General features: G+C 49.9%; 6 protein-coding genes and 1 long non-coding RNA gene across 12 annotated transcripts; 1 reads left to right on the plus strand and 6 right to left on the minus strand.

Moving 5' to 3' along the window:
• Positions 1 to 22,824: 22,824 nt before the first annotated feature.
• BNIP1 (BCL2 interacting protein 1) lies at positions 22,825 to 32,676 on the minus strand. Its single transcript, XM_036240478.1, has 6 exons — positions 32,429 to 32,676; positions 30,623 to 30,715; positions 29,428 to 29,519; positions 27,142 to 27,243; positions 26,818 to 26,936; positions 22,825 to 23,400 (listed from the first exon to the last, which is right to left on the minus strand). Exons 1-6 carry the CDS (start codon positions 32,510 to 32,512, stop codon positions 23,204 to 23,206), a joined length of 687 nt encoding a protein of 228 aa, XP_036096371.1. The 5' UTR covers positions 32,513 to 32,676; the 3' UTR covers positions 22,825 to 23,203.
• Positions 32,677 to 37,420: 4,744 nt separating this feature from the next.
• Positions 37,421 to 85,500, minus strand: CREBRF (CREB3 regulatory factor). Of its 3 annotated transcripts, none has more exons than XM_036281992.1 (9): positions 85,390 to 85,500; positions 66,647 to 66,834; positions 64,470 to 64,595; positions 61,887 to 62,973; positions 54,701 to 54,895; positions 52,847 to 53,036; positions 51,629 to 51,702; positions 47,079 to 47,201; positions 37,421 to 41,479 (listed from the first exon to the last, which is right to left on the minus strand). In XM_036281992.1, the coding sequence occupies exons 2-9, from the start codon at positions 66,653 to 66,655 to the stop codon at positions 41,364 to 41,366; spliced, it is 1,920 nt and encodes a 639-aa protein (XP_036137885.1). In that variant the 5' UTR covers positions 66,656 to 66,834; positions 85,390 to 85,500; the 3' UTR covers positions 37,421 to 41,363. The 3 variants fall into 3 exon arrangements, with proteins under 3 accessions (XP_036137885.1, XP_036137883.1, XP_036137884.1); XM_036281990.1 differs by having other exon boundaries at positions 66,629 to 66,834; XM_036281991.1 differs by lacking the exon at positions 85,390 to 85,500 and adding an exon at positions 67,867 to 68,113 and having other exon boundaries at positions 66,629 to 66,834.
• Positions 85,501 to 95,288: 9,788 nt separating this feature from the next.
• ATP6V0E1 (ATPase H+ transporting V0 subunit e1) lies at positions 95,289 to 124,146 on the minus strand. Of its 2 annotated transcripts, XM_036240904.1 has the most exons (4): positions 124,008 to 124,146; positions 118,597 to 118,644; positions 104,171 to 104,300; positions 95,289 to 95,743 (listed from the first exon to the last, which is right to left on the minus strand). In XM_036240904.1, the coding sequence occupies exons 1-3, from the start codon at positions 124,109 to 124,111 to the stop codon at positions 104,207 to 104,209; spliced, it is 246 nt and encodes an 81-aa protein (XP_036096797.1). In that variant the 5' UTR covers positions 124,112 to 124,146; the 3' UTR covers positions 95,289 to 95,743; positions 104,171 to 104,206. The 2 variants fall into 2 exon arrangements, with proteins under 2 accessions (XP_036096797.1, XP_036096795.1); XM_036240902.1 differs by lacking the exon at positions 104,171 to 104,300.
• Positions 124,147 to 129,825: 5,679 nt separating this feature from the next.
• Positions 129,826 to 134,013, minus strand: RPL26L1 (ribosomal protein L26 like 1). The gene is made up of 4 exons (XM_036241384.1): positions 133,883 to 134,013; positions 133,324 to 133,500; positions 130,898 to 131,038; positions 129,826 to 130,177 (listed from the first exon to the last, which is right to left on the minus strand). Exons 2-4 carry the CDS (start codon positions 133,489 to 133,491, stop codon positions 130,049 to 130,051), a joined length of 438 nt encoding a protein of 145 aa, XP_036097277.1. The 5' UTR covers positions 133,492 to 133,500; positions 133,883 to 134,013; the 3' UTR covers positions 129,826 to 130,048.
• A 4,973-nt stretch (positions 134,014 to 138,986) lies between these two features.
• ERGIC1 (endoplasmic reticulum-golgi intermediate compartment 1) lies at positions 138,987 to 223,734 on the minus strand. Its single transcript, XM_036241385.1, has 10 exons — positions 223,567 to 223,734; positions 180,227 to 180,288; positions 173,193 to 173,265; positions 164,335 to 164,429; positions 160,406 to 160,530; positions 158,295 to 158,399; positions 157,013 to 157,073; positions 152,846 to 152,946; positions 150,383 to 150,505; positions 138,987 to 140,781 (listed from the first exon to the last, which is right to left on the minus strand). Exons 1-10 carry the CDS (start codon positions 223,584 to 223,586, stop codon positions 140,674 to 140,676), a joined length of 873 nt encoding a protein of 290 aa, XP_036097278.1. The 5' UTR covers positions 223,587 to 223,734; the 3' UTR covers positions 138,987 to 140,673.
• Positions 223,735 to 254,257: 30,523 nt separating this feature from the next.
• LOC118616556 lies at positions 254,258 to 265,488 on the minus strand. 3 transcript variants are annotated; one of them, XR_004956563.1, is made up of 4 exons: positions 265,412 to 265,488; positions 264,140 to 264,207; positions 257,128 to 257,321; positions 254,258 to 254,391 (listed from the first exon to the last, which is right to left on the minus strand). It is a non-coding gene; the product is annotated as an uncharacterized LOC118616556 (long non-coding RNA). The 3 variants fall into 3 exon arrangements; XR_004956561.1 differs by having other exon boundaries at positions 254,258 to 254,395; XR_004956562.1 differs by lacking the exon at positions 257,128 to 257,321 and having other exon boundaries at positions 254,258 to 254,395.
• Positions 265,489 to 271,096: 5,608 nt separating this feature from the next.
• DUSP1 (dual specificity phosphatase 1) lies at positions 271,097 to 274,089 on the plus strand. The gene is made up of 4 exons (XM_036241119.1): positions 271,097 to 271,717; positions 271,923 to 272,068; positions 272,412 to 272,631; positions 273,055 to 274,089. The coding sequence occupies exons 1-4, from the start codon at positions 271,348 to 271,350 to the stop codon at positions 273,423 to 273,425; spliced, it is 1,107 nt and encodes a 368-aa protein (XP_036097012.1). The 5' UTR covers positions 271,097 to 271,347; the 3' UTR covers positions 273,426 to 274,089.
• The last annotated feature ends 11,150 nt before the right edge of the window (positions 274,090 to 285,239 follow it).

The following is a 285,239-nucleotide window of genomic DNA, read 5'->3' on the forward strand; positions in this document are numbered from 1 at the left end:
TCTTTATTGATGTTAGACAGAGAAAAGAAGGCAGAGGGAGAGAGAGAGATAGAAACATTGATGAGAGAGAACATCGATTGGCCGCCTCCTACATACCCCCACTGGGGATCGGCCCACAACCTGGGCATGTGCTCTGACCTGGAATCGAACCTGAGACCTCTTGGTGCCTGGGTCGATGCTCAACCACTGAGCCACACCGGCGGGGCTCCACCTTGCTTTTTTAAATTAATAATTTGGGAGATTGCTCCATATCAGTTTATAAGGAGCGCCATACTCTTTCCTTATTATTTTATTTTATTTTTTTTTTTTCAATCATCATTTATCCCTTCCATACCCTCATCCCCTCCACCCACCCCCTCCCCATACTCTTCATGACAACTACATACCATTTCACCGCGTGGACGTACCATTTATTTAACCAGTTCCTACCAATGGATACTTAGATGATTTCCAATGTTTTGTCTTGCAAATGATGCTACAATGAAGAGCTTAATATGCCATTTTGAATGACTGCATCTATAAGATAGGTTACCTGAGATTTTAAAAAATGATATTTTGCCACCATGACTCAAGAATTTATCTTTTTAACTCTGGCAACTGCTAAATGAACACTAACGCCTCCTGATCACGTGTTTCAGTAGGCCCCTGTAAGTTACATCTACAGAGGCATAGGTTTCATATCACAGCCACATTTTTGTAATATCTCTTATCATGTACCTGTAGCTTTAAAAAGCAAGATGGTATTGGCTGGAAGTTCTCTGGTAGCAGATAACAGAGCCTGACTTTGGCTAAACAAGCTGAAAGAGGACTGTATTGAACAGATCTCAGAGTAGCTCCCTGGATCCAAGGAGGAGGAGCCAGTGCAGCCCAGAGGCCTGCCTGGAGGAGGCATTCACAGCCCAGCCCTCTTTTCTATAGGGCACCAGTAAAGCCACTTGGCCCCAGTGACCACAGCCCCTGAAGCTTCGTTCCTGGTCAGGTAGCCCGGAGAGAGCAGCCGGCAGGCTTAGCCCAGGTCTGGTTTCTTTCCCTGCACCTGCCAACTGGGCCAGAGGGAGTTCAGGGTGCCCTCTGGGCTTTGTGACAGTTCCCAAAGAAGGGGACAACATGTTAGCGTGTCCACTCACACAGGGCCTGCCTCCTGGCGGAGCCTACCTTGTAGCGAGCACGTAATAAGTATGTTTGGCCTGAATGAAGGAGTCGCTCTAGTCACTGACTTTCAACATCAAGAAATGCACTTCCGGGGACAATAAAACAACACGCCTGTTCGCAATTGACCTGTTACCTTTCCAAAGTCCCTGCTCTGCTCCTCCGCGGCAGCCCTGAAATCCGTCCAGTACGTATGTATGAAACACTGTGCAAGATCCTGGGGCACGTGCGCTGTGAACCTCTGGCTCTGGGGTGGGGGACAGACAATACATAAATAAACAAATGCACACGTGAGGCCCCGTGAGACAGGGGCCAGACTGAGAAGAGAATTCGGCCGGGTGGCGTGGGAGGGCTGGGTAGGTGAGGCGGCAGTGGGAGGGAGGGAAGAGGAGTTTCAGCCCCTGTGGCTTGGCAGTGCGCTGGCGTGATGACCGAGTTCGGTCTGGACCGCTTAGGCGGAGCAGCCTGTGTAAAGGCCCTGGGGTGGGAATGACCTTGGCATGTGCAGGACACAAGAAGCGTGGTCATGGTCGGAGCTCAGCGAGCACTTGGAAGGGTTGGGGGAGGAACACGACATGGGTTGGAGAGGTCAGCCTCACGTGGGACAGGCTGATTTACTGCTCCCAGGTCTCCACTCCCCCGTACAGGCCTCACACCCGCCCCTGAACTTCCCTGGCTCTTGACTTTGGGTTTGCCCACGGGACTTGCGTTGATGGGCAGGATGCTGGCGGATATGAGGGGCAGAGGAGGCCTGGCCCTGGGTCTGCTCTCTGTGCCTCTGCATCTCGGGAAGCCCCCTGGCCTGCACCCAACCCATGGCCCGCCTGGGGCCGACCACCGCCCCCAAACTCCAGCCAACCCAAAGATGTGTTGAAAGAGAAACAGTGATTTTAAGCCAGCGGACCAGGACCAGTGGGGAGGGGTTGCCTCCCAGCATTGCTGGGGATTCAGTTAGCTGGGATGAAGCCGCCGTAAGAAGCTGGGATTTAATTTCAAGGGGAGTGAGAGGCAGCTGGGTGAGTGCGGCCTTAGCCCCCTGAGCCCCCCCAGCCCCCCGCAGCAGGTGTCCTCCTGGGGGGCCAGGCATGGCTGCATTTCCCCAGGGGACGGAGTGGAGGCCCTATCACCCTGCCCCCCCAAAGCTTTGCCAGCCAGACCCCCACTTGCCCTCAGCCAGGGCAGCAGTGGATGTCCCCGCCCACCCGGCTTCTCTCCACCTCCCTGCTGTAGCTTCCGAAGGGCCCCCCCGAGCTGGTCTCCCCAGTTCCCACACTGACCCCCACCCCGTGTTAGAGGGATAACCGCCCCCAAACAGGTCCACGTCCTAATCCCCAGAACCCCGAATATGCTACTTTCTATGGCAAAACAAACAAATGTAACAAAACATACCCGCATGTGCGGGTGTGAGCATCTCCAGGCTCCAGAAGGAAGATGATCCTGGGTTACCTGGGGCAGGGACACTGGAGGCACCCGATCCTTACAGGAGACAGCACCCCTGGAAACAGAAGAGGCGGGTGCAGATCCTCCCTGGAGCCCCCAGAAGAACTCAGCCCTGCTGACCCTTGACTTTAGGACCCCCACCTCCAGAACCGGACCATAGTAAATGTGTGTTGTAAGTTTGTGGTAACAGAAAACAAATACGTTTCCCTTCAGTCTGTTCTCCACCCCACGCCGGAGGAATCTATCAACACCTAGGGATCCATGCTGTCGCTTCCTTGCACAAAGCCCTCCAGGGGTACCCATTGCTTGTGGGGGATGCTGACCCCCTCGGCAAGGAGGCCCTGCCCACCTCCCAGCCCCTCACCCAGTCCCAGCAGGGGCTCCACTCCTTCCTGTAGAGCCCTCCTCACGCATGGCTGTCTCTTCCTCTTCCTTCGTCCCGTCGGCCCCTGGCTGGGCGCCCCTTCCCGTCTGGGCCTGCACAGTTGCAGGTGCGTGGGCGTCCTGGCTTCCCCTCCCGGCTGTGAGCACCAGGAGTGGGCACAGGAAACACGTGATCCCAGCCCAGACTCGCTGTGCAACTGGGAGGCATTGGGGTGCACGGCCAGATCACAGGGAACCCTCACAGTACCCCGCAGAAAGACGCCGCCCGCATCTCGGTTCCATCGATAAGGCCAGAGTCAGCTCGTAGGACAGAGAGTAAGGGGCAGAGCCAGGCCTGAGCTGGGCCGGGCAGGTGGCTCCGAAGCCCATTCTCTCATCCGCTGGGCATCACTGCTTCTGTGGTCCCCCACTCCCTCGCACGCAGTAGGTGCTCAGTAAACACCCGCTGAACAGTTCACGGGGCTGAGAACGTGGTGGGCCCCCCGAGATCGCAGCTGCCTCCGTTAAAAGAAAGCACCCAGGTGACAATCAAAAGGTGACGACACGGAACGCTGTGCGGCCATCGAGGGCCCCACTGCTCCTATTGCGGCTCTGTCCCCAACCAGTGCAAAGCTCGTCAGACCTGAAAGCAAGCCCCTCTGTTTACAGACCCAAGAGAGCCTTCGGACGGGCTGGAGACTGAGGGCTTTTCAAGCTGACGCGGCCCCCTCGAGGAAACGCCTGTTTGGTCCGGCAGGAATCATCTTCAAAGCCGGAGGACCTGGTTCCAGCCCAGCATGTGGAAGAAGCTAATGGTGCCCCGACGGCCAGCAGCCAGATGTCTGGGGCGCCTTCCGTGTGGGCCGAGGGGCCGCTTCCCACAGCTGTCCGAGCTGTGAGCTGAGATCCAGCGGCTGGGATTCCTCCTCTTCCTCTTTCATCCGCGGCCTCTGGGGCCTGCGGCCCAGCCGAGTGCGGGGTGAGCCGCAGGCGCGGCGGCAGGGGAGGCTCGCCAGCCGTTCGCCCCCCGGCCGGGCACTGCTCCTTTCATGTTCCTAATCTTTGTACCAGAAACTCTGTGGGTTTTGCTGAGCTGCACTGGGAGCCTCCCCGGGGCACGGGGCACGGGGACGGCAGGTGTTTTCAGCGCCGCGGCTCGGTGGACTTGCCACCTGGACAGATGGGGTGAGGACAGCCCGAGGGGAGGGCAGACATCGGAGCAGGACAGCGGGGGACACCAGAAGCCGGGAGTAGGAACCAGAACATTCTATTAGATGCAGGAAAGGCCCTTGGGCCTGTCTAATTTCTCTGATGGTTGAGAGGCTACCGGATGGGGTACCAGGGAAGGGGGGTTGCTCTCGTGGAGAAGAGATGCATCCCCCTGGAGTCTGAGACCGGGAACTTGGTCCAAGATGCCTGGCTGTCATTAACAGTAGCCATCTCTTGCGGGATTGGGTATGTCTGTTTTCTTTCTTCTTTTTGAATTTTTACAGTGATCAGATATTTCCTTGAAAAACTGAAAAAAAAAAAGTACCTTTTATGTTTAAAGAAAAATGCCTGGCTGTCCCTGCAAGGACCGTCAGAATAACCCTGGCAAATGCTCAACACAGCTTTTGGCAAAAGTTCCTCCCTTGAGACCCAAATCGGCCCCTGAGCCAGGCAGGCCCCAGCCCAGCCTCTGGGAGCTGCTGCCGACAAAACGCCCCACCTCATCCCCAGCAGCCAAACACTGACCCTGGAGGCGGTGGCCCGGCCGGTCGCTTGCGCTGCAGGCTTTCTGATCCGCCAGCGAGGGTGAAAAGACTTACCGCACACTCACACACTCGTGAGCAGCAGAGCCCTGCCGTGCGCAAGCGCCCAGCCAGCGCCCACGCGTGCAAAGCAACCGACAGCGATGAGGAGTCCTGGGTGGAACTGGAAACCAGATCTCCAGCCAGCCCGCCACTCGAGTCCCAGCTCCACAATTTCTGCCACGTCCACGCACCACTCGTGTGGCTCTTTACTCCACACCTCCCGTAAGGCTCACGCCCACGGGCTCACTGTTGTTACTCGCCTAATGCTGAGCAGTACTGTCTGTGGGCCCACAGCTCTGCATGCCAGCTGCATGTCCCAAAGGTCTGCAAAAATAAGTGCAAAACCTTTGAAAACAAACCGCTTTCCGTGTGCCGCCCAAGGTGGTCGGTGACGCCCCCTGTGCTGCGACTCTCACAGGTAAACGCTGCCTTGCCCCAAGCTGAGCTCTGTCCAGCTTGCAAACTGGGTTGCTGGTCTCTGGCAGGTCATGACACAGCAGGGACAAGGTTCCTGCCAGGCAGAGGTCATCGTCTGTGTGGCCAGAGTCCCCTGAACCTTCCCAGGCCCAGCCGGCAGAGCGAGCCTGCGCACCTCCCGAGGGCACAGCCAGCCTCAGAGGCTAGTCACGCCGCCCAGCAGCGGCCCTGCGCTCCGGCCTGTCCTCTCTGTCCCCACGGTCACCACCCTCGTCAGGCTCCGCCGCCTCCTGCCAGCCTGGGATACCGTCTCTCACTCTCCACGCAACGTCCTTATTCCAAGTCTGTCATGTTTTCCAGCCACTGGGGCCAAGATGATCAACTGACTGTGTTCGGCTCGTGCGGGTTCCTTCTGCTGCACACAAAGTACGTGACTCTCATGGATATTCATGCAGTGGCTGTAAAGACTGCCCGGGGCTCAGAAAAGGCCCTGCAGCCTCTCCTCACCTATAGCGAGATTCAAGGAGAGGGCTCCATGCTGGTCCAGACCGATGTCTCTTTTGTCCCATGTCATCTTGACCACAGGTGGCCTAATGTGCGCTGGGGCCAGTTACGTGATTCTCCGGACCACAGTGTTCCCATCTGTAAAGTGGGACTATTAGGACCTATCTCACAGGGCTGTTAAGACAATTAAATTACACGAGAGAATAGAAGTAAAGCTTTTAGCATAGCGCCTGGCACATGGTAGGTGCTCATTAAAGACTAGTTCTCACTAGTGGCACCTGCTGAGGGCCTATTCTGGGTCCAGCGCTGTGCCAGAGATGAGGAGTCCAGCAATGAACGCGTGTGGCACTGGAGCTCAGGGGGTGGCGGGGTCCGTGGTGGACCCGTTTGTTATTCCCACATGTTCACTCTCATCCCCCCCGGCCTGGGCAGAGAGCACGCTCCGGCCCCTGACTCTGGGCTCCGCCATGCGACCTCTCTTTGCCGACGGGACGTCAGCCAATGAAATGGCAGCAGAGGCTGGAGGACCGTTTTCCTGGTGGGGCTTGTGCTCCTGTGTGTCTGCCTTCCCCCCGAGCAGAGCAAGCCCGGGCTGGCCTGCTGGGTGACAGAGGAGGCGAGAGACACGGGGAGTAGAGCCAGCCTAGATCAGCCCACACTGGCCGTTACCCAGCCGGCCCACAGGAGCCACGAGGGCTAATGTAATGTTATTGTTGAGTGCCCCTGAAGTTCAGTGAATTGTTTTGTTATGCAGCATTGTTGTGGCCGTAACTAACTGATACAGAGAGAAAAAATTTCAAGTAGCAAGTATAAGATGACACAGCATGTACTATAATGGCAGAAGAACAATCATAGGAGCCAGAATATGACTTAAGGACCCAACCTTTCCACCTCTGTATCTTCCCTCCCCACTTCCGCCCCCTCCCTCCCCTCTGCCCTGTGGCCCACTGGAGCTCAGGGGTCATCTCTAAACGTGTCTCCCTCTGGGGCCTGGTCAACCATCACTGGCTATCTGCAGAGTGTCCTCACCCAGAATCTACAGGAGAGGCTCCCGAGGGCTGTGGTCACCTGGGGTCTCTCTCCACCTGGCCTTGGCCAGGATGAGGCCTGTTCCCAGCCGAGCCCAGCCACAGTCCCATCCTCTGACCTCCACAGAGCCCAGCCCTGGTGGGAGGAGCAGCCCACCCCCAGCATGCAGGGCCCGTGACAGACGGGCCCTGGAGCCAGAGTCCTGTGGGACAGACAAGGACCTGCTGTCCAGGGGACAACAAAGGGAGGTGCAGGGACATCTTCTTCTGGAAGGGGCTGTGGAGTCGTTTCCCAGATTCGCATCATGGCCCCTTGGGCAACCTGCTCCACCTCTCTGAGCCTCAATCTCCCTGACTGTAGAACGTGGCTGACGAAGCCCCGCGCCATGTCGTTAGAAGGACAAATGCAGCAATGCCGCTTCTCCACGATGCCAGCTCTCTTCCCCACTCACCACAGGTCTGTGTCTCAGGCAGGAGACTGGGCCTAAGGCAGCTGCAGTCTGAGGTCCCCAAGCTGAGACTCCTCACAGACAGTCCCCAGTGGGTGCAACTGGAGGGCGGCGGGTGTGGGTGGAGCCCCGGCTTTGGACACAGATGGCCCTGAGTGCTGTTGACCAGCCGCGTGACTTTGGCCAAGACACTTCTGCCCCCTGGGCCCCGGGTTCTTGTGCATCTTTGGGGTCCTGACGTCCGACCACGCAGAGCTGCCGTGAGTGACGCTCCGACACGGCAGCATCACAGGACAGCATCATAGAAGAACTCAGCAGCCACTGAATGGGCTGTGTAATGTGGCTGAACAGACAGAGTGTCACGTTCGCTGTGCCTGTCCACTGGCCAGCAGCCGGCCCTCAGACTGCTTCCGGTGACAGGGTTTGCGGAGTACACATGTCCACTCTGCTGTCACTGGGCCCTGGTGACCTTGGCCGTTTTCAGAGGCCAGAAAGAAAGATGTAGGGGGCAAGACAGGCCCAGAGAGGGCGGGTTACCAGCCTCGCCCGGTTGCATCTGACCGTCTCGGGAGAAAGGGGGCGGGGCCCTGCTCCACGTTGTTCTATATTTACCACCCACCGGCCTGCGCACCGGGCTGCGTGCGCCTCCCTGGCTCCCGGGGCGCTGCTATCACCGGACGCAGACGCCTTATCTCCTGAGAGGCTCAGGCAGCAATTTTGCTTTCAGGCCGAAGCGTCCACAGATCGATGTCCCAATGCTGTGCGACAGCCTGTGTGCGGCTGCAGCCTCCCCGGTCCGCTCTCAGACTCTGGTCTCTGGCCCTCTACAGCGGTTCACAGAGAGCTTTCTGAAACCTTTCCCTCCAACAAGGCACCATTCATTCAATCATTCAATCATGCGTGCGTGCGTGCGTGTACTCATCCATGTTTGTGACGTCGTGCAGGAGTCTGGGGTAGGAGTTTATAACATCCATGGAGCCTGCCCCTCGGAGCTCGGAGGGGAGAAAACACTGCCCTGTGGCGTGAGCACGGCCCTGTGAAGAGACGGGCGGGAAGACGATGGAAGGGGGGAGCACCTTTGCGGGGGGCAGTGAGCTCAGGGTGTGGTCTATGTGTTGGGCTCCCCCGGGTGGAGGAGGGCAGTGACCTGGTGAATCCTCCCGGCCTGGTTCGCACCCTCATCCTGCTGGCTCCGAGGTCTGGAGCAGGAGCACCCTTAGCTCAGGGGTAGACCTGTGTCATCCAAGTTGTCATGGATTTTATGGGGTACGTTGTGTTCGCCATAAAGGTATGTGAAGTCCTAAGCCCCGGGACCTCAGAACGTGACCTTATTTGGAAATAGGGTCATTGCTGATGTATCTAGTTAAGATGAGGTCATTACGGTGAGCCCTCGTCCAATTGACCGGTGTCCTTATAAAAAGGATAAATGGGCCCCAGAGGCAGACATGCACCACGAGACACCGCAAAGACACAGAGGGAGCGGACGGCCATGTGATGGCGCAGTCACAGGTTGGAGTGACGGCACTACGAGCCAGGAAATGTGGAAGGTGCCTGTGACACCAGGAGCTGGGAGGAGCAAGGAAGGAGTCTCCCCTTAGAGCGTCAGAGGGGGCGTGGCTCTGGGAAACCCTGACTGCACACTTCCAGCCTCCAGGACCACGCGGCGAGAATGTTCTGCTGCTTCAAGCCGTCGACTCAAGCACTGAAATATTTACTGAGCAACTACTATGTGCAGACACTGCGCTAGGTCCTGGGGCCACTCCGGAGGCCCAGAGGCCAGAGGTGGCAGGACCAGGGCACCACCGCCATGGAGAGGCGTCTGTGGGTGAGATGTGAGCTAGAGGCAGGGGAGGGGAGGGGAGGACCTGCTGCGCCCTGAGGGACAGAGCTGGAGGTACTCTGAGGGGAGGCCTCTGGGGCAGCCTTTCCCGTCCCCTTGCCTGACACGATCCCCAGGTTGCCTCTCTGGATGGGCACAGCACATAGACGCCGCGCCTTCCTGAGGTGCCCCAGATGTTGGTTGGAGTTTGGGGAGTTGCCGAAACTCTTTCCACATTGACCTCAGAGGGCTCACCCAGGCCGTCACGTGGGTGCTCCCTTTGCAAGGCGCGGCGTGCTTGCCCAGGTCCCCACCTTCACCGCGCGCCTTGCCCACGCGAGCTCGGGGTGCGGATCTCTGCCTTACTCAGATAATCAAAACTCTTCCACCGATCTACTTACTGCATGAAACAATCAGCCCGAACTTTGGGGCAGAACAATCATCTGCTGCTTCTGTGGGTCAAGGCTTCAGAGCAGGCACAGTGTGGCGACTGTCTCGGCTCCATGACGTCTGGGCCCCCGCTGGGACGCTGGACTGGCTGAGGGCTGGGACCTTCCGGAGCTTTCCCACTCACCTGTCAGGCCCCTGGGCTGGGTGCCGCAAAGACCAGCCCAGCATCGGCCTTGGCTCCCCTGTGTGGTTTGGGCTCCCTGACAGCATGGTGCCCTCGGAGCAGGGGACTTCTCACACAGCGCTCAGACCCCAAGGGCAAGGGCTCTGGGAGCTGTCCGGCCTTGCCCCAGCTCACCCGCCACGTCACACAGACCCCCACGCTGCGCGCTCGGTCAGAGCTGTCCCGGGCCCTCTGACTTTCAAGAAGAAGGACATGGAGCCTCTGGACACAGAGACCCCGCTCCAGGGGACAAGTAAATGTCAAAGATTCTGTGGCCACGTTTCAAAACCACTGTGGCCAATGACATCCGCCAGGTGGGAAACCACAGTTTCCTCAGGCCCAGGTGCGGGGTACGCTCACTCGGCCACCAGCGCCTGGCGCGCCCCTCCCGTGGCCGTGAACTCAGCCTGCCCACCTCTCTCCGGCCCGGGGCAGAGAGCTCCCACACGGGGTGCCACCCACTGGCCGGCTGTGCGCCTGAGGACCCCGCGCCCAGAGGCCACTCTGTCCTAACTCCCAAAGGTGCCACGGCGCCAGGCGGCACCTCGGAGCTGCTCTTGCAGAGGCTCAGGGATCCCCAAGGAACCGCAGGAGCCCACCTGGCAGGCTGGGTCCTCGCCTGAGGGTGCTGTCCCCTCGCCTCAGCCACCTGCCTCCCCGAGCCCGCTCCCTGCAGGCTGCACAGCCGCCCAGCTGGGCCTTCAAAGCCGGGGATTGAGGGGCCCTAAGCACGGGAATCAGAGCTGCGAGCACTTTCCCAGAGTTCCCCCCAAATTCATGACTGTCCCGCGGGACAGCTGGGCCCGGCGGCTCCCTTGAAGGGGCCGCCTTTGAAGCCGGCGGTGGGGCACTGAACGGGGGAGACGGGGCCACACCTGGACGGGCCACTCTGTTCAAAGGACCCGTGACACTGCCGGGAAGGCGCCAGGAGAGACAGGAAGGATGCACTCTTGTCAGTGACCTCTGCTCCCCACGAAATGGATGACCGTGGGGCCACAGGGGCCGAGCCCGGAAACCACTGCTCCCCACTGAGCTGCCGAGCCACAGCCAGACCTCTTCCTGGGGACCCTGTGACTGGACGGGGAAGGACCCGGCTCTTCGGAGGCGAAGCTCTTTCCTTCCTCCCTCACTCACTCCATTCCCCACCCATTCCCCCCCACTCCCCCACTCCTTCCCCCTTCCTCACTCCCTCCCCCACCCCCACTCCCTCCCCCACCCACTCCCTCCTCACTCCCTCCCTCACTCCCTCCCCCACCCCTCCCCCACTCCCTTCTCCACCCCTCCCCCTCCCCACCCCTCCCCCACTCCCCCCCTCACTCCCTCCCCCACCCACTTCCCCACTCCCTCCCTCCCCCACCCCCACTCCCCCCCCATTTCCCCCCACTCCCCCACTCCCTCTCCCACCCCTCCCCCACCCCTCCCCTACCCACTCCCTCCTCACTCCCTTCTCCACCCCCTCCCCTCCCCCACCCCTCCCCCACTCCCTCCCTCACTCCCTCCCCCACCCACTTCCCCACTCCCTCCCCCACCCCTCCCCCACCCTCTCACTCATTCCCTCATTCATTTGTTCTCTTCCTGCTGGGCTCAGCCCTGGAGGGACCAGGGGACCAGGGGACCAGGACACCTGCCCCCCCCCCCCCGCCTTGGCCTCCAGATGGTCAGACCAGCCTGAGCTCACACCCCAAGCAGTTCTGCGAAAGGCCGATGCTCCACGCAGACCGTGGTCAGCAAGAGAGGGTCTGGGCACGGGTGTTGCTTCATGAGTAACTCGCCGCCCCTCCGTACTACACAACTCTGACGGGGAAGCAAATGGCAGAGCAGAAAACACACTGGATGGGAAGCGGGAGTGAAATCTTTTCAAGAGTTGGAATGAGAGTTTCTTCTATGACTGTAACCTTGGCGCCGGCTTCAGGCCCGCGGCCACCGGGCCCTTGCCTTAGTGACGAGCGCGTCAGGTTCCGACCCGTCACCGCCAGGGATTTTTGCTTCCGCAGCACAAGTAAGTGGTTATAAATAAAGGTTTTGAAAGTTGGCTTTGCCACCTCAAAACATTTACAATGGGCATAATGACATTTTAAGAATTTCTCTTTCCTTTTCTGGCAATTATAACACAGAAACGTCTTAGGGTCTGGAATCCAGCCATGCTCCTTCTTATCGAGTATTTCAAACCAGGATGAAGCGCAGGAGGCTGCCTGTAGGTGCCACGGGTGCCCCAGCGGGGCCACACGGGCCACACGGGCTGACGTGTCTGCGTGGAGACGGAGGCTCACGCCAGCAGCCTGGAGCTGGGTCTGCGGTGGCACCTGTGCTCATCCTTCCTTCTCCCTGCAGCTTCTGAGCCCCTGGGACACAGGCCCCCAGCTCCATGACCTTTGCCCAACTCAGGCGACAGGCAAACCACGGCTGGCTACTGTCGCTGCCATCAGGTGGCAGGCACGCGGCCGAGGCTCCAGAGCTCGAGGCCTGTGGGGTACCGTCGGCCCCGCCTGCTCACCTGGTCTCCCTGCAGCTGGCTCATAGCCCAGGGGCTCCATAGCCCAGGTCTGCCAGGCTGCTCCGAGGATGGGGGTGCCGCGTCTCGGGCAACCTGGGTCGAGAGAAGCATACCTGTATTCCGGGGCAGCTCGGGGCTCGGGCACAGGGAACAAGCAAGGCACCTCCAAGCACCACCCCTGGCCTAGGACGCCAACTACTGCGAAGCCCACTGAAGCCCCATGATACTGTGACGGATAATAAGTGGCACATATTTGGTCTGCGACCCCCAAACTGCACCCAGGTGGTGTAGGCAGTTTCCGTCCGTGGGTGGTGCTCTGCGGGCACACGGTGCCCAGGGCTCGCGCCAGAAGTGTGGCCATTTCTCATCTCCCTCGACGGCCACCAGGAGCGGCTCCCGGCCTCAGCTTCAAAAGCGTCTTGTTGAGTCTGCTGTTCCCTTTACATTTTAGAATTAAATGCTCAAGTTCTGCAAAAATTTCTATCCGGATTTTATTTATTTATTTTTGGAGTTGCATTGGATTGAGAGACTAATTTGGAAGAAAATTTGACATTTTTACAACAGCGAGTCTTCCTGTCCATGGATCTAAACGTGTTTGGTCACTTTATTGTTTTGAATATGCTTTTTTGTTTTTTTCAACACATTTTTATAATTTTCTCCATAAAACTCCGGCCCAGCCCAAGGCCCATCTGACGCATTCCTGAGTCCTTCCTTCCCCTGCTATTCTAAGTGCTATATTTGAGCTATGCTTTCTGTGCTGCTTGTGTTAGGAACGGTGTTTTTCCTCTCAGATATCCTGCTGAATGAGAATAACAACAACAATAGACTCGTTTGAATTTTCCGTAAAGCCGAACGTATTGTCTACAAATAAACAAAACAACAACGGCCGTTTGTTTCTCTCAGTCTGTCCTCATTGGGAACAATGTCCCCAGAGAGCTGGCAGTGTCTGGGGAAGACAGCGCTTGACCCCCCACGAGGCCGCGGCCAGAGCAGGGGACACTCTGGTCACTGGTCGGACGCGAGCAGGCGTCCCTCACCATCCTGCTGGCTCAGGCGGGGCCTGGTCTTGGTCCAGAGCCCGAGGTGGAGCCAAGTGTCCGGTTCACTGCCGAGAAGGGTCAAATCCGAGACTGGGATGATCTAATCCCCGCTCTGGCCAAGGCCAGCGCACAGTCAACAGAACAACTGGTGGCGAAGGTGGAACTAAGTCACGAGGGCCGGGGCCTTGTCAGGGAGAGGTCGGGACGGAGACTGTCATGCTTCTGGCCACACTGAATGGAGGGCTCTCTTCTGGAAGCCTTGTTGCCGAAGGGAGTTGTCTTGCCAGGTCCCTCCCTTAGTCCCTCCTCCTCCAGTACACAGGGGTGACAGTAGTCAGGACACGTTGTGTTGCAGTTTACGGAAACCCAGTGAAAAAAGCTCATTTTTGCCTGACCTGACTTGGAAAACCAGAGACAGATCTGATTTCAGGCATGGCAGGATCCAGGGGCTCAGATGCTGCTGCCTCTTTGTTCCTCTGTCTCTCAGCTCTCCTCTTGGGCAGCCCCCCACAAAGATGGCTCCCCAGTAGCTCCAGGATCCCAAAGAGACTGCTTCCTTCCGGAAATACAGCAAACATCCCAGGACGGACACTCCGTGTCCTGCCGTTGGTCACGTGAACAAATCAGTGAGCCGCCCCAACCATGTGGTCTGAGTCTGGGACGCTGGTTCCCCAAAGAAAAACCAGGGGGCTATTCCCATGTGAAGAAGAACCGATCTGGGGCAGGAAGACACAACAGATGTCCACCACAGGAGCGTCCTTCCCCCAGAGCGTCCCTGACACAGCCAGTAACCTCCGGGGTCCTGAGTGGACCACCCCTCCCTGAAGAAAGGAGGGAAGGACTCGGTGAGCCAGGGGGCACCTTCTGCTCGACCCACAGCTGCCTTTACCAGTTACGTCACTGCTCACAGAGCCGGTGCCTTCGGGTGTGGTGATAAAATGCACGAGGAAAATCATCAACTCGCGAGTCAGAAGGAACTGGATGTATTTTGGGTGGTGGGCTGATAAACCTCTGGCTGGCTACTGTCATCTGCCCAGGAGTATTTCTGCTCTTCGCTTTCCAGGTTTTCGGTTCAGAAAATGGTTAACAATCGGGTCGGCGGCTCGGCATTCCTGAAGGCCCGGGATGTCACCCCGCGTGTCCCCAGGGGCGCCGGCCTGTGCTCTGGACTCAGTGATTGAAGTGGGGGCGCGGGTAACGTGAGCAGCGTGACTGAGAGACCGATGTAAATATCGTCCCGACCTCTCGCCCTCCCGCGGGAACCCCTCTTCCAGAAGCGTGGGGTTCGCCATCTCTTTTCCGCCCTGGGTGCGTCCACGCTGGGTTCACGGGGAACAGGTGTCTGTCCAGCCCCCGCTGTCGCCCCCTCTGGGGAGATGCCCAGAAGTGGGGTTGGCGGATCCTACGTAATTCTAGGGTTAAGTTTTTGAGGGCCCGCCAGACTGTCTTCCCCAGTAAATGGTTTTTTTTAACGCTTTGCAAAAGACCCGGCTACCCAGGGGCACGCGACCCTGTGTGTGGGCATGGCCAGGGCTGTCCTCTCCGACCCCCACCCCGCCGCGCCCTCCTGGGGCCTTCCCCTGGGGCTGGTGGGGTGAGCCCAGCACCCAGGCCTCCTGCTGCCCGGAGCGTGCGGAGACACAGCCCTCTCGCCCTGCCCCGTCTGGCTGCGGTTGTTGTAACAGTGTTTGCTTAGGCCCCGCGGTGTGGCTCAGTGGTTGAGTGTCGACCTATGTATGCACCACGAGGTCACTGGTTTGATTCCCGGTCAGGACACATGCCCAGGTTGTGGGCCCGATCTCTAGCGGGGGGCATGCAGGGGGCGGCCAATGGATGTTCTCTCTCACTAATGTTTCTCTCTCTCTCCCTCTTTCTTCCTCTCTCTCTCAAATCAATAAAGGAAAAAATATGTATAAAAAATTTGTTGCTTAATGCAAAATAGATCCAGAGACGTGGAAGTAGGGAACAGACGGCAAACCTCAGAGGGAAGGGGTGGGGGAGGGTGGGAAGAGATAAACTGAAGCGCTCTATGCACAGGCATCACCAACGGGCAGACCATAGTGTGGGGAAGGCAGCGGGGTCTGGAGCGGGGAGGAGGGGCCAGTGGGAGGAAAGAGGGGGGACATCTGCAATACTTTCAACAATAAAGATTTTTAAAAATTGTTCCTTATTAATGAATTCGTTCATTCATTGAGTGGAACATGGACATGTTGCCATTGTAAACTGTCCGGCATACTGACTCATAAAGCAGTCCCCTGTCTCAGCCCCACCAGCCTGTCTCCTTAGAAAGAGCTCCACCCATACCCAGTGTGTTTTACAAGCCTCCGGTCGGTTCTTACACACTCACACGTGTGCACACGCACACATATATGCAGAGACAAACATGCAGCTTTGCTTTAAATGTAGATGAGCTGACACAAGCTTCACTCTAAGCTCGGTTCCGCAGCACCCTGCTCACCTGCGTGTGTCCGGGGGCTGCGCCCCGACACAGAACCCCTAGCCCCGCTTCCTCACTCTGCCTGTGTCCCATGGCGTCCCCAAAGGTACTGTAGGACTCCCCGATGTCCCTATAAGGGCACCTGCAGCTATTTCTCTGGACCGACACCTGGAAGTGGAATTCCTCGGTGAAAAGAATGCATGTTCTCTAACTCAAGTTATTACAAAGTGCCCTTCTCAGAAGCTGTGTCGGCCGACCCTCCCCTAGGGGGCAGGGGTGGCAGCTGTCACTCCCTCCCTGATGATTCGCTGTGCTGGCTTGCCAAATGTTCAGCCCAAGTCCACCGGCGAATGGAAAACTGGCTCTGATGAACCACCTCTAGAGTCACCACGTGACCCAGCAATGCCGCTACGAGATACACGGCTAAGAAAAGTGAAAGCACATGTTTCACAAAGACATTTACACAACGTGTGCAACGTATTCATAATAGCCAGAAGGTAGAAACAACCCAGAACGCCCATCAACAGACACACGGATAAACAAAACGTGCTATATCCATACACTGGAATATTAGGCAGCCATCAAAAGGAATGACGTTCTAATACACACGACAACATGCATGAACCTTGAAAACATGATGCCCAGTGAAAGAAGCCAGTCACAAAAGACCACATATTGTATGATTTCAATCCCATGAACGTCTAGAACAGGGAAAAGCATAGAGACGGAGAACAGATCAGTGGGTGTTTAGGGCTTGTATGTCTCTCAGGTACGTTTCTGGACCTTTCTGGGCCTCAGCTGCATCAACTGGAATAACACCACCGATGGATGGCTCCCTGGATTAGGTGGCATGACGCACAGAGCTCCGTACAGCGAGCACTCGGGAAGTTTAACCTCATCGTCACTACTGACTTAAACACCTCACCGACATTGCTTCTGGATCTCGGTGTAATTGCTTACCATTAATTTGAGTTTGCCAACATTTGCTGTTTCTAAGCTTGGAGTCTAACGGAGTTGTCCCTCTGGGCTCCTCGGGGTCCCTGGGGCCCCTCTCGGGGACGTACCACCCTCTAGTGTAACTGTCTGGCTCCAAGTCTGGCTGCGACAGGAATGAGCTCCGCACGGCAGTGGCACCCTGCCCTGGCTGGGGCGCCCAGGCGGTGCCGCCGCACCCTCGCACCCTCGCACCCTCGGTAAGGTTCTGCCAGGGCTCAGTGGCGCTGGGGGGTGGGGGCCGCACCGTATGCCCCTAGGTCCTGATCGCCTGGCCCTCCAACTTGCGCAGGTGGCAGAGGGGTGCGCCGTGGAAGAGCCAGCTCTTCGGACCAGGACGCCTTTCTCAGGAGCGGACGTTTTGCCTGGCGCACACCTGTCCAGCTGTCAGGCTGGAGCCAGCCGTCGCCTCGTCTCCCATACGCACTTGCTCCTCCGTGGAGTCACTTCACCAGGAGCACTCAGGACTGGCGGGAGAAGGGCGGGCTGGGAATAATGGGTGGAGAGCCCCCCCCCCCCCCGACATCGAGCCCAGTCCCCGAAGGGTGGGGGAGATGGCAGTGCCCCGCCTGCTCTGTCCCGCTCTCGCCTTCTGAGAGTCTCCTCCATCCTGCACCCTGCTCCCTAGGCCGCCCAGGCTCCCTCCGCCTAAGCAACATCCCCCCAGAGTGCTGCCCCGCAGACAGGGAGGGAGGCCCCCAGCTTCTGGTCGGAAATGAGCGCACTGGGGTTGTGGGTGCAGAGCCCCGGTGTGAGCTCAGGCACGCGTTGTCTGTCCTCTAACGCTGCCCGCACCCCCGAGAGGTCAGTGCCATCGGCTGTCCCTGTTCCAGATGAGGAAGCAGCAGAGGACCCCTGTCCAGGCGCCTATGGCCAGGAAGGGTACAACTCAAACCCAAGGCCACACTTTGACCACTGTGCCGTGAGGCCCACTGAAAACGCAAGCTGACCAATTCCACGGGCCCTGGGGCTTGGCTGTTGGGGACTGGGGGGGTTGATAACACCCACCCTCCCCTCACCCCAGCCCTTCATTCCTGACAGCATGGCTGAGACTCCTCTCTGGTATCTCTTAGATTAGCCCCAGCTATTTTTATTCTGCCCTTGCTCGGGGAAGAAACACAGCTTGGGCAAACCCTCAGCAGGGCCCCAGGGCGACCATCATTAGCCAAGGAGAAAGCAGAGCTTATTTTACAATTTTTTTCCTTAGAAGCATCTCCAAGTTGAGTCACCTGCCAAGGTGCCGTGAACAGGCCCTTTGGCTGCCTACAGTCACCGACACAAAGCATGGGGCCTTCTTTACAGAACCCGCTGACCTGTGTGGTTGGAGTCTCACCATCTGGGGCCCTGCGAGGGGTCAAGCAGAGGGGCTTAGTGGGGGGAACAGGCCCCAGGAAGGAAAAACGGGAGGCGAGTGGGGACGTGAGGGAAGCTGGAGAGGGGCCCGCGGTGCGTGGAGGGGGCGGTCGGGACACGAGAGGGGAGCAGCCTCTGAGCCATCTGGTCGGAGATGAGAGGGGTCCGGGGCCCCCGAGAAGTCTGCCGTGGGGACACCACCAGGAAGGATTGATGCCGACCCCCTGGACGCTAAGACTGTGGGGCGTGGGTGACCTTGACCTGGAAAGAGTACGCAGGGGAGAAGAGGGGGCTCTGTGCCGGCCTCGGGCTGAATCCATGGCGACAGGAGAGCAGCAGGAGCTCCCAGGGCAGCAAGACACCAGAGTCTGTGATCACAGAGCCGGGGTCTCCGGGGGGAGCAGAGACAGGGTCAGCAACTGCTGGGAGAGGAGCAAAGGTGGGCAAACGTCCTCCCGTGGGCAGCCTGGAGGTCACTGAGGACCTCAGCAAGACGTTGGGGACAGCGACGGCAGCAGAGGGCCGTGGACGGGCGGGGGAGGGGCGGGGGAGCCTGCGCTGGAGGCCAGCAGGTGAAGAAAAGGCACATCAGCGGGTGGCTCCAGGGGGCGCCAGCAGCACCGTGTCCTGTCCCAGAGGAACGCTGTCTCTCTCGGGGCCTTGTCATCTGTACTGTCCCCGTGCAGTCCCCGGGTGTCTCACACACGGCGGGAACTCAACAAATAGCATGTGCTCTTTGTCGTGAGCAAGGGAGCATCCCCCAAAGAAGTCACTCACACACGATTGTCTTTCCACGGTGCCGGTTGAGGAGGGGAGCCCCACGCAGGTTCCGCACAGACAGGGTCGCCTACACCACAGAAGCGAGCGGAGCAAGTGCCAGACGCGGGTCAGTGGTGGCCGTGCCCGGTGCGGTGGGCGTCCAGCAGGCTCCCACAGTGGCCGTGGTCCAGCCACGCTCGAGCGTGGGTGTCAGAGCCCTGAGTTCTTACAGCTCACAATGAGCAGAGGTCCCGCTCACATCAGCGTCCAGATGGAGTCCTTATTTAAGTGTCCAGACTTGCGGATTGGGGCGTCCCAGGCCCCTCCTGAGGGCGTCCCCCTCACACCCCATTGCCTCGGTGTCGTCAGCACCTGACAGAACTGCCGTGGGGGACAGCGATCCGTATCGGGGTGTCGGAGGTGCTTGTGCACTACATTTCTGATGACGGTAACAGTGATGATGACAGCGGTGAAGACAACGATGCAGAGCACAGATTCTCGAAGATAAGAACGTCACTGGTTCAGGGAGTAGGGCAGTTGGACCCCCCGAGACGTGTAACCCGTAACGTGTAACCCGTCTCTGGTCACCCCCTCTGTCTTTGTTGGTTCCTCTTTCTCTCTGTTCTTATTTCTTCTCGAGCTGTATGTACTCAGACCTCGGGGTGATTCCACCTGACCTCATGGCTTTTAAGTCTGCCTGCCAGAGACTTCCCTATGCACACCTCTCGCCCTGGCTGGTCCCCCAGGCGCCAGAGTTACATAGCCACCTGCCTCCCTGTCCTCTCCCAGTGGTCACCTCACCGACATTTCAAACCCAACGTGTCCACGACCAACCCCTGACCTTTCCCCTTTGGTTACGTAGGCCACAAAGCCCAGGTTTGCTCTCCTGCCTTCAGGAACGGTAACCACTCCCTCAGGAACCCTATCCAGCTGGTTTTCTCTTCAAAATAGATCCAGGGTGTGACGACCTCTCTCCATGTCTACTGTTAGCAGCAGGGCAAGAGCCAGCATCCCTGCCACCTGGGCAGCTGCCACCGTCCCTCTGCCCGGGCTCTCCGCTCTGCCCTGGGCCCTTCAATGTTATTAACCCCTAAGTCACATCAAGTCTCGCCTCTGCTCAGATCCCTCTAGGGGCTCCCCGTGTCTCTTAGAGGGCAAGGCCAACCCTCCCAATGACCTGCCTGACCTTCTATGATTGTGTCCCCACCGTCTCTCCGACCTCCGACGTCACTTCTGCCCCACCCCCCACACTCTGATCTAGACACAGTGGCTCCCTGGCTGTCCCCCAAGTGAACCAGTCCTGCTTAGATGCAGCACCTGGTTGCAATGTGTGGGTTCTTCCTACATCCCCAAGCAAGTCTCCGACACCAGCTGGGTGTCCAACTCAACTCGGTTCTGTTCCCAGCTACCTGGAGACAGCGTCAGAGCCCACAGGCTAAAAGCCGTCTCACCAGGCTGCCTCCACTCTCCAGCTCAGATGCAGACGGGACGTCCAGGCTGTCCCCTGCGCTTCTGACCTACAGGCTATCGATTGGAGGGTCCCACGACCCCCACCTCGGGCTCAATTAATGTGCTAGATTGGTTCAGAGAATCAGAGATGATTACTTATTAGATTACTGGTTTATCATAAAAGGTTGTGAGTCAGGAGCAGCCTGATGGGAAGATGCCGGGGGTAAGGTATGGGGACATATTGTCATTCTCCTCACCGGAAATTCCAAGAGTTTTAGGAGCTTTGGGCCAGGAATAGGACTAAGCCCATATATATATTTCGTATTATAAATCACAATATCATAGATGCTTCCACCATAGGCCTTTGCTCTAGTTGGTCCCTGTGTGAAACCCTCTTCCTTTGGCTGCCCATTTAGCTAAGTGTGTGTGTGTGTGTGTGTGTGTGTGTGTGTGTGTGGTGTCCCCCACCAAGTCTTTGCTCAAATCTTACCTCCTCGATGAGGCCAGCTCTGACACCCTACTTGATGGCCACACCTACATTCCAGATCTCCATTAGCCTGCTCCACTTTCCCCCCAAAGACTTATTTTCTTTTTTTATCCTCACCCAAGGACATTTTTTCCATTTTTTGTTCAGATAGAGTGGGAGGGAGAGAGAGAGAGAAACATTGAAGTGAAAGGGACATGTCAACTGGTTGCCACCCGCACGACCCAACCAGGGCCGGGGACAAACTGCAATTGAGGTACATGCCCTTAGCGGGAACCAAACCCGGGTCTCTCAGGACCGCAGGCCGACACTCTAACCGCTGAGCCAAACTGGCCAGGGCCAAACACTTATTTTCTAACACAATGAACAACGTATTGGTATGTTAACTGTTTACCATCCACCCAACCTTCCCCCACACACGAAAGTTCCACGCCGACAGAGAGTCCTTGTCTTGTTCAGTGTCCCTCACACAGGGCCTGCCTGGCACACACTAGGTGCTGAGCAGATACCTGAATGAAAGCTCTCTTGACTGACAGCTCTAGACTTGTAATTCTTGATGGTCAGCTCATTAAAATGTAGACTGCAAGCTTGCCTTACTGTTTCACAGTGAAAATTAAAGTGATTTATGACATGTCTTCCAAAAACAAGATATACAAGTGAGTTCTGTACATTTGTTTTTTTTAAAAAACTTTTTTAAAAAAAAAAAAATTCCCTATGAGCATTTCATATGGACTGATGGGGTTAGTCATACATTTGCCAAGACCAGCGAGCGAATGTGAACAGTGCCCCCTCATGGCTGAACATGGAGACAGCAACTTCCTGCACAGCTGGCCGGCTGGGGATGACTTTTAACCTCGGTGGCTGATTGGGGTTGTAAGATAAATGTTATCGATGACATTCCAAAATGGGTCAAATTCAACACTATTTTCAGGAGGCAAGTAAAAGAAGGGTAAAGTGTCAAAGCAAGAATTTTTAGGAGGACAGAGCCCACGCATTTCCATATTGTGAGGAGGATGTTGACAATTAGCGGGAAGCAGTAAAGGGAAATGTTAAGACAAGAAAATCCTAACTTGATAACATCCATCTGCTGCCCTTACAGCTGGAATCTGAGCAGGAATTTCCCATCTGTGCTTTATTCTCAGCTTTAATCTGACTCTGAATAAGACGCCTGCGTGCCCAGCGCACACCCAGTGTCCTCTGGGGCCAGAAGCTGTTCAAGGGCAGCGTCCTAAGTGCAAATGCCCACACTTGGGCCCAGAGGCTGCTCGTGAAACCAGCCAGCCTGCGGCGGGCAGCCGATCCCGCAGCTGGGTCCCAGGGCGCCTGGCATTTCAGAGCTGAGGCCTTAGCTGGGCCCCGCCGCTCCAACAGACCCAAGCAGAACTCCAGGTCCCAGGCCAGCTCCACCGGAAGCCCTGCTGTCTGCCGCAGGGCCCTCCGCGAGTCCCGCGTCTGGGGACGCCACCGCTCGCCACCGGGAGCTACGCTCGCTACCCTCCACTCTCCTTTGATTCTCAAATGGACCTGCGAGCGTCTGGATGGACGATGGCCCCCGCGGAATAGGTGGGGAAACTGAGGCACTGGGCCAGAAGGGCACTTGCCCACGGCCATGTGGCCCGTTAGTGCAGAGCGAAGACTGAGAACCAAGGCGGAGCCAAGCCCGAAGCCCACGCTCCTTCCACTTCCCCGCTGCCTCCACATCACCCCCCAGCCTCTGGGGCTATAAATAGTGGGGAGGCGGGTGCGTGAGCAAGGTTAGCCAGGCCTTCGGCACAGACACTGACATCGCCAGCCTGGCCTAGCCAGGGCCCTCTCCCCTTGGCCTCAACAGAACCCAGGCCCAGGCAGGCCTCAGCTTATCACCAGCTCCACTCTCCCTGGCTATATTTAGCTCTGGACCTCAAAGAGAAAGGTGTGGGCCAGCCCTGCGACACTGCGCCCCAGGCCAGGCGGCTGTGCGCAGAGAGGGAGGGTTGTCTGCCTCGGCCCCTCCCGGGGCTGCTGTGCTCCTTCCCTAGCACCTGCGGGGTCTGTCCTCCTCGCTCCCCGAGCGAGGGGCCCTGGCTGCTTTATCAACGTATCTGCAGCAGCCGGCAGTGTCAACACACCGCGTGGGCCTGTGGCTCCATACTGCTCGAAGTTCATGTCCTAGAAATCGGGACATCAAAAACAGAGGCTCACAAATTTGCAGAGGGATACCTTGTAAAACCAAATGCATGGCACCCTGTTAAATAGTCAAGTTTATTCAAGGAATGGACACGAGTTTCCATCACCCTGCCCCTTCTCTTCCCTCCAGGAGATGTGGCACGCAGGCTGTGGGGGAGAGGGACAGAGAGGAGGAACATCAAGTCCCAGAGGGCGGCTCTGTGCGCCACGCAGCAGCCACCCAGTGTGCGACGGCTCTCGCAGTCCTTGCGTCCTGATGACAGGCCTCCCTTGCTCTGCTCGCCCTTTACACGGCAGCCACCTGCAAAACCTGGGCAGCTGCCTCCATCCGACCTGCTCAGCAACTGAAGCGGACGGGGGAGGTGGAGCCGTGGGCAGCCTGGGCCGGAGCGCAGAAGCCTGGCTGGATCCTGACACCAGAGCTCAAGGGCATCCGCTGGCGGCTCTCGGGTCTCATAAGAATGGAAAGAGCCGCTTTTTTACAATGTAGAGAACCGTGGCAAGAAAAAGGGCCAGGGCGAGGAAAATGAGAAGCTTGTCCGTCAGCTCGCGGCGATTGTATTTTGTGATGAGCTTCCGCCCCAGCTGGATGGTCCCCGACATGGACTTAAACTCTTCGTTGGCATCCAGGATAGTCCGGGAAGAGTTGACTGAAACATAAGAGGGAGGGAGCCTGACTCAGACCGCAGAGCAGAGAATCCGAAGATGGCCCTGCTGGCCGGGTGCCCAGCACGCGTGCTCTCCGGAGCCCGCTCCGAGCCAGAGGCAGAGACTGAACAGAGAGGACCAGGGTGGAGAGCAGGGACAAACGAGGGCCGGCACTCCTGGGCCCCGTCCAGCTCAGACTGCTGTGGTTCGTTCCCACACGGCACAGGGCCACAGCCAGGCGTCCTCCGGTGCAGGGACCACCAGGGAAAGGGCAGAAGACGGTTCTTCCAAACCGCCAACCTCGGCTTCCTGAAGCAGGCGGGCCGCTGGGCCGCCAGCCACAGAACGAATCCGGTGACCGCGCACGGGCCCTGGGAGGTCTCTATGGGGCAGAAGCTGAAAGGCCCCCTCCAGGACACCTGGCGGCCAGGTCTGCTCTGCGGGATCACGAAAGGCTGGGCTGGGCCCCGCCACCAGCCCTCACCCAAGCAGGCCCCTCGGTGCCGGGACATGGACACCTGTGCTTGGGCTCCGAGTGAGGCCTAAGGGAGGCGCGTGTCCCAGCAGGCATCTGCCTGGGTGTCAACATTACTTCTGAGTGTGGGTGCCCGGGCCTGACACTTGGGGAAGGGGCACCTGGCCAGACTCCGGAACAAGGTGAAACAAGACATCATCGGAACATCCACAGAAGGAAATGTGTCATTAAGTAGAAAGCAAGGCGCTAGAGGTACGTGAGATGCTTTCATTTATGTATGAAAGAGGGGTGGATGGCGTTTACTCTGCTTATGCCGTCCACTCCTGGAGATCTCAGGAGGATTTAAAAGAAATGGTAACAGTGGTGGACTCTGGGGGGAGAGCCGGAGGTCGGGGGTCAGGGTAGTCAGAGGGGCCGTCTTTCTGTTTCCCTCTCGCACCGTCTAAGGCCGTGTAGTCCAACATGGCAGCCACTAGGCACACGAGGCACCTGGGCCTGTAAACCGTGGCCAACCAACTGCCACGTATAAAATCGCCACATGGTTTCAAAGACTTCGTATAAAGAAAAAAGGAATGTAAAACAACTTAATAATTTTTAATGTGAACTGCATATGGAAATGGTGATATTTTACAATGCATTATTAAATTAATTTCATGCCTCGTTTTCCCTTTTTGGACGTGCCTCCTGGAAACAGAAAGCGACGTACATACGGCTCACATGGAGTCTTTCGAACCTGCTGGCCTGGAGGGCCTTTCCTTCACCATGTAACTTACCTCTTCACCAAATTCCGAGGTAATAAGTAAATACAAGGAATTACTACAAGACACAGAAACGCCCTTCAGAAAAGGCAGATTAGCCCTGGCCGGTTTGGCTCAGCGGTTAGAGCGTCGGCCTGCGGTCCAGAGAGACCCGGGTTCGGTTCCCGCTAAGGGCATGTACCTCGGTTGCAGTTTGTCCCCGGCCCTGGTTGGTCGTGCGGGTGGCAGCCACTCGATGTGTTCCTTTCACATTGATGTTTCTCTCTCTCTCTCTTCCTCTCTCTCCCTCCCATTCTACCTGAACACAAAAATGGAAAAATGTCCTCGGGTGAGGATTAAAAAAAATAAAAAATTAAAAAATTAAAAAATTAAAAAAAAAAAGAAAAGGCAGATTAGGGGAGAAACGAACCCTGACGTAGGAAGACCTCTCTCAGCTGCTCTCTCCATACCCCCACTTTTCAGACACCCAAGTAACAACCTGTTAGTAAAGACCTAACAGGCCTTTCTTTGTAAACTTTCTGTATGGAGAATTTACAGCATTTCAAAAGTAGATAGAATAGTATGAAATACCATGTGCCCATTACCCTACCCTAGGACCACCAGCGCTCGGGCAACCCTGTCCCCTTGCTCCCCCCACCAGCAAATTCCAGACATCGTATCCCTAACAGGCTTTTAAAATAAAAATGGGCTCTAATTGGCTTTTAAATCGAGCTGAATTCGTGAGCCAGGAGATTAAGAACTGCAGTCCTTTTTCAGCAGCTCTCTCTCCTACAAAATGTGCCCGAGAACAGTCTTCAACACCCCAGAAACCACCAGTGTCTGTGTTCCCGTCCCACCACCCAAACACATCGCCTGCTTCTCATACATGTGTTGGGGGCGGGTGTCTGTCACCTTCACCTGAGCAGAAAGCCTGACGCAGGCCAGATGCCTCCATCTCACGTCCTCCAGGACCGCTCCCAAGGCTCAGACCGTGCCCGCAGAGCACACTGAGATGAGGGGACCGGCTGGCTCCAAGCCTAAATGCCCAGGTCAGTTCCAAACACAGGGCGTGACCTTAGGGACAAGCTGCTGGCTCTCCTATTGCTTCTGCCTGTGTGAACAGTGTACTGAACACAAAACGTGGTCAAAACCACACACGCTTTTTAGAGATGATACTGGTGCTGTGGTTTCGGTTTTCTTCTTTGGTGTTTCTGTTTCAAGAGTATCTTAGAGAGACACACTGAGATATTTATGGAGGATGGCTAGGATCTGCTTCAAAATCATCCAGATGGGGGCACAGTCAGGACAGAGTTGAAACGAGATTGGCTTGAGTTGACAACTGTTGCATCAGCCTGTGGGTTCATGTACCATGCTCTCTACTTCTGTTTCTGTGAAATCTTCCCAAAGTGTCTCAAGGAGTAAACCCTCTTGTCTTCCTACGTGCAGGGCCCAGAGGGGGCCCTTCCCCTCTCGTCACAGGGAGAGGCCGTGGGAAAGCTGCTGGAGAGGCCCCCGTGGTCTCAAGCAGCCTCTTCTGCGGCCTCTGACTGTATCTTATAAAAGAAGCTCATAGTAAAAACCAAACCAGGGTGCCCGGCCGGAGTGGCTCGGTGGTTGAGCATCAACCCATGCACCAAGAGGTCACAGTTTCGATCCCCGGTCAGGGCACATGCCCAGGTTGTGGGCCAAATCCCCAGTGGGGGTCATGCAGGAGGCGGCCAATCAATGTTCTTTCTCATTGATGTTTCTATCTCTCTGTCCCTCAATTTAAAATCAATAAAGGAAAAAAAACACACACACACCGTGGAGAGTGTAACTGTAAGCTGGCCGCCAATCACTGAAGCTCTGGGCAAGGTTCCCAGAGCGGCCTGGCCCAGTCGGTCCCGAGAGTGCTCCATAAAGAACAGACCCGCGGGCCCGCCCCAACCTGCTTGCTGGCACCCACACTGCAGATCTCCTGCTTTTCACACGAGTGCAGTGCTCCGCTGAGGAGACCTTTCAGTGCGGCTGCACGACTATAGAAACCAAAGAGCAATAGGCCAGCGTATCTCACTCGGGGCAAAATCACACTGTCGTGGAAGTGAGAAGCCACCAAGTCAGGAAGCCTGGGTGGGACGCAGAGGTGGAGGAGCCGGGGGCAGGTGCCGGGCCAAGGACTCCGGAGCCGGGCCCCCGGGAGAGGCTCCCCACTGCAGGCCCCGCTTTACCTAGCGTCTGCATGGCTTCCTCGCTCTGCTGCACCTGCTGGGACATCATCCTGCTGATCCCCATGAGGTTCTCCGTGATGCTGCTGGACGTCTGCGCCAGACTCTCCTTGGTGGTTTTCCTAGAAGTGCGGAGGAGGAGGAGGAATGTCAGCAAAAGCCTGGCTGCAAGACAGCCCCAGTGCAAAGGAGGCCCCATGTTTTAATCTACCAAACTGAGACATGTTTAAATGTTCAGGGGCAGAGCTGCCAAGGGCGCGCTGAGCCCACACTGAGAGGCTACTAGCAGGGACGTCCACTGGCGCTCCTCCTGTAAGAGAGAGATACCTTTGCCTCAAGAGGTCTCCTCCCTTGAGCAGCTCTGCTTTCTCTAGATTGTCGATTGCGATTTTGCAAGTGAGATTCGCTTTCCTCCACGACGTCTGATTGCTGGAATCAGAAGGGGTGTGCGTGAGTTTCTGCTGACTCTGCTAGGCTGACAGTTCAAGTCACAGCAGTTCTTCCTTCCAGCAGGAAGTGGTGGGGAAGTGCACCCAGGGGTGGCCCATGGAGTCCAACCCCACCTCCCGCTGCTTCCTCCTCCTGGTTGCCCTAGCAACTGCTCCAGCTCAGGCCCAGGACCCTCGTCTGCACCCTGGCCACCTCTGGGATGTTCTCTTACTGCCCACACTATCCCCCCGCCGGGCAGCCCGAGGGAGCAGTCTGGCCAAGGCACGGCTTTGTATGCAGCCCGTACGGCTCCAGACTTCAGGGTGACCTCCGAACCCCGAGCTGAGCACACGAGGCCCGGCTCCGCCCAGCCCTCCCTGTGTGCACTGCTCTGCCCTGTGTGCAGCTGGCTCTGCTCCCCGAGACCGTGCCTTCCCCGTGTCTGTGCCACCAGCAGCTACAACAGCAGTCTCTGGCCCAGCAGCTGTTCAGCAAGTATATGTTGTAAGAAGTAGAAAAATCACAAAAAGGCAGTTTTCCTCAACATCTCTTCAAGGTCTGCTGTTCTTTATGCACCACAGACAGACCTCGATGACACAAGCACACTGCACCAGCAGGCCTGGTGGGATGTGATTTATTTACATGCTTGAACCCCTCTCCCTGGGAGGGACGACTCTGATTTGGTGAGCAGCAGCCTAGAGTTAGCAGGCAGTCTTTGCTGATGGACTAGAAAAAGTGAATTGGGTCTCTCGGAGAACCAAGCTCATGGTCTAGAGCTCGTAGGTACCGGGCTCACACCCACTGCACTAACCCTGAAATGCTGCAAGTCAAGCAGAATACGTGAACTGGCGGCGGTTTTCTACCTGCTGAGCCCTGACGCCTGCACAGCGGGCCATGCCATTTCACACCTAATACTGAAAAAGAACCAGTGGCCTTTTCAAACTGTCAGCGACGCACAAATGAACGAGCAGCAGTGCCTGCCCTGGAGGGCTCACATATGCTGGGGAGGAGGACAAGCAAGCCAATATTTACTGTTCAGTGTGACAAGCACGGGGACCCAGGCAGGTACAGCCAGTGCTTCCACACACAATCACCACAGCCTTGACTTACTGCTTTCTCTCCTCTGCCCTCGAACTCCCCAGCATGAATGGCCATTCTCAACTTCTCACCCTGCACAGCTGATTTTGTCCGGCATAACTTGACATATTTTATACGAGGGGTCTCTTTACTCAGTGTTTATAATCTGTGTGCCTTTGGTGGCCCTGGGAAGCAAAAGTCATCATGACACCAAGTGTCACTACTGAGCCAAGCACTTGAGCACTGCTTGGACCAGCCTCCAGCACACCCAAGGCTTTGTCCGCCCGTCTCCTCCTGATTGCTGGGTGTCACAAACACAGCTGGCTACCAGCTGAGAAGATGCTGGAGCATCACTTAAATCAGAAGCAAAGCCACAGACAAACACAGATGTGGCAGAGTTCAACCAAGTCCCAAGCTCTGTTAAAGCTCCTCCTCCGGTGGCCCAGCAGGAGCTTTAACAGAGAATGATCTGGCTACCAAAAGGCTGGGGAAGGTGATGGAGTCCTCAAATATTTTTGCAATAAAAACCCTCTTATGATTATGGTGTAAAAGTCAAATGTGAAGGGACAGGTAATGTTTCAGACAATTTTGTTGGAAAAATCCCCCAATTCAACACCAAGAAATAGCACATACCTTCAATGACATAATAGAGCATTAGCCCACAGACACAATAACCTCAATTTCAACATAATATAAGCTTATTTATATTGTTGTTTCACTTTTTAAGATAAAGTCCCATTCAAATTTTCTAAATTTTAAACCATCTTAAATAGGTTCACTTTCAGTAGACTTTTTCTGATACCAGTTCTCCTTAGATAAAAAGGACCTATATTACAATAGCAACCATTTTTGTTTGGTTTTGTTTTAAACATATAAAATACAGTGTAACATCGAACGTGCTTTTGTAAATTATGCCCGGGTTCACCTACCCAACAGCCCTGCTTGCCCTCCTCTTTGGGAATTACCGACCTAAAAAGAATCTTCAGTCCGTGTATAAATGACACGATTAAGTCGTTAAACCCAGGTGTCTTAGACAAGCCCAGGGCCGAGTCTCCCAGGGAGCACATGCCCCAGCAGAGGCCACTGGCGGGAGGCCAGGCCACCTACCTGAGCATCTGTTTCCTATGGTTCTCCACCTCCTGGAGCAGACGCTGCTTGTCCGACTCTTTGTCTTGCTCTTTAGCCGACTGCTCAAGATCCTATGGGGGGAACAGCTCTATATAAAAATGCTTTCAAAGCCAATACAAAACCCAGAGAGTACTTCTATTTCTACCAGGTCATAAACAGCACTTGAAAACTCTCCTAGAGCAAGAATGCCAGGTAACACAAAACGAACACCCTTCTAAATACACAGCTGAGTCTGTAAGAAAATAAGGACCATCCCAAGACCCCAAAGTGAAGAGGAAACCAAGAACCAGCGCAGCCAGCCTGTGAGTGATGTGTGGTTGCCCCGGAGTGGAAGATGCACTCCCGCAATGCAGTGCATGCCTGACAAGAAAAGAAACAAACTCAACAGGAGGCTGACCCCGCTCTTAGACATCATGGGAATATAAAAAACTGCATACTTCCAAAACTGCCCTTGAAAATCCCTTTGCAACGCAACACGCAGGACACACACATATTGTTTCTGAGCGCCCAAACAGCCAGTTTTGCCACCAGCTTTGGAACAGACTATCTTGTGTTAAGCAACGACAGTTGTTGGCTGGGGCCACGCAATACGAAGCACAAGGCTTTATACCCCAGCACCACATGCAGGGAGACCAAGTGCCCAACAACTACCCAGAGCTGGGCAGATCCCTGCCACCTATGTCACCCTCCCTGAAGGCACAGCAGCAGAAACACCAACACTATCCAAACGGTACTTCTTGCTGTTGTTTTTGAGATGGCACTTATACCGGAGTCAAAGTCAGGAGCATTGTATGTGCGTGTGATGTGACTACGAAACAGAAGGAAGAGGCTGGGCAAAGCGACAGCCTGAAAAAAATAATCCAGGGGACACTGATGATGGATTGGGATGGGTTGGAGAGAGCGGGAGAGAAAAGAAAGCAGTTCAAGCGACCTCAGAGTTTTTAAGTTGGAAAATTCCAAGGACAACGGTGTCCCTGCCACCCACTTAACACAGCTGGCAGTGCTCTGCATGCCAAGGTTCCTAGTTTTAACCTGGAGATCAGGTTGGTACAGTTATCCTCACTGTCTAAACGTCTGCTGAAGAACCTGGGCAGCTCTCAGGCAGAGGTCAGTCCGAGGACCGGGCTCTCTTCCTTGTTCCCTATTCTTAGCATCTGGTTCTGCAGCTGCTCACCTGGATTCTGTGCCGCAACTCTTGAAACTTCTCTTTTACTTTAGTATTCAGTTCAGTAAGTGCGCTCAGTGGTCCTGAACAATCTCGAATATCCTAGGAGACAATGAAGACATGATGGGGCCTTTCACAAGGCAATGAAATGACACCACCTGTACAGTGTGAGCTGGCTTACACCACAACTAAGGTTGGCCCACTGACTGTAATTCATCCTGATCTGTGCAGTTTACCTCTGCAACACAAGCAAACACATTGTTATTTACACTTTCCTCATCCTTCTTTCAATTAATCTTGAATAGGTAACATAAAAGCAGAGAGAGAAACGACTATCTTGACTTATTAGTTCCTTAAGTTTAACAAAACACCACATGTCGAGTATGAAAGCCTTCAAGTAGCTCGTGTGTTCAACTAAAATGGAAATCCAAAACGGATACTACTAACTTTAGATCTTTGAAAACCAGGATGCCAAATTCCTGGCACCATATGACAAAATTAACTTCAATCTGATGTCACAAACCATCTATTAGAAATCACAGTGTTTATAGACTTATCCGAGGATAGGTGTAGAATCTGTTTCTGGACAGTCAGGATTATTGGAGGCAGGTTTTAGAGTAGGCTATGTGCTTCGGATTCTGGCTGTGTATTTATTAGCTGTGCAACCTCGGGAAAAAAAATCACTTGAGTTCTGTGCCTCAGTTTCCTCATCACATCACCTCCCTTGTAGACCACGTATGTATGTAAAGCACTTAGCAGATGAGCTGAAACACAGTAAGAGTGCAATGAATATAGCGGTAATCAATCTTTCTGATTAGATTTTAGAACTGACCAGACGTTTTGTAGCTTACACACGGCAGAAGGGAAGTTCAAGAATACATGTTCGCATTGTTCCCTCACTTGTTGTCTGGTTTACTCATTAAATCACACTTCCTGGACCCACAGGATAAACCACGAATGAGGTTCATTTTGCATCTGGTTTCCGTGCGGCCTCTACTTTCCTTCACTTTTGGCCCCAGCTAGCTGCAAACTCTGAATTTACATCTAACGTTTAGTAACATTTGTTGGAAATAGAAACGATTTGCCTAAAACCACGGTTTAAAACTCTTGGTTTCTCTTTGCTGAACCTAAGGAACCAGTTCTACATTCCCGACTCCTGCCTATGCCCACTGGCGTATTGCACTACTGCCTTCTACCCTCAAGTGGCCTGAGCCCCTTCTCCGGGCTGGCTTTCCCCGTCCGGGTCCCAGCTCTGCCACCCTCGCCTTCAGATGCATGCCCTGCCCCTCTACTCGATTCCTCGTTGGCAAAACCACAACCACGGTCCAGGTGCCGTTCGCTTCACGCGGTGCCTCCCCCGCCAGGTGGCCTTGGGTGCCACGGGCACCAGGCGCAGCGGCGCCCCCCAGCAGGGGGCGGGGCGGACGCCTGCAGAACGCGCCCGACGCCGGGGACGGCGGCCGGGGGCGGGGCTCGGCAGGGGGGCAGGTGCCTTGGGAGGTGGTCAGAGCACGGCGACGGCAGGGGTCCGTATGGGAGAGGCCAGCGGGCCACAGAGGGGAGCCTGGTCAGGGGCAAGGGACATGGGGGTGGCCCGGAAAAGGGAGAGCCAGCGGCACCTGGATGGAGGCTCGAGACCAACAGTCCCGGGGAAGGGACCAAAGCGGGCAGAGCGGCGGGGGCCGGCCGCAGAGCCGGGCCAGCGCCAGGGAGACCTGCCGAGCGGGGGGAGCTGGGGAGTGAGCCCGCGGAGCTCACAGGCCGCGGGGCTCGGGTTAGGCAGCTGGCGCCCAGCAGCGGCCCTGGAATCAGTACCTGGATCAGCGCCTTCACCTCCAGGTCGAATTTGACAATCTCTTGGTTGCAAATCCGGACGTGGACATCTTGGGCAGCCGCCATGTTGGAGACGCCGGCTACGGGCAGCGGCGAGGGCCAAGTTCAAACGCGTTTTTGTGCCGCCGGGTCTTGAGACAGCGCCCCCTAGAGACCGGCCCGAGGCGGCGCCGAATCGTGGGGACTTCCTTCCACACGTGGGGGGAGATCGGCCTCGCTTCTTCGTGTGATCCTGAAAAATCGGGGAGGAAGAGAAGGGGGGATATCAAGAACGCTTTCGTGGTGGCCTCGCCCCATCTTCCGCCGAACACCCACTCTAATGATTACAGAGTTTTCGCACAGAGAAGGAAAAGAAAGACTGGAAGACAAGGCTCAATTGGGATGTCTCTGGAAGATGGCATTGACAATTTGTATATTTCTTGAAGCCTTCTTGCATGCTTCATATTTTACAGTGAACCTACATCACGTCTCTGAGCCTCGGTCCCCTCAGAGGCCACCTGGTGGCGGTGGCAAGCACGGGGCTGCTGCAGGATTCAATGAGACGAGACGCACCCAGCACTGTGGAAGGTGGCCTCGGGGCCGAGCGCAGTGCTCACTGGCTGCTGTTATTATATTACTGACATTTTTGGAGCACTTCCTATGTGCCAGGCACGTGTACTAAGAGCTATACGTGCATCATCTCACTTAACTCTCACAACAGCCCTATGAGATAGAATTATTCGTATTTTACATGCGAGGAAGCCCGCGCAGGGAATGACGACTTGCCCGGTGCAAATGGGATTGCCAGGTCCAAGGACTTGTGCATTTAACAATGGTGATCCATGCTACGAAACTGCTCTTCACAGAGGCTGTATCTGTGGGAGTTCACACACCCACCAGCATGTGGTGCAGTGCCTGCTTCCCACTCCGCAGCGTGGGGTGTTAAACACTGGGATGTTTGCCAACCTGAGGAAGTGAAAACTGCCATTTTAAAATGTGCATTTCTCTGATCATGAATGAGGTTGAGAACTAGTATATTCTGCTCATTTCTCTATTGGGATGTTGGTCTTTTTCCTGTCAATTCCCAGGAGCTCTTTATATGTGAGGAGGATTAGCCCTTAGCCATGAGCTTTTTTCTTTGTATATAGAATTTTGAGTTGGCTTAGTGCTTTGTGGCCTTTTTTATTTTTTACTTAACTTTTGTCTCACATCGAATTTACCAGTCTTCATTTATGCCTCCTGGATTTGCAATCCAAATTAGGAAGGCCTTTTCCCACCAATAAGAATGGTTTGTATGGTTTCTTCTTCTTTACATTTAGATCTTTACTCATTTTGAAATATATGATGAGTTATGGTGTGAGATACAGAGCCAACTTGACTTTTTCCAGAGGGTTACCCAGCTTTTCCAACACAGTTTTCTGAAGAATCCATCTTTTGCCTCATTTACCATACTAAATTCTCATGTTTACATGTATTTCTATTCTGTTGGCCTATCAACTCATTCATGCACCAAAATGACATTTTTTATTAGTTTTATGTGTCTTAATACCTGTTGGGGATTCAACACCTGCCGCTCCCCCCCCCTCCCCCCAGCATTTCCCATCTATTGTTTTTTTCCCAGGTGAATTTAGGCTTAAAGTTCTTTTTAACCATATGGGTAGGTCCTTACTGGGATGGCATTACATTTTTTATTTAATGTAAGAGGACTGACAGCTTTGTGTTACTGACTGCTCCTGTTCAAGAACTTGGACTCTTTTTGCCTTTGTTCAAGTTTTCTGTATCCTTCATAGTACTTTCAAGATTTCTTTCGACCTTGTACATTTTCTGTTAATTCCTGGAAATGTTCTTTTAAGATGAACTTTTGAAAGAAGTGGAGATTGACATCTTTCAGGTCAAACGTTCCGGATCCTCAAACAGAAGCTCCCCATGTAGGACAGTGAAAGCAGCCTGGAGTCGGCAGGCAGCAGATGTGCTCACATGACCTCGGGCCCCTTTCACATCCTGTTTCTTGCTGGAAATTCCTGTGCAATCGACAGTCCCCAATTGCCTCTCTCTGCAATTAAAGAAGAAAATACAGCTCCCCTTTCCTCTGCTCTTCGCCACTAATAAAGTGACCCAATTCTTAGCCCGCCAGCAGCCACCTTTGAGGGATAGGTATGCAATTTGGTGACCCACACTCCCAGTCGAACTGCCGGCGTTGTTTTGTTCCCATGGCCTGGTTCCTACATCTGCTGGGTTTTGGCTTTAGTTCTTTCTGGTTTTCAGATTCTAAGCCCTTTATTTTCCTCCTAAACAGACATCCATCTCAACAGTGCCTGTGACTCGGCCTGGTCCCTTGGAGATGAGTGTGAACTGTCTCTGAGCACAGCAAGCCGACTGGAGTTTGAATGGAGCTCCATAGCACATCAGCTGGGTCTGGAGCGAGTCCCCTCATCGAAGTCTAGTCTGAAGACTACCCACCTCACTGGGCCACTGACAGCACCTAGCAGGGGCTTCATGAATGCCACCCTCGCCTTCTAGGACTTTCTAACTCCTTCTTGCTGTTCTGAACCTTCCAGTATTTCCCGACTAGTGTTTTCCTTTGTGGCTAAGGAGCTCTCCTGTCGTGAATCAGCGTCGGTGAACACACACCTAACTGCGGGCCACTCAGAGAAGGTGTAGTTTTCTAAGAACTGTACTGACCTGGCTCACCCAGCTCCTTCACGAACCCGGGCCATGCCAGAGGCTCCTGTGAGGAGTGGTCTTGAGAGGTCAAGTCCCGGAGCAGAATGAGTCCACGCGAGGTCATGTCCACTTTGCTTCCTGACAGTCTCAGTGTCACTCAGCTGAAGCAAAAAGGGCTTCTTCGAGGGTCCAGGGATGTCAGGGACACAAGCCTGTCAGTTCTTCTCTAACACACCCCGCTGCACACGGCACCTGGGTCCTCGCCAATACTTGGGTGATTACATGCCTAGAGCCCGCGGTACATGGAACAACTCCTGTGTCATGCTGCCATCCTGTTCACAGCCGCCTCCCCCGGGGGACTGCAAGTTCCTGGAGGTCTCCTGAATGTCCTTCGAGCCCAGGACCTAGCGCAAGTCCTAGCTGAGGGAACCCACGGCTACGGGGTGTTCCCTCCATCCCCTGACTTAGGCTTGATGTAGTCTTGCTTAGAATTATTAAGCATACAAATGTTCGAGTGAAGAGAGATTCAAAGTATTTTATTACAGAGAAACCAGTTGCCCAAAGAATAAAAGAGGAGAAATCAGTATAACTTAAACTTATGTTCTAAGCTATGAAGAATGCAAATGTTTATCAATTAATAATTCAACATAAGGGCTAATTTCACTCAAGTTCCCCGCGGTCTTTAGTTGGGAATGTCTTTGAAGTGGGTTATCCTGAGAAGTAGGTGGTTACCTTGGTAAGCAACAGAAAAGCCACAGAGACAGAAAGGGCGAAAACATGAGCCAAACAATTCAAAACCTTTTCTTTTCATCTTTTTTTATTTTAAATTACAAAGGATGTTGCATACACGGATGGTTCTGTATCTGACTAGAAGTGCTGAGGGGTTGGAAGGTGACAGAAAACAAAGGCAACATTTGAATTGCCTTTTCTTCTGAAAAGAAAAACTGCACAACTATTAACCAACATTTAATAGAATAATTTTTAAACAGCTCATGCGTCAACAAGATAAAACTCTTTCTAGACAAAAGACAAGACAGAATCCAATAAAAAGTTTCATAGCTCCAGTTGTGGGGGTCGGGGGACAAAACTACAGAATATGATAGCATTACAAACAGGATCCTACGCAGCTATGCAAGAGAGGTTGCCACATTGTATGAACAAATGCTTTGAATTCTTGCCCTTCCGCTCTTTTGTGACTTCTTATGCACGGTCAGCCCTAGCATCACTGTTAACCACAAATGCTAAGTTACAGGACAAATCCTAGGGAAGGAAGGTAAAAAAGGCAGGCAGTGGAATACAGTGTCATAAAAATGTGCTGGGAAGGCAGATACAGTACACACATACACATTTCTGTTATTTGGTTCTGGAAAAAAAAAAAAAAAAAAGGGCGAAGGGCAAGACACAGTAATCAGTCCCGCTCCCATCCACCCAGAATGTAATTAACTACACCATTGTGTTTACATTGTTATGAAAGAGGCAAACCTAGTTCACCTAGAGCTTGGCACTCTGAAATACCCAACTCTAATGTTTCGCAGTAGTCACTGGTAAGTCTCAGAAATACTATTTAAAGGTAGTTTTAAGGTTCTATTCCCTCACTACTACCCCCAAACCTCTCTTTTCTAAACAAAAATGGCAATTTGGCAGAATTCAGTTCCTAGGTGTAATTTCTACAACTTCAGTCAGTTTACTAAGCATGAGGATTATGCTTCAACACATAACCCCACTCGCCTATGGAAGTGTTAAACTTTCAGTAGTACGTTTCATCATCTTTCCCCAACATGCTTATTCCTTAAAACGAAACAACCATCCCTACAGTTGACATTCATTGTTACATCCCAATGTGTTTGAAATATTTAAAAAAATGGAGTCATCTTCTCATAATGCCCTTATTAAGATTACAAAGATTACAAAAGAATCCACAAGTATTGCGGCACTGTGTGAGACTTATGTGTCATGATTCAAGGGAAGAACAAGACTGGAGTTCGGTGCAAAGTTGTGGAAATGGCCTCAGTTCCATGGGAAATGGTATTCCACAATAGACTTCACTAGAAGAATAATCGAAACCTTTTACTTTAACACTGAAAGCATAATTCAATGCATTCTCAAAATTCAAGTTTCAAGATTTGGAGAGATGCTAACATTCTGTTACATAATGAACTAGAAAATACTTAAACAGAATTTCAGGAAGACTATATAGAGAAAGGGAACATAAGTTTTTGTTAATTCCTGCTGAAGGCAACTTGAATTCTTCTCTTAGAAAATTAACTAAATCTTAGCAGCTAAAATATTTTTAAATACATGGAATAAAGAAAAGCACATCCATTCTTGACATTTTGGTGAATAAACTAACAGCTTTATTAATGAAGGCAAACATCAGATAATTGTATGAATATTATATATAAAAAAGAAATCCAAACTAACAGCATTGTATTTCAAAAGTACTGTACTTCTGTTTCTTTTAAAGAGACTTGTCATCTGTTTTATAAAACAAACAAAACGGGTACTCTTCTCCTAAAAAATTCTGAAAAAATGAAATAATCAATTTTAAGCTGATGAATGGAACACACCTTTCTTTAAATGCAGACTATTGCAAAGGAGCAAATAAAGTCAAGCATCAGAAAGAAGATGTATGACAAATTCATGAATGTCAGAAAAAAGGGATGTAGTGAAATTACCGCTAATCTTTCCCCTCATATTCAAAGACCATTTAAAACTGGTCTTTCATACAAATATAAAATAACTCTAAAGAGAGGGAATTTGAAACCGTATCCATCTGAACTCCTTCATGATGTTTTTATAATAGCTCTGATTCTCTTACCAAAAAGGTCAAAGTGAAAGATTTAGGAAGTGAAAGGGAATGAGACGTTTTGTCTTCATGTACAAGTAAGGCACAATATAAAGCCACATCATAATCGGTCATGAAGAATATAGGAAGGGACAAGAATCATACATGGTACAGTAGAACAAGCAATCATATTGACTGAAAAAGTGTGGCACCCAATTCAAAACTCAGACGAGATCTTAACAAAAACAACTGGACAGCATGCTTTCATATGGAGACAAACTCTACAAAGAATCCAGTGTATCTGAAATGAGGAAGAACGTTTTTTGTGTGGTTTTTTTTTTGTTTGTTTTTAAATCATAGTAGTACTAGAGTCAAAGTTTCTATCATTGCTTTTGGAACAATGGGTTCATTTGAGGTGAATTCACAATGCCTTCACTTTAAGATTCTGGACTTCATTATGAACTATCTGTATACCATGTATGAACACAGAAAACCTTTAGAGAGCTCTTCTCTAATGATCTTCACCCAAAAATACATGCCACAATTTCAAAAACAGAACATGTACAATTATTGGGGTTTCTACATTACCCTTATAAGATTTGCTTGTGTGACACACTAAACGTATATATTGAATGACAATAGAGGAAGCAGATTATTACTGGCATTAAAGTACAACCATTTCTAGACGGTTTAAATGCCACAGAGTCCCCTGGTTAAAATGTAAAGCTGCACAGCTTGCCTATGTCATCTTTATGATAAAGTTAAAACAGCAAGAGGATTTAACTTTCACTCTACATTTTACTGCCAGGTTTTTATTGAGATCAAGTATCGCTGCAGCATTCTGACCAGCCCAGATTTAGCAGCAAATGGCAGGAATCATATAAAATGCAAATTTTTTTAACAAAGTGCTTTTCTAAGATATACATACATATATAAATAGGTACAAAATAAAGTGTCAACATTAAAAAGCTCAACTATTTAAAAGCTTTTAACTATTTAACTTAAGTAGTACATATAAAACACTGAAATGCAAGGATATGGAATCTACTAAACAGATTCAAAGTCTTTTTGAAATGCAAGACCAAAAAATCAAATTCTGGTTTGCAGAGAAGAAAAAAGTATCAAAAACCAGAATTTCTAACAGAGCAGCTAGAAAGGAGCAATTTTATAAACCTCATCAGCTGAATCTCTATCATGAAGTGATTTTCACCTGATTGCAAAACTGCCATATTTAGGAATACGTTTTAATTTGCCAGATACACTCTGTCAAAACTTCATACATGTCCAAGTTACAACCTTGTGCTTTGCCTTCTCCCACCTAAAAAGGAAAAACCTGACACGATGAACTTCTGTCCTATCCGACCATCACTCTGCGCTTACCATCTGTTCAGTGTGAGTGCACTGACCAGGCACATTTCCACCAGCACCCGGAAATCGGGTGCATCACAGCTCACCAGGTCAAAGCAGCATGTTAAGCATTGCTCAGTTGTTCCCATGTGTTTTAAATGCAAACCTTTGCAAGGTATAGCTTCACGTGCTATCACTTACAAATGGGTGAGGGGTGGGGGAGAGTAAAAGAAAAGGAAATACACTATATAGACAAAATATAATTAAAGAATAAATTCTCCGACGGGTAATGGAGAAATAGATACTTTCCCAGCAGCTAGGTCTGAAATTTTTGGTATTATTTTTTCTGGCTAGGTGGAAAACTTTTTTTTAAGTACAGTTTTTAAGCTACCGGTTTTCTGAGTTCAAACCACAAGATCTGAGAATAAAACAGTAAGAGAGACAGAATGTAAAGATTTGGAGCGAAGGTTTATAATGCTGCCTTGACACAAGAAATTTCTCATCAAGAGGTAAAGCTTTAACACAGTTAAAACACTGACTAATGAAGCTGTTTTATGTGAGCAAAACAGAGCACCTAAAAACTAAACGTGTTAATATTTCTCAGTTCTAGAAACTATAGAAGTCACATGTAAGTCTGAAGAAGCTAGTTTGAAAATACCTGTACAAAAATATAAAAATCTATAAATTTTTTTGTTTTTGTTTTAAGCTTGTGTTGATCTCTGAAAATATTACATGCACAATAATACATCAATTGGAAAAGTGGCAACTAAAGAATTAGATATTTTTAGCTTTTCTTTCTTTACATATATATATATACATAATACAATAAAAATAATCTGTATTTTGGTTGTTTGGTGGAAGTATACTACAATAAGCTAAATAAACTTTAAATTTTCAAGGTCAAAATCTATTTTATCAATAGCTTACTAAAATGAAATATATTAAAATTTCCTACAATAAGTGCAGAAATAAAAAGACAGACATCTAAATGGCCACCAACTTATCTACCATGGAAGCGAACTAGAGGAACAGTAAAATAATATTTGTATGTGTGGATGCTCCTTCTGTAGATAATTGGACCCAAACAGAAATAAAATTCACAGTTCAGTAAGATCCCTAACCCTGACCTTTTCATTTTCTTTTTTTCTCCTTTTATTCATACATTCATACAGTATCATGTAAGCTGTGCAAAACTTTACTTAGACTGGCAGTTTGCCATATCAGTTGCATTTGTCTTTGGTACAAAAAATAAAACAATCGCAATAATGTGCAAGTATTTGTCTTCTTCCGGTCAAGTACCGAAATATGAGTTTTCTAGAGCCATCTTTTTTTTGTTTGTTTTTTTGTTTTGTTTTTTTATACAATACACAGACTCTGTGGCATATATCTACATTTCAACATAGTCTTATATACATTCAAAAAATTTGAAAAAGAGTTGGAACAAAAAAACATTTAAACCCCATAATTTTTCCATCTATATATCTTGTTTCTCCTCATTAGGGTTTTCATCATACAAAATATTACCAGTTTTATAGTTTACCCAAAATACAAGGCACAAAGAATATGCTTTTTTTTCTTACTTGCACAGACATTATATATATATATATTTATATGTATTTATATATACCATATTGAGCTCAGAAAATGAACATCTAATATGGCACACAGGCATGTGTGCTGGGTTGTGCCATGTACAAGTGAGATTAATGGTTGTGGAAAATTAGAACAAAAAGCAATAATTCTAAAAACAATCTAAACTGTTTTTAAAAATGCTTCCTCAATTTTTTTTTTTTTGTGGTTCAGAGCATAAACCTGCCATAATATTTGGCATTTACTAATATCTTCACCCTTCCAAAATGTTTTGCTTTAACAGATATTTGAAATCTGTATCTAAACATTTAGTTAAATATATGAGTTCCAATTTTGATGCCAGTAGCAGTTGTAACCACGGTTTATGCTCTGAAAATGTAATAATCAAGTATTTTGGATCATGCGTCACTTATGCTACTTAGTTCTTAAAACAATGTAACCTAATTGTAAATGTTTACATAATGCTAAACTGACATGCAAAACAGAATGAAAATTTACAATGAATAACATGACAAACTCAGATATTTCTGACCAGTGGTCCAATGAGGCTGATTACACTTTTGATGTTGGTATCCTTAGTCCTACAAGGCCTCCGGTGGGATTGCCTTCTGCGGTCTTCTCTAACACTTGGTTAACAAATTCTGAGGTTTGCCCAGCAACTGGGAGACCTAAGGAACAGAATAAAAGGCACACTTAGACACAGCATGGGGAGGGCATAAATGGGAGGAGGGTGACCCTCAGCTGGACACGTCCCAGATGACTGCTCTGCTCCTTGCTACTGCAGCCCAGAAAATCATTCCACCCACCAGATGAGAGCCTACCATTTAAAGATTTGAAGGGTCAAATAAAAAATAACCATAAAGAATGGTTAATCAACATTTTAAGGGTAAAATGACAAGTAATAATAGCCCAAAAGACAAAAATGCAGAGCTTGCAGATTATCATACAATACATACAAAAATTAAACTATAAAAATGGATCATACAGTGCCCGGCTGGTGTGGCTCAGTGGTTGAGCATCGACCCATGCACCAAGAGGTCGCCAGTTTGATGCCCAGTCAGGGCACATGCCCAGGTTGCAGGCCAAATCCCCAGTGGGGGGCACACAGGAGGTGGCCATTTCATGTTCCCTCTTATTGATGTTTCCATTTCTCTCTCCCTCTCCCTTCCTCTCTCTCTAAAATCAATAAAAAATTTTTTTTAATGGATTATACAGGGAATTGACATGAAAAGGCAAAAAAAAAGAGCTGTATGAACAAATACTAACAGATTTTGATGACAGACCTAAAACCGAGCATATATCAAGAATAAAAATGAGCCAAACTCACCTATTGAAGAAAAAGAGCCAGACTCACGAACAAAGAAAATCCAATTATGTGTTATATATAAAAATCTGAAAGTGCATTTCGTGGTATGCAAATCAAAAACTAAATTAAAATGTTTTTTGTTTTTTTTTAGAGATATAGCTAATGTTAAATGATTCAAAAAGATGGAAAATAAAATAGTCAAAAGGATACCAAACAAATACACAGTTAGAAAGCTGCATTCATGACTGTAATATTAGACAAGATTGAATTTGTGATGACAAAGACTACATTCCATTACAAAGATCTAGCATTAAGGAATCCTACTCAAATGGCCCAGCATTCACAAACAAGCACAACCCCAAAAAACATGAGAAAACACTGAAGCACATTTTAGGGGCCTTATTCAGTCTTGCATAGTGTAGATGGACACCCTACAGAAATAAAAGAAAAAGACAAGACCTAATTAAGAATATCTAATTGACACATATTAGAGTCCTACTATAAAACAGAAAATACATCTTCTTTTTAAAATTGTAATCATATATTAGATAGTTTAAAAAATCCCAATAAATCACAAAAAACAGAAGATAATAATAAAACTAGAAAATAATAATCCCTACCTTCTGAAAAAATTCAAAACTTTTTGAAACAATTTGTAGGTCAAAGAGTAAATCAAACCTAAAATTTCAAAGAATTCAGAAAACATTTAAAATATCTCACATCAGAATTTATGAAATACAGCTAAAGTACAGGTTGAAAGAAATTTCAAAGGCTTTTAGTTGTTATTAATGAACAAGATAAGAAGAAATGAATTAAGCATTTAACCGAAGAAATTAGAAAAACTGATAAATTCAAGAGCTGGTTTCTTTGGGGGATTAAATAAAATCGACTATAACTAACTGACTCAAGAAATGAACAATAGCCCGTCCAGTGTGGCTCAGTGGTTGAGTGTCGACCCATGCACTAAGAGGTCACCGGTTCGATTCCTGGTCAGGGCACATGCCCAGAATGTGGGCCAAATCCCCAGTGTGGGGCATGCAGGAGGCGACCAATCGATGTCTTCTCTTATCGTTTCTGTCTCTCCCTCTCCCTTCCTCTCTCTCTCAAGTCAATAAAGAAAAAAAGATTTTTTTAAAAAAAAAGAAATGAAGCCCTGGCCAGTTTTTCTCAGTGGTTAGAGTGTCGGCCTGCGGTTCACAGAGACCCGGGTTCGGTTCCCGCTAAGGGCACGTACCTCGGTTGCAGTTTGTCCCCGGCCCTGATTGGGTTGTGCGGGTGGCAGCCACTCGATGTGTCCCTTTCACGTCGATGCTTCTCTCTCTCTTTCTCTTCCTCTCTCTCCCTCCTACTCTATCTGAACAAAAAATAAAAAATGTCCTTAGGTGAGGATAAAAAAAAAAAAAGAACATAACAGATATAAAATTAAAAAATGAAAATGGTTAACACTAGACACTGATACAGAGGAAAATAAAAAACAAAATCAATTTTAATAAACTTGAGGGACTAGAAGAAGGGGATAATTTTCTAGGAACATATAAATTATCAAAACAGTCCAGAATAATCTGACAAATTATCATAAAGGACACACAGCACATTTTCAAAGAGTTAATCACACACACACACACACACACACAAACGCACCCTGGGCCAGAGAGTTTCAAAGAGTGTTCTACCCAACCTTTAAGAAAAAGAAACTCCAATATATTCGAAACTGCTCCAGAGGGGAATTCTGGGAAGATAGTTACATGATAGCATAGATTATCTCAATTCCCCAGAGCAACTAAACAGCAAAACTATGAACCCATGGAAAACAGTGACGAGGTGTCTTCACAAACCCAAAATTCAAGAGGGTGGGAAGAAACTATGAAAAACTCTAAAACCTTCATGGTATTAACAATATCAATATTTGTAGGAGACAAGTCAAAAAGAAGTAATGGATCTCAGAACAAAAGTATACAACAGCCAACAGGTGAGTCACTGGGAGGCACAGGAGGCCAACATGAGAACAGCTGAAGCTATGAGAGATTTTGTCCAACCGAACAGTGATTAGAGGGTGAGTGTGAGGGGCCCACAGTAAGATGTGAAGGGGCTGCAGCAGTCTAGCCTGTGTGAACTCAGAAAACTGACCAGCCACGACTCCCTTGCAGGACAGAAGGCAGGACTGATAAGAATCAAAATTGAGCAAGGCAGGGACAATTGATAGGTAAGAAAGAAACGGTCCACATAAAATGGGGAGGGGTGCAGGACTATCTCAGAAAGAAAGCTGCCATGTGCACTATTCTGATAAGGCTGGCCCTGCCACAAGTTCTTCTTGCCCTCACCTGACTGTGGCCTAGTGACATTCAAGTGCACACCTTTTGCTTTTGTACTCCACCTTGACCCCATGAAAGGCACTTGCCCTGGTTTGTTTGTTTTTCCCTCTCTGACTCCTCCCTACCTGCTTGGTTGGGCCTGCTCCCTTAAACTCCCTTTGTGGGTCTCACTGTAGTATGCAGTGACTTTGTCTCTCTAGAGTAAACTTTCTTTTCCTGCTCCTCTCCTGTGGCTGGACATGAATGACCATCTCGTGAACAAATACAAATCATTTTTTTATGTTAACTGAAAACAGGGTATTCTGTGAAGTCTGAATTTAGAAAAGCTATCACGAACAAAACTTTATTTCGAAGTTCAAAAACACCCGGCCGGTGTGGCTCAGTGGTTGCGCACTGACCCATGCACCAAGAGGTCGCCAGTTCAGTTCCCCATCAGGGCTCATGCTCAGGCTGTGGGCCCAATCCCCAGTAGGGAGCATGCAGGAGACAGCCAATCCATGTTCTCCCTCATCGATGTTTCCAGCTCTCTCTCTTTCTCCCTTCCTCTCTCTCTAGGTTAATAAAGAAAAAAAAAAAAAAAAGAAAGTTCAAAAAGACTAATTTCATATACAAATAAAAGTATCAAGGTCAAAATCCCATAAAAAGTTATTAGGCAAAAGAAAATAAGATTCCAGCCCTGGCCAGTTTGGCTCAGCCGCTAGAGCGTCGGCCTGTGGTCCAGAGAGACCCGGGTTCGGTTCCCACTAGGGCCACACCTCAGTTGCAGTTTGTCCCCGGCCTTGGTTGGGTCGTGCGGGTGGCAACCACTTGATGTGTCCCTTTCACGTCGATGTTCCTCTCTCTCTCTCTCTTTCTCCCTCCCACTCTATCTGAATAAAAAAAAATGGAAAAATATCCCCAGGTGAGGATTAAAAAAAAAAAGATTCCTACAAACAAAAAAAGTGTGCCTAAAAGACACAAATAACCACAAAATAAATTAAAACCATAATCCATTATTATTTCAAAGTGAAATGGAAGACATCAAAGAAAAGGATACGATATGAAAGAACAATATAATGAGAAATAGAAAAACTCAGAAATAAGGTGACAGAACTCAGAAAAAAATTAGAAATAAAAGAATAATTTAATCTGAAATTAAGGCAAAACTAAAAGGAACACAAGAGCAAATAAATGTAACAGACAATGCTTTTTAGAGAGAGGTGAAAGGGAGAAATAATTTTAACATTAAAGACAGGCAAAGAAGATCCAACCCACAAGTAATGAGTCCCTGAAGAAGAAAACCAAAGCAAAAAAACAGGTCAAGTACTAAAAATATGGGAAATTAAATACTGAAAGAGCACAGTGCACACATGAGAATATCAACCTCAAAAGACCAATGCCAAGACACAGTCTAGTAAAATTACTGCGATTTAAAGAAAAAAATCCTGTTGACATCTAAGCAAAAATAACAGATGACTTAATAAGGAAAAAAAGTAGGCAACTATTAGCTTTTCAATAGCAACACGTAGCAGAGAAAAATGAAGAAACATATTTAACATAATCAAGTAAAGAGAATATAAGTCAAGGATTTTGTATCTGCTGAAACTGACTTTTAGATGTAAAGGGAATACACAAATTTATCAACACAGAAAGCCTTTACACTGAAAAATAAGAAGGCAGAAAGATTTTTTTTCTTATAATATTAAATTCCTCCCTAACAAAGAAAGACTGAAAAGTATTTTGAAGAATGAAAATCGAAGAATAGGAAAGCACTGAAAGAATACAAAACAAATGCTGTTAAACAAAGCAAGTTTATGATGCGTCAGGGTCTTCACTGATGGCGTTCTGCTGCGATGCCCTAGGGATGCTCCTGATCTGTAAGTGATTTGTTCCTGTGGTCACTAAGCTCCTGGACACCAGTATTCTCAGATCTATGCCTACATCAGCCACCTCGTTCTCCCTGTCAGGTAGCGCTGGGTCTGGCTTTAGGGTACCTACCTCTCGGTTCCTCCCCATGCTGTATAATCTGTTCAGGAAACCAGACAGTCAAGTTTGTTAGGATCCTGTGGAGTGGATTAGGGGTAAAATGGATAGGTAAGCTCCTCGACTAAAGTATAAACTGCAGGCTTGACAGCTCAGGGATCTTTTTTTTTTTTTTAATCCTCACTGGAGGACAATTTTTCAATATTTTGTTCAGATAGAGTGGGAGGGAGAGAGAGAGAGAGAGAGAGAGAAACATCAACGTGAAAGGGACACATCGAGTGGCTGCCACCCACAGGACCCAACCAGGGCCGGGGACAAACTGCAACCAAGGTACGTGCCCTTTGCGGGAACCGAACCCAGGTCTCTCCGGACCGCAGGCCGACGCTCTAACCGCTGAGCCAAACCGGCCAGGGCAGCTCAGGGATCTTTATTTTCCTTTTCCCCAGAGAAAGTTAAAGTTGCTAGAAGTTTATCTTTCCTAAGAGTTAAAATAGTTCAGTGATGAGGTCTAAATACATCATGTGGTAACCGGCAGTATTTGTTTATGAATGCTAAATCTCAAAAGATAAAACTACTTGTAACAGAGAGTAACTACAATGAGAGCACTTGAGTTTTTCCCTCATTTTCTTGAAGCATATATTTTACACATGTTACTGTTTGTTATTAGTTATCCAATATTATTCTTACCAAGAGTATCTTTAATGAGGATTTCAAGCTTCTGCCCCATGTTGGGTCCTCTCTCCTCTCTTGGACTCTGTACTCGGTTTACAATCTCTTGCTTGATGGAGTTGATTACAAACAATAAGTTATCTGTAAGACAAAATAGGACACTTAGAGTGGGTCGCTAACAGGAAATAATTTGCTTTTAATTATGTAATAACAGATATTCAATTAAAAATGGAGAATATGTAAGAAAATATCAAGCAGTGATAGTTATAAGCCTTCTTTCTAACTTATCCAAACAGACTAATTTCAAATGATGTGCCACTTTTGATAAAACACTGTAGACATGTATCAAGGTCCACTATCCTGTAAGCAACTTACCCTAGTTGTCCTCACAGCTTTAAAGCCTATGACAGTGTCTATATATCTATTCATAAAATCTTAGTAAATGTTTATTAAATAAATTAAACAAAGTCCTTCAAAGATAAAAACTTTAAGAACAAATCTCCCCACCTTAAGAAGCTTAAAAATGAAAAGAGCAAAGTTAACCAAGATAACAGCAGAAATCAATGAAACTGAACATAAACACATAATAAAGTTAAAGCCAAAAGCTGGTTCTTTGAAAACATCAACAAAATTGATACCTCCTTCTAATCCTATCTCCATCCTGCGCTAGACTGATCCATCATCTATATTTAGAATGAAAAAGGGGTTATCACCTCAGAATCTACAGCCATTAAAGGGATAAGTAGTTTTATGCCAACAAATTCAACAACTTGGATAAAACAAATTTCTTGAAAACAGAAGAAATTAAAAACCTGAACAGCCTGTTTCTAACAAGGAGTTGAATTTATCAAAATATATTCCGCAAAGAAAACCCAGATAGTTTTAATGGCAAATTCTATTAAATATACAATGGAGAAATAAAATTGATCTTAAACCTTTAAAAAAAGATAAAGATTATGGCACAATTCATTCTATAAGGCAAGTATAGCCCAAAATCCAAAACCTGACAAAGACACTATAAAAAAGAAAAAATACAGACTAATATCCCTCTTGAATATAGATACAAAAATCTTTAACAAAATATTTGCAACAGACTCTAATATAAAAGGAAAATACATAATAACCAAGTAGGGTTTGTTGATAATGCAAGGTTGGTTTAATATTTAAAAAAAAATTAATGTAGTTCACCATATTAACAGGTGAATATGTGATATATTAGCAGGAAAAAAAGGATAACAACATGATTATTTCAATAAATGCAAAATAAAAAACCCTATGTGACAATACTCAATAGCCCATTCATGTTAAATGAAACTAGGGGAAAAAAAATAGAATTTATTCAAAATGATAGAGGGCATCCCATCTACAAAAAAAGCTTATCCTAGGGGAACCAAGCCAAGCAGAGAAAGACAAATATCATATGATCTCACTTATTTGCGGAATATAATGAGCATAACAGTCTGAGGAACAGGGTAGTCCCAGAGACGTGGAAGTAGGATACAGACTGAGAATCCCCAGAAAAGAGGGTGGGGAGGGGAAGAGATAAACCACAGAACTTATATACATGTATGCATAACCAATGGAAATGGACAACAAAGCTGGGGATGGGGCGGGAAGGGAGGGAGAAAAAGGAGAAACATCTGTAATGAAAATAAATAAAAAATAAATAAATTTTTAAAAAGAATCATTTTCATCACCAAAAAATAAAAGTGAAAGCCCTGCCTGGCAGGTGTGGCTCAGTGGTTGAGCGTCAACCCATGCAACAAGAGGTCACCAGTTCAATTCCCAGTCAGGGCACATGCCCAGATTGTGGGCCCGATCCCCAGTGGGGGGCATGCAGGAGGCAGCCAATCCATGTTCTCTCTCATCGATGTTTCTATCTCTCTCTCCCTCACTCTCTCTCTAAAATCAATAAAGAAAAAAAAAGTGATAGTCCCACCCAACTGGCACCGAGATTACAAATAAGGCAATCACCACTTATATTCAATGTCCTAGACAATGCAATAAGACAATAAAAAGAAATAAAAGGCATAAAGATCAGAAAGGAAGAAATAAAACCTTCCCTAATTAGCCCTGATCAGTGTGGTTCAGCTGGATGGAACATCGATCTTGTACACCGAAAGGTTGCCAGTTCAATCCCTGGTCTGGGCATGTACGTGAAGGTAAATGATTGTTGTTTCTCTCTCACGATGTTTCTCTCTCTCCCTTTGTACCCCCTGCCAGTCCCCCCCTCCCTGCCCCAACCTCTCTAAAGTCAATAAAAACATATCCTCCAGTGAGGATTTAAAAAAGAAACCTTTCCGCCCTAGCCGGTTTGGCTCAGCGGTTAGAGCGTCGGTCTGCGGTCCCTAGAGACCCGGGTTTGGTTCCCGCTAAGGGCATGTACCTCGGTTGCAGTTTGTCCCCGGCCCTGGTTGGTCGTGCGGGTGGCAGCCACTCGATGTGTCCCTTTCACATCGATGTTTCTCTCTCTCTTCCTCTCTCCCCTTCCCACTCTACCTGAACAAAAAATAGAAAAATGTCCTCAGGTGAGGATAAAAAAAAAACAAAACAAAACAAACAAAAAAAAAACCTTTCCTATTTGAAGATGGTAATTGCTTCAATAGAAAATCCCAGGGCATCTACATACCTACTACTAGAACTGATAAACAAATTTAGCAAGATAAGATACATGAGTAATACTAAAAATCCACTTTATATGCATTTATTATAAGCAGCAAAAAGTTTGAAAGTAAAATTTCAAAAGAAATTCCATTTATAGAAGTACCAAAAATATAAAATACCCAGGAATAAATTTCACAACAGATGTTCAAGCACTCTATACTGAAAAGAAGGTGGAGAGAAATGAAAGACTCAACTAGATGGAAAGAGATACCAAGTTCATGGATTGGAAGACTCCATTCTGTTGAGATGGCAATTCTCTCCAAATTGATCCTACAGATTCAAAGCAATCCTAAACAAATTTGTTAGAATTTTTTTTTAAAGAGGTAATAAACTAATTCTAAAAAGACCTAGAATAGGCAAAACAACTTTGAAAGGAAAGAACAAAATTATAGGACTAGCAAAGACTAACACTACTTGACTTTAAGATTTACTATAAAATACAGCAATCAAGATAGTTTATATAAAGGTAGACAGATTGATGGAACAGGATAGAGTCCAAAAGTAGACCCATATATACATGGCCAATTGATTTAACAAAGGTGCATATATACAAATGCAAAAATATATAGCCACAGAAATGTATATAATTATAGGTAAATACATTAACTGAACAACACAGAGATAGATGCCAACATATGTCCAAAGAAACACAGACCCAGAAGGCCTCCGGTGGCCCACCACACCCCCCTGCAGTGTGAGCTAGCTGGGTTCTAAAAGACATACGAACACCATGACATTGCAATAATTATATCTATACATACTCACAGAGCTCATGATCAAAATGCTTCAATAGCAAGAAAGAATAATAGGAAAATGGGGTAGACTTCCATTCCAAGAAGCCAACTATTATTTTTACCTAATTCATTTACCTTGATTAGAGTGGCCACTGATAAATAAAAATATCAGTTCATTTAACAAGTTGTAAACTTCACAGTTGGGAATCCTCTCACTGCCCTCACAAATAGAAACAAAGATAATCAAGATCAAGGATTAAGAAAAACTACACAAAGTTTATGAGCACCTATGTGCCAGACATTATGCTAGACTTAAGAAAATCTCTAGAACACCACCTTTTGCCACTGTTTCATTTTTTGAAACAACTTAGAGTTACACAAGGAAGTGGACAATTTTAGAGGCAAAGGAACATGCAAACTCTTACAATACCAAGCTTAAGGAACAGTAACAGCAAGGGAGAAAGGAGGACACAACTCAAGCAGAGCTTTCCAACAGTGTGCTATAAAGGGTTCCAGGTACATGAGAATGGTCTTCTCAGCCCACAGGGGCCTCTTCCCATGAGCAGCCTACTTTTATATTTCAGGGTGCCTTAGAGATGATAATTTTCTACTTGTGCCATGAACGTAAAAGATTGGGAAGTACTGATCTAAACCAATGATTCCCAAATATATGCTAGGATGGCTGCATAAAAGTAATTAAGGTGGTGTTAAAATGTAAATTCCTGGGTTCTCCTTGCACAGATTCCAATTCACAGGATCTGGGGAGAAGCCTAGGAATCTGTATTTCAACATATACACAGACGAATCTAATGAGCAGTCAGACTGTAAACCAGAGATCTAAACTATCCACTCATAGGCTAAAATAAACATTAGTCAATATATTTGGCTAACCCAACAACACCACTGAAAAACAAAAGTAAGAAATTACTATGCTCATAAGTAGACAACCTCTTTAGGGCAGAGATGAGATCTGGCTGAGGAGCCACTGATAGACACTCACACTAAGACAGGAATGAGTAAGAGCATGTAGCTTACTGAATGGATTAACAAAAAGGAGGCTGGCCTAAAACTGGGCAAAATATAGGGAAAGCAAATAATAAAACCAAAGAAAAACAGAGTGGTAAGCAAAGTAACAGGAGCTTAATAAAATTCTTAAAAGTTTAGATTTACCATATTCTGTGTTGAGGCCCCACAATTTCACTTTATTAGCTTCATACTGGGCTTTTTTCTTTAACCGACAAGCCCTGTGAAAGGAAGAAGCAATTAGTTCACCTTTTTAAAGTCAACATTCAGGATATACTTCTCTTTGCTGCTGACAGACATTTTTTAATAGCAACCAAAAACTACTGCCTACCAATGTTTATATTATGTAACTCATTTATCAAAAACCCACAATACAATCATTTACCCAAACTGATTAAAAAAACTTTTAAGCATATTCAGAAATAACGCTATGACCAAGTACACTGAAATAAACAAAAACTGACAATATTAAGTGTTGTGAAGTAAACAGAATCCTCATATATTGCTGGTGGGGATGTAAAACAGTACAAACAGATACTCTGGAAAATAGTAATATTTTATAAAATTGCTTTATTACTTAGGAGATAGCTACTTAGGCAGGTTCTTATCAAAGTAAACATACCCTAGAGAGATGAAAACATATTCACACAAACACCTCTACATGAATGTTTACAGTGGCTTTACTTATAATTGCCAAAAACTGGAAACAACCCAAATGCCCTTCAACTGGTGAATGGACAAACAGTAGTACATCCCCACAAAGGAATACAACTCAGCAGTAAAAAGGAACAAACTATTACTCCCCACAACAACATGAATGAATCTCAAACACATCATGTTAAATCAAAGAACTCAGAGTCAACGGCTATATGCAGTAAGACTCCATCTATATGACATTCTAGAAAATGCAAACTGTACAGACAGAATACAGATTGGTGGTAGTGAGGAGTTAGGGGCGGGAGAAGGGTTTACAAAGGGCCATGAGGACATTTTTTAAGGTGACGAAAATGTTCAAAATCTTGACTGTGGCAGTGCTTATACGATCAGCGTGTGTTTGTCAAAACTCATAGAAGTGTACATTAAAAGGGAATAATTTTAATAACCACAAAACACAAAGCTATGATAAAAATTTTCAGTGTTACACAAGACTTGAGTCCGTTCACCTCTTGCCTTGAAAATTTTTTTCCATCAAGCATAAATACCGCCTTTTATTTTCAAAGGAAAAATTATAATTCTCTCGTAGTATATATAAGTCTATTTCTGAATAAATGGTGAAAGGTCAGATGGGCTTTTTTACAAGCTCACTGCAAGTCTAACCTCACCTACTGGAGTTTGTTCACACGAGTGAACATGACCAACATTTACCTGGAAGCCAGCTTATTCTTTTCCTTCCTTGACCGTGGCCGGGCAGTTAAGGGGAGCTCGCTAACTGGAGTCAGGTCGCTAATCACTTTGTTCAGTTTCCGCAGTTCATTGCCTATCTGCAGCAGTTTTTTAGGGTTTGGAGTCAGGTCTTCTACATCAGTTCTTCGTGATTTCTTTACTGCATATTTTCCTATAAATGGTTTAAAAGAAGTTTAATTTACATCATTTCATTTAATAAGAGATACATTTCTACAGCCGTATTTACCCCTCTCCCTGCCTTTTTCTGGTTCAGAAGTCTCAGAATGTCAACAACCTATGCTGGAAGGGCTAGCCTCCTCTCCTTCCCGCCTTTTGATTGCAAGAAATGGGGACACTGTAATGTGGTGCAGCTCCAGGCTTCTGCAAGTCCCTCTCACCTCAAGGTTTCCAGCCCCAGATTCTTACCATATGCATGGCAGTCATAAGCATCTCAAACTTTAGGACTGGAGTGCAAGTTCACTGGCACACAAAAATCAGGGCTAGGGTATAATATATGGTCAGAAAAACATTTTGGAGATTTAACCCAAACCAAGATGCTTGATGCTCTGATTGAAAATTTGTCTTGTGTTGGACTCAAAAGTCCACCAAGTAAAAGCTGTCTGTTTTGAAAGGTCTTCTTTGCTCTCTTTGGCACATAACATCACAGAGACTCCAGGGGTCCTGCCCTATCACTGCAGGCAAGAGGGATGGCTCTGTCCTCAGAACTACAATAGACCACACAATCCTAGTACTCGCCACATGCTATCTGGACCTATTTATTAGTCCTGTCTTTTCACTGTGCTAGAAAATCTGATCTGAAGGCAAAAACTAGGTTTTTATTCACTGAGAGACAGTCAAGTATAGACCTAGGTACCAGTGGAAAGGGGAAAATGACACCCAAATATACTCTAGTACAATTCCAGTGTCAAAAATGCTTAGCAACTTAAATCTGTAGCATGAGTGATTATTATACTGTATACTGAGCCCTGGCCAATTTTGTTCAGTGTTTAGAGTGTCAACTCTAGGACCGAAGAGTCTCAGGTTCGATTCCTGGTCAAGGACATGTATCTCGGTTGCTCACATCAATGTTTCTCTCTCCCTTCCTCCCTCCCACTCTATCTGAAAATCAATGGAAAAAATATCCTCAGGTGTGGATTAAAAATAATAATAATAATAATAATAGTCATAATCTGTGTACTAGTTTAAACCTACCAGTGCTCTCCACTTTGGATTACTGTAAAATTATGGAACAGATTTTGGATGTAAAAATAACATTTATGCAGAAGAAATTCTACTTAATTACAGTGTCTTGGGTTCACAATTTGAAATTTGACCTAAGATAGTAAGCTTTTCCCAACCCCTATTTTCTACTCTTCTTTCTACATTTCTTTTCTTACAATTATTTTCTTCCTTTCTTTTCCTTACCCTTCTCTTTCCTCCCACTATTGTGTTGACCCCAATCTCCCAATTTATATTAGGCCTGAAGACTGGATGAGAATGGAGGTGAAGGCTGGAGCCCATTCTCTTCCTTCCCAACCCTTCTGGTTTACAGTAGCTGTGGTAGGTGAGGAGTCAGCGGTCTCCTGATCATTTCCTGGAAGCGACTAGAAATTAAATCGCTTCTACAGAGGCCTTCCTCCCTGTTTAAGTGATGGCTCTAAACCCCGGTAAAAGCTATTTGTGAGTGAATAGTGGTTATAGCAAACACAGCAGCTCCACTGCTCCCCTCTCCTGTTTGCTAGGAAGGGTTGAGCACTTAAATACAATGATTAAACATTATGGTTTAGTATCTCTCTGCAAAGTGACACAAAATATTTGACTGAAATCCCCTCTTACCATGATGTAAGCCATTTTTCTGATACATATTACTTGGCAAGGTGTCTCGGTTCCATTCAGATGGCCTTAGCATCCTCTCTTGCTGTGATGGTGTGAGTTGTTCACTATACTCCCAGAAGTACCTTCTTTTACCTCTCTTCCGAGAGGATATTGAAGTCATTTCTTTCAGATCTTCCACGGAATCATTTTCATAGCCTTAAAAAAAAGAAAGCCCCGACCCCAATTTTTAAGTTCCATAAGTTTCAATAAACCAATCAGAACAAACAAAAAGATACCTCTATTTGTCACTTAATACATTTCCTTTCATCTGGAAACATCACTATTTATCACTGGCATGCCAAAGATAATAAACCAGGTCCATAAAACATTTAATACAGAAATCTCGCCCAGCCTGTGTGGCTCGCTGATTGTGTGTCAGCCCATGGACTGAGAGGTCCCAGTTCCATTCCTGGTCAGGGCACATGCCCGGGTGGCAAGCTCAATCTCTAGTGTGGGGCATGCAGGAGGCAGCCAATCGACATTTCTCTCTCACATCAATGTTTCTATCTCTCTCTCCCTTTCCTCTCTCTCTAAAAAATAAATAAAAACATTTAAAAATTATAGAAATCTCACTCTGGCCAGTTTGGCTCAGCGGTTGAGCGTCGGCCTGCGGACCAGAGAGTCCCGGGTTTGGTTCCTGATAGGGGCACACACACACAAAATAGAAATCCCTAACTCATAAAATATTCAGAAATCAAAAACACAGATAACTACATTATCTTCCTGGGGTTTCTCTTTGGTTTTTGTAAGTTAGTATATGACACTTTGTTTGTAACTTCACAGAAGACTGAGAGAATAATGAAACACACCTATAAGAATATCAAAAGCACCATGAGATAATGGTACTCAGCTACTATACTGTGATCTTAAATGTCCTCTTTTTAATATTTATGCCTCTGGAACATCCCCAGACAGAAAGCTGTGTGTATTTCTGGAGTAGTATCCAACTAAGCAGAATTTTGTGAAGCAGCAGTGGTTTTCCGCTGACCTATCACCCCACCCCTTTTGTAAAAGTATACAAATGACAATTCCCACACAAACTATTAAAAAAAAACTTATATGCCTATTCTAATATTTTACTGAAAACAATTTGCATTTGCTTTGCTTTTTAAGTTATTTTCCTTACTAACGGGAAGTTTCAGAAAACACTTAATTCTGAGCTGCTAGAATGATTGATCAGCCCCAATACAGGATGACCTGTCAATCTCAGATAACCTCAGAGAACACCAACCGTGTCTGTACTCCATGTATTTAGGGCTAAGTACCTGAGGTAGTGAGAATGGGTTATGCACAGGATGTACACAACCCTAAACCTAAGGTGGCCAGAAAAAATTGGGCGGCACTGGCCAAGCAAAATGACCACTTTGTCTCTTAAAAACATGACTCCTCTGGAATTGACACTAAGGAAGTGATGACATCTGAGCATCTGGGGGGGAAAAATTAGAATTTTCTTCAGATTAAAAATTAATTAAGAATATGATTCCACCCTGGCCAGTTTGGCTCATCGGTTAGATCGTCGGCCCACGGACCAGAGAGTCCCAGGTTCGGTTCCCACTAAGGGCACATACCTCAGTTGTAGTTCATCCCTGGCCCGGGTTGGGGTTGTGAGAGTGGCATTAAACCAATCAGGGGATGTGTCTCTCTCACATCGATGTTTCTCTCTGTCTCTTCTTCCCTCTCTCCCTCCCGTTCTATCTGAAGATAAATGCAAAAATGTCCTCGGGTGAGGATAAAAAAAAAAAAAGAATATAATTCCTTATACAACATTCTAGAAAAGGTAAAATTATAGGGACAAAGTGGTTGCCAGGAGTTGGGGGTGCAAGGAGGGGCTAACTAAAGGAACAGGAGGGAAATTTGGGGGGGTGATCAAATTCTTCTGTATCTTGACTGTGGCTACGTGATAACATGCATTTGCCAAAACACACTTAAAAGGGTGAATATTGCTATGTGAAAAGTATACCTCAATAAACATAACCTTTAAAAAGAGAATCAATTTCATGCCTGGATGGTTTGACTCAGGGGTTAGAACTCGGACCAAAGGGTCTCGGATTCCTGGACAAGGGCATATGCCTGGGTTGCAGGTTCAATCTCATGTCAATGTTTTTCTCTCTCTCTCCACCCCCCACTCCCTCCTTCCCTTCTACTCTATCTAAAGGATCAACGGAGGAATATCCTTGGATGGGGATTAACCACCCCTCAGGAAAAAAAAAAAGAATCGATTCAGAGAACAGAATGATTTTGAGGCAACAGTCAGAACAAGTATTTGACAACATTAGAGTGTACCTGTGGGTCTTTAGAATGAATCACAAACAGTTTGACCACAAACCTTAGGTTCTTCTTTAAGAACTGATGCACAAGTTCACTGACACAACAATATCTAGAAGTTCGATTTTTAAAAGTTGTGTTAGCTTTGTTAGCGGTTTTTAAAATCCACGATAGAGTGAAGCCGAGAAAGTGGAAGCGCGAAGTGGTGAGGGACGACTGTATAGTACATAAAGAATCCTACTTGGCAGAAATTCATTTATCGCGGTTGAGTCTGGAACTGACCACGATAAGCGAGGGCCAACTGTATTTGCTTGAAAGAATGTTTCACTACAAACTGAAGGATTTTATCTTGTTTCAGTTTTCCACCTAGCTTTAGAAAAGGTGCAAGGGCCACACTGTGCCACCCAAAATGGCCTTTTTAAAAAGGCCCTTGCTCCCAGCCAGTGTGGCTCAGTAGTTGAGCGTCGACACATGCATGCACCAAGAGGTCGCCAGTTCAATTCCCAGTCAGGGCACATGTCCAGGCCCAATCCCCAGTGGGGGGCATGCAGGAGGCGGCCAGTCAATGTTCTCTCTCATCTACGTTTCTATCTCTCCCTCTCCTTTCCTCTCTCTTTCAAAATCAATAAAGAAAAAAATAAAATAAAAGGCCCTTGTGCCCTGGCTAGTTTGGTTTAGCAATTAGAGAGTCAGCCCACAGACCAAAGAGTCACAGGTTCAATTCCCAGTCAAGGGCATGTACCTCAGTGGCAGGTTCGATCCCTGGCCTAGTCATGCAGGAGGCAACCAATCGATGTGTCTCTCACACTGATATTTCTCTCTTTCTTCCCTTCCTCCCTCCCACTCTATCTAAAAATCAATGGAAAAAATATCCTCAAGTGAAGATTAAACAAATAATAATAAATAAATAAATAAATAAGCTCTTGATCCACCAGGCCAAGCAAAAACTACTGGCTTGCAAAGATTACTGGCTCACAGATATTATCCTCATATGCCTGGGAATACCTCAACACTGGCAGATGGACTAACCTAAACACTCCCATTTTCCTACCAATGTCAAGAACTGGTATTCCACATTTAAGTCTATTCTAACCAGAGCATCAGGGCAACTTTTTTATATACCACTTCCTCAGGTGGTGGTGGTACGTGACTACATGCACTTGTCAGAACTTACAGAAGTGTAGACTTAAGGAGGGTGAACCCATTCCCCAACACTTTGATATGTTCACTTAGCTAGCAACTTGTACTTACATATTTCACTTACAGATACTTCACTTCAGACTTATAAGAACCTGGTAGGAAGAGATCATTAATCCCCTTTTCACAAAGAAACACACTCATGGAGAGTTTAAGTGATTGGGCAGAGCCTGGGACTGACTTAGGCCCCATGACTCAGGGAGATTATCTCCAACTGGGCTTCCCACTTTCTCTGTGGCTATCCAGTTAAATAGTCTAAATGGATTTTTTCACATGCATTCCACGCTAAATTCAAAGAGTCATGACGATTTTGATTTCTTCTGTCTGATCTAAATTGGTTACCAGTTTTAAATACGTTTTATTTATTTATTTATTTATTTAGCGAGAGAGAAGGAGAGAGAGAGATAGAAACAAAGATGTGAGAGAAAAACATCGACTGTTTGGCTGCCTCCTGCATACCCCCTGCTGGGGGATCAAGCCCAAAACCCAGGCATGCACCCTGACCAGGAATTAAACCAGGACCTCTCAGCCCAAGGGACGATGCTCAATCCACTGAGCCACACTGGACAGGCAGTTACCAGTTTTATTTATTTATATATGTTCAGTCTTTTTAAAAAGTATTTAAAGGGTCATCAGTTTTCTCTGACATAATATGTTCACATTTTCTAATAGCATACACCACAAATTCACCACAATGCACGCACACGAACCCCAACAATGGATCTGTTAGCTAAATTCATCCACCTTTCAATACAGACTATCATGATCCAATAAAATGCAGAAAAAGTATATTCTCAGATCACTGATCTAGCATTTAATGTCTTCAAATATCTCTCAAAGTATGTTCTGAGAAACACTATTACTGTCAGATATGTCTTCATCCCCAAGTGAGTTTTATGGTCAAATAAGTTGTAAGAAACTCATCCTGAATCTCTTGCCATGTCACAGCACACATACGTGTATTAGAAGACAGAAATCACAACAATAACCCACTCAACTCCGAGCTCCATGAAGGCAAGGATCATACCTATTCTACTCATCTCTGTGTAGCTAATACCTAATACACACAGTGCCTGACGCAGAAGGAGGCACTCAAAAATTTTTTTAAACAAATCAATGATTTGTTTAATGCAACATTTCCCACCAAGCCTCTTCCCTTTTCTTTTTCATTTGATGGATCGCCATGCACTGATCTAACTCATTCTTTCCTGACATGACTATCAAAGGAAGTAAAAAAGGCTTCCTTATTGCCTGAAATTCCAATCACATATCTTTGGTTAGTGAGGACTACTGTCATTAAACTGGTACAGTCAATCCTAAAAATGTTTAGTAGGGATTACAAAATAAACTCTCATTCTGGAGGCCCAATTCTCAGTCATACAACCATGTAACTCCATGGCCCCAAACAGTGTAGCTGTCCACAGAATAGGCTCTATTAAAACTTGGGAGTCAGTCCAGCGTTGGGACTGAAACTCCATTTACACCTCTCCTGGAGCTTTGTAGGCTTGGGCACTGTAGTAGCCGATTGCCAAGAACCAGCATCCAGGGAACTAGTCATCACAAAAGGGCCTTTGTAAACTGTCTGCTGCAAATTAAACCAATCAACCCACTCTAAAACTAGCACTTATAGAAGTAACTATAACTATTCCCACTTTTCAGCTTCAAAGAATTTCTTCCTGCTGCTCACCAATAATTCACTTTTGCATCCCTAAAGTCATTTGTTTAGCTCTTTCTTTCAAGAAAAAGGGAAATTTTTATTAGCAAATATGAATAAAACCCACAAAATTGTGTTTTGTGGTTAAAGAATGTCATTCTTTAATTTTTGTGAGAATTGTCCAAGTGATAGTAACCCATGAGGTTTAACTTGAAGTCAACTGGAAGTGAGTGAATTAAATGCCATGCAAACACTCAGCATTGTTAAGTAGCACCAAGAGGAGAGCTTTACCCTGCAGAGCGCCAGCTAACCCATCTCTGTTTTAAAGCTGTGTTGGCTACTTAACACCAGCAAGGGAATATGGCAAACAGGACAATACCCACTCTAACACTGGTTCCCCCTTCCTGTCAGAGCCAAAGGCTGAGAAAAGGGAAATGAAGGTCAATCAACCAAATGGTCTATCTTCATGCACCCACTCACCTCTCAACATGAAACCAAGTCAAAGTCAAAAGACCATGAATTTAAAGTGGAGTTAAAAGGCAAGGCAAAGCTAAAATCAGAAGTGGCGTAGACAGTATAGTCCTTGCTTGGTTGGTGGTAGTGGGATTTACTCACTGATTTATCTATTCCTTTAAGCACCAGCCGGCAAAGGCATTTCCTTCCCCCCACTTTCCATTTCTCTTAGTTATTACCCAGCTCCTGTTGGTCTTACCCTTCCCTTATCCTCCTATCCTAATTCTAAATATTAACTCAAGGCAATAGGTCTGACCTGCCACACTTAAGGACGACTCTGGTCTTCCTACAGGAGGGGGCTAAGTAACTTGACCACCAGCTATAAAGACAACTTCCCTTGCAACATCTCAAAGCAGATTTTATTAGTTTGTTGAAAACTTTCCTGTTAAGTATGAAAGACAACTGTTCTATCTAGACTATACAGAGTTCTAAAGTAAACCAAAGAAAACTCCCTTTCCTCCACATTAAACTTATGTACCTTTTCCTTACTTGCAACCCCACCAAGTCAAACAACTTGGTTGTATCAAATACATCAATCTAAGCATTTGTGTAATAGAAACATTGCACTAAAAGAAATCTTTCAGCAGTAACAGTGCTTCAGTGCTTACAATACAGCTACTATGCCTTAAAAACCTTTCCAAAAATTAAATACCAATGTTTATACTGCCGGAAATTCCAGCAATCATCATAACAAACAGGAAGAGTTTTCTTTGACAATGTATAAGGTTTTTTAATAACTTAGTTTTTTATGTAGGTGTTATGGTATCAACATTATTTCTGAAGAAAATAACCTTTGCTTAAACTTGAAGATTTTCATTTCTTTGTGTATTAACTATGTTCCACTTGGCAATGTCATTTTCATAAATAAACTGCACAATCAAGAGCGGCAACAGCCCAAGCACATAAATGCTGAAGTGGACTAGTTCCCCACAGGTTTCACTTTCTCTCTCCCTTTATTTGAAAGCACCATATATAAATAAAATAGTCTCCTTCATGCTCATTCAATTATAGCAGGTATTTTTCTTAAATGAAAAAATACTGTGTGAATGAAAGATGCAGCAGGTACAAAGAAAAAGCTCTCTTTTACATTATTCATTAAGTAGGCTTTGTTGGTCATAGGCATGAGTAACATAAACCATCATCTCTTGGTTCACCATTCTAGGGACTCCTAACTTACCTCAACAATAACAGAGGGACTCGTGCATACATAGAAATATTGTTTAAGCCAATCAATTCTTGGCATCTTTGCACAGCTGCTCAAGAGAGTGATAAATCAGGTCACTTAGCATAAAATAAATTTAGAAGTAGCCCTCGAGGAATCAGCATATGAATCACTATATGAGCAAAAGTGATTATTTTAGAACTGTCTGAATAGATAAAAAGCAATTTCATAGCCAAGACAAGATATTAAGTCATTTAATCCTCAAGCTAAGTCAAAGAAAGCATCCATAGCAAAACTTTCTATTTCCAGATAGTAGGAGAAAGGTCAGTCTGGTAAGCCTCTAAGCATTATAATACCTGGTTCAGAGAAAGTGTCACTAATATCATCATCCTTGTCATCTTCGTAATCTTCTTCCTCTTCCTCTTCCTCCTCGTTTTCAGAAAGTTCATGTTCGCTGCCAAATCCTTCATCATGGTCCTCATCATCAACATCCTCCTCGTCCTCCTCCTCTTCCTCAGGACTGCATTTGGTTGGCTGTTCACCCAAGTTGTCAGAGACAAAAAGGGAATAATTGTGCTCTTCTTTCTTCTGGGATGAATCTGAGACCGATGTGCTGGCAGAAAGGCTGCTACTCTCTCCTGCTGCAGCGGCTCCAGGACCTTCCTGGGGCAGGGGACTGAGTAATAGTTCCTGGGTTTCTTTAAAAGGCAAAGCTGGAGTGGCATGACCCTGAAGAGGCTCCATCCCTTTCTTTTCTGGTCTCTTTGCTACCGCCCCACAGTAGCAGGTATTCTCTTTTGCTGCATCTGCGTGAACCTGGCTCAGCGATGGCCGGTTCTGCTGCACTGGGTTGATCTTTACTTTTGCCTTTTTTACATAGTCTTTACATTCAACATGAAAGTTCACCTTTTCAGTATGATACATGTTGGTCTTCACCATGATTTGTGTGCTTGAAGTGGGTTTACTGGCTTTTTGGACACAGTCTGACAGAGGGACCTCAGCCTGAAGAGTCTTAGAAGAACACACAGGGGCAGCTGCTCTGCTTGTGATCTTTTTACCAGGGAATGAAGAGGGCAAAGGATTTTGTTTGACACTGAAAAGTGAATCCGGGTAATATAGGGAGTCAGAAACAGACTGAGAGTCTTCACTATTAAGCTGGGCCAAAGTTGGAGTTTTACTTATGACCTCTTCATCCTGGTAAGGGCTGGAAAAGTCATCAAGACCCAAGTAATCCACTTCTTTTGTTCCCCAGATGTCACAGCTGGTTAGTTTGGTGTACTTCGTTAAGTCTTCACAGTATGTATCCCACTGTTCCCAGTTTGAGGTTAAAGCACCCTCATTATCCAGGACATCTGTGAAAGACTCCAGATTTTCAATGTCTTTGCAGTCCTCTAAAGAAAGGAAGTTGTCTCTAGGATTCTGTTGGTAGTTCATCTCTCTATCCTAAAAAAATGTTTTAAAAAAATTACACACCATATTTTAGGAAATATTCACCTCCATCCACTTTCATATATCAAATTGATAAACTAGTACTTGAACTCTGGCCTGTTTTATTTTAAGATAAAGGCTAGTTACATGAAACTTTACCATTCCATACAATATCATTTCCTTGGGCAAGAAAAAAATATGTCCCTTGAGAGGTTTAAGTATGGTCCAAATATCAAGGCCTCTTAAACTTTCCTATGAACACTCTTCCTGAAAAAAAAAGTTTACATTTCCTGATCTTTGACCTAGAAGAATTTGGGGAACTCCTTAGAAACAAGCTTCAATTACAAAGCAAACAGTGAAGATCTTACCTTCATCATAGAAGAATCTGCCTTCTTAAATGGGAACTTAAAGTTAGAGACAAAGAGCAATCCCAAGAGAGTTGGAACTCAGCCACAGAAGAATCTCTTTGGTAAGACCCTGTAACTACTCTTGGGTTTGGCAAATAAAATACTCCTTATGAATAAGATGTAATTTTTAAAATGTGAGTAAGACTGTGCAGCCATTACAAAGAATGCAGTTAAGCTCTAATGGACTAACATGAAAGGCTGCTTGCCATAAATTTTTATGTTAAAAAGCAGAAATTGCTTGGAATTGCTATTTTTTGTCTGTCATTCTCTCTCTGTCATATGCTTTGCTCAATATTATCATTCCTAAATTTTCTAGTTGAAAAGTCCTTTAGCATTTTAAGCATATTAAAAAAAGATAGCTTGCCCTGGCCAGTTTTGCTCAGCGGTTAGAGCATTGGCCCTTGTGGGTTCAATTCCCAGTCAAGGGTACGTACCTGGGTTTCAGGTCTGATCCCGGCCCCGGTCGGGGTCATGCAGGAGGCACACAATTGATGTTCTCTCTCACACTGATGTTCTTTCTTTCTTTCTTTCTGTTCCCCTCCCTCCCTTCCACTCTATCTAAAAGTCGATGGAAAAATATCCTTGGGTGAGGATTAACAACAATAAAAAAAGATAGCTTCCCATTCTCCTCATCAAAAACCAGACTAAAGATATTTGGAAAACCTTTCCTCTTACTATTTTCTTTCTTTCTTTTTTAATCCTCACCCAAGGATATTTTTCCATTTATCTTCAGATTGAGTGGGAGGGAGGGAGGGAAGGGAGAGAGACATCATGTGAGACACATCAACTGGTTGCCTCCTGCATGACCTGGACCAGGGCCAGGGACTGAACCACAACCAAGGTATGTGCCCTTGACCAGAATTGAACCCATGACTCTGGTTTGCGGGCTGACACTCTAACCACTGAGTCAAACCGGCCAGAGCGTCTTCTTACTATTTTCAATGGGTTCATACATCCTTCTAAAATTTACTAGACTGACAGTCACAAGAATCAGATTTGGCCTAATCACATCCTTTTTGTCATTAGGGGATTTATGAATAAAATAACTCTTATCAAAACACTTTTACTGCAAATCAAAGAACAACACAAGCAAATGTTACTTACCAGTTCATACATGAAATCTGGATCTGAACTGTTTGCTAAGAGATCTGTGCTCATCAAAGTCTGTTCCGAAAAAGTGTGGCTTCGAAAGGCATCCCCAAAAGGCGGATCCATTCCGCTTACACTAGGCTACAACAGAGAGATTTTCATTTTAAAATGCGAAAGACTACTCAGGACCAATTTATTACACATACCTACACCTACTATTTTCAGAAAACAATTCTGTGTTTCTTCTACTATTTAGTACATTTAAGAGGTTTAACTAGCATTAAACGATTGTCTTATATTAGGAAAATAACTAAGATGCAAAAAAGAGAAAGAAATAGAGTGGCAATTGTTCATACTACCTGACCTCTAAAATTAAAGCTTACTTAGCCACCGAGTCAGTATACAGTTAACTAATGAATACTTTTATTAGGCTATAAATATTCTTCAAATCCATCTCTAATACTCTCTGTACTAACTCCTTGAAGAGGAGAACCCCTGCCATTTCCTGGGGTCTATGGAGGCAGCAGGCCAGTCTAACTCTGTACTCCCGAGTCCAATATCTTGTTTCCCAAAACAAGCTGGAAGAAAACGTGGGCATCTCTAGTCAACAAATGCCTCTAGGAACAAAATGGAGATATGATCAGCTAAATATCCAAAAATCTCCTGGGTGAGATCAGTAACTTGGATGTGAACTCAGTAGCTTTAATCCTAATTCCTGAAAAGGGTACCAATTCATTCTATAATAAATAAGAAAGGCAAAAAAGACTTGGCACCCAGAGTTAATCTATCCTATCCCCTTTTCCATTTCAATATCTCTATAAATCGCTCCAGAGTAAAGGCGGAGCTCAAACTCCTAAAGTGGTCCAAACAAATGAAAGGCCTCCCTTTGAACTTAAATTTGCATGAAGGAAGAGGATGGGGGAAAAAATGAAATTTCCCTCTTTGCTTTTTTGTTCTTCTGCAAGTTTCTGCTGAATCTTTAAGAAACTATTAGTCTATCTGCTTACATTTTTGTATTCAAATACCTTCCACCTACTACAGACTATCACACATACTCTCTCATCATGTTTTCCTTCATTGGGACGTCCTATCCCATCCCATTCTTTTTTATCTCTGATTTTCCTCAACCCTAGCAGACTACAAACTTAAACTAAGTGTTTTATAGCCCTAAATTCAAGTACTCAACAAACAGCAAGTTAAACCTTGAATGGGAAATAACTCTGAATGGGTATGTGCAGCCCACTTGGCAGGGAGTTTGGAGTGGAGGCAGGCCACTGGTCGTTTTAACATCAGCCAGCAAATCCCCTTTTTTTTGCCTCGGCTGCCTGCCTGCCTCCAAGTCACTGCACAGTTCCAGCAAGTTTCTGATTTCCTATGCTCAGGACATAGTTCTGCCTGGCTTCACATAAAGCTACCTAAGAAACCCTGCCTTCTCATTATTTCTAGATTCCCCTCACCCCAAGGGGTGAGGGTAAAAACTAATAAGGAGGGGGGAGAAAAGAAGTTTGGATATGCAGAGTGGGAATGAACAGGGCTTCATTTATTGTTTCAGTGATTGCCTGAAACTAGAACTGATGTACTCAAAGTAGTAATATAAATGGCTATAATCATTCTTAGACATATTTTATGAGAGGTATATACAGGAGTGAGCAAAAGTAGGTTTACAATTATTTGTATGGAAAAACATATAATACAAGAATAAACTTTCATGTACTCACGACTGTAAACCTACTTTTGCCTACCTTTGGATATGTGGGTGTAGGTGTATGTGTATGGAAGACATACACCATTTTCTTTTAACTACTTTAAAATTCAACAGGAGTGAAAAGAAAGAACTGGGAAATACAAAGGACAGAGAAGATAAAAACAGGCATTCTGTGGCAGATTAATTTTCAGGGGAGTTGATTTAGCCACCATAAAGCCAGCAGATCTGTCCACCTTCTATAACTTTTTATTCATCATGTTCCCCGTGCCAAGCTCATTAAACTTCAAAGCTGTATAGCAAAGCAAGAAATAGAAGCAATGGAAAGAACTTGTCTTCAAAACTATCTGAGATCAGAAGGAAAATGTCTTAAAAGGTAGCGTATCAAGTTGTGTTAAGAACTGGAGAACTGGAGAACTTACAGAAGCAATGACACTGACTTTCTGCCGTGGGAAAATAGAAAGCCTTGTACCTGCTCTGGATGATTTACCTGAGGCATTTCCAAGCCCAGATCCTGTAAGTCCGATCCCAAACTTCTTTTTTTTCTCGTTTGTAAATTCCTTTCCAGCTTTACTTTTAATTTCAGGATCAAAGGTGATTTTCACAATAAATGGCAGGTTTCCCCAGAGTGCCTTCACTTCAACTGCTTGGTTCCCTGCTTTTCTTTTCTGTGTGAATCTGTCAAACAACAACACACAGTGACTTCACTGAGCACCATTAAAAACAAGCTGACCTTTCAAAATGACCTTAACAAAGAACACTTTAAAGGAGTAAGTCTTGTCATTGCAATATCAAGAATTTGGTTCTTTTCTACCAACTACTCTGAAATTTACCATTCCTTCCTTTATTAGTTTCTAAAATAGAATTGGTCAATAAGCAACTAGAAACATTTGAAAAAACCCTGAGATATTAACATAGGCTAATTTTTCCTGTGATGTGATATATCATTCTAATGTTAAAGCTCCCATTCATTTTATGTTCTGTATGAGAAAATATGTCGCAACATTTAATTCCATCTATTGTATAATCATCACTCTTAAATTAATCTAAATTTCTTTTCTTTTTTTAATCCTCACCCAAGGACATTTTTCCATTTTTTGTTCAGACAGAGAGGAAAGGAGGGAGGGAGGGAGGGGGAGAGGGAGAGGGAGGGGGGGGAGAGAGAGAGAGAGAGAGAGGGAGAGAAACATCGATGAGAAAGGAACACATCAAGTGATTGCGACCTGCACGACCCAACCAGGGCCGGGTACAAACTGCAACCGAGGTACGTGCCCTTAGTGGGAACCAAACCCGGGTCTCTCTGGATCGTAGGCCTATGTTCTAACCGCTGAGCCAAATCAGCCAGGGCTAATTTACATTTCATATAGCTCATAAAGCTACATGAAGAGCAATGAATACATAATAGTCAACGACATAATTTAACATATCCTCCACATTAAATAAAATCATATTTGTAATGGTATGTACAACATTATTTTTTCAGTTATAAGTTAAAGCTGTCCTTGGAGTAAGAATTATTCAAGTTTTAAACATGTGTATGCTAGGTGTGGAAACAGGGGTAAGGACTATGCAAAGCAGTTTTCAGGGTTAATTTAAACAATGATTGCAAATAACTTGGCACAGGGTCTTAACTGCAGTAGAGACTTAAATGTTAGTTCCCTTTTTCCTCCTCTGTGAAGGCCTTAATCAATAGGAACTAAATAGCTATACCCATTTCATCATCTTTTCCTAGATCACTGATCCTCAAAGTGCGATCCCAGTACCAGCACCATCAGCATCAACCTGGAAATTTGTTAGAAGTACAAAACCATGGGCCCTAGTCCAGATTTACTAAAGCAGGAACTCTGGAAGTGGGGCCCAGTTATGTTTTAACGAGCCTTCCAGATGACTCTGATCCTCCCTAAAAGCTGACAACCACTGCCTACACTGAACTCCTTGCTCTCATTCAGTCTAGATGCAGTATCATTTCTTAGATTGATGTAAGAGCCAATTTAAGCTGAGCTGCCCTCTATAGTTAATACACTCTTTAGGCTAAAAGGTTAGAGTGGTACATTATTTCAAAGATCTTTTGCTGAATAAATAAGAGATAGGCAACAAGGGACTCAATCGTTGCTTTCCATTAGATTAATACATTGACTACCATTTGTATTTCCTGGTTCTTCATTGGGCTCTCCCCTCTGGAGGGTTGTCATTCTGAGCTCTTTGTTCTAGCCTGGGAAACACCATCAAGTACCCAGACTGGGCGTAGAAATAGAATTTGGTTATGCATCTCAATCCAGTGCTACAGTCTAAGTGGATTGATCCCTTCTCCTGCCAAAGGCCAGTTCTGGCCTAGCTTCTCTTTATGTGGCTTCATGGTTGGTCCTACTGCTGCTATGTAGTCTCAGTCCTAACTCTTCCCCTGATTCCTGTGAGAAACAGGTCAGTTGCATTTTCTAAACCTATCACTTAGACCCCAAAAAGGCAAAATTCAAGTGATGTATTCAACAAACTTTGCCAGTGTAATCCTGGTCTATAATCTAGATCAGGGAGAAAAGTCCGATGCTCTGTAAAACCTGAAATGTACCCTTCCTAGCAAGGATTGAAAACTCAAGAAGAGATTGAGCTGTATTCAACATATATTTGTTAGATCTACTAAAGATACCATCTACTAATAGCTTGGTTTATCAGGAAAACACTAGATCAAAAAAGGGCTAAATGCTAGTTGCAGCTTTCACTTACAAACTATACAACACTGAGCAGATCAATCTTTCTAAGCCTAATTTTTCTCATCTCTGGCTACTAAATGTTCTGTGCCATAACACTTCCATACAAATATTAAGTATTTGTTTAAAAGTGTATTTAGACACTTGGCCTCAAAGCAAACTTCAGGCAATGCAGTAAGCAAAAAGACCACTTGTTTGGGAGATGGGAAACCTGGATTCCAGTTTTGACCCTATAATTAAAACTAAATAGATTTAAAAATTAGAGCTTTTCCTAGCCAGTGTGGCTCACTGGTTGAGCACTGACCCATGCACCAAGAGGTCACCGGTTCAATTCCCAGTCAGGGCACATGTCCAGGTTGTGGGCCAGATCCCCAGTGAGGGGCATGCAGGAGGCGATCAATCGATGTCCTCGCTCATCGATGTTTCTATCTCTCTTTCCCTTTCTCTCTCTCTCTAAAAATTAATAAAGGAAAAAAAAATTTTTAATAAAAATTAGAGCTTAAATTTTTGCCTCAGTAAAGGAAAAAAATTTTTTAATAAAAATTAGAGCTTAAATTTTTGCCTCAGCTCCCAGACTGAGGAATTAAAATTATCTTCCCTTAACTATATAATAGGAATGTGATGAGAATTAAATGACTTATTAAATTAGGATGTAGTAATAAAATCTAAAAGTGATTATTACCAATAGGTATATTTTGCCAATGCTTTCTTGTCCCACAGCTAGTCCAGCTCAGAAACTAAACATCTGTAACAGCTACTGGAAGCAAGGCTGAATGTTTTAAAGACAGTCATTCCCAAAAGAAGGCATCCACACTGTAAAGGGTTGAGCTCGTTCACTTGGGATAGTTCAAGGTCCTTAGTTGCCTCTCTTAGTCTCTCGGGTAGCAGGAGGGGGAAAAGAGCCAACTCTACCCCAAGCATTAGGACCTCTTTTCAGTAATAAACTCTTGTAGTCTCTAAAACTTATGACCCAAGTTCACAACAACTATCCTCATCCCCAACATTTTGCACCCATTTCTCAGAAATGCTTGGTACCTTTCCAAACATATATTGAGAAACAACCGTGAAGAGCAAAATCCCCCACCCAAAAGTAGAAGGGAAAAAAAGCTTCTACAGCAGTTACTATTGCACAGAATTGTCCATAACTATACACTGCTCCAAAGCTGTCTCCTATACCAGGGAGCTGTATACAAAGGGTACACCAATGCTTAGATGGCCAAGTGACACCGAGGAGAAAGGTATAACAACGTGCTTTTCAGGATGCCTTCACAATTCTTTGGGCTCAAGAAAATCCCTATTTTACTCAAGGCTTTAATATTAATGTCCATAAAAAGCAATAGTCTAGCCCAGCTGGTGTGGCTCAGTGGACTGAGCACTGTCCCATGGACTGAGAGGTCCTGGTTCAATTCCTGGTCAGGGCACATGCCCGGGTTTTGGGCTCAATCCTGAGTAGAAGGCATGCAGGAGGCAGCCAGTCAATGTTTCTCACATCAATGTTTCAATCTTTCTCTCCCTTCCTCTCTCTCTAAAAAGTCAATAACAACATTTTTTTTTTAATCAAAAGCAGTAGTCTAATTTCCTAATATGTGACCTGAGGAATAGTTGTTCCAAGGACAGAAGGGTTGTGTTGGAAAACACCATATTAAACCAAACTGTTATGCTGCCTTTATGCAGGACTTCTTGGAAGCTTTACGATGCTGGGTGCTTAATGCATGTTATAAATCACCAATCGGTAAATAGAACAGATGTCATGTCCCAAACTTATTTGATCATAAAATCCTCCACTCTACCCTCAAGCTGAACTTAAGACTAGTGTTTCTTAAAAAAAAAAAAAAAAAAAAACTAGGGGAAAGACTAAGTTAATTCCCCTTACTTCCTTTTATTTATAGCTCTAGCTCACCAGCTCCAACTGTTTTTCAAGGGAGAGAAGACTATGGTCCATCAGAAATAATATTTATCAACAGACTTTCTATACCAGGGTTCATTCAAAGCTATTCAACAGCTCCTCAGCACAGAAAGATACTACTCTGGTAACAGAAAAACAGCTCTCTGAAGCAATGAGATGGGCAAATGACTGATTCATGAGCAACAATGGTACCACTTGAAGACACCCAGAGCTTCAATCTTTTTCATAATAGCCCTTTCCACCAGGTCCTACCCTAGGCTTTTTGGTTCTCCACTAGAAAATATGTTGAGGCTTAATATGTACATCAGACAAGGTAAAGGTAAAGTAAGATTGTAAGTAAGGTCAGAGGACTTCTTACGAAAGCTCCTCCCTGGGATGGCTCACACCACGAACCCAATCTTTAAAAGCTGAACCCTAGAGCTGACTGGTATCCCCCAGGCAACTCACACATATCCAAGTGCTCCTAAATTATGCCCCTTCTGAATCTGAGAGTTTCAGCTGATCCCTGATAGTCCACATAGAGAAAAAAAGATTGCCATCAACCTCTTTGTAAATCAAAGTGTCTTATGAATAAGCAGGTACTGTCTAGGATGGCCAGTGTCCCTGCAGATCCCCTTATAGGGCACTGGCTTAGGCCACTGCTCCCTTTTAGTAACTTGAGGAAACTGGTTCCTCACAATGGCAAGCAGCACTCTGAGTCATCCAACATTCATCAGAGTAGATGGTCAAAAATTTTAGACACACCCATTAGAATGGCTATTGTCCAATAAATGGAAAATAACAAGTGTTGGCGAGAACATGGAAAAATCGAAACCCTTGTTTGCATTGCTAGTGGGGACGTAAAATGGTACAGCTTGGAAATAGTTCAGGAGCTCCTCATAAAGTTACACACAGAATTACCATATGATCCAGGAATTCCACATCTTGATATATACCCCAAAGAACTGAAAGCAGGGGCTCAAACAGATACAGATAGACCCGTGTCCATAGCAACACTATTCACAATAGCCAAAAGACAGAAACAACCCTAGTGGCTATCAACAGATGAACAGATAGACAAAATGTGCTCCATATATACAATAAAACATTATTCAGGAATGAAATGCTGATACATACTACATCATGGATGAATCCTGAAAACATTATGCTAAGTAAAATAAACCAGGCACAAAAGGACAAATATTACAAGGTTTCACTTATATGAAGTACAAGAACAGGCAAATTCAGAGAGACAGAAAGTAGAACAGAGGTTACCAGAGGCTGGGAGAGTTCATGTTTAATAGGTACAGTTTTTGTTTGGAATGATGAAAATGTTCTGGAAATTGACAGTGGTGATAGTTACACAAGACTGTCAGTGCACTTAATGCCACTGAATTGTACACTTGAAAATGGTTTAAACGGCAAAATTTATGTTTATTTTACCAAAACAAAAAATAGTTTTTAAAAAATTTTAAGGTTTTTTTAGAATTGATTTTAAAGGAGGGAGAGAGAAACACTGATGTGAGAGCAGAATATCTACTCCCAAACACCCTCTTCCAGGAACCAAGCCCACAACCCGGGCATGGGCCCTGACTGGGAATCGAACCAGCAATCTTTTGTTGCATGGGATGATGCCCAACTAACTGAGCCACACTGGCCAGGGCTAAAAATTTTTTGAGGTAAGAAATGCTGACACCTTTACACTGTTATATAATTCATATATCATGGTTTATTTTGATCTTTCCTAATCTTTGCTGGTTCATGCTCATCATTTCTCTCATGTGAGCAGATTTCTTGGGTTCTCTCTTTACTGTTTTTAAACTGTGCCAGATTTATAATTCTAAGAGGTGGTAACTGTCCTGGCCCCTAATTTAAATAAATCATTTGAAGCTTAATTCCCAAATAAAGTTGAAAGAAAGAGGGAGGGAATAGCGGGGAGGAAGGACCACTGATTTGGTAATTTAAAGGTTTCTACAATGTGTATACTTCATGAGACTCCTTTGTTTGATAAGAAAGACCCTTTATTCCTTTGCCCAAGCTCTTTATCAGACCAGGACCCATCCACCACACAGTCCATCCATTCTGCTATACTCCCATTCAATAATTCCTTTCCTTTTGAAAACGACTCAGCAAAAGTTTAACCAAATAGTCCTTCTGATGCTTACTAAATCAAGCCACTACCTGTTTCACGGTGCTGCAGCAATCAGAGATCCCCAAATCTCCAAACCACTGAGGAAGCAGAGGCTGCCTATGCAAGGAACACACTGGAGGAAAGGTGGGGTCATGCTCTCCCTTTATTATGTAATATAAATCCTGTGACTACAACTGCAGGCGAAGAAGGATTCTCTACTCTTCAACAGCAGTTCTCTGAACTCCAAATTTCAGAAAACAGGCAAGTAAACTTCAGGCTAGATGGTTATAGTTTACGTCAGAAATTATTAGCAAAAGACTTGCATTATTTATTTTCCAAATCCTGCTGCTGCTGGTCTTTGAGGAGGGAAAATAGGGGAAAGAGGAGAGTAAAACAGAGAAGACATATCTTTCCTCTTAGACTGGGTGCGGAAAGAGCATTTTCCTAGCCGAGGAGTACTTATGACCTTATAAGCAGATGTGGGCCTTCCACCATACCACCTAGTGGACTCTGTCCCTGGGTCAATCCAATTGTCTCCTTTTATCCTCACACTCTGAGAGTTTAAAAAATATGGGGCTTGAATCTGTTTTGTCACAAAAACTTACTTAAACAAAGTAAGTTTACTGAGAATCCTAAGGAGCTAAGACAATCTCAAAAAATATCTCTCCTTAGAATGCTATCTTGGAGAAGACAGAAGACCTCAGAATTTTATTCAATTCCTTTCCAAAGGCTTAGCCCAACTTTAATCTTTGGGCTACAGAGAAAACATATGGAAGCCTGGGTTAAAATGTTTTGGGAACCAGTAAGAAAGACCATTAAATCAGGGTTTCTGGATCAATGTGAGTTGAATGGGAAAAGTTACTTTTTATTTATGAAAACTATCAACTATAAGATATTAGGAGCTTACCTGTTAATTTAGTTGTTCAGAGCACAAGAATAAAAGCAGGAGACAGTTTCAGACAGAACCAAAGAATGTATTTCTAACCCCAGCCACACTTGGTTACCACTGGTAACAAAATATTCACAAATATATATTTGTGTAGTCGTTTACAGATTTTAAAAAGCACATTGCTGTACCCTGTCATTTAATATTTGGCAAAGTAGTTAGGGTAAGTATTAGCATCATTACTGTACCCTACCCTCTGTCCAACCATTTTTATATTAATTTTAAAAGTTCAGCAAGGATAAGAGATTTGCCCAAGGTCATTCAGTAAATGGATGCCTCTGTGCAAACCTATCATCATAAAGACCATCTCTACTCTCGGTGTCTCAAAGATCATATCTAGAGGACGCCCAAATCTACATCTTCATCTACGTGCACAAACCCTACCATCTGAGATGCAGGTGTTTCCATGTTCATTAATTCCTGTAATCTTAGACACAACATGCCACTTCCCCATGCAAACATTCCTATTCTGTCAATAGTACCATCACTCTCAGCCATCCAGGCATGGAACATGGATCTCAGCTTTTGACTTTTTCTTCCTCCTCCCTACTCGCTTTGTTAAATCATGCCAGTCCTCTTTAACAAAGACATACTGAAAACTTCCCTTATAGCAAATATACATGTATGTTTGACTTGGTTCTTCCCACTTTCTCAACCCTTACTTGCCTCATCCTTTTATATTTACCAATCTAATATTTGACCTACAGATCTTCCTGCCTCCAGCCTCCCCCTCTTTCCAGTTATGTCCCATTATAAAATTATTCTTCCTAAACTAACACATCATGTTAGCACTGTGCTCATGTTTTCAACAACTCTCAAACACTTCTTGGATAATGTTCAAGTTACTCAATACACAATGAAACTATCTTTCCAACCCCATCTTCTACTACTCTTCTATCAATATAACACTAATATTCGCTTGATCTCACAATTTCCCCCAAATCCTTGAGGTACTTAGAATCCCACTTCACTAACGATCTCTAACAGTGAGACTCTGGCCTTTCATGTCTTTGCTCATGTTTTTCCTCTTCCCCCTCCCGAACCCCCAGCCTCCACTACCAGACTGTAAAATATCTGATGACCATTATATTTCATGTCTATTTCACTACAGTGCCAAAAGCAATGCCTTGCCCAGCACAGGCATCCAGACAAAAGCTGACTGACAATGAATAGGAAATCCTCTAAGACCACAGGTCCTTCTGAATAAGGAGGTTGGATGTTCTTCATATACAAAGAGAACATTACAAACAAGCCAATCATTCAATATATATTTATTGAGCATCTTTTTTGTGCTCTGAAGTATCTGGCTAATTTGAGGCTTGAATCATTGTAGTGTCATATCATAAAAATATGTAAAATTGTAGCACTTAATTTTTCTATTAAAATTCCAGAAAGAGTGCTGTTTGAATTTCAGTTTTAAAGACCTGAGCTAGTCCTGGCCAGTTTGGCTCAGTGGTTAGAGCACTGGCCGGCGGACCAATGATTCATGGGTTCAATTCCTGTCAAGGACACGTACCTTGGTTGTGGTTTGTCTCCGGCCCTGGTTGGGGTTGTGCAAGAGGCAGCCAGTCGATGTGTCCCTCTCACATCGATGTTTCTCCCTCTCTCTCCCTCCCTCTCACTCTATAAAAAAAATAAAATAAAAAAGTAAAGACCTGAGATAATTCTTGTCTAGGGAGAGGACAGCAGAAGGAAGAGTAGGATTAAAACTTATTTAAACTGCCCAGCCAGTGTGGCTCAGTGGTTGAGCGTTGATCCATGCACCAAAAGGTCACCAGCTCAATTCCTAGTCAGGGCACATGCCCAGGTTGTGTGCCAAATCCCCAGTCAGGGAGCATGCTGGAGGCAACCAATCAATGTTCTCTCTCATCAATGTTTCTATTTCTCCCCCCCCTCCCTCTCTAAAGATCAATAAAGAAAAAAAATTTTTTAAACATATTTAAACCAACGGAATCCACATGTTACACTGCTCTCACTCTCTCTCACACACACATACACAATTTTTTTTTTTTTATCCTCACCCAAGGACATTTTTCCATTTTTTGTTCAGGTAGAGTGGGAGGGAGAGAGAGGAACAGAGAGAGAGAGAGAGACATCAATGTGAAAGGAACACATCGAGTGGCTGCCACCCGCACAACCGACCCGGGCCGGGGACAAACTGCAACCGAGGTACGCGCCCTTAGCGGGAACCGAACCCAGGTCTCTCAGGACCACAGGTCGACGCTCTAACCGCTGAACCAAACCAGCCAGGGCCACACATACACAATTTTTAAGTAAAACAAAATATTCAATGTAGTTTAAGACTGGAGCTTTAAAGAATCATTTCATTTTAGGAGCTGCTCTGCAGAAATCTAGAAATGTAAAAAGGGAACAGTGCAATGAAAGTCAGCAACACAGAAAGACAGTGGTGCAGGCAGGAACAAATACACCTGAGTCATACAGCAAGATTCCGTGGAAATAGCTATCACAGGACACTGGACATACCCTAAAACCTTGGTACTCCTGTTAGCAAGGATCTGGGGGATCATCCTCAAGATATCTTGTCTCTTTTCTTAGATTTGAACTTTTCAAAAGTAGCATGAATATAGACTAGAGACAATTTTGAAATTCCCTTCAAATTCCTCCCTACTTGTACCACCAGCTAAGACTATAAAACATCTAGTACCCAGGTTATGGGTGGGGGCACAAAGAGATTGCTAATATAGTTTTAAAGTAATTTCTTTCAACACTGAGAAAGACTGGCTACCTCTTTGACTCTAACACTCCTAAAAAGCTTGCTTGATGAGAAGCAAAGTCTAGATTCAAGATAAAAGATTCTCCTTTATAACTGAATATTTAGAACTTCATTCCAGATTCTCACTTGACTTGTTTTATTTGTAAATACAAGAATTCCCCTTCTTTCTTCGCGGAGATATTGTGATTTGCGATATTTGTAAAGTAGCTTGCCCTGGCACAAAAAAGACACTCAATAAATGGTGGCTATTTTTATTCTCAGATTCTTTCCTTGGAATAAGATGTTCTGGGATGCTGCTGCTACTGAAGGTATAAATCCAAACGCAACTCGGAATCCCAGATTATCTAAATTCCCCACTTAATTATCACAAAAACCCAACTACTTGGAACGAGGGTGAATAAGGGACATGCGGGCAACACAGGTCATTTAACACCCTTGCCCCAGCTTTATGAGGGTGAATGTCAATTATGCTAGTTTAATCAGCAAAAGATCTTTGGGTTCACAGAGTAATTCATAAAGCTGCTAACTAGTCTTCTCAATACACAATAAAGAACTGGCAGGTACATTACAAGAGGAAAGGATTTCTTCAGAGAGATTATTGCTCTTATTGTTCAAACAATTACATACAATTTATCTTTTTTTTTTTTTTGTAGTTAATTATACTGGCTTCACCATGGATTCTGGGCAACTCGAGGGAATGGACTTACACAAAATTTATCTTTATATCCATAACAGTGTACAGTTTCTAATAAACACACACACAGAGTTTAATCTATACCATATTTGTCTCAACAGGGTTTTGAGTAAGTCAAACAAAGGAGGCTAACTATCCCAACTGCTGGGAAAAATAGCTTTGAATAGAATAAGCAGCTATCAGAGAAGTACAAAATGTAACAAGAACCTATTCCCACCCTCCCATCAAACACTCAGAATGCTTATACCCTCCAATCTAAGAAAAGAATAAAATTCATTTATAGTAATTAGATTTTAACTTGGAAGTTTGGACAATCAGCAAATTATTATGCTAATCTGTAAAACAAAGGCAACACAGTCCTAACAAGTTCAAGCTCAGTGTACTAGGAGTATGTACATTTTAAAACAAAAGACAAAATTGGTTGAAGATTTAAAGCAAAAGTCTCAAACTGTCCTGCAGCCACAAATCAATGCCTTTTGCTCGAGCCATACATTAGTGCTTCTAAAACATTAAATTTTAACTGCCAGCACTTAAATGGGAAATTTCACATAAAATTTCTAAATCCTATTATCAAATGCCACTGTCTTAAGGGAGGAAATTAGATCTGATAACATTGAGTACATATTTCCAGCAAGATCACTGTAACTGAATTCCTTACACTGAAATCAGAATTAGGCCTCCTTTTAACTGGCCTGTGCTCTCCAATTTCTCCATTCTCTACCCAGTCCCATTTTATAGATGGGAACTCTTAAGTTTAGAGACTCAAAAACTCAGAGCTAGCAAAAAGCCTCTTTATGAATAGCTAACTCCAGGACTTTCACTCTCAACCATTCTACAACTTGACCTCCAAATAAAAGGTAGTTAATGTTAAAAAGGGTATTTTAAAAGACTACTCGTGAATGTTTACCACACCTTTATTCACAGCTTTAGTCATAAAATAGCCTAAAATCTGGAAGCAAGCCAAACATCCATTGACTGGTAAATGGATAGACAAATTGTGGCACATCCATAGAATAACAAGTACTCAACTGATACTCAAAACAACATGAATAAATCTCACAAGCATCCTGTTATGTAAAAGTAGTTAGACTCAAAAAAAAAAAAATTCTATAACTGCATTTATATAAAATTCCAGAAAAGACAAAACTATAGAGAAAGACAGTAAATCAGTACTTGGGGTCAGAGGTGAAGGGGGCATGAAGGAACTTTTTGTGGTGATGGAAATGTTCCACATCATGACTGCAGAGGTGGTTAAATGACTGCACATTTGTCAAAACTAAAAATTGGGTGAATTTTATTTTATGTAAATTATACCTCAATAAAGCTGATTTCTGAAAAGAGGTGTTTAGAAAATACTATGAAACTACAGAGGAGAGTACTACCATCTCTACCTGGGAAAGTTTAGGAAAGCTTTGGGAAAAGGTGAGATTTGAATTGGATCTCATCACAAAACAATTTTAAGGTGCAAAAGAAGTAGACAATACACCATGTAAATAGTCATATTCGGCACTGTAGCCTAGTGGCATCTCTGAATACAAAGGAAAATGCTTTATAAAAGGAAATTCATAGAGATGGAAAATTAGTACTTGGATAGATATCAAAGACAAGTTGATCTTATAAGATTTCCCAAAAGGGAATCAACTCAGACATATATTGCTTTCATATGCAAAATAAGCAGACAATGAGAAAGAATTTTTATTTTGTTCTGTTCTTAAATAAAGAAAAAGGTAAAGTCCAAAAAGGAAAAAGAAACCCGAAAGGAATAAAGGTAGAGATGGAGGCAAGGAGGTGAAATAAAGGGAAGGGACACATTGGGTCAGAATAAAAGGTATGTTGATACTAACAGATAAAAAGAGAGAAGGGCGGTGTGTCAGACTTTGATGAGACTAAAAGTAAAACTAAAAACTAGAGGAAAAGGGATAAACCAACTAAAATCAGAGCTACAGAGAAAGGAGACCAGACCCGACACCAGGCCCAGCAGATTTAGAGGACAAGGGGAAGGGGCAAGAAAGTTCTTTTCTCCTAAATCTCACAAAGTAGTCTCTTCCTCTTCCATCTGCTCCCCACCTCAGCCCCTGCCTTAGGTGAAGCCCTCTCATACCCAACTCCATCCCACACATCCTGTACACCATTCATATCTCCTTGACTGGACTAGAATGCTTCCTTCACTGGACTTCAAATGCTGTCTTTTCTGTGAAGCTTCTCCAACTTTCCCATGCAGTTAGTAGTCCCTCTTCCTTATTTTCAGAACATGTTGTTCTAAACATTATCATAATGTTGAACTACAATGTCTGTCTCCTCTACTAGTCTTCAGGCAACTCCAAATAGAGGATTCAATGGTAAGAATAAAAACCCTTACTAAAAAGCAGTTCAAAACACTGTCAAGTCCCTCATCTTCTTCAATTCAAGTAGGATGCTAGAAGCCTTGCTGTTTGAAGGGATTCTACAGTCAATCATTTGAACAAGAGAACATCTGCCCTACCTTTCTTGAAGTTTGATTTCTGTAATGCTTTAAATTTCTCAGTGAATGCACACACATAATAGAGAAGAAAGCAAACTGCATCAGGTGTGGCATATAGCAGTCAAAAAAGGAACTTCCTTTATAAAAATAAAAGGAGCTCCTTAGACTCTCACAGACAGAAGATCTTACTGAAGAAAATAAGTGTACAACAAGAATTCGAAGAAAACTGGAGCAGGACAAGAAGTCAGCAAGCTCATGAAGCTTTCATGGGAAACTTAAAGTCAACAATACCCAAAGATAAAAAAGCGACGCTATGACTTTGTAACAAAAGATGTAAACGTGGTTTTGGTGTTAAAAGGACAGAATGATGGGATGATTGGGGTTGCTGTGAATTAGCAGGGAGATGACTAGTTTAGAAAGCTGTTTCGGGAGAACAGTTCCAATACGCATTTTGGAAGAGAGGTCATGAACTAGTGAAAAGGTAAACAAGGCTTGAATGGAAATGGAATAGGATGGTACTGCAGTCACAAAATATTGTTGAAGTCATCTGCATCAAACTCTAGCCCTCCCCACCAGGGTGAATCAGAATTATTAGCAAGAAAGATTTTTATAGTGCTTCCCTCCAAAAAGTATCTCTGATATGTAGATGAACAATTATCCCAAACCGCTAAGAAATGCGATTCCACTCACATCTGCCAAACACCCAGAGACCCAGTGTGCCAAGAGCTAAAGACAAATTCAAAGGATAAAGGACAAGTTTTTTTGTGCCTGGAAGGAGTGAGTATTCAACAAATATAACGAAATTCATCTGAAAACAGTTAACAAAAGAATGCAATGAATTTTTAGACATCATCAAAATAGCTTCTATGTAAACCTTTTTTTTTTTAAATCTTCACCCAAGGATGTTTTTCCATTTATCTTCAGATAGAGTGGGAGGAAGGGAGGGAGAGAGGAGGAAACATCGATGTGAGAGGGACACATCAACTGGTTGCCTCTAGCAGGACCCCAACCAGGGCTGGGGACCAACCGCAACCAAAGTACGCATGCCCTTGACCGGAACCAAACCCGAGATTCACTGGCGCTGCAGGCTGATGCTCCAACCGCTGAGCCAAACCAGCCAGGGATGCATAAACCTTCTTAAAAGAAAGGGCCATTTTTTAAATAAAGGTTTTTTATTTGAGCAGATGGTTATTAATTCCTCCCTTCCAACCAAGAAAAGTCCAACATCTCTACTAATAGCAGACTGACTTTATTACCTTCCAAATTAGCAGTTTTTAGCATCATTTATTTAAACAGTTCAGAAGCACTAAAAAGTGTCAGGCACAGTGTCATGGACTGGGGATATACCGTTAAACGGGTAGAGAAATACTGTAGAGTGGGGTAGATGCTAAAAAGATTAGTACTGAGAGGCAGTAAGCTATGAGAAAATCGAATCCAGATTGGAGAGGTGGTTTCAATAAGCCTGAAGTATAAGCAGCCTCAAGTATTAGCATATTCAAAGTACAAGAGCTTGAGGACACCATAACAAACAATTGCCCAATATCTGTGAAATAGAGAACATCATTATTCCCTAGCATTACAAATTAATCGAGTTACCTACAGTCCCCCAGCTGAACAGTAGGTTAACTAGAACTAGAAACAAACTTACAGGCCACATGATAAACAGTTTTAAGAAGTCAATATGGTCTCTTCTCTAAACTCTCAGGCTTGTACTTGAAATTCAGTTCACATCAACAAAACTGGCAAAATGGAGCATTAAAACAAAGTAGAGCCCTGGCCGGTTTGGCTCAGCGGTTGGAGAGTTGGCCTGCGGTCCAGAGAGACCCGGGTTTGGTTCCCGCTAGGCACATACCTCAGTTGCAGTTTGTCCCCGGCCCTGGTTGGTCGTGCGGGTGGCAGCCACTCGATGTGTCCCTTTCACGTCGATGTTTTTCTCTATCTCTCTCTTCCTCTCTCTCCATCCCACTCTATCTGAACAAAAAATGGAAAAATGTCCTCGGGTGAGGAAAAAAACAAAACAAAGTAGAAAGTTACCCATGAAAAAAAGTATTTGCCTGTGTAATATGTTTACGTTATGGCATCTCTGCTTCATTTTCCAGGGCAGGGAAAGGGCTACAACCTGTGTCTTTTTAGGTCTTGTTTGAAAAAGTATCCTATCCTACTTAGGTAATTCTATAAACATCTCAGGCACTGGCATAATCAATTAACTGCATGACGTATATATGAGTGAAGTGTGTTGACTAGTCACTTGACTAGTATCTCTTAAAACAGCTATACAGCCCTGGCCGGTTTGGCTCAGCACTTAGTTGGCCCGCGCACCAGACAGTCCCAGGTTCAGTTTCTGCTACGGGCACGTACCTCGGTTGTAGTTTGTCTCCGGCCCCAGTTGGGGTCCTGTGGGTGGCAACCAGTCAATGTGTCTCTCTCACATCGATGTTGCTATCTCTCTCTTCCTCCCTCTCTCCCTCACCCTCTATCTGAGGATAAATGCAAAAATGTCCTCGGGTGAGGATAAAAAAACCCCAGCTATACATGCTTTTGTAAGAAATGATACGCTAAATGCACCTTGAAACCTCAACAGGACCATACCCTTAAATATATTAAGGTTCTTAGGTATCATATCTTAAAGCCAAGTTTTTTCAATCAGAATGCATTTCTTAAATACAACTTAATATTTTAACATTTGCTTTAAATGTTTTTTCAGGAAAACATCAATTTGTAAATGAAATAAAAATATAGAACACAATGTTGCCATGTGCTCTAATTCTAAAAATTCTTCAAAGTGGGAGATACATACATTATGCAAGTGCTCAAATATTAGAGCAAGTGCATGTTCTGAAACTGAAGTGCTCAGAACCCAATGACTGATATCTTGGAACAGGGGTTGATAAACTACAGCCTTTGACCACAGGCTGTTCTTGTAAATAAAGTTTTATTGGCATACAGCCCTAAACATAATGTCTATGGCTGTTTTCATGCTAGAGTTTGCAGAGTTGAATCGTTGTGACGGAAACTATGTGGCCCACAAAGTCTAAACATTTACTACTTGACCTTGTGCAGAAAAAGTCCATTGACCCCTGTATTAGAGTCAGCAGAGCCAATGATCTGACAAATGTACATATAGCCTAAGTGTTTATCTACCCTGGAAGATGAACCACTGATTACAGTGAAAAAGAATTCTTCCTTAAAACATCCAAGTAGAAATTCACATGGAACAGGCTCTGCTGATTCATTCAAAGTCATAAAACTGTCAATCTTAACTAAAAACTAAACTTTAAAAGCAAACAGTGAATTTAGTTCTCTTAATTTTTTAAACTCTGTCCTGAGTTAATGTGTACTTAGGTAAACATCACCAGAAACCATACTAGTTACTCCTTTACTTCTTACGCTGACATCCAAGAACCCACCCACCATGAACTAGATAAAGTAGGCTACAGTCTTTGTAAAAGTTTGTTTTCACCTGCTATGACAGACAGAGACTGGGATGGTGAGTAAAGCATCCAGAATCTCTTCTTCTGATATATTTCTTCTATGATTACTAGCCTAAAAATTCTATAGCTGATATATCAGTCATATAAAATAATTACACCCAAATAAATCCTTTTGGATATACCTGCCATTCCCAGAATAAGAGAAAAAACAAACTAATATTTTTACTTGCTGTTAGTTATATTTAAGAACTGAAGTCTATCAAATAATCAGAGATCATATTTTTACATACCATTAGCTTAACTGTGAGTCAATCATGTCAAATACAGAAATCGATAAATCATTTATTTACCAATTATTATTTTCCTCCAGTTAACAAAACAAGATGTTCCTACCACCCCTAAGTGCTTAACCAAAGATGCATCAACAGCCTTGACAATATCAATTCAGTCACATGATGTTGACATAAAGCTAAATTAAGCATTTCATAAGGCTGACATAAGGCCAAAATAATCACGGAACAAAGTAAAATTAGTGATTTTCTAATTATGCATACCATTTCCCCCTTCATCTTGAGTGTTTCTCCTGGATATTTTGGATTAAAAGACAACGGGGTATAAATATTTAAAAGTACAATCAAGTGACAACCAGTTTACCACAGATCACAAGATTTACATAGAAGTCTTGATTTCTGCTTTTTTTGAAAAGAAATAAGTCAGATCTAGATCCTATTTCTCACCTGCAGGGTATTCGAAAGACAAAATCCTAAGGAACCTTCAAACCTAAATACTTTTCTCAGGGCTCTGTTCTCTCATGAAGTTCATTTACATGAGCTACCAATGTGGGGAGGGGCAAACACAGGAGGGGCTGATATTTAGAGGGTGCCCTGATGCAAAAAAAAAAAAACCCTGCCAAGCCCTTAACTTTCTTTGCTTTTCTAGACCTGTTCTTCTCTGTGCAAAATCCACAAAAGCAGAACTTCCTCTTCCCTGCCTGCCTCTATCTGAGGCCTGGTGCAGAAATTCAGACCGCTAGTTATCCAAGTACCTTCTTAAGGTAGTCTTAAGGCGCAAGCCCGCTCAGAAACAGCAAAAGGTTTGCTTTCTTGGGTTCAAGGAGGGCAATTTCGGGGTTTGGCGGCCGGGTTTGTCAGGAAGCGTAGGGCCGAGAAAGAGGGAGAATCCAGAGACTGAGCTCCATCTAGTCCCAGGAACCACCCCCAGGGACGGCTGGACTGCCCTCGGTACTTCCCTGCCTCCTCTGCCCGGGTAGGGAGAGCAGCGGGTCGGGGTCAGGCTCCCCTGAGCTACTTCCTGGTCCAATCGGACTTGCCTTCGGACACCCGAAACGCCCCCGGCCCGGCTCCCTCGCCCTTTGCCCTGTCTCCTCCCCTCTCAGTGACCCACCACCACCGGTCCCCTCCCATCTAACATGGCCGCACCACCCGGCCCACCCCCGGCACAGCCTAACCAATTGGGGGCTCCGCGGCACCGCCTCCCCCACGCCCATTGGCGAAGCTGCCTCCGCCCGCCTGCTTCATTGGACGGCATGGCCTGCCACTCCGCACCGAGGGCTCCGCCTCCGAGCCGCTTCAAGCTGCTTTGAGAAGACATATAAACAAATCCCCGGAGGGAGGCCCCTCTCGCCTGTCGCTGGGGCGGGGACGGGAAGGGGGAGCGGCTACCCCTCAAGACACCCCTGCCTGAACGCCCCCACCCCAAGCCCAAGCCTCCTCGTCTCCTGCCAGCCCGGTTTCACCTTCACGGCCCCGGCCCTTCCTCACACGCCCCCCTCTCTCGCCTCCTCCCCCGCCAGCCTCGCCTCCCCTCCCTTCCCCGGCCCCTCCCACCCGCTCGCTTCTCTGACAGGCCGGTTGCCGGCAGCCACGGCCCCGGGCTCGGAGGCATCGGTGAAGGGCCGGGCGGCCCGGCAGGGCGTACGCCCGGCGCTGCCCACCCCTGACCTAGCCAGCCTCCCGCCCGTGGGTCCCTTCTACCGCCGCCCCGCGCTTTTATATAACTGTCCCGGGCCAGGGGTGGGGGAGGGGTCCGGAGCCCCCGTGACCGTCAGGCGGCAGCCTGCAGCCCGCGTGCCCCCAGACTCGGCAGTGGTCCCGGCCCCCGCGCCGGCCCGGCCCAGAGCCCCGGCGCTGCTGCCTCCTAGGCCAGCGGCTCTCCTCCGCCCCCCGCCTGGCTCGCCCTCTAGCCCAGGCCCCTGCGGGCTCCGGGCGGCAGGCAGCGGTGCTCACCTGTGCGTGTGGGGCGGCTCAGGGGCTGGATCCGGTTCCGCTGCAGGGGCCGCGGCCCCTCTCCATGCTGCCTCGGGTTTGTTTTGTTTATGTCCTTCCTGACGGGTTCCCGGAAATCGCGTGACTCGCCCCCCTCACGTGGGCCGCGGCGAGGAGGAGGAGGAGGGAGGCGGGGGCCCGCCGGCTTCGGGCCAATCACGAGGCATTCTGCAGCTCCGCCAATCAGAAGCTCGGCCTGGCAGGGCACCCCTGTCACATGACGCCGGAGGGGCGGGTTGCCGGGAAAAACCAGGAAGAGGGGGCGGAGCGGGGGCTCGGCGCCGGCCACCGCAGCGTGGGCGGGGCCGTCTCTGATGCCAGCCACGCTCCCCTGGTGGAGGGTGTTTGCTTCCGAGGCTTTCGTGTCCAGCGCTTTCTCTGAACTCACAACACGCGGTTGGGCCTTCAGTGTCGGTATGCCCACTTTACAGTTTAAGTTCCCCGAACCTTGAAGGGGTCTACGGGAACAGAGGGCATTCATGTAAGAGGGGGATTGTATCGACTTTCTGTTTTATAAGTGCCCTACCCATCAGAACTTCGGAATTTACTGCGAAACTGACCTGGCGTTCAGTCGCTCGTTCCTTCGTTCATTCATTCAACTAATGTGCATTGCATACGTGTGCCCTAGACAACGGGGATCAATCAGATTGTGTGCACCTTTGAGAGAGAAGAACTGCACACAGTTTCAAGCCTTCATAACAGAGGGGCTTGAGGTTTTCATGGGCTCCCTAATCCTATTAATAACAACAGTAATCCTTTATTATTGAACAAGTGCTATGGGGTGGGCTTATCACTTCATGTAGTTATCCCTACAATCACATGTAATGGTAATATACCAATTTTCAGATGGGGAAATAAAAGCTTAGAGGGATTAAGTTACTTGGTTAAGGTCAGGCAGCTAGTAAGTGACCCAGCTATCACAACCTGTGCTTCCAGACTGCTCTTTATACTTCTTAAGGTCTCAGAATTCATCTTTTGAGCACAGAACAGAAATCTGATTTTAGTAGGCATGGGGAATGTTGGATTCGGGAGCAGAAATGCTTGGCCAGATTCCTTCAGAATGCCAATTTTCTCTTAGGAGTAATTCCTTTTTTCCCCCCCTTTATTGATTTTTAGAGAGAGGAAGGGAGAGGGAGAGAGAGAGAGAAACATCAGTTAGAGACAACATCGATTGTTCCCTGCATGCCCCCCACTGGGGATCGGTCCACAACCTGGGCATGTGCCCTGACTGGGAACGGAACCGGTGACCTCTTGGTGCGTGGGTAGATGCTCAACCACTGAACCACACCAGCAGGGCAGGAGTAATTGCCTTTGAAAATGTGGCTCCTCTTTGCACAGATCTAGGGAAGTAGTATTATGTCAAAACTATGGACTTTGGAATCAGAAAGACTTCCATAGATCACAAGCTTCAAAAGAGCAAGGGGCTAGCTGTGTAATTTATCCTCTATCTTCCATGCCTGGCAGGTAAGCAGTCGTTAAATACTGGTTGAATAACCACCTGGATTTGAGTACTTGCTCTACACCACATGTGAACAAGCACAAATCATTTGATCTCTGTGAAGCTCCTATGTAAATATCTTACGGGGTTGATGTGAGAATTGAGTGAAAAAATTCATATAAAGCACTTATCATAGTGCTTTGCATATAGTGAGCAACTAATGAATGACAGTATTATTGTATTGTTTCAAGGACATCATAGAAGATCTACTGTGGACTAAATAGCAAGTAAGGGTAATTCTAGACTTTAGCAGTTTAATAACAGCCATTAAAATAATACTTTTGTATACAATATTAATAGGGAGGTATATGTAGAAACCTAAGAAGAAAGTTTATCTCACCTCTGTATCCTTCAAAATGCCGTAGGTTCTCAATACCCAGTGAAGGAATGAGTATTTTCCCTACTGCACAGGAAGTAGCATTTTATTTTAAGTCTTACATGTCCATTCTAATTTTCCCATATCAACTAGAATTTCCATTGAAACCCCAATTGAAAAACTAGCTTGTGAAGTTTGAGCCATGTTCTCTCACTCGTTCAATGAAGATTCATACATTACATCCCCTTGGAATACATCACATACTATCCTCTCTCGTAAATACTATTTTTGGAAAACCTCCAGCAGATGATTAGCTCTTCCACTGTTACTGTTCTCTGGACACAGACATTTTCACTGCCTCTATTGGGCAACAGTTCCTTGGGTAAGGAGCATCTTGATTCTTCTAGCGCAGGGCTCTACCCGTTGAAGGGGCTTACTAGTGAATTACATTGGATTCCCGCCTTTGCATCTTCCGTCGTCTTGGAGAGGACAGAGTTTTGGCTAACAGAGACCTTTCCATCAAGGTTTGTTAATGACTATATCCTGCTCTGAAGTGAATGAAATCACTGACTGCTAATTGATTTGTGCTTCTCTGGGTTTTATCCTGCCAGATTGTGCCACAGTCAAAGTTGGCAGGAAGTTGGGACTCGCAATAGCATTGGCTTGAGGTTCAGGAGGCTCTTCTTTTTCTGGCCACAAAGTAGTAACCAACTGCTATGCTACTGCCACTTCTTAAGTGCTTAACCCTGCTCCTGCAGAATCATTTACATACTGGGGTAGCTTGAGCCAGGAACGTGTTTTACACAAACACGCAACAATGGTGAAACAAAGCAGTACTTAGGACTCCACTGAATTCTGAAAACTAAATTATTTCTTTTCTGATTAGGTAACATATACATGCCACAAAAGTCAAAAGGTATTCAGTGCATACTAAATCTCCCTCCCACCCATGTTCCCCTTCTCGGAAGCAACCCCAGTTCCCCACGCTCTGTGTACCCTTCCAGAGACGTTCTTTGTGGCATTGCGCAGACATTTCACCCACTTCAAACCTCGATGTATTTGGACTACTGTTCTTGGACCCAATTTGAGCGCCACCAACTGTGAGATCCAGGGTGAGGGGCTGGCCCTCTCTGTGTTCCAGTTTCTTCACCGGCAGGAATCTGGACTAGAACGGAATGTTCTCTACAATCCCTTTAACTCAAACGCTGAGCTCTCCTGAATAAAATTAAAGCAGTTGCCACAGGTCCTGACTTTTGTATGACCGAGAGTTTGCGCTTTAGGTGTGTCGTTCATTAGAGCTCAGACCGAGCCCTGCCTGCTGTTCGTGCACGTGTCTTCTAAATGAGCACTATCCTTTTGAATCTGTTTTCTTCCCAGACCCTGCTGGGTCTGTGTGATATGTTAAGATTTCACAGCTTCCAAACTGAGATTAATTAACCCAAAGCTGGAAGATCTTTAGGAAAAGCTATGTCCTTTTGACACTTAGAAAAACCGAGTTTCTTCCTGAGCAGAATGGAGCTTCGCTGAAGTTGAGTCTGAAAGACTTACTAATTGATGGCTCGCAGCTGGAACCCATCCCTCATTCATCTCTCCTAGAAGACACTCGTTGGGGAAAAGAGAAGGATCAGGACTTCCCGTTGCCTTAATGTCTCAAGAGGATACAGTGTTCTTTACATAATGGCTCTGAGCTTCAGGTTCTTACTTCCTGAAAGCACCAAGTTCAGTCCCAAATGCCCTTCCCTAGTCTATCATTTACTTACTTGATTCCTCACTCTCCATAGCCAGAACCAGGCCTGTTGTGGGGCAGGAGCTTAATCACTGCTTGTGGTCTGAATGTGCACATTAACATCCAAATCCTATTCATCCTCCATAACTCGAGACCTCACATCCTTCAGGAGACCTAACGCTACCACATCTATTTCTGCTCTCATTAATCTTTCTTCTACCTCCCAACTGAGCCCTTAATATACTCATTGCTTTGTAATGTTCACATCATGTGTGTTGATGTTATTTCCCCAATTAAATCAAGTTGCCTAAACATGAATATAGCCTTGAATTATGGAGAACGCAAGGCACATCACCAGCATACGGAAGCCTGTGCTTAGTGATGAGTAGGGGAAGAAAGCGAGAGAAATAAAGAAACCGACACTCCTTGCGTGTCTAGTGTGCACCTGAAGACAGCCTTGGGAGAACTCAGAACCTGGTGAGACAGACTGACGTGGAAAGCTGACGATACCAGAGAGTTTGTAAGAGGGTGGCTCTGGCGGTTGTTAAGAACATGACCATGTATATCAGGGCCATTTTCTTCCCAACTCATTTGGGTACGTCACTAACCTGGCTTTTCCTTGATTTCTGTCCTAACCTGCCTCATGGGTTGACTGAGGGTTAAATGCAGGAGTTGATGCAGAGTAGGTGCTCAACAGTGCGGGTTCCACCTCCCCCCCACCTCCCAGGGGGGATGTGACTGGAAGTTTCTGAGGAGGCAAGCAGCAGGAAGGGAAAGTAGCCTAGCAAGAGAAGGCTGCAAGCAACTCAGACTGTTTTAGGATCCCATGGTCTTCAGCAGCATTCCTGTGCAAATTGTTTTGTCTGTTTCACTAAGACTGAAAACTTCTAGGACAACGACCGGTCCCTGTGGGGTTTTATTTTGTGGTTTGGTTTGGTTTTTTGTCGGCACTGAGCTGAATGCACACTGTTAGAATCAGCAACTCTGATAGCAAACCAGGAAGCCAAGGGAGTAAGAACAATCTAGTGTTTGTTGCAGGAAAGACTCCCAAAGGACAGGTACAATAAGACATTCTTGTTGGTTTGGCCAGAAGTAGGACGATAAAAACAGAAAGTGGAGGAACAGACTGATAAGAAGCAGGAACCAAGACCAGGAGCCAGATAATTTGTAGTTTGTTGAACTACAAATGGACACACACTCCAAAGGACCCAATCCGGGGTAAAACTGTGAAGCTGGGTTTCCAAATACAGGAAGTAAATGGTTCAGAGAGAGTGCTAAAGTAAAGAATAATAAAAAAATTCAGGGAGCTGACGTGAAGTAAAAGGGTCCTTTGTATCTATGCCCCCCGGCCCCCCACCAAGATGTTCACAAGGTCATACATTTCCCTGGATCTACAGCACAACCAGGGATGGTGGCCACGTTGTGAGGTGTCACTGTTTTCACAAAGCCCAGCCCAAGAGTGAGATGGGGAAGTGGGTGTGATGTTCTGTACCTGTAATCAGACTCTAGTCACAGTGAGACATAAAGTACATTAATAAACCTGAATGCCAACTGTGGATTCTATCCTGTTAGGAGGGGCAGATCCAGGTGGAGGCCTTGGTCTGCTCAGCCCCCACGACTCAGTGCCCACCTGGGCTCCTGCTGGGCTGCACACCCTGAGCCCTGTCACTCAGGCTCAAGCCAGGAGTATTCTGGCTGCGGGAGTCCTGGTGAGCGGACTGCAGCTCCGTCCTGCTGCCCCTGCAACCAGTCAGCTCCACCTGAAGCCGGCCTGAGCACCGACTGTGCCAGGTTGCAGGGCTCAAACATTTGAATAAGCCAGAGATTCTGCAGCCCCAGGGGGAAAAACCCTGTAAATTATACAGTAGTGATTACAGAAGTAAGCAAAGGATGCTGAGGGAGCCCAGAGGGGTGTGGAGGGAGTTGGTGGGAGAGCATCCCCAGGGCCCGAGCCTGGCGTCAGCTGGCTGAGTTAAGAAGGGTGCAAGGTGTTCCAGGTAGAGGGAGGTGTTAGTGGCAGAGCATCCTCAGCCACTAGCACACCCCTGTTGGGAGTTGGCCTGAGGGGCAGGGAGTAGGAGTTGGGGGGAAAAAGGGCCAATACATTTCACAAGGAGGGGGTTTTCACTGAAGCAGCGACACAACCTGAATGAAAGACTTGCTTGGAGCAGGTGGGAGTAGAACAGTGGGGCTTTTTCTAACCCATGCGGCACCCCAGAACATTAATACCCCAGGCTTCCACTTTTCCATGTGGGCAGAATCCAAATCAATGCTCCCTTTTCATTTCATGGTGCTGCCGCTATGAGCACCTACACAAAAGGAGGCCAGTTTTATAAGCTGTGCTCTGCCCTGCACAATGGCAACAGTTCATCAGAACTGCTGTGTGAACGTGCTAATTTTCATTGATTCAGAATAGCTTCAGTGTTTGAATAAATCTGACTTCACTTCCCCTGACCCTGAATTACTCTTTCTAAGAAAAGTGTGTGTGTGTGTGTGTTATATGTTTGAAGGAAGTACTAACGTTATTATTGGTCACCCCCCACCCCCAAAAAATACATCATTATTTTGCTGATCATAATAGTAACACATACTCTTTGTGGAAAACACACAAAGTTGTAAAAGAAATAATCATTATCAACATTTTGGTCTTTTTTTTTCCTACCAGGATTTTTGCTGTGTACATAAGTTTTAAATCCTGTTTTTTCTCTCCCTTAACATAATATTCTATTATCGTGGTTAGTAATGTAACTCTTCATTGTTTCCTTTTACTGAAGTGTTACATTTTCCCTGGGGAAAATGCTGAAAAAAAAAATTAAAATAATTTGCAGTTACCATCCAGAGGCAATGTTAAGAGCTTTGTTGTCTTTTCAAGGCATATATTCTGGGGGAAAAATAATGAAACGCACTACGATGCTTCTTCATTCAGATGCAGCACGACTTATTTAAGCATCTCCTCGTGTTGGGCATTAAGGCTGCTTTCCAGTAACTGTGCTATGAAAAATATCCTTTACAGTGGTACTTTCATTGTGCTTTTCTTTCCTTTGAAAATTCTGAATTTTCTACAATTCATCTCATTCAGCTCTTGAGAGAAAGCTGAAATAAAGGGGCAGGGAGAAAAGGAACATAACTGTTAAGAGCCCATATCCATTTTAAATAGATTTGTCTTCCAAACAGAGGAGAGCTCTCACATAGCCGGATAGGTTAATGAGACCATTCTAAAATGCCTAGGCAGGTATTTTAAAAGATACTTTAAATAAAGTTAACAGAGGAGCAATTTTTGGAACATGAAATCCAGAGCCAAAAATTTCATGAGTCTGAGAAACAATTTACAATAATTTCTCGATTCTCATTTTGCCTCTGTACGGCAGGGCACTTACCACTGCTGAAACAGTGGCTAGAGAAATGAATAAAAAAGGTTGCTCCTTCTGAAGCAACACCAAAAGGAAGATAGAATAATCGCTAAGTCAATGGTAAGGGTGCAGAAATCAGTATACGTTTAAAGAAAACAACAAAAACAATGTAAGACGCCAATGGCCCTGCAAACTACATCTTTGAAAGCATGCCAGAAATACTCCCATTCTGGTACAAGAGCTGGTGGAACCTGGAAGGACACAGTCCAGACACTTAATGTATGATTGTTTCTAAGAGATCCATCTCCCTGTCAGAGATCAGGCTTGGAGCCTGGTACGTACCTTTACCTTTTCTGTAATCCAAGTACAAAAGGGAAACCAGATGTACAAAAAAACTCAGTGGGCTGCTCCCCTGGGACTTATCTTTATTGAAATGTACAGTCAAAAATAAAATTTTAAAAAAAAAGGACTGTTAGCGGGTTCCACGGATTTTTGTCATTTCTTTGGGAGGTAGCCTTTGTGTATCATTATAATTTACAAATCATCTTCGCCATCAACATCTCTTTTGGTAACAATCTCGTATAGCAGAAAGGGCAGGTATTATCCCCAATTTACAGAAGAAAAAACTAAGGCTCAATAATGAAATGATTTGCCGCAAGTTACATAGCTAGTGAGGAATGGAATAAGACTACACAGGTAGGGCTTCTCCTAGTCTGACGATCACCCCACAAGGCCACCACACGTCCACCTGGATAGGCTTTGGAACGAGGCCTCTCCAGCATCCTTTGAAAAGGCCGGATGGAGCTCCTTCCAGCCTGAGCCCCAGCCGGCACCAGAGCAAGGGAACTGTGAAAGGAAACGATTCACAAGCACCCATCTCAGATGCAGGGTCACGTTGTAATGAATGGTTCGATTATTAGGGATGAGGTGAGAAAACATGTATCTAAATTTACCTATTCATTTGCATTTACTATTCTCAAGAGTTTCCGAAATGAAACAGGCTCGAGGGTCACGTGACCCTGGGCAAAGGGATCTCACTGAGTTTCCCTCCCAGAAATCTGAGTTGATTTCATCAGCCCCTCATTTCAACAACAGTAATGCAGCAGGGTGGTGACGCAGAACCTGGCCTTTAGGAGCTTGCGTTCAGTCTTTCTGGAAGGTCTTTGATCTCTAATTCGGCTAGAAAATCAGCTCTTCTTCATAGGCCTTATGCTGAGCCCATTAGGGCATCATTAGAAATAAGTCCCAGTTTGGGTCTGAGCTGCTGCTTCATTAGGATCTTTTTCCTCCCTAGAAGGCTGACTGGGCCTGAAGTCCTGTTCTGGGGGATGGTCCGCTCTCCCTGGCACAGCACCAGCTCCCATCCCTATGCAGTCAACACTCACAGGAATCAGATCCCGCCAAGGGGCAAGCAAGCCCAAGTGCATAAAGCAACGTAACCCAGTCAACTTCCCAATGTCTAACTTAGATCACACGAGAGGCAGAAAAATGGATCAGTACAAAGTGACAGAATGAGGCAGAATTCAGGGGGTTGGATCAGCCAGGGTTTTGTCCTCTGCCTTCAACTATGCCACTGAAGTGGCAATGTGCTAAACTGTAATCTTGAATGAGAAGAGCCCCCAAGCAGCCCTCCACACGGCCCAGGTCTGCGTGCTGAACCCGAGGGCTCCCCAGAGCTACCGCTGCGTGCTGAACTCAAGGCAGGCAAAAGCAACACTCAGGGGAAGTGCCCCTACCTCGACCATGACCTGCCAGGGTTAGGGTTAGCGTGTGCTGGAGTCACACTTCCCGCTGCGGTCAGAGACTGTGGCATCCTATGTGGCCACAGTAACCACCAGCACTGCTTTCTTAGATGACAAACACTGATTAAGGGTCAAGTAAGTTGCTCCGATGGGAGACAGCTTGGTCATCCACAAAGCAGAATTCTCCTCTCCCACCCAAGATCCAGAGTTGGCTCCTGGCCAAAGCAACTGAGCAAGGCAGGTTGGCGAGTGAGAAGTGGGCAGAGTGGGAATTTGAAAACATGGATCCTACTCCCCAATCTGCTTTGAACCAGCTGCATTGAACTGGGCACGTGATTCTCCCCGTCTGGGCTCCGATCCCTCATCTATAAATCAATGGGGTTAGCATGTACCACTATGGTCCCTTTGGCATCAAGTCGTCACTGTTTTATGGATTCCATGAAATTAGCTAAACAAGCCCCTTTGCTGGAGATGTCAAGTACGGGATTGCCCAACACTCATGAAAACTTCGCGTTCAAAACGAAAGTACAGAATGGAAAGAAATAACAGCAGGAGAGCCGCTTCAACTTGAAACTCTCTTTGGTCATGAGAATAGCAAAGCAATGAGTTCAGAGAGTTTGGGAGGAATAGAAAAGTACAAACTGCAAAACAGGAAATCCATTCTTGGCTGGCTGTCAAAAAGCCATGAGCTGGTGAAAATTTAGATCCATTTTAATTTTTAATTTCTTAAGACTAATAAAGGCCCCCAAACAGTGAATTACTGAGACACTTGCTATCAAGAATTAATGCCCCCGTGCCAGGCTTTCTCCATCACTCTGGGTTTCTTCAGTCCTAGGTCTGAGGGTGTGATGATGGTACAATGAACCACTGGTTCCGACTTGTCCCTGTGGCTGGTACCGACCTGCTACCTGCCACCTGCTCACCATCATAAGTCCCGTTTTTTATGGACAATGGTCAAACATGGCTGACCGTCCTCTCAAAACACCGTACCTGCTCTCTTGAGCTTGCACAGACCCGTTTCCACATCTCCTGTTCCCCCAGAGCCTTGGCTAGAGCAGGCCCTCAAATGTTCCCTGAACGATTAAGAAAAATACTTACCAGTCTCTTCAGGCACTGTTTTGTACATTCAACTTGAGTTTGAACTGCAATGCCTTTTTTAAAAGGCATTATCTGGAGACAGAAAGGCTTATAAAAATGAGCTTAACAAACCACAAACACCAGATTTCCATAGAAAGCAGGAAAATAATTTATTCCAAAATATGGCAGAAGAAATTCACTCTGAAAATAGGCTTTGGTGTAATTCTGTTGGGACAGATCTCCCCTTGAACATGCTCTCCTGTTTGCTGCCGCACTGGAGTCTTACGGCCTCGTGACAGCTTTTAGACACGTCACTGGTTCCCGTATCGCGAGCAGGCAGCGGCCATCTCCAAGTCCACGGGTCCCGAGGAGAGAGCCGTGTTTCCCAGAAGAGCACCTCGACACTTGACGGCGTCAGCACAGGGAGACTAAGGAGGCACATCATTCATCCAAGTGTAAAAAAGCAAACAGGAAAAACTGCACTGCAGAAGAAGACATTCGATGTGGTGTGAATGTTTAAGGCAGCTGGTGGCCAGAACAGGCGAGCCGAGGAAGGTGGCCTGGGTGTGGAGGTGACTGCGTCTAGAGGCATTCCCTCGGCATGGCCTGCAAAACAAAGCCGGGCTAGTCACTGGTCCGCATACATCAGGAAAGTCAATCGGCCAATCACTTCTAATACACAGGTGCTCAATAAACACTGAGGGGAAAGGGGGGCTCAATAACCTGCAAGCTTGAGCAGGCTCTGCAGGGCTGTGACAAGAGGTCCCGTTACCAAGAAACCACTAAGCTGAGGATCACAAGTAGGTCTGACTGTGTCACAGAAAGGGGAAGAGCGAAGTGACTACGACCGATTGTACCAGAATCTAATGAGTTCACATCGGTTTCAAGGATCTAATTCCCTTCCCCTCTGACAGCAAGGAAGCAAGGTTCCCACAGGTGTGGCAAGCTTTTCTCTGTCAGGCTCAAAGAGCGGGCTCCTTGTCCTTGGGACTTGAAATTGCTCCTATGTGCTCCCGTTCTTGCACCGAAAGTGTAGGTGACAAACGTGCGCTGCTTCTGCGAGAAGCTCACGCTGCAACACCACCTCTGCAGAGTGGGTCCACAGAACAGGCACCTTCACACAGCCAGCTGCTGACCGTGGTCACGCAAACACCTGTATGCAAAGCTTGTTGTATGACACTACATAAATAAAGCCACATATGCCGCTTCTGAACTTAAAAAACCAACGCCGAGAAAATATCTTTCAAAGGCAATTTCTACCCAAGGCTTGAGTTGGCGGAGAAGAGAACGAGCTGGTTATGACACACAGTTTGCCAGCATGTTGAGGGGTAAGCGCAGGTGGGAGGGGCTAGTTAACTCAGATGAGACGTGGTTTGTGGCAGGCGGGGCTGACAAGACTGAAGGTCAAACAGCTCACGGAGAGATCTGCTGGGTCCTCGAGGTTTTCCAAATCAGTGGGCAGACACAGGAGAACCCACAGCGCAGTGGATAAAAGGTTCCCAAGGCCCAGGCTCCAGGTGTCCAGAAGCGGACAGGTGACTGGTGCAAGCTGGGACAGTCCAACCACCCTCGGTGGTGCAAAGCACCAGGCTGCTGGGACCCGCTAAGCAGGACATGGTACATTCACCTCCAGAGGGGCTCAGAGGACCACTGTTACGATGTACTAGGAAAGAACAGCAGCCACACAGGCGCAGCTAGCAGAGTGAGGGTTTCTTGCCGCCCCCAGCGTCATGAACCCTCTCCGCTCATCTGATGAGCATGTTCTTTCCTCCTCCTTCAGTCGGCAGGACAGCTCCTCTGCTCGGACCCCAGTTCTGGGCCATTTGTCAGTTTACACGAGAATACTGAAGAGTGAATACAAATGTTCTGTGCGGTTATTTTCTGTGAAGAACATACTTGTATAGGCTTATCATTTAGGCCTTTTTGGACAAATAATCACGAAATGAAAAAAATAGGTCATTTTTGAAAAAGCACAGAGAAACCAGGGCTAATTTTCACTCAAGCTCAACGATAGCCAGTTTAAGATAAACGTGCGTGCGCGTTACGTTAAATGGCATAGACTTCTGGTTTGATTTTGGAGTGAATGAAAGAAGCACGTGTTTTAATCATCTCTGATTAGATGGGAGTAGGGGAGGGAAACTCAACAACGGGTCCATGCTCTTGTTTCCTAAAATAAGGGAATCACTAGGGCTACTTCCTATCGACCTGAGAATGCAGACAACATAAAAACCTGAGGGCCAGAGCCAGGAAATATGTTCAGGGAAGGATGAGTGAATAGATTTTTTATTCAAAGATAGATGTCAATTTTACCTTTGTTTTTTCATTTCAGATAAACTTGTAAAATAATTCCTTCTGTAGCCCTGGCCAGTGTGGCTCAGTTGGTTGGAGCATCACTCTGTTAACCAAAAGGTGGCAGGGTCAATTCCCAGTCAGGGCACATCCCCAGGTTGTGGGTTTGATTCCTGGTTGGGGCAAGTGTGGGAGCAGCTGATTGATGTTTCTCTCTCACATCAATGTCTCCACCCCTCTTCCTCTCTCTGAAATCAGTAAAAATACTCCTTGTCTACTGTTAGGTGTAATGTATGTACTTACCACAGGAGATGAACTACAAGAGTTATTTAAGCAAATTAAGGATGTGTAGTTCCCAAGTCAAGGCAAGGCACCAAACGGATGGCAAAAACTGGGGAGCTAAATGTTTAGGGAGAGAAGACATCACTTTGAGACCAAGTGGCCAGGAAAGGCCTTGCAAGCTGGACACTCACCGAGAAAGCATCAGAAGAATTACGAGAAAACAAGGGAGTGTTTCCAAAATAGTGTTCACTAGTCTGCTTTCTAAGTGAATGGATGTCGTAGGCAGCGGTCAGCAGGAAGGGTCAGTGAGCTGGTGGGGAGATGAGGACACTGGTCTGGAACCAGCGGTCAGCAGGAAGGGTCAGTGGAGCCGGTGGGGAGAGGAGGACACTGGTCTGGAACCAGCGGTCAGCAGGAAGGGTCAGTGAGCTGATGGGGAGAGGAGGACACTGGTCTGGAACCAGCGGTCAGCAGGAAGGGTCAGTGAGCTGGTGGGGAGATGAGGACACTGGTCTGGAACCAGCGGTCAGCAGGAAGGGTCAGTGAGCTGGTGGGGAGATGAGGACACTGGTCTGGAACCAGCGGTCAGCAGGAAGGGTCAGTGAGCTGGTGGGGAGATGAGGACACCAGTCTGGAACCAGCGGTCAGCAGGAAGGGGCAGTGGAGCTGGTGGGGAGATGAGGACACTGGTCTGGAACCAGCGGTCAGCGGGAAGGGTCAGTGGAGCCGGTTGGGAGATGAGGACACTGGTCTGGAACCAGCGGTCAGCAGGAAGGGTCAGTGAGCTGGTGGGGAGATGAGGACACCGGTCTGGAACCAGCGGTCAGCAGGAAGGGTCAGTGAGCTGGTGGGGAGATGAGGACACTGGTCTGGAACCAGCGGTCAGCAGGAAGGGTCAGTGAGCTGGTGGGGAGATGAGGACACCAGTCTGGAACCAGCGGTCAGCAGGAAGGGGCAGTGGAGCTGGTGGGGAGATGAGGACACTGGTCTGGAACCAGCAGTCAGCAGGAAGGGTCAGTGAGCTGGTGGGGAGATGAGGACACTGGTCTGGAACCAGCGGTCAGCGGGAAGGGTCAGTGAGCTGGTGGGGAGATGAGGACACTGGTCTGGAACCAGCGGTCAGCAGGAAGGGTCAGTGGAGCCGGTGGGGAGATGAGGACACTGGTCTGGAACCAGCGGTCAGCGGGAAGGGTCAGTGAGCTGGTGGGGAGAGGAGGACACTGGTCTGGAACCAGCGGTCAGCAGGAAGGGTCAGTGGAGCTGGTGGGGAGATGAGGACACTGGTCTGGAACCAGCGGTCAGCGGGAAGGGTCAGTGAGCTGGTGGGGAGAGGAGGACACTGGTCTGGAACCAGCGGTCAGCAGGAAGGGTCAGTGGAGCTGGTGGGGAGATGAGGACACTGGTCTGGAACCAGCGGTCAGCAGGAAGGGTCAGTGAGCTGGTGGGGAGATGAGGACACTGGTCTGGAACCAGCGGTCAGCAGGAAGGGTCAGTGAGCTGGTGGGGAGAGGAGGACACTGGTCTGGAACCAGCGGTCAGCAGGAAGGGTCAGTGAGCTGGTGGGGAGATGAGGACACTGGTCTGGAACCAGCGGTCAGCAGGAAGGCAGAAGGCTGCGAAGGTGGTCTGAGGGCAGACGGGGAGGCCTTGACCGCCAGGTTGGAGAGCTGGACCTAACCTGCAGCTTAGTTCTTATCTTTTGTGGCTCATGGAACCTTTGGTGACCCCGACCCAGAGCTGGACATGTTACGCAGCCTGTCAAGGGACCTGTGCCGGCTGGACTCAGGGAGCTCAGGTTAAAAACCCCTGCTGCAGCCCATGGGGAAGGAGCGAGGGCTCCAGGACCCGCAGCGTCTGCTTCAGGAAGTGCTCCACCAGGAAGGTAAACAGGGTGGTGTTTGTGGATACAGTGACTGCAGAGACAGGGAGACACAGTGAGGAGCCACTGTAGGAACCAGAGCTGCAGTGGCTGCGGTCAGAAATTAGGGTATCTGAAGGAGGGACAGACAGAGACATTAACAAGATCAACTGGATTCGAGGATGAGAAGTTCTGACCCTAGGTGACAGGGAAAACTATGACATCAGGAACTGAAGGGGAGACATGGCTGAGTCTGAAGAGGCAGCAGCATATGAAGTCAGAGCTCAGATAACAGATATGCTTTTCAACTGCAGACCCTTCGCCCTGTTTCACTTGTCACAAGCATGACTTCATTTCACCCTGAACAGATCACAAACCCCTTTAGAGCCTTCCCCACTTAGTATATGTACCTCATGTGCCCTCAAATATTTCTGGAATGCATAGAAAAACAGCACCCCCAGGGCAGAGGCCTAATTACCAATACCCTCTCTCCCTCTCCTGTCCAAACTTTGTAATAAAATAGAATTTCTGCCCTTTAGGGCTGTGGCACACCACGTAAGTTCATCTAACATTACAATGATGTGACAAACGAACTAACTTCCAATACACTGGGTCCAAAGTCAAATCCACTCCAAGGATACTACATACTAGCGTAACCCCCCCGAGGCTGTAGGAAAAAGGGACATCAGCAAAAACAGAAGCCTTGATGTGACAGTTCCAGAGCAAGGGGGACAAGGCTGGCAGGGGCAGAGGTGGAGTGAGCACTGTTCTGACGAGCTCTGAGCAAGACTTCCAGCCAATGAACAGAACGTGCTCACACACAAACTCTCATCGGAACAGGGAAGAAACTCACGGCAGGGAAAGTGATTCAAGTAGCAAAAGGTGAACTCGGTGTTTAACTGTGTTGTTTTAGATCAAGTCGATTTCATCTGGATAAAATTCTTCTAAAGCTTTCATGACTGCTTTTTCCTCTTGCTGAAGACCACGCCTAGCTTACATCTGCTACTTTCCAAACCTGGGCCCTTAAACAAATCACGTACAAGATCAAACACTAGCCCTGGCCAGTTTGCCCCAGCGGTTAGAGCGTCGGTCTGTGGTCCAGAGGGACCCGGGTTCGGTTCCCGCTAAGGGCACGTACTTCGGTTGCGGTTTGCCCCCGGCCCTGGTTGTTTCGTGTGGGTGGTGGCCACTCGATGTGTCCCTTTCACGTCGATGTTTCTCTCTCTCTCTCTTCCTCCCACTCTATCTGAACAAAAAAATGGAAGAATGTCCTCGAGAATAAAAAAAAAAAAAAATCAAACACTTTTCCTCACCAGATGAAGACGGGCCTAAATCTGGGTTCTGCACTCTTTCATCATCTCACTGTTGTGTAAAAGTTCAAACTTCAAAAGGGAATTTAGCTCAATCTTTTGAGTTCACACCACCAAGAAAAGTGAAGTCCTGTCTAAAGAGTTCTGCTTGCTCAATGCTGCACACACACTAGATCTCTCGATGGGGTAACTCCAAAGGCCTAGAGTCCTGGGACTGCCGGCATCACGACCTCAAACGCAGGATAAACGTGACACGGTGTTCGTAATTAGGGTTCGCCTGGCGGTGCCTCCTACTTCCTGGCATTTTGCTGTTAAGGGAACAACCTTAGCCCTGGCCAGGTGGCTCCGATGGGTGGCGCGTCGTCCTGCACACCAGAAGACTGCAGGTTCGCTTCTCGGTCAGGGCACGTACCCAGGCTTCAGGTTCGATCCCTGGTCAGGGTGCGTGTGGGCGGCAGCCAATCAATGTTTCTCCTCACATTGATGTTTCTCTCTCTCCCCGCCTCTCCCTTCCTCGCTTTAAAAATCAATAAAAACATATCTGTGGGTTTAAAAGGATTTCACAACCTTTAATATAAAGGTTTCAAGCAGCGGCCCCAGTTGGTGCTATGGACCAGAGTGCAGACGTTAGGAATTCATCAGTCGGGTAACACACACGACACTGAAAAGAATGGGCAGAGGGAACCTTCAGATCCACACAGCCGAGCATTCAGGGCCGGAGGGCCCCTCGCTCATCACACGGGAAGGAGAAGGTAAGAGGAAGGCAGTGCTGAAGTTCTCAGCTTCAACGCCCAACTGATACCCTTAGCTTACACTCACCATAGTTAAAAGAAGGCTAGAAAACCTTGTGAAAAAAGGCAGGCAAAAACATCTTATGAATCAGATTTTGTATAAAATCTAGTAAGAAAGAAATCAAAATGCCTCTGGGCAAAGAGGGAAACAGTTGAGTGCTTCCCTATCAGACTGGCCGGCTCCAGCTGTGAGGGTCAGGCATTCTGCTCTGCTGTTGGTGGGCACGGAGCAGCAAAACCAAGGGGATGTGGAAATATCTAGAGAAAGGATTTTTACCTTTAACCGAGAGATTTCATTTTCAGGGCATCTAACCCAAAGATCACTAGCGAAAATATACAATGTCATATGCAGAGGATGGCACTGTGGCTTTATTTATAATAGCAAAAGACTGAGAAAATCCAGGACATCAATGGTTTAAAAAAATTGAGAAGATCTCTATACACTGATAGGAGCAATCTCTAGGCTACAGTGTTTAATAAAAAAGCAAGCTATAGAATAGTGTACATAATACAGCTTTTCTGTGACAGCTGTGTGTGCAGGGAGGATGAACACACACACACACACACACACACACACACACAGTGTGACAGCTGTGTGTGCAGGGAGGATGAACACACACACACACACACACACACACACAAATGTACACATTTGCTTCTCCTAGGCAAAACGAAACACTGAAAGGACAGATTTCTCTGAATATATCTTGCTAATTTTGACTTTGGGAATATGTTTTACATATTCAAAAATAGCAAATAAAAAAACTACTATGAATCGAACACAAAATAAAACTTTAACTACATATCAAATTGATAACCACCAGAAAAAAGTAATTATTTCAAGTTACCTCAGAAAAAAGCATTCTGTTCTTTATTTGTCCTTAAGGACAAATAAAGCAGGAAAGATATCCTAAACTGCACTCAATAAAGTTACAGTTGGTAGTTATATTGGTGTTATTTTGAAACTATTTTATATGTACTGTGAGAAAACAAAAGTAAATAATTAAGTTACTCTCTTCAGCATATGTGAATGATATCAAGTATAAAAACAAAGAAGTCATAAACCTGTAAAGTTAAGTTTGAATTAAAATACTAACATGAACTCATGACCCTTTTCCTTCTTGAAAGTACACACTCCCGGCTCTGTCCACTGTAAAGACTTGGAGGCAACCACACCCAAGATGAAAGGCTGCACCGAGCATCAGACCTTGGTGTTTAAACACCACTGCCACGGAAGGAACCAGGGCCAGCTGGACGTGAGGAGTGACGAGTGAAGCAGGACCCCGTCCGTGGGAAACTCAGAAAGCCACTGGAGGACCAGGGGATTCCAAGCCTGGGCCAGGACACATACAAGAGGGGTCTGGGACATCTTCATTTTGCCAGAAAGTAAGATGAAAAGGACATAGACGAACATGAAAAGGAAATAAAAGCCCATCTACACAGGCTCCCATAGGCCAAAGAAAGAGCAACTGAATATAAAAAAGATAGTAAGTGTAACTGATTACAATTAAAAAGAAAGAAAAATGAAAACCTCACTGGATACACTAGAAGGAATTTAAGCACCAACAACTTACTTTGAAAATTAAAAAAATTAAATACGTATTCTGCTTTTCCTGTATGATCTATATTTCAAGGTTAATCAATAACTCTAGTTGATGAGGGCAAGTTCATCTTCATGATTTCTAATGAAATTTAGAAATCATGATAGAACCAGAAAATCACCATTTTGCAATTTCTACAAAAACACTTAATTCAGGCTACAATCATTGGTGGATAAAATCACTGGCTGAAAGGCTGACAGACAACTTCACAACTGGAGGACCAGGCTGTCCTTCCCCGAACCCACTGATCACCTTCACATCCCTAAAGCGGGGAGCCAGACACAGTGCGCCTCCTGTCAGGCAACGGGAGGTTCACCAAAGAGGTGCCCTTGCCCCAAAGCTGCACCAGAATCCAGCCAGGCATTCAGCGCTAACTTCCTTTTATCAAAATGATGGAGACAGAGGAACAAACTGAACGACAGGTTTTCCATCTGTCAGCCGGTGACCAAATCTTTCCGCTCCACCACTCCTGACCTCTCTGATCCTCAGAACCAAATAAAAGCTGCAATTTGAAGACCAATTTTCAAAAAACACTTGTCTCTCTCCATCCAGAGCAGTCAGAAATGCTCTTCACTTCCAGTCTGCCGGCCACTACTTGAAGCTGCTGAGTCTTGCAATACCAACTACCAATGGTCGCTTTCCTGAGCTGTGTTTAAAAGACAGCCTGCAAACGAATTAAATGGCAGGGTACTAATGGGCTTTAAAAGAACCTTATGGACAAACCCTTTGGTGAAGCAAACAACCTAAGCTCCAGATTCATCTCTGCTCTTCAGATCGTGTGTGCTTCCGGCAGCCGGCCCTCGCCCAGCGTTAGAATGGCCATACGGGTCTGAGAAAAAATCAAGGCGAACTCTAGCCGAGTGACTGACAACACTGATGTGAAAGGTCAAGGGTATAGTCACCTCCATGGCCGAGCACTGGGCAGCGGGTCTTCTTCCTCAAGGCCAGTGATACTTGAGATACCAGATGGTTTCATTTTTCAGCTGTGGTCCAAAGAGAGGGTTGAGCTGGGCCAGAATTGCAATCAGCCAACTGAAAGAATAGTGGGGGAGGAAGGACAACGAAAAGTGGTGAAATCATGTGGGACAGAACCATCCTCAATTAGGACGGAAAAGAGCTTTAGTGAAACGTAGGTCTTCTCTGTTCAGATCCACCTTCAATAAATGTTAATACTGTGCTAAAGGGAGCCGACTGATAGCTGATGAAACGTTTCACGGGACACACCTTGCCTTCCTTTCGACACATATGACAAAGCAGCGAGGCTTCATCACAGTACAGCTCTCTCTGTATTTTCTGAATTCTCAGTATCTAAGATTTCCTGAATTCATATATCTTTACCGCTGAGTGTTTTTACTAATCTCTAGCTCAGGAAAAACGGGTGTTACTTTATCCATTTTCCAAATGCTAAGACCCACAACCCACAGGACACACCAATTTGTACGGTACAGCCAGGTTAAATTTCAGCCCACCATCTCCCAACTAGGCTCCAACGCTTGAGTGCCCCTTCTCTAACCACCATCACCACTAAAATATGAGCCCCAGGAAAGCTGAGCCACATGGGTATTAACAAGCCTGCTCACTTCAGTCTCTAAGTGACAAGGTATTCCTCTGTATCATGGACGAATTATGCAGGAAGTACAAGGGTGTTACACAGAACCTCAGGGCTGGACATGAGAAAGAGCACACACTGTCTTTAACATTTTCTTATTCTGCTAATGGTTTTACACCTGATACAGTAATTCATATACCCAATGAAGTTTGAGAACCACTGAGCTAGAACCAAAACAATTTTAGGACCTTGAATTCCCCTGTAAGAAGGAAATTAGCCAAACCCAACCAGGCTATTATCTGGCTGGATCTCTATTATTTCATTTGCTGTCATTTTTAGAACTCTTCCAATCAAGAGATCAAAAAGCCAATTCTGATCACCAATAACCAGCACTGCACCAGAAGCCTGCACCGACAGAAACAGTGCACCCGCCCCCCCAAAGGTAGTTTTGTAACAGGTAACATGACACCTGAGCAGATCAGGCAAAAAGAGATACCTCGCGCTGACTCACTTTATAAACAAAAAGCTAATTCAGATGAGATTCTCTGATCTGTCCTGAGAACTAGAGTACTAAACACAAACAAAATAGCAAGACGTGTAGCTGGGGTGTAGCACCCACCTGACCCTGTGCTGAAGGAAAGGGGAGGGCAGGCAGGCAGACACACCGGAAAGCTCTGGCTGCAGCGAACCTCACGGTGCAGAGCTCAGTCATGGAAAATTCCATGCGGACCTAGGACTTCCCCGATCCCAGCAGGCAAGAGGAACTGACTGCAAAAACAGCCGTCCGTCCTTTCTGAAATAACTGGCTAATGCCTGGCCATCGGAATAAAAGGTATGTTAGGACCTAAACTACATTCTGTCTCCTTTCTTCACCAAAACGTATAGCACTGAATGAAACACCAGCTCCCCCCACTTCCTATGATGCTGTACAGGTTCTCAGTCCTGGCCGCACACTGTCATGACCCAGCGAGCTTTAAAAAAGACTAACACTGCTTCACATGTAACAATTCTTTTAATTCTCCCATAATACAGCTAAGCAAACTGAGGCAGAGAGAGGTTAAACAATTTGCCTGTGGTCACAATACTAATTAGGTGGCAGCAGCTCCTGAACAGAAACCCAGTCAGACGAATGTTCCCACTACAAAAGTTACTTTCTGAAGTACTGCCAACATTTCATAAAGCATCAATTTAGCAAAACCTAAATTGATCTGGGGGTTAAGGGAATAAAGAACCAATCTGCTGCCCAGGCTGGTTTGGCTCAGCAGTTAAAGAGTGTTGGCTCAAGGACCGAGGATCATGGGTTCGATTCCCAATCAAGGGCAAGCATCTGGGTTGCAGGTTTGATCCCTGGCCCCAGTCAGGACTGTGTGGAAGGCAACCAATCAATGTGTCTCTCTCACATTGATGTTTCTCTTTCTCCCTCTCTTCCACTCTCTCTCTCTCTAAAAAAAAATCAATGGAAAAATATCCTCAGGTGAGGATTAACCAAAAAAAAAAAAAAAAAACCAATCTGCTGATTACTGATTAAATCCAGGACAAGCTTTTGGTACATGAAGTAAAAAAAAATATCTAGTGGTCCATGTACACAGTGGAGTACTATGCAGCTGTAAGAAAGATCTCTTATCCTTTGAGATGACATGGAAGAACCTGGAGAGTATTATGCTAAGCAGAACAAGCCAAGCAGAGAAAGACAAATATCACATGATCTCACTTATTTGTGGAATATAATGAACTAAACAATCGGCTGAACAAAATTAACCTAGAGACATAGAGGTGGTGTACAGACTGACAAGCCTCAGAGGAGGAGGGGTTTGTGGGGAAAGAGATAAACCACAGAACTTACATGCACGTATGCATGACCAATGAACACAGACAACAAAGCTGGAGATGGGGTGGGGGACAAAGGGAAGGAGGGTGTCAATGGGGGAAAAATGAGAAACATCTGTAACAAAAACAAATTAATAAATTAAAAAATTTTTGCCCTGGCCGGTTTGGCTCAGCGGTTGGAGCGTCAGCCTGCGGTACAGAGAGACCCGGGTTCGGTTCCCGCTAAGGGCATGTACCTCGGTTGCAGTTTGTCCCCAGCCCTAGTTGGTCGTGTGGGTGGCAGCCACTCGATGTGTCCCTTCACATCGATGTTTCTCTCTCTCTCTCTTCCTCTCTCTCTCTCCCTCCCGCTCTATCTGAACAAAAAATGGAAAAATGTCCTCGAGTGAGGATAAAAAAAAATAAATAAATAAATAAATAAATAAATTAAAAAATTTTTAAAAAAAGAAAAATATCTAGAAGCAAGAACAAAGTCTTCTTTGCTTGCGCAGATTAGTGTTGAGAAACTTTTGTGAATTTAATTTTACATACTACTTTTAATGTTTCTATTCAAGCAAAACACCTCATTTAAAAACCCCAACAAACCACAGTTCGGGAAAGTTCCTTGGGAGACAGCCCAGGCTGGTTCATCTGAAATTTCATGGAGGAACTGTCCCCCTCTGACCAGCTGAGCTCTGCCCTTCCAAGTCCTGCATGGCTTGAAATTTTCCTTTAAAGCAAAGAAACACAGTGGAGAACTGGGAGGGGGGAAAATCCAGTCTGAATTGATGGAAGTGGGTGGAGGAAGAGGTCATATTCCAATGAATCTATTACTTCACGTGTCCAAGGAGAGAAAATGAAATGTACCCTTCAAATCTGCCCAAACCGTTCCGCATGTCCCCATATCCTGAAGTCCAGCCATGGTGCGGTGACATCTGTCTGCAGAGCTGGAATGGCCCAGAAGTTGAGTCCATGTTTCTCATTCTAGACTTTGAGGAAACTAAACCCTAGGGAGCAAAATCCTCCGAGTGAATCAGTGATAGGGCTGGATGGGGACCCACTGTACCAGGCAGAGACAAGTTTCCTGACTTTTCTCTTAATTACCAACTCCATGCTCCACGTCAGGCTCAGGGGATGCAGAGAGAAATGAGAAGAGGGACCAAGCCCTAAGGGGCTCCCGAGCTTGTGAGAGGCAAACCAGGACAGCAGGAGACTGTGCTTTTGGGAGAGAGACGCACGGGAGGTTTCATTCTATACACATCCCCTGGCCACTTGTCATGAGCTCAGCTCTTCATTTTCAGAATCCTCCAACCAGAAAGTACGCCCTCCTCCACAGAAAAGGCTCTATACCCAGTCCTCTCATGTCTTGCTTTGTTCTTTTGTTTCACATTCAGATATGAGAACAGAAAACAGAGAGGTATCATTACTTCCTGGTGAAGCACAGATCAAGCAGATAAATGCCCAGCTCCCCTGATGGAGCGGACTGGCAAGGACTTCCCTTCTGATCCACTGTCCCTCCAGCAATGGCCATGACATAAGTGACCTCTATCAGCAGGTTCCTTAAGAGACAGCGAAGAAGAGCGACTTGCCCTATCTCCCCCAAGATGATCTCTGTCCTCTGTCCTCCTCCCAATCCAATGACACAAATTCTGTCAAGGGCAGCACATTATTGGATGCTATTAGAAAATGCGGGATTCAGTACTAGGCAGAGTTGGATTTTAATCCAGCTGTAGTAAATATTAGCTGACTGTCCCAGGCAAATGGCCTTACAATCCCAAGCCTCTGTTTTCCGTTATAAAACAAAGATAATAATTCCTGCCTCAAGATGTTAAGAAATACAGGGAAAATATATGAAAGTGCTCTGCGAAGTCGTTGACAAATAGATGTTTAATAAATACTTGTATTCCTTCTCTTTCTTGTGAGACAGCTAAAATGTATGCAGGCACGGAATGAAATACAACCTGTGTACTTTACAGAGGACTTTCTCATGTAGCACTGAGTCATCCTCATCTTCACCTCTTCTCCTGCCCCCACCCCTCTGTGGTAGGCAGAATTCTAGGATATGCCCCAGGATTCCCAACCCCTGGCACACATACCTGGTCTAAACCCAAGGCAGTGAGTACGATGGCGGCCGTGCCTGTGATCAGTTTATGTCATACAGCTGGCCTGAGGAAGGGCAATCATCCTGAGTGCCTGTGACCTAATTGGGTGAGCTCCTAAAAGGGACAGGACTCTCCCTGACAAACGGTGTTTGGAGCATGTGTATCACTCATGAGTTTATTGCCGACTAGCTCAGAACGTACCTTTAGTATGTGCTCTGTGATAAACAACTGAATTCCTCTTTTTCTCCGTAAATGAGCACGGTGGTAAGCTGTCTCGGTAGAGGGAGCTGGAGGGACACTGCAGGCAGGAACAGGGAGTTGGCCGAGAGGATAGGAGGACATTTGGCAAAGCCTGAGCAGACTCGGGCCCAGAACATGGTTGCTCTTTGCTCTTATAGCCTCAGACTAGAAATAACCTTCCTGCAGCCATTTCAACACCAAAACCTGAGTGCATGGCCTACGTCTGAAGGCCTGCTACACTGGCACAGGGACTCCGCTACACACCCAGGCCACCAGCCACCTGCTCTCCTGTGAGTACTCAGAACGTGGACTATTTGCCCAGCAACTCCAGACCAACTCAAGCAAACTTCACTGCTGTCTTGTGGGCTGAACCACATCTTCTCCAATGAAGTCTGAATCCTTGTGAAGTTTGTCCTTCCTTGGGTCTCCCTCATTCCCAGAGTATCATATAGAGTTTCCTTATATCTTACACTCGTTTGTCATAGTTTATAGTAATTCTGTTAACATTCCCCTGTCTAACCTACCATGTGGTTTTTATCTCCTTATCAAACTTAGACTGCTACAGGATGAGATGGATTTTACACGAAGGAGACTCTATTGCTTGCTTTGAAGGTGGAGGGGCCGCACAGCGAGGAATGTGGGTGGCCTCCATGAGCTGAGAATGGCCCCCAAGCAACAGCCAACAAAGTTATAGAACCTCAGTCCTACGACCACAAGGAACTGAATTCTGCCATGGCCTTGGGAGCATGGAAGAGGACCCCAAGCTCTAGATGAGAAGGCACAAAATGATTTCCCATTAACCTTATGCCAACTCTATCTCTACCGTGACCCTTTCATAAGGCAGGGATATGCCCTATTCTTGCCAGCTCTTAAAATACCTTTCCTACCTTTCCTCTATACTTTCTATACCAGACCTTCCAGTTCAAAGTCTGTAACAATACTTTTACCTGCCAAATTATAAAAGAAAAAATTATGGAGTCAGAATAAGAAAAATAAACTTTTTCATCTAGCAGATAATATGCAGGATCAGGTACCCAGATTTCCCTTCCACTATAAACAGCCAAGATATCCAAATATTTTAAATGTAAATGAGAAAAATGTAAGCAGTTCTTAGATCAAAAATCTAAGTGAAGGCAAGTACCCAGAGAGGAAGGTGAAGTGACTACAGATTGCCTTCCATACCTTGAGACTATATACTAAACCGGATGAACCTGAGACCTCAAAGAGCATGGGAAACAGTAGATAAAGCCCAGGGTCCATTCAAGGTAGACGCTAATAAAATTTTCACACACCTCCACAAAAAAACTAAGTCCCCAAAGGGTCTTACCTCAAGGTAAGGATATCAAACAGAACCCCCTCCAGAGACATGCTGTCTCAAATACAAGTACCAAGAAGAAAGAAGAAAAAGACTGACAATGAGAAATGGTCTTCACAACTGCTTGCAACTCAAATTCATTCTATATGGTTTTAGAAAAACACACACATATCTAGAATTTTGCTTAATTGAAGCCCACACTTTTAATGGCCTCAGTCATCTAGCAGAAGCAATATAAATCTTTTCTGGGAAGAGCTTACCTTTATACCAGACCTTGAAGTACTCACACATATAAAATATTGGGAAGCCCTGGCCAGTGTGACTCAGTTGGCTGGGCGTCATCCCATGCACCAAAAAGCTGCTGATTAAATTCCTGTCTGGATTGTGGGCTCGAGATGTTTTGCTTTTACATCAGTATTTCTCTCTGTCTCCCTCTCCTTTCCATTCTTTCTAAAAATCAATTAAAAAATCTTTTTGCCCTGGCCAGTTTGGCTCAGCGGTTGGAGCATCGGCCTGCGGTCCAGAGAGGCCCCAGGTTCGGTTCCTGCTGAGGGCACGTACCTTAGCTGCAGTTTGTCCCCAGCCCTGGTCGGGGTTGTGTGGGTGGTGACCAGTCAATGTGTCCCTTTCACGTCGATCTTTCTTTCTCTCTCTCCCTCCCACTCTATCTAAACAAAACATGGGAAAATGTCCTTGGGTGAGGATTAAAAAAAAATCTTTTCAAAAAATTATAAGGAAAATAAACAGCTGGTAGTCAACTAAACACACAAGGAAAGAAGGCACCATGAGTGAGAGGCAGCAAACGGCAGACACGTAAGGAATTCAGATACTGGAATTATCGGATACAGATTATAAATAAACTATGTCTTAAGAAATAAGATAAGCTTAAAATATGTGCAGGGAGAAAGACGGGAGGGAGGGAGGGAAAAAGGAAGGGGTAGCAAAACTGTAAAAGAAGCAAAAGAACTTCTATAGAAATAAAAAATATAATACCTGAAAATAAAAGAGTCAATAGGTGAGGTTCTGGTAATAGCAGAATAGCTTGTATCAAACTCATCCTATAAACAGTAATAAACTGAACAAAATATGAAAACCAACTATTTGATGGTACTAGAGATTGGAAATCTCAGAAAATAAATTAAAACTACAAAAAAAAAAAAAAACCCAATGGTAATTTTAGAACTAAAAGTATAATACACAAACAAACAAAAATCTTTGGATGGGCTTACCAACAGACTGGAGATGATAGAAGAAATAGTGAGCCTGAAGACAGATCAACAGAAACTGTCAGATCTGAATAAGAAAAAAGAAGTCTACCATATGTGTAACTGGAGTCTCAGAAGTATAAAAAGTACGGCAGATCACCTGGCTCGTATGGCTCAGTGGATTGAGCATTGTCCCATGAACTGAGAGGTCCCAGTTCGATTCCACTTAAGGGCACACACCCAGGTTGCAGGCTCAATCCCTAGTAGGGTGCATGCATGGGGCGGCCAATCAATGTTTCTCTCTCACACTGACGTTTCTATCTCTCTCTCCCTTCCTCTTTCTCTAAAAAAATAAATAAAAACGTATTTTTTTTTAAAGAATATAACAGAAAAAAATAGAATAAATATAGGCTGTGATTTTCTCAAATTTGGTGGAAAATAGCCCAGCAAACCCCAATCAAAATAAATTCAAAGAGAACCACACCTACATACATCACAGTCATATTGCTGAAAACCAAAGAGGAAAATCTTGATAATATCCAGAGGAAAAAGGAAAAAGTATGCATAAAGGGAAACAATTATTCAAATTATAGCTGAGTTCTCAGCAGAAGCAACAAGGGCAGAAGACAACTGAAGAGCATCTTAACATTGTTAGAAAGAAAAAAAATCCTATCAACCTATCAGAAAAATTATCCTTAGAAAATAAAAGTGAAATAAAGGCATTTTCAGATACATGAAAGCTGAGAGAACTTGTCAGTAAACCTGTCCTACAACAAATACTAAAGGAAGTGCTTTAGGCTGAAGGGAAACCAGACAGAAACTCAAATCTACAAAATGAAATGAGGAACACTCATAAAGTAAAAACTATTTTACTGTAGTAAGGGTTAACATAAAAAGATGTAAAATAGCCCTGGCTGGTTTGGCTTAGCGTTTAGAGCATCAGCCCATGGACCAAAGGGTCACAGGTTCAATTCCGGTCTGGAGCATGTACCTGGGTTGCAGGTTTGATCTCCACCCTGGCTGGGGCCATTCAGGAGGCAACCAATCTGTGTGTTTTTCTCACACTGATGTTTCTCTTTCTCTCCCTGCCTCCCACTAATAAATAAATATAAAATATATGATAATACCACAAAAGATGGTGAGTAAATAGAATTATGTTATTGTTAAGGTTGTTACATTTTACCTAAAGTAGCTCAATATTAACTCAAAGTAGATTTGAAAAATTAAGAATACACGTTATAATTATTAGAGCAAAGATTAAAAAGAAATATATAAAAAAAGTGTAACTAGAAAGCTCTTAGAGGAATTAAAATAGAATACTAAAAATATTCGATTAACCTAAAATAAGGCATAAAATGAAGAGCAAAGGAACAAAAAACAGATGAGACAAGCCAAACAATTAGCAAAATAGTAAACCCAAACCTAGTTATATCAATAATTACATTAATTGTATATGAAGAACCATTTGCCAATTAAAAGGCAAAGATAGTCAGAATGGATAAAAAAGTAAAACTGAGCTGTAGCAAAAGGCACATTCTAAATATAAAGACATAGATATAATGAGACTAAGAAAGGTGGTATGGCCCTGGCTGGTTTGGCTCAGCGGTTAGAGCGTCAGCCTGCGGTCCAGAGAGACCTGGGTTCAGTTCCCGCTAAGGGCACGTACCTCGGTTGCAGTCTGTCCCCAGCCCTGGTTGGCCGTGCGGGTGGCAGCCACTTGATGTGTCCCTTTCACGTTGATGTTTCTCTCTCTCTCTCTTCCTCTCTCTCCCTCCCATTCTACCTGAACAAAAAATGGAAAAAAATGTCCTCAGGTGAGGATAAAAAAAAAAAAAAGGTGGTATGATTATTAATATCAGACAAAATAAAAATCAAGTCAAGGATAAAAGAGGGACATTTTACAACGATAAAAATATCACTTCATCAAGAAGAAATATCACAAATGTGTATGCTCCTGATAACAGAGCTTCAAAACATACAAAACAAAATGGAAATAATTAAAAAAGAGTAGCAGAAAAAAACCACAATAGTTGATGATTTTAACATCCTCTCTCAGTAATTAATGAAAGTAGACCAAAAAACTCAGTAAGGATAGCCCTGGCTAGTTTAGCTCAGCGGTTGAGCATCAGCCTGCGGACCAGAGTTTCCCAGCTTCAGTTCCCGCTAGGGGCACGTACCACCAAAAAAAAAAAAAACTCAGTAAGGATAGAGAAGATTTGAAATTCCCTGGTCCAATGTTTATAGAACACAAACTCAACAGCTGCAAAATATACATTCTTTTCAAGGGCACATGAAACGGTCATCAAGATAAACCATATGCTGAGCCAGGAATATGTTCCAATTTTCTAAAGATTGGAATCTTACAGAGTATATTTTCTGATAAGATATCTAGAAAAGCTCCAAATATTTGGAAATTAAACACCATACTTCTAAAAATGAAAACATATCATTAAAATTTGTAGGCTGTAGCTAAAGCAATGCTAAGAGAGAATTTCATTGCATTGATTTCTTTCTCTTTTTTTGCATTAATTTCTTACATTTAAAAAGAACAACGGTTTAAAACCAGTGATCTAAGTTTCTACATTAAGAAGTTAGAAAAAGTGCAAGTTAAACCCAAAGTTAGAGGAAGGAAATAAATAAAAGCTAATCTAAATAAATAGAAATATATCATGTTCATGAGCAGAAGACTCGGTATCATTAAAACGTCAGTTCTCTCTAAATTAATCTGTAGATTCAATACAATCCCAGTTAAAATCTTAACAGGCTTTTTTTTGGTAGAAACTGGTAAGATGATTCTAAATTTTATATGGCTAATTTTAGAATAGCCAAATAACCTTGAAGAACAAACTCAGAGGACTTAGACTTCCTGATTTCAATAGAAAGCTACAATATCCAATAGAGTTTGGTATTGTCCTAAGGCTAGACAAAGAGATCGATGAACAGAAGAAGCCTGGAAACAGACTCACACATATGTGGTCAAGTGATTTTGAACAAAGATGCCAAAGCAATTTAATGGAGAAAGGAAAGTCTTCAATCAATATTGCAGCAATCAATGGTGCAGTTGGGCAATCAATGGTGCAGTTGTACTGGGAAACAAAACTACAAAAACAAAACAAAGCCTGACACCACCATTCTAGTGCCAGTGGCCCTGGGGGCAGCGTGCCCAACTGCCCACGCCTCTTGACTGCCCCGCCGCAGTGGAAAGCCGCAGGTCCAAGTCCTCACCCAATAACAGGAACGATACGGACTAAGCTCAACATATCTCATCTCTTCATTTACCTCAATTTTTGCCAGAAGAAAACATTTTCCCCAAATCCCAGGACCATCTATCTACTATGCTCCAATTTCCTCCCCAGACTGCTCTGCTCATTTCACCACCGATCCAACATCCCACCTGCCCTTTCTTCCAACCCCTTCCCCTGGGTTCTCTGTAACTTGCTCCAAGAGCCGCCAATGACTCACACACCTCTTCCTATTCTCACAGTGCGGTGGCCTCCACGCCCGAAACCTGGCTCCCTGGAAGCTCTCAAGCAGAAAGGCCTTACACCAGATGACGCAGGCTTGGCCGTGGGAGTACTCACTTCTTTGCTCCCCTCCTCGCCGTGTGTCCTCCAGACAGTCCTCCCCCACTCCTGTGGAATACTGACTTCCACTTTGGGGTGCATGCCTGCTGATTTTACTACCCTCTGATTCCTTCCTCCATTCCGCTCAGTCCCCTTATTGAACAGAGAAGACTTAAGGGAGTCCATGGCCGGCCTGTCTTCATCTGTACACCTCAACACTGGCATTCCTCAGCTCTGGCCCCTCCTGTTCTTTAAGGCATGTTTCTCAAAGGCAGCAGCATTGACATTTGGGGCTGAATCGTTTTTGCTGGGAGAAGGGGGCTGTCCTGTTCCCAGTGGGAAGTCCAGCAGCATCCCTGGCCTCTGCCACCAGATGCCAGTACCAGCCCCAGCAGACAACCACTGCCTTACAAATTATCATGTCATGGTCTCAAATCTCTCGCCTATCTATATCCAGTTTCCCATGTGACATCTCTCAGAAGTTTCACCAGCATGTTAATCTTAACCTGTCCCCAACTGAATTTGTTTGAAACTACTTTCCTCTCTGCTGAACCATTAATACAAACTGGTCACACTGGCAGAGATCCCGGCTTATTTAGAGGTCAGACATCATGCCCCACAGAATCTAACCTTCAACCAGAACAAACTGGAAAGAGGCGAAAATTGCCACAAAACAGAAGGCAATTTAAAAGTCCACAAATGTACTTCAAAACATGACTTTGTTGAGGAAATCCAGTTTCTTTGGGCGTGTCTTCCTTTGAGAGAGGTATTTTCAAGACGATATACTTAATAGCACCAAACAGTGAAGTTTTCTTTGACTTTCTAATTTATTCTGGAATCCCACCCCTTTGTGGAATCAGGTATGCAAAATAATTAGGGTTTGAATTCCACCCCTATGTTTCAGCCAGATAACTTGCTAAGTAGGATATATACATACTCAGGTTTCAAGGAAAAGAAAAAAGTAATTACAAAAAGTCTGGGCCATCCAAAGCATTTCATGCTGGAACTCTGGGCACACCTCTATGAATGCACGGGCACCAGGACAATCCACTGTCAACACAGCTGTCACGAGCACGCAGTACAAGGGAAAATGGTCTAAAATCTAGACAGCAAGAGATAAGGGCTCATGGAGAGTTCTCAACTGAGTCACGACTACTCAAAGTGATATAATTCCCAAGCAAGTCCAGTTATTCATTCTACACTTGAAAATGAAAATAAAGAGGTATGAGATGGATAGAAAAATTTTTTTTGTTCTAAAGGAAATATCATGAAAATTAACTAAATTTCAAAGAAGAATGAGAAAAGTCAGAAAATGTTTTTGTCTATCTTCGTTAATCTAAAGTCATTTCTCTGTGCAATCTTTTTTTTTTTTATCCTTACCCAAGCACATTTTTGCATTTATCTTCATAGAGTGGGAGGGAGAGAGGGAGGAAGAGAGAGAGAGAGAGAAACATCAATGTGAGAGAGACACATCGACTGGCTGCCACCCACATGACCTCCCAAATGGGGCTGGGAGCGAACTGCAACTGAGGTACATGCCCTTAGCAGGAATCGAACCCAGGTCTCTCTGGACTGAGGGCCGACACTCTAACCACTGAGCTAAACCGGCCAGGGTGCAATCTTTTTTATTTTTTTTAATCCTCACCCGAGGATATTTTTCCATTTTTTGTTCAGATAGAGTGGGAGGGAGAGAGAGAAACATCAACATGAAAGGGACACATCGAGTGGCTGCCACCTGCACGACCAACCAGGGCCGGGGACAAACTGCAACCGAGGTACGTGCCCTTAGCGGGAACCGAACCTGGGTCTCTCCGGACCGCAGGCCAACGCTCTAGCCGCTGAGCCAAACCGGCCAATCTTTTATTTTAAAGACCCTACCACCATCGCCCTGGCCAGTATGGCTCAGTGGTTAGAGTGTTGGCCCATGGACCAGAGAGACCTGGGTTTGGTTCCTGCTAAGGCACGTACCTTGGTTGCAGTTCGTCCCCGGCTCTGGCTGGGGTCGTGTGGATGGCAACCAGTCAATGTGTCTCTCTCACATTGATGTTTCTCTCTCTCTCTCCATCCCTCTCTCCCTCCCGCTCCATCTGAAGATAAAATGCAAAAATGTGCTCAGGTGAGGATAAAAAAGACCCTACCACCTACTTCACTGCTCAGGGGGCAGAGATGTCCAGCGGAATGAAAACAAAGGCCTTTTCAATGGCAGGCCACTCCTAGCTCCGGGGCTGATCACAAGCTCCCTTGGTGGGATTTCCGTAGATTCAGCAGGACCAGGAATTGGTACTCAACGACCCCTACTAAAATGACGAATTCCCAATAATGCGCGTACTTCCTCTCGTTTACTCTTCAGGGCTGAACACAGCTGGTGTAAGAATGAACACTCGCTCGTTCCCTCCACATGCTACTCATCAGACTTCCAAGAACTGGAACGAACTCATCCCCACTTTTTTCAAAAACCTTTGGTGAAAAGTCTGAAGGTACAAGAAATCCATCGATTCCGAGTCACAGAGAGCCGTGGCCCTTCATCACAGGATTAGAGCCGCTGCTTCCTGCCTGGTGCGCACTGAACGCCAGTTTGGCCAACACCGATCCTTTCCTTTTAAGGAGTCTCAGGAAGCTGGAAAGCTCTCTTCAGAAAAAGCAATCACTGGTTCAAAGCCCTGGCAGGAAATCCCCAGAAGGATGCATTTTACAGTATGTAAAATATATCTCAATTTTTTTTTAAAGAAAGAAATCATAAGACCTCTGAATACTCTGAAGTGGCTATGGTCTCCATGAACTGACTAACTGTCAGTTTTTGCCCGGGCGCGCCTGGTTCCACCCTCCATGGAGGGGAGAAGGCAGACGAGAGCTAGAGCCGTCTTTCAAACACCTTTCCCTCAGTTCAGCTGCAGCTCTGCCACCCACGGGGCCAAAGAACAGTATTCCAAAAATACACGTTGAGGAGTACCTTACAGACCCTAAAATAGCTTTCATTCAACATTTTATATAAACGATATAATCTATTCAAATAGATGCTAATTATTACACTTTTAAATTTAGTAATTTCAATTTAAAAAATTGCTCTTACTCTATTTTATTATAATTCTAGCTCAACTTCTATTCACCAGATGAACAAAAGTCATAATAAAGAATGGCTCTATTGGCTTCATAGTAAGATATTTAAGCGAAACGAAGCCTAAATACTTCACAATAGTGAAGTACAAAGCACTACAATGACGATGAAATTAATGTAAATATTGAAGACAGGAAAAGTGTGCTATTTTCTTTTGCTTTTTGTGTGTGTGTGTGTGTGTGCCCTTGACTGGGAATTAAACCTGAGACCCTTCGATCCACAGGCCTATGCTCTAACCCCTGAGCCAGACCGGCCAGGGCCAAGTGTGCTGTTTTCAATCTCTGGGCACCATTTCCAGATGCTACATGAGGGATAAGCTTCGATGAAGTAAAGCTGCTAAGTTTCACAACAATCACGCTCCACTGATTTCATTTTCCATCACACATGTAAACGCCAAGAATAGAGCTTATTATTTTAGGGAAAAACTACTTACAAGAGATAGCAGCACACTGAACAGGTCACCAACATGGTGATGATAACTCTAAAAAAAACCAAACAAAACAAAACATTAGATAACTTGCAAACTATGCCACCAACATTACAGGATGGTTCAAGTCCCCTTCCCGAGTTATCAAATCAGCAAGGACTATGCACCCAGAAAATGCACCTGAATCTGTCCCAACACCTGAAGACTGCAGTGCACCCTGGGGTACATTTAGTAGAGGTTTAAGTAAATAGTTAAACATTTATCTGTATTTGAAGGGATATGTATTTATGCCACAGCTTAGATGTCTAATCCAAACCCACTTGAAACCGAACACAAAAGCTGCAGTGACAATTCGTTTTGACATCCAAGTAACTACCCAACCCATCCTCAAATCTGTCATCTCTCTCTCTTTTTTTTAATCCTCATCCGAGGACATTTTTGCATTTATCCTCAGATAAAGCGGGAGGGAGAGAAAGAGGGGAAGAGAGAGAGAGAAACATTGATGTGAGAGAGACACATCGAGTGGTTGCCACCCACACAACTCCAACCGGGGCCAGGACAAACTGCAACCGAGGTTTTGTTTTATCCTCACCCGAGGACATTTTTTGTTCAGATAGAGTGGGAGGAAGAGAGAGAGAGAAACATCAATGTGAAAGGGACACATCGAGTGGTTGCCACCTGCACGACCCAACCAGGGCCGGGGACAAACTGCAACCAAGGTATGTGCCCTTAGCGGGAACCGATCCCGGGTCTCTCTGGTCCACAGGCCGACGGTCCAACCGCTGAGCCAAACAGGCCAGGGCAAATTTGTCATCTCTTTGCTCATGCCTCCTCTGCACCCTCACAGTCACCAAATGTTGTGGGTTAGTCCTTCGAGCATCTTTCCCTATGTGGATTTCTTCCTTTCCGTTCCCACCCTTAGCACCAAAATTTATCAGTTCACCTGGCTAACTGTTAGCAGAGTCAAACTTTCTTCCTTCCCTTTCATTCTATCCATAATCACCCCAGATTAATCTTTCTAAATTGTTCCTTTCATCACATCACTCTTTGGCTTAACACCTTTCAATGCCCCCCACCATCCATAAGAGTTGTGTCCAACAAGAGGCCTCCATACCCCACAGAGTAAGCAGGACTGTTTCCTAGAAGGAGGGAAGAAAATATCAGAACTCCTATTTATATTTTTAACTCATTCTTTAGAAGTGCTGTGTGTGTGTATTTTCTACAGTTAATATACTGGCACATCCATTCATTCATTCAACAGATTTTCACTGAGTGTCCAGTATGTACAAGGCTCTGGGGAGACAGGAGTGAAGGAAACAGATGAAAATCCCTGCCCTGGTGAAATTTACTTGTTAGTGGGGGAAGACAGACAACAGACAAGTAGGACATTAAACAAACAAATTTGATGGATGGAGCAATCAATCTCTATGCCAGAGTGTCAGTAAGTGCAGAAGGAGAAAAATAAAGCAGAAAAGGAAGACAGAGATGTACAGGGGTGTCGGAGATAAAAGTGCTAAGAGATGTTCACACACTCACGTATTCGGATAAAGCAAATGTGAATACATAACGATGACTGGCTCTAAATGGTGGTGTACACGAGTCATCCTACTCTTCTTGCTGCCTGCATGTTTGAAAAGGTTCCCCATGTTTGAACACAGGAGCTTGGAACTCCTGGCACACCATTCCCTGTGCTGTCTCCTCATCCCTCCCCAACCTAGTGTAAGAGAACCACTATGAAAAACCTGAAGCTTTTAGAGACGTGTGAACTCCTAAAGAGAAACAAGGGAAATCACAAAAAACACGAATGGTCAGGAAAGCTGATTCCAAAACAGACGTGATTTTAATCTTTTTATCCTACCCTTTTGCAGTCGTAGAAAAGAATGAGCGAGAAACAAACTTTAGGTTATACACGAATTCAGAAGTTTTTCCTTTTGCCCTTTTTTCTTCCTGACTCACCAGGTCCTGAAAACCTCATCATCCAATTTTCTGCTTTCTGATGTGCAGGGGTCTTGAAGGAAAGAGGCTGTGACAACCAAGTCTTCCTGCCTCCCTTCACAGGCAGCAACTATATGAAGATGCTCTGCTAGCTCCTTAATGAAGATGTTTTAACCCTTCGAATCAAAACAGCTGTCCTGTTGGTTTTTTTTTAACTAGAGAAACTTTATTAAATGTTAAATGAATAATAAATCTAAAAAGATAAAGAAGAAAGCCCCGCCCAGTTGGCGTGGCTCAGTGGTTGAGTGTTGACCCACGTACCAAGAGGTCGCCGGTTTGATTCCCTGACAGGACACATGCCCAGATTGTGGGCCCGTGTTGCAGGAGGCGGCCAGTGGATATTCTCTCTCACTGATGTTTCTCTCTCTCCTTCTCCCTTCTTCTCTCTCTTGTTGGATCCCCAGGCCACTGCCGGCCCTGGTTCAGGCGATGACACTCCAACCAGATTCATGTGGTGGAAAAAGCCAGTAATGAGAACAGAGCAGAGAGAGGGGAGGACCGGGAAGCAGCCTCCGCCGGGGAGACAGAAAGCGGGGCAGGGGCTACGGGGTGCTGGTACGGAAACTGAGGTGACAGATGGCGGCAGCTGCCGATGCCACTAGCTGTATGTGTCCTGTTTTATTATTTTATTTTTATTTATTTATTTATTTTTATCCTCACCCAAGGACATTTTTCCATTTTTTGTTCAGATAGAGTGGGAGGGAGAGAGAGAGAAACATCGATGTGAAAGGGCCAAATCGAGTGGCTGCCACTCGCACGACCCAACCAGGACCGGGGACAAACTGTAACCGAGGTACATGCCCTTAGTGGGAACCGAACCCGGGTCTCTCTGGACCGCAGGCCGACACTCTAACCGCTGAACCAAACCAGCCAGGGCCAGCTGTCCTGTTTTAAAAGTTCACCATAGTCCTTGAAACAATTCAGCTCCTTCATGTATTTTAAAAAATTAACTTGCAGCCTTTTCAGGACGTAAAGGAAAACTAGTACTAATTTAGTACTAACATTTCCACTTTACAGTGAGGAAATGGGAATGTGGAAAAGTTAACTAAATTGTCAAGGTCACAAGGATCATCCAGCTAGGGGCAGAGTTTCTCAAAATGTAATAGAGTAACTCCTAGGAGACACAGTGTTTTAAGACCTGCTCAATCCTGCCAAGAGCAGGAAATACAAGGATTGGGGTGGAGGCTGTGACTTAGACCTGGATAACATGTCACTAGCAGGTCAAACCTGAATCATGATACTAGGGCTAGAAACTGAGTAGCCCATGCACTACAGGAGGCATTTCATTACCCGGGATAACAGAAGTGGCATCAAGCCCCAAGGCTGAGCAGGGTGTGCTCCCGATGGGGGTCTTTAAGAAAGGAGTGGTCAGTGCTACCAGCACATTAGAAAGTGCTTTTCTAAGTATGAAGGCTGGACAGGCAGACAGTAGTGTGTAAGGCAGTGATTTACAAGCTTTGTCGTCTCATGGGACACAAACTAATTACTAAAATTCTGCACACACCAAAAAGTTTTTTTGTTTTTTTTTTGCCAAACTGACCAAGAAATAGGTATAATTTTGATTTACAAAAATAAAAATAAAAATAACCCTGACCGGTTTTGCTCAGCTATTAGAGCGTTGGCCCTCAGATGGAGGGGTCAAGGGTTCAATTTCCAGTCAAGGCCAAGTACCTGGGTTGCAGGTTAGATCCCCACACTGGTCGGGGTCATGCAGGAGGCAACCAATTGATGTTGTCTCTCTCACATTGATGTTTCCCTCTCTCTCTTTTCCCCTCCCTCCCTTCCATAAATCAATGGGAAAATTTCCTCGGGGGAGGATTAACAAAAAAATAATAGTAGTAGTAATTACCTACCCTTTTGCTCCAAAGTAACTTTTTAAAAAATCAAGTGCTTATACTTGTATATGAGGAAGAATCTACCAGTCAGATGCAACCTGACCAATAAGATGTAACTCTACTATGACCTACATTTATGCTTCAAGACAGGGCATTCACACCTGACGGCTACTGTTGTGTTGGCTGTTATAATTTTTTATTTGACAATCTAAAGGGAAAGAGGTCAGTGCCCCTGACTAACTAGCAGGGACTCATGTTTTAAAAATTCTTGCGGCACAACAGTTGACAGTTGCTGGTGTAATGAAACAGTTGAAGACAGAAACACAACCAAGAAGGGCTCTGCTGTTCTCCAACTCCAGTAGGAGAAACAAGTGTAAGAAATTACATTTGGTTAATATAAACTGTTTTCATAGCCCCTGAATTCTGACACTCTACTTCATCTATTACTGGCTGGAAAGATGGGAGGGAGGGCGGTAAGGGGGACCTGACGCTACCAAATGATAGAAATTCACATACCATTTTTCCTTCTGAAACAAATCATATTTTACTTTCAAACCAACTGGAAGTAACAGGTCTAATACAAATTTGTTTAAGAGAGCAAAAGGGGTTCAGGTCCCAAAATATTAAGGAAGTAATAGTTATTTTCTTTCCTTTAATAAAGGCAATAGAATTAGCCACTCAGGAGAGATTTATTGAATGCCTACTCTGCACACAAAGCTCTGTGAAGCCACCCATTCATTCCAAAGAATAAAAAAATGGTGTTTCTCACACACGGTGACTTCAGTCTAAGTTTCACATGATCTTGCACTCAGGAAAAATGACGAAAAGGCAAAAGAGGAACTACAAGGCAAAAAAAAAAAAAAAAAAAAAAAGTGTGTGCTATCTCCTTTGAAGATAAGCCTCTATTTCATACTACAATAAAGTTGACTTGCAAAACAGATTAAGCTCTAATCAACACGGGAAGACGTGTCTTTCTTAACCTATCACTGTAAGAACTCGTTACTCACACACAAGAGTGGGAGCGCCTTCCAAAAGGTGTGACGCAGGGGTTTCTCAACGATACCTCCCGCTCTTCTTCGGCAATCGCCTCGCTTTAGCTCGGGCCCCAGCCACCTCCAGGCGCCCGCTGGATGCGAGGCCTGGGCTGCACGTCGCTGCACAAGCTAGTCCTGTGCAACTGCGACATGGGGGGCGCAGAGAGCAATTCCTGTTCTACTTATTCGATTCCTTCCTTTAGGCAAACGAGGCCTCATTTGGATGGAGAGCAGGGCTAAAGTCATCTAAGGCCGAACCCCAACGTCTTCTTGGGTGGGCACAAACCCACGTCCGACTACACCCTCCCCCCAGAGGGCCGTGATCAGAAAAAAAAAAAAAACCCGAAACTCCTTGCCAAGAATGGTCGGCCGGAGGTCACCCTGCTCCCGCTCCGGCCGGGAGTCCCTGAAGCAGCCGCGAGAAGGCAATCGAGGGCTGGACGGGGGCCGGGGCCACCCCGGCAAGGTCCTGGCGGCGCGGGGGCGCCCCTCCCCCGCCCGGCCCGCCGCTCCTCGCCGCGCGTCTCTCCGCAGGCGGGCCTGGCGCACTTACCCCCGGTTGGGACCCTTCGGGATGAACCAGGGCAGCAGGAGGCCGACGATGCTCCAGAACACACTCATCACGATCAGGGGCACCGTCAGGCCGTTGTACGCCATGGTCGCCGCCCGCGCCGCAGCCCCTGCCCCGCCGCCGCCGCCGCACTTGGGTCCCACCCGGAAGTGTCAACACCGGGCCGCGTGACCAGCGCCAGCGAGGACCCGCCTTCCGCGCCCCCACGTGACCGCGCGCCGACTCCGCCCCTCCGCGGCCGAGAGACAGAACTCCGCCCTCACCTGGCGGGTCTGCGGACCACTGCTGCGTGGAGGGCGACGCTCCCTGGAGCCCCAGCGTGAAGGGTCCAGGCACCTGGGGCTAAGAACGCGGCCTGGGGGGGAGTTGTAACTACCACCCCCACTTTGCAGGTGAAGAAACGGAGGCCCAGGTTAAGGGTCTTGCCCAACAACGCCACAAAGCTCGTAAGTGGCAGAGCCAAGATTCAACCTCTACTGGTGTGATATTCAAGGCCAGTGCTTTTTTTGTTTCTTTTCATCTTCACCGGAGGAGATAGGTTTATTGATTTTATTTTATTTTTTAATTTTTATATTTATTGATTTTAGAGAGAGAAAAAAGGAGAGAGAGAGAGAGAAAGAAACATCAAAGTGAGAGAGAGACATTTCAACTGAAAACCCACAATCTGTGCCTCCACTGGGAATGGAACCCTCAGCCCCTTCGGTGCACAGGACAGTGCTCCAACCAACTGAGCCACCCAGCTGGGGCTGTGCGTGTACCTTAACCAACCCTCTGGAGGGCAAAGTCCTTGAGACCAGGCACTGTTTTAGTGATCTATGCTCCTTTGCGGCACTTGATTCGTAGAATGTGCTCAATAAACACTTGTACAACTGCAAGAAGGAGTGAGATCAGCCAGAACTAAATTAGAGGAAAAAAGCTTGCTCTTACTTTCTTCCATTTATTTTATTTATTTATTTATTTATTTTTATCCTCACCCGAGGACATTTTTCCATTTTTTGTTCAGGTAGAGTGGGAGGGAGAGAGAGGAGCAGAGAGAGAGAGAGAAACATCGACGCGAAAGGGACACATCAAGTGGCTGCCACCCGCACAACCGACCAGGGCCGGGGACAAACTGCAACCGAGGTACATGCCCTTAGCGGGAACCGAACCCGGGTCTCTCAGGACCGCAGGCCAACACTCTAACCGCTGAGCCAAACCGGCCAGGGCCCATTTATTTATTTTTTTATTAAATTTGTTTGTTGTGGATATATATAGTCAACAAGTGAAAGCAACACAAATCATATATAGATAACAAAAAATTTACTATCTTAACCATTTTAAGTGTACAGTTTAGTCATGTCAAGTACATTCACATTGTTGTGCACACAATCTCCAAAACTTTTCAAACCCATTAAACAACTCCCATTCCCTCTCTCCCAGCCCTGGCAACCACCATTCTGTTTCCTGTTTCTGTAAGTTTGACTCTTCTATGCCCGATATAAGTAGAACCATATGGCATTTGTCTTGCTGTGTCTGGCTTAATACACTTAGCATAATGTCCTGAAGTTTCATCCATTTGTAGCACACGTCACAATGCTGACTAATATTCCACTGTACATATATACTGCATTTTGTTTCTCCATTCAACTGGCAATGGATATTTGTGTTGTTTTCACTTTTTGACTATTGCACATTTTTTCCTGTTTCTTAATGCAAATATTTTCTTTTAAGTTGATCCCGTTAACTAACTTTTGTCTTGCCTTCTTGGCAGCCTTTTTGAGAAGCAGATGTTGGGGAGCACAGGGAAGTGGCTGTTCAGACACCAGTTCTGTGCCTTTTATCCTCTGTGAAATGAGAAAAATCCTTAATCTCCGTATTATATTTGTGATCTAGTGTTGGCCAATAGCTCCCTCTACCAGTGAATCTGTCAAAAACATTTTATCATACTGTCCAAATGAAAACTGTAGGGAAAGCCAGGAACTCAGATTCAGTCATTCTGCCTTCAAGGCACTTAGAGTCTGCTTCAGGAAATGAATCAGACTCTGGGCAGTATGGACCAAAGACCCCTGAGGAGTCCCTATGACTCTTCCAGCCATCAATGAGGGCCTCTCTTTCCTAACCATCAATCTGTATGATGCAGAATTTCCTTCCTGCAGCTGATTGAATGAAGTATTGTAGGAATCCACTAGCCAGACATCAAAGAATTTTGTAACAATGTACACAATATCACTTTTTTTTTTTCCTCACTAGAGGACAGTTTTGCATTTACTTTCAGATACAGTGGGAGGGAGGAAGGGAGGAAGAGAGAGAGGGAGAGAAACATCACACATGACCCCAACTGGGGCCGGGGACAAACTGCAAAGGAGGTACATGCCCTTAGTGGGAACCGAACCTGGGACTCTCTGGTCTGCAGGCCGACACTCTAAGGGCTGAGCCAAACCGGCCAGGGCCACAATGTCACTTTACTTGTTACATTTTTTTTTTCTTTATTGATTTTTAGAGAGAGGAATGTAGAGGGAGAGAGAGATAGAAACGTTGGTGAGAGAGAACATCGATTGGCTGCCTCCTGCATGCTCCCCACTAGGGATTTGGCTCACAACCTGGGCATGTGCCCTGACTGGGAATCGAACCTGTGACCTCTTGGTGCATGGGTTGATGCTCTACCACTGAGCCACATGGGCCAGGCCTCGCTACATTCTTTTTATTTTGGAAAAGATTGTTATTTTGTATTAAAATGTTAGTTCTGTTAACATGTTTTGGGTTTATTATATGTTAAGATTTTATTTTACTTTCTAATATGGTAAATTATGTGATAGATACAACCCATATAAATGTAAGCTTTTGGGGTCCTCAATAATTTTCTTTTCATTAATTTTAGAGACGAAGGGAGAGGGAGAAAGATAGAAACATCCATGAGAGAGAACATCCATTGGCTACCTCCTGCATGCCCCCCACTGGGGATCGGGCCCACAACCTGGGCATGTGCCCTGACTGGGAATCGAACCAGCGACCTCTTGGTGCATGGATCAATGTTCAACCACTGAGCCACACTGGCTGGGCAATACTTTTGACATGTGTAAACAGTTGTTGAGACCAAAAGGTTGAAAACCACTTCTAGAGGAAAAGCCTCTGAGGCAACCCCAATAGGATAAAGTAAATAAGAGCTTACCAAAAGGCTATAGTGCAAGCCCCTAGGAGCCCCTCTTGCCTAAGCCCTGTAAATAAAGATTGGCATGCAGAGTCACAAAGCCATGGAGTCATAAAGTTCCTTCTAAACTGATCAGGAAGGTTGGACGTTAGTGGAGAAGCTGAACGCCCCAGCATGCTTCACTTGTCCTTTGCTCAGCAGGTATGTATGGAACATGTGCTGTGGGCAGCTGCCACCAATTATAGCATCTACCATTTGAGTGACGCCCATGTGCCATTGAACTAGGTGATTTTTGAATGACCTGTTGCATTCAATGCTCACAACACCTATTACGGAGATTATCCATTTTACATATTAGGAAAAAGAGGCTCATCTTTGTAACTTGTCCAAAGTCTAGCTGTTTTAAGTGACAGGATTGGGATCTGAATGTAAGTCTTCATAGCTCCTGTTCTACCCACTAAGCCATGCTGCCTCTCTTATTTCAAATAGTAAGTCAGCAAAACCCCCTAAATTATACACTCCTCGACAAGATAGAGACCTCTACTGCATAAGACGAGACCTCTGAAAACCTGTTCTAGAGTTACGACGTGGCTGATTTATTTCTAATGGACAAAGAATATTTTATTTAATATTTGTGCATGTTTATATATTTTAATTGATTTTTCTTTAAGTGAGAGGAAGAGAGAAACATCGATGTGAAAGAGAAACATCAATTGGCTGCCCCTACCCCCTCACGTGCTCCCCAACTAGGAATGAAACCCTCAACTTGGGCATGTGCCCTGACCCGGAATCAAACCCGCTACCTTTTGGTGTACAGGACGATGCTCCAACCAACTGAGCCACACCGGCCAGGGCGGCATGTTTATATTTTAATCAAAGTGTTCAGGCAATAAATCCACCTCACAAAGCTGTTTCAATCTGCCTTTCTCATGAAGAGTTCTTCATTGATCAAACTTTTAGCAAACACCCAATCGTATATGCATAGACTATTTCTAGGAGTTCACAAAGAAGCTGGAAACAGTGACTGTTTCTTGGGAGAATTGAGTGCCCGAAAGTCAAAGTGATGAGGAAGCTTACTTTTCACTGTATACCTTTCGTACCTTTTTATGTTGTATCATATATAAGTATTACTTCTTTAAAAAATACTAATTTAAAAGAACAAGGAACAAAGACCCAAGCCACCAGCAGATGGGACCTGCAGATGTCTGCAACATCAGCAGAGTCTGGTGGACTCTTGGTTAGTAGAGTTCTGTCTGGTTGTCAGAAGATTCAGTTCTTGCCTCCCCAACTCCCACTGACAGCTCTGTAGCTGAACATCTCCTGTCTCAGTGCCATATGAAAGCAGTCATTCAGAAGCAGCGGTCTGAAGTTTCAGTCTGAAGTTTTCCCAAAATAGCACAAGGGGACTCACTCAAGTGAATGGCCATCTGCAAATTTGATGAAAAGGTCAGTAGGAAACGGCTTAATTCATTCATTGCAGGAAACATGCTAATACCCAAGGGCGCGAATCTGTATAGACAGGCCCACCCAGCTGGTACTCTCCAGCCCCCATTTCCTGCAGCCGACAAAACACAATACTGCTGCCCTCAAACCCTCCCCATTCAAGAACCAGCGTTTGTCTGAACTCCCTTGAGAAAAACTTTTCCCTCTGCACCTGCAAACAAACCCACTTCTATTCTCCTTTCAAAGACAATAGCTAAACTTTGCTCAACTCTCTGCTTTTACATGCAGTATCTCAAGTAATAAGCTCTCAAAGCTCTTATCTCGTTTGTATCAAACAAGTTGCTGAAAACAAGCCAGATCTGACTACTAGGAAATATAATTTTAACAGTATTGGCTGGAGCCCAAGGCTCAGACCAGACATCAGAATTTGTTCTGCCCTGGCCAGTTTTGCTCAGTGGTTAGAGCATTGGCCTGTGGACCAAAGGGTCTCAGGTTCCATTCTGGTCAAGGGCACATACCTGGGTTGCAGGTTTGATCCCCAGCCCCGGTCAGGGTCGTGCAGGATTTTAGATGTGGCCCTGGAGCTAAATTGTGAGGAATAATTTTATTAGATGTGGAATCTAAAACTCAGATGCCAGTGGGGTCCAGGCATTTAGGGTACATGGAGTGAGCTGGAAAGGGAGCAGCCAGCCCCTGGCTCCACACCTGAAGGCTCTACAGGATCAGGGCCCCGTGCAGCCAGAGGAAGCACAAGATCTGATTTCTCTGTGGATCTCATAAGCCTTAAATGTTGGATATTAACATTTAAAAATCCTGAAAAGCAACAGGGCAAACAAAGTCTCTGTGAACCCATCCTTGCCTACAGGACATCAGTTTTCTGGTTAGTCCCAGGAAAGAGGAGTGACATTTCAGTCACATGGAAATGGCACTTGCAATGTCAAGACCTTGGGCAGGGAGCCTGGCTAGGGGCTGCATGGCTTTGGTTGGAGCATGAGGAGAGGGCGATCCGCAGGCCTGAAACATGGGTGTGTGAACAGCACCAGTGGCTCAGTGGGGCCACATTGTTTCAGTTCGTATAGTGACCACTACTGAGTGGAACAAACCCCTGATCAAGGACCAGCCCTGTCCAGTCTATCCCATCAGCATGAGGGTCCAGCCAGGAGCAGGGCCATCCCATTACTGTTCTACTGCCCCACAGATTAAACACATGAAAGAATAGCAATAGGGAAGTGATAAGAAGATGAATTTTATCTATAAAACAATGCAAAGTCCACTGGGAATTAAGAAACATCTCCAATTTTTATTCATAAAATTAATCAAAACAGTAACAATAGATTTACAGAGCCACATATCAATAACAAAACAGGATGGAAACAAAATACTCCAGAGACATCTTGAAAAGTTTCAAAGGCATACACACCAAACTAAACCTGTGGATGCACACAGGATATATTTACTCCTGCATTTTCTCAATAAGTTCTTCTTTATATTTGCCTTTCTCTTTTCCAACTTGTCGAGATTTGGCTTTGCGTTCAAGAATTTTTTTCCGATCTTTGTCCAGTTTTAGCCTGGTGATAACCACCTGTTAGGAGTGAGGAGACAAACAGACCTCTGTGTTTTCAGTGGCAAGGATCTATAACCATGATTAGTTTGTACAGCAGAGGCTCCCTCAACAATAGTAGCTTAGCTTCCTCTGCTGCGCAATCGCCTACCCCCTAATTCCTGAGGACCCAGGAGACCATTTAGATAGTTTAGTGACATGAAATATCATTTGGGCTGGAAAAAATGATGCTACCAACACATTTCTGGTTTGTCTAGCCTCCCTTGGCTGGCAAAATGCATTAAGAAATATCTTTACTGCTGCCAGCTACTGGACAATACAGAGATCGTAGGGTAAGAGCCCAACCATTCTGAAACACACAGGCTAAGGATCTGAAATTCCGGGGGAGAGACCCTACAATACAGGGCACAAGGTGGGAGCACAAAGAAGGAACAGCATATTCCACCAGGGGAGCCTGAGGCCACAGGAAGAAATGGTCTCTCCTCTCCCTCTGGACGGTATCTGGTGGGGAAGTGAGGTCTGGAATGCCTGGCACCCCTTTGCTCCCTCCTTGAAGACAGAACCTTCACCAAGGATGATAAAACAGTTAAGAAAAGAATTTGGGTCCTTGACGGTATCAAGCCAGTGACTCAATCTGGAAGTCCTTGCAAGGGTCCCATGTGAACAGGACCAACATGTCAACAACTCTAACAGTTGCACTATGCTATGTGGCTGCTACCACTGCCCAGTCCCGGGCCATACCTTGCTTGGGTGAATGCCCACGTGGACAGTTGTGCCGTTAGCCTTCTCACGCTGCACCCGCTCGATGTAGATGACGTATTTCTTTCTGTACACCTGTACTACCTTGCCGATTTGCTGACCTTTGTAGTGTCCTCGGACCACCTGAGAGAAAATACAGAAGAGAACCACCCTCATTTCTAATTCATGAACATCACAGTGAAGACACTATCAGAAACACACAGGCTAAGATACAACCATTTGTACAAAAGCAGATTAATCCTGGCAGTCAAAAGTCATCTATTTTTAGGTATAAATCTGCTTTGTGTTATTCTAAGTCAGGTGGAATTTCTCTACTTGAATTTTTCCTTTTCATATCTGAAGAATACTGAATTCCTTGAACTAGGATGGCCATCATAGAACTAATCCTGAGCCCTGGCCGGTTTGGCTCAGCGGTTGGAGTGTTGGCCTGCGGTCCAGAGATACCTGGGTTCGGTTCCCACTAAGGGCACGTACCTCGGTTGCAGTTTGGGGTTGTGTGGGAGGCAGCCACTCGATGTGTCCCTTTTATGTCGATGTTTCTCTCTCTCTCCCTCCCACCCTCCCTCCCTCTATATCTGAACAAAAATGGAAAAATGTCCTCCGGTGAGGATTTTTAAAAAAAAGAGCTAATCCTGAGAGTAAAAGATATAATCAATGTACATCTAAAACTAATACAATGTAATATATCAGCTACATCAAAAATACAATCACTCTGATATCTTAAAGAACAGTTAGAGATTATATTGAGACTCATGCAACCATTTAAAATCCATGTTTTTAAAACATAGTTTATTACCTAGGAAAATGGTCAAGATATAACCTTTAGAGAAAAAAAGGGAATACAAAGCTATATATAGAATAGAATCTGAATACGAATCTTATATGTATATGTTTCATATATATACGCTGTCCCCAAAAATGTATTCTTTGAATAATTATAAAGCCAGTGTTTATTAAAGTACACTTCATTTTCAGAATGTAATAGAATCTACAGACATCCTGTATGGTACCTAACATGATGAGGTTGAAATGTATCCAAATATTGATAATGGCTGTCTAGGCAGGAAGTAGGATTACAGTTGACTATTTTTAGAATTTAATTCTTCCAAACTTTAAGATTTCTACAATTAATTCAAATATTTTATAGTCAAAAATATTTTAATTTTAAATTAAAATCTCATGGGCTATTTTTACATATTAAATGTCTGCTCCAACTCTATTAAAAAATCAACTAGATTACGGTTTCCCTAAAGGCAACAGCCAATTAAACAGTAGCTACAATATAGATAATGTTCATTAATAAACATAGAGAAAATACCTCATATAAAGAACTGAAGAATGTCAGCACTCCTAAAATGTCTACCTAGGTTGTTCAGCTTCTTTACTAAAATGATGCTCAGGTTGAAAAGAGAACAGCCTCCAATGAAAGCCCACTACACTCTACATGACCAGAGACTCCCACATGGAAGTCTGTGAAAAGCCCCTATTAACTATCATCAAGACTGAAGAAGGACGTTGATAAAGAGTCCAAAGGAACAGCGTGGATAGAGAGAAGTGGGCAAACCCGTGACCCAGTAGGCAGACAGACTAAACTGAATGAGCTGAAAAGGTGAGGAAGAGGCAAGGATGATATCCAGTCTGGTTGGGCAACTGGACGGATGGATATGCTTTCCCCAGAGCCATGGAACATGGGAGAAGAAACAGATTTTAAGAGAAAACGTTAAATGTAAAGTGACTGGAGACATTCCAGGGAAGACTTCCATAAAGAGCCAGAAAGAAGGCCAACTGGGCCAGTGACAAAGACCTGGGAATGATCCCTGCAGTCGGGTGCAAAGAGCCACCGTGAGCAATGCCTGGCAAACTAGCAGCCCGGGGCTAAGTCAAAAAACAGAGTTTTGCTTGGCTGACATACTATTTTTTATCCTCACCCGAGGACATTTTTCCATTTTTTGTTCAGATAGAGGGAGAGGGAGGAAGAGAGCCAGCGAGAGAAACAGACGTGAAAGGGACACATCAGTGGCTGCCTCCCGCAGGCAGGACCCAACCAGGGTTGGGGACAAACTGCAACCAAGGTACGTGCCCTTAGCGGGAACCGAACCCAGGTCTCTCTGGGCTGCAGGCCCACGCTCTAACCGCTGAGCCAAACCGGCCAGGGCTAACATACTATTTTTTAAAATAAATTATTAGAGAATTGAACTTTAATGCTCTTAATTAGGCTGGGCAGGCGCTCCCTGGTGGCTCTGGGCCCCCATCTCCGGTCTGACACACCTGCAGGGTCACAGTCTCTGCCAGGGTGCCGAGGGCAAGCGAGGTCTATGACTCCCCATGTCCAAGCACACAGGACGTTTGCAGGCAAAGGCGGAGCCTGCGCGCTTCGCTCTGGGTAACTCCAGCCGAAGGAGACGTACCTGGACCTCGTCGTCCTTGCGGATGGGCATGGAGCGGACGTTGTACTTCTGCCGCAGTTCTTTGGAGAGGGGGGAAGACATGATCTTCCGACGCACGTGGGAGGGGGCATTGAAGTGGCGTTTGCGGTTTTTGCTACGGTCCGAGGTCACGAAGGGGTTGAACTTCATGGTGGCCGTCTGCAAAGAGCGGCGAGGAAGGGGTGCTCAGTGGGGTGCCAGGCCGGCTCTCCCGCAGGCACCCCTCCCCATCCCCGCGCAAGGGCCCTACAACAGGGGGCCTCGGGAGAAGGCGACTGAAGAGGGGGGCGGGGGTGTGAGGCGTTAGGGTGTTAAATGGCGCAAGGCGAGCGTGGGGGGTGTGCATGCTCAACCAGGGGGGTCGTGGGGAGAGGGGGGCACTGACGCCTGGGGAGGGAAGGCTCGGGCTAGACAAGAAAGCATGATTGGGGTCATTCAGAGAGCTCTATGGGGAGACGGGTAGCCCCGTGGAAGGTGGGGAAGGGTCTTACGCGGCGGGGGGCTTCCCAGGCCCAGAAAACACCAGCCCCTACGCACTCACCTGCCTGGTACCGGAAGTGGTCAAATAGTGCACGCGCAGGGCAGATAGTGAGGCGTCCTTGCCGCGCAAGCGCAGAAAGAAAGCGGCGCTCCATTCCCTCGAAATGAAGCTGAATGGCGCCCCCTGTGGCTTGGGGTGGGATCGCATATCTCGTTTCCAGGGACCACTAGACTGGTAAGCGGCCCTAGGGGTCATGCCGGGAACCCCGAAGAAATGGCACCTCTGGGAGAAGGGGCCTTCTTTTGTAGGACCTGCAATAGAGGCTTACTGATGTTCTTTTAATAGTCTTTCCTACCCCAAACTCTCTTTGCCCTGTTACCCTCTGCAGAAGTCGGCTAGGCATGTTATCAGGGTGCTGGCAACGTCATGATGCTTCAAATGCAATGTGTTGACTTGGTTTTCGTGCTCCACCACAGTCCTGTAAAACCAGACAGTGGTGTGTTGGAGTCAGGGAATCTGAGTTTAAAGCGAGAACTCCCCCGACCAAAGATTCTGAGGCGTACAACTGCTGGAGTGTGGCTCACCGACCACATGGCTTTGCAAAACTCCCCTCCACCCAAATTCTTTAGCCCTGTTGGGAAGAGCTGGGATTGTAGAGCAGGACATTGACCCAAGTGCCTCTTTATGCTGCTGGCCCTTGGGGAGCCGCCTCCATGTTTCTTAGCCTCAATTTCCTCATCTGTGAAATGGGGATGATCTTAGTAGGTGCCTCATGGAGTTGTTATGAAGACTAAATGAGTTAATTCGTTTAGAGTGTTTAAAACAGTGCCTGGCACACAGCCCTCAATTACAGTCGCCCATTATTCCTGATCTCCCGGAAAGCCCTAAGGCAGGGCTTCTCACTCACCGAGCCTTCGCATTCATACTTTTTCCATTGCCTCCTAATGACGCAAACTGTAAGCTTTCTGTGTTTGATGTAAACACGTGAGATGCACCACGCTGGCTGGAGCTCAGGTTGTGGTCTCCCTGTTTTTGTTGTTACTGTGTGTGTTTGTTTAACCTTTGCAAACGCCTCCAGAAAAGCCAACTCGCGCAGCTGGGACCTTGGGGCCGGAGCGCACCTGCGGGTTTGTTACTGCAGCCCTTCCCCACTCCCCCCAGCCCCGCCCACCCCGCCGCGGCCTGCCTCGCCCACCTCCCGCCCCCCTGGTCCCCCACCTCTGGTCCCCGCCCAGAGGTGTGGGCGCCACCCTACCGTTCTTTAGGCTGAGAAACTTGTGCGGTCCCTGGGAATGAAAGGTCCCCGGATCTAGGCTCCACTGTGCGGGAGACTCCATAGATGGATTCATTCATTGAATGGATTGATTCCTTCTCTCATTTAATTCACATCTATTGAACGCCTATTTTATGCGAGATGCCAGACATTAGAGTTTGCGTTGCCCAGTTAACAGGTGGTAACCCTGAAATTCAGAGAGGGATGTCTTGCTAGAATCAGGCATGTCTCCTGCTCTCCCCCAGTGTGTGTCTTTGACACATACATGGTGGTGAAATTAAATACTAGTATTCACTAATACTCATGGTCACCAGGGCATCTGACTTATCCCTGGACTTGCTGGGTCCTGTTTTAGGTTTCATTCCAGACCCCCCCCCCCCCCCCCCCCCCGCAGTCAGTGTTAGAGACCTCTGGCTTTCAGACTCAGGGAGGATGGCCACACCTGGGCTGTTTGCAGAAGCCAAGGCAGCAAAGTGGAGTGGACGTTGTTTAGGCAACAGCATTGTGTGCCCGTTGTGTGTGTAGGCTCCAAGAGTAAGGAAGTGGGGAAGAGATGTAAGAAAGGAAGATCTTTAACGTTCTCACCAGAAAAAAAAAAGTATGTGAGGCGCTGGAGGTGCTAACACTACTGTGTTAATCATTTCCCAGTATCATTTCTCAATATGTAAATATCAAATCAACACATTGTGCACCTTAAACTAACTTCCATGATATCAATTACATCTCAATAAAACTGGGGACAAAAAAAAAAAAAAGGAAGTCACTTCCCACGGTCAAAGCAGGAGCAGATGCTGCTGTGACTAGGTTCACGTGGAAGGTCAGAGGTTCCTCTCAGAGCAGCTCTTGCAGTGTTCATCAGACCCAAGTCCCCATGCTTGCTCATTCACACACTCACTCACTCACTGGCTCCTTCTCTGTTCATTCACTTACTCCTTTATCACGCTCATTCATTTCCTCATTCACCGACTCATTTACTCACACATTCGTGCATTTACTCATTAATTTAGTCACCATTTATTTGGTACCGACAAGGAGCCACAGGTACAGGGCTAGATCAAAGACATCTAGGGAGGAGGGAGACCTGGTCCCCGCCCCCAGGGAAAGGCAACCAAGTGAAGGAGATCATCACAACCCAAGATAATCAAGGTGTATTCATGACCAAACAGGGCAGGCAGGTATTCACATCCACCCCAGCCACTCCCATAGCTCAGTAAAATTAAGACAGCCATAGTGATATCACCAGATGAGATGATGAGAGCCTGAGGCCGTCACTCTGATGAGGACTTAGTGGGACTGGCTACTAGGTTGCCTCATGGCCACCCTTGGAAACATGCACAGGGACTGGTATAGAAACCCCAGGGCCTAGCACAGAAGCCTGGCACGGAGGAATTGCCCAGGGGATATTTTTATGTCTCAGAGGCAGAGAATGACGTGGTGGGGAAGTGAGTGAGCCCTGGATTCTGATTGGGTTTGGATCTCCACCACTTCCTGGCTCTGCAGCTTTGAATAAGATATTCAGCCTCTTTCTTGGCCACTCATTTTCCCCATTTGAGAAATGGGAATAATGATAGTATTTACCTCATTGGTTAGGTGTCAGGATTAAACAAACCCTTGGCCTAGTGTCTGGCACGAAGTAAGCACTTCATACCTGGTAGAAATGACTGTTTATGAAATGAATGGTTAGCAATGGCTAATTTTATTAGGCTGAGCACTTACTGCCAGACATTGTGCTAACCGCTTTACACACATTACCTCATTTAATCTGGTAAACAACCCTCTGAACTGTCCCTTTTGCAGGTGAGAAAGCAGGCTCTGAGTAAGACGGGAGCAGAGGGTGGACATGACCCAGCATTAGATGCTCAATATGGTTACTATCTTGCAGTCAATACAGCCGATGAGATTCATAGTCATTAACAAAGAAAGGTTAGGTCTATTAAGGGAGGAAAAAAATAAACTACAAAGTATTAACAGCACGATCTCATTTTGTTTATGAAAGAATATCATTAAAATGTGGGCAATGATGATGTCTGATTATTGGGTGACTTTAATTATAGGGGTGACTTTAATTTCCCCTTTTAAACTTTTTTGCTCTTCTCTGACTTTCCTCCAACGGGGTGATGAAGATGTATTATTTGTGTAATTAAACTCATGTTTTAAGGGTTTTCAATTTTTGTTTAAGAAAATTCCCAGTGTTCAGTTTCGCTTTCCTCTGCAGGAAGAAAACAAACAAACAAATAAAAGTACCCCCAGCCCTGGCCGGTTTGGCTCAGCGGTTGGATCATCGGTCTGCGGACCAGAGAGTCCTGGGTTTGGTTCCCGCTAGGGGCACATACCACAAAAAATAAAAATAAAAGTACCCTCTACTTTCAATTTTCCTTTTTGGGCTGGGCGTGGAGGTAGGAGGCGGCGGGGAGGGGGGGTGGTGTTGGGAGAGGATCAGTTTTCCCTTCTGACACAGATCAGATCTTGGGGACTGGGGTGGAACCGTGTGATTCTTCATAACCCTGGAGTCAGGCGGATGTGGGTTTACATTCCAACCTCAGCACCTGCCAGCTGTGTGACCAGAGAGACAAGTTGCTACATCTCTGATCTGTCCTTCCCAAAAAGGACGTCACACTCCATCACGGGATGGCCCTGAGGGCAGACAGACCAGCCTGAACAGTCTCCTTGCCTGGCACGTGAAGCATGTCCAGGCCCTGGTAATAAGAGTTCATTTCTTTTGGTCAGAATAAAGTGTGACCTCATCACTACGTGACAGGAGGCACCTGCCAGGGAGGGAACAGGGTCTTGGGCGAGTGTCGCCCTCCTGACGGTCCCTGCACATCCTGGGCAACCTGGTGCGTAGAGAGCTGGAGCCGCTGGAGAACCAGTTTCTTCAGGGGGATTGGGGTCACTGATGGCCTGCCACACTGACAAAACGTGTCTCTGTTTCTGGCAAGAACCAGAAATTGGTTTCTGAGGCCAGCCTAGGGACTATAGTCAATAACAGTGCGATAACTTGTATGGTCCTGGAAATATCGGAGGGACACGTGGTAAAGTATATGGTTGTCTAACCAACCACCATGCTGCACACCTGAAACTAATATTGAATGTAAACTGGAACTGAAAAACACATTTAAAATAAAATTTCAAAGGGGGGTTAGAAAATTAGTTTGTGACACGTAGTAATAAAAAGCAGCCGCAGCGACCGTTTCTGAGCACCATGGTCATGCCCTTCTCCCCAAACTTCGCACCCACTCTGCGTGCCCACCCGCCCACCCAGGCAGCACGTAAGCTTTTTCCCTCATGGAACCACCAGGACCCCGAACCCAGCACCTCCCCCTGCGTGAGTCTGGGCTATAATCCCCGATTGAGAAACCCTCTTACAGGAAAACACTGGTACCTGCGCTTGGTTAGATAACAGTAAGAACTGGCTTAAGGGAGACATCATGAGACTGACACATCCATACCTTAAATGTTATGTCAACATAAACACATCTGCCAACCTTTCGACCCTTGGCTCAAAGCGGTGGGAAAATGTCAGCCCTGTTCTCAAGGAGATTCTTTTCTCTGGGGAATACCAATATGGAGTAACTACCACTTTTGAAAATTTGCCGGGTACCACTTTCCGGCATGCATGAGCTCATTCGGATCCGGGATAACTAACTTGCACATGTGTAGATTTAATTTCTGCAATAGTCTCACAAGGTGGTGTTATTATTAGCCTTACTTCCACCTGGGCAAACCGAGGCGCTGATGGGTAAAAGAAGCTACCCAGTTAGAAAAGGGCTGATCCGGACGCATCCTGCAGGGACTCAAGGAAGGAAGCACTGAGTCTGAAGAGTGACTTCCCGATCACCCCCGATCACCCCCGATCACCCCCGATCATCCCCGATCATCCCCGATCACCCTCGTAGCTCTTTTCCACATTTCCCAGCATCTCCCCTGGAGAATAAACTTCCCCTCTGGGATCGAGCCCCCGGGCTGCCTAGCCACGATCAAGTAGAAAGAAACACACAGCAATTTTTCTGAAAATCAGCCCTTTAATCTATTTGAACCCAATGGGTGGGGAAAAGAACGAAAAGATTTTCTTCCCCCTTGAGATTTCGTTTATAAGAATAATGGGTCAGAGGTGTGTCTTCCATAGGAAACTGACATCCCCACGTCCTCAACAGTTTTTTGTAAATACATAAAAGTGGAATTTCAACTCCTGCATACCCCACACATGTCCCCGCCCTACCCCGCCCACCCTCTGAGGGGACTCCTTTCCATAGCTGGGTAATGGAACGTAAAAAAAATCCATCTAAGTGGCCCTAGATACCAGAAATAACCAAACGCAGTTACACGCACATCAGTCAACGCAGACGCAAGCAGGGAAGCTGTTCTACTTGGAATCCAGAGCCCAAAATACAAAGGGCAGAGACTTGAGCTATCTATATAGATAAGTTAAAACTCCTTCTCCTTGGCATTTCCCTTAATTACAAAAGTATGCAAACAATCTTGGTACAAATGGAAAACAGGCGGGCGGCTGTCTCCCCGGGACACCAGGGCATACCTGAAATTCCCTGGGTGGGAATGTGCCTGGACCACTGCCCCTCGCTTTCAGGACTGAAGGGGAAGGATGAGGGGGAGAAGGGTAGGGACCCACCTCAGGAGCAAATGGGAAGACAAGGGAGCCACCCCAGGGACTAGGAACGTGCTGGTGTGTGGCCAGCCCATGGGGGAGCTCAGTGGCAAGGGGCCAAAACGGGGCTGCAGAGAGGGCCATGCACTGTGCACCCCTCGGGAGCCCAGAAGGCAGATGTCAAGACCCGGGGCGGGGGTCTGCTTCGCGTCCCCCTCCTAAGGCCTTGGGGCTGATGGCGGCCAGCTGAGAGAGGCTTGTAGCGAAAGATGCTCCCCGTCTGGACATTAGTGCACAAACCCTGTCTGTTCTCAAAGGATGACTTCCAAGTCACAACCAGCCCCCCCACCAAGAGATGCTCTTGTCACACAGCGGGGGGGCTGAGGCACATTGGCTGGGGGTGGGGGTTAGAGAAGCAATGTGAATTGAGAAAGGGGAACCTGCCACCCGCCCACTGACCAACTGCCTGTTGGGAGAAGGGGGACTCAGGCCCGGGCTCTGGTCAGGCAGGAAAGGACGAGCCGAAGCGAGGGTTCGGCCGCGTCTCAGGGGCCTGCTGGAAAGTACCATCTTATGTTGAAGGCGCCAGGTGGGGGGTACCTTTGGGCAGCCTGGGCCAGAGTTGAGAGTCCAGGTCTGTGGGTTGGCTGCCCAGGGGGAAACCAAATGGTGGGGGCTGAGATTGTCAAAGCCTGGCTGAGAGCTGGTCGACATGGACTCTGGGCTGGTCCCGCAAGACAGAGGGACTGGAGCCCTCCCAGGAGGGGTCCCCGAGCACCCCTTGCCTGACTCTGGTTTGGGGGCTCCCTGGGGGAAGGTGCACAACTTCAGGCATCGTAATTCGCCTAAAGTTGAACATGGGGAAAGAGGTAGCTGCAAAACCGTGAGCCATCCCCTATGACCCCCTCCCCCCACTTTGGGATGCAGCCAGATCCTGGGCCAGACAGGGGGCAGGGGACGGGCGCTGGAGGGCCGTCAGTGCATCTTGCCCAGCTGGATCTTCTTCCAGGCCTCGGAGGCTGTGAAGATACACGAGTCCAGAATGCCGGCAACGGTGAAGGTCCCGCCAATGATGGCACAGATCTGAAATCGAAGCGGAGGTCAGAGGTCAGCGCTGCAGGGCGTGCTGGGCCAGCCCCCTTCCAAATCACGAGAGATCTCAGCGAGCGCAGATGCTCTGCTCCATGATACCCACCCATGGTAATCAACGAGGTCTGGAACAGACTCAGGGCTCAACAAGACCCACTTGTTGGATAATGAATTTAATAACAATAAAAGCAATCATCATCAGCGCCTTAAAATCCCATATTAGCCTTCTGAATGAGGAAGGGGATTATTCGACCCATTTCGCAGGTGAGGAAACCGAGGCTTAGTTAGGGAACTGTGCTGGGACTTGAATTCAGGTATGTCTGGACCCTGGAGCCTGTGGTCCTCTCTAATGTATCAGATATCTACAATCCCATTTGCAAATGACAGGATGGAGGTTCAGAAAAGTGGCACCACTGGCCCAAGGTCACACAGCTAGCAAGTGGCAATCCTGGGACTCGAACCTGTGTCTGACGGTCCAGGTGCAGCGCTGCCTGTGAGGGCAATCTGGGGGCCGCTAAGAGGCAGCAGTCAGAGGCCTGCACGCTGCCATTGGGATGTGCAGTCACCAAAGAATCCCACTGACACACGCAAGGTTACAACCAAGGCCAGTGCTAGAGGAGAGAGGGCCGTGGTGCTACCAGCGAGCTCGGGTTAGGGCGGTTCCTTAGGGCACCCTCTCCTTTTGGGACCAGATAATTCCTGCGCACTGAAGGAAGGCGGGCAGCATCCCAGGCCCCCACCCATGAGACGCCAGTAGTGTCTTCTCCTCCCTGCTGTGACAACCATAATGTCTCCAAACATTGTCAAAGTCCCCTGGAAGTCAAAATTGCTCCTGATTAAGAACTGCTGTAGTAGGGGGATGTTAATGACTAGCATCTGAAGTCTGTACTCCGTAATTCCCGCCACGTGATAACCACAACGCACCAGGAGGGGTTTACATGGTGCCTTCCCCATGCCAGGCACGGTCTGAGGTGCTTTGCGCCTCCCTCCCCCAGGCCAACCTAAGGAGGGAAGTGGTGTTCTTATACCTACTTTACAGCCAAGGCACTGAGGCACAGAGACACCGAATCACTTGTCTCAAGCCACAGTAATTTGTTGCTGAACCGGGGACAAAGCTTTGTGGAGTCTGTGTGTGAGTGAAGACCACACCTACGAGGCACCCAACTGAATTCCTCCCTGCGCTATGAAGTTGTACGAACTCCACTTGCGATGGATCGGACTCATTCTACGTGTGACTCAACATCTTCTGACCTACCCGATGAGCTGCTTTCGGGGGCCGTGAAAGAATCCAGGAGCGAATGATGCAAAAGAGAGGTTCAAAGAAGGTTTGCAAGAGAACTTTACATGTGTTCCCCCCTTGAACACACACTTGACGCCGTTCATAAGAACCAATACCACCCACCACCCTGGATACCTGGGCGGGAGGCACCTCTTCACTCATGTACCACGTGGCCCAGAGAGGGAGATGACTTGTCCAAGGTCACGCAGCAAGTGTGCGGCGAGGCCGAATCTGTCTGCCTCCAGGACTCTCACTCGCCCCCACACGCGGGGCAGCCCCAGAGGGCCCGAGACGGCCATGAAGGCACCCCTGGCTGCCAGCCGGCCAAACCCTCCACCACTGGAGGACTCTGGGAGAGGGCAGTGCCTTCACGGACCCTCTGGTACCAAGCGGAGAAACCAGGAGACACAGGGAGAGGAAAGTGTGAATCGAACCAGCATTTATTTTTAACACGGTATTTCCACGAGATGAGCTAAGCAGGGCCTGTGAGGCCCAGGGCAGACAGAGCAGGTCTGTGCGGACGGGCTGTAAGTGGAGCAGCTGGCATTCCAGCACCGACAGCCCAAGAAACCGGAGCAGCCCCCAGGGAGTGGAGAGGCTGGGGGCTCCGGGGGGATTATGATGAAGTGTTTTCAGTGGGCAGGGCCTCTCCCTGCCAGCCTCAGAGCATGACGAAGGGGCACTTTTCAAGGAGGATGACGGCAGGGGAGCTGGTTTATTTCGGTGGAGTGGGTCAGATGATGGGAGATTTCAGACCACAAAATGCTTTTAGAGCTTGGATCAGAGGAGAGGAAAATGTGACTTAAGTGCAATGGAGCAAATAATAAAAAATGAATAAAAAATAACCGCGCACACACACACATCTATATTCATCGACACACTGGAACCCGAGCGCGCCCTTGATTCACATACACCTGGCGCCCAGTCTGAAGGCTCCTTTCGCCGGAGCAGCAGACAACGCAGGCCTGGAGGGACACGAGAAGACAGCCGTGGGAAACTGAGGCCTGGGGGCGTAGAAGCTGCTAAGTCAATGAGAAGGCCCTGCAGTGAGCCTGCTGTGACCCAGCTGATACTACCCAGCTCAGCAGCATGTCACTGGTCAACTAAGGAGGGGCGATTCTGACACATTATTGGGGTGGGGGAGGCTTAAAAGCGGAAAGAAATTGAACAGCCCGCCTGACGCAGCCAGAATGCTTTTCCTCATTCTGCCCGTGGCCTGCTCAGGCCTCCCGGACTCACTCTTATCACGTAGGTGGTGACTGGTGTGAGGGGGAGTCCTGGGGTGCTCTGAGGCCGCGGTGGCCCCTGGATACTGACGTGTGGGTGGTCACCGAAATCCCCAGCGTCAGGAGGGTACCACTTGGACTCATCCAGGGAGGTGGTGAGACAGGGTCAGCCCTCATCCTGAGAAGGTCACAGGGAAATAAATGTAGCCACAAGGTGCACCGGATGGTAGGTCAGCCTTGGGACTCGGGCCCTACACTGGTGGTGGCAAGTCACAGGCTTCCTCTGTGACTCCGTGGCTGATGCCCGGGGCCGAAGCGGACCCCATGAGGAGACTGAGGAGGGGCTGGCGACAGGGAGCACGGTGACTCAGCATCTCCGGGGCCAGGGGACGGGCCCAAGATGAATACAAATGACAGTAAAGTGAATTATGGCCACAGCCCATCGCTCTGCATGCAGAAGAGAGGGGAGAGCCAGGCCTCCAGGGGCGCAGAGGCTGGGAGGCCTCCTTGCTGGACTTGGCGAAGTTGGGCTGAGCAGAGTGGGGGTGAAGTGAGGACTGGCAAGGCCACCGGCCTTCCCTGCCGCGACAACAGAGAAGGCTCATGGCTTTCGGACACGAAGTGGCGACTGTCACTTACTCTGGCCACGGGAGAACCTTTCTGGGCCTCAGTCTTTTCATCTACAAAATGGGAAAGCCATTCCTACCTTGCCCCAGGCGGCACCGCAGGAAATGCCTCTGGAGCTCCTAGCACTTAGTAGGTGCTCAGTAAATGATCCTCAATCTCATCTTGCCGTTGACTGAAAGGTTTCACCCTTGTTGCTAGATCCGAGATTTTCTAACCCTCTCGAGCCCCACTTTAAGAACAATGGGATAAACGTCGCTTATTCCCCAGGGTCAGGCTTTTCACCTTCTACCTGGCTCTTTAAAGAAGGAACACATCGATTTGTGGAAAAACAGGACAGCATAGGCAGACAGGCAGATTCTCTGCAGCTGCCTGGGTCCCAAGCACTCCGAGGACCCATCCTACAGATGGGGGAGCTGAGGCAGAGACAGTGTTCCCTCAGGTAAATGCCAAATCCTTGTGGGGAACAGCACTCGCTGGGGGCAAGACGCCCCGGCCGCAGGTCATTTCCATTCTTTGGCCCACCTCAACCCTAAGCTTAGACTCATTTACCTACAGCCTGAGGGCCAGAGACAGCAGGAGGACCTGACACGCAGTAGGCGCCGGAGTGACCGAGTGTGAGCTGGGCCTCAGTTTCCCCACTTTTACACATGGGAAGGCCAATCCTCACCCATCAGGGCCACTGTGGGATAAATGCCTGTTCCCTCGGTCCCTCTCTTACCACTACCCTGCATGGTACCTCTTGACCAGACCCGGAGACAGTGGGACCACCTGTGTGGGGCGAGGGGGGAGGCGCAGGGCCTCCGAACCGGAGAGCCACCACAGCTGGCACACACAGCCCTCCTCTGGTCAGCAGCCCAGCTCCAGACAGGAAAACAAGGACAATTCGATAGCCAGGCCCCAGCGAGTCTGAGACAAGCACTGCTCTGCTTTCGGCAGAAGTCATCAATAATGCCCCTTTGTTCTTCCGCAGGGACCTCCTCCCTGCGGTCTGCCAGCTTCCTGGCCTCCTATGGCTAGAATGAAGTCAGCGCCTCTACCTTGAAAAGAGGGGTGTGTGTTTCCCGTTCGTTTTAATTACGGCTCTTAATTCCGCATAATACGGAAAGGATGCGTTCCAACCGCACTGGCTGGAGAGCTGAATCCCGGCGTTGTCCCCACAGCACCAGCCCTTCCCACCCGTGGGCGCCCCGCCCCCCTTTGCTTTTCCGTAGGGTGCCCCGAATGACAGGCGTGCCACGAGGGGTGGGTGACGGCGGGCTCGGAGCACAGGCTCCCGGTCAGACCCGGCTCTGCGCCGCAGGCTGGGAAACCCCTTTAGCTCTCTGGGCCTCAGTTTCTCTCACCTGTGAAATGGGGCCCCCGCCGCCGCACCAAGTGCCGGAGCCGACCTTCCCTTCCTCCGGGCAGCGCCACGTGAGGCGCGTGGAAAAGCACAGTGTGAGGACATAAATAATGAATCGCGGTGCCATCAGCCCGGCGGCAGACAGCCTGGAGCCGAGGATGAGAGCACCGAGCCGGCCGGCGGGGGTGGGGGCCGGCTGCGAGGGGAGGGCAGCCGGTAACTGGGTGCTGGGGGGGCAGCAGGTTACCACAAAGCTGGTCCTGCCACATCGCCCATGCCCACCCGCTAGTGCGGTCCTGGGGGGACAGGTCCTCTCCCTGCCATTTGTATAATGGCCGCAGCTGCAAAACGCCCTCCTCCCCTCAGAACAAAGCCCCCTGAGGCAGCACTGCCCTCTGCCCTCTGCCCTCTGCCTCAGTCCTTGCGAGTGCTGGGGAAGGGTGACCCCCATCCCACAGACGGGGAGACAGAGGCTCACAGAGCTGCCTCGTCTGAGGTCACGGCCACCACATGGGGACAAGAATCCAGGTCTGGGAGGCTGGCTGCAGGGCCCGCTCTCCCCAGGGAGACCACCCTGCTTCACTGCCCCCCAAGCGCCCTCGGTCCCCGGATTCATGCTGGATGGCTTCTTCAGCTTTTGCTTTCTCAGTTCTGTCATCAAATGTCCTGAAGGAAGGGGACCCCTCAGCCACGTTTGTGAAGTAAGAAGCCGGGAGGCTGTAAAAGTAAGTGCCGTGTGGCAAAGGGGGACGACTCCCGTCTACGATTCCGGCTGCGTCCGGGAGCTGCCTCAGAAGAGGCCCTGGCTGCCCGAGGCATCGTCTCTGACCCAGCCGGAGCACTGGCCCCGGGCAGGCCTCTGGAAGACCGCTCTGGGCGGCCGGAAGGGTCCGAACTGAAGTGTTCTGCACATTTCCAAACTAACTGAAGAATGAGCTGTTAATGTGGGATTGCTGTCTCGGGGGTGGGCCAAGGTGGACCCCCCTCCCTGTCTGCTCATTGTTTGGCAGCTATTTATCACCTGCCCGCGCCGTCGCAGATCTGGAGACCAGAGATGACGAGCCCCAGCCCTGTCCTGAGCTCACGGTCCGGGGCATAGAGACCCGCCGGGGGAAGTCTGAGCAGGGGGAATCGAGGCTCTGGAAAGACAGCTGTGCCAATCCAGCTACAAAGCTGGTCTCTTCCCAACTCACACAATCTCAGCAGGTAAAACCTGCTCAGGTTTGTCTCCTCTCAATTCTTTCTACCACCTCCCCCCACCTCAGGCACCTGCTGCCTTCTGTCGACAGCAAATTCCTTCCGGTGCCCAAACAGATGAGCAAAAGCTAATCAGATAAGGGCAAGAAAACTCGCAAAGCACGAGTTTGGACAGCTTGCTATTTTTACGGTTTGCATGTGCGTGACTGTGATTTTCTCACACGTGCTCACAACATCACCTTGCTTCCTGCTGCATTTTCCCCCGATTCCCAGGATGGAAGGAAGTCGCTGTATCAAATGACCCTGGTATCTACCGAGAGCTCCATGGCCTCTGCAGGCTCTATTGCTGGAACATCCTTGAGAGCCACTGTTTGGGAAGAGGAAGGCGGGCTTTGGGGTCAAGCTCCAACCTTGCCATTTACTGGCTGTGTGACCTTGGATGGGTCTCTCTACCTCTCTGGGCCTCAATGAACTCATATATAAAATAGGAGTGACATCATCGACCTTGGAGTGTCCCTGGGAGGGTTAAAGGAGGTGACTAGAAAATGACCCGGCACACCGTAGATGTGTAACAAGCGTAGCTACGATTACTTCTTCAAGTCGCGCCCCTTGTGTATTTCTGAGCACGTCTGTGCTAGCCAGGCCCTGTGCTCGGTGCCGGGGACACAGGTGAGTCAGGCCTGGCCACTGTGAGGGCAGAGGTCGTGTCTAATGAAGTGCCCCCTGCTGTCATCGGGAGCCTGTCGATGACAGCTGGCACTTTTTGGTGAGCGAACACCGTCACAGCCACACTGGCCCAATTTGGTGCCTTGTGACTTCTGGCTGCACCCCACATGGAACCAGACACACAAGGAAATCAGTGGGACACCTGAAGCCGTCCAATCTGTCACCATGGCCCACTTGAAGCACTCTCACCAAGGGGCTTCAGCAAGTGGCAGGGACACATGTGTGCGTGTGGTGAGGTGCTCTGCAAGGGACCACTTGCATGCTGTCCAACGCCATCTGTTTATTCCCTTAGTGTGGAATTTTCTGGAACAGCACAAAGCGGAGGTCTGAGCAAGGCGCCCTAGATGGCCCGAGAGCAGAGCATTGGACAGCCTGGTGGGGACTTCCAGGAGGAGGCACCCTCCTCTGTCCAGGCTCAGAACGAACTGGTCCTTTCCAGACCATGAGACCCTGGAGGGGTAACTCCGAATGAACCAGGTACGGATACTTAGAATTGCACTGGGGGGCCCTGGCGCCTCTCCCCTCCACACCCACAGCCAGCTCCACCCCGGCGGTACCCAGCCCTCATTCCAGCCCACCCACAGCTGCCTCGCCAGCCGCCACATGACGACATCCTGGCCTAAGCCCCTCTCCAGCAGTCTCTCCGAGGAGCTATTTGCAGAAGCCCCCATTTGGAGTCCGGGGGCTCTGCACACAAGTGATGGATTTTAGAGAGAGAAAGAGAAGTCACAGCAGGTGCTGCCACACTGGCCCCACCCTGCCCGGCGAGGGCTGCTGGGGGTCTGTGTGCTGTGTGTCTGCATGCGCACGTCATCCCCACATCTGCTGTCCCATGACAAGGGCGACTGAAGCTGCACAATGATGCCATCTGCCAGGGATGGCCAGCTGGCTCAAGGCTGACCCTAGTTGCCATGGCAACCAAGACGGTGGCCTGGGGCCTTCAGAAAACCACCAGACTAATGATGTCAGGAGGCTCCGCCGCGGGTGGAGGCGGTGGGCCTCTGGGTGACGAAGGAAGGTCCTCCCTGTGCCTTCGTGGGACCACGGGCATCGCAGGAGGCCGCGGCCTTCACACGACACACTGTGTCGGGCACCTCGGCATGGACTTTGCCTAGACCCTCACGTCTCCTCACCCTTCCAGGCCATCTCAGGGTTTCCCTCTCAGAACTGTTCAGGGGGGACTGTGCCCCCCTGGGTCCCCGCTGCGTCTGGCACCCGGCTCGGCTGGCGGCCCCCTGGGGGACTGCAGCTCTCCTGCGCTGGCCTGCCCCCCACCAGCCGGGAGCAGCCGAGGCCGAGCTGATGTCTAATTCCCCTATCACGTTGCCCAGCAGGGCCCAGCACGTGGAAAATTCTAGCCGATGTTAAGGGAACAAATGAAGTCGCTTCATTTCTCAGCCACTCGCCAAGGGTTTCAACCCTCAGACCCTCAGCTGTCTGGCACGGCAGGGCAAACAGGAAGGGGACACGAAGATCCTTCTCCGCCCTGCAGCGAGCTGTGGGCACAGGGTTTCTCTGGCACCGTCAAGGCTGCAGCCCCCACCTGCTCAGAGGCCCCCGCGGGTACCCCAGCTCTGCACGCGGCAGGGGTACTGGGCTGAGACTGCGCGGCGCCCACTGCAGGGGCCACCCCGAGGCCTCGGGGGAAATCGCTTGTTCACACCTCCCGACTCTCGTTCAAACAGTGTGCGCGTCTCCCTCCAAAGTAGCTGACCTATCACCGGACGGGACGCGCAGGTCCCCCCGACCCGCTTCACACCGCCCGACCTGTCCAGTGGCACGTCTCTCGTCCGCCGGTCTGACAGGTTCGACCCGGACTCGGACCTCTGGTCACTGCCGCGGGCCTCTGTGAACGGCAGGCCTTACCCGCTTCTCTCGTCGGTTGCCTAATTTCCTCTTACTGATTTGCAGGGGTTCTCGCTACGAACGCCTCAGGCGCGTTCCTCCCTTGCGTGTGCGGCAGACACCTCCTCCCTCTCCGTGTCTGGAGCTCTCACTGTGTCAGGTGCCCCTGGTTGAACAGAAGCTCCGTTTTCTACAGTCGGAGAACAGAAGCTCCGTTTTCTACAGCCGGAGAACAGAAGAGGCTGTTGGGAGGCTCACAGGAACCCAGACTTCTGACGGCCTCCGGCCTCCGTATCCGCACGGCGCTCTGGGCTCAAGGGGCCTCCTTCCAGGACCCGAGCCCCACACGGCCCGGGGGCGGGCGAGGACGGACTAGGAGGGGAAGGCCGGCTGCCTCCTGGCGCCCACTCCCCGTCCCGGTGACTGGCCGAGTTTTCCCTCGCGGCCTTTGTCGCCGCGGGCTGACGGGGCTGGCCAGGACGGCGTGGGACCTGCGCCGGGCCGAGGACAGCACCGCCCTACCCGGGACTCGGCGGGCTCACCGAGACGGGCATGACCCACGGGCAGTTTGAAAGGAAGCTGGGGCAGAGCAGCGCAGGCTGAAGGAGGCCTATTCCCGCAGACGGCACTCAGGCCGGGACCCGGAGGCCTCCCTGCCCCTCAGACCGCCTCAAAGTGGGGCTCCGTCTTCTGCAAGAATCTTAACTGATACACATCTAGTCAGAACTGGAAATCAAAGTGCCAGGACCGAACCCCGATCCTGAGTCATTATGAAAAGGCGGAGCAGCATAAGGACTTTCGGGCCTCAGTTTCCCCAATCTGTGAGACGGGGATAATCACCCAGCTCTTCACCTCAGCTGACTGGTACCAAACACCTCCAGGCCTCTTGGCGGAAGCAGGGCGCTGTGACCCTGCTGTTTTGCCCCCAAGGACATTGTGAATGAGAGGCCAGGAAACAGTACACTCGACAGAAATAACAAGTATCGAAGAATAATGGCGGCGGCTCCACGCTGCCTCGAGGAGGCTGGACTTGGTGGAGACAATAGCAAAGAAGAAAGAAGGGTACAGGCAGGAAGGAAAGAAAGAAATCACCTGACAGTATCAGCGGCTGTGGTTGGAAAACAGACACGGGGAAAAATGAATTAAGTGTTCGCTGTAAAATTTACACAGGAAAGGACAAACCTTGCTAGGAACAGTTTCCATAAAAATGAAAAACATGAATAGCTAACCGAGCCATATAAAGATCTGCTTACGGAATGGGTTTAGTGGCATTCCTGAGCCCCTAGCCCCGGGGGGCTGCGTCCTGGTTCTTTGACAAGAGAAGGACCCACAGCAGGCGCCCCGCCCACTCACCGTGGTGATGAACCTGTACAGGGGCTGTCGTCTCTCTGTGTACTTGACCGTGATGGGGCTGAGGTCATATCGGAACCAGATGGCAGGGATGATGCGGCCCGTGTGGCTATAGGCGACGTACTCCTGGGGTGGGGGAAGAGACAAGGAGCGGGGAGAGAGATGAGATTCAGGCACACGAACCGCATCTCACGGTGGGTGGGGTTGGATTGCAGAGGGTCCCTTACACCCCCTCCCCAGAGGCTTTGCCATCAGCATCTGAATGGGCAACATTTCTAGGGGCATTTTGACCCTTTTGGCTGCCTGGAAACAGAACATATTTTCATTCCGGAAGCAGTACCAGAATCAAAATACAAATCTGGGAGCAGAAACTAAAAAGGACAAGTGCGATTTGGGCTCAGTCTGAGTAAAGGCCCACCTCCCACCTCAAGTCCTGGGCCAGGCAAAGCCCATTAATTTATTGAGCAAGTTTCCTGAGCACCTCTCCTATGCGCTGGCTGCTGGGGACCCCGAGGGGAGTGAGCCCTGCCCCTTCCCCAGAGGGTCACGGTCTGGGGACGGCAGATGTAACGATACGTGTAATTCTGTGACACTGCACATGCGTGACAGAGGGACACGGGGTGGTGGGGAGCAGCGAACAAATGACTGAGTCTCCCAGGGTCGTCTGGAAGGCTTGGCGAGGAGGGGACGTTCTGTGTCACATGTGACACCCTGAGGAGTGTGTGTGTGAGAGAGAGACAGAGAGACGGGTCTGAAGGCCACGTGGGCAGTGGGCTTCTCTGAAGGAGCACTCAGAGCTGGAAGGCCAGAGGCCTCGGCCCTCCAACAAGCCTTCCTGAGAAGGCACCAGCCGGGACCAAAAGGATGCTAAGGGGCTGAAGGAACCCTGTGTCCTCTCTGGTCGGGGTGCTTCAGGATCCTGAGACCTCTGGGCTACCCTTATCTATCTACAATAAATGGAGACCAAGCTGACCCCCAGGGTGCCCCCAACCCCAAATGCTGGGCCTGATCCAGGGCTTCTGCTGGGGACAAGCCCGAGACCTGTCCTCTCTGCTCACCGTCCCTGATGGGCACAGCCCCGCCTGCTCTTGGGCCAAGGCCACAGAGAGAGCTGAGCAAGCTGTTCTGGCCGCTGGGCCCTTGCCAAAGCCTCAGGGGAAGGAGCCTTGGGCAAAACAAGATCGGCTTTCTCCAGGGAGAGCTGATGGGACAGGGTGACTGTCTGGGTCATTGCCTAGGGCTGAGGGACACAGAAAAAGAATGAAAAACAGCAGCATCTATCCAAAGCCTTATTCAATGCCTGGGTTTGAAGGCATTGCCTCATTTGACAGCAATCTATTAGGTGGGCACCATTTTACAAATGAGTAAACTAAGGCACAGAGTGGTTATGTGACTTAGTGACCGAGCGGGTCTGAACCGGCAGTCTCCTCCCCGGCCCACTCTCTCTGCTCAGACCGTATTCACATTCTCCCATCTGTCGCTGGCAGCACCTGAGGGGGACAGTAACAGGCCCTCTAAGACACAGAATAAAAGAGACGGGTTTCCTTTTGGACAGTTGCACCAGAACATCAGCTCGGATGGATCAGAGCAGAGGGACCTCAAGTCACCCGAGAGGGAGGAACACCCAGCCTGGCAGACTCTTGCCCCTTGCTCAGAATGAACGGTGATGTGGTCAGGAGGCCAGGCTCTGGAGCCCCAGGAGAACCCAGTTCTAATCCCCACTTGGCCATTTTGTAGCTCGACAACCACCTTTCTGTGTCTCAGTGGCCAGATCTGTAAAATGGGGACAATAATAGTCCTGATGTCATCCAAGCTGTCATGATGACTGAAAAGGATGATGGATGGAAGTAGAGAGCTTAGCATCACGTCCAACCCATTATAGGTGCTCGATAAATGATAGCTACTACTCTTACTATTATTATTAATTAAGCTAAACACTATACCACTTGTAAGGGGTTTGGGCAGCCCTGGAACAGATAAAAAGAAGGAAAAAAAAGGAGAGTCCCAGTGGTAAAGGGGTCTATTGCGGGGACCTCAACCAACATGCTTCCGACATGCATGTGCCACTGGCAGGGTCCTCTCCAGGGAAGTCTGAGGCCCTTGGCTTGAAACCACTAACTGTTGGTCACCCCATCCCGCTGGCTCTGACCTTGCCCCGCTTCCCACTGAGGCCTGCCTGCTTCTCCGTGACTTTGAGTGTTGGGGTCCTGGGACATTCCTGTTAATCAGTGGCCATTCCTGTGACTCAAGAGTCTCATGATTTTGGATAAAGTGCTTGTGCCCTGAAAGCCAGAGTGTCTGTCACATGCTGACCAATCAGGGTCCTGAGTCTGAGGGACCAGGGCCAGATGCAGGGCTGTGGAGACATCTGCAACCACTGGACCCATTTGGGAGGCCAAATCGAGCCGACACTTGTCGCCTCTGCTCTGGCCAGCAGAGGGCGCTGTTGCACGCAACCGTCCGTACCTTGTTGGCCACGGTGTACTGGTATGAGTACCGCTGTTTGCCACTCTTGTCTTCGTAAACCGTGGGCACGATCTTCAAGATGTAGTCGTGGGAGGCGAGGGCTGCGGGAAGGACAGAGTAGAACGAAGCTGCCTGGCTGGCTGGCAGGTCTGTGTCATTTCAACCTTAAACCAGCTGGGCATCATGGGGGATGGGAGATGGAGTGAAAACCCAGTCTCCACATTTTCATCACCAAAAGCCTCCCCCTTCATTTTCTCTCTTTGACACCAGAAATTAAAAGACCCCACCTGTCAGGATCTTTACTCCTGTGTTTAACATTAACATTCTGGAAACTACGCAATAGCCATCAATAGGGTAACCTATAGGGTGGGTGCGGGGAGAGGCAACTTTCCAAGAGGAACTGTTACATAAAAAGAACCAAGTTACATAACAGGGTGAATAACATTTCCGTGCACTGGGGGCAGGGAAGGCTCACGCATGCCACATGCAATAATAAATACATACAAGAATGTTCTGGAAAGATACCCAAAGAACTATTAGCAGTTTTAGCCTCTCGGGAGGAAGGCAGAACGTGATAAAGATTACCTTTCATTGTGTACCCTCTGGTCCTGTTACTTTTGAAACCAACTGGCTTTAGGTTTTAAAAAGAAAGAGCCCACAAACCAGAAAAACGGCACCCGTGAAAAATGGATTAATTTCTTTCCCCACTTTCAATTAATGGGAGATCTGTTCCCCTCCACCTGGACCTGTCGTATTTTTCCACTGCGACTCTCAGCCCCACCCCCATGCAGAGGGCAGAGACCAGGGCTTACTCATCTCCATGTCCCCAGAACCCTGCACAGGGCCTGGTACGGAGCGGACCGTGGCAGATGCTTATTGAATGAATGAACGGATGGAGGGATGACTGATCAGAGGCATGAATGGGAGAGCAGATGAATCAGCTTCTGATAAGCATGAGGTAACCGGAATCAAACACGAGGCTGATACAACGCTGGCCCAGAGCTGCCAGATATCACCCGGGGAAGGAATGAACCCCTTGGGCCTCCTGGGATGCTGAGAGCAGCTCAAGAACCCCTCCATTCCTGCCTCTGGGACCGCAAGTCAGGGACCGCGGAGCTGAAATATCACAGAAGTGGAGGCCTGAGGGTCCCGATCCTGGTCCCCTGGCTGAGTCAGTCCTGAGCCGTGCATTCATCTTTTGTAAGAGGTGGGGGTGCAGGTGGTGTTCACACCTCTTCCTGCTAGTGCTGAGTCTCAGGAAGGAAGGGACAGGGCTTCCCGAACAGTCTTCAGACCTGAGTCCCCTGAAAACCCGAGAAGAGCCCTGCAGCCTCCCGGCTAAGCCCCTAGTGGCCGGAAGTGGTCCCCAGAGAGCAAAGGCAGTGGAGTCGCCCAGGAAAGGCAGACACCTGGGCCTCATCCCCAAACATTCCTGCTCAGTGGACCTGGGGTGGGGCCCACAGTCTCTCTGCTCAAGACCACACCTGACATACAGTGTTCAGAGTACCCATCGCCCCAGGTTAACAACTCGAAGGCCTGAGAAACCAGCCCTGTAACAGCTCTGCTAACCAGAACGGAGTCCCCAGAGACGAGGGGCAGCAGGAGGAGGGGAGGCAAAGGGGTCAGATATACGGTGACGGAAGGAGACTAGACTCTGGGTGGTGAGCACTCAATGGAGTACTCCATGTTGGGTTCTAAAGCTGTAGACTTGAAATTTTCTATAATGCTATTGACCGATGCTATAATGCTATTACCCCAGTAAGTTTCAAATAAATGTAAAATAGTTCTATGAAAATCTGTACACAAAAAACCCAAACAAACAGGGAATCATAAAGAAAAGAAATAAAAACCACTCACAAATCCACCATCCACAGGAAACGTGGATCCGCAACCTTGTGTATAAACTGCCAGACTTGTATTTGCAGATGTATTTGTGTTTTCCTAAACCTGGCCCATACTGGACCTTTTTCTAACTGACCCCACAGACACCGGAGCGTGGCTCCACAGTGTCAGTATAAGCGCTGTGTCTGGCACATAGTAGGTGCTCAGTAAATGTTTGCTGCCTCAATGCTGGTGAGGTTCTGACATGCCTCGGTCGTACAATGTACTCAACCAGGCCTCCAAGGTCAGACACAGGCATTGTTCCTCATTTTCACTCTTGTAAACAATGACGTAATGAACATCATTTTCCTAAGTCATTGGACACTCTTTTAATTATTTCCCTAGGTTACTTATTTCCTTCGCTTTTGCATGAGTAGAATCGATGACTCAAATGCAATGACCATTTTTAAGCCTTTGCTACAATTTGCCCAGTGTCCACTACAGCACCTAACACACCTACACAATTCCTTGTCCGCTGATCCCTCCTGGGGGGCTGGGGGCTCCAACCCCATCCACACGGGCCCACATGCCCTCCAGCCCTTCACGCATCTTATTATGGAGAAGTTCACACAGAAAAAACAGAGGACCGTGTATCAACACCCATGTACCCCTTCCCCAGAGTCCACAATGGACAAGGGCCAATTCTGCTTCATCTCTACCCCACTAGTCCCGCCCCATCTCATTCTGCAGCTAATCCCAGACAGCACGTCAATTCATCCACAAATATTTTAGTTATATCTCCCTAAAAGATAAGAACTCCTTAAAAACCACCACCAACACCACCGCAGCACAGCTCAAATACCAACAGCCAGTCATCAGTATCTTCAAAGAGAGTGATCTGAGCTAAGAAGAAAAACAGGTTTGCTCCTTAGGAGGAGCGGAGTTTACTTTAGATAAGGTGGTCAGGGAGGGCCTCTGGGAGGTGGCATTTGCACCGAACCTGAATGACAACAAGCAGCCCTCATGGGAAGACCTGAGGGCAGAGAGACCCTCAGAAGCAAAGGCCCAGCAGGGGGACCCAGTCTTAGAGCTGCGGAAGTAAAAGCCAGCCGACCCCTGGCTGTCTGCTGCCTGACCTAACGCATTTTTCTTGCCTTCTGCCCGTGCCTCCATCGGCCCGCGGGCCCAGAGCCTTCCTAGCTTGATCGGTTTCCCATCTCAGGCAGCGGAGGGGTCCATGCTAACTGCAAACCTGTGTGGACGGCCACCTTGGGACAACCCAAGGGCCGTGCACAGACCCACGGCCACCCGCCGTTGGTGACATTTGCATGAACACGAGGTTCTGGGGCATGCATACTCGGGCGCGGCTGGAGGCAGCACGGATGGGCACGGGCCGCCGGGAAGCCACTGGGTAACGTAAAGCCACTACCGTCAGTGTCAGCGGCTCACTGCCGTGGTGGAAAACCAGAAACGGGCATCTTCCAGGCAGACAATGCCTGCATTCAGCCCGGCGGGGAGCTGGCCGCGGCCGCGCCTGCCACCCCTGGGAGCTGGGTGGCCCCGCGGGGATGCCATGAGCCACGAGAACCGGGAGGAACCCGGCGGAGAGTGACGCTGTGAAGAAGTGACTTCTGGTGGTGGACAAGCACTCACAGGGGCAGAGAGTGAAAAGTGCGATTTCCCGGGGGGGTGGGGGGGAGCCGTGGGGAGCCAACTTCTCTTGTTTAGATTTCTGACCATTAGAATGTACTCCAAGAAATGGTAAGAGAAGCCTTCGGGGTGAAAAGGGGAGCCCAGGGGAGGAAACCAGAAAAGGCATGGGGACCTGTCTGCGCGCAGGTCACGCCCGAGCGTGGACTCGCCTGCCCGCGGGCGTGCGTGCTGCCCACCGCTGTGTAAACAGTGCTCGTTCAGCAGGGCCAAGGCGCCAGGGAACTGAGCAGCAGGGGACTCAGGAAGGGGTTCAAGCAGGAAGGAGGGAGTGTGGGGGCGGTGGCCCAGGTGGCCAGACCTGACCGAGCCGCCCACACACCTGTTCCCACGGCTGAATTCAGCCTCTGCCGTAACTCGCTGCGGGACGTGGGGTGATTCGTTCGGCTAAGAACAATCCCGCGGCTGTCAGGATGACCGTGACGATAACAGCTGTATTCACGGGGCGCTCATGGTGCGCCCAGGGCTGCGCAGACTTTCCCCAGGGACAGGTCACTGTCTTCCCTGCTCTGTGAGACGGGGCGATTCCCCTCCTCACAGGCTAGCGCTGGGGCAGAAGCTGGACAGCCTGGCTTCCAGGGACCACCTGACCATGGTGCCCTCCCCTCCCCCAGCCCCTCCCGGTCGGATACATACGGTTGGAGGTGAGTCTGTCTGCTCCCCCGAGAGCATTGAAAGCTCCATGGACGTTCTGGACCTGCGGGAAAGTACAGCGAGGCGACCTCAGGATGCCGCCACCTCCAGACCTGGCCCTGGCCTGAGGGGACAGCCAGGTAGAATCTGGTTTAGGGACCTCCGCTGTATGTACAACGGGGACCCATCAGGGTCTGTCTCGTAAAGAAGTTGTGGGGACCATCTGAGGCACAGTCAAGGAAGACCCAGAGCCAGACACACCTGGTTTCTTACAAGCTGTGTGACCTTGGGCAAATTACTGAACTTCTCTGATCCAGCTTTCTCAGCAGGAAAATAAATCCCACCCCGCGTCCTTGGGGGAGTCTTTGAGAGAGTTGAAGAAGGGGTCACCTACAAGGCTGTTCTCTAAGCGACAAAGGGTAGGCTTCAGTGCAGGCTGGAGGTCAAGAGCGAGGAGGGTGTGGTGTGCTGCAGACTGGGTCTGAATCTGGCTGCACATGCTTGTGTGAGACGCAACAGTGGCTGTGCATGTGTGCACGTGGGACAGCGTGAGCCCCGGGGGCACGTCACCAGGCTGGAGGGCCCCCTCAACCAGGAAACAACTCTCACCAGGCAAGGCCTGGGGTCGGGACCTGGCTCCCCCTCCTAGCACGATGGCTGGGCAGTTCCTCTCCCTGAGCCTCGGTTCCCTTTGTCACACAGGGCGTCAGAGAATGCACCTTCAGGACCGTGGTGGGGGTGGAGAAGACGGGACATCGGCGCGGCCCTGCCTGCAGGGGTGGACACTGCTGGACTGGGCCGCTGGTGGCGGCTCTCGGTCAACAGGGACTCGCAGAACACTTCGCCCACCGAGCTAACCCTATTTAACGGACCGGGCCCGAGCGGGAAGGCCAGGGCGGCTGTGGAGTCAGAGAGGTGTGCTGGGGACCCTGGGCGGAGGCTTCTCCGGTCCCAGCTCCACATCTGTAAACTGCGGTGCCACCCCCACCTCTTGAGGCTGCACTGACGGGGAGAAAGCCCCAGCACTTAATACTTGCTCATGAAAGCCAAGTCCCTTTCCCCGGCCCCAGGCTCAACCAGGGGTTCCGAGGCCGGTGCGCTGTTGATGCAACAGCAGCCGTGCGCTCAGAAGGGGTCAGACGGAGGGGGTGTGGGACGGAGCAGTGGCTCAGCGGGGTGACCCCTCTGGAGGGCATGCTCTGTGCCCAGGAAGGACAGACGGCTCCAGGGACACAGCTCCTGTGCGCCCGTCCCTGGCCACGCCGCCCGCAGTGTGGCTGCTCACCTGTAGCGTGTCCCCAAAGGAGAGCTTGTGGATGACATGGGTCATGTCCGGGTTCTGTGGCTGGGCGGTGGCACTGTGCGTGGACACGTGGAAGTTGCCGGGGACCTGGGGAGAAAAGCAAGTTGCAGGCGTTTGGTGGGCTGCCCCAGAGGTGAGGCCCCGGGCTCACGCCGGGTCAGACAGACCGGGGTGTGGACCCAGCCGCAAGCCACGAGGCTTTGGAGGAGCCGCCCCCTGAGTGCCAGGCTCCTCCTCTGTAGAACGGGGCAATGACAGCAGCTACTCGGGGGGCTGCTGGAGCAATGGGGGGGGGCCTGAATGAGGTGATGCGTGCAAGTCAGTGGCAGCTGCTACTGGACAGGGCTGTCGTCGGAGCCCAGGGAGGCCCCTCTGGGACGCGGGAAGAGCATGGACACAGGCAGGGCCTGGGGAAAAGCCACGGCATTTAAAAATGTTTTAGCCCTGGCCGGTTTGGCTCAGCGGTTAGAGCGTTGGCCTGCGGTCCAGAGAGACCCGGGTTCGGTTCCCGCTAAGGGCGCGTACCTCGGTTGCAGTTTGTCCCCGGCCCTGGTTGGTTGTGCGGGTGGCAGCCACTCGATGTGTTCCTTTCACGTCGATGTTTCTCTCTCTCTCTCTCTCTCTCTCTCTCTTCCTCTCTCTCCCTCCCACTCTATCTGTACAAAAAATGGAAAAATGTCCTCGGGTGAGGATAAAAAAAAATAATAATAAAATAAAAATGTTTTAAACTTCCTGTTTACCTATGTAAGTAATGCCTGCATAGATCTGTATTATAAAAATCCACACGATACAGTCAGAACTGAAGTCCCCGGCACCGAAACCCCCACCCCCGGACATAAGCCTCCAGCGCCGGGCACGTGTCCTTCAGAGCTGTCTGTGCAGGGACACGGACCTCCCGTGGACGTGGGCAGAGCTCAGGGTCGTGCTGGCGCCCGGGCCTCATGCTCCCGGAGCCCAGTGAGTCAAGGGGGCCGGCTCCCGTGCGCCTGCCACCCGCTGCCACCCCTCCAGCTGTGACTCAGTGACCCGCGCCCCCTCCACACGGAATCCATCACAGGTGGGTGACTCATGCCAGCACACGCTGGGCTGGAGAAAGAAAAGACGACGCTTTTAGAGCCTGTGACTTAGGAACCTACGTCAGTGCCTCTGATGGGTTTTAAAAATATATAGATGAAGCCAGGCCCCAAGCCCCAGCCCATCCTGCCTTCCTCCCGGGGCGCTGGGGGATCGACGAGCCTGGGCTGCTGGGGACTGTGGGGGTGCAGCTTGGAACATGTGAGCTCTGCTGGCCAGCTTCCCGCCGGATGGACAAGGAGGCCGCGGGGCAAGCGTAAGCCTGATGCTGCGGGGTCCAGGGTGGGGGCCGGGGCAGACCCCGCCTGCCCCGCGGCTGGCTCTTACCGAGCGCTCCTGCACTGGGAGCTTCCCACAGGCACGAACCATTAACCTGCCAAGGGCGGGGGGCAAAGGCTGGCCCGAGCTGTGCTCTGGAGTGAGTGGACACTCTGGTCACGTCCCACGTGGCCGAGATGTCGGCAAGAGGAAGCCACGGGAGGGCCGGGGAGGAGCGGGAGTCTGGGCGCCGGGCTGCCTGGGTTGCAATGCTTTTCCCCTCGAATGTTGGTCTCCCTCCGCCAGGACACGGGCCAGCAGCACTGCGACCCCGCCCACCTCGTCAACCAGAGCCCCAGGACTGAGAACCCCCCCTGGGACTTGGAAGGTGCAGGTAAAAATTTCTGGAATAAACGAACGTGTAATAACTCATTTATTCCTCACACGAACTCTGAAAGGGACGGGGTGGGGATCATTCGATAATTATCATCATCCCACCCACAACCTGAAGATGTGAAAACCGAGGCTGAGAAGGGTTGAGTGACTTGGAGGGTGTTGCTGGGCCGAGAGGGGACGGAGCTGGGGCTCCAATGCAGGGCCCAGGGCTGCCGATGCCGGTTCCCCGTCCCCCAGCAATCCAGCCAGCGGGGGCTCCAAACCCCAGCTCGCTGAGGGCTGTCTGGAGGAGGCAGTGGGCATACAGCTCGGCCATCCGTTTCTGGGGAGGAAGGGGGCCCGGGGACGGGGCCAGGGTCGCTGACCTTGTTGATGCTGAACTGTCCCTCGAAGCGGCAGCCCGCCCCGTTGTTCAGCGGCACCTTCATGGAGTTGTCGATGTGCCCGACTTCATGCCTGCCCATCTCATCCTGGATGTCGAGCCCGACCACTGTGAGAGCCAAGAGAAGAGTCACAACCACCCAGAGAAACGGGGTGAAGGACCGGCCCCCTCCTCCATCCGTCCATGGACAGGCGGGGCCGGCCCTCCAGGTGCTCACGTCTGGGGCCCAGAGACACAGAGAGGAAGTCAGGCAGTGGAGGAGAAAGCGACCCCGGACGAAGAGGGAGCCAGCCTTCCCCGCTCCCCGCAAATCTGCCTGAGGCTGGAGAGGATGAAGGGAAAGAGGTGGGGCAGCAGCGAATGGGGCCAGCGATGGGGGGCTGCGGGGTGCAGGCTGACGACGCTGCCGGGCGGGAGGCTCCAGGCAGCAGCAGAGGTCAGGGTTGGGAGGCAGTCTGAGCCCTGGCCCCGCCTGCCTTCTATGAGCTGTGCAACCCTGGCTGAGGCACTTAACCTCTCTGGACCTCAGTTTCTTTCCTCGAAAATGGGGTGACGACAATGAAACCTTCCTTGGAGAATCCTAATGATCAAACAATTCATAGGTACAGAAAATGCTTAGAACAGGGTCTAAGGCACAGGAAGTGGCAAGTGCTTCAAAAACATCAGCCCTTCACGTCCCGGGCAGTCTCTGCGTTCACCGTCAAAGAGGCCCCTTCCTTCCTCCAGCCCTTCGCTCTTTCACTCTTCCTTCACCCCAACACCCGCTGCTCCAGGCCCCGCTCTCCAGGTCCCTTTGGGGTTGCTCAGTACACTGAATGGGAAACCTGGGGAGTCCTGGTCCTTGGCTCCACTGTGACTCTACCACCCGCTGTGACTCAGCTTCTCAACCTGGAAAGTGGGCAGGCGCAGGCCAGCTGCTCGTCCCGAGAGGGTCCCAGCAGCAAGGTGGTGGTGGCAGGGTCCCCACAAACAACAGAAATGTAGGAATTTCCCTGCGAGAGATGCTAGGAAGGAGGCTGCCACGCAGGGAAAGGGCGACTGGAAGCAGCTCTCAGCGAGCTGATCCTGAGACTACAGATCAACCCGATGGCTCCGTGGACACGAGGAGCCAGGGCCCATCCACCGAAGAGAACGGGACACAGCCACTAGCAGGGACCTCACGGGTCTGCAGGACGTGGGGGAGGCTGTTCCGCAGGCTCAGTTTAAGAGAAAAGCAGGAGGTCCCCGCTGGGGTCAGCAGCTCCGTCCCGGGAGCCCGGCCCGCAGATGAACACGGGACCAGACGTGTGCGCAAGGCAGCTCCGGGCAACCTTATTTGAGACTGACAGCTGGAAGCAACCCAACTGCCTGTCGACAGGGGCCTGCTCAACGGAACAGGCCCCTGTGGAAGGCCGGGCGGCAGGTGCAGGAACGAGCTAAGTCCACGCGTGGGCAGGGCCGCGGCCGAGAGTGTGGGGCCGCACCTCGAGCCAGTTACCTAACCTCTCTGTGCCTCAGTCCCCCCCTCCACCTTCCGATTCTGAGGGTCACAGAAAATCAAAACAGCACTTGCTAGCACTCGATACTCTGCGAAGGGCCTTCCAGGTACGCATGCGCCATCTGAACATCCTCGCGGGGACGGTCGTACAGTCAGGCCCGTTCTCTGCGGGGACACTGAGGCACAGAGACGATGAGGCCTGGATTGGAACCCAGGGTTCAAACCGGAGCCCACGCCCTCCGGCCCCTCCGCTAGAACCTCTCTCGGCCTCAGACGGCCACGGCTCCGGGCAGGGTCTGGCCCGGGCTCAGAGCTGAGTAAATGCCAGCCGTGGTCACCGTTCCCCCGTTCCACTGATCTCATGAGTCATGTGAGAACAGCTCCGAGATGTTAGCTGAAAAAAGAAACCCCAGAAAGGTCCCATACGGTCGGGTCCCGATTATGGAAAAGGAGAACAAAAGAATGTTGACAGATGGGCAGGCAGACAGAACGACAGACACAGGAGGTGGGGGGAGGGTCTCAACTGCCGGCAGAGGCTTCCTCTGGGGTAGGTGGCACACCGGGGAACATGTGTTTCTTTTACTTTGTTCTCTATCTATTTCTGTATTTTGAACATGTACCTTTTTTAAAAAAAATTTAAAAATGGGTTCCTGTATTAGTTGTGTAACCCCCAAACCCATGCTTTTTCCAGCAGGATGTGAGACTGCACACGCGGCATGATCTCAGCGGGTTTGGAAATGTACAGAAAGGAAAAGCCAAGGGGACGGAGTGGCCTGGAATGTCAGCCGATGCTGTCGTGAGGGGTGAGTGACGATCTTCTCTCTCTGCTGCTCTGGAATTTCCAAAGGTACAGTGATGAGCACACATTTTTTTTTCTGTAATAAAAATTGAAGTTCTTTCTTTAAAAAGCCAGGGTGTGGGGCTCTAGCAGGAACGGCCAGGGTTCGAGTGATGCCCTGCAGAGCAGCGAGGCCCCTTGGGCCGCAGCCTCGGGTCGCTGGCCCCTCTTGGGCCGCTGCCTGGAGCTGGGACGGAGCCTAGAACCACATCCCTTCCCTCCCCTGCCCCACTGGTCCCCGTTCTCTGGCCTAAGAATTTCCTTGCTCCAGAGACATGACCAATTCCTGAATGAGAAGCTGCCAGATGAATTCTTTTTCTAAGAGAAAGAGAATAAAATAAAAATAAAACCGACCTATTTCAACAGGTTCCCTGGCTCGGGGCCCACTGTGGATTCGAAATTGTGATGCAATTCTCACCAAAAGCAGCAACAGGGCTGACTCTCTATCTCTGCCTGCGACCCACCCAGTGTTCTGCCCTTCGATAGGAAGGAAGGGGCTTCCGTGCCAGGCTGGGGCAAAGGAACAGCTAGAACCCCAGTCCTGGAGGGGACACCCAATCCACTTGCCCACAAGAAATCAGCTTCTCAATCCTCTCAACAACTTGCAACCCGGGGCTCGGAGAGGTTACCTTAGCCAGGGTCATAGTTCTACTCACCAAAGGAGCCAGAATCTAATGCCCCACACTAGACTCAGTGAATTGTTTATACAAATAATTCATTCTCTTAGATGAAACAAACAAAATAGTGTGAAATAAAAAAGGAAGTTTTCCGAGGGCCGCCACCAGATCAGAGCTGTATCCTTTTTCAGGTGACTGCTCTTGGCTGGTTAGAGGTCTCCTTGCCCTGCGATGCTTGGGAGGTTATATGACCCCACCCATCACCCACACACCAGCCTGCAGCCGTTAGGGGCATCAAGGATGCGGGTAGCAACAGCCCAGCCCCTTGCTACCAGGCGGGACAAACCGTGGTGTCGGTAACACGCCACACATCTCTGCTTGTCCTCCCAACTCCCTAATGCCCTTACAGGTCCCTCCTGAGAGCCCTCCCTCAATAAATCATTGGTGGAGAACCGAATTCTGTTTCTTGGGAACCTGCCCTAAAAGACCCCCTCCCATCAGGGCCACTCTCCAGAGATAACCGCCGTTAGCAGTTTTTTTGTTTGTTTTTTTTATCCTCACCCGAGGACCTTTTTTCCATTTTTTGTTCAGGTAGAGTGGGAGGGAGAGAGAGAGAGAAACATCGACATGAAAGGGACACATCGAGTGGCTGCCACCCGCACGACCAACCAGGGCCGGGGACAAACTGCAACCGAGGTACATGCCCCTAGTGGGAACCGAACCCGGGTCTCTCAGGACCGCAGGCCGATACTCTAACTGCTGAGCCCAACGGGCCAGGGCAGTTTTTTGTTTTTTATTCCAGAAAACCACCGAGTACATCCCCATGTGTTCACATTCTCCCCACAAGAGCAGGAGAATCTCATGCTGGCAGCTTGCCCCGTTCCCTCGCGGGTCCTGGTCACCCCGCCAATTCTGCGCTCGCGGCCCTGCCTAAGGGAGGGGACTGCCGGAGGGAGCGGGGGGCTGCTGGGAACACTCACGTTCACAGTGCAGATTGGGTAAACTGATGTTCAGGCTGACGTCGATTTTGCCCCCGCTGTCCTTGTCCGGGTCATCGACGTACAGCTCGTTCACGCTGAGGGAGACAAGCACAGGAGCCTTTGCTGAGATGGGGCACCCACCCCAGCTGCAGGGGACAGCCAGGGGCCCCTCACGTGGTGACTCCTGCTCCAGGAACCCCACTCCCCTCTGGGGAGCCCAGCGCTGCGGGGCTCCCCCTCCACGGCGCTCTCCAAATGCTGGCCTCCCACTGGGAGGGAGGGACTGGGGTCCTGGCAAGAACATGGGAGTCAGATTCAAGTTCCAATCTTGGCTCTGCCACTCTCTGTGGGAACTCGGCAGATGCCACCTCTGTGAACGTGTCTGTTATATGGGGTGTGAATGGAGAGATCTAAACAGTCAGTGAGAACTGCGGGCCTTACTAGGGACCAGAGCCTGGCGCCAGCGAACCCCCGGCACCTTCCTTCCTTCTAAGTGCCCCTTCCACCCCACTGTGAGGTCGGGGACTCCCTGGGCGCCCATCCTCAGGTCCCGGCTCTCAAAGCCTCCGCCGGTACCAGGCCTGAGAACAAACAGAGCAATGTATCAGTTTCTTCCCGCTGCTGTAACAAACTGTCAGAAAGTTAATGACGTGAAGCAACGCCCCGTGATCGTCTACCCTGGAGGTCAGGCGTGCAGACGGTCTGCGGAGCTGGGCTCCTGCAGGCTCCGGGGAGAACGCATCTTCGGGCCTGTCCGGCCTCTGGAGGCCGCCACGCTCCCAGCCCCTTCCTTCACGCCAAGCCCGCTGCGGGGCAGGTCTCTCCCCTCTGCCTCCTCACTTCCTTCCTCAGACGCACTCCTGTGATTGCACTCTGCCCACCGGGTAACCCAGGATCACCCTCCCGTCACAGGGCCCTTGACACAATCACCTTGTAGAGTCCCTTGGCCACACCAGGTAACATAGTCACAGGTTTCAGGGATGGGGATGTGGACATCTCTGGGAGCAGCGGCCTCATGGACAGCCATGGACCCTGCTGTTGGGGACAACAGCACCACACTGGGACCTGGGAGCCACACTCATTTTATTCAACCAGCACTCTGAGCACCCAGCCTGGCCGGCGCTGGAGGGAGGAACCAGACAGACGCGCCTCTGCCCTCACGGAGCTCAGACACACGGCCCCCCGGTCCGTAGCTTTCACCATCGACGAGGACCGCTGTCCCGGAAAGCTACGGCGGCCCGGGAGGGACGGACGGGGCGGCTGCCCTCCGGGACAGTGGCTGGGAAGACTTCTCTGAGGAGATAGCAGCTGAGGATGTCCTGGCAAAGAGGGAGCAGGGGCCCTGGGGACAGTGCGGCAGAGGTCTGGACGTGGGAAGGACACAGCTCCTTCGGGAACTGAAGGACGGTCACTTGGCTGCCGTGTGGAGCAGAGGGAAGCGGGGTGGGCGGGGCAGTTAGAGAATGGGTGGGGGCCAGGCCAGGCGGCTCCGAGGTCATGCTCAGGCCTTTGCACTTGAACCTGAGCCCAGGGCCCCGGTCAGGCTGCACCTCCCTAGATCCCTCTGCTGCAAGGAGGGCGGACCTGAGGGGCCACTGGGCCTCAGGGAGACCAGAAGGCAGGCTGCTGCAGGGTGCAGGGGACAGATGGGGGCCTGGGTGTGGTGGGGACGCAGAGGAGGGCGGGGGTGCTAGAGCAGGCAGGACTCACTGGTGGACGGGCATGAGGGTGGGCCGAGGGAGGCAAAGGCACTGGGGTCCCGCGAGGCTGTGCTGAGCTCAGTGTCGTGGGGACACCCCTGGGAGCTGTGTCGGAAGCCTGGTTCCCAGACAACTGCCCGCGGGGGAACCCGAGTCCACAGGCCGGCCCAGTGGCAGCTATGGGCAGTGCTGGGGTGGCCCCTGTGCCTGTGCACAGGTGTGAAATAAAGGGGTGCGGCTCCCAGCCCGACTCTGGAACCTTCTCCGTGGCTACTCTCTGGGAAAGAATGAGTTGGGCCGGGGCGAGGGCATTTTGTTTTTACTGAGACCCTGTCCTGGTGCCCGTCCCTAGTGTGACACGGCTGGTACTCAAAGTCACACCCGGGGCTTCTTTCCTTGGGGGTCACAAGAAGGTTCCCAGAAACAAGAGACCTACACAGCTTCGCCTTCACACCGCTGGGCCTCCAGCCCATCAAGCCAGGGCCGGCCCAGCTGGGTCCGTGTGTCCTCACGTTGTCCCATCTGCCCCGTGAAATGTCCTGATCCCCCGTCTAAAGGCAGGACAGTGGGGTTCAGGGAGGGTGAGTCCCATCCCCAAGGTCACACAGCAGGAAATGGCTAGGCCATGATCCTAACCCAGGTCAGCCTTCTGCCTGAGCCCCAGGGCTCCCTTTGGCCCCTCCTTCTTGTCCTCAGCATCCAGGGTCAAGGGGGAAAACGAGGGGGGCCCTGGCCCTCTGAGGCCACAGGGTGTGGGGTGAGAGGTCACCGAGCCAGTGGAGGGCACCCCGCAGGCTATGCTGGAGGAGACTGACTTCACAGCCCTTCACCCTCCTCGCCCTTCAGCACCCAATTCCCACCCAGCCTCAAACCGCAGCTCAGGAGGGTGCCGAGTAACGATGGCCGAGGGCCGATGGCCGATGGCCGTGTGAACCAAACGGCCACCCAGGGAGAGCTCCAGCTTCCCTTCCCAGCCCAGCTCTTCCCTGAAGCCACGCCCCTCTCCCACCTGGGAGGCAGGGCCTGGAGCATCACTGCGGGATTGTGGGATGATGTCATCCCCTGGCAACCCTCCAGGTGACCTCAGCTCGCAGAGCCAGTTGAGTCCCAGGTGTGGTGCCAAGGTGAGCTCACCCTTGAGGCCCCAGGCCGCCCCTCCCAGCCCAGGGGCCCAGGCTCCAGCGCTGCCCGGACAAAGGGGCTGCGGAGCTGGGAGGGTGGAAGGCGCTACCCGCAGAGCCCACGGCCAGCCTTGTTATGTAAGCTAGAACTGGGGCTCCCCGGCGCCTTCCTGAAGGGCCTGGGGCTGTGGGGTAAATGGTTCAGTCACCTGAGCCACCCGCCCGATGAGGTCAACACGGCCACTTCCGAGTCCAAGGCACAGGTTCGGGGCGCTGGCTTCCTGCCCCCCGCCAGCTCCGCAGCCCACGCAGCCTCTCACCGTGCCCGCCGAGGCCAGCTAACCACATTGCCGGGCGGGACGCATTTTAACAGGTCACTTAAAAAGCCCATTTGGAGCTAAAATGCGTGTTTTCTGGATTCACTGCTGTTTGGGGACTCTCGTGGGCCTGATCCTCCCTGTCACTAGCGAGGGTGAGGAGAAGGCCCGTGGGCAGTGACAGACGTGGGCTCCCCACCGGCTCTGCCAGAGAAGCTGGGGACCTGGGACAAGTCACTTCATCTCTCTGATCCTCGGTTTCCTCAACTGTGAAACTGGTAGAACTGTCTATGAAGTTTAAAGATAGGCAAAATTAATCTATAGCAACAGAAGTCAGAATAGTGGTGATGGGCCCTGGCCAGTTTGGCTCAGCGGTTGAGTGTCGGCCTGCGGACCAGAGAGTCCTGGGTTCGGTTCCCGCTAGGGGCACGTACCACAAAAAATAAAATAAAGTAAAAAAGAATAGTGGTGACAGGGGTGGTTACTGACTGAGGGGGGCACGGGGGGCCTCCAGCTGGTGGAAACGTGTGTGGATGGGGCGATGGTGACATGGGCGTAACGTAGACACAGGCAGACACTCCTCCAGCCTCATCTCTAAGATCTGTGCCATCGCTACGTTATATACACCGCGCCCAGAAAAGGGAAAGAAAGACAAAACCGGGCTGAGGATTCGGCTCCTCCCAGGGCTGTGAGCACTGGCGAGGAAGTGGCAAGCGGCTGGGCGGCGGGCGGGCGCCACTCACCTCGGAGGGAGAGCGCAGGCCCCTCTCGGTAGGAGGCATCACGGGAGCAGTCCAAGCTCTCAGGGTTCACATCCTGCCTCCGCCACTGGCTGACTGACCTTGGCCAAAGGGCTTTGCCTCCATCTGCCTGCCTTTCCCCAGAGGTGAGGTGGAGGCAAACCAGCCACGGCACAATCTTATAAACAGTAAGTGCTCGATAAATGTCCACTGCTTTTATCGTTATTAACAGCAGTGTTTGCCGAGTTGACAATCACAGGTACAGCAAGTCTCCGGGGCACTGCGTCGCGGTGAGGATGGAATGTGTTCACGTGTGTAAGACGCAGAGCACACACAGCCCTAGAAAATCCTAAGGCCTGCATAAGGCTGGCCCTGCTCGTGTCATGACCAAAGGACAAGCCAGGGTTCCGTAGGGGTTACTTTTCTCTTCTCACAAGGACGAAACCAGGTTCAGAGGGACAGATCAAGACTGGTCAGGGTCACACAGCCAGGAAGTAGAGGCACGTTCTGAACCTAGAGCCCCCGGAGCCCAGTGCCATGTTCTTTCCATTGAATGACACTGGACAGACCATGAATCATTGAAAAACTGAGGGGCACGTGGCCCCCAAACAGACCTGTGACACGGTGTCACCATCTTTCTGATCATCATCTGGTGGTCACCCCCGCCGATGACCCAGACAGCAATAGGGTATGGAGGTGCTCAGGAGTCCACTCCCTTTGTGCCCCCAAAGCCTCCCCATCACCACCTGCCACACTCCATGGGCAGCAGCATCTGGCTCCCCCACGAGACAAGGGCTCGGAGCCACCAGCACAGGGCCAGGGCTGGTGGAGGAGTGGGGGCGCATTCCAGGTGGGGGACGCCAGACAGCACCATGGAGTCTGGCGGGGGGTGTGTGGGAGGGGGATAAGCCGTGGCCATGTAGGCAGAGGGAGGGGACCTGGGGAGGTATGAGTGGTGGGGTGCGTAGGTGAATGTCACGAAGGGCCTTGAAATTCTCGGCTGAGGGGTGAGTCCGATGACATCTATGGAAAACAATTTTATTTGCTTTTAAAAGAGCACTTGAATAGTTCGGATTCCTGCCCAAAGTCGCTGACCTCCATGCTTAATAACCGGATTTAATGGAAACTCACACAGCCGTGGGCCCGAAGCAGGGGCCTGTGTGGGAGGGGAGGAGAGACGCAGGTTATGCAAGAAGCTCAGGCTGAACACCCTGCCCATTCCAGGCGCGGGTATGTGCACTCTCACCTGCCCGCTGATGATGCCCCCAGAATCAGCCCTTCGCAGACACCCAGTCCTGCCCCCCGCTTATCCACAGCTGTCGCCCTAGGGCCCTCAGCCTGTCTGCCTCGGGTCACCTGCCTCCTCACCTGGGCCCTGGCCTCAGGGTCACCTCTTCACAATAGGTGAGCTTTCTGAGGCACACCCCCCTCCCTGTCACTCCGTGCTCAGAAGCCTGCAGGCCCCCGTGGCTGCCTCCCGCGGCTCGGGCTCTCTACCCGGCCCTGGCTCCGATCGGGGAAAGAGTGGGTACCTGTGCTGCGAGGGAGAAGCCACTCCTCCTCCTGTTTAAGCTCCTGGCCTCCTCGCTCTGGGCCTGCTAGGGGGCCGTGTGAGGACACGGGTCAAGGTGACCTCCAAGCCCCCACTGCCTTCACAGCCACCTCACCCGGGAGGGAGCATCCAAGTCCTAGTCAACTATTCCGACCAAGATGTAGTGGCTCCAGGCGCCCGGGAGCCAACCTGCTCTGGGCAGAAAAGGGTGGGACGACAGGCTGGGGTGATGCTCTGGCAGCAGACACACCTGGGTTTGACTCTGGCTCCACCACTTACTAACCTCGTTGTGGTTTTAGCCTCCTGGTGCCTCAGTTTCCCCAGCTGAAAAGGGGGGCTAATGCTAAAGCAGTACCTACTTCAAGGGGGTTTGTGATGATTAAATGAGCTGATCATCGTAAATCGCTAACCTGGGTGGCTGGCACCTGGTCGCCCACCGTATAAAATCAGAACTGGAAATTATATGGAGTGGTATGAGGCTACAAATTATCCGTGGACAGTTCCAGTTGCTATAGGTTCTTATAAATCCTCATCAAGACAATAATCAAGAGCAGCCAGAGCCTGGGCAGAGGCTGGAATGTTCTGTGGCCACGTTCTCCGTGGTGGTGGGGGGCGGGGTTTGCTCCCCTGGAAAGTGAGGCCTCCCAGCACCCTGTGTGGGGCACTTTCCCAAGCATAATTAATGGCTTATCCAGGGCCCAGGTTGGAGTCCAACCACCCAAACAAACAGGCCTCTCTCCCACCGGGCCAGGCCAGAATAGCGTCTTATGTCACTGATAACCACAGGCCAGGGTTGGAGCAATGTTGATCCAACCAGCGGTGACCTCATTTCCTTGGGTTACTCTCTCATGGAGCGTGGGGGGCTGATCCACTGTGGTCCCACAACTGCCAGGGAGGGCCAGCTGCTCCAAAAAGGAAAAGAATCATGACCTTCCATTCTCCCCAAATCGGCAGGGCTCCCCGGGGGTTAGACCGGCTCCTGACAGAGGGAAGGCCCCAGAGGAGCCATCCTCGTCCTCAGTCCTCACCCCTCCAGACTCCCTTTGGGCAACTTCTGTGTTGTGGTTATGTGGCACCAGAGAGAAGGGGGCATGGGGGTCAGTGCATCATTGTGAATGGAGCCTCCGGCCCTGACAGGTCACTCTCTGGTCCCCACTTCCTCCCTCTCTGCAGCCACTCACACTGCCAATGGAAAAGGGCTCGCTAGCCCAGGGCCGGACACGGGCGAACACTCGATGAATAGCCTCTTGTTTTGATTTCTCCCCTCACCCTTATTTTGCTTCCTCTCCAGGGACCTGGTGGGACCAGCATGTCCAGGGTGCCCCCAGGAGCCAGGAAGAGGAAGTCAGGGCGGTGGGAACAGTGTGCTCTTGGGAACGAGAGCCCTGCCCTGGGTACACAGAAGGATCTGCCTGGCTGGCTAGAGAGGCCCTTCACCCAGCAGCCAGGGCCCCACCTGCTCGACGCAAGCTCTGACGTCTGCCTCAGCACCCCGCCTCGCTGTGGGCCGAGCTAAGTGGGGTTCTCAACTCCAGGGCGAGGACAAGGAAATGACATTCACGGGCCACTTACCATGCACCAGGTGCTCAGGACCTTACAGCCTCCTCAGTGTGGGCTGGGGCAAACATGCAATGAGGAAATGCATGAAGAGATACAGATCTACTGACAACCAATGCTACAATAGGTCCTTTTGGGTAAATAGAGGCATACCTCGTTTTACTGAGCTTCACGGGTATGCGTTTTTACACATGGAAGTCAAGGCCCCCCCAGCAAAAAGATGACGCCTCACTGCACTGTGGTCTGGCCCCGGGCCCGCGGTGCCTCCGAGGTACGCCTGTAACCTTGTGCAAGCCTCACGGAGCCCCTCGCCCGTCTGCTGCCCGTCTTCAAAGCTCTTAGCGCACATTTCTGTGGCTTCGTGTTGGCACCTGTGCCCACTGCCGGCACGTCCAGCTCCTCCTCGTTGCTATCACACGTGTACCCCTCTCATCCTGCTTAGAACACGAGGGGCCTGCACAGCAAGTCTCCTCCCAGGGAATGGGGCGCAGCCTAGACAGACCAGCGGGTGCCCGGTCTGCTTTATAACGCCGGCAGGTCTCAAACTCCAACTCATGATGGGGTGGTCCCTAGACGTCAATGGCCCAAATGTGCGCAGACGGAAAGACATGGTCGCAGACAGATCATCCCCCATCAGGGGCTGGTTGTGGAGCGGGACACGGAGTCCTTTCTCTGACCTCTGCAGGGTCAGGGGTCATGCCTTGGGAAACAAATAAGCCTCCCCAGACCCGGAAAGGAGTGTGACTGATCTACTCTCCCATGTTTCACCAGCCACTCTGAGACCCAGAGAGGTTTGGCAACGTAGCTATGGATCACACAGCAAAGGGGAAATGAAGCAGAGCCTTGGCCCTGGGCCTCCCAGGGCACCCCCCCCCCACTCTGTGAGGGACCCTGGGCTCCGGTGCCATCGGGTTAAAAAAGATCAGAGGGAGAGGGAGGCAAACCCTCTCACCCCAGTGGAGGCAGGATGATACATCCAGAAAGGCTCAGGGGAGATGCAACCGACTCCCAACTGCACGACTGTGGGCAAGTCCGCTGCCTTTCTGAGCCTCAGTCTCCCCATCTGTAGAGAGGGGCTGTTTGAGGGTTAAAGGTGATAATGCTTCTACAGCCACAAGGCCACCAGGGTCTAAGCAGCTATGTTTTCCATCCCCACTGTGTGGCTGAGAGAGGCAGAGGGAATCAAGACATCGCACGCGCAGAAGAGAAAAGTCCCGTGTTGGACGGGGGCGTGGCGGCCTTCTAGTTGTAAACACAGAAACAAAGAGGCCTAGAAGCCCCGAGCCCCCGGCCAAGGCAGGAAGCTCCTGGGTCTGACGCCTCTCAGAGGGGCGTCCGACGAGGCCGGGACTAAATAGTTCCATCGGCATCTGTGTTCCACGAGGCCCCGAGCACTGACTAGGACTCGGCTGGATTCGCGATGTGTCAGCTGCTGCCCGGAGCCCACACTGACTCTCACCAGTGGGGCCTGGAAACCGGGCAGGGGCTCAGCCGAGGGGCCGGGCTCGGACGTCAGCAGCCCCGCCCCCTCAGGTGGGACGTGGCACCATTTCCCTGAATGTTTCCAGCTTTAACATCAGGTGACCCTGTGGTGAGTCAGAGGGAGGAAAAGCCCCCTGGCCAGCCAAAGGGACCGGCAAAGCCAGCAACTGAGTGCTGTCCATCTGGGGACCCAGGAGCCCCCCCAGAACAGAACCCAAACTTCCTCCCCAGCTTTCCGAAGCGGTGTGCGCTTTTGCTCTGACTTCAAACCCCTTTCAGGAAACAGGAGCGTGGAGCCGCAGGCTTGGAAGGGGAGGTGGGAGGCTCTGAGGTTTCGCAGCCCCTCCCCTTCTCAGGGGGAAGCGCTGGAGTGCGGGCGGGTAACTTACACTTCGGTGGCTATGAATCCGGTGAGCTCCGAGAGGAAGAGGAAGAGGATGAAGAGGCAGCAGCAGACAGAGACTGGAAGAAACAACACAGGGACACACAATGAGGGGGGGCACTGACCGGGAGGAGCCCCGCCACACCCCTCCCCGCCCTCAGGGAAAGCTGCTTAGAGGGAGTGGGAGAGACCCCCCACCTTGCACACACCCTCCAAGCCCCTTCCTACTCTTGGTCTCAGTAGGAAGCAGCTCCGCCCCCAGAGGGCAGATTCACTTCGGACTGATCTGACCCTCCCGTGTGGGCCACCCCCTAACAGGCAGACCCTCGGGGCCACCCCCGTCTGCTTCCACAGAGCCCTTCACGCGGAAGTCAGTCAAAACCAGAGGTAGCCGCGTGGTGGCCCACAAGTGGGTTCCGTTTGGCTCAAGTGGTGCATATTTTAAAATATGGAGTCAGCAAGGAACAATCTGGAGACTTCCCGTAAAAGTCCAGATTTCTGGCTACTGCAGCGCACGCAAGCCCGTGTAGCACGTGGGTTCTGAGCTCGCCAGCTTGCCACAGGCCCACCACGCCGCCTCCTCCCAGTGCTGGGCCACACGTCTGTCACCAGCCGCTGTGGCACCATTAACGCTGTGCCTGTGTCCCCATCGAAGTAGGAAGATGAGGACACTGAGCTCTGGGCTTCAAGAGAAGAGACCATTTTTTGTTGTTGGTGGTTGATCCTCACCCAAGGACATTTTCCACTGATTTTTTTTTATTATTATTATTATTAGCTAGAGTGGAAGGGAGAGAAACACTGATGTGGGAGATACACATTGGTTGGTTGCCTCCCGCACAACCCCCACTGGGGCCAGGGATCAAACCTGCAACCCAGGTACATACCCTTGACTGGCAATCAAACCCGAGACCCTTCGGACCTTGGGCCAAAGCTCTAACCACTGAACAAAAGCAGCCAGGGCGAAATGACCATTCTTTTTTTTTTAAATTTTATCCTCACCCGAGGACACCTTTGCATTTATCTTCAGATAGAGTGGGAGGGGGAGGGGGAGAGAAAGAGAAACATTGATGTGAGAGACACACTGACTGGTTGCCACTCACACGACCCCAACTGGGGCCGGGGACAAACTGCAACGGAGGTACGTGCCCTTAGCGGGAACTGAGCACGGGACTCTGGTCCACGAGCTGTCCCTCCTGGTGGGAAGCTCACCCGGTCCCCAGAAGTGCAGCTGTCTACTCTTTCCGCTATGTTCCCAGCCTCTGTGTGAACACTCCCCACACTTTAATGGTTATCTGTGGCTGTTTCTCTTACTAGACTGACACCCCAGAAGGCAAAAACTCCACAGCTCCAGTGCTCAGCCCGGGACTGGGCACACCGGAGGAATCAACAGCTGCTGTGTAAGGCTGGGCTTCTCAGAGCAACGTAGCGGGCAAGGGCTCACATGCTGTGTCCCTGGATACAGAAGTAAAGTCGCTTAACCTCTCCCTGCCTCAGCTTTCCCATCTGTAAAATGGCAACACTAGTTGTACGTGCCTTATGAGGCTGCTCTGAGACCCTCCACAATGCGGGACTGAGCTGGAAACAGTGCTTAGCAGGTAATAATAGCTCTAGCATTAGCTCATAGGGTTTTCATCAGAGACTTTAAAACGTTTGGTGCTTTGGGGAAGGTGATATGACAAATGGGTTGACCCTTAGTTTCCTGCAGAGAGAGAGAGCGTTCCCAGTCTCTGCTGCATTCTTGACAGCTGGCACCTGGACTGGCTGAGCCAGCGCCATGGACGCTGAAACCAGTTGTCACCATCATCATCGGTAGTACTTGGTTGTTGTTTTTATCCTCACCCGAGGACATTTTTACATTTATCTTCAGATAGAGCAGGAGGGAGAGAGGGAGGAAGAGAGAGAGAGAGAAACATCAATGCGAGAGAGACACATCAAGTGGTTGCCACCCACACGACCCCAACCAGGCTGGGGACAAACTGCAACCAAGGTACGTGCCCTTAGCGGAAACCCAATCAAGGACTCTCTGGTCCACGGGCCAATGCTCTAACCACTGAACAAAACCGGCCAGGGCAGTAGTATTTTTATTATCATTATTATCCATCCACGTATCCATCCATGTATCCATCCATGCATGCATGCATCCATCCATCCATCCATCCATGCATCCATCCATCCATGCATCCATTCATGCATCCATGCATCCATCCATCCATGCATCCATCCATCCATGTATCCATCCATCCATCCATGAACAGTCAACAGTGCATTCTGGGAGAGGAGGAAAGAGAATGGGTGTTGGGGGGCACCCACTATATGCGCTGCTGGGAGCCCTGATGGACAGCTGTCACTGCACACTCACTGGACGGCGACATGAGCTCATGTTGAGGGTACAGAAATGGAGGCTCAGAGAAAGGGAGAGACTGGTCTTGGGGCTACACTAGGGAGGACAAGACTGGAACCTGTGTGTTCTAGAGCCAATGCCAGAGTTCAGGCTCCAAGGGAAGGGCCCAGGGACACCCCCCGGGTCCCCAACAAGCTTCTAAAACCACACCAAGACATGGGGGATATTAGAGTCACCCCCCAGTTCTTCCAAACTCTGGAAGAGCTGTATGGAGCAGCATGAACGGGTTTTACTTTGGGGGGAAGAGCTCATACACCCACATAAGAAAGGAGTCAGGCTGCACCGAAAGGCACATGCACCGTGAGTCTCTCTCACTCCTGACCACGGGCTCCTGCTCCAGGTACCACCGTCAGTCTCGTGTCCTGCCTGGTCAGGCGCGCACGAACAGAGAACCTTCTTCTCTACGCAAACAGCAGCGTAAGGCGTGCGCCCTGCGACCCGCGTCTGAGCAGGCACCACATCAGGTGACAGAGTGCAGGCCTGTTTGATCTTATGGCCTAGAAATGAATTTCAAGAGCCTTCTCCGGCTGCGAGCCAATCCACTGCAGGGAACAGTGCGAGTTTCCCGGCTCACGACCCCATCTCACCGGCAAACGGCAGTGATGATGCGCCCTGGGAAAGACCCCAGCGAGCGGGCCAAACGCGCCTCCCCCGAACCCTGCGCTCTTTCTGAACAGCCTCACATCACATGGGACCCCTTTTTCGGAATCATTTTCACCCCCCTCACCCCACCCTCAAGCCCCAGCAATCCACAGGACGCTGCAGCAGTGAGCAAGCCCAAAACAAGCAGGTGTTTTTGAAGGTCGGTGCTGACTTGGGTCTGTCCAGGTCTGCTAGTTGCCTTCCTGGCCTCGAGCCTGCTAAACGGGCTCCCCAGTTCTCCGCGTCCAGATCGGAGGTGGAGAGGCAGGGCCGGCAGGCCTCTTTCTGAAACCCGTGCGCTTTGTTCAAGGCTCTGACGGAGCCTGGTCCAGCTGGCAGGTGGACACCGTGAGCACGCGGCTGCTGGGCCGAAACCCAAGCGTCCAGGAGCCCCGATCACTGGAGTTCAGTGTCTGCTCCTCGCACGCATCCCCAGCCAGGGAAGACAGCCGGCGTCTCAGCACCACTGTGGCCTGAGGGTCTAGCCCGGTGCCTGGCTCAGAGGAGAGAGGAAATCAATCTTTGTGGAATGAATGGACGAGAAGTGCGCAGGCCGGGCAGGAGGTGTTGCAGCCGGAAAGGCCTGCTACTAAAGGCTCGATGAGGGTGTTTTCGTCCATGTTTGGGCAAGACGCTAAGGCTCTCCGACTCCAGACTTCTTCGGAGACTGACTCAGGCACTGGACAGGAGGAATGTGACCCCAGGGGAATGCTGATGAGGGGGTGGCCCGCAAAGGGGGCGCTGGACCCAATACCCAAGACTCCGGGACGTCAATGAATTTGTCCAAGGCCGCGTAGGTGGAGGAGGCAAAATTCAAACCCGACCTGTGAGTCTCCAGCGCGCTAGCTGCTTTCTTCAGTTATTAATAGCACTTATCACGACGTCAGGAAATGTTTGTGTGTCTGCTGCCCGGCTCAGCCGCGTGCTCCTCCAGGACAAAGACCAAAGCCCATTCATCACCGAGGCCCCAGGACCCGGGTATAAACATCTGTTCACTGGATGGCAGCCGGGCCTCGCAGGCCTCATGTCTTTCCTCCTGTGTGAGGGGTGTGCTGCCGGGCACGTGACTGGGACGCAGAAGAGACCACGTGGAGGGCACGGGCAGCACCTTCTCAACCTGACAACACACAGGCCCCTTGACACAGTGACTCCGGGTCTAGGAAAGTTACCGTACAGAAATAACTGTGCAAGGAGACAAAAAGACGTGGACAGGGATGTCTGCAATAGCAGTAAAATGGAATCAGCCACGTCCACCCTCCGAAGGCTGGTCACAGACACGGAGGGGCGGGCCCGTAAGGCAGCATGACACAGCTGGGAAGAAGCACGCGGTGGCCCGTCACATGCTGGTGTGACGGTGCCCAGGACCTAGCAGCTGAAGGAGGGCCGGGGAGGTGGCGCCCGCCCGTCTGTGCTGAAAACAATGATATACGCATATCAGCGCCCAGATGTACTTTTAAAAAATTCTACAAGGATACACACCCTCTAGATGGGGGAGACTGGGAAGAGGGGCGAGCTGTCTGCTGGTGGCAGGAAGGGGACAGGCCTTTTATTGAAGTTTCTGGCCCAGGTTCATCAAACAGTTGAACAGGCAGAAAAACAAGCCCCTTTCCTCTTGTGTCCCCCGAATATCCTTTCTGTGGGGTTCAAGGCACAAATCGTCACAGCTTCTGCAGTCACAGACCCACGGGGGTGGTGACCAGTAGAAGGGTGTCATCCGTGGACTGGGGACTTAGCAGGTCCCCCACACTTGACACCTGTGATGTTCCCTAACCCCCGATCAGGAAGCTGACACTCAGAGAGGTGACGTGACTAGCCCAAGTCTCCCAGCTGCTAAATGGGAGAATGAACCCAGTTCTTCTGGTCCCCCGAGCCTGTTCCCTTCCCCAGGGACTGGGGACTCAGGGCTGGAGAAGCATCTGCTACTTCGACCAGCCTGGCTGGGGGAGTCCGTGAGGTCATCCCCTTACCTGGCGACGGCCTGCCCTGGCGCAGGGGACAGTCTGTGGGGATGGTCCCTCTCCCACACCAAGCACTGAGGAGGCGGGGAGGGGGCAGGAAGGCCCCTCGAGTCCCAGTCCGGCTCTATCTTTTGCGAGCTGTGAAACATCAGGCGAGTCACTTGACCTCTCTGACCCCGTTTTCTCCTCCGGAAAGTGAGGTTAAATCATTCCTGCTCGCTTAGTACTTTTGGTTTGTTTTTCTATTTCCTAAATAAACTTTACTGTGGGGTAATACTAGATACAAAGATGGTACAGACAGTTCCCACACACCCTCTCCCAGCTTCCCCTTACCCCGACCTCTGATAGATTTGCCAGAAGGGATGCTAACCTTGTCCGGTACTATTACTCAACAAGCTACAGATTGATGCAGATCCCCGGTTTCCCCATTGGTGACCCTTTTCTGTTCCAGGAGCAGCTCCAGGGCCCCACGTTCCAGGCCTCTCGTGCCCTTTGTTCTGAACCTGTGACAGTTCCTCCGTCTCTCTGTGGCTTTCAAGACCGTGCCACTCCGGAACGGTGGTTGTCGGTGTCCTGTGGACTGTCCCGTCGCGAGCTGTCTGATGCTTTCTCGCCAGACTGGCTTGAGGTTTTGGGGGAAGATCCCTGCTGGTCAGGTGCCTGCCCAGCACGTCCCACCGAGGGAGCGTGACATCCACGTGGTATCTCACTGGCTGATGTACCCTCGGTGAAGGTACTGCCCGGGCGTGTCCCCAGCCACGGGACCATTTCCTTTCCATTCTCACCTCTTCACAAGAGAGTCACTAAGTCCAGCCCACGCTCCAAAAGAAGAGATTAAGTTCTAACTCGGGGACGGGGACATATTCACATGTGTTATTTGGATTCCTCTGGAAGAGTCACCCTTTCCCCCCACTTACTTCGATCAGTATGGACACGTGGACCTTTTCTCAGTTCTTTGGGTGACAAGCCGGTAACGCCCTCATTTACTTACTTGAGCTGGCCCCGCCGGGGTCTCTGGCCTCTCCCCCAGGCCGGCTCCCCGGCCCACGGACGTGACCCGCCCTCTGTTCCTCCTCTCCGGCACCCGGCACCCCGGGCTTGTTTTGGGCTCTTCCTGCCCCGGAATCAGCGACTTCTCCAAGGAGCCCTGGGTCCTTCGCTGAAGAAGGGCACTTAGAACCCCAAATCTGGATGAGGTATTTATGTATTTACTTATTTATTTTTGTGAATCCTCACCCAAGGATTTTTTCCCATTGATTTTGAGAGAGTAGAAGAGAGGGAGAGAAGGGTGGAGAGATGGAAACATCAATGTGAGAGAGACACATCGATCAGTTACCTCCTGCATGCGCCCCCCCAACCAGGTCTGGGGGTCGACCCTACAACCCAGGTACATGCCCTTGACCAGGCATCAAACCTGAGACCCTTTGGGTCTCAGGCCGACGCTCTAACTACTGAGCCGCACAAGCCAGGGCAGATTTTTATTTTTTTTAAATGGTTAAAAATATGCTTATGTTGCCCTGATCGGTATTCTCAGTGGTTAGAGCATTGGCCCGTGGAAGGAAGGGCCACAGGTTCGATTCCCAGACAAAAGCACATACCTGGGTTGTAGGTTCGATCCCCAGCCCTGGTCAGGGTCATGAGTGAGGCAACCAATCGATGTGTCTCTCTCACATCCATGTTTCTCTCTCTCTCCCTCCCTCCCAGTCTATCTAAAAATCAATGGAGAAATATCCTCAGGTGAGGATTAACTAAAAATAAAAAAATTAACATGCTTATGTCAAAAATGCAAATCGTTTTAAAGGTCCGAAGAGAAAAGTAAGTCTCCTGATGCCAGGGCAGCTCCTATAATGGTTTCTGGTGTCTCCTGGAACCCAGTGCTGCCCGGACTCCGTGACGCCCAGGTCAGGGTGAGGGCAGAGATGAGGGGGGACTACGTGAAGGGCCTGGCGAGATGCCCACCATTTCTTCCCTCCTCCTGTCTCTCCGTTCCTTCCCGGACCAGCTGGGGGGGGGGGGGGCAAGGGCGAGCAGGCTACTCACTAATGGCCCCCGTGTACGTCGGCTGCGTGAGGTCCTTGGGCACCTTCCTGTAGATGTCAAACCTGCAGAGAGCAAAGGGACAGGGGTGAGGTGGGCACAAAGGGCTGCATCAGGCACAGGGCACGAGGTGGCTGGCGTGCCACATGGCCCAAGCCACGGCTCTCCCCAGAACCAGCTCCACCAAGAGGGCTGTGGGACCCCTCTGAGGGGACCCTGCCCCCCACACTGCCCTTACCCGTCACACTTCCCTACGACACTCATTAGCACCTGAGGGGACCCTGCCCCACACTTCGCTTTGTTTCTTGGCTGGTCTTTCCCCATCAGAAGGTCACTCTCACGAGGGCAGGACCTGGTGAGGTTTTGCCCCCAGGCCCTAGTGTGGGTCTGGCACATAACAGTCACTGACAGGCATTCGTGGCATGAGCTGATCCCCCAAGTGTCGGTTTCTCTCGCGTCGAAGGGAACAGGAGAGCAGTCTTTCCCGAGTTCCACGGCGTCACCTCTCTACCTCACCCTCTGCTTTCCACTCCTGCGCCCCGCTTCGCAGATGTCCTCGACTCCAACACCCTCCCGGGACCCACAGGGTCAGCGTCAGCTCGTGACGGCTCTGGCTTCGTTTAACGTGGGCTTCAGTGCCGGTGCAGAGCGGATGCCTTCATTCATAGGGATCCCATCAGTCGACAGGGGTTGTGGGCGTGGCGGAAGGATTTGGGGTTTGGGACTCATTCAGATTCCATGGGTTTATTTTATTTTTTTTTATTTTTTATCCTCACCCGACAACATTTTTCCATTTCTTGTACAGATAGAGTGGGAGGGAGAGAGAGGGAGAGAGAGAGGGGGAAACATCGATGTGAAAGGGACACATCGAGTGGCTGCCACCCGCACAACCAACCAGGGCCGGGGACAAACTGCAACCGAGGTACATGTCCTTAGTGGGAGCCGAACCCGGGTCTCTCCGGACCGCAGGCGGACGCTCCAACCACTGAGCCAAACCGGCCAGGGCCAGATTCCATGGGTTTAAATCTGGCCAGCTGTTTAAGATATAAGGCCCTGAATCACTATGCCTTGAGTTCAAATAATGGCTGATCTTCTTCCTCCTCACTCTGTGACTTTAGGCAAATCACGTCACCTCTCTGAGCCTCAGTTTCCTCGTCTGTAAAAATGGGGCTACTAATCCCAGACCCACCAGGCTATGGAGAGGGGCGAGGGACATGAGTGTGGGCAGATCGGACATGGAGCCTGCTCAGGGGGCTCCTCACGCACTCGGCTCCCCCTCTGCACCTGACCCTGACAGACGCTGCCCACGGAGTCCTTCCAGTGGAGTCCTCAGTCCACGCGGTGCTCTCAGGCTCTCTGGTCACAGCTGTGGCTCCGGCCCTCCTGGGTGACGGGCTGGCATGTGGTTCCCCCTCAGTGACTGGGAAGGTTAGCTAACCCGATGCAATCGTGTGAAAGTCTTGCGTAAGATCTGATACGCGCCTCTGGTGTGCTCACTCGGATGACACGTGAACCTGGTTTCCCAAGACCTCAGGGGAGAAACAGTCTGTGGCCGCCAAGTTAAAAGGTGCCACTTTCTCTCCTACCAGCTCAGCCATGTGCTTGGGGCCCTAAGGCCCTGGCGTGTGGTGGTGGTGGTGGTAGTGGTGGTGGTGGTTCTGGTGGGACCATGACTCAGCCACCCACACCTACCCACCTCCCTTATTCTGAAAACGGATTCCCCTTTCATGTGAGAGGCCAGACGGGACTCCACCGCTGTGACCTGGAGCACACCACTGACTTAACCTCCCTGTGCCTCAGTCCCGCTGTCTGTAAAATGGGGCAACAATCGTAACTATCGCACAGATGGGGTTAAGAACAGTCGAATTTGAGCACATAAAGCACTAAGAACCAGCCTGGCACCAGGAAGGCTATTTGAGCACCGCTGTTACGATTATTGATGCTCATTACCATGTGCTGGGCCCTCTTTTAGGGGCCAGGGCGTGGAGGTGAAACCGGCCCCAGGTACCCGTGGGTTAGCAGCAGGGACAAAGGAAATGGAAGGAGAAGGCTGAGGTGCTCCATCACGGGGTCAGCTGGAGGCGCCGGGCAGCCCGGAAGGGGCACGTGGGGAAACCTGGAAGCTGCCCACAGCAGGGGTGTCTGAGCAGAGCAGGGGGAGGAAGGGGGTGCAGCAAAGAGCAGCCCGGATAGCGAGAGCAGCAAGAGCAGAGGCCCTCAGAAGGTAGGTCCCAGAGCGAGCCCATGGCCCTGGCTAGGAGTGAGGGGCGTGTCCCTGGGAGTGGGAGGGGCTTCAGCCAGCTTCCTGGTCCAGTTCATACCAGTCACCATCCAGGGCCCACAGGTGGCACTTACAGTTTAAAAAACATATGAGCCCTGGCCGGTTTGGCTCAGCAGTTAGGGCGTCGTCCTGCGGTCCAGAGAGACCCGGGTTCGCTTCCCGCTAAGGGCACGTACCTCGGTTGCAGTTTGTCCCCGGCCCTGGTTGGGTCGTGCAGGTGGCAACCACTCGATGTGTCCCTTTCATGTCGATGTTTCTCTCTCTTTCTCTCTCTCTCTCTCTTCCCCCTACTCTATCTGAACAAAAAATGGAAAAATGTCCTTGGGTGAGGATAAAAAAATAATAATAATAAAAAAATAAATAAAAACCATATGGGCCATCATTTCAAAACTGGGAGTTTTATGGGACGTCAGAGCTGCTCAGGGTGACGACGAGGGTGGCCCGGGGCAGAGTATCAGGCTGGGAAAGGGTGCGGAGGGAGAGATGGGAGACTGTTACAGGGGCTGATGAAATGCGCGCACGCCGCCAGGGTGCTGGGGCCAGGCGCAGGGGAGGCACACGGAGAGAAGAGCAGAATGAGCCCCGTGGTGTTAGCATGGAGACGGAGGAATCGCTGTGAATTCTTGACTTCCAGCGTGCACAGTACAGAAATATCCGTGCGGGTACACACACATCACATGTGCACGCGTTTGCCAGCTCGCTCCACCGAGAGGTTCCAGGAACAGTGACAGGCAGACAGTAACAGACGCAACTGGCACTGAACTCCTGGCCTCTAAATGTCATTCTTGACTCAAAGAAACCGGCTTCTTGGAGAAATGGCTAATTCCAGGGCTGGGCAGGGAAAAGACAAGGTGCACGTGGAGCATCGTCTCATGTCAGAAAGCAAGTCCGTGCTCCAAGATGATGGAGACATATCGAAAGGACGAGAAGCCAGCTCGAGGGCTTCCCACTGGCCAGAAAAGGGCACGTGAACACCCAAGTCAACAATCGCAGTGAGAGATTCTAACCACTGGAAGAAAGACGGAAGCCCAGCATCTATACCGAGAAATGAATACATCAGAAGCTTGATAAGGAACAGGACATTGACAAAGTACCTCCCCACAACATCCTTGTTAATTACAAAGGGAAAACATGTAACTTGACGAGAAACTCGGCGGACATCATCGTAACCAAGTGACCAAGGGAGTGTCACCAGTAGGAGACCGTGTCATAAGCCGCCACACCACCGCGCCTGGGGAGACCTTGCTCCAAACGCACAACCTCACATGAACCACGAGAAAACAAACAGGTCCAGGCTGGAGGGCACGTTACAAAATGACTGGCCCCAGCCCTTGTTCAAAGTGTCAAGGTCAGGAAGGCAGCAAAGACCAAGGAACCAGCAGAGACCGGAGAAGGCGAAGCGATTTGACGACCGAACATGAGGAACGTCCCATGTGGGAAAAGGGACATCGGTGGGACAGCTGATGGGATTTGAATTAGATGCTGCATCATGCTGTTTCCCTGGTTTTGACAATATCTAGTTATGCAAGAGGTTAACATTTGAGGAAACTGGGTAAAGGGCATGTGGGAAGTGTTTGTATTTTGTGTGCCAAATTTATTTTGCAAGCAGAATTATTTCCAAGTGAAAAGTTACATTTTAAAAAACTTAATGGAAATTAAAAAAATATTTTAAGGGAGAAGATTTCATGGAAAAACCCTTCTCAGCCTGCTCTCTTCACACCCGCCTGGTCCCTGTTATGCATCTGGATTTGAAGAGCTGGCTTGACATATGTCGGCTGAGTGTATTTGGTGTTAGGTAGAATCTGTCTTCACTGGGGGCGGAAGGGGTGGAGGGCTGGGGGAACAAAGGTCTAAGAGAGGAGGTTAGACCTGGACCGAGCTGCGGAGCAACGGGCATCAAAGGAGGCAGGTGCTCCGGAAAGAGAACGGTGCAAAACCAAGATCACCGCCTGCCGTGCTCTTTCACAGACACATTTGAATGTAACGGTCACAATAACCCTGGCAGACACTGACTTCCCACTTCGCGGGGAGAACGCTAAGTTTAGCCATAAGCAATTCGCTCCAAGTCACCCAGCCCACGATTAGCCACGCTGGGATTCAAACCCAAGTCTAAGGCCACAGGCCACGGTCCTTCCACTGCCCTCCACTTGTGGGGCTCTGTTTAGAGCTCAGTCATTGGTCAATTGAAGTCTCAAGGTTTTGTTTATTTGCTTTTCCAAAGGTGATGCCGCAGAGCAGGTGGGAATCTACTGGAAGACAGGGACCAGTTCACACGGCATTCATTCATCCAACAGATATTTACGAAGTACCTACTGGCAGTGTTCTGGATGGTGGGAAAATGAAAGTGGTCAAGGTCGACCCGGCCCCTGCCTTCACGAAGCTGCCGATCTATCAATGCCTTTGGCTCCCTGTGAGGGCCACCTAAACAGAATGTTCTCTGATAATCACCCCATTCCCCGCCGCAAAATCTGCCTTCATGAAGCTGCCGATCTATCAATGCCTTTGGCTCCCTGTGAGGGCCACCTAAACAGAATGTTCTCTGATAATCACCCCATTCCCCGCCGCAAAATCTGCCTTCATGAAGCTGCCGATCTATCAATGCCTTTGGCTCCCTGTGAGGGCCACCTAAACAGAATGTTCTCTGATAATCACCCCATTCCCACGCCGCAAAATCCGAGCTGGGGAGTGATGGTGGGGTAAAGGGAGAGCTGAGAAAGACCCCGGGTTCAGAGCTGCCCACAAGCCAAGTGAGTCAGCAGTGAATGTCACGAAGAAAATGGGCCACAGGGAAGACGGTGAGAACTCAGGCATGTGACAGACAGGGAAGTGAGCTGTCCTCTTTGGCTCACATTAGTCAGCCCCTCACTGCAGTGATGAGATTAGCTGTGGTCGCTCGCTGTCTAAAGAATGTGGACGAAAGGGCACCGAGAAAGGGGGAGGGGAAAGGGATGCATAGTGCACATCAGTGTGCGCCAGGCTCACACTAGGCCCTGGACCAGCACGTTTTCATCCCATTATCTCGGCTAACCCACCAGTTAGGCACTGTTAACCCATTTACAGATGAGGCTCGAGAGGCCGGGACGTGGCTAAGCTCGCACACCTACGAAGTGCCACTGTGAGGATCTGAATCCAGACCTCCTTCATGTTCTTGCTGCTTTCCCCAACAATGTGGGGACAACCCAGGGCCCTTTGGGTGGAAAACACTTCTGAAGAAGAAAAGTTAAAGAACCAGAATGGGCCCTGGCCGGTTTGGCTCAGCGGTTGGAGCGTCGGCCTGCGGTGCAGAGAGACCTGGGTTCGGTTCCCGCTAAGGGCATGTACCTCGGTTGCAGTTTGTCCCCGGCCCTGGTTGGTCGTGCGGGTGGCAGCCACTCGATGTGTCCCTTCACATGGATGTTTCTCTCTCTCTTCCTCTCTCTCCCTCCTGCTCTATCTGATCAAAAAAATGGAAAAATGTCCTCGGGTGAGGATAAAAAAAAAAAAAAAGAACCAGAACGGCTTAGCCGTGAACAGAGAGAGCCTGGGGATGGATTCTTTATGGTTGTCAAATAAAAAATGCTCATTCTCTGACCTCCCGCTAGACTGTGAGTTTCTCAAGGGCAGGACCTGGCCCACTGGCTGCCAGCTCTGCCCAATCCAGGCCCTTGGAAAACCAACATGAGCAGACGAGTCCGCGAGTGGCTGCAGACAGAGCCCGCTGGCGGCCTTAGGAACGGGGAGGACGAAGGGGACGGTGGGGATCTGGGGGCAAGGCCTCGGGGCTCTTCTACTGTCGTGGATATTTAAACATTTCACTTTTTACAAAGGCAGAATGGGCGTCAACGAAAGCAAGAGGACCACCAAGTGGACCTCAGGGGGACCGAGCTGGAGGCAGGTGGACAAGAGGTTCCCACCTGCTGGGCCAGGATCCGAACACGGGGCGCCCAGGGGCCTCCTGCTTTCAACACTCTCCACTGCCGGGTCCAGAAGGTACTCTGAGACCATGGCGTCCAAACCCATTTATTTTGTAGATGAGAAAGCGGAAGCCCCAAGAAGAGGGGTGGCTTGCCCCATTCAAGGTATAACTCAACTCAGAGTATATACAACAAACACAAGCCAGCAAAATGCTGGTGAAATCCTCGCTCTCGCGCGCTCTTGACAAGTCCTGTGCCAGTGGTTGACAAGCAGGGGACATCTGGCAACGTCTGGAGACATTTTTGATGGTCACACTGGGGGTGCTACTGGTACCTAGTAGCTCAGGGATGCTAATTAGCATCCTACAGTACACAGGACAGCTCCCCACCTCAAAGGACTATGTGCCCCAAACATCCATAGCACTAAAACTGGGAGACCCCGCTGTGTGCAGGGTCAAACTCCTGTGCCACTGAGCTTGCGTCGTCCAGCGGCCCCAGCCTTGATCGCCAGCCCCGTGGAGACCAGGGACCGGGATGAAGCAGTCTCTCCCTGCCCCTCTGCCTCCAAGAAAGCAGAGCTGACTTGGAAAGAACTGGGCAAAGGACCCAGCAGGAGAAAATGAAGTCGATCTGGATTTATGAGTTACTAACGGTACGGTAAGTCCGGGTGTCACTCGTTTATTTTTCATGTATTTATTTTCTCTTTCTTTCTTTCTTTCTTTTTGCCATCGATTTTTTTATTTTTTTACAGCAAGTAGAAGGGAGGTAGAGAGAGAGAGAGAGAGAGAGAGAGAGACATCGATGTTGAGAGAGAGACACATCGATGGTTGCCTCCCGCACAGCCCTGGTCAGGGCCGGGGAAACCTGCGATCCAGGCACGTGCCCTTGACCGAAACTGAGCCCCCCACCCTTCGACATGCGGGCCGACGCTCTAACCACTGAGCCACCGGCCAGGGCAGGTGTCACTAATTTAATCAAAAAGGTGCCGAATCCGTGCCTCTAACCTCGTTATTCTTTAGGAGAAAACAAACTCCTTAGGAGGAAACATACACCGGCACCAGAAGGCCACGGGCACGCAGGATCCACTCACAGAAACTCGCTTCACGGACACATCTGGCCTAGGTCGAGGACGCTGCGTAACCTCGCCTAAAATAAACCGGCATGGGGACGGCCACTGGAAACGTCTGACTAATGGGTTTCTCCTGTCATCTCCTTTCATAGCAGAATGCCTCAGCTTTGCTATTTTAACTTTTGCTGCTCGGGCCTCACTTCTCCCCGGCTCCTGGAGACGAATCGCGGTCCCTCTGTGGTGGGCGGCTACCAGGCAAGAGCTTGTGATGTCACTGTTTCCAAGGCTTCGTGAAACGAGACGCCATTTAGGAGCAAGTCATTGGAAGTGATGGGTCATTCGGCCCAAAAATAGCCAGCAAGGGTTTTAGTTGGCGCTCTGGCCTGGTCAGCCCCGCCGCCAGCCTCTCCGAGCCCTCGGAGCCAAGTGCTAGGCAGTTAGGTGACCATGTGCTGTCTGTTCCCCTCCCTGAGCACCACCGGGCTGCGTGTGCGCGCGTGCCTATGTGCACGTGTGTACACGCATGCGCGTGCTGGAGAACCCACAGAGGTAAATGCTTTGCAGGCACCAGGCCCAGTGAGCCCCAGAACCACTCTCACCACACCCCCACCCCGTCCTTGACATTCAAACGGCTAACATGAGCTCACTCCTCCCTCTGTTAAAGGGGAGGGAAAGGATGTCTGTCTCCATCTCCAGCCCGGACGGAGGAGCCTTCAGGGAGCAGCATTAAGGGCAGCAACCAGAGCCAGGCTCTGCCCCGAGGGAGGGCTCCATCATGCTCACCGGTTCCCTGCCCAAGACGCAGGATTGGGACTCAAACTCCCGCAGCCTGGCTCCAGGGCATTCGCTTCTAACCACTGCGCCACAGGCCTGCCTGGACCGGGGGACGACCTCCTGCATTGACAGGTTTGGGTGATGACCCTCTGCACACGTGCACAGTTTGCTCCCTCCAGCCCATCACGTGGTTCTCTCCCCACATCTTGGTGCCCATATGGAGGTGTCTCTACAGGGGGGCCTCCCAGCTCTCCCCGGGGTCAGAATACCCTCTCTGCCCACAAAGCCCTCCCCTCCCCTCCTGCTCATAAAAGCCACTGAACTCTGGCCAAAGAGGAGGAGGAATCAACCTGACCACTGACCTAGGAGCCCCTCCGAGGCAGCCTCCCCACCCCCCTGGGCTCTGTGAATATATATTCCTGGCACAGCCCCAAGGGGGCTGCAGGGTCTTCCACTTCAACTGGGCTGGGTGGGGTCAGGTGTGTTCCTCAGTCTCCTGTGGGGGTGCAGGGCTTAGCCCACTGATGGCAGCCAGTAAGTCCACGTGGAAACATGAAATGATGTGCAGGTCACCGGAGCACCAGCTGTAACAGCAAACACCTGGAGACCATCCAAACGTCCATGTGAGGGGAGTGGTCCCTAAACTACAGCCCATTCAGAGTGGAGGATGACACAGCTGTAAAGGGGAACGAGGACGTCCCCACACAGAAAGGGAAAAGAGCAAACTGCGGGACACTGTGTTCTGTGCAGTGTTATGTGTGTGGGTGGGGGCAGGGGTGTGGATAAAAATAAATGTACATCCTTGCTTGTATCTTCAGAAAGAAACAATAGATGTGACCAAAAGCTAACAAATGGTTATTTCCATCATTCTTAGGAGATGCACAAAAACCATGAAACATTTAGGGATAATTTTGACAAAAGAAGTATGAGACCCATATATGGAAAACTATAAAACAAGGATGAGGAAAATTTAAAAAGACATAAATAAATGGAGAAATATAGTGTGTTAATGAATGGGTCAGAAAACTCAATATTGTTACGATGGCATTTCTCCCCAAATTGATCTACAGATTCTACTCCATCCCAAACAAAACCCCAGAAAGCATTTTGTAGAAATTGACAAGTTGATTCTTAGATTCATATGGAAATACAGAGGACTTCGAATAGCCAAAACAATTCTTAAAAAGAACAAAGTTGGCCTGGCCGGTGTGGTTGAGCACGGACCCATGCACCAAGAGGTTGCCAGTTCGATTCCCAGCCAGGGCACATGCCCAGGTTGTGGGCCCAATCCTCAGCGGGGGCATGCAGGAGGCGGCCAATCGATGTTCTCTCTCATCAATGTTTCTATCTCTCTCCCTCTCCCTTACTCCCTAGGGAAAAAAAAAATCAATAAAGAAAAAATTATATTAAAAAAGGAACAAAGTTGGCTCCAACTTGAAGACCTGCTATAACTCTTCTAGAAGAAAACAAGAAAATCTTTGTGATCTTCGGTAAGCGGTCTGCTGTTTCAGTAAAGCAGGAGCCATACAGAGAAATGTTAAGCCTTCATCAAGATGATAAACTTCAGTTCTTCAAAAGGTACTATTAGAAGAATGAAAAGACAAGCAACAGACTGGGAAAAGTACTGTGAGCCACATCTGATAGAGGATTTATACGCAGTGTAAAGGACGCTAAAAACTCAGCAATAAGAAAACAAATGACCCATTAAAAACTGGGCAAAAGGTTTGAACAGACATGTCATCAAAGATTTACTGATGGTGAATAACCCCATGAAATGAGGATAACATTGAAGTCATTGGGGAAACAAATAAAAACCACAGGGATACTGCTCTACACCAGCGAGTTCTAACCAGCGTGCTGCAAGAATTTCTCAAACATGCACTACCTGACTATTCAGGGGCACTGCCCTCTTTTCCCTTAGATTGTCACGTTAAAAAATGACAATAGCCAACACAACAATAGCTGTGCAGTGTGAACGAATAAAAGTTATACCTTTTAAAAAAATTTTTTCTTTATTGATTTTAGAGAGAGAAGAAGGGAGAGGGGGAGAGAGAGAGAAACATCGATGAGAAAGAACATCGATTGGCCGCCTCCTGCATGCCCCCCCCCCCTCCTGGGGATCAGGCCCACAACCTGGGCATGTGCCCTGACCAGGAATTGAACCGGTGACCTCTTGGTGCATGGGTCAATGCTCAACCACTGAGCCACACCGGCTGGGTTATACCTTTGTGTGTGTGTGGTGTGCTGCAGAATTTTAGTAATTAGTCTACGTGCCGTGAGATGAAAAAGGTTGAAAATCACTGTCTAGACCTATTGGAACGGCTACAATGATAAGGACTGATGGCACTGAGCGCTGGGGAGGACGTGGAGTAACCAGGACCTTCAGACACTGCTGGCCAGAAGGAGCAGCGGTACAACCACCGTGGAAGACAGTCCTGCAGTTTCTTCAAAAGCTAAACATGTACCTATCATACGATCCAGCCATTCCACCTCAAGAGAAATGCGAGTGTGTTCCCATCAAACACAGGTATATGAATATTCATGGAAGCTTCCTTTGTAATAGTCACAAACTGGAAACAACCGAAATGTCCATCAACAGGCAAATGGATAGACAAACTATGGCCCAGCCACACAATGGACTATTGCTCAGCAATAAAAAGCAATGAGGTATTGCAATGAGACACAATATAGACAATTCTCAAAATAATTGAATGAGAAACAAACCAGAGTACCTATGGTCTGATTCCGTCTACATAAAATTCTGAAAAGTACAAGCTAACTAGAGTGAGGGCAGACCAGCGTTTGGAAGGGAGGGGCACGGGGGAAGTTTGGGAGGTAATGGTAAGTTCCCTCTGTTGGCTGTGATGATGGTTTCATGGGTGTATACATGTGTCAAATGTCTCAAACTGCACACTCTAAGTGTGTGAAGTTTATTTTATGTTAATTATACCTCAACAGAGCTGTTGGAAAAAAATTGAACAGATAACCATCACTGAAACACACCAAATACATGAACTTCCAGCCCTATATCCCAATGCGATCTGTTCCTTGCTCCCACCTCAGGCCCTTTGCACTTACCATTCTCTCTTGACTACGAGACATCTGCAGGCTTTGCTCCCTCTCTTCGCTTAGGCTCTATTCAGATATCACCTCCTCAGAGAGCCCTGTCCTGGCCACCAACTAAAACACCACTTTCGGTCTCCTTACTCCGCTTTTTCTCCCTGACATTTAAGATCGCTACCTGAGCCCTGGCCGGTTTGGCTCAGTGGTTAGAGCGCCGGCCCGCAGACCAGAGAGGCTTGGGTTCAGTTCCCGCTAAGGGCACGTACCTCAGTTGCAGTTTGCCCCTGGCCCAGGTTGGGGTTATGTGGGTGGCAACCCCTCGATGTGTCTCTCGCATCGATGTTTCTCTCTCTTCTCCTCCCGCTCTATCTGAATATAAATGCAAAAATGTCCTCGGATGAAGATTAAAAAAAAAGATCGCTACCTGATACAATGCTGTGCTTTGTGTGCCTGGTCACTGCCTGCAGCCATCATTAGAATATAAGGTGCAGGAAAGAGGGGCCTCTCCTGCCTTGGTGTTCCTCCACATCCCCAGGGCCCAGCGAGGCGCCGGGCACACAGCTGGTTTACAGAAATACTTGTGGAATGGATGAAGGAGGCGGCGTTTCTCAGAGTGTGGTCCATGGGCCTCAGGATGCACCGGGAAGCTGGTTACGTGTGCAGATCCCGGGGCCCCACTGTGGAATGAAGGAACCAGAACGGGGGCAGGGAGGCCGGAACCGCACAGGTGAGAGGGGGCCGCTGCGGGAACGGCTCAGGCATAGGCTGCGTGTTTATTTCCAGCTGCCAACTGATTTCCCCAAACTTTCATCTTGTTCCCACCTGAGTTAACAGGGCAGGAAAGAGGACTGGCATCTCCTGGGCTCCTGCCCCACGGGCTAAGCTCCACTTACACCCTTGACCGATTCCACTGAGCCCTCCCTGCACCATCAAGTGCCGGCAACAAAGGCGGAGACCCAGGCTCCGAGAGGCCGAGCCACGTGCCTGTGCTCACACAACCGGCAATAGGACTGGAACCCTGGTCAGCCTCGCCTGGGGGCCTTGCCTGTCTGTGCTCACAGCTGCCCTCCTGTGCCCGTGCAGGGCCTGTGCGAGCGAAGGAGGCCCCGGCAGAGCACAGCTGGCCAGGGGACCTTCACCCCGAGATGCTCCCCCACCTGCAACAGCAGGATGAGCTCACACTGTCCCCGAGAGCGGAAAGCGCTGTCTGCCGGGCCTGGGCTTGGCTGGAAGTCAGGCTTCCCGCCATCAGGGCCGCAGGGAGCGCAGGCCGAGGGACAGCAAGAGCCCCAAAGTGTTTCCTAATCACTGGACACCGGCCACGCCGCGGCCCCACAGCGGGACACAACATCCCGAGTGCAGACGCTATAAATGGAAATGTATTCTTAGAGGGGCAGATGATGGGGGGGTTCAGAAGTGACCCATCATCGGATAAAAATACAGACGGCATTTAAATGCTGAGCGGCAGAAGCTATTCCGGGGATTGGATTCTCATGCCCGTGGCTCCCCGCCAGGGCACGGCCTTCTGCAGGTTGGACAGGAAGGACCGGTCGGCGTGGGGTTTGAAGTGCATGAGGAGAGGGCTGCAGGGAAAGGCAGCCAGGCCCAGATCGCTGGGGAGGGGGAGCCTTCTGGGGGGCACAGACATGTCCCTCGACCTCCACCGTAGCTGCCCATCGGATTCAGGTTTACTCTGGGCTATGAGACCACCTTTGGGACAACATCCTCGTCAAGGCTGAGCTCTGGCCGGGCCGGGGGTGAAGGCCTAGGGCAGGATGGGGTTGAAGAGGCTTGCAGGGCGAGCAGTGTAATAGAGAAAAGGCTAGAGAAGACCTGACGTGGCGGAGAGGGCGAGGAGGCATTCACTGAGCCAGCCCTTCACTCACGTTGTCTCCCTGTCTCCTCCGTCATCCAAGATACAAACACAAGGCTCGTCCTCATTTTTACAGAAAAAGAAACCGAGGCTAGAAGAGATTGCGAAGCGACAGTGACTCAGGCTGAGACCCTGAGTCCGGACAGACGAGCAGAAACGAGGCTGAGGAAGAGGTGAAAGGGTGACTGGGGCACAGTGACGACTCCCGAAGCTCAAGGTCACTCCACCAGCGTGTAGCCCGGCCGCGCCTGTGCCCCCGGGTCTAAGCAGGCAGCACTGTGCGCTGGCTCCGGCCGCCCGGCGAAAAGGCCCAAGGATCCAGGTGCCCTCGCTGGCCTGGTGAGAGGTGAGTTGGTGACCGTCTGCATTTGGGCACATCTCAGTGCTTTTCAGTGTTCTATACTAAACAGGTTACAAACAAACAAACAAACAAACACACAACAAGGGAGCTGGGGCCACTGCTCTCGGCGCTAGGAACACAACAGTGGTCAGGCCCGAAACCCCTTGCTTTCACCTAGCTCACATCCCAGGGGAGGGAGACAAGCAATAAATGAGCGAGCACATGTCGTCACTGATAAGTGCTATGAAGAAAAACAAAGCAGACTAAGGAAGCAGACTGGACTGTGGGTGTTTTAGATGAGGTGCGAGGGGAGTCAGAGCAGGCTTATCTGACAAGGTGAGATCTGAGTTACATGAGATAGGCAACCGCATGAATGTCCGGGGAAGAGCATTCGAGACCGAAAGGATAACAAGTGCAAAGACCCTGAGGCAGGGAGCATGTTTGGCAGGTTCCCAGAACAAGCAAGGAAGCTGACACAGCTGGGGTGGGAGGGTCGGTGAAAAGCCCCAGGTGATTCTTTAAAACTCGTCTTGTACACCCTTTGCTCAGAGAAGCACCGTCACCAGTCCCAGCCCCTTTTCTGGGCTGCCACAACCCGAGCTTCTGTCTGTCGTCATCCAGCACATGGTGTGTATCACCGACACATGCAGACCACAATCATCGAAGGAACACCACAGCCCAGTCTGTCTCATGAATACGACTGGTGTCTTCCCCTCAAAGCTGTGAACTCCTCAAGGGCAGAAGCTGCTCTTATGCATCTTGAGGTCCCCAGTGCCTGGCTCTGCAGTGTGACGTAGGAAGTATCACCATTAAACAGCCAGAGGCCCCCGAGCCACAGAAGCCTGTGGGTCTTTCCCAGGCTATGAGGTCACCTGAGATGTGCAGGTGAATCCCCCAGGGAGCTGCCAAGCCTCCTCTTCTTCTTTCTTATATATTTTTTTTCTTTTTTGATTTTGAGAGATAGAAACATCAATAAGAGAGAACATCGACTGGCCACCTCCTGCATGCCCCCACTGGGGATCGGGCCCACAACCTGGGCATGTGCCCTGACCGGGAATCGAACTGGCGACCTCTTGGTACATGGATTGACACTCAACCACTGAGCCACACCGGCCGGGCCGGCTCGACTTCTTAAGCACCTACCAGCAGTGAGACTTCACAGACCAGACCTAAGGAGGCAGACAGTGAGCGAGAGGGAGGGGCAGGCTCCCCACGCCCGATTCCCAACACCTGCCTCAACTCACACGTTCCTCAACGTTCACGGCTCATGAGACCCCTGCTTGAAGAAACGCCCGCGTGGGAAAATGAAAACACCAATTCACCAGGGGGTAATTATTCATAGCTAGGAAACACTTTTCCCTCTGAAAAAGATTCCCCGAAACGGTCGAGCGTCCCAAAGAAATGGGTGGACCTGGGCATCGATCACCTGGCTGCTCTCACCCAACGAGAGACCACCACTCTCCCAGGTGGGACCTGCCCACTGGGCTGGCAGGTACTGGAAATGAGAACCGTGAGCCGGGTGCAGCCTGCGGCGATTCGGAGGGTCCAGAGCCCATCTCACGGGGTTAGACAGCCCCCACGTGGCCCATGGCTGGGTCAAGGAGCCCCTGTGGCCAGACCAGCGAAAACCAGAAACCTGGAGTCTTATGTGAAGTCACCAATTTATAAATGATAGCAACTTGCTTTTTCATTTGTTGTTGTTGTTGTTGTTTTTTGTAATAGAGCAATATGCACACCAAAGAAAACACTCCTGCAGCTCAGATCTGGCCGAGAGGCTGGGATGGACCAGCAGCGTCTGCCGAGGACGTGAGGGCAGGGACACCAGAGCCACGCTTCCCGGGAATTCTCAGGTCTGCTTTAGTCCAGGCCCGTTTTTTAAGGCAGAAATCGAGGTCCAGGAAGCTAATGCCAGAAGTGAGAACTACCTGCGAGTGCCATCTGGGGCTCTTCCCACGACCCTCAGCTGCCCCTCAATTTAGGGGGATCTGGAGCTGTTATCGACCAAGGGTTTCTCTTACAGAAGAGTCAGCTCTGAACCCATAATGCAAGTCAATAAAACCTCATCTGTACAGTGATTCATTTAACCCACGGCTCCTTATGCACAGAACCGTGTCTGCACAGCGAAGGGATCTGAGCCCCGATGAAGCCCTCTGGGGGTGCTGCCCACAGCACACACACTGCCCCGGCAGAGGGCCTGGCCCCAGAGGGAGCCTGGGCCCACTCGAGGGCCGGGCTGTGGCCTGCCCAGGGCCCGGCCCTCCTCCCTCCCACTCGGTGAGTCACGCCTGGCTCTGGACTTCAGCGCGCTGGCCGCAGCGTCTTCAGTTTTTCTTGGCTCCTGAGCAAAATGTACTTTTCCAAAGCGCGCTGACTGGACTGGGCTGAGTTTTGCAATGCCCTGGCAGCGGCCAGGCCAGCCTGAGCACACTCTGTCCCGGGAAGTGGGGCCGAAGAATGTGGTTATCACCTCCCTCACCTCCTCCTTCCCTCTCCCCAAGGGGGAGCGTCAGTCCACTCCTGGCAGAGGCCCCCTTGGCCTGCCCTGGTCACTAAGCAGCCACTGCCCCCGACTCCCCACACAGAGCACGCTCCTGGACGGGGTTTCAAACCACACTGCTAGCAGGCCTGGAAGAACACCTGGAAAAGAGGAGCCCGAAGATAATCCAGCCAGGAAAGCCCCTAATCTGCCGAGCCACGCCCCTCCGCATCCCTGCTGGGGTTGTGGGAAGAGCACGGGCCAGGGGGTCAGGCTGGTGGTAGCTCGGGTACCAAGTCCACTGTGCACCTGTTTGCTTTTTTAAAACTAGGCTATTGTTTGGGGCAGTTTTAGAGTCGCAGCAAAATTAAGTGGAAGGTACAGAGATTTTCCACACATGCCCGGCCTCCCCCATTACCAACGTCCCCACCAGCGAGGGACATCCGCTACAGTGGATGACCCCGGACTGACAACGTTGTCACCCAGAGTCCATAGTTTACATTAGGGGTCACTTTTTTTTCCTTTATTGATTTTAGAGAGAGAGGAAGGGAGAGAGAGAGAGACAGAAATATTGATGAGAGAGAACATTGATTGGCCGCCTCCTGCATGCCCCCCACTGGGGATTTGGCCCACAACCTGGGCATGTGCCCTGACCGGGAATTGAACCGGTGACCTCTTGGTGCAGGGGTCAACACTTAACCACTGAGCCACACCAGCTGGGCAGGGGTCACTCTTGGCTTTGCACATTCTCCGGGTTTGGACGGATGTTTAATGACAGGTATCCACTGTCACAGAATCACAGAGGAGTTTTGCTGCCCTAAATACCCTGTGCTCCGCCTAGTCATCGGCCCAATCCTCACCGCCAGACACCACGGCCACGGGCTCCAGCGTTTGGCCTTCCCCAGAATGCCGAGGACCAGAAAGCACCAGGATGCAGCCTGTTCGGACTGGCTGCTTCCACTCGGCAGCGTGCATTGGTTTCCTCCGCGTGTTCAGGGCTTGGGAGCGCACTTCCTTCCCGCACTGAGCAATGCCCAGGGTCTGGCTGAGCCACCGCACCGGGCTCCAGCCCCCAGGTGTGGAGTGCAGGCTCCGCCTCCGGTGCACGGGCTGCTGCCTTCCACAGACTTTTCTCCGAACCTCCAGCGCTTTCCAGTTGCAAACTGGGGGTGAAAGGACTGGCTGCCTCGGGGGAGAGGGGACTGCGGAAGCGGAGGCGCTGGTTACAGTTCACAGTGCAGAGCAGGCACGCAGATGTTGGCTGCGGTGACTGTCATCGCTGGCACTGTGGCTGTCCTTACATGCACGGGCTCATTCTGCCTTCTGCCTACAGAGCAGCACGGAGAGAGGTGCAGACACCCAGACTTGGGCTCACACACTTTGGGGTTTACATCCTGGCCGTGCTTAGGCAACTGAGCCTCCCCGAGCCTCAGTTTACTCATCTGTAAGATGGGGGTGGGGGGAGTGCATCCCTCTCCTAGCATGATTTTTCTTTTTTTTAATCCTCACCTGAGAATATTTTTTCCTATTTATCATCAGATAGAGCGGGAGGGATGGAGAGAGAGGAGAGAGAGAAATATCAATGTGAAAGAGACACATGGATTGGTTGCCTCCCACACAACCTGACCAGGGCCAGAGACCGAACCGCAACCGAGGTCCATGCCCTTGACCAGAATCGAACTCGCGACTCATTAGTCCACAGGCCGACGCTCTAACCACTGAGCCAAACCGGCCAGGGCAACTCCTAGCATGATTTTGAAAAACAAATGCAATCACTAACTGGAACACAGAAAGAGCCCCTGGCACCCAGGAGGCCATCACAGCAGGTTAGGTCCAGGCTGTGAGGGGAGCTCCTGTGACCAGCGCTACTGGATAGAGAATACAGAGAACAGTGGGTGCATGGGAGGGTAGGGGTGACAACCGGCTAGGAGGGGTGGCTTCTATGCAGAGTGAGTGTGGGGACAGGCGAGTGCCATCCAGCCCAGCCGGGACACGGTAGAGGTCAGCCAGGACCGACGGGGGCTGTGACTCCTCTGCAGCCGGCCAAGGCCTGGCTAGCTGTCCTCCTGGTGTCAGGTGACGGCAGAGGGCTGGAAGGCGGAGGCAGTGGCCAAGGCCAGTCAGCACTGTCCCTGTGCCGCCAAGGTGAGAAGCGGGGACACAGGGAAAAATTAAGGGGAGTGTCGGTCAATCAGCTCGCGTGAGCCCACCAGCGAGTCCCGTGGAACCGCGGGGCCGACGACTCCTGTGCTCTCCAGAAGAATGACCTTGGCCTCGGGGCCCACCCACCGGAAGGCCTGGGAGGCGTTACATCCTGACCCTGCAGTGCCAGTGACCCTGGGAGGGAGGGACTGTCATGGTCCCCGCTCTCTAGACGAGGAAGCACTGCAGCGGGGCCTCTCAACCTTGGCCTGCAGATCCCCGTTCCCCAAGTGAAGCCCGGGGTTTGCAGGGACGCCACTCGGGCCCCTGCAGACAGCTTCCCGCTGCCTGCGTCTGCTCTGCTGCCCATTCTTTCTCTTTCCACACTGATTCCACAGCATCACTAGCGTCGACCCTGCTCTGGATGCTGGGCAGGGCCCTGACGTGCAACGGAAGCCAAACAAAGGCAGCCCCCGCCTGCCTGGAGCTGGAATCAAGAAACCTGCCACAGAGGCGTAGTCAGCGGAGCCGGGGCAGGAAGGAAGGGCCTGAGGCTGAGTGTCCGGGTCACACTGGGCCTGGGGCTGGCCTTCCTGGGGGGTCCCAGCTCTGCCACTGCGGGCTGCGGCCTTGGGGGATTACTTCACTGCCCCTGCCTCAGTTTCCCAGGTTGTCAAACAGTGCCCACCTCATGCCGTAGCTCTGGTGGGACAAGGGTATTGACAGAGAGTGTTTACTGAGCACAGCGCCTGGCCCACGAGTGAGCGCTCACCACTCCGCCTGTCACTCGAGTGCAGGAGGCTGCAGGGTGTGAGGTGCAGAGGACCACACGTCTGTCCTCCCCCACAAGCCCTCCGAGGAAATTCGGTCAGAATGAGGGGTACACTGAGCTCCCCACAGGTCCAAGCTGAAGGCAGGAGCCTCAGGGACCCCGAGTCACAGCTGCGTCACACAGTCCGGGATCGTCTCCTCTGACACCCCCGCCCCCGGGCCTCCATACCCACTCAGCTCCCTTCCTGCCTCTCCCGGACCGGCCTTTCCAACTCTCACAACCTCAACAGCACAGAGCTGAGGTTCTGAATTCCAGAAAGACTGAAAACGTTAAAAAATGTTTTTAATCTGGGCTCACACAAAAAATAGTGTGTGTGCGTATATGCGTGCGTGCACACACTCACTCCGATGAGGATCCGTTCAGAAGGCACACACAGGGAGGAGAAATGTACCAGCGCACAGGAAGGATCGGCACCACATTCAGGAGAGTAAGTTCCTGGGATGGGGCGGGGGGTGTACATCGAAGACGGAAATGTGAAATCAGAAGAGGAACGGGGGGCTTACGGTTTGTGTCTTAATATGATGGCGAGGTACAGTTTATTCTCCGTGCCACTGGATGGGCCTATAAAGTCTATGAAAATTTCTTAAAAAGCTTATAAGTACCCAAAAGAAATCAGACGCTACAGAACAAAAGAGAATGAATTACCGATCCACACAACATGGGTGAACCCCACAGATGTTACAACGCATGGAAGAATTCCAACACATATACTTAGGGCTCCATTCATGGGAGCCAGAAGGACAGGCAAAACTAATCAATGGCGAGGGAAGTCAGGAGGGCTCCCTCTTGGTGGGGGTACTGACTGGGAAGGGGCCCGGGGAGCTTCCCAGGGCACTGGAAATTCACGTCTTGAAGGAGGGTGGCCACGTGGGTGTGAATATAGGTAAAGAGCCAGTCAACTGCACACAAGACAACAGCACTTAATGATCAAGCTATACCTCAATTTAAAATTTTATTAAAAATTTAAGGAGGAAAAACAAATCCAATCATCGGCCAAGTTTGGGAACCGCTTGCACTGGCTTAGGGTAATATTAAAGAAACTGTTTTTGAATTTCTTTCTATGCCAACTTGGTGTTTGATTCTGTCATTCATATACCTATCAGTACCTCCTCTGGGGACACTCTTGAGCGAGGTGCAAGAGCAGATCCACAAGGGAAGTGTTCCAAGGCCCAAAGGACATGGGCAACCTGGTGAGAATCCTGGTTTCGCCCTCACTGCTGTGTGAGCTGGGCTAAGGCACATCCCTCTCTGAGACTCTCCATGCCAGTGAGGTCAGGATTAAACACCTCACACCTATTAGGTGCTCAAAAACCGGGCCCTGATGTTATGGTCCGTGCCTTCTCCCCTTAGGGCAAGCTTTATGAACGCAGGTTACAACCATTGCTGGGGTTGAGAAATCAATTCAGTGGGTTACAAACTAGCATTTTAAAAATGAGACTGCAACAGAATAAAGAACATATATTTGCACTGAATGGAATAAAGAAAACATTGTGTTGAGTTTTTATACATTATCTGCTGGATGGTGATATACAATGTATTTCTTGCAAAGGGTAGATGTCAAAAGCTATTAAAAGCCCTGTTCCATTGAACCCCATACAGCTCTGTCACATAGCAGGTACCCGCTCAATGTGACAAAGCCCAGTTCTTGGAATTAAGTTGTACTTAATTGGAACAACAAGATACTATGAGAATAATTCTAATATTCACAAGAAAGTCGGATGCTTGATTTTTTTTTTAAGGCCAAAATGTTCTGAAACTGAGTTAGTGAGATGAGGGACGCCTGCCGAGAGGAAGTGGCTTCTTGGAGGTACAAAGAGTCAGATCTGAATTCCTGGGGCTGGAGAGGGGGGCCAGGCCACAGGGGGCTCAGGGCTGCCGGGGCTGACAGTGCGGTCCGCCGCGCCAGGCCCTGTATCCTGTCCCTCAGGAGGGACCGGGTGGCTCTGGGGGACTTTGCAGTGTCCTGTGCACATGGGTTTAGGTGGGACCCGGACAGGATGGCAAATAGCACGCCCACCTAGTGAGACAGTTACGCTTGTCCCCCCTTCTGCAATTCTATGAAGGAGGCAAGGAAAAAGTCGCATGTGTATCACCTAACAATGTCCCTTTTTAATAAAGAGAAGCGCAGGCGCCAGGCTCAGCACGCCCTGCTGGCGACAGCCTGGGCCAGAATCTGCTTCTCCGGCTCTGAAGTCCACGGGTACCTCGAATTCCCGGCCGGGGATGCTGGTTTTACATTTCTGGGGAGGAAGTAACATGCTTACCATTTGTTAACTCAACTATTCAAGTTTTTTAAAGTGGGCCCATTTAAATGAAATACAAAGTTTATAAAAGTATGGCAGAGGGGAACATGGCAGGAAGTGTGCCCGTGGCCCAGGAGCTGGAACTTGGCAAACGCTGCTAAGGACTCTGGACTGGGGACTCCTGCCCTGGTTCTGCACACCTGCCACCAACGGGTATCACAGAAGGACACTCCCCCAGGTGGCAGAGCTCGGGGGCAGGACCAGATCCCCTTAAGGAAGAGCAAAGTCAAGGCCAGCCCGCCAACCAGCTGCTAGGGTCTTCACAGGGGCAGGATTTCATGGCTGAAAGGTGTCCCCTCCTGTCGCCGTCATCGGGCCTTTCTCAAACACGCGCTCCTTTGTGTGGTCATGATGTCGTGACGGAGGCTCCACTCACAATGTTCTCTCTGTCCTTTATCTGTCCCCTCCATCTCCCGTCACCCTTATCAACGTTCTCTCTCGAGATTATCTGAGTCTTATAGGACAGCACATAAAAGTACAGAAAGTCCCACACCCTTCATCAGCTTCCCCTAAAGCTCACAGCTTACAGAAAACAGAAAGGTTCTGAAAACGTAGAAGTTAACCTGGGTACAAGTCTACGAGGTACCCACAAACTTCACAAGGATGTCACCAGGCACTCTACTAGCATCCTTTCTCCTCTCGGGCCCGGTCCAGGGTCCCCGCTGCCTCTAGCTGCCGCCCCTCCAATCTGTGACAATATTACGTCCTTCCTTGTCTGCCAACAAATACTCAGTGCCCACCAGAGCCAGGCACCACAGACGGTGCTGGGAAACAGGAGTGAAGACAGGCGCGGCCCAGGAATTGAGGGATTTACATTCTCACGGAGGGAACAGATAACAGACTTTTAACCAACACAAACGGAGATGCGATTGCTTGGAAGCGTGCTAAGAGCTGCGAAGGAGCGCACAGGGCGCTCTGACAGCATGTGATGGGGACCCCGCAGGCTGAGGGGTCAGGGCAGGCCCCTCCGAGAAGGAGCCAGCCCGGGAAAGGCAATCCAAGTGGAGGAACAGCGAGTGCTCGGCAGTGGCTCAGAGGTGGGACGAGGTCGACCTGGTCAGGGAGCAGCAATGGGCCGAAGCTGAAGCACAGAGGGAGGAGCTCAGGCTGAGGTCAGCCAGGACGGGAGGACGGACCACAGGGTCCTGCAGGCTGGGGAGAGGGCTCCGCATTGTTCTCTGCACTAGGCGTGAAGCAGAGCGCTGAGTGTCCAGGAGGGTGGACCGAGTTTCACCCAGAGTGACCCCAGCGGCCAGTGACAGAGCCGGCTGGGGCTGAGGCTGAGGCTGGCCTAGCCTATGTCTGCCCCAGCCAGGCCCTTCCTCTTCCCCCGGCCCCGGCCCCGGCCCCAGCCCTGGCTCCAGCCCTCAGGCAGAACTCCAAGCCCAGCGGAACTCAGGGTCTGGCTTCGGAAGATGTTTTTGTGCTCACAAGAAACACGGGCGTGGTAACGCCCTCGACTGCTTCCTCACCCTAACGAGATCATTCACAAGCCCTACTCTGCACCCCCCGCACCCCAGGAGACCTGAGCCCTGGTCCCTCTCCTGCCCGGACCCTGGGACCTGCGCTCGGCACCAGCTCGAGGCCGCTCCACCTGGGTGCCCGCTGACCTCGATCGGGCCACACAGCCTCGGAGCAGTCATTCCCTTCTCAGTGCGGAGATCACAGGTGCTGTGCCCACTGCTTTACCCAGAAGTTCACAGTCATGCAGTATTGTGCTGGGGTGAGCGCACAGACTTGGGAACCAGGATGCTTGGGATCAAATTTCAGCCCTGCCACTGGCTGGGTGACCCTGGGCAAGTTAGTGAAACCCTGTGCCTCCCCTTCCCAACGTACAAACTACAACGGCAGACCCTCCCCGCCTCCTCAGTGCAGCCATGAGGATCACATGAGTTAACAGATGCAGAGGGCACAGCCCAGGTGCCCTGATAATGCCACTTCAGGGCTGGCTCTACCCATCAGGTCTCATGCCTCCCCCGTCCCCCCACTGCCTCATACTCCTGTGAGCTCCCAGGGGCTAGGAAGGCTTGTCTGATTCACCTGCCCCTCCGCTCCCTGGAGGGGCCTGGCACTGAACTCTGTTGAAAGAATGAATAAGGAACAAACAGGAGGGAGGACGGGCTGGGTAAGTGCGTCAGAGGTGAGATCTACCACTTGGAGTTACTCAGGACAAATACTTTCAACTGAAGTGCCTCGGGCAGAGCAGATGGGTGACTAAGACGAGGCCTGCAGGTCCCACAGCTCAAAGGCCACAAACAGCAGGGAGAAAGCCAGTGGGGAGAGCGGGCCACCCTATCATGAACTGACTCTGGAGTTGAGAGTTGCAGACACCTGGCTCCCAGATCCAGAACCACCACCTATGGGCTGTGATGTCGGGGAGGCCACCACGCACAGCTGGGTAGGCTGTCCCCTGCCCAAGGACACCTGACCAGGGGGAGAGCAAGGGCTGGAATCTAGCTCAGTTCAGCCCAGGAGGCAGAGGAGGTGTGAGGGCTGCCTTGGGTTCCAGGGGTCCCAAAGAAGGGGAACTTTTATTTTTTAATTTTATTGATTTTTTTTTATTTTTTTATCCTCACCCGAGGATATTTTTCCATTTTTTTGTACAGATAGAATGGGAGGGAGAGAGAGGAAGGGAGAGAGAGTGAGAAACATCGACGTGAAGGGACACATCGAGTGGCTGCCACCCGCACGACCAACCAGGGCCGGGGACAAACTGCAACCGAAGTACGTGCCCTTAGCGGGAACCGAACCCGGGTCTCTCCGGACCGCAGGCCGATGCTCTAACCGCTGAGCCAAACTGGCCAGGGCGATTTTTTTTTTTTTTTTAAGAGAGAAAGTATGTAACGGGGGAGAGAGAGAAATATTGATGTGAGACAGAAACATCGATTAGCTACCTCCTGTACGCCCCCTACTGGAGATGGAGCCCGCAACCCAGGCATGTGCCCTGTCCAGGGAATCGAACCGGGACCTCTCAGTCCAGGGGACAACGCTCAATCCACTGAGCCATGAGGGCCAGGCAGAAGGGGAGCTTTTAAAGTGACACCCAGAGCCCTGGCCAGTTTGGCTCAGCGGTTAGAGCAGTGGCCTGCGGTCCAGAGAGACCCGGGTTCGGTTCCCGCTAGGGGCACGTACCTCGGGTGCAGCTTGTCCCCGGCCCTGGTTGGGTCGTGTGGGAGGTGTCCCTTTCACGTCCAGGTTTCTCTCTCTCTCTTCCTCTCTTTCCCTCCCATTCTATCTGAACAAAAAAAAAAAAGGAAAAATATCCTCGGGTGAGGATTAAAAAAAATAAAAATAAAAAATAAAGTGACACCCAGAGGCGGCAGAGTGCCCAGTAGCCCCGGGCCTGGGTCGGCTCTGCAGTTCTGCCAAGTGGGGCCGGAGAGCACGTTACCCAGACACTTCCTAACTCCCACTCTTTCCGTGCCCGGTGCCTAGGACAGTGCCTGGCACACAGCAGGTGCCCAGTGCATTTGCTGAGCGAATGAACAAACACATAAATGAACGGGCTAATGTACTTAAGCCCTGTCCTCTCCCTACAGGTGGCACACGGTGGGCTCAGACACGGGCAGGCGTGACCCTGGACTGGAGCGAACTGTCACATCCCCAGTCTGGACGAAAACAGAAAGGAGGGGCGAATCTAATATCAAGTTGGAATGCAGGCTCTTCCAGTCAGCTGGGAAAAGCGATAAGGAAGTGGGCTTGGGAACCCTGGGAATTGAGGGTGGGGGATGGACCGGCCCCATTCAAACAGAGCAGGAAGGTTATGGCCCCAGTGGAATTCGGGCAGGGTGTGGGGCTGGGCCTGGGAGCAAAGTTCCTGAATGACCGGCTGGCTGGGCCAGGGCCTCAGGCCCCTCTTGGGAACTTTCACAGCCAAGAGCAGTGTTTCATCAAAACAGGAAAAATCATAGAGGAAAAATGCATATGTCAGGGAGCTGGTATTTACAGGCACGGCCCAAGGCCCGAGGATGGACGGGGGGTGGAGACACAGAGGAGACTTGCCGGGAGCAGGGCCCTGGCGGGTGAGGCCACCCACTGTCCATCCAGGCTGGGGGGGAGGGGGGGAAGGTGTTCCCAGGAAGCTAGGAAGGGAGCCAGGACAAGGTGGCAGAGAGGGCACTGTGGGTCTCAGAAGCCACGCCCCTGGAGGGAGTTGCGCTGCCACAGGCCCCGTGGGCTGCGAGCAGAATGTGACCTGACGTCACCCGTCCAAAGTGCTTCAGAAACACGGGGGGGACGTGCTCTTCTGCAGGTGTCACCTGCAGGGCAGGGAAGCAAGGACTTTGCCCAAAATGCCTGGCAGGCAGGAGCCTCACAAGTGTCCGACGCTGTTCTTCCTTTGGACAACAGGGCCCCCTGCCCCACCCCCGGGCCCTGCAGCATTAGGAACCTGGATCTGCGGGGAGCACAGGAGGGCTGCTGAGGAGGGGCACCCCAAGCTTCCTGGACAGACAATCCTGGTGCCTGGGACTTGCTTCTGTATAAACACGAGGATTCTGGTCTCCAGGTCTCCTCTAGCCCCGGATTAAAGAAGGACCTGGTGTGTGCAGTGTGCAGACACCCCCTCACGCAGACCCTGCAGGAGGCTCCGACTGCCCCACTCTTCCCCTCCGTCCAGAGAGCTTTTCACAAAGGTCGAGCCAGGGCCATGCTGGGCATGGGTTCTAGAAACAGCCAGGAGGTACTGGCAGAAAGTTCCACCAAGAAAGATACCTCCAGGCAGCCCAACCAGCCCCTCCACTCCCACTTTGGGGCCCTTGGGCTATGTGGGGACCTCTAAGCCAGCGGACACCACCCAGGGGTGCAGTCACAAGTGTTCTAGCTGCTTCCCCCTGAGGCTGGAGCACACCCAGGAGCAACTCACCAGTCACCAGGCTGCTGGGCAGAGAGCATGTTCCTACAGATCACGTCTTCTATGCAATACCTTTCCGGGCAACAGCACAGGGCGAACCGGTTCAGCTGGTGCCAGGGTGGACACCAAGTCGACATCCCACGTCCCCACAGGGAGCCCCATGGGGTGACGCTGGCTGGGCACTGACAGCCACCCACTGGGCCTTCAGCAAAGACATAAACACACAGTTCCACACATGTACACACTCACACATATACACACACAGGGACACACAGGCGCTCCCCCGGAGGCCGTCCCCTCAGCCGAATCTGCATGCCCTCTCTCCCCTAGGCTGTTTCCGACAGCAGGCTCAGGTAGATTCCCAAATGACAGCTGATACACTTCACCTACCAGGCCAGAGTCCCACGTGGGAGCCGCATCAAGGGTCAAACACAGAAATACCTGTGTGAACTAAGTCACAGTCACACCTACACACAGGGGGCACTTACCACAGCGGGGTGCCGTGCTGGCCGATCGACTGACCTGCATTCCCCACTGGACCTCCATTGTCCCCAGGAAGAAGGCACCTCGCCACCCCCACTGATGACGTGGATAAAGTGCCAGCAAACCAGAACCTGTGGGCACAGCTATAACCCAAGCCCAGGGGTCTGCTAGTCACTATGCGACATACTTTTTAGTGCGCCTGGCACTGCCCTTGGCCCAGGGGACCCAGCAATGACCAAGACAGAGTAAGCTATTGACAGCCTGGTGGGCGACCAAGTTCACCGTCTGGTCTCTACTGTCTCCAAAAGGCCACTGGCTCCTTCCACAGAGAGCCCTCCCTGCCGGATCCCTGGGGTCCATAGTTGCCTTGAGGCCCATAAGAAGACCCTGTGAAGAGGGGGTCTGGGGTAGATGACATCAGCCAGCAAAAACCAGCTCCTGTTGGGGTGCCTGAAACCCCGAACTAACTCACCTCTCTGTCTAGGCCCTGGGCTCTGCCCAGTCCAACTTCTGCTGTGGCCTGTTGGCCCTCAGACTGCCCTGTCTCCACAGCTGGCCCAGTAAGAACAAGGGTGTGGGTCTCACAGATGAGGGTGTGAGGCAACAGGGAGAGGGGGAGCTGGTCAGCATGTGCCCCGTCCCCGCTGCGTGTGGCCAGGGAGGCCGGGAGCCCCCTTTTTCTAGAGGCACTGGAAATCCACATTTCCGTGTGAAATCTCCTGATTTGAAAATGCTGGCATTTCATTCAAAAATGGGTTTAAATGTGAGGCCCAAATGATCGCATCTGTGACTGGGCAGAAGAGGTTTCAAGAAGGGGCAGGAAGACAGAGGGGCTGTGACACGCAACTGGACCTACACTGAGCCAAGGGCTGGAGGAGGCGCTCCCCTTAACTCTGCCCAGCAGCCCAGTGGGATCGGGGTTCAGGCCCCCTTTGCAGGCCAGAAGCAGGCGCGGAGAGGTGACGCGAGCTGCCCAAGCACACGGCGAGCGGGCGGGAGCGCCGGGCTCCGAGCCCATCTGCCCCGCTCTGCCCGGCTGCACACAAAGGCAGCTTTAGGAAAAGCCGAGTCTGGGTGGCTGACTCGTCATTCTCTGGTGAGTGTGAGCAGGTGGAGGTCCAAGTGGGGTGACATGCCGGTGTGGTCCCAAGGAGGGATCCGATCCGGGGCGGGGCGGGGAGGAGGCGGGCGTGTGAACCTTCTCACACCTCCTTTGACTCAGGGCTAACTCAGCTCTGACAAACCACCTGGCTTCAAGCGTGACCCACTTTGCAGCTCAGCCGACTGAAAGGAGTCGGGGAAGGTCAGGCGGGTGAGAGGGGAACCAGCCCCTGCCACCTGGCTGGCGGGTGACTGTGGCAGGGCCCTCCGCTCTCAGAGCCTTGTGTCCCCCGGCTCCAAAACGCAGCAGCTGGCTCCGTACACCCCGAGGCCCTCCTAACTCCCCTATTTACTGATTCTAATCAGCCCCAAAGCTTAACACACGCCAACACTGGGGAAACGAGTCCCCTCGCTTCCCTCGCATGTAACGGGCAGCGAGCCCATTCCACGGGTTTGCGGGAGAGCTGAGGGAGCCCGTCTATCTACACTGGTAGCGCTGCGCCTGACACCCCGGAGAGCTCAGCAGGCGACTCCTACTATCCCCACCGGCCGACTGCCGGCGCCTGCGCTTCTCACTTTCCTCCTGCTGGAAACACCTGTGCAGGTGCGGCTCGGGTCTGGGTCTCTGCACAGGGACTCGGGTCCAGTCCCACAGCCACGTCACGGGAGCTCTGTGGACTTCACACGCACCGACGTGCGGGGGTAAACGAGGGGAAAGTAGGGGGTTCCAGCTCAGGAGCTGTGTTCCTGCAGCCCCTCTCCAGCTGCGTGACCCCTCTGAATCTGTTTCCTCGTCTGCAGAGAAACAATCACCCCCAGACCACATGCATCTGAGGGCTCTCTAAACTCCTAAGTCCCACATGACCCTTTCATGCATTGTGATTAAGTTACTTAAGATTTGTGGTCCTGAGCTCCAGGTTTCCACTGGAGTCATGATGGGGACCCCTTCCTCAGGGTTTCCCCAGCTTACCTGCTTCCTGGGCCCATCTCGGGCCAACTGGACTGGACTGTGGGGTGCGGGTGGGGGTGCGGCAGCAAAGGGCCCACGTAATTAGGAACACAAACCTGCCAGTTCTAGAGAACACCTGCTCATTCACTCATTTATTCAGTGAATAAAACTGAAAAACGGGCAAACTCAGATTGCCAGGGACAAGTGATCTAACAGAACACATCACTTTCCGGGGGTGAGGAAGCCCCGAGGTTAGCCCTTGGTCTCTGCTACCTTGCCAGCTGTGTGGCTGAGCCAGGCCCTCAACCTCTCTGAGCTCTGCTTCCTCACAGTGGGAACAGTCAGGCCTACCCCCAGGCTGGGATGGGGTGCAGGTGTCTCCTTGCTCCTGACAGCCTCGGGTTTCCCTCCAGCCAGTGGAGCTAGCGGGGTGGGAGTGACCTGGTCACTCGCACGAGGACAGGCAGCCGGCCCCCAGTCCTCCTTTGGTCAGGGCCGTCATGTCTGCTTTCCCAGTTCCTTGAAACCTAGTCCACAGGGAACGTCTCCCATTCCCGCTGCGAGAGAAACAACTCCTTTCTGGTGTGCGTACAGCCTCACGGGGACACGAGACACGTGTTCCAAACACAAAGTGGGATGGCAACAAAGCACCCAGCCTGGGTCACGGGGGGAGCCTCATCTCCTTTGGGGTTCCAAGCTGTTTTGTGGGAGGTGGGAAGTAGGGGGAGCATGAGCCCCACATTCAGACTTTGAATCTGATTCTGACCGGCCCCTCCCTCCCTGCCTCTCTCCTTGTTTTTTCTCTGGAAACCTCCCTAATAAACCTTTGAGTGAGTGAATGACTGAACGGATGAATGGATGGATGGATGAATGAATGAATGAACGAACACACAAACCCCTGCTTCCCTGGGCCTCGACCTCTTTGGCACCTTTAGAGCCCAGGCACAATGCCTGTTTGCAATGGGCGGGGCTTGATGCTGTTGTAACTTGGGGTGGGTGGGACGCTGGGGGAGGGGACCTGGGGCAAGAGAGGAAGCCAACTCCTTTACCCTGCGAACAAATCACTCGTGGACTCCACCCAAGTCAAGAGCACAAAACAATGTCAGGAAGACAAACCTGACATCTGGGGAGCCCTCCCTTCAATAGTACGCAGTTAACCAGTCCCACTGATGCTGTCACCAGACAAGCTTGTGTCACCCACGGGGCCAACAAACAGGTAACAAGTTCCCAAGCACGCCCAGGGCCGCCTTCTGATTTCCGGGCTCCTCCGAGCCGACCTGGGAGGCTGGCATTCCTGTGTAAACACAACCGCATGAACCAGGCAGGTGACGGTGACAGGAACAGAGACAGGAAGAGCAGCATGAATATAGACAGTCATGTCCAGGGTGGCTGCACCTCTGGCAGGAAGCCTTCCCGGACCAAAGACAGCAGCCAGGGGCCGTGGGAAGCACACTCACATCTGCTCTGCAGCCTTGTGGGGGGGCCGTCATGCCCTGTTCTGGGCCTCAGCTTCCCCATTGGTAAAGTGATACCATCAGTTCCTCCCTCCTAGGTCAGGGTGCACCTGTCAAGTGATGAGCGCTACGAGGTGAAAGGGTGATTTTTCACCACCGTTCCCTGCTGCACCAGGTTTGGGATTTGTCTGAGCACACACTGGGTGCTGGTTGTCCCCTAAGCCAGCATTCCCCAAAGCGTGGCACCCATGCCACCGGTGAGACCTGGGTATTTCAGGGCAGCGGGGGAACCTGCTGGTTCAGTGGCACAGACCTCACAGCGAGAAGGTGATTCCTGTTGCGTCCTCACTGGCAACTCCGAGAACATCAGAGAGAGTCTCCGGGCAGCACCACCCGGCCTCCGCTTGCTAGTATCCCTGTGACAGACCCGGCAAGCCCAGCAGGCGCCAGCTGGTGCCACCGCGCAGTCAGGGCACGGCTATGCAAATCCTCGCCACCATCTGTATCTGTTTGAAGCAGGCGATACTACTTTTCCGTTTCCAAAGATGTTATAAAGTGATCTTTTATAGATAAAAAAAAATGTGAACCTCAAAAACTGAGTAATTTAAAGAAAAACTACTAAGTAAATAACCCACGCTGCTTAGGAATATGACCCCAAATTACAAAGATAGTATTGGAAGGCTGAAAATGGCCTCAAGTTACCAAGGCAGAGATGGTGACATGTCTCCAGCCCACCTTCCCTGCTCTTCCTGGGCACACGGCTACACCACATTCCTGAGCGCTCCTGAAGCAGGGTGAGGCCAGGTCCCCAGTTCAAGGACAGAAGCGATGGTGCCACATCCAGACCCTCTACCCAACCTTCTGTCCTCCCTTCTCTGCCCCCACTGCCCGGCCATGAGCACAGCTCAGGGAAGACTGAGCCACGAGATGGATGGAACCTGGGTCCCTTCACACCAGCAACAGACAGAGCCTCCCTGCCCTCCTGGGACTGTACATGGGCGAGAAATGAACTTCTGTCGCATAAAATCTCCGATTTTCAGGTCAGCTGACTTAGGCTAACAGAAGGGAGGCATCTCGAGTCCAATTTCCGGCCAATTTAGAAATCTTCTGTGACAGCCTGGATACCTGGTGCTTTACTCTGTCACGAATAATTACTGAGTACCTAACAGATGCCAGGCACAGTCCTCAGGGCTTTGCAGAGATGACCTCAATTAATCCTCATGACAGTCCTGGGAGCCAGACACTATTTATTATAGTAGGCATGACTTTCAATAAGGCAACCAGGGCCCAAAGGGGTAAAGCATCTTACCCAAAAATCACACATTTAGGAAGCAGTGCAGCTGAGACTTGAACCCGGGACTGTCGAACGTGATCAAAGCCCTTGCTCTGCCACAGTGCCACAAAGCCTCTGCTGAGCACATCATCCAGGGATTGTCATGCCCCGACTGTGTGCCAGTCCCTGCTCGGGCTGCAGAAGACAGCCAAGTGTGACCTTATCATGGCCTGGCGCCCAGCGAGAGAGACAGAAAGGGAGCAAGGGAGGTGCATGGCACAGAGGCAAATGGGCACAGAAGGGGAAGCACAGTCAGAGGGCTGCAGCAAAGCAGAGTGTAGCCGGGGAGCAGCCCCCTCAGGAAGAACAGGGAGGGCTTCTTGGAGGAGGTGACACTTGAGGCTGGCCATGGAGGGCAGCAGAGATTTCAGCTCATAGAGACGGTGGGGAGATGCTGGCTCATCCAGAGCCAACAGCCACCTCCTGGATCCACAGGAATTAGCACGGACAGTCCCACCGCCCTATCTACCTAAGGGGCTTAGAGGACTCTGGGACAGGTCTCACACACGCCTTAGGTCTCACACGAGCGCTCTCTCACAGCAGGCTCGTATGGGCCCTGCCACCGACTCTTCTTTACAGAGCATGGAGTGTGACGGAACACTGGGCGGGGGTCAGACCGCTGAGCCGTGAGGATCACCCTCAGAAGCAATGCTCAGTGCCCACCACAGCAGGCCCTGCACCAGCGGAGCAGAGAGAGCAGTTAAGTCACGTGAGACCACAGGGACTGTGGAAGCCGGTGGGCCATGTCGCTAGAGGAGGCCATGTTACAGGTGATGAGAAACACCACTGAAACCGGGGGGCAGCCTGGCAGACGCTGCCTGAACCAGGTGCTGAGGGTCAACACCACCAGCGAGGGCACGTGGGTATCAGGACGCACTAAGAAGGGCACTCCACTCACAACCCAGTCTAATTATGAGAAAACACTGGATAAACCCAGACCGGGGCACACTGCCCAGGAGCCCTGGACGGGGCTCCCCAAGATGGCAAGGCCACGAGGAACAAGAACACTCCCACCAGGGGAGACGGGGAGACCTGACCAGTGACTGCGAGGGGCTGAATCCGCTCCTTGGAACACAGGTGGAATCCACACACAGTCTGGAGCTGAGTTCATGAAAACAGTCACGTACCAGCGTCGGGTCTTCGCTGTGGCAAATGTGACGTGTGCTGTGAACCACGGGGAAACCGGACGGGGTACCTGTACTGTCTTTACAACTTTTTGATAAATCTAAGTTTTTCCAAAATTAAAACTGTAAAAAAGGGAGAGAGAGAAGCAAAATACGGAAACTAAAACAGAAGTCCATGAGGCTGGGGGGCAGGAGTGGTCTGTTTGGCTCAGCGCTGTACCTCCAGCTTCTAGAACAGTGCCTGGCCCTGGCCGGTTTGGCTCAGCGGTTAGAGCATCGGCCTGTGGTCCAGAGAGACCCAGGTTCGGTTCCCGAAAAGGACACATACCTCAGTTGCAATTTGTCCCCGGCCCTGGTTGGTTGTACGGGTGGCAGCCATCGATGTGTCCCTTTCACATCGATGTTTCTCTCTCTCTCTCTCTCTTCCTCTTTCTCCCTCCTATTCTATCTGAACAAAAAAAAATGAAAAAATGTCCTTGGGTGTAGAACAGAGCCTGGCACACAGTAGGCCCTCAGTAAGTATGTTCAGTGAACAAAGGACTCCACCAGCGCTGCCAGCTCCTGGCCTGCTGATGGGGCTCCAGAGACGAGCCCGCAAAGGGCAGGATGGGCAGCCCCAGCGGCTCCCCACAGGAAGGGCTGCAACCCTTCTGCACACCCCCCGGCAGCTCCGTCGTAAGCTCCTGCCCACAGAGACGCAAACTACACAGGAAACGGTCACCGCTGGCCTCCTCCCAGTGCCCAGAGCCCCCATCAGGGCTTCCATGGCAACGAACTATAAACACAGCTAAGTAGACGGCAGCTGATATTGGGGAGCGGGGGCTATCTGTGGAGTGGCCCCAAGAAAACCAAGGAGATAAGCCTGGGCAGGAGAGTATGGTTAATAACAGGCATCACAGTCGAGCACTGGAGTTTCAGCTGCATCATCCGTGGTTTGTGTGACTTTGGCCAAGTCCCATCCCCTCTCTGTGCCCAGCATCCTCATCACGTACATGGGAATAATACCTGGTTCTTCCCTGACTCAAGGATGGGGGAATCCAACAGAGGCCTTCAGCCTGGCACTTGGTAAGTGGGCACTACTGGTGGAAACTTGTAATCACAGCAGAGCCCTGGGAAGTCACCTGAAGGAGACAAGCTGGGGGCTGAAGTTGTTCGAGGATCTGGAGCAAGTGAGTGTCACTCAAATTGGGCTTTGGCCAAAAAGGAACGTCAGGTCCAGGGGCAGAGCTGACAGTGTCATCCGGTACCACTGGGAGGAGGGGAGCCCCCCGCTGCCTCTGCCCAAACCTGTGGGTGCCTCACGCCGCTGCCTCCAGCTCCAAGTCCTGCCCCCCTGGCCAGCCTTGTGACGCACAGCCTGGTGCCGTCAGCGCGCAGCAGGTTTCGGTCTGGCTCAGGATGGTACGATGGCCAAAACAAATGAAACTGGAAGCGGCTGCCAATCATATTCACATTTCCTGAAGAGGATGCTGTGCAGGGCAGCCAGCCACAGAGCTGGACTGCGACTGCCCCTTCCGGCCACCAATCACCCACCTGGGCCCTGGGGCACCCGGGTGTGCAACTGTCTGACCATCTTCTCTCTCACCAGATTAACGTCTTGTCACCTGGAGTCACCACGTGGGCTCCAGCTCCAGGTCTAACCTGCCCGGGGTCCTCACGTGAGCGTGTCACTGGCCCTGCAAACCCGAGGCCCTGCTCTTACCATGTCCCAGGAGAGGACCCTCTGCTAGGTCTCCCAGGTGAGAAGCACAGGCACGTGCACCCGCAAGGCCAGGAGGAGGCAAACAGTCCCCTTCTCTCAGCACATCTGTCTGGCATCCAGACGAGCCCCCACGTGTGCTCACAGGAACCCGGCAAGGAAAGTATGAATACCCCAATTTGCAGATGGGGAAAACCGAGGCTCACGGAGGCAGTGCCTGGCTGGGGTCCCCCCACTGGTAACCATGGGAGAGGTTCTAATCCAGACAGACTGGCCGGATACACACCATGTGAGGGTCTGTCCCGAGGGTTGCCAGAGGCAGCCCACCACACAGCACTGTCCCCTGAAGATTTGGAGACACTGTCTCCACTCCAGCAATGTCCTCTTGGACCCAGCAAAACATCACAGCAGCTCGAGTGTCGCCAGTGGCCCATGAAGTTCTCAAGGGATGTTTCAGTGAAATTCTGTACATCGGGGGCTGGTGGTGGGGAGAGAAGGCCCAGTGGGGAACCACAAAAATCAACACTGGCAAAGTACCAGCGAGGCGGGACAGCACGTTGGTGAAGCACCCTGGCTCGGGAATCACAGGTTCAAGTCCTAGGCCTGCCTCCCAGGAGGTGTGCTCTGGGCACATCACTTCCCAGCTCCGAGCCCTGCCTCCCTGCTTCAAAACGGAACAAAGAAAACACGCAACAGAGTAAAAAGTTGTTCTATATGAAACCCATATCTCTCAAAAGGGGTTAATATCCAAAATATATATGAAACTCCTTCAACTCCACGGTGCCAAAAAACACACCCTAAGAACAACCACAACAACAAAACCAGTAAAAAACTGGGCAAAGGGTACAAACAGGCATTTCTCCAAAGGAGACATACAAACGGCGACATGTACGTGAAAAGATGCTCAGCGTCACTCTTCGAGGGGAAAGCAAATCAGAACCACAGTGAGATGTCACCTCATACCTGTCAGGACGGCTTCCATCTACTTTTTTTTTTTTTTTTTTTATACTCACCCGAGGACATTTTTCCTTTTTTTTTTTTTTTGTTCAGGTAGAGTGGGAGGGAGAGAGAGGAAGAGAGAGAGAGGAGAGAAACATCGATGTGAAGGGACACATCGAGTGGCTGCCACCCACACGACCAACCAGGGCCGGGGACAAACTGCAACCGAGGTACATGCCCTTAGCAGGAACCGAACCCGGGTCTCTCCGGACCGCAGGCCGACGCTCTAACCGCTGAGCCAAACCGGCCAGGGCTCCCTACATTTTTAAAGGTGGCAAGTGCTGGCGAGGATGTGGGGAAGGGACCCCGCACGCACTGTTGGTGGGACTGTCTACTGGTACAACCACTGTGGAAAACAATATGCACGTTCCTCAAAAATTAAAAATAGGTCTGCCATGTGACCCAGGAATCCCGTGACCGGGTGTTTACCCAGGAGAACTGAAATCAAGACCCTGAACACATATGTGCGCCCCGATGTTCACCACCCAGTATTCACAGTAACGTGGACACAACCCAACAGTAAGTGTGGGTGAACAAATCAAGAAGCTGTGACGAATTCATACAAGGGAATAGTGAGCCTTAAAAAAAATAAATAAATCCTTCCACACTGCACAAGGATAACCCGGAGGACATCAGGCCAAGTGACGGAAGGACAGATGTCACGAGACCGCTTACAGGACATATCTGAAATAGCCACGCTTACAGAAACAGAAAGTGGACCGGCGGGTGCCAGGGGCTGGGGGGAGGTGCCTGGCTGGCTACGAAGTTTCAGTTGTAAGGGACACGTCAGTCTAAGGCCTGTGCCCAAGCTAACAACACTGTGCTGTGCACTGAAAAACTGGTGAAGAGGGTGGTTCTGAGTGTTCTTACTACCATTTAAAGAAAGAACAACTAACAGTGCGACTGTAACGAGACAGCATGCGTGTTCCCTGGGCTGCTGAAACCGACCTGCACCTAGGTTGTGGGGTGGTTACATGACATCGTGTCTTCAATTTCATAAACGAGCACATCCCCAAAAAGGTCCATTTCACTGTGTAGCTTAAAAAAGAAAAGAAATTCCTAACAGTCATATGTATCTCGTGGGGCCAGGGTGCTTTTTCAGGCCAATGACACCCCAGCCCAGTGCTCCATCCACCGCACCCTGCCAGGCAGTCCGAAGACCGGCCTCCTTCCCTCCCCTCCTCCAGAGTCAAGCCCTAGGCCAAATGTGCGAGAGAGAAGTGAATGGTCCTGAAGGGGCTGTCACAACAGCAGTCCCCGGTGTTTCAGGGACCTGTGACCACACTTAGGTTCACTAACAGCCCGGCCTCTCATCTCTAATAGGGTCTAAGAGAACATCCAGTTCATTTCAAATGGACGCTGTGCTGCCTGCCAGGTTCAAGAGGGTGGATTACACTCAGGTGTGCACAGGTCCCCAGGGTCCCCGGAGGTGTGACCCAGCATCTCTGAGGGGCTACTTCTCTGCTCTTAAAGCCACAATATCAATGCCCGCTCTGCAGGTCAGGGGCCTTATGAAGCACTCTGCCTAAGCAGATATCCCCTACCTGTGGGCAGTACAGAGAACCAGCCCCGAGTTCTTCCTGCCTCTCCCAAGGGTTGGGCTCTTTAAAAACAACTACACGGCCCTGGCCGGTTTGGCTCAGCGGTTAGAGCATCAGCCTGCGGTCCGGAGAGACCCGGGTTCAGTTCCCGCTAAGGACATGTACCTCGGTTGCAGTTTGTCCCCGGCCCTGGTTGGTTGTGCGAGTGGCAGCCACTCAATGTGTCCCTTTCACGTCGATGTTTCTCTCTCTCTCTCTCTCTGTTCCTCTCTCTCCCTCCCGCTCTACCTGAACAAAAAATGGAAAAATGTCCTCGGGTGAGGATGATTAAAAAACAAAACAAAACAAAACAAAAACCGACTACACAGCCCTGGCCAGTTTGGCTCAGCAGTTGAGCGTCGGCCTGTGGACCAGAGTGTCCCGGGTTCGGTTCCTGCTAGAGGCATGTACCACAAAAAAATAAAAATAAAAACGACTACATAGTAGTTTTGGAAGCTCTGTCCGGTCCTACACTTTTCCTGCATATACAACCAATGTAATTAAGTCAAGAGAACTAAATGTTAAAGTTGACAACAGACAATTAGGCTAATTACCACTTCTTTAAAGGATCAATTAGGGCTGTTTCCCAAACCACATTCTGAGAAATGGTACCCAGCGCTTATGAGCAACAGGGCGCGTTAGAAAATAAGTTTGGCAGAAGCTGGGCTGAACCAAGTGACTCTGGTTCCTTTCATGCAGGACTTCTCAGAGCCTTTAATAAGTCAGCACATGCGGTGAATCTCCAAACGGTGGGGACACAGTATGGAGGAACGCAGACCGGGAGATGCTAAGTCAAGTCAGTCATACAAAGCAGGGCATCCAAGTCGCCTGGGAATCTTGTTAGCAGAGGTTCAGACTCAGGGTGGCACTGAGACCGCACTTGCAATGAGCTCTGGTGATGCTGCAGCTGCTGGTCTGGGGACCACACTTTCAAGAACATGGGTATCAATGGAAAGGTAAGACCCCTTACTGACCCCTTGACTGGTGAGAAAAGTCTGAGAAGGAAACTGTCTCGCCAAAAGTCAGGCAGGAGTGACAGGTGGGACCAGACTGCAATCCTCAGCCTCCCCTCCGCGGACCTGCTCCCCCACCAGCTGCTCTCCCCCATGCCGCTGCTCCGGTGCTCTCGGCCCAGCTTGCTGCCGGTTCTCCGGCTTTAGGGCAATCTTCTCAGCCTTGGTTGTGTACTGAAATCATATGAATGGCTTTAAAAATACGGGTGCCGGGCCCCGCGGTCAGATCCCGACTCTGGGGTCTGGGGTGCAGCCCGAGTCCGGGGACTCCGGGGACTCCGAGAGCTCCGGCGGCTCCTGCACAGCCAGCGTGGAGGCTCGATGAGGCAGTACTGGGTGAACCTCACCCCAAATGCCCTCCTCGCACCCTGCCTGCCTCGCCAATGCCAGAGAAAAACGACCCGCAGCAGCTCCAGAATGAAGCATGAGAGGATTACCAGATGGGGATGGGACCGGGCAGGGCCACGGCTGGCTAACGCCCGTCTCGGGAAACTCTGGCAGCCCCGCCGGGAATCCAGACCACCAGGGACAGCCCGTCTCAGTCTGTCCAGATGAGCAGGTGAACACCGGCTCTCCCTCTAAGGCCCCCGTGGCCAGAGGGGCAGCCTGGACCACTCCGAGTGAGGTACCCTAAACTGGTGTGAGGCCGCAGTGGTGGCGGTGGGGGAGGGGAGGCAGTTCTTGAAAGACAATTTCAGAATGGGGTGTCAGACCACAGGAGGCTGGTGTGTGTGTGGGGGGGTTGATGGCTTTAAGCTTCTTCATGAGCACTGTTAGGAAAGCATTAGTGACAAGAAAGTCAATGGGATCCAATTAGAGGTTTCGGTCTCTGAACTTGGTGAGTGGAAAAGCTTTAGAGACGAGCCTACGGGTCACCAGTGGGGCTCTGGAGCCAGGCGGCAGCCCTCCAACCCCAGCGCCTTCCGCCCACCCACCGGTTCCCTACCTCTGCACCTCAACAGGCTCATCTGTGAAGTGGGAACGACAGTGTCTGCCTAACAGGGTTGTTGGGGAGTAAATGAGTGGATATATGTAAGATCCTTACAACAGGGTCAGCCCTAGCCAAGTCTCAATAAACTTGAATTGCTGGCTTGATTTTTGCCTAATTTTTCCTCTGGTCTAATCTTCATTAGACTAGATTTTTTTTTAAATCTTCACCCAAGGATACTTTTCTGTTTATCGTCAGGTAGAGGTCGAGGGAGGGAGAGGAAAGGAGAGAGAAACAGGGAGAGAGGGAGAGAGAGAGAGAGAGAGAGAGAGAGAGAGAAACATCAACGTGATAGAGACACATCAACTGACCGCCTCCCGCACAAGCTGACCAGGGCTGGGGATGAACCACAACCAAGGTAGGTGCCCCTGACCAGAATCGAACCCATAACTCATTGGTCCATGGGCCGATGCTCTAACTGCTGAGCCAAACCGGCCAGGGCTAGGTTAGGTTTTTAAATCTATTTTAAAACTTGTCAAGTCTGCATTCCGGTCAGCTTCCCCAAGTTCTTTCTGGAATGAGACACGGCAGACATACAGGCACTCGTGAAAGCTACATTCTGCTGAGTGTTAACATTGCGCTCAGAGCCCCCATGGTGGCTGGCGCTTAGCTTGGTGTAGGGAGTGAGGGGGGCAACAAGGGTCTGCAGGGGGCCCTTGGGCGAGGCCGCATGGGGAACTAAGGAATTCACACATGATCCTCAGAGCAATGGACCCCGCTTGAAAGCTGAAACCAGGAAATGAGAAAACCCAGGTCAGTTTTGGAAAACTCATTCAGGCTTCCTCCAGGGCTGGAGGGCTGGGGTCTCCTGGAGGGGAGGCCACTTGGAAGGCCCGAGTGTGAGGCTCCTCAGCAGTACTGTACTGTGGGTGAGAGTCTCACAGGGCCCCATGCTCAAAAGGGCCGCTGCTTACTTACGCCTCTGCTGACAGTCCTTGGATTCTTACTGCTTTTCCAACAAGGGCTTCTGCATTTTATTTTGCCCTCGGCCCCACAAATTATGTAGCTGGCCCTACCTTGCAGGGACATCTTACTTGCCCCTAACCTGCCCTTCCTGGTGAGTCTGTGAAGGTTATGATCCCCTTTAAAATGAAGAAACTGAGTGCCCTGGCCGGTTTGGCTCAGTGGTTGGAACGTCAGCCCTCGGACCAAAGGGTCACAGGTTCAATTCCTTTTCAAGGCACATGCCTGGGTTGCAGGTTCCATCCCTGGTCCCAATCGGGGTCGTGCAGGAGGCAAATGATGCACATTGATGTTTCTTTCTCCCCCCTCTCCCTCCTTTCCACTTTACCTAAAAAGCAACAGAAAAATATCCTCAGAGGATTAACAACAAAAAGAAGAAACTTAGGCTAAAGAAGGTAAGTCAACGGTCATAGGACACAGCTGGTCAGTGTTGAGTAGCAGCACGACTCGGGGGCCCCCACTGTCGGGGAGCAGGCCACCTCTCCTTCCCTAAAAGCAGTGCTCAGGCTCCCCTGGGCCTGGCTGCAGGGACTGCCCCCATCACCTACCCCAGGCGGAGCAGGAAGCAGGAGGTGGTACTCACCCCCTGCCAGCAGGAACTGGGCCCTATCTGGGCCAACGCCCCCGGATCTGGGTCACAAGCCCAGTTCCACACCTGCAGTGCTCCTCATTTAATGAAACAATGCCACAGGAGCAAAGCAAACACAGCGATCTTTAAAGCCCAGGATCCTTTTTCTGCACTCTGCCTCTTCCTGCACCCCAAAAATGCAGAGCAAAGTCAAGGCAAGACGTGGGGGGACCACCAACCGCTGAAACCCGCCAGCGAAGGGAGTCGGCTACCAAATCGCACCACGCCTTTGGCTTCGATCAGGGGCACTCCCGAGGGCCAGTCTGGCCCCGCACTGTTCTAGGAGTCAGCAATGAATGAAACAGAGAAAAATCTCAGCCCTAGGGAGCTCGTGTTTTCATGGGAGGGAGAAGGCGAATAAACACAATCAAGTGAATTATACAGTGTTAGGAATACAGGTGCTTCAACGAAATAACACGAATAATGAAAATAGTGGCCAAAATGTATTGGGAACACATCATCTCATTTAATCTTCTCAACTGCTCTCATCCCCATTTCTCAGACAGGAAAACACAGGTGGGGGTTGCACAGGGTCCCACAGATAGGAAGGAAACAAGGAGTATTGGTAAGAAAGGGCAAAATCCTCCTGATTTTTTTTGAAGGAGAACAAACCCGGCAGGAAGTCTGGTTTTCTCCCAGGCCTTGAAGTGGGGGAGGGGACCCAATCAGACTATGCCCCTCTCCACTCATGGTTCTTAAGAGATGTGACAGGGTTGTGGGACCCTCCAAACCCTTCCTTTCCTCCCAGAGCTAAGGCTTTGGAGCTAACAGTCCCGAGTTCAAATCCTAGCTCCGCCAGCTCACCCCGGTCCTGGGCAAACGGTCTCCCCTTCCCTTGATGTCAAATGAGATTAAAAGTCCCTCTCACAGATGTCAAAACCACACCCCACAGTGCCTGTACAGTGGCGAATGCCCCACGCACACCCCCACTCCTGGGTGAATGCCCTGTGCCCGCCTCCCTCGGCTCCAGTGCTGAGGACAGGGCCACGGCCCCAGCTCCACCCACAGCACCATGCGCAGGGGGCATGTGGCAGAGGGCAGAGCAGGGTAAACACTGGATGAATCAACACAGAAGAGGAGGCAGTTGTCTGGGATGGTGAAACCTTCCTCAGAACCTGAGCCCTGGAGTTAACAGATCTTAAAAACTGCAGGTTACGGAACACAAAAGGCACATCCTCCAAGGTGGGATTGTAAAGTGTCAAATCCACTTTCCCTGTTAGGTGGTGAGCCCACGTCCTCAAGGAACTGATTGAACTGCTGCATTAAGCAGGGACGCCCATGGTCCTGAACAGTCCAAACCTCCCTCTCAAGGGGTACCCGGTCAGGAGCTGTGCATGACCTGGGACCCTGGCCCACCCTTCAATCTAACACCTGGGAGTGAGGTCCGGGGCAAGACCCTCAGCCCTAAAACCTCAACTTTCTCATCTTAAAATGGGGGAATTAGGCAGAGTGCAAGGATTAAATGACCGAAAGCAGTGGTTCCCCCAAGGTCAAAAATCACTGACACATGGGGATGGAGGAAGGGCAGGAATTATCAGCCTGGGGAAGGGGAGGCTTTGTGGAGCCAGGAATCCATGTGCCAACCACAGCTCTTACGTCAGTATGAGGACTCCCCTGTATTCCATCAGAGGGACTTTCCTTGCTTGAAACCACCCTGTGTCTGCAAGAGTTTGTCTGAGACCCTGGTGCCAGCCTCAGGGCTGCATGGAAGGGCCAGGAAGCTGCCTGATGCTTGCAAGATGGCATCGGAGCCCAGGACAGGCTGGAGTACCACATCAGCCAGCTCAAAGGGGTCCAAGGCCAACCACCTCTCCAGGCCTAACCCCCACCATGCCCACCTGCCATGAGGTCACTGCCAGGCTTTTCTTCCAGAGAGGGCTGTCACTTTACCCTGACTTCATTCACACCTGGAGGGAGGGACGGAGCAGTCCGGGAGGGAGAGTTACCTCCTGTGAGGTGGGCACCAGAATCCCTGATTTGGGGACAAGGAAATGGTCTCGTGGAGAAGCTTCTCATCCACTAACTCCCACTTTTGGGCTCTACACACAGGCTCTGCACTAAGAGCTTCCCACGCACTCAATCCTCACAGGTGGGACTTTATGTTTAGTCCCCAACCTGCAGGTGGTGGCATGGAGATGCTGAGAGGGCTCAGACACTTGCAGCGAAGGGGTGGTCTGCACCCAGACACTGCTCCCTGACTTCTAGAACAGAGTCAGCTGCTCCGTGGAGGGGGCAGAGCCAGGATTCTAATTCAGCTCCTGCCCACAATGAAGCTCTGTTTTCCTGGTCAGATACCCATGGTGTGGCTGCCTCAGGCCAGGGCATCCCCTGGGGCTCCATGTCCCAAGGGGAAGTCTGGTGCAGACCTCCTTCCCAGGCAGGCTCTCAGAAGGTCTAGAACAGTGCAACGTGGACCATGAGGTGGCTGGACCCACAAAGGAGCCATTGTGAATGGAGAAAGCCAAGGCCAGGCGCTCTGGGCCTCTGCACAGCACTGCCCCAGGCTCCATGGCCTCTTCCGCTCCCCATGGCTCCCCAGTACCCATAGCACAGGACCCAGCGTGGCTGGGGGACAGGCCTCCTGCTCTGCCCAGCCAGGGCGGCCCGAGCCTATGGTAACCTAAACCGCTCCAGATGCCCGGCTGGCGGGATGGGCTGCAGACCTGTGGATCCCTGGGGGGCTCTTTCAAGGTGCCCAGGACGTACCTGTCAGCTGGGGTGGGATCCACAAAAGGTGGCTCATAGAGGGAAGGAAGGGGGAAGGCTTGTGTGCTCCCATCTGGAGGAGGGGAAATCTGTGTCCCAGAATGGGGGGAGGGCGTGCGGGTCTGTGAAGTGTTAGGACGGGCTAGGGAGCAGGCAGGCTGGGGAGGGGGCTTCACGGAGCGACGGGGTGGAGTGGCCCGAGTGGGTGGCTTTGCCCGGAGGGGTGCGAGGCTGCACGAGGGGGCCCTCCTCGGCTCCGGCTGCTTTGTGTGCGGCCGGCGGCCCGGGGTCCCCGAAGGCCTGCCGAGGCATGCACGGGGCGGGGGGCCAGTTTTGCGTGCCAGGCAGGAGGAATCCGCAGCGTGCCCGGGCACCCCCTGGGCCCGCGGGGGTAGCTTCCCGGTGGCCGGGGGCGCCTCACTCACCTCCTGAAGTCAAAGGGCATCGTGCCGTCGCCGCCGGGGGTGGGAGCGCTGCAGGCCAGGCGGGCCGCGGCGCCGCGTGGGTCCCTGCCGGCTGCCAACGCCTCCTCCGGCCGCCCCGCCCCCGCCGGCCGCCCCCCGCCGACACTCGCCGCTCGCCTCCCGCCGCCGGGAAGTGACGCTCCGCGCAGCCCATTGGGCGCCGCCGGTCCGGACGCCCCTTCCGCCGCCCAGTTAAAGGGGCCTGCGGGCCGGGAGGGGGAGGGGCGGGCCTTGGGGGGGGCTCTCGGAGAGGAAGGGAGCCCCCAAGGACGCATGCGTCCTTTCCACTCCCCGCACCGTGTCTTCCTTCACTCTCCCCCTCCCTCTGTGTGGCCTCGGGTAAATGCCTCTGCCTCTCTGAGCCTCTGCTTATTGCATTTGCAAACCAGATTCCTTGGGCTGTGACGATTAAGTGGAATGGACCAGATTTGGGGCGTGCACAGCGTCAACTGTGAGAGGGAAATCAGGCAAGCCTAGATTTGTAAGTGCACATTTTCACCAAAAGGCATTCCCTGCTGTGCCTCCCGAGCCTCGCCCCTTTCCAGAGTCTGCACTAAGAGGATGTTGAGCTGCAGGGCTTTTCCCTGGGGATCAACTGAGGACGTTGGAGGCCGGGCTTCGTGCAGGGCCTGGCACCTAAGGGCCCAGTGACCTGAAGCTGCCGTGGCTGGCCTGGTCGCTGTCTGTTTTCCTTACTCCGGTATTCAGCACATGCAGGTTGTCTCAGACCAGGTGGCCTGGTCTGTGACTTAGCCCAGGGCAGACCTTTCTGAGCCTCGGTTTCCTTCTGTGAAATTCACAGGTCATCAGCATCTCCCTGGACTAAAGGAGATGCTGATTGAGGTAACACAAGGACCGGGTAGAGGAAACTCATTTGGAACTTCCCCAGTTCTGTCGTTGGCCCCACCGCCAAGGCCGTGGTGACTTGGGCTTGAAAAATCCCAGGGGAGGAAGGTGGAGGAGGCTCCTGCTCTAAAAGCAGGGCTGCAGGCGGTTTCTTTGTCTATAAATAGAGGGAAATGACGGTACCTGTTCCTCTGGGAGGACCCAGAATGCACAGTTTCAGCACGGGGGCGGGAGGTGGGGGTGGGGCTGTCGTAGGGGAGGACATGAACCAAACTTCCCCCTGGAGCATACACATGGCCTGATCAGTTGACTCTCCTACCCTCTGACCTCTGCTATCCTCTTTTGTTTCATTCATTCATTCAGCAATGGGCCTGGTATTCTTGGGAGAGAGGAAGAACTCTCAGCCTGAACCGGAAACCTGAGATCAGCAGGAAAGGTGAAGGGTCCTTGAGTAGCCACTGGGCCCAAAGGACTGTTTGCTGGCACATCGCAGGAGGGAGTCATGCAGTGGCGGGCATTTGACCACAAGTCTCCCTCCTCAAAATGTTGTCCACAGTCTGCGGGTGGTCCACAGGCCAGCTGCTGGGGCATCATGGGGCAGACTCTTGGCCCCAGCTCAGACCTATTGAATCAAGTGTGCATTTCACATCATCTCCAAGAGACTCATTGGCACATTTAAGTTTGAGAGGCACTGTGATAAAGGACCTGGCTCCTGGAGGTAGGAGTTGTGGGGAGAGCTTTTGCATTTCCTATTCCTTTTGCCTGGAGCGCATTCCTCTCTCTTCTGCCCCGATGTATGGGCAGAGAATGCAAGTCTCCCAATAGCTGTTCTCCCTTTCTTCATAACTGAACTGTGAACAGAACCCAGACTGGAGCCAAACTGCATGGGTTCGTGGTCCAGCTTATCCACTAACTTATTTGGCCTCTTGCCCTCAGTCTTCTCATCTGGAAAATGGGGGCAGTACCAGTACCTTTGTCATAGATCTGTTGTGAGAATGAAATGTGTTGATGTATGTCAAGGTCCGTGCCTGGCACAGTGCAAATGAAAGATACTCTTGACTATAGTTGCTATTTTTGTATGATGATGGCGCTCCCAGTTTTTGGCTGAGCAAATGGGTGCTCAAGGTGAAAGTTTCATTTCCCAGCTTCCCTTGCAGCTAGATGTGCCCATGTGACCAAGTTCTGGCCATTGATATGTAAGGGGAAGTGGCTGTGGCAGCTTCTGGGATAGTTGCTGTATATTACCCTCTGTGTTTCTTTCTCCATCTGGATGCTCAAAATGTGGATGCCACCATCCTGGACCATGTGGTGAAGGCCACATAGTGCAGAGCGACAAGATAGAGGAGCCTGGGTCCCTGTAACTGAGTGACACAGTACCTGCCTTCAAACACCTACCTAGACATCTAGGCAAGAGAGAAATAAACACCTATCTTGTACCCTGGCCAGTTTGGCCCAGCTGTTAGCACATTGGCCCATGGACCAAAGGGTCTTGGGTTCGATTCCCAGTCAAGGGCTTGTACCTGGGTTGCAGGTTCAATACCCAGCCCTAGTTGGGGTCATGCAGGAGGCATCCAATTGATGTGTGTCTCTCACATTGATGTTTCTCTCCCTCTCAGTCTCTCTCTCTCTCTTTCACCCCCTCTCTTCCACTCTATCCAAGAATCAATGGAAAAATATCCTTGGGTGAGGATTAACCAAAAACAAACAAACAAACAAACAAACAAAAAAACACCTACCTTGTTTGAGCTACAGTTATTTTGGATTTTCACACACTTACACCTGAACCAGGTGCTAGAACACCTGCTCATCCTTGGCTCAGATGCTACATGCGGCATAGGCCAGGTGCCCCATTATTATGCTCACATGGCACCCTGCGGTTTTCCTTGGGAGAACCTGTCACAGCCTGTGATTAGATTATTTTAACTGGCTAATGTCTACTTCCCCATCTTGACTGGAAGCTCTCCAGGGAGGATGGGTGTCTATTTGTTCACAGTCGCATCCCAGCGTCCAAGCAGAGCCTGCAGGTGGAGGGGGTGTAATCACTACGTGTGGAGGTTTCCTGGGGAGGCAGATCTTCCCACAGAACAGAGGGTGGGGAGCCAACACTTCAGAGAGGATCTCTGTGGGGACGGTTGTCTGTGCATAACCAGGCTGCCAGTCCTGATGGCCCATCCACCCAGAAGATGGGGGAGATGGAGCTAAGGAGAAAGTGGGAAAGCTCTGGATCTCTTTGATCAGGAGAGTGACTTAATCACAGCTGAGCTTTGGAATTCCTAACCGTGTCGCACCCTGTGGCAGCCAGCCTCCCGCTGTTCCCATTCCCGCCTGCGATCACCCCAACGAATAGGGCTGAGATGACAGTGTATGACTCCTGAGGGCTGGTCCTGAAGGGCTTTGAGGCTTCTGCTTAAACTCCCCCGACTCCCCTGTTGTGGAGGAAGCCAGCTCCTGTGTCCCAAAGATCTTCAGGCACCGTTAGAGAGGGGTCCGTGTGGCAAAGGACAGCCCCAGCTAAGCTGCGCCTGAATTCCTGACCCTCGGAAACGATGGGAGGTAACAAATGTCGATTTTAAGCCACTAAAGGGTGGGTGCTCAGTTCCACGGTGGTATAGTTCATCCAGCCTCGACCTCCCAGCTAGTGGAGTGGAAGCCACTTCGGCCAGACAGCACTCCAGCTGGGTGACCTGGACACGCTGCTCAACTAGCTGGGCGTCTGAGTCCGAAAGGAAGGAAGGACAGTACTACCTCACCTGGGGCAGGTAGCCTCTAAAATCACCACCGCAACGAGTCCACCTCTTGGTCTGCATACCCTGTGTAATCCCCGTCCTTAGACTTACTCACTCACTTCTAATGAACAGAAGATGGCAGAAGTGATGGCCTGTCGAACCGAAGACTACGTAAGAAACGACTGTGGATTCTGTCTGGGGACGCTTCCTCCATCTCTCGGATCAATCGCCCCGGCAAGCCAGCAGCCCTGTTGCGAGGCAGCGCTCCAGAGAGGCCCACGGGAGCCAGCTTGCAAGTGCATCTTCTGGGGCCTGACCACAACCATATGAATGAGCCGCAAATGGTCCATCAGCCCAGCTCAGCCTTGAGGGACTGCACCTGCAGCCTCGTGAGAAACTGACCCAGAGGCACCCCGCTGAGCTGCATCTAGACACTCACAGTCTTCTACTGTGAGATAACACATGTTTTAAGCCCCTAGATTTAGGGTAATTTGTTACACAGCAACAGAAACAAATACATGGTCCTAATAGCTTGCTGTGAAGATGAGGTCACATGTACAGTGCCCAACACATAGTAGGTGCTAATCAAATGCTTGCTGAATGAATCAATCAATAAACCACTGAATGTTCTATTGTGTAGAATGTTCCCTGATGCAAAGGCTCACTCCCTTTCACCCCCTCCTGCAAACACGTCACTGAGAGTTGTTTTGAGCAGGGAAATGGCCGGGTCAGATTTGTTTTTCTGTAATAGGAAACTGGTTTGTGTTCCATGGGTGTGGCTGGCTCCACTGTGGTCTGGATGAAGAGAGATTAAGAAATAATAATTCTTTGTCAGCTCAGAGAGGTCCTGAGGGTAACTTGAGCCTTGCAGAAGGTAGGCCTCTGACCAAACAAGTCTCCTTTTCAGTTCTACGAAAGTCTCATGACCAACCAGAAGACATTCATTCATCTATTCATTTAGTTACTCACTGAACACCTCTTTATGACAGGTCCTCTGGGTGTAGAAATGAACATGACACATTCCTGTTCCCAAGAAGGAGGAAGGGAGTAAGCAAAAGTGGGATGCCATTAAAAACCAGGGTCGGTACCTGGCCGGTGTGGCTCAGTGGTTGAGCGTCGACCCATGCACCAAGAGGTCACTGGTTCGATTTCCAGTCAGGACACATGCCCAGGTTGTGGGCCAGATCGCCAGTGGGGGGCATGCAGGAGGCAGCTGATCCATGTTCTTTCTCATCGATGTTTCTGTCTCTCTCCTTCCCTTCTGCTCTCTCTAAAATCAACAAAGAAAAAGAAAAAAAAACACACACAACCAGGGTCAGGGCACCAATTCATTGTGCACATGTAGTTTTGTGTGGTAAGTGCATGGGCGAGGGCAGCACCAGAGGTTCTGGAAGGCCGGGAGGCGGTCCCTCATTCTACCCATGGGATAAGTCAGTCTAACTCAGTTGAAGGTGACAGAAATCACCTCACATCGACACACTGTCTCAGAGCTCCAGGCTGGTCACTTCTTGCTCAGCAATGCTAGCAGATGAGACCACCTGTTTCCTGATACCTCCAGCAAAGGCCCCTAGGGTGACCCTCGGGCTGAGATCGCAGCCCTGAACTGTAGCCTCCAGGAGAATGGGACCTGCTGATTGGCCGGGCCTAGGCCAAACACCAGCCCTAGTGCCCGGAGTGGAATCAGCCTCATTCCACACACATGGATTCAGATAGGAGGGGGTGAATGATTTCCTAAAAAAAAAAAAAAAAAAAAAGCAATGTTAAAGATGGAGAAGATGTTGGGAGGTTAAATCATCAGGTATCTTCTACATGGAGTCAAGGAAGGCTTCCGGGAAGAGGAAGAATGTGAGCGAAGACCTGAAGAACAAGTAGGTATTAGCGGGAGAAAGACAGGGTGGGTGCAGGAGTTATCAATTGCTGCATAAGAAACTATCCTAAACTTGCCCTGGCCGGTTTGGCTCAGTGGTTAGAGCATCGGCCTGCGTTCTGGAGAGACCCGGGTTCAGTTCCCGCTAAGGGCGCGTACCTCTGTTGCAGTTTGTCCCCGGCCCTGGTTGGGTAGTGTGGGTGGCAACCGCTCAATGTGTCCCTTTCACGTCGATGTTTCTCTCTCTCTATCCCTCCCACTCTATCTGAACAAAATATCAGAGGATGTCCTCAGGTGAGGATTTAAAAAAAAAAAAAAAAGAAATTATCCTAAACTTAAAACCCATAAAAACTCAAAAGGACAGGTTTTGGAGAGCTTCTGGGTCAGTGAACATGTGGAGATGGGTTTCAATCCTGGCTCCTCCATTCTCCTGGCTGTGTGACCCTCGGCACGTTACTGAACCACTCTGTGCCTTGTTTTGCTCATTGCTAAACTGGGATTAGTAACGTCTATATCATATTAAATGACTTGATGTAAGTCCAGAGCTTAACATGGAATTGGGCAAATAGTATATGCTCAATTAAATGGCAGTTTGTCCACACCATCCTACTCTGGGGAGAACTCTAGGGGAAGTTAATGCAAAGGCAGCAACATTTGGTCCTCACAGGAAGGAGGCCTTTGTCTCACATAGTGGACGTCTGCTCTGCTTAGGTATGGCGCTTTATCCACACTCCCTAAGAGCTGTGCTTTGGAGGCCTCTTGCCCCGACAGTGCTGACATCTGCCCCCAGCAGTCAGGGGCTCATCTCTCTGTTTCCAGTCTGGAGCCCTGAGGCCTGAGGGAGGAAGGAGAGTGGGCGCTCCCTGAGGAGTTGAGTGTCTGCCAGAAGACTAGAGGGGTGACCTTGGGGTCAAGGGTCCAACAAAGACCTTTAACCCACTTCTGAGAGACCCACTAACCCTGTCAGAGAAGGTCGTCTATGGATATTTATTGAGTGACTATGATGGGCCAGAAATAACTCAGACCTTGGACTGGGGTGGGAATTAGGGCAGATTAAGAAATGGGCCTGGAGAGACCCCGAATCTCGGTGTGTCAGCGATCACCCACTCTCTGCCAGGGGCTCTTGTCAGGCTCTTTTCAAAGTAGTTTTGGAATACACAAGTCTAGGAATACACAAGTCTAGGAACACATTTTCTGTGTGAAAAAATGAAAACTACAGGTTAGCCTAAACTCCCCTCATCTCAAGCTCAATCTCGGTTTCCTTCCACTGCTCTGGAAGTAATTCCCATTTTCAAATTGGTGTGAATCATTCCAACTTTTTTGTCTGCATTTTTCATGTGTATATGTTTTGTTTTTATTTGTCTTTTAAGATGAAGAGGATCATACATATTATTCTAGCGCTTACTTTTGGATTGTTGTGGTGCGACAGTCAAAGAAAGACCACTAGAGAATTGAAGTCCAATAAGGGCAGTTTATTAGTCGGCCAGCGTCTGATTTCCGAACACCTCTGTGACAGAGTCTTCGGAGATCAGCCCCAATATGCTTTATTAGGTGCCTTTTATACCTTACAGCAAAAGTTTAATGATATAAGAAAATAAGATCTTCTTTAATGCCCAGGGCTACAACAATGCTGTATAGAATTAATTTGCCTTGTGGGTAACAGGAACACCCAAGAATACCCAGGCACACCCAGGCACGCCCAGGCACACCCAGGCATTTCAAGGTACATTGGATCACACTTAGCCCTGAGCTACACAAACACAATGTAAACCTAATTCCTTGAGATTATGGGAGAGGTCGAGTCTCTGACTCAAGACCTCCAGGCTCTGTGGACTCTGTCAGACACATAGCCGGCTCCCAACAATTTCTTGGTTCAGGGGGTCTTTACAAAACAGGTTCAGCTAGAGTGCACACAGTGGCTTTCCCAATCATCAATTATGGAGCTATAAACAAGTCAGCACAATAATTTATCAGTCATCAATTATGGGGTTATGAACATGTCAGCACAGGATGAGTAATGTCTCAGAGATTTCTCTTTAGACGAGTACAGATTTATGCAGGGGTTACGTGTGGCCCCACCACAGAGGAACGAACAGAGGCCCAGTGACTGGCCACAGCTGGTCTGGAGCAGGGATCCTGTGCTAATGGCATCGGGTCCAAATCTTTCAATCCCATAAGAAAAATATTCTAGACAGAGCTCCTTGTAATGTTTCCAGCCTCCCCTGGCCAGGCTCTGCCTCGTAGTCGAAGCTCCATCCAGTGTGTGTTTTCTAAGTGATGAACTCCATTCTGACACCCACCCAGAGACAGTGTCAGATCCCACAGGTTAAGGGACTCAGCGCTACAAAACTGCCCCTCCTCCACTTTTGATGCTGATCTCAAGTCCAGGTCGTCTTTTTCAAATCTTCACCGGAGGACATTTTTTTCCCCATTTATCTTCAGATAGAGTGGGAGTGAGGGAGACAGAGAGAGAAACATCGATGTGAGAGAGACACATCCACTGGTTGCCTCCCACATGACCCCAGCCAGGGCCGGGGCCCAACCACAACCAAGGTACGTGCCCTTGACTGAAATCGAACCCGCAACTCATTGGTCCTCAGGCCAATGCTGCAAGTGCTGAGCCAAACTGTCCAGGGCTCAAATCCATGTTGTCATCTGTACTTCTGACATCTGTGAAGGGTTCTAAATGGGAAATTCCTGGGACCCCATTCTAGAGTTCAGTTAATTTGCTACAGCTGCTCAGAACTCGGAGAGACACTTCCTTACGTTTATAATTTATAAAGGATGAAAAACCAGATGAAGAAGTACGTGGGACAGGCGTGGGGAAAGGGCACAGAGCCCCTGTGGCCTCTGTGAGTAGCGGTTATACTCAAATCCCACGTGTTCACCAACCCGAAGCTCTCCAGACTCTGGCCTTTGGGTTCCTATGGAGGTTTCATTACATTGGCCTGATTGATTCAATCACTAGCCATTGGTGATCGATTGAAGGCAATCTCCAGCCCCTCTCCACTCCCTGTAGGTGGGGGTAGGCTAAATTCTAACCCTCTCATCCCCGTTGTCCCTTGATTAGTTCCCCTGGCAACCAGCCTCATCCCTAGGGTCTCTCAGAAAGCCATCTCATTAACATAAACTCAGGTGTAATTAAAGACATTGTTCTCATCAGTTAGAAAATTGCAAGGGTGTTAGAAGCTCTGTGCAAGAATTGGGAGGAAGACTGAGTATGTATCTCTTATCTTAAATCACAGGAGGTCTTCCCTTCCTTCCTGCCCACACAGACCTTCCTGCTGGAGGACAACTCCTCATCCTCACTCTTCACCTAGTTTCCTGCAACTCATCCCTTAGGACGACGTGTGGGCCATCCCCTTGTGTGTTCCTCCCTGTCGCCCTCAGACTGGGTTAGATGTCCCTCCTCTGCAGCCCACGGTGTCTGGTATTTATCCTTACCAGAACATGTCTCAGCCCATTCTAGTCGCCATTATATCCGCCTCCTACTTTTGAGGGTGAGCTCCTCAAGGGAAGGTTGCTCTCTCGCACCCGTGTCTCCAGGCCCCACGCAAACCCCGTACGCCCGTGGTGGGCGCTACCTACGAGTTTGTGGAATACAACAAACGCTTCTTCCAGAGTGGATGACGGAGTTCATCTTGAATGGAGCTTTGCAGTGATGACAGGAGAGACACGAGGCGAACAACATGATAGTACCGGGGCGGGGGGGGGGGGACCCCAGATCTCCTGAGCTGAATGTACCCAAATAGCAATTCAAATGTATGGCGACTGCTACGTCATAATGACTCAAACATCTTCCAGCTCTGCTGTTTCTCTTAGCTCCACCGTGTTCCTCTTTTCCCTCTCTTTCATCTGCTCTTTAAGGCCGATGAAAGGGGATGCATGTCAAGGTTTTCATCGAAATCAATCCCACCAAGGGCTGGCTGAGCTCTGTGGCCTTGTCTCCTTGGTTACGTCTCTTGTCTCCAAAGAGAATCAAAACCCTCAGCCCACTCTTGAAACTGGCAGGGATTTCCGAACAGGAGGGACTCCGGGGCTCGCTTTCGGGAGGGACTGTTCACCTCTTCGAGACAGCAGCTAAAGCTCATTGTCTCCTCTTCAGCATTTTGCCTCAAAATCCCAGGTCATCTTCGGTGGTTACTGGAATGAGGGGAAGCCCAGACGCTTCACCCTCTCCCCTCACTTCCCTTTTCTCTGAACAAATCTCAGGGAAAATCTCTCTTCATTCCTTTTTTTTCCCCTTAATATAATGTAATGCTTCTTTTACTATAAAAGTACAAAAGTGCCCTGGCCGGTTTGGCTCAGCAGTTAGAGTGTCAGCCTGCAGACCAAAGGGTCGAGGGTTTGATTCCTGGTAAAGGTCGTACCTGGGTTGCAGGTTCGATCCCCAGCCCTGGTTGGGGTTGTGCGGGAGCCAGCCAGTCGATGTGTTTCTCTCATATCGATGTTTTTCTCTCTCTCTCTCCCCCCTTCTGTCTCCCTCTCTCTCTTTCCCTCCCACTCTATCTGAAGATAAATAGAAAAATGTCCTTGGGTGAGGATTGAAATATATATGTAATTGGAGTGCATTATTTTGCAACATGTCCTTTCATCATTATGTTTGTGAGATTCGTCTATGTTGCTGTGTGCCAAGTAGATCATTCCTTTTCATGGCTCTATATCGGTCCATTGTCTGGGTATAATCTTCTCCAATGTATCTATCCGTTCTTCTGCCGATGGACATGTGGATGGGTTCCAGGATTCTTTCCATCTTTAAAAATGTTTATTAAATAAAATTATTAAGAATATATTTTTTAAAATTTTTTTCCCTTATTGATTTTAGAGAGAGAGGAAGGGAGAGAAAGAGATAGAAACATCAATGAGAGGGAACATCAACTGGTCGCCTCCTGCATGCCCCCCACTGGGGATCAAGCCCACAACCTGGGCACGTGCCCTGACCGGGGATCGAACTGGCGACCTTCTGGTGCATGGATTGACGCTCAACCACTGAGCCACACCGGCCAGGCAAGGATATATTTTTATTGTGATAAAAATATATAAACATAAAATTTACCATTTTAAGCATTTTTAAGTATACAGTTCATTTATTTACATTGTTGTGCAACCATCACCACCATCTCCAGAACGTCTTCCCAAAGTGAAACTGTACCAATTAAACAACAGCTCCTGATCGGTTTCTCCTGTCCCTGACAGCGACCATTCTGCTGCTGTCTCTATGCACTTACTGCTCTAGACACCTCATGCAAATGGAATCATACAGTGTTTACCTTTTTTAATTTTTTTATTTATTGATTTGAGAGAGAGAGAAACATCGATTTGTTGTTCCACTCGTTTATGCATTCGTTGGTTGCTCCTTGTATGTGACCCAACTGGGAATCAAACCTGCAACCTTGACGCATCAGGATGGCGCTCTAACCAAATGAGCTACCCGGCCGGGGCCAGTATTTATCTTTTTGTAACTAGTTTATTTCACTTAGCATAATGTCCTCAAAGTTCATCCATGTTGGAGCACATGTCAAAATATCCTTCCATTTTTAAGGCTGAATAATAGTCCAGTGTATGTATCTACCAGCCATATTTTGCATATTGAAGGGGAGTAGAGTTTCCTATTCCAAAATATGCCTCTTTGGGACATTGATTGTTCTAGGCTGGGTAATTTTAAGAAACAGGAGATATGAGAGAAGCTCTGAAAACCGAGTAGAAGTTTCCCTTTAGGGAAATCTCCATCTGGAAGGGGGTTTCCCTCATTGTACCAGAAAAGGAGGAGGCAGTTTACATCTCTAGAAACGGTTATCAATGGAGAAGACTTGAACCTACATCTGCAGAATGATCTGACTCTTGTTTGCTGTGTCTTACTGGTCACCTCCCATCACTAACTCCGCAGCACCAACATCTTCTTTTGTCTTGAGCTGCAGGTCATACTTAAGGTGGTGACTTCTGCATTTTGGCAAGTTACTCAGCGTTGCTGGGTCTCTCCTGTGTATATAGGAGGTATACACGTGTCAGGGAGGAAGAAACTTCCCTCTACCCTTCTAGGTTCTTTATCTAATAGTTGAATCTTTAGGGGACAGATAAACAAGAGAAAATCACCAAATTCAATTACATATGTACGTATGGGAACCCCCAGAGCAAGTCAGAGAGCCCACATATGTGAGAGATTCAGAGACCGGAGGGAATATGGGGTACAGATGGCATTCTGAGCTAAGGAAGAGGTCAGGCACCTTGGGGTGCAGAAGGGAGGAGGTCATTGCAGGATGATAAGAAGAGCAGATGCTCTGTAATTGGAAGTTTGTCCTGCCCTGCAGATAAGTCATAAACAGTTATTTCTAGCGAGTCTTATCATGGGCAAGCCTTCGAATTTAAATTCTTTAGGAAGAGGTAAAAATTTCTCATGAGCCCACAAGGTCTCAGTTGCTTTCAGCTCAAAATAAGCCACATGCCCAAGTAGCACATATTGGGGAGGCCTGACCTGAACCCCTCCATGTGTTGTTAAACACCAATTTGTTTTTCTCCTGCTAATCTGTCTCATGTCAAATTGGTTATTAGGCCACCCAGAAGGATCTTGAAGAAGAGAGGAACATTTTTTTCTCCCTGACATCATCCATTCACTTGGGATGTTTGTACTTTTTGGGTTTTTTGTTTGTTTGTTTTTTATTTAATCCTCACCCAAGAATATTTTTCCATTGATTTTTTTTTTTCTTTTTCAGATAGGGCGGGAGGGAGGGAGAGAAACATCAGTGTGAGAGAGAGACATCATTTGGTTGCCTCCTGCACAACCCCGACCAGGGCTGGGGATCAAATCTGCAACCCAGGTACATGCCCTTGACTGGGAATCAAACCCAAGACCGTCCAATGTGCAGGCCAACACTCTAACCACTGAGCCACGCCAGCCGGGGCTGTTTGTTTTAAATATTAGGCACCATGCCCTGGCCAGTTTGGCTCAGCGGTTGAAGCATCGGCCTGCGGTCCGGAGAGACCGGGGTTCGGTTCCCGCTAAGGGCACGTACTTCGGTTGCGGTTTGTCCCCGGCCCTGGTTGGTCGTGCGGGTGGCAGCCACTCGATGTGTCCCTTCACGTCGATGTTTCTCTCTCTCTCTCCCTTCCTCTCTCTCCCTCCCACTCTGTCTGTACAAAAAATGGAAAAATGTCCTCAGGTGAGGATAAAATAAATAAATAAATAAAATAAATATTAGGCACCCTAATGTGTGTGTGAAATTATTCCAGGATTTTTTTTTTTTTTTTTTATCCTCACCCGAGGACATTTTTCCATTTTTTGTTCAGGTAGAGTGGGAGGGAGAGAGAGGAAAAGAGAGAGAGAGAGAAACATCGATGTGAAAGGGACACATCAAGTGGCTGCCTCCCGCACGACCGACCAGGGCCGGGGACAAACTGCAACCGAGGTACGTGCCCTTAGTGGGAACTGAACCCGGGTCTCTTTGGACCGCAGGCCGACGCTCTAACCGCTGAGCCAAACCGGCCAGGGCTATTCCAGGATTTTTAACAAACAAGACAGCTATGGCCTTCCTAGTACAGATCCCTTCGTGTTGATGTGCAAGAGTTTTTCTAGTGAGACAGTTAAGAACGGGATTGCTGGGTCATAAGATGTGTGTGTGTTAATTTCCAATGTAGTAGTTGGTCCACGTCCTAACACTTTCTATTGTCAGACTTGTGATTTTCACCAGTTTGGTGTGTGCGAGATGCTATTTCAATGTGGTTTTATTTTGCATTTTCATGAGTAATTCCAAAATTCAGCATCTTGTCATAGGTTTCTTGCTCATATCTGTCTCCTCTCATGTAAGATATATGCCCTAAGTCTTTTGCCCATTTTCCTATCAGATTGTTTGCCTTGATTTTATAAGTGCGTGGGACTTCTTTATTTATTCTGGGTGCTGTTTCTTGATTATACACTACAAATACCTTCTCCAGATTTAGGATTTGTCATTTCATCTGTCTTGATGAACAGAAATTCTTTGAACTTAGTGAAATGTATTAATCTTTTGCTTTGTGGTTGTATTTCCTGTATTTTGCTTAAGAAATCTGTCTCTATCTGAGATCATGAAGATATTCTATATTTTCTTCTTAGAGTTTTTCCCCAGATTTGTGGAATAATAGTTGACAAATAGCGTTGTGTAAGTTTAACGTGATGTACATGACGATTTAATGTATGTACATATTGTGAAATAATTACCATAAAAAAGGTTGGTTAACACAATCATCATTTACTCTGTGTGTGTGTGTGTGTGTGTGTGGTGAGAACATTTAAAACCTATTCTCTTAGCAAATGTCGAGTATAAAATACAATATTGTAAATAGAGTCTCCATGTTGTACATTAGACCCTGAGAACTCACCCCCTTCGTCTGAAATTTGTGCCTTTTGACCATCTCCCCATCTCTTCCGCCCCCAAACCCTGCCAACCACCAGCGCTCAGTATTTTTAGATTTCACATATAAGTGAGATTATGCAGTATTTACCTTCCGAATCCATCCATGTCACACATGCCAGCACTTTCTTCTTTTTTATGGTCGAATAATGCTTTTAAGAGTTTTAAGATGTTTCTTTTATATATTTTCTATCTTTTAGAGACTTTTATTTAATTGATTTGAGAGAGAGAGAAAAGGAGAAATATCGAGTTGTTGTTACCCTTATGCATGTATTGGTTGGTTCTTGTATGTGCCCTGATTGGGGATGGAACCACAACCTTGGCCTATTGGGACGACACTTTAACCAGCTGAGCTACCTGGCCAGGGCAAGGTGCCCAGACTGAAGCCTGGCATAGTAAGAGCACAATGAAAATTAGTTATTATTATTTTTCAACAAAAGCTTTTACTGTCCTATTTTACTTGTCTTCATGGTTCTAGGTGAAATCAGCGTTGTTTGAACAGGGGGGAGTGGGGGGTCCGGATTTGTTTCACCTTCTCTCCCTCACACTGTTCCTCCTCCTGCCCCTGTGCTCCCCACTCAAGGGGTGAGTTAAGGTGGTCAGTGTCGGACAGAGGGCTCTCAGACCCTGTAGTTGACAGCAGAGTGGAGAACGAGGGCACCTCCTCCCTTGAGGGTACCAACTCCAGGCTGGCTTTTGAATCTGTTCCCTCCTCCCCCTTCTCCAGCCACTGCCTGAGTTCCGGTCTCATGGCTGCTCTCTGGTCTCTCTGCCTCTTTCCTCTCTCCACCTGGCCACCTGAGCAAGCCTTGCCTCTTTGCCAGCCCCTGCTTAGAGCCTCCCATGGCTCCCCACTGCCCGCAGGCTGAAGCCCAAGCTCATTAGTCTGCTTTTCACAGCCCTGCATGATCTGGTCCCCACCCAACTGCCATCACTGACCACACTCCTAGTCCGTGTCTCACACGTGTTGTCCGTGATCTGTGCTACAGACTTGCTGGGTAGGAGTCCTTCTTCCCTTGTACTGAGGAGGACGCTGGGGCTCAGCGAGGTGCAGTGACTCTGCAGAGACCCCACCAGTAGAACATACAGACACCAGAGTTCTCTGGCTCCCAGGACAGTTTATTTCCCCCTTACCACCCTGCACTCCCCCACCCATGCCCTCACTCCTGCCAACTGCCAAAGCCTCAGCTTCATCCTGTGTAACAGTGAGCCTGGGGAGGGTGGCTCAGTGGTTGGGCTCACTCTCACTGCTTCTGCAGGGGTGACACGGAGGGGGAGGGGAGAGGGTGCAGGTGGAAGAGCAGCCCAAAATAAAACAGAAGTGCGTCTCCTGGCCCTTTACATCGGAGGCTGCGCCTTGGGGTGGGGGTGGGGCTAAACGGGGACCAGTGAGGTGGCTAATGGGAGGGGCAGCCGGGGAGGGTGGTGAGGTCAGGGCTGACCATGACGGAGGGGTGACGGAGGAAATGAGTGGGACCAGGAAGTAAACATGCTGAAACCACCCCAGGAGGATCATCAACATATTCCTGGCATTGATTAACATTTTAAAAATAGTAATAATTACATGTTAAAATTCTCTGCCACTCATTTGCCTGTCCATTCAATCACTCCACGAACTCTGAAAAGTGGTTATTACAATTCCTGGTAGCTAGAAAAGGAACCGGAAGCTCAGAAAGCGACGGGGACTCTCAGCTAAGCTGTGACAAAGTCCAAAACGTGCGGCAGGTCTGCCTGGGCCCCCCTGGCGTGTCATTCTGGTTCTTCCAACCGGAGCCGGGAATTTGGGGGCCAGGGAAAGACTGCAACTGTTCTGCTAGATGTGGAATATTCCAGCAGCACAGAATTCAGGAGAAAAGGGTCATCCTGCCGCTGGCTGGATACAGTATTAACAACCCTCTCCGTGTGCTGGGGACCCCGGCGCTGTGCGTCCCCTGCCTCACTGTCCCCAAGTCCACTTCCAGAGCCTACGTAGGCCTCTTTCCAGGTCCCACCTGACCAGGCGACGCCGGACTGGAGCTGACCAGTGTCTGCTCTGGGATGTGGGGCAGTGGGCAGAGCAAACGCAGGCTGGGCTCAGGGACAGGAAGGGAAGGGCGCAGGAGGGGGTCAGCTCTTTCTCAGGGCACTGCAATGTTAGGGACAGACCTGAACGGGGGTATAATTACTTTTTAAAAAAATATGCTTTCATTGATTTTTTTTTTTTAGAGAGAGGGGAAGGGAGAGAGAGATAGAAGCATAGATGTGAGAGAGAAACATCGATCGGCTGCCTCCTGCACGCCCCTCACTGGGGATCGAGCCCGCAACCAGGGCATGTGCCCTGACCAGGAATCAAGCTTGTGACCTCTCAGTCCACGGGACGATGCTCAATCCACCGAGCCACACCGGCTGGACAGAATGTGAAGTTAATATACATCCAGAGAAGAAATTAATGGTTCAAAAGGGTGGGAAAGGGCATAGTTTCAACTAGAAAAGACCCACGCGTTCACGTGTTCACTGCAGCGTTATTTACAATAGCCAAACCCGGAGGCAAGCCCGGGGCCCGCCGGCAGTGGCCCGGGAAGAAGTGGGGCACATGACAAGGCAGCATGACCCGGCCGGGACGATAATGAAGTCTGTCCATCTGCAGACTTGGACGGGCCCAGAGGGTACGGTGCTGAGTGGGAAAAGTCCGAGAAAGACAAATACCATAATGTCACTTATATGTGGAATCTAAAAAGCACACGAACAAGCAGACCAACACCAGACTATAGATGCGGAGAACATTTTGATGGTTGCCGGGGGGCGAGGGGCAGGGGCTGGGTGGAAAAGGCGAAGGGATGGAGGAGCAGAGTGGTAGTCACAGAGCCGTCTTGGGGTGCAAAGTACAGCACAGGGCCTTTGCTCAACAGTATTGTAACGACTATGGTGCCAGGTGGGTCCTAGATTTACCAGGGGGATCACTTCGAAAGCTATGTAAACGTCTCGTTTCACTGGGTTGTACACCTGAAACGAATATAATATTGTATGTCATCTGTAATTGAAAAATCAAAAATTATGTTAAAAAAGGAAACACGTCCCAGTTTGACGATCTGCCTGCAGTGTGTGTTGCCAAAGTCTAGTCCCGAAGCTCAGGTCTTGCCCAGTGGGAGGTGCCAGGAAGCGGGGAAGGGAAGGAGGCAGGTGCTGGGAGGGGGCGCCCAGTGAGGCAGGGCCCGGCTCTGGGAAGGGGCAGGGGGTGTAAACGGAGGCCCCGGAGCCCTGTGCAATGTAAGGCACTCCGCCACCTCTAGCGAAGCCGGCATCAAGTCTGCTTCTGGCTTCCACTGTGGCCCTCTGATGAACCAACAATGTATATTTTATAATAGAAAAAATTGAAAACAAAATCCACCGTTGGCAGTACTTCAGGACTGGGCTTGTGGTTTTGGGGGAGGATGGTCAGGCTATGCTCATAGTAGTCCCAGTTCAGGAGCTGGGCAGCTGCAAGGGCGGGTTCCCACTGGGTCACGCATCTATGTAGCTTTCTTCCTCCCTCCCCTCCCCTTCCCTCCTTCCATCCCCTCCCTCCCCTCCCCTCCCCTCCCCTCCCTCCCTCCCTCCCTCCCCTCCCCTCCCCTCCTTCCCTCCCCTCCCCTCCCCTCCCTCCCTCCCTCCTCTCCCCTTCCCTCCTACCCTCCCCTCCCTTCCTCCCCTCCCCTCCCTCCCCTATATCTTCCTCCCTCCCTCCCTCCCCTCCCCTCCCCTCCCTCCCTCCCTCCTCTCCCCTTCCCTCCTACCCTCCCCTCCCTTCCTCCCCTCCCCTCCCTCCCCTATATCTTCCTCCCTCCCTCCCTCCCCTCCCCTCCCTCCCCTATATCTTCCTCCCTTCCTCCCTCTCCTCCCCTCCCTCCCCTTTCCCCTCCCTGCCCCCTCCCTCCCTTCATTCCTCCCTCTGTCCCTCCCTATTTTCTACCCTCCCTTCCTTTTTATCATCTATCTATCTATCTATCTATCCATCATCTACTCCCTTTTCCTACACAAAATGGATCATGCTATTCTACAACCTAATTGTTAAGTTCAAGGCTATTTCTTGGACAGCTGTCATCCATCACATCTTAGCCAAAGGCCATGGGTGTTAGGAGGCATATTCTTGAAGATGGATGAGATCTCATGTCCATGGGTGGCTTCTGGTGCCGGAAGGGCCTGCCTGCCACCCAGTCACGTTTTCACAAGGGCATCGATGGGGTCCTTGCAGTGGCTTCCCATCTGCCACCCTCACCGAGGCCTGCTTCTTCCTCGGCCGCCCTGGGGGCTCCGGACCAGGCCCTGGCTCACAGCAGAGCTCACTCTGCGGCACAGAATGAATGGCAGAAGGGCAATTCCCAGGAGAGGGGTGCTGCGGGGGCCGCACTTACAGCGCCATTTGGTCCAAGGCTGCTCTTGCCTCGATCTAATCATAAAATAAATTCTTCATTCATGAAAGAGTGAAGAAACAGATGAGCAATTAAATGCCTGAGTCCAGAGTAATGATGCTTAAGGAATGTTGGGAAAGGAGACTATTACGAGGCTCTGAAAGCATTCGAAAGCTTGGGGAGAGTGGTTGGGGCGGGCGGGGCCTGACTGTTATCAGAAGATGCCAGGCCCCTCATTCCTGCCCCGTTAGGTCACGGTGAGCCAGCGAGAGCAGGGCTAGGTGCCATTGTTTGCACCTCACCTTAGATCACCCCCTTTTGAGAGGCATGGATCCGGGGAAGAAGGGCCCTCTTGGTGGGTTCTCAAAGTGGGAGCATGTGGTCTGCAAAATGGGATGAAAGGTATGAGACATGAGACGCCTGGGGAGATGGAGTGAGGTCTTGCTGACAAGTGCATGGTACAGGACGGGCCCCATAAATGCAGGAGGACACTGTTAGGGGGACATGTTCCTCCAGAATGTCAACTCCCTGAAGCAGGGACGCTGTGTCTGTCCTCGTGGTAGCCCCAGAGCCTGAAACAGCGCCTGGCACCCAGTTGGCACGCCATGCACAAAGGTTGAGGGCATGAGCACACCCATTACAGAACCTGGTGACAGACCAGGGAGGCAGCTCCGCGACCCAGCGCTTGATTCCCACAGCTCGCTGCTGCAATCGGGTCCCTTTCCCCGCCTGTCCCACGCAGCCCTGACAGGCAGTGACCACAGAGGGCAGATGACTCTCTGAGCACTTCTCTAAATGCTGCCCCAGGCGGAATCCCCAGGCCTGGCTCATCAGGAATCAGAAAGAGCAGATGTCTCGGGGCCCAGTCCAGCCCACCTTCCCGTCAGCAGAGCCCTGGTCAGCAGCTGAGTGAACTCTGAGGTTCTGTTTGGGGAAGGGAACAGAACGTGCAGCCCCAGGGAGGAGGAACCCGGCCCAGGCCCCCAAAGTCGGAAATGAGCCCAGGCCTGCCCCACACCACAACCTCTCCTGGTCTGAAGGTCGCTTCTCTAGCACCTCTGACCCTGAGCCTGCCTTCAGCCTGGGGGCCAGCAGGCTCTCTGCAGTGAGTCTTAGCAGTGTCAGCTCATGCTTGGGGCCAAGGTCATGGACCATCTGATGGTGAGAATGACCAACTTTTATTGAGCACTTACTTTGTACCAGCTCCTGTGCTACATGAAAAGATGTTATTTCACTTCCTTTAAAGAGTTACCCAATTGTTCCCCACGCTCTGCCCTTTGACGTGGCTGGACCTTTGCATAGGCTGTTTCTCAGTTTAAAATGCCCTTCCTGGTTGACTTGGGGTGGTGAACACACAATATGATATACAGATGATGTATTGTGGAATTGTATGCCTGGAACCAATATCATTTTATCAACCAATGCCACCTCAATAAATTCAATGAAAATTAAACATAGTCACCCTTCAGCACCCAGCTCCTCTGATACCTCCTCTCAGATGATAAAACCACAGCCTCCTGTGGACCCCACAGCCACCATTTGGGTTTGTGTGTTTGTCTGCCCCTGAGGTGGCCCATCTAAGGTCCCAGGCTGAGTCATTTTGACCTTATTCCTGCATGTCCACCTCCCTACCCTGCACATGGCAGGGACACTCTAAATGTTGGCTCTCCCTCTCAATTCCTTGGCACTATGGCGCTTCGCCTCCTGTACGCCCCTCATCCCATTGTCTTCATATAACATTTGTCTTTATTCCAAGAACAGTGCTCATCGTATTATAGGTATTTATAAATGTAAGTTGAACGGTACAGGTGGATCAATGATCGGACTTGCAGGGCACCAGGTAGGAAGTGTTTGATTATGTGCCTGTAGAATCCATGTTTACCCCCTGCGAGAAACCATCAGAACGGGTAGGGAAGGGCGAAGTCAGAAGAAGGAACAGAATGGGAGAAAGTGCTAGAACTAACATTTTCTGAGCACCTATATGTGCCAGGCACGTTTCATGAACTCCCCACCATAATCCAGTGAATATTAGGATCCCCTTTTTTTTTTTTTTTATCCTCACCCGAGGACATTTTTGCAATTTTTGTACAGATAGAGTGGGAGGGGGAGAGAGAGAGAGAGAAACATTGACGCGAAAGGGACACATCGAGTGGCTGCCACCCACACGACCGACCAGGGCTGGGGACAAACTGCAACCGAAGTACGCGCCCTTAGCGGGAACCGAACCCGGGTCTCTCCAGACCGCAGGCTAACGCTCTAACCGCTGAGCAAAACCGGCCAGGGCCCTTTTTAGAGACCAAACAATGAAGGCACAGAGAGGTGAAGTGACTTGCCTAAGATCACACAGCAAGCAAGTGGCTGAGCGGGGATCTGAGCCCCCATCAGCTAGATGGAGAAGGTTAGGGGGTCCCTGTAGTGTGGGTGTGTGGGGGAAAGTGAAAAGGCTCTTGAGGACACTGGAGGAGAATGTATGTCTGCCCTGCGGATCAGACCCAGTCTCCTGGGCATGCGCTGTCCCTACCTTCCAGATGTCTCACATCACCTTTCCCTGGGACAGTGGCCTGTGGAACCCCCCGCCCCCAGACACCTCCAACACATTTAACCACTTTCTCTTGAGACAGCTCTGCTTTTCAAGCAGTTTCTTTCTTTTTTCTAGTATTGATTCCTTCCTAAACACTTCCCTCTGAGCCCCCGCACCCATCTTGACCCCACAGGGTTGTGCAACACCCACCGAAGGCTCCCGGGACCCGCAACTTCTCAATAGTGCTGAACTGGGTGAAATTTCCCAGTAACACCTCCCCGCCTGACTAACGCCTTCTTAGCTTGGCAATGCAATGTCCTATTTTTAAGGAACACAGTCATTTGGTTTAGATTCTTTGTTTTATTTTAATGACCTTCTGAATCACTCATTTTTCTACTTCTAAACTGATTCATTCCCGGCCACTTCCTTGTATAAAAATCCAACTCCTCCTTGAAGACTCAGCACCAGCAACCACCTTCTGAAAACTATCCTTGTCCTCGCCGCCCCCTCTCCAGGAATCATTTCCCTCCCTGCCCCGCCCCCTACCACTCATCTGGTAGTTATTCCGTGATCGTCCTCATCATCCCGACAAGAAGGACATGCCAGCCACTTGAGCTGTTTCTTATCATTCCCCTGCCAGCCCTAAGAGAAAGTAGTTATTACCCACATTTCATATAGAGTGAAACTGAGCCTCAAGGAGCCTAAGCCTCTTGCTCAAGATCACACACCAAGAGAAGAAGCCGAGGTGTTGAGCCCCTCTGGCCGGCCTCCTGAGTGAGTGTCTTGAGAGGTAGCGATTTGGGGGGCTGTGGCTCCCGCTGTGATGATGGTGTTGCTGTCGCCTCCGCCCCTCCCCCGCAGGCCACGGCTCCTCGAGGTGTTTGTTCCCCATTGCACTGTGCGCAGTAAACACGGGCACTGAAGAGCTGGTGTTCCGTAGACGTTGAACAATGGTGGGAGGACTTCCTGTCCTTTCTTTGGTGTTCACAGGTCAAAGCTTTACACAATTTCACATTCTTACAACATCAAGAGCTTGGTGGCAAAACCATCGATGTGCATTAAATGGAGGGTGTAAGGGTTGGGCCTGGGCCTGGGCCTGGCGGGGAGGGGAGGGGGGAAGCAGTGCATGTATTTTCTAGCTGAAAATCTTCCATAGGACTTTTTCTTTATTGATTTTAGAGAGAGAGGAAGGGAGAGGGAGAGAGAGATGGAAACATCTATGAGAGAGAACATCGATGGGCCACCTCCTGCGTGCCCCCCACTAGGGATTTGGCCCACAACCTGGGCATGTGCCCTGACGAGGAATCGAACTGGAGACCTCTTGGTGCACGGGTCGATGCTCAACCACCGAGTCACACCGGCTGGGCTTCCATAGGAAATTTTAGAAAATCCTTTCTGTAGCTCAGGAGCAATGCCGCCAGACAAGACCTCCTCATCACTTTTTTTCAGGTTGAGCTAACAAAATCTTAAAGAAGCGTTCGGTTTAAGCTCACTCAACATACCCCTAACGGGTGTCTACTGTGGGCCAGGCCCTGCACCCACACGCTAGTGCTGGAGATGGTGCCCACCTTCCTCCACTCCCTACTGCCCCGAGCAGCAGGGGTGGGGCCTTGGGAACAGGGGGAGGGAGGGGCAGGCCCTGTCTGGTCGGAGGACCAGGCAGAAGAGATCTCACCGAGCCAGCAGCCCTCAGGAAGTGAACGCAGCGGCCAGAGCGAGCGGAGCCTGGAGGAGCTGCTCGTCCCTCGAGGGATGTAAAGGAGACAGCCCTCTGGACCTCGAGGCCACAGCGGAGAAGGGCTGAGAAGGCTGGTGAAAATAAGAAGCCACCCGGGGCTGGCACCTGGAGGCAAAGAGAGCTACAGAGGGTCAACCGCTCTACCCAGATATGTGCTGCCCTGGGTGCCAATGCCAGTTCCCTCCCTGTGCCCTCTCCTCGGCTCAGCACTTCTGACCTCAGTTCTTCGTCTGCTCTCGGTGCTGCGAGCTCCGCTTTCCTGCTGTTTGTCTTCTCCCGACAATCCTGTCCCAACCTTTCACTTACAGCCTCACGGGGACACGTGTCTCGGGGGGTCTTCTGTTACCAGCATATTATTGGCTTTTTGGTTTGGGGGTTTGGGACTCAAATTTGCAAGCTTTGCCGTTTGGTGGAAGCATGCCATCGGGGTAGCAGTAGGGCCGCTGGTTACAACAGGCCTCTGTGCCAGGCTGCCTGGGCCGGAGGGTCTGCTGCCAACCTGCCAATACTAACAGAACGCTCAGTGCACACCTAGCACTTTCTCCCCTGTCCCCAACCCAAACCTAAGGTAGAGCAGAGCCCCCCCCTTGACAGACAGGGAAACTGAGGCCCAGAGACATGAAGTCAGTTGCTCAAGGACGCCGTGAAGGAACCTTCATTGGCATGTCAAGGGAACCACACATTTGAGTAGAGCGATTGACCCTCATTACCTCGACAGCTCCTTGACTCTTGGATTCGGCCAGAAGGGCAGGGGGTTCTCACCCTTTTCTTTCCACGGTCATGAGACTCAGACCCATCGATGGCAAAGCAATAGTATGGTAGTAACAAGGCCTTCGGCAGACACCTGTTTGTCAGAATCTGCCGTGTGCCCCGCACCATGCCGTGTGCTTTCTGCGTCCCATCTTCACTGTTCCCAGCGCAGTGACGAAGAGCGTGGACTCCGAAGCCAGACAGCCTGGGTGTGACTCTCAGCTCTGACACTGACTGGCTGAGTGACCTGAGGAAAGTTACTTTACCTCTCTGGGCCTCTGATTCCTCATCTGTAAAATGGGGCTGCGACAGCACCTTATAATAGATCCCTAGCACATAGTAAATGGTATATAAATAGGACTGTTCCATTTTAAGAAATCTAATATCAGTTTCCTCTTTCCTTGGCTTACGAATGGTGAGTATACAAAAGAGGAAACTGGTGGAAGGGGATGGCTCCCTGTTCAGAGCTATGAGCCAAAGGGAAAAAACATTCTCAGTACAGAAGACATCATCTCTGATCCGCGTGGCCTCCATTTACAAACGGGGAGATGGGCTCAGAGAGGGTGAGCCAGTGGCCTGAAATCATGCAGCTCACGAGCAGCAGGAGGATCTGAACTCAGACCTGTCTGATGTCACAGCTCATGTCTTCGATCCCAATTCCAATATGGCCGATCCTGGGGGTCATGGAAAGATGTGGTGCCTGGCCCTGCATTGAAAATGGAAATATGAGTCACTGGTCGTCCCTGGGGATGGCTGGGGAGTGCGAGGGGCCCAGCTCCGGGGCAGAATGTTCCGCCAGATGCAGGCAACAGCTGCCAACAGCACTCAGTCCTTCATGCTGAGGACGGGAGGAGGAGAGCATGGCGGTGGGGGTCACAGCCAGCAGAGTGCAGCCGGGACGGGGGCCATGACTTGGGGGGTGACGTCAGGCTCACACATCTAGCCTCTGGAATGCGGAGGCCCCAGAGGAAGGGCCCACGTTTCTGCTTCTCCTTTCAGCATCTCCTTTTCTGAAAGAACCCAGGCGGTGTCGTTGAGAAAGGTCTCCGGCTGTCTAGGCTCTCCTGGACCAAGCCAGGTGGTGCTATGTGGCAGGGGCATTCTTCATCCAGTGACAAAGACCAGGTCTCTGCAGAAACAGGATCCAAAGAAGCAAGGCTCTGGGAGGGGCTCTTGGCTGGACCACCCTGGCCACATCCCAGTATCCTCATCGTTTGCCGGCCCCAGAGGATGGCTCGCAGGCAGAATGCCCAGCGCCTGGTGGGCACACAGTCACTGCTCTTACCACCTGAATCAATGAACGAACGAGCGAGCAGATGTGTGACCAGCATCCTGCAGGGCGCCACGGCGCAGTCGGTGGTCCCCGCCTTGCTGGTTAGAAGCATCAGGCCCTGCGCTTCCTTTTCTGGTTCCAGTTTCCACTTGGCGCCAAGGAGGACAAAGACCTGCCTGGCCTCTTCCATGTGTCCAGTGGCAGGATGAGTGAGGAGGGGCCAGCCGTTCACCCCGTTCCTGCCCACTGATGGGCCTCCACTGACGCATTTTTTGACGCTGGTGCTGGTTCTACCTGGGGAAGTTTGGGACTGGCCAGTGTGACTGGATGAAAGCGGTGATTCATTTTGGTCCCCAAGGGAACAAAAGTCCAGGTCTTCCCTAGGCCCCTCTGCTGGGGCAATGAGTCACCCTGCTACCGAAGATGCTTGTTCTCACTCTGCCTGGGCCCTCGCGAGCCAGGCAGCGGCCACTTGGTTTTGCTCCAGGGAGGGTTGGGGGCAGTGTGGGGAAAGTGAATTATGAAGGGAAGACCGGACCTCCAACAGGAATTAACCCCCATTCATTCCATGCTGGCCACCGAAAGGGGACAGATTTCTCAGCCAAGGGGCACTTGAAGCCACAGCCGCGTCCCTCATCGCCAGCTCTCTCTGCCTGGCTGCCCCTCCAAATTTTCTCCCCCGAAGTGTAAAAGCAACCCACCCTCCACAGTCTGCTGTAATTTAATTAATTTATTATTATTATTTTTTAAATTTTTTGGTACATGCCCCTAACGGGAACCGAACCCGGGACTCTCTGGTCAGCAGGCCGACGCTCCAACCGCTGAGCCAAACCGGCCAGGGCTCTGCTGTAATTTTAAAAGTATCCTTGACGATATGATTTGCCGGGGGCACCAGTCAGTGGCTCCCTGCTTAGGGCAACCGTATGACCTTGATTTACGTCGTATGGAGCCAGCAAAGTTGTCCTGGGCCACAAAGAGAAGGCGCATGGGAGCCACCAGCGAGGGCCCTAGCGGGAGAACCCCCAGTGTCGCTGAGGAACCAGTGGGACCTTCTGTGATTTGTGTCTTTGTCCCCCCCTGAGGGCTCTGCTCCTTGGGAAGCCAGACCAGCCGAAGGCTGGCCCCTCAGCTCTCCGGAGCTCAGCTGTGGGCCCAGAGTAACTGGACAGAAATTCCGAGTGGTGGCAGGGAGTCACAAGGCCCCAGGACATTTCTGGGATGTGTAGGATGATGAGATTATCAGAATAAAGGGAGGTAGAAGCAGCATATCCTCAGAGACCATCATCTCAAACAGTGTGACGTGGGCTGAGTCACTTCCCTGCTCTGGGCTGCGGGTGTGTGTGTGTGTGTGTGTGTGTGTGTGTGTTAATCAGTAAAACAGAGATGATAATTCCCACCTATTCCCACCTCACAGGGCTGTCAGGACTTGGGCACGACCAGGCAATGACAAACCTGGCTCTGGGGACCCGATCCCAGCCGAATGAGGCCATCTTGCCACATGGAACTTTCTTGCTCATCCTGGTGGTGAGATGGTCACAATCCCCACGTGCAGGGCTGCTGTGAGGATTAAATGAGATAGTCAGTCAGTGGCCTGGCGGCTGGATCATCACGTCCGATAACTGATAGCTGCTATCGCGTCCATCACTGACTTTTGTTCCCGGCACGGAGTAGGTGTCCCGTTCGTGTTGGCTACTGTGGGAATGATGACTGTTAACAGAAAACGCAAAATTGGCGTCACAGAGCATGAGTCAGCGAAGGGTCAGCGGACAGACACCCCATCTTGTTCTAGATCACCTCCTTATTTAGCACAGGAAACACGGAGCCCCACGGGAGAACGCCAAGCCCCAGACCACCGCCAGCTCACTTCTGCCCATCCAGTGATCTCAGCCGACCCCGCTCCATCCAGCAGACGGGGCCATTTAGGGTGAGGGCCCACACGAGGCCTCAGTTTCTCCCTAGGAACTGCTGTTTGACGGCCCAGGGTGGGAACGAAGGGGCTTCGGGTGGACTGGAGTCAGCCAGAAAGAACTGGAGGGTAGCAGCAGAAAAATGCCCACTTAGTCAAGGTGACATGCTTCCGGGAGGGGTCCACAGATGTGCGTGTGCAAGGGTGTGGCTCAGAGACAACTTCTGGACAATGACCGTGACCGCCATCTGGTGCGCACAGTCTGTGGGCCGGGCCCTGTGACAAGTGTATGCGTCACGGGAATCTCTGGCGCCCTGTGAGGTGAGCGCTCTATCGGCGAACCGAGGCACAGAGAGAGGCTAAGGAACGGCTCAAGCCCTGGCCGCCCTGGCCGGACTGGCCGGCAGTTAGAGCGTTGGCCCGCGGACCAGAGAGACTCGGGTTCGGTTCCCGCTAAGGGTACTTGCCTTGGTGGCAGTTTGTCCCCGGCCCTGGTTGGGTCAGGGCCGTGCGTGAGGCAGCCGCTCAATGTGTCCCTTTTACGTCGATGTTTCTCTCTCTCTCCCTCCCACTCTATCTGAACAAAAGATGGAAAGCTGTCCTTGGGTGAGGATAAAAAAAATAATAATAATAATAAAATTAAATTTTAAAAAAGGAACGGTTCAAGGTCCCCCAGCTAGTCCACGCTGGAGAGGGGACTTGAACCTAGGCTGTGTGGCCCAGAGCCTGTGACCCTCCACACCACCCTGCTGCCCCCATGGGCCATGCCTCGGGCTCATGTCACCCTCCTCACTGTGTCACACGGTTTTCACATCTGTGGTCTCATGGTCAACTCCTGCATCGCCCTCTGAGGCTCCAAGGGTCCCCGCCTTGGCCCAACACCAAGTAGGGTGTCATTCCCTCAGCAGGTATTTCGGAGCCTTACCACGTGCTGGGCTGAGCCGGGGCAGGTCGGGCGCGCCATTACTGGGCACGTGGCTTTGACTCTGCAGGAATGGAATCTACCTGTCCACAGTGTGTGCCCTCCCGAGCAGCAGAGGGGGCAGGGGGGCTTTTGTGGGCATGCTCAGCCAGGCAAGGGATGTGGGTGGCCGGGGTCAAGAGGCAGGGCTGCCGATCTTTGCTCTGTGCCTGCTGAGCCGCCGTCACCTCAGCCAGCTCCGGCCCTCGCCGGGCCTCCGGTTCCTCCATCGGAAGAATGAGGCCAGGGTGAGTGGGGTAGTCTTCAAAAGTCCGTTCCTCTTGTGAAGGTGGGCTACGGCCTGCCACCGCGATGTGGGCTCAGGCATGCCCCCTTTCGGCTGCAGTTTTTTGTTTTAATCAGTAGAGATGATAATTCCCACCTCACGGGGCTATCGGGACCTGGGCATGACCTAGTGATGCTGGACCTGGCTGTGGTAGGCTTGGGCTCTGGGCTGAGGGTCCGCGGGGGATGTTCCCAGTCTGGCCCGAGCAGGTCTTGGGCTGTGTCTCAGATCCTTGCTCAGCCCAGTCACATGCTGGCTCACGGAGTGACACCAAATGTCCCGGTGAGTCCCTCCCCGGAGCTGAAAATTCACACCTCCCTCCTCACCTGGGAAAGGTCTCCTTTAGTCTGTGTCCTCAGGCAGATCTGCTGCATCAAAACACATCCTATGACCCTGGCTGGTGCGTTTCAAAGTCACTTTGCAGACATTTTCTTATTCCAAATGAATAAAAGTCAAAATTATGAATTAATCATTCAAAACAATAACAAAGGCACCATTTACGGAGCGGCAGGTGAAGGGGCCTTCCTCTCCAGCTCTGACCCTCACGGTGACCCTTCTGTGGTATTGCTGGAATTGCTACTGCAGTTTTCGATGGGGAGACTGAGGTCCCGAGAGGTAGAGGCTGTTATGTAAGGTCACAACTAGGAATGACAGAGCTGGGGTATCATTGTGAGCCCAGGTCACTCCCTGCCCAACGTCCGCACTGTTGGCTCTCCTTCACCCAGGGGACCTACTCTGTTCCAAGCACCCTACTACGTGCTGGGGTGCCCGTGAAAAGGCCAGGCCTGCTCCCTGCACGGGTCACAGTCTATACAAAGCCCAGAAGGTGGTATTATTACTCATCATAGGCATAATGAGAGCTCTCTCTGCCTTGGCTCAGCTAACCCCAGCTCTACCCCTACCAGCGGTGTGACCCTGGGCAACTATCTTCCCTCCCTGTCCCATGGCTGTGAACTGGGGAAAATACTCATTCCTGCCTCACTGGCCGGCCGTGAAGAATTAATCAGGAAGCGCCTGGCCCAGAGAGGGTGCCGCACCTGTCAGTTTGTCCACATCCCACCTGCAAGCATGTTCTGCAAAGCTGAGGCTCATTCTTCGCTGTCGAACTCGGTCGTTGTCGACTTCATTTGACGGCCGAAGAAACTGAGGCCACAGAGTAATAGGCAAAGCTGGACCGGAGCCCCTGAGGGTCCCAGGCACGTGTTCCTTCCCCTCAAACCCCAGGGCACCTGCGTTCCTGGGACCCCTCTGGCCCTTGGTCAGCTGGCCAGGAACCAGAGCCTGGCCTGGGTGAGAAGGAGACCTGTGGTCACTGGCTGCAGCGGCAGCTTCAGGAAGCAGTGTTGAGAGGACTTCTAAGAAAGAGGGCAGTGGGAAGGGACACCCTGTCCCAGCCTGAGGGCCAGAGGTCAGCCTGGTTGCCGGCCCAGACGCCGGCTCTCAAGGCCGCTCCAGCCTGCAGCCCAGCCTGGCTCGGCCCACGCGTGTGGAGGCCGGCTGTGAGGCTGTGACCTGCCTCCACCCAGACCCTTCCCAGGCCTGGCCCTCTGGCCTTCTAGGTAGATGCCTGAGGCCAAAGCCTAGAGTGAGGTGGCCACGGGCAGGGCCGGGGCCGGGAAGAAAGCCCCCTGTCCCCTTCACCACTCAGGCCTTCGAGAGCACTGCAGTGCTGCACTTTGGGGCCAGGGCTCTTCAGTGCCAGCCTGGCTCTGTCTTCTTTTGCGGGAACCCTGGTCCTGGGCCCAAATGGCCCTGAGCTCTGGTTGTCTGGTCTGTACACGGGGGGACAACAGTAATGCCACCTGGGGGCAGGTGAAGCTCCAACTCTCTGAGCACCCAGGATGAACAGGTGTCCCAGCGACGTCAGCTTCTGTTCTGTAGGCAGGAAACAGGTGCTGGGCCCTCGGCCTTCCTTGGGCTGGGTGGGGGTTTCTCCGTGCTCTCCTGGGCTTTAGGTTTCCCGGGGTCTCATTTAAGTCCTCGACATGATCAGGCCCCTGCTCTGGGCCCAGCAGGGAGACCACCACGCAGAGGCCCTGACCACAGCCCGCTTTGCAGACCACAGGGTGCTGTGGGACCCTGCACTTCAGGGCCCTGTGTGGCTTAGGACCAGCACCAGAGGCCCTGAGCCCGGCCTCAGTGTCTTCAGCAGGCAAGGGGGGGGGGGGATCCTGTTACAGCCTCACAGAGCATTGTGTGGTGGTTACGTGAGATAAGAGGGCTCTGAACCCCGATGCCTGGAATTTTCTCTGAAACACCCGGAGGCAGGGCCAGTTGGCTGTGTCAGAGTGAGGTCACTAGGATGACTCACCCCAGGACTGTGACCCATTGGAGCTCTGGACTCCTGAGCGGCAGCTGGCTGGGGAACCCAGGACCCCCCCCCCGATCTCCACCCCAGTCCCTGCTTCTCAGTGACCCCAGCCCATGGGGGGTCCAGGCTGCCGGCCTAGGAGGGGCCCAGGGACTTTTGAAGGGAGTTTGGGGGGCCGAGCGAAGCAGCTGACCCACCTAGGGCTTTGCCTCACTGGCTCAGCCCCCACCTGGACCTTTCCGTCCCGCGGGCTATTTTGGGGCGTTTCTGCCTCTTGAATAGGTAAAGAAAAGGAAGCGAAAGAAGCTCAACCTGCGGCTTCTTCAGCAGCTGGCAGGTCCTTTTCTTCGTTATGAATTTTTAACATGCCGCGTGCTTGGAGCGACAGGGGCCACGCTGGAGAAACGGTACATGGCGAAGAGAAGTGCCCTCCGCTCCGTCCCGTGGGGCTGACTTCGGGCCCACTCGCAGCTTCAGAGAAAGGCGAGGCAGCCGCTCCAGACCATCCATCTTGCGACGAACACCAAGTGAGCACCTACTGTGTGCCCGGCGGGGTGCAGACCCCTCAATTTGCTTTTTCCCCCTCAACAACATATACTGGACGTCACAGATAATCTCTTTGGAGGGTTGTTTTCCGCCCTGGCTGGACATTGAACCCTTGGGAAGATTCTGGAAGTCCCCATGTCCAGGCCCCACCCAAGGTGACTTACATCAGAAGCTCTGGGGAGGGGCCCCAGGTGTCAGGACTCTGAAGGTTCTGTTCCAGCCATGAGAGCGGCCGCCCCGTGGTCCAAGGTGTGGAGCTCCTGTTGCCAGAGGTCAGGGCTTTGACAGCTGACAGTGCTACTTTCTGTCTGGGAAAATGGAAAAAATTAAAGTGTTCTTTTTGAAGTCAGACAAATATTCTCTTACTTTATCAGAACGTCAGATTCGCTCTCTTTCTCTTTGGGAAGGTGGCTTTGCCAGGGTCTGGACTTGGGTGGACCGGAGGTGCCCCCCTCCTGTTAGTCAGACAAAGCTGTCAATGAGGGGCTGGCAGATGCCGCTTCCGGGGACCCCATGATGGTGTGCCCTGTGAGAAGCCTTTCCAGTTGATCCTCGCGCAGATAAGGCCACCTGCTCCTCCTGTGTTCATTTCTACAGAAAAAATGTTTACAAACGCTTACCCCCATTCTGGAATTTGGTGATTTGACAGGTTGGTAGCTTCCGAATGGTGTGTGTATGGGTGTGTGTGTATGGGTGTGTGTGTGTGTGTGTGTGTGTGGTCTGGAGGAGTATCTCTTGTTCACCTGTGTCACCAGTGTCCTGGCTGCTGTGGCCAGTGACGTATGTCAATAAATATCTGCCACATAAAGGAGCCTGAATAGGCAGCATCGCGTGGGAGACTCGGACCCCAGCCCTGGGCTGAGGGTTCACGGGCTCTCCCAACCCCAGCTGGTGGGCATCTAGGTTGTTTCCAGTTTTTTGTTTTGTTTTTTAGCGAATATGAATAATGCTGCTAAGAACGCTGACTCACAAATCTTTGAGTTGACATATGTTTTTGTTTCTCTTAGGGTAGGTACCTCCAAGCGGACGGGCTGAGTCACATGGGTAAGTTTCTGTTTAAGTTTTTGAGGAACCATCGAACTATTTTCCAAAGATGTTGCCCCATTTCACATTCCCGCCTGCAGCGCACAAGGCTCTGTGTCTCCACGTCTTAGCCAACATCGGTACTATCTGGCTTTCAGATCATAGTCATTCCAGCAAGTGGGCTATAAATCACACTTCACGTTTCCATTTCTGTCGTGACTAACGATGTTGAGCAATCTGCTCACGTGCGTAGTATCTATTGGCGTGTCTTCTCTGGAGAAATATCTGTTCATATCATTTTGTTTGTTTTGTTCATCTTCACCCGAGGATATTTTCCCATTGATTTTAGATAAGAGTGGAAGGGAGGGAGGGACGGAGAGAGGGGGGGAGAGAGATAAAGAGGGAGAGAGGGAAACATGATTGGTTGCCTCCTGCACATGTCCCTGACTGGGAATCAAACCCACAACCCTTCGGCCCTTGGGCCTATACTCTAACCACTGAGCTAAACTTGCCAGGGCCATATCATTTTTTTGATTGTCTTATTATTGAGTTGTAGAAGTTCTCTGTAAATACTGAATAGAAGTCATGGATGCAATTTGGTTTTGTGAATATCTTGTCCAAATCTGTTGTTTTTTTTTGTCTTAATGATAGCTCTTAAGCATAAAAGTTTTTGAATCTTGATGAATTTCATTTTTTTTTCCTATTATAAACCATGCTCTGAAATTTTGGCCTAACCCAAGGTTTTGAAGATATTTTTCCTATGATTTCTTCTAAAAGTGTTATTGTTTTAGCTCTTACATTGAAATCAATGATCCATTTTGAGTTAACTTGTATATATGGTGTGAGGTTAAGGGTCTCAAGTCTTCGTTTTGCTTGAAGATGGGTAGCCAACTGTCCCAGCACTATTTGTTAAACAGATTATCCTTTCCTTTCATGAACTGTCTTGGCACTTTTGCTAAAAATCAATTGACCAGCCCTTGCTGGTTTGGCTCAGAGGTTAGAGTGGCGGCCTGTGAACCAAAGAGTCTCAGGTTCAATTCTGGCCAAGGGCACATACCTGGGTTGAGGTTTGTCCCTGGCCCTGGTCAAGTCGTGTGGGAGGCAACCAGTTGATGTGTTTCTCTCACATTGATGTTTCTCTCTCTCTCTCTCTCTCTCTCTCTCTCTCTCTCCCTCCCTCCTTCCCTTTATTCTATCTGAAGATAAATGGAAAAAAATCAATTGACCATGAATACAATTGATAATATTGTAATAACTATGTATGGTGTTATATGGGTACTAGACTTATCAGGGTGGTCACTTCATAAAGTGTATAAATGTCTAATCACTCTGTTGTACACCTGAAAGTAATATAATATTGTATGTTAACTATACTGGAAAATAAATTAACCTTTTAAAATAAATAAAGACCACAGCATTCCATCGCCGGGTGCTAGTGTATCATTACATCGAATGCACAATGGCTCCGTTGTGATCTTCTCCTTCTCTATTCTTAAGTTGTGTCTGAAATCACTGGGTGTAAATCAGAGGGCAGCATGTTAACCCTTAAAAATGGCTAGTGCTTATACGATGTATCAGAAAGATCCCTGTTAATCCTTTGGATGGTTCATTAAATGGAATAACTTAGTCCAATGGAAGGCTGTTTCTCTAGACTATGCAGGATTCCCAGGATTCACATGTGAGATTAAAATCAATCAGCAGAGCCCTGGCCGGTTTGGCTCAGTGGTTAGAGCGTCAGCCTGCGGTCCAGAGAGACCCGGGTTCGGTTCCTGCTAAGGGCACGTACCTCGGTTGCAGTTTGTCCCCGGCCCTGGTTGGGTCGTGCGGGTGGCAACCACTCGATGTGTCCCTTTCACGTTGATGTTTCTCTCTCTCTCTCTCTCCCTCCCACTCTATCTGAACAAAATATCAAAAAATGTCCTCAGGTGAGGATAAAAAAAAAACCAAAAAACCAATCAGCAGGGCCAGGAGAGTGTACATCTCTGTGGATGTGGCAGATCACTGGGGCCTCGCTTACCTTGTGCATAGACGGGGACCTTCTTGTGGGGACAGTATAAAGATGAACGGACTGGCTGTTGAAACAGTGTCTGGCACCAACAGTAAGCACTGGATCGTGTTCACATCACCATGTCAGCTGAGCCAGCTGTTTTTGCTGACAGTGTCCCTTTCACCCAGAGTTCACCTTGAGGCCATGTCACCGAACCACATTCCCTTAGGAAAAATTTCAGGCATACAGAAAGTTTGAAAGAAGACTACCATCCCTGGACACCTTTACATGCCCCACAAGGACTCAATACTTGTTAACGTTTTGCCACATTTAATTTATTAATGTGTGTGTGTGTTTCCTTCTGAACATTTAGAGCAGGGTGCTAACATCACGAGTTTTCGTGCCTCAGTTCTGCCGTGTGCATCTCATAAGGACAAGACAAGCTCTTAAGTGACCACCAAAACTAACACGTCCGATACATCATCTAACATCCAGTCCATATTCAAACTGCTGTCAAATTTTGGATTTTTGCCAATAGGACATAGCTAAACTGTTCTTTTCTCTGACTATGATTACAAATGAGCACGTCTGTCCATGTTCACGGACCTTCTGATGCTCTTCTGTAAACTATTGGCCCGTGGCTTTTGTCTGTTTTAAAAACATTTTTTTGTTGTTTTTATTTTCATTTCAATTTTTTTATTTTTTTATTCTCACCCGAGGACATTTTTCCTTTTTTGTTGTTGTTGTTGTTCAGATAGAGTGGGAGGGAGAGAGAAGAAAAGAGAGAGAAACATCGATGTGAAAGGGACACATTGAGTGGCTGCCACCCGCACAATCCAACCAGGGCCAGAGACAAACTGCAACTGAGGTACACGGCCTTAGCGGGAACCGAACCCGGGTCTCTCGGGACCGCAGGCTGACGCTCTAACCGCTGATCCAAACCAGCCAGGGTCATTTCAATTTTTAAGAACTCCTTAAATACTGGTGAAATTACCCTTTGTCTTTAAATTACAAATATTTTCTCTCATTTGGCCTTTATTTGTTTATTTATTTTTGTAACTTTGCTTATGGAGCTTTTTTTGCCATGCAGTTTTTTCCAATTTAGCTTTAATTTTTATGCAGTTGAATTTATCAAGCTTTTCTTTCATTGTTTCTGCATTTTTAGTCCTACATGAAAGGTTTTTCTCCCTCCTGGGTAATAAAGGCATCCCTGCACATTTTCTTCTACATGTTGTACACAGTTCATTTAAAAAATCTAGATCTCACCCTGGCCGGTTTGGCTCAGTGGTTAGAGCGTCGGCCTGCGGTCCGGAGAGACCCGGGTTCGGTTCCCGCTAAGGGCCCGTACTTCGGTTGCAGTTTGTCCCCGGCCCTGGTTGGTCGTGAGGGTGGCAGCCACTCGATGTGTCCCTTTCACGTCGATGTTTCTCTCTCTCTCTCTTCCTCCCACTCTATCTGTACAAAAAGAATAAAAAAAAAAATTAAAAAAAAAAAAAATCTAGATCTCTGGCCCCTTTGGTATTTATTTAGGTGTTTGGAGTGCAGTGTGGGTCCACTTCTGATCTTTGTGTTTTTTTTTCCAAATGGCTGTCCAATTGTTCTAAGATCATTTTTTTTTTTTAATTTAAAAATTTATCTTAAATGTATTGATTTGAGAGAGAGAGACAGGAAGGGGGGGAGGGAGGGAGGGAGGGAGGGAGGGAGAGAGAGAGAGAGAGAGAGAGAGAGAGAGAGAGAGAGAGAGGAATCAATTTGTTATTCCATTCCTTTATGCATTCATTGGCTGACCTGACCAGGGATCAAACCCACAACCCTGGAGTATGGGGTTGATGCTCCAACCAACTTAGCTTCCCAGCCAGGGCCCAAGATCAAGTCCCTCATGTCCCAGTGATTTGAGATGCCACCTTCATTATACACCAAATTGCCACATGTACTGGGGCACATTTCTGGACTTTCTACTCTGCCCTGTTGGTCTTTGGTTGTCCATGTTTCCAACTACCACACTTTCAACTGCCAGGCTTCACGGCATGTCTTATTACCTGGCAGGGCTTGCCCCACCTCACTGCCCTTTTAAAAAATTTTCCTGACTATTCTTTAAAAAATTTTTTTTCTTTATTGATTTTAGAGAGAGATAGAAACATTGATGAGAGAGAACATTGATTGGCCGCCTCCTGCATGCTCCCACTGGGGATCAGGCCCACAACCTGGGTGTGTGCCCTGACTGGGAATTGAACTGGTGACCTCTTGGTGCATGGGCCGATGCTCAACCACTGAGCCACACCGGCCGGGCCTGACTATTCTTGATAGTTTATTATATCATATCAACCTCAGAATCAACTTGTTTAACTCCAGAAAAACAACAACAGTATATTCATGAGGATCCTGTTAAATGGATGTATTTACCCAGGCCAAACGGACATCTTTGTGGCATTGAACACATTACTTTTTATCAGGGAATATCTTTGGACTATGGGCCCTGTCAAGGGTTGAATTTTGTCCCCCCACAAAGATATGCTTAAGTCTTAACCACCAGAACCTCAGCATGTGACCTGATTTGGAAACAGGTAATCAAGTTAAAATGAGATCATTAGGGTGGGACCTAATCCAATATGACTGGTGTCCTTATGTAAAGAGGAAATTTGGACCTAGGTAAACAGGGAGGACACCATATGAAGATGGAGGCAGAGACTGGGGTGACACCTCTACAAGCCGAGGACCACCACAGGCTACCGGCAAACCACCAGCATCGAGGGGGAGGGCCCGGGTCAGATTCTCCCTCCCAGCCCTCAGAAGGAGCCAGCCTTGCCAACACCTTGCCGTCCGACTTCCGGCCTCCAGAGCACAGCACACTTCTGTAGTTCTGAGCCACTCGGCTTGTGGGACTCAGTTACAACAGCCTTAGTAATGACTACAGAGCTTTCGGAGGGTCTCTTGGCCCAGAAGTGAGCAGCCAGCCATGACTTTGGGACATGTAGAGGCATTTGTGTGCCTTCTTGCCCCTGACACCCCCCTGCCCCAAACACACACCCAGCAAGCCCAACCAGGCCTGTTTCTGGCCTGAGGTTGGAGGAGTGAACCAATGAATGCATTAGAAAGCTGGAGGTGTGACTTCACTCTCAGCGGGTGGCCAAACCCTTTGAGGTCATGGCCAGTGAATGAATCATCTGTTCAGTGTGGCTCAGTGAGTCAGGGAGCACCACGCAGAAAGCCTGGGTCTAGGGCATATTTCCTTTTCCCTTTTCCTCTGAACGCAGATGCAGCCCCCTAAAAGTCACCATCCCCAGAAACAGTGACATGGTGCAGCGCGCCAACCTCATGCCACACCCACGGTGTGCGGTGGGGAGATAAGGACAAAGGACTTAGAAAACAGAGGGAGGGGCACCAGGTACCCAGCTGAGCCGCTTACTTGCCTTTGGACAAGTTAGTTAACTTCTCTGGGCCTCAGTTCACCTCATCGTTTCACACGGAGGTGTTAACATACCTACCTCACAGGGTTAGTATCACAGTCACACCAGAGGAACTGACCATAAAGCACCTGGCAAAGTGCCAAGCTCATAGCACGTGCTCAATTATTAGTAAGAGATGCCCCCCAATAACTTACCCACAAAAGCAAAATTGGGACACACAATTTCGGAGTCTTCCACCACAATTCTCATAACACCCCAATAACACCTCCCCCTCCTTCCTTCAGGGAAGAGTTTGACTAGAAAGACTATGACCTCCTTTGCTCCTTCCAACATTGATTAGTGTTCTCTAATTAGGAAAATAAAATTATGTTTCAATTTTCTCTAAAAAAAAATTTAACTAACAACAGAAAGCTGTCAGTTCCACAGGCAGCCGGGGTGGGGCTGTGTCCTTGGTTCGGGGACAGGCCTGAGTCACGGACGCCCTGCTAGTTCCTTGTCCCTCTTCTGGGCTCATCAGCGTTGGGCCAACAAACCTGCTTTGAGATTTGTGCTGGGGACCAAGAGAAGCAAGAAACCAAGTCCTCATTTCCAGGCTAGTGAGACAGACAGCAATGGTCAGGTACAGGACCATTCCTACAGGCTGCTTGGGCTTCATGTAGTCCCGCAGCAAATCCGAGCTGGTCTCTTGGGGTTATTAGTGTCCCATTTTATAGGGTGGAAAGCAAGGCTCCTGCCGGAAAGTGGTTGGTAACAGAGGCCTGTCTCTCAAAGGTATTTTGTTGGGTTTTTTTCCCTCACCCGAGGACATTTTTCCATTTTTTGTTCAGGCAGAGTGGGAGAGAGAGGAACAGAGAGAGAAAGAAACATTGACGTGAAAGGGACACATCAAGTGGTTGACACCCGCATGACCCAACCAGGGCCGGGGACAAACTGCAACCGAGGTACGTGCCCTTAGCGGGAACCGAACCCGGGTCTCTCTGGACTGCCGACGCTCTAACCGCTGAGCCAGACCGGCCAGGGATAATTTGTACTTCTTAATCCCTTCACCTTTTTCACCCATTCCCCCAACCCCCCTCCCATCTGGCAACCAACAAAATGTTCTCTATATCTATGAGAATGTTTCTGTTCTGCCTGTTCATTTTGTTTGTAGATTCAATTGTCGATAGATATGTATTCATTGCCATTTTGTTTGTTCATATTTTTTATCTTTTTCTTCAAGAAGACCCTTCAACATTTCATATAATAACGGTTTGGTGGTGATGAACTCCTTTAGCTTTTCCTTGTCTGGGAAACTCTTTTTATGGCCATCGATTCTAAATGACAGCTTTGCAGGATAGAATAATCTTGGTTGTAGGTTCTTGCTTTTCATCACTCTGAATATTTCTTGCCACTCCCTTCTGGCCTAAAAAGTTTCTTTTGAGAAATCAGCTGACAGTCTTATGGGAACCCTCTTGTAAGTAACTAACTGATTTTCTCTTGCTGCTTTTAAGATTCTCTCTTTGTCTTGAACCTTTTGCATTTTGATGATGATGTGTCTTGGTGTGGGCCTCTTGGGGTTCATCTTGTTTGGGACTCTCTGTGCTTCCTGGACTTGTATGTCTGTTTCCTTCACCAAGTTAGGGAAGTTTTCTGCCATTATTGTTTCAAACACATTTTTGATTTCTTGTTCTCTCTCTTCTCCTTCTGGCACCCCCAAGGTGCAAATGTTGGCACGCTTGAAGTTGTCCCAGAGGCTCCTTACACTATCCTCCTTTTTTTTAGATTCTTTTTTCTTTTTGCTGTTCTGATTGGGTGTGTTTTGCTTCCTTATATTCCAAATCAATGGTTTGCTTCTTGGCTTTACCTAACTCTACTATTGAATCTGTGTAAATTATTCTTTATTTCAGTTAGTGCCTCCTTCATTTCTGACTGTGCATCCTTCATTTCTGACTGGTCCTTTCTTATGCTCTTGAGGCCCTCACTAAGTTCACTGAGGTTCTCACTAAGTTCATCGAGCATCCTTATAAGCAGTGTTTTGAACTCTGCATCTGTTAGGTTGCTTATCTCCATTTCGCTTAGTTCTTTTCCTGGAGTTTTGTTCTGTTCTTTCCTTTGGGACCTGTTTCTTTGTCTCCTCATTTTGGCTGCCTCCCTAGGTTTGTTTCTGTGTATTACTTAACGAAAGGCATGGGGCTAGCTGAGACCAGATGCTGCTTGTTTGAAAGAATTTAGGAAAACCTGAAGCAGGATCCAAGACAGGCCAATCCTATGGTTAAGCAAGTGGCAACAGCTTGGGTGGGCCTGAAAGTTGGGTGGGGCGGGGCCTCAGGGAGTCAGCAGGGCGGGGCTACCAGTGTGAGCCAGGTTGCTGGAGTCCCAGATATGGAGACTGTCTGCCGCCCCAGGGAAGGGCTCACCAAAGGAACAAAGGCCTCTGACAGCATGTCTGTCCCGGAGAAAGCCCCCTCTCCAGCCCTCCCTCCGGTGCCAAACTGCTCAGTTCTTCCCTGTATGTCTCTGGTGCCCCTCGAGCTGCCTCCCCTCTGAGCTCAGAGGGAGCGAGTCTGATAAGTCCACGTCCGGGCCCTTTACGGAGCTGCCTGGGGCTCCAGCCGCATCAGCCTCCCTGAGCCTCAGTTCCTGCTGGTTTTCCAGCCAGAAGTGATGGGGATTCTCTTCCTGGCCCTGGAACCCTGAGCGGGGCGCCTGGTGTGGGACAGGGACCCCTCAGTCCTCAGGGAGGACCTTCCCAGCCGAGGTGTCCTCCTGATTTTTATCCGCCACACGTGGATGTGGGACCAGCCCGTCCCCTCCGCCCTCCTACCAGTCTCCATGTGGCTGCTGCTTTAATTCCGTAGTTGTAGGACTGCCATTCAGCTCCGAGTCAGGTGGTTCTGAATGATGGTTGTTCTATAGTTTACTTGTAACTTTGATGTGGTTGTGGGAGGACACGATACCGCGTTTACCTACACCACCATCCTGACCGGAGGTCTCCCATCTTCAACTTTTGACGTTACTGTGTTCTACTGGACTGAAGCTGTCAGCAGCCCCAAGGCCCCTCATCAACGTATGCACCATTAAGAAAGCAAAACACTGTCAGTTCACTATGATATTCCACTTTGAGGAATGTTAGAAAATGAAAAAAAAATGTGTCTGTTGAAAAAAAAAGCAGCTAAAATGGAGTCACTTTTGCTAAGTCATGTCACCAAACCAAACTTAATAACTAACCTAGTTGCAGCTTTAGTCTCTCCCAAGAGTGGAATTTTAAACCAACCAGCCTGGAATTTCCTGACCAACACCAGAGAGGCAGCTGCCCCCTAAGACCCCAGTCTTCCCCTAAGGGGACGTCTCCTGACTTGAAATCATCCACTTTTTAAACGTCTTAGTCCCACCCCATTTCTGCCTATTAAAACCTTCCACTTCATACAGCCCCTCAGAGCACCCTCGTAGCTGCCAGATGGGGTGCTGCCGATTCATGAATCCCTTAACAAAGCTAATTAGATCTTCAAATTTACTCCACTGAATTCTGTTTTTTAACATGCCTTAGGCCCAACGAAATATATTATGAAAGCAATTACTGCTTTTAAACACATCCTAGGGGAACACATCTTCATAAATATCCATATATTAAAAAGAACAGTTTACCAAACACTTACCCTGTGCCAGGCATTGTTGGAAAGTGTTTTTCATCCATGACCTCATATCAAGCATGGGCCAAATTTTCCTGTAAGGGGACAGAGGTAAATATTTTAGGCTTTGGGAACCAGATAGTGTCACAACTCAGCCCCCATTGTAATGAAAAAGTAGCCAGGGCAAACAAATGGGTGTGGTTGGGTTCCAATAAAACTTTATTTACGGACACAGAAATTTGAATTTCATATAACTTCCACGTCACAAAATATTCTTCTTTTGATTTTTCCCCCCAACCATTTAAAATATAGAAGCATAGCCCTGGCCTGTTTGGCTCAGTGGTTAGAGCGTCAGCCTGTGGTCTAGAGAGACCCAGGTCTGGTTCCCGCTAAGGGCATGTACCTCAATTGCAGTTTGTCCCCATCCCTGGTTAGGTCGTGCGGGTGACAACCACTCGATGTGTCCCTTTCATGTCGATGTTTCTCTCTCTCTCCCTCCCACTCTATCTGAACAAAAAATGAAAAAATGTCCTTGGGTGAGGAAAACAAAAAATAAAATAAAATAAATAAAATAAAATAAAATAGCATATTCTGCTCTGGCTGGGTAGCTCAGCTGGTTGGAGTATCTGTCCAGAAATGCCAAGGTTTCGGGTTTGATCCCTGGTCAGGGCACATACAAGAATCAACCAATGGATGCATAAATAAGTGAATCAACAAACCGATGTTTCTCTCTCTCTCTTTCTCTTTCGCCCTCTTTCTCTCTAAAATCAACAAATAAGAAAATCACTGTCTCAGCCATTCTTAGCTTGTGGGCTGTGTGAAGTAGGGAGCGGCTAGCTTTGGCTCGTGGGCTGCTTTTCTGACCCCTATCTCATAAGATCTTCATACCAGCTCTAGAAGATGGGTGTTATTATTATCCTCACTTTACACGTGAGGAAACGGAGTGTCTGAGGGGCAGAGTGACTTGCCCAAGGACATACAGCAGGTAGGATTCCAACCCCGGCAGTCCAACACTGTAACTTAGTTACCCTAAATATAAATGTGGTTTAGCCTAAATACGGTTGCCTATTAATATTTTGAACTTCTGTTCCTGATTACACACCTTTTCCATTTCCAAAGAAAAATTCAAATCATACAGTTATAAGGAAGAAAATGAAAGTAACCCCACCCTCCAAAGATAAACGCGTAAGGGTTTGAACATACAGCTCACACAACACTGACTAGAATTAGAATGTTCTGAACACTGTGTGACTTTGGATAGCTGCCTACCCTCTCTGGGCCCTTGTCTCAAGTTGTTACCAGAAAGGGGACCTGGCCCTTGGCAGGCAGGTCTGCTGGTCGGGGTAGTGTGTGGGTTCTTGACTTCCTGCAGGAAAAGATTCACAACACGTGAATTCCAGGTGAATTTCAGAAGCTGTTAGTTAAAGCTGGGGACAGTGAAACAAGGAAGGGCTGGGAAATGAGCCCAGGCTGGGCTGCTTTGGCTCATTAAGGAGTCAGAGAAAAGAGGGCCTTGGGGACAGGTTCAGGGGGTTCGTCTGGGACAAACTGCTGCTGCCTGGTGCTCCTGGTTGCAAGCCGCACCTCGCGGGGTTCCTCAGAGTCCGGGAAATGCTGCCTGTGGGGGAAAAAGGGGAATTGGGGAGGTGCAGGCGTGCTCCTGGGATGGAGGGGGCACCCCGGACCTGGACTTTCAGAGGTTTTACAGGCTGGGTGTTTAGGGGAGGTCTTAGGAGACGGCCAACAGACTATTCATCAGCTTTATGCTGATGTACCAGAATGAGATTTATTCTCTTAATTTGTCTGTCCTTGGGTGTGGTTGGCAAATGGCACTTAATTGGAATCGGTTATCTGTCGCCTTGAGTAGGGTGATTTAAGCTATTTACCCTCTGGTTGGGGAGAACTGCTGCAAGCCATTTACTCTTTTTTGCTTCTTTTTTTCTTCTTGGTATGTGCCCTAGCAGGAACCAAACCCGGGACTCTCTAGCCCGCAGGCCAACGCTCCAACTCTGAGCCAAACCGGCCAGAGCTCTTTTTTTTCTTCTTTATTGATTTTAGAGAGAGAGGAAGGGAGAGGGAGAGAGAGATAGAAGCATCGACTGACCGCCTCCTGCATGCCCCCCACTGGGGATTGGGTCCACAACCTGGGCATGAGCCCTGACCGGGAATCGAACCAATGACCTCTTGGTGCATGGGTCGACGCTCAGCCACTGAGCCACACTGGCCGGGCTACGAACCATTTACTCTTTTTTTTTTTATCCTCACCCGAGGATATTTTTCCATTTTTTGTACAGATAGAGTGGGAGGGAGAGAGAAGAAGGAGAGAGAGAGAGAAACATCGACGTGAAGGGACACATCGAGTGGCTGCCACCCGCACGACCAACCAGGGCCGGGGACAAACTGCAACCGTAGTACGTGCCCTTAGCGGGAACCGAACCCGGGTCTCTCCGGACTGCAGGCCGACGCTCTAACCGCTGAGCCAAACTGGCCTGGGCCGAACCATTTACTCTTAAGTGTCCTTGTTTAAGGGAACATAGGATTCACTAGGTGGCTGCAAACTGCCCTCAGTTGCCCTATTCCGCTTGCCCTGGAATTTTCCTGCTTCTTCGTATCTTACAACCAAACGAGAAGTGCCAGAATGATGCAGCTCTGCAGGCCCTCCCGGGGGACCTGTTCGGAAGGACTGCGCAATGGCACTACTTCTGTCCTAAGCCTGGGTGTGGAGGGTGAAGTCACCCCTTGCCAGCCCCACAGGATGGGCCAAGTGGCTGTTGAGTCTCCCTGCCTGTGGCTCTCCCGAATCCCCAGCACTGAGCGACCTCCAAGGCAGCAGGGACACCAGGCCTGAGCTGGGGGTCCCAGGAAGCTCGGGCTCCTTCCGAGGCTGGTACCAGGGACCATTCTGCCCAGAGCAGACCTCCAGACAAGCTGGGGTCAGAGACTTTGGCCAACACCGCCTGGGGTGCAAGATGCCTCCACAGGCTGAGGTTCCTTCAGCAGGATGGCTGGGTCCACTCCACCTCTGTCAGACGGGCCCAGGGTCTGGCCCTGCATCTGCCGATGCCCTCCTTGAGCCCGTTTCCTTGCCTGTGAAATGGGGGTAAGGACCACCTCCAGGGATTAGCCCATAATCCTATCATGATTAGTTCATGAGATGACACCTGTATGTAATTCGGGGGAAGAGGCATAAGTGGCCAATTCTGTCCCCTTCTCTTCTGATACTTTCCTCCCTCCCTCCCTCCCTCCCTCCCTTCCTTCTTTCCTTCCTTCCTTCCTCATAGTGGGAACCGAACCCGGGACTCTGGTCCGCAGGCCGATGCTCCAACCGCTGAGCCAAACCGGCCAGGACTCTTCTGATACCTTTCAACTGTGCACTTTGAAAAAGTTATTCCACCATGCCACAAATTGTGCAGCCATAGCTGCACCCAAAGTAGGGGGGGGGGGGTGGTCAAAGAGTGAGGACCACAGCCCTGCCCTCAAGCAACTCAGAGTGGGGCAGATAGGATCTAAGGGCCTTTGATACCATAGGAATGTGCAGACAAAGTCCTCCGGGCCCAGGGGCCGGAGAAGCTGGAGAAACCAGGAGAGGCTTCAGGGTGATGACCCCTTTGGCTGGGGTCTTGGAGGACGAGGAAAGATCATGACCAAGCCGGAGGCCAGCATCCTGGGGGGTGCGGGTAGCAGTGTGAGCAAAGGTGGGGGGATGGGAGGCTGCCTAGAAGACAGGAGAGTCAATGACAGGAGTTGGGGGCTGTCTGGCTGTCTGGCTGAGGCCTAGTGGTAGTGGGCTGTGGATTTGGTGGGAAAAGGGGAGTCATGGAGGGTACTGAGCAGAAGGAGGAGCCATCATACAGCACAGGGGGCCAGCAATAGAGCTGTGGGTTCTGAAAGAACACGGCTGTAGGAGCCAGCTCCCTCACCTGAGGGTACCCCACCCCGGGCCCTTTGTCACATATTATCTTATTTAGTCCTACATGGATCATTATCCCAGTTTACAAATGGGGAAACCAAGGCTCAGAATTGTAAAGCCTTCTGCCCAAGGTGACAGAGCAGACAGTGAGCTGAGGCCACTTCCTGTCATCTGTGAGAGTGACCCCCTCTCTCTTCCTGGGATCCCAGGACAGGTCCAAAGGTGACCGTCTAGCAATGCCAACCCCAGCTGTGCTGAGTCTTCCCACAGCCCCTAGAGGGGTGTGTCATTACCTCCATCACCGGAACGAGGGAGTGGAGACTCACTGAGGGGAGGTGACTCCCTCAAGGCCACACATTAAGGGTAGAGAGTCCAGGCCAGGCCTTCTGAGTTCAACCCTTCCTATTACTCCGCACTGCCTCAGTTTATTCCTACACACATCTAAAATCGAAGTCCAGCTCTTGCTGGTTTGGCTCAGTGGTTAGAGCATCAACCTGTGGCCCAAACGGTCGTGGGTTCGATTCTGGGCGGGGGCACGCACCTCAGTTGTGGTTCAATCCTGGGCCCTGATTGGAAGCAACCAATCGATGTGTCTCTCTCACATCGATGTTTCTCTTTCTCTCGCTCCCTCTCTCTCTCCCTCCCTCCCGCTCAATCTGAAAAAAAAATCAATGGAAGAGTGTCCTTGGGTGAGGAGTAAACATAAATAAATAAATTTTTTTAAAAAATCGAAGAGTCCAGGCCAGAAAGGCAGTGTTGTCTCTCACCCTCCTTGGTGGCCCTCTGCCCGCCAGGCCCACTATTTCAGCCCCTCTCTCCTCCTACAGTCTGCACACCAGGTTATCGGGGCCTCTGTGTGGCTCCACCTCCACAAGCAGCAGCATCTCCACTGCCTGGCCTGGGGGCCTCAGTCCCCAGTGCCACCAGATCCTCTGACCCAAGCCACTGTGTTTTCATCGGTCTCAAGGAGGGACCTTTTCCTGAGCTGAGCCCCTGTCCCTATCACTCCTGGTGCCTTGTGGTGACCTTCTCCCCAGGTTCTGGTGCCAGACCCCAAAACACACAGAGGTATGGATACAAAAAACTGCTCTGCTGGGAAGAGATTTAGTGAATCACAAGAAGGGGTGCGGTGCGGCCTGGGTTCCTTACACCCACCATCTCCCAACTGGGCTTCAAACCATCCACAAAGCAGGCGGTTGTAAGCCCGTTGTACAGATGTGTGCTCAGAGGCTCTGCTGGGAAAGAGATTTGATTGGCCTAGGATCCCGCAGCAGCAGAATGACCACAGGGGGGTCAAGCCATGTTCTTTCCAGAAAGGGATGAAGAGGAAATACCCGCGGCGCTGACCAATTTTTTTTTTTTTTACTTTTCAAAAGTTTTCTTTTTTTAAAATGTAGATAGAGGAAGGTATAATGAATACTCTTGGTAAAAGAAAAAAAAATGGGACAGTCAAATTGGTATGCTGTGAAAGTCAGCAGCTGTAACATGTTATGATTCAATGCAAAAAGTATGTTCAGTGCCTCAGCCGAATAAGTAGTATAAACAAAACAAATTTTTTCCTTTTTTTCTTTTTTTTAAGATACAGGGTGGGTGTTGCCATTTTCTGAGGACCTCTTGCTGCCCTCAGCCAATGTTCATCTGAAAGCAGAAAACGCCCTTAAAAAAAAAAAAAAAAAGGCAGCACTCAGCCCTGAACTTTTCTAGAACTCAGGCAGAACGTTTGAGCATGTGTGAACACAAGCTAAGCGAGGGAAATGCAGAAGTGGCCCCTGGTGATAACAGATCAACGACATAGGGACATAGGGTGGCAGTGAAATCACCCCACCCCCCACCCCTTGCCCCACAGGGCAGGGGAGGAAACCGCAGAATGTTCCTGACTCTGCACCCCGAGCCGGTGGCGCAATGTTTATGTTTGTGTACCTACCACGTCGTTGGTGCCTCCAGCCGGGCTCCCCTGCCCCCGGGGCTGTCAGTGGAGCTCAGGGAACGGGTGACCCAATGGGGTCTTCCCAAACGTTTGCCCAGGTTCTGGAACTCCTCCTTAAGCGCCTTAGGACCGAATTTCGAATTCAGCCCCTACAGATGACGAGAACCAGGGCGAGGGTGTCGGGTCGGCTCCAAACCCAGAGCACAGTAGGCTCCCAATCAGTATATACATAGGGAATAGAGATGGGGCGTCTCCATTTGTCTTAAGCAAACGTGACCAGAAACGTGCCTGGTGGCCCCCGGAGGGCGCTATCACCTCCCCGAAACTGCCGAACCCCTCAATCTAGGGGAGCGCCTTGCGACACACCCCCACTGAGATTTCAGACCCCTGAAACCCTCCGCTCAAAGCCTTCCAGGGACCATACCATTAAGAACGTTTTTTCCACCAAGGGTCTGCTCGGAAGGCACTGAACGTATTAAATGTACATTTTGCTAAGTAACAGGAACGTCTGGAAACAGGAAAACATTTCCCTGAACTCCTCCTCCAGCCCCTCACCTCGGCCGTTCTAGGTAGGTACCTTCCTACGGACAAATGTCCCCCTATCAGTGTAACGATGGGCAAGCAAACCCCTTCCCCTGGGGACTCTGCCCCCAGCTGGGGACGAGGAAATGAAAGGGGCACACGCGTACGAAAAGCGCAAGAAGCCCCTTTCCGCTCCGGACCGTGGCGGGGGCGCCAGGAGGGGAAACGGCTGGGGGCGCTGGAAGAGGGTACACGGGGGGAGGGGAGGCGGAGGCTGGTGGCACGCCCCTGCCCCCTCCCCCAGCCGCTTGCATCCCTGCCAGCCTTTGGCTGGAAGCTCGCCCTAACCCTCTCCTCCCCGCTGGGCCCTGAGCTGAGCGGGCCAGATCCCCGGGGACAAGCCAGGCGCAGGCCGGACGACGGGGCGGGGGACTGGGGACTGAGCCAGCGCGCAGCCAGCGGATCTTGCTCCGAGGCCAATGACGTCTTCGCTTCTGGCTCGGCGGGCGCCAAGCAGGGCAGGGCGGTGACGTCACCACCCGGTCACGTGACCACCATTCAAATAAACAAAACCCCCTCCCCCTCCGCGCTCACTTAGCTCCTCCCCCAGAGGAGCAATATATAAACGCACTCCCCCGGGTTCAGTTAGCTGCGGACGCCGGGGCAGGAGGTGCGATCAGGGCAGAGGGGCTGCAAGGAAGAGGAGAATCAAGAAAATCCGCACCACTGCCCCTCGCTCAGACCAAGGGCAGTTTGGGTTCCGCGCAAAGAAAGTCACCAGGGCCGGGCTTCTCCTCGAAAGCCGCCGCCTCCCTGCCCTTGGTTCTGAGGACAAAGCACAGGAAGACTTGCACGCTGGGGGCGCTGGGGCTGGCCATGGTCATGGAGGTGGGCTCGCTGGACGCCGGGGGCCTGCGGGCGCTGCTGCGGGAGCGCGCCGCGCAGTGCCTGCTGCTGGACTGCCGCTCCTTCTTCGCGTTCAACGCCGGCCACATCGCCGGCTCGGTCAACGTGCGCTTCAGCACCATCGTGCGGCGCCGCGCCAAGGGCGCCATGGGCCTGGAGCACATCGTGCCCAACGCCGAGCTGCGCGGCCGCCTGCTGGCCGGTGCCTACCACGCCGTGGTGCTGCTGGACGAGCGCAGCGCCGCTCTGGACGCCGCCAAGCGCGACAGCACCGTGGCCCTGGCCGCGGGCGCGCTGAGCCGCGAGGCGCGCGCCGCCGCGCAAGTCTTCTTCCTCCAAGGTACGCCCCCCGGGACGCGCGGACCCTCAGGGCCCCACCTGGGGCGCGGGGGCGCTCGAGGCCTGCCCGGGGCTTGGCGTGGGCTTTGTTTGGCGCCAGAACAAAGATTCCGGAGTAGACGCACAGCCCTGGTGGGTGGCGGAGTTGTATGGAGGTACCCTCTCTCAGCGGTACTAATGGAAAAAATGTCTCTTTGTATTCCCAGGAGGATATGAAGCTTTCTCAGCTTCCTGCCCGGAGCTGTGCAGCAAACAGTCGACCCCCATGGGGCTCAGCCTTCCCCTGAGTACTAACGTCCCTGACAGCGCCGAATCAGGGTGCAGTTCCTGCAGCACCCCACTCTACGATCAGGTTAGTAGGGGGCAGTGCCAAGAGGGAAGAAGGGAATGGCTGACAGAGGCCTGGGAGAGCGGTGCTAGTGAGAGTATACCTGCAGCGTTATTTATGATGGAGGGGACATGGGCATATGTATCCCATGGTTAAGTGGTCTAACTGCTGGCACCACAGAAATGACCACTGGCCTTGCCCAGGCAAATGGGTTTAGTCTCCTATTTATTTATACTCCAACAACAGTGCTGAGAAAGTTTACCCAGTATCTGAAACTGACTTTTCCAGCAGAGAGTTTTTGTGGGTGTGGGCACCAGCATCGACTTTGAGCAAAGTTTGACAAGTGTTGAATATGTTTGGATTTCAGGGTGGCCCGGTGGAGATCTTGCCCTTTCTGTACCTGGGCAGTGCCTATCATGCTTCCCGAAAGGACATGCTGGATGCCTTGGGCATCACTGCCTTGATCAACGTCTCAGCCAATTGTCCCAACCATTTTGAGGGTCACTACCAGTACAAGAGCATCCCCGTGGAGGACAACCACAAGGCAGACATCAGCTCCTGGTTCAACGAGGCAATCGACTTCATAGGTAAATGGAATGGATACCCGAGACTTCTGCCTCACTCCCCCATCTTAGCCACTGAGCCCAAACACTGTGGCAAGGACCTGAATGACATTTTTCTAAACCTTCCTCCAGACATTAAATATCAGTCTGGTGTGGGTAACATCCCTGCAAACTATGGATTTGATGGTCCCACTTTACAAAATAGCAAACAGGCTCAGAAAGTTGAATTGATTTGCCCAGCATCCATTTGCCTAGTGGTTGGCCAGTCTGGGTTTAAATCCTGTTCTTTGCACAGTGGCCACGCTGCCTCCAGGAACAGTGTCTTTGGGATGGCAGGAGTTGATGTTGACCATCTCTGCACAGGACACACATGACGTTTCTTAGACATGCTGTGCGCGGGGTTGTTCTCCCGAGCTCTCGAGTAACCAGCCGCCCTTTGTTTTCCAGACTCCATCAAGAATGCCGGAGGAAGGGTGTTTGTCCACTGCCAGGCAGGCATTTCCCGCTCGGCCACCATCTGCCTCGCATACCTCATGCGGACTAACCGAGTCAAGCTGGACGAGGCCTTTGAGTTTGTGAAGCAGAGGAGAAGCATCATCTCCCCCAACTTCAGCTTCATGGGCCAGCTGTTGCAGTTTGAATCCCAGGTCCTGGCCCCGCACTGCTCAGCAGAGGCCGGGAGCCCCGCCATGTCTGTGCTGGACCGGGGCACCTCCACCACCACTGTCTTCAACTTCCCCGTCTCCATCCCTGTCCACTCCACGAACAGTGCATTGAGCTACCTTCAGAGCCCCATTACGACCTCTCCCAGCTGCTGAAAGGCCACGGGAGGTGATCTTCACAACCCACCGGACTCAGGCTCCTTGAGAGGAAACGTGCAGTAACTCCAGGGAGGGGGCTCGTGAGGGCTGGTCCTTATTTATTTATTAATTTCACCCGAGTTCCACTGGGTTCCTAAGCAGTCACAGTGACTGAGCATCAGAGCGTTTGCTGAACTCAGCACATTCGGGACCAATGTATAGTGGGTACATCAAGTCCCCCTGACAAAAAGGGGCAGAAGAGAAAGGACTCAATGTGTGAGCCCCGATTTCTTTTCGCTTGCCCCTGTTTTTTTGTAGAAACTTCATGCTTGACATACGTACCAGTATTACCATTCCTGACGACACATATACATATGAGAATATACCTTATTTATTTTTGTGTGGGTGGTCTGCCTTCACAAAGGTCAGTGTCGACTCCCTAGAAGAACCAAATACCTCAATTTTTGTGTTTGAGTACTGTAGTGCCCTGTAAATACAGCCCAGGCAGGTTTATTTCAGCACTGATGGAGAGCACAGTGTTGTTTTTTTTAGTTGCCAACAGTTGTATGTTTGCTGATTATTTATGACCTGAAATAATATATTTCTTCTTCTGAGAAGACAATTTTGTTATATAAGGATGACTTTTTTATACAACAGAATAAATTATGGCATTTCTATTGAACTCTGAATGCTTGCTTTCTTGGGCAGCCCCCCGACCCCTGTCCCACTAGTGATTTTGGGGAGAATCTGGGCAAGGGCCTTCAGAGTGTGTTGGGATCTGATGCCAGGCTCCTTCGTAGCCTCAGCCCTCATGAAATGTCTGAGTTGTAAGGTAGGTAGAGAAGTGTGATCTACCATGAAAAACCAGGTGCTGTAGCTGAACTGTTACTGATTGGATCCAAGTGTCCCTCTGTATCCCCTACCATGTCACTCAGGGCCTGTGTTCACAGAGCCAAAGCTAGAAAGAGATGGCCATTTGCTTAAGTTGCCTTTCACATTTACCGTCTCCCCCAGGAAGATAGACAAAGCCTCCCTTCTCTCTGGGAGCTGTGCTAGTAACAAGGGTGATAGTTTTCCAAAAACACTCGACATAAATGTGTTCCTACCACATGCAAGGCAGTGTGTGCTCCCTGCCCCAGAAACAACTCAGCCAGATCTTTCGCAGAGATGCTGAGACCCAGCACAGCTAAGTGGCGGCAGTGGGGGGATTGGGCCTACATCTGTTGTTTTCTAGTTCTATGTGCTTTGCACTTGCCTCTCACATGCTTTCTTTTTGCCTTTGAAAAGATCTTTATTTTTGTGAAAATAATAGTTAAAAACTCAAGCACTATAAGCAAATACAACATAAACAAATGGCCTGATATCCCCACCCCCAACCTGACCATTTTTAATGTTTTGGAGCACATCCACACTGGAGTCTGTGCCTACGTCCACACATGTTTGGTGGCTGCCTCCAGGTCACTTGCTGCTCTGATTTCATAATTTTGTTGAAGAAGCTAGGCTATTAAATCTGACTCGCTCCAGGGCAGCATTACAGTTTTACTCTCTCTTGCCAAACAGACCAAAACAGAGAAGGTGTAATCGACCACTAACCCATAATCCAGTCTATAATGTTAAATTAAATAGTGAATTTCCTGGATTACTGACCTGTTAGCTCCTGCCCCCGTGTTTCTGGACAAAGTGTTGTAGGAAGCAGGAAAGAAAAGATCCTACTGGACTCCTCCAGGAGCACCCTGAGTAGTGGTTCTGGTCCAGCCCTGCCTTGACCTTTCCCCATTATTCACCATCTGCCACCTGATTCCCAGGGCCTGAAAGATCCCTGTGTTCCAAGTTCTAAGAACTTACCGTAGGCTGGAAAGCTCATTTCCTGGGCTGGGCTTCTGATTTCAAGTGTTCATGCCTTTCAAAACAAACCTTACCCAGTGATTTTATCAAACTCTAGAAATTTACTATTGCCAATATCTCCCTTCGTGGAAATGTACCCATGGCTTCGAGTCTGTGGCAGATGCCATGGCTGACTTCCCCGTGGGCTTGGGCCACCACTTTCTGCTTGGCAGGCGCTGGCTGAACCAAAATTAATCTCCACTGTGATCCATGCAGTGGAAAAATACAGCGACTGCCGAAGGGAGCCTCCAGTGAAAACAATTCACTCACTTCTCCCAGCAGAAGCCACTCCACCTCCCACCACCGCAGGAGTGCCGCCGACAACCCCCTTCTTCTAGGATCTGATTCCCAGTCTTCAGCCCCTCCAGAAAATGTCACTTTTAGCCTGAAACTGCTTTTCTTAGGGGGGAAAAATACCTCCATGAAAAGAAAGATGCTTAAATTATTAACATGTTTGATTGTTGATGGGAGATTGAGATAGAGACAACTCAGTCATTCGATACTGATAACGTGGCGATAACAGCTGTCAGTTTGGAGCTAGTGCTCCGTGCACCTTTCCATTCAACCTTCAACAGCATGGACGGAGGAGGAAGCTGAGGCTCAGAGAAGTGAGGGACAGCCCTTTCATTCTAGTTCAAGGTCATCTAGCAAGTAAAGGACATTGCAGAGATTAGAACCTGGGTCTGTAAGAAGAGTTGGGGACCCAAGTCCCAGTTCAGTCCAGAAGACAACTTGAGGAAGGGGGGTGGGGGGTGGGGAGGTGAGCTTTGTAGCCAACCAGACATCACCGTGGTCTTAACACATAATTTTGGGGTGGAAAATCTATCCGTTTGGGCCTCAGTTTTCTCATCTGTAAAATGACAATAAAACCTGCTTTCCTTGTAAGGAAGAGAGGACCTCGTGAATGTAAGTACCTGGCAGGGAGAGGGCCCTGGAGAAATATCTGGATCCCTTTCCCCTTTCCTAGTGACCTCCTGCCATCCTGGGTCTCAGTTTACCTACCCATAAACTGACCAGTATGTACTGGATCTAGTGGGTAAGGCTCTTCCCAGCCCTCAAATTCTCAGACATGGAAAATGCATCAATGCAAACTATGCTTTTCTGTGGTTTCCAGGCACCCATTATCCCATTAAGATGCTTCCAACCCCAAACACCTCCGCATCATCCTCTCCTTTCCTTGGAATTTTGCAAATCGTGGCTAATTTGCCTTAAAGTTGCAGCCTCCGGCGTCCATTTCCCTCCCGCCTGCCCCCACCCATGGAGACTAGCGTCGTGGTGTGTACACCTTTAAGATGATATAAATCTGTGATTAGACAGTGGGCTCCATCCCCATGGTAACGCGGAGGAGTTTCCCTTTTGTGAGGAAAGCTGTCATGTCACTTCCTGGTGCTGACAAATCAGTTTAGGAGATTAAAATGCTGTGGGGGGAGGCGGTGGTTTCTGCAGAAGTGCTGGCCGCGGTGGTTTCTGGTTGCCAGACACAGAGGCAAACAAAGCCCGGCCAAGGGGGCAGCCCCGCCCAGCGCGGCGGGCTCCCCACACCTGCGCGGCGGGAGCCAGGTCACCCCGCGCTGCTGCTCTCTGCAGCTCGCATTCTGGGGAGCAGGTGGGAGGGCGGCCCACCTCTAGGGACTTTTCTGGAACCCTGGAAGGCGAGGCTCTTGGAGAGCAGCCTCTGGGACCTCGGGGTGCCTGCTCCCCTCTCCTCCCCAGAACAAAGCGTGTGCACGTTGCTAGCACCGCAGTGAACAAAAACTCTGCTAGGGAAAATACCATAAAACCACCTTCTTCTTGGCTGTGGCTTTTTAAGCCCAGCCTCAGGTCCGTTCATTCATTTATACATTCATTCATCAAATATTTACTGACTCTCTGTAGGCCCAGGGATACTCTCTACTCTCTAGTAGCTAACAATGGGGGTGGAGAGGGAGGGCATATAAATAAATGAGACAAGAAAGAAGATAAGGAGAAGGCTGTGAAGATGGCATCATACAAAGGAGGGCTCCTTGATGTAAAAACATTGATTGTAGAGAGGAAGGGAGAGAAAAAAAACACCAATTTGTTGTTTTGCTTATTCATGCATTCATTGGTTGATTTTTTTTTTTTTTATCCTCACTCGACATTTTTCCACTTTTTGTTCAGATAGAGTGGGAGGGAGGGAGGGAGAGAGAGAAATATCAATGTGAAAGGGACACATTGAGTGGTTGCCACCTGCATGACCTAACCAGGGCCGGGAACAAACTGCAACCGAGGTACATGCCCTTAGCGGAAACCGAACCCGGGTCTCTCTGGACCGCAGGCCGATGCTCTAACCACTGAGCCAAACCGGCCAGGCCATTGGTTGATTCTTGTATGTGCCCTGACCTGGGATGGAATCCGCAACTTTGATGTTTAGAGAGGGCACCCCAACCAACTGAGCTGCCCAGCCAGGGCAAAAGGGGGCTCCTTTAGGTGTTGGTGGTCAAAGAGGCGTCTCTGTCATGGGGCGGGGGATAAGTTAAGACCTGAACGCTACAACCCAGTTGCCTGTTTGAGAGGTGAGCTGGGAAGAGGGTTCCAGGCCATGAGGGCAGCAAAGAGCTAAGGTGTGGGAGGGATCTTCATGGGTTGGTGGATAGAGCACTTGACTTGGGGTCAGCTAGACCTGAGTTCAAGTCCTGACTCTGCCACTTCTCAGCTGTGTGATTTTTATGGGTAAGTTAAAACATGGGCCAATAACCTCTGACCTTTACAGGCTCTTGAAGGATTAAATGAAAGGCGGTCACCTCTGAGCACATCAGAGAAGCTTGGGAAAGGCTCATTGTCCTCTTGTGACTCAGCTGGTCCCCATTCTGTCACTTGAGCAACAGTACTCCTCCCCCCTGGAGAAGTGGGTTGTCGTGCCCCATCTTGACACACACACCCCAGGCCTGCACTCCTGTGGGGCTGAGCTGTGTTTGGCAGTAGACTTTGTTTGGAGACCGCCAGCCCTGCCCATTGACTGTGCAAGGTGTGCTCCTGTCTCAGTCTGTTTTCTCATCTGTAGGAAGCACCTGAAGGGACCATCTCTCCTTTCCTGCCCAGCTGGAGCGTTAAGCCTGTCCTCACCCACGCCTAGGAAGGCTCTGAAATCTCTGGAGTTCATCTGGGCCGGTTCGGGGAGACAGAGGGGAGAGGAAATAGACGTTTTCTGGGAAGGGGCGGCAAGGGGTCCTGGACCTTTGGAAGGTGGTTTGGTGTAGTAGGGATGTGCGCAGTCCCTGCAGAAATGGGTCCCCCACAGTGTCCTGAGGGGGCATCAGAGACAGCCCCCCAGCCTCCCACCCCCACCGCCCTAACCCTGGGCAATCCTTCTCATGTACCACACTGCAAAGTTCAGGTTTAAAAACTTCATCTAGGCTGCCCTCAATGGAAACTTGGGTTGGCTGCCTTCTTCATTCTTTGTGTATGTATTCATGTATTCATTCATTCAACAAATGCGTACTTATGATTTGCAAAACGCTCAGTATTCTATATATGTCTTCCTTTCCCTCTCTCTCTCTGTGAACTTGTTACAGTCTCCAGGCCAAACTCACTTAGTCACAGTCCAAGGCCCTCCAGGACGTGACCACTGCCTTCATTTCCAGCGTCATTCTCCCTGTCACCACTGCTGAGACGAGCAGTTTTCACAGAACAGTATGCTTTTTCTTGCTCCCCTTACTTTTGCACAGGCCATTCCTGTGGCTTAAATAACCTTCCCCCACTCAAAATACGAGCAAATCAGTGAAGTCTTCTTTGACCATCAAGACTGCCTTGTGTGTGCATCTAGCTACATCCCACTCCTGAACCCAACCGTCGGAAATTCCACCATCTTCTGGGCCAAACAGGTCACCTAATTGAGAATTGGGCCACTGGAGACTGTGGTGACCGAGAAAGTCCACCCCAAGGAAGCTACCAGTGGAGGTGGAAATGTAAGCCCAGACCTTCCTTTTTTTTTTTTTTTGGTACGTGCCCCTAGTGGGAACCAAACCCGGGACTCTCTGGTCCACAGGCTGACGCTCCAACCGCTGAGCCAAACTGGCCAGGACCAGACCTTTCTATTTTTTAAAAAAGCCAGAAGTTTCTATTTTTACGTAAAAATCTCCTGATTTCAGAAACTTTGTGTGGGCCAAACAAAAGGTCTGCAGCCTGGCTGTGATCCAGCTCCCTGACTGTGAGCGTGTGAATGTTGCTGGCCACCTGTTTGTGAGTCTCCCAAGGCCAGGGTCCCCCCTTATGCATCTCTGAGCCCCTGGGACTCAGCTCAGGGCTGAGTGAGCAGCAGGTACTTCTACATGTCCTCTGAATACAAGACAAGTAACAATAACACCCTAGAAGGTGCTCAGTAAATGTTCAGATAATGCAAAGAAAATGCTGAGATTTGGTTCCAAGTGCCTGGGACAAAACTGACAGACAACTAAGATCTGTATGACCTTGGTGGATCACTTCTGCTCTCAAAGCCTCAGTTTTCACAATTTTGAAAAGAGAATGATGGAAGTATTTGCTTGACATAGATAGTCAAGATTATACAAAATAATGTACGTAAAGTACACAGTACTCTACACACAGTAAACAGTAAATGTTAATGATTTTATCATCATCGCCATCATCATTATAAGGGGAAAATGAAAAAAGGAAGTAAGTATATTGAAGCTATCAAATTTTCATCTCTCGCTCAGACCTCTCCCCTAACTGCAGACTTGTATATCCAGATAGCCTCCTTGGCATATCCATTTGTTGTTCAAACAAACTTCCAAATTAGGCAATTCTAAAATCCTTTGATTTACCCCCAAACCACCTCCTGTGGCCTTCCCACCTTTGTTAATGGCTATTTCTTCCTTCCGTTAATTCAGGTAAAAAACTTTGGAGACATCCTTGATTCCTCCCATTTTCTCATAACGTATATTTAATTCATCCGCAAATTGAGGCAGGTCCATTTTCAAAACATAATTATTTTCAAAATATACCTACTTCTCATCACTTCTGAAACTACCTCTCTGGTCCAGCGAGCATCACGTTGGCCTACAGCAGACTCAAGACTATTGTCCTCCCTGCTCCTGCACTGGCGCCTCAGAAGCCAAAGCTGTCCTTTACCACTGTATATAGGACAAATTATCTCTGCTTTTGCTTCCCTACAAATTTTTTTTATTTACTTTTATTATTAAAAAATGTTTTCACTGGACAAAGAATTCTAGTTTCAAGCTTATTTGTTAACCCCTTTGAAGATATATCCCATGGTCTTCTGACTTCTGTTGTGTCTTTTGAGAAGTCAGCTGACTATCTTAGTGCTGTCCCTGTGAGGGCAATTTTTTTTTCTGGCTGTTTTAACTTTTTGCTTTGTCTTTTATTTTTTCTTTAGCAGTTTTATTATAATATGCCTGTCGTTTTCTTCCTATTTATAATCTCTGTGATTTGTGGTACTTTTGAATCTGTGACTTGATGTCTTTCATTAGAAAATTCAGTTATTTTTCCATTTCTATTCTTTTATACCTATTTTTCTTTTTAATTTTTTTCTTTATTCTTTTCTATTTTTTATATATTAAATATACTTATTTTTTTTTTTTTTTTTTTTGTTTTTTTTTGTTTTATCCTCACCCGAGGACATTCTTCGACATTTTGTTCAGATAGAGTGGGAGGGAGAGAGAGAGAGAGAGAGAGAGAGAAACATCAATGTGAAAGGGACACATCGAGTGGTCGCCACCCACACGACCCAACCAGGGCCGGGGGCAAACTGCAACCAAGGTACATGCCCTTAGCGGGAACCGAACCCGGGTCTCTCCAGACCGCAGGCCAACGCTCTAACCGCTGAGCCAAACCAGCCCGGGCTAAATATACTTATTTTAATGTCTGTGACTCATAGCTATCTGGATCCTCTTGTATTTATATTTATTGCCTACTGTTTCTCTTGATTTTAGAAATTAAAACATGATTTAATAAAACATGTTCCCTCATATACCTGGTTACTTTTTATTGTCAGGCACTGTGAATGAAAAATTTTAGAGGTAATTTGACTTAAGATGGTGTTTATCCTCTTCCAGAAAAGGTTGGCTTTATTGCAGGTGGCAAGGGGCCCTCGGAATCCCAGGTCACCTTACTCCAACCAGATATTGAGATAGTTTTAGAGGACTTGAAGTGGGCCTTAGGCTCTGTGATGTCTGCTTTTTTCTTATTCTAAGAGTGCATCTTTTAGGGAGGTTCAACTAAGAGCTTAGGAAATTTACTAGGCCCCCCAGTCTGGATTACTTTTTTGGGTAATATGCAAAACGATCCTAGAGGTGTAGCAGATTCTCACTTGGTGTGCCCTGAATTCTTTCTGTCCCATTAGACTCATGAGTCTATTAAAAGCTCTGCCCCATCTCTTAGACTTTCAGTCTTCTATTTCAGATACCCTTCAGGTACCCCAAAAGCAGATGCTCTTTGGGGAGAAGAGGCCCCACATATTGTGCTTTCTCTCTGGGTTTTCTTCTTCCAGATCTTGCTTTTATAATTCCTCACCGCTTTTTTAGTGCCCGAATGCCTTCAAACTGAAATATTTTAAAATATTGGGTCCAACTTTCCTAGTCCTCAGCCGTAGGGTGGTTCTGAATTATGTGGTCAGTCATGGCTGGAAGGGAGGTAGACTTTTAAAACCCAGCATGAAAGTTCTAATACATCAGGTCATGTTTCTCTTTTACTTAAAAACCCTCCCGTGGCTCCCACCTCACTCAGAATAAAGGCCGTGTTCTTACAGAAGGCTACGAGACCTGACACGACTTGTCTTGCTGATATGTCTCTGACCACATCTTCTGCCCCTACTCCCCCTCACTCACCTCTTCCAGCTAAGCTGGCCCATTGCTCTTTCTAGCACAGGCAAAGTTCACTCTTGCCTCAGGAACCCACGCTCTTCCCTCTGCCTGAACTGACCTTCCTTCTGCTCTCTGTTCAAACGTCATCTCACCAGTGGGCCATTCCCTGACCACCAACCCATTTAAACTGGTGACCACCCTGCCCCAACCCTCGCGGTCCCACATTTCCTTTGCTTTGTTTCTTAACATAGCACTTAACACCACCTGATAGTTATTTGTGTATGGTCTATCTCCCCACTAGAAAGTGAGGCCTTGAGGGCAGAAACCTCGTCTGTCTTGTTCACTGGGGGATCTCATGCTCTTCGTACAGTGCTTTGTGTATAGTGGGTACTCAGTAAATGTAATGAATCAATAAAAGAAGTTTGAAGACGTTGGACAATTTCTCCTTTTTTTTTTGCGTGGGTCCTGGGCTCAAGCTAGGGGGAAGTGATTCTTTTTTTTTTTTGCTCAACCAACAACCTCTTTCTCTTCCACATGAGGCAATTTCCCTTGGGTACATTCCAGTAACACAGAGTTGTGTGCAAATAAAGTGTATAAACACTTTGTAAGCAGGAAGCAACATGAGGGTCCTGGCTATCCAAGACCTGCCATGCCGGTCTCTGTTCTTAGGGTCAGGACTGTGATTCTGGAGAGGACGACGGTGGGAAAACCTGCTCAGGGGCTCCACTCTGATCCCCACCCTCCCATTAGTTCCCCTCCCATCTGAGGGAGAATTCCCCATGGCCTGTGCTTCTAAAGAAAAGAATAGAGCAGTGGGTGATTCATGGGGAAGTCTGTAGGGCTACTTGGGGCTCATGACTCACAGCTTCTCATCTAAAGGAGGATTGGATATCCATGCTGAATCTTCTGGAAATGTCCTAGGCTAAGTTCTCTAGTGACCATTGGGGATTCTCCCCCAGGGAGCTCTCAACAGCACCTTCCTGGCACTCATCACTCTGCGTAGTTGTATGTCTGTTGCTCAATAAGTATGTATGGAAGGGGCAAAGGAAGGGAGGCTAGGAGGGAGGGGGCGAAGAGGAGGGAGGGAGGCAAGGGAGGGGGTATCAGACTGTGAGCCACTGAGGGTAGGTTTGTGCCTTTTTCTTTTTTTATCCTCACCCGAGGACATTTTTCGATATATTGTTCAGATAGAGTGGGAGGAAGAGAGAGAGAGAAACATCGACGTGAAAGGGACACATCGAGTGGCTGCCACCCGCACGACCCAACCAGGGTCGGGGACAAACTGCAACCGAGGTACGTGCCCTTAGTGGGAACCGAACCCGGGTCTCTCCAGACCACAGGCTGACACTCTAACCGCTAAGCCAAACCAGCCAGGGCGGTTTGTGCCTTTTTCACATCTGGGTCGCCAGTCTCCAATGCACAGCTTGGCATATAGTTGGGGAAGTGAATGGTTGAAGAAATGAAGAAATATTTGGGAGGTTCTGAGATCTCATTCTAGGCTATTGCCATCCTGATAGAGTCTCACAGCAGTGGTGTGTGTGGGGTCAGAGCCAGCTGGTTTGGGGTTTGGTGTTCACTGTGGATGACACTAGAGAGGCAGATGGTCCTGGTCGAGATAGGTGCCCTAACCCACAGTCCAGTCATAAAACCAGCCCCCACTAAGCTCTGCACTGGACACACAGGGATGGAGAAGACGTGGTCCCTGGCCTCGGGCTCTCCTGGCAAGTGGTGGACACGGAAGGGTTGATCCCTGAGTTCAGTGCAGTGATATGAGAGCAGGTAAGGTGTGGGCAAGACCAGGGAAAGGGGAGCTGCAGGGAGAACACTTTATCCCTGGAAGGTGGCCCCTGGTCCCTGGAAGTCTGGCACAGGAAGGACTCCTGTTTCTAGGGTGATACAGAATTTCTGAAGCCACTTTATTGTTCAACGAATTTTATAGAAGGAAGAAAGGCCGCAGGACTTGTCCCAGGCCAGACCTACTTGCCCTAGAACTAAATTTCCAGGAGCCCTCTTGAGAGTCCCCCTCTGCATGTGTCCTACTTATATGCAAATGGACCAGAGCCCTGTGCTTCCCACATGGGCATTTCAAAGTGTGGGCAGTGTGGTGACCTGCGGGCCAAGGAAATTACCCCCAAGGAAAGAAAGACTGAAAAGCACTAGCTTGTCCCAAACTTGGAAACGTACAATGTGTAGCCTTTTCAGATTGGCTCCTCCCACTTACTATTATGCATTAAAAACTTTTTTTTATTGTTGCCCGGCCAGTATGGCTCAGTGGTTGAGTGTCGACCCATGTACCAAGAGGTCACTGGTTCGATTCCTGGTCAGGGCACATGACCGGGTTGTGGGCCTGATCCCCAGTGCGGGGCATGCAGGAGGCGGCCAATCCATGTTCTCTCTCATCGATGTTTCTATCTCTCTCTCCCTTCCTCTCTTTCTAGCATCAATAAAGAAAAAAAAATTAAAATTAAAATTTAAAAAATCTTTATTGTTGAAAGTATTACAGATGTTCTCCCCACTCCTGCCCCCGCTATTATGCATTTAACTTTCCTCCATGTCTTTTTATGACTTGGTAGTTCGTGCCTTTTTTGTGCTGAATAATATTTCTCTGTCTGGATGTACCGCAGTGTATTTGTCCATTCACTTACCCAAGGACACATTGGTTGTTTCCAAATTTTGGCGATTGTGAATAAAGCTGCTATAAACATCCGTGTGCAGGTTTTTGTGTGAACGTGATTTTTCAGCTTCTCTGGGTAAATAACGAGGAGTACAGTTGTGTTCCTCAGTTGTATTGTAGGAGTGTGTTTACTGACAACCTGTCTTCCGGAGCAGTGGCCCCACGTTGCGTTCTTCCAGGCAGTGAGTGGGCGTTCCCGCTGCTCCACATCCTCGCCACCACTTGGTGTTGTCAGGGCTTGGGATTTTGACCACATTAATATTTATGTAACAGTATCTCATCGTTTTAATTTGCATTTCCCTGATGACATATAATGTTGAGTATCTTTTCATGTTATTTGTTCTTTACATCTTCTTTGGTGAGGTGTCTGTTCAGATCTTTAGCCCATTTTATTATTTATTTATTTATTTATTTTTGTACGTGCCCCTAGTGGGAACCGAACCCGGGACTCTCTGGTCTGCAGGCCAACGCTCCAACCACTGAGCCAAACCGGCC

Source organism: Molossus molossus, unplaced genomic scaffold, assembly GCF_014108415.1.
Source record: "Molossus molossus isolate mMolMol1 unplaced genomic scaffold, mMolMol1.p scaffold_m16_p_4, whole genome shotgun sequence".
NCBI lineage: Eukaryota > Metazoa > Chordata > Mammalia > Chiroptera > Molossidae > Molossus > Molossus molossus.

Bases quoted from the DNA above. Each gene is read 5' to 3' on its own strand.
- CREBRF (XM_036281990.1), bottom strand. From the start codon at position 66,655: ATGCCTCAGGTAAATCATCCAGAGCAG. The intron at 51,703-52,846 runs GTAAATGTTGGT...TTCCTTTCACAG, and splicing joins AAGAATAAGCTGGCTTCCAG to GGCTTGTCGGTTAAAGAAAA. The intron at 47,202-51,628 runs GTAAATCTAAAC...TTTGTCTTACAG, and splicing joins GGGCCTCAACACAGAATATG to ATAACTTATTGTTTGTAATC.
- ATP6V0E1 (XM_036240902.1), bottom strand. From the start codon at position 124,111: ATGGCGTACAACGGCCTGACGGTGCCCCTGATCGTGATGAGTGTGTTC. The intron at 118,645-124,007 runs GTAAGTGCGCCA...GGTTTTTTTTAG, and splicing joins CCGAAGGGTCCCAACCGGGG to AGTTATCATCACCATGTTGG. The intron at 95,744-118,596 runs GTAAGTAGTTTT...TTTGTTTTGCAG, and splicing joins TCAGTGTGCTGCTATCTCTT to GCCATGCCGAGGGAATGCCT.
- RPL26L1 (XM_036241384.1), bottom strand. From the start codon at position 133,491: ATGAAGTTCAACCCCTTCGTGACCTCGGACCGTAGCAAAAACCGCAAA. The intron at 131,039-133,323 runs GTACGTCTCCTT...ATTTTCTCTCAG, and splicing joins GCAAGGACGACGAGGTCCAG to GTGGTCCGAGGACACTACAA. The intron at 130,178-130,897 runs GTATGGCCCGGG...CACTCCTAACAG, and splicing joins TGGGCATTCACCCAAGCAAG to GTGGTTATCACCAGGCTAAA.
- DUSP1 (XM_036241119.1), top strand. From the start codon at position 271,348: ATGGTCATGGAGGTGGGCTCGCTGGACGCCGGGGGCCTGCGGGCGCTG. The intron at 271,718-271,922 runs GTACGCCCCCCG...TTGTATTCCCAG, and splicing joins GCAAGTCTTCTTCCTCCAAG to GAGGATATGAAGCTTTCTCA. The intron at 272,069-272,411 runs GTTAGTAGGGGG...TTTGGATTTCAG, and splicing joins GCACCCCACTCTACGATCAG to GGTGGCCCGGTGGAGATCTT.
- BNIP1 (XM_036240478.1), bottom strand. From the start codon at position 32,512: ATGGCGGCTGCCCAAGATGTCCACGTCCGGATTTGCAACCAAGAGATT. The intron at 29,520-30,622 runs GTGAGCAGCTGC...TTCCCCCCATAG, and splicing joins AGTTGCGGCACAGAATCCAG to GATCTTGAGCAGTCGGCTAA. The intron at 27,244-29,427 runs GTAGGTGGCCTG...TTCTGATTCCAG, and splicing joins CATAGGAAACAGATGCTCAG to CAATCAGACGTCGTGGAGGA.
- ERGIC1 (XM_036241385.1), bottom strand. From the start codon at position 223,586: ATGCCCTTTGACTTCAGGAG. The intron at 173,266-180,226 runs GTGAGTAGCCTG...TGTTTCTTCCAG, and splicing joins GACGTACACGGGGGCCATTA to TCTCTGTCTGCTGCTGCCTC. The intron at 150,506-152,845 runs GTACGGACGGTT...CCCCCACCCCAG, and splicing joins AGTACACCGTGGCCAACAAG to GAGTACGTCGCCTATAGCCA.